Source organism: Cervus canadensis, chromosome 9 (assembly GCF_019320065.1).
Source record: "Cervus canadensis isolate Bull #8, Minnesota chromosome 9, ASM1932006v1, whole genome shotgun sequence".
Lineage (NCBI taxonomy): Eukaryota > Metazoa > Chordata > Mammalia > Artiodactyla > Cervidae > Cervus > Cervus canadensis.
The window spans coordinates 69,186,790-69,475,147 of NC_057394.1; the positions used below are offsets into that span (position 1 = coordinate 69,186,790).

General features: G+C 44.2%; 2 protein-coding genes across 6 annotated transcripts; one reads left to right on the forward strand and one right to left on the reverse strand.

Moving 5' to 3' along the window:
- The first annotated feature begins 19,158 nt into the window (after positions 1-19,158).
- Positions 19,159-199,361, forward strand: WDFY2 (WD repeat and FYVE domain containing 2). 2 transcript variants are annotated; one of them, XR_006271327.1, is made up of 13 exons: positions 19,159-19,513; positions 91,459-91,526; positions 106,203-106,276; positions 145,196-145,250; positions 149,457-149,607; positions 157,629-157,741; positions 169,525-169,651; positions 183,115-183,220; positions 187,618-187,719; positions 188,606-188,736; positions 190,783-190,891; positions 192,244-196,763; positions 196,815-199,361. XR_006271327.1 is itself a non-coding variant. In XM_043478343.1 (12 exons), exons 1-12 carry the CDS (start codon positions 19,377-19,379, stop codon positions 192,271-192,273), a joined length of 1,203 nt encoding a protein of 400 aa, XP_043334278.1. In that variant the 5' UTR covers positions 19,159-19,376; the 3' UTR covers positions 192,274-199,361. The 2 variants fall into 2 exon arrangements, 1 of the variants encoding a protein (XP_043334278.1); XM_043478343.1 differs by having other exon boundaries at positions 192,244-199,361.
- A 1,507-nt stretch (positions 199,362-200,868) lies between these two features.
- Positions 200,869-241,678, reverse strand: DHRS12 (dehydrogenase/reductase 12). 4 transcript variants are annotated; one of them, XM_043478348.1, is made up of 10 exons: positions 241,371-241,678; positions 230,832-230,965; positions 228,416-228,498; positions 223,450-223,542; positions 222,138-222,219; positions 208,006-208,067; positions 206,640-206,744; positions 204,960-205,050; positions 202,243-202,380; positions 200,869-201,506 (listed from the first exon to the last, which is right to left on the reverse strand). In XM_043478348.1, the coding sequence occupies exons 1-10, from the start codon at positions 241,424-241,426 to the stop codon at positions 201,397-201,399; spliced, it is 954 nt and encodes a 317-aa protein (XP_043334283.1). In that variant the 5' UTR covers positions 241,427-241,678; the 3' UTR covers positions 200,869-201,396. The 4 variants fall into 4 exon arrangements, with proteins under 4 accessions (XP_043334283.1, XP_043334279.1, XP_043334281.1 ...); XM_043478344.1 differs by lacking the exon at positions 202,243-202,380 and having other exon boundaries at positions 241,371-241,522; XM_043478346.1 differs by lacking the exon at positions 228,416-228,498 and having other exon boundaries at positions 241,371-241,516.
- Positions 241,679-288,358: the final 46,680 nt, after the last annotated feature.

Sequence of the window (288,358 nt, forward strand, 5' to 3'; positions counted from 1 at the left end):
TCACGATAAATGTTTGATCAGAAGCATTTGAATGAAAGAATCTCATTTTCATAAACTGGTGGAGAATTGACATTGATGTGTTTGTTACTACTGTTCAGTAAGACAAGGAAGAGAGGACAGGAGAATATTTGCATTCTGGTGACCGCAGGAGAGCAAGGAACAAAGAGCCCTGTTAGAAGACAAGCCAGGTGGAGTAAAGGTCTTATTTCAGTTTCAATCCTTAGGGGCTCTGTCTCTGACTGTCACACTATTGCTCTTTCTAGAGCCCTCAGAAGAGGAGCCAAGAGCCCACCCTGTCCCCAGGATTATCCATGAAGTTTTTATTTTGTTTCCCAGATTAAGCATGTTATTCTCGCTAAGCTTGGAAAAACCCATGGCTATATGAAATGTGTTAAACTATAAGATAAATTTGAAAAAGTCAATTGATTGAATTTGTTCAACTTAAGCTGGTAATAAATTCACTGGTCTTATGATAGCTTGCCTACGACAGAGTATTAGGTAGGTTCTGTTTTCAGTTCAAAAGCTACAGGCGCTCTGATTCTAGCTTTCTCCCTGCAAACAATTTGAAATAAAGGGTGTCATTGGCAGATGCAAAGACAAACATGACACAAAGCCTCATTATTTCTCAGCACCAATCAAGAGTCAGCCATTCTTCTAGGCATTGAGGACACAGCAATGAATGTGTGCGAAGAGTTTCCTGCATCCGTGGACCAGATTTCTTTTTTGAAAATAATTAATTAATTAATTTGGTTTCACCAGACTCTCAACTGTGGCATGTGGGATCTTTAGTTGCAGCAGGTGGACTCTTGTTCCCTGACCAGGGATTGAACCCAGGCCCCCTGCATTGGGAGCATGGAGTCTTAGCCACTGGACCATCCGGAAAGTCCCTAAACCAGATTTCTCCTGATTTCTAGTCCAGTGCTATTTCTGTTACGTTATACAGATGGAAGACTCATTCTGCTCTTTTGCAAATACTTGTAATTACAGAGTATGCCTACGTCTTCTTCACATTATTTATTCATTTATTCAACTGAAATTTATTGAGTAACTTCTATTACCAGACTCTCTGTGCTAAGTGCTGGACACCCTGATATGAATTAGCTCTCCAGGTGCTCACAGACCTGTGGTAACACAGACTTGTAAACAAAGTTCAAACCAGCATAATAAGTAGGATGGAGGGAGAGGAACAAGGTACAGACATACTATGTGGTAGCAACTGATTAACTCCCTCTTGTATGACATCGAAACTTGGATTTGAAAGGTTAATAGAGGATCCCCAAGCCAACCAAGTATGGGAGTAGGAATGGCATATACAAAGGTACAGAGACAAGACAGAACATGCAGATTCTCAGAACTATTTGCTGTTTGGTATTGATGGAGTTTGAAGCATGAAATGAATGAGAGGCAGGAAATTTTTTTTCTTCAGGTTTAAAATGTTTTATTTCAAGTCTCCCTGATTTAAAAAAAAAACTCAAAAGTAAACATTACAGAAATGGGGAGGCAGGAAATTGACAAAATCTCTGTGTAATGGCCTCTGTCTTCTCTGTGAGTTAAGAGAAACAGCTTTTTTTTTTTTTTTTGGAGACTAAGGAAGGCTGGTAGGAAGTTTGAAGAGAGGTTTAAAAGTGTTGCTGAATTGATTATAAGATATAAAGGATTAGGAAAAAACCTGAACCTCCATTAATGGCAGGCTGGCTTAATAGATCATAGGTCACTCAAGTGGTGGAATACTATACTGACAGGAAAAATGATAGCCACTGACATGAGAAGAGCTATAAAACATCTTATTTAGTAAAAAAAAAAAAGCAAGATGCAGAACTATGTGTATTACTTTAACTTTTATGTAAAAAGCAGTGGGAGATTAAAAATATTTTCTTACCTACACAAATATATCTAGAAGAATGCCTGAGAAAGAGATAGCTTTGGTTAATCATGGGAGGAGAAGGTGGATGACTGAGGTACATGGTGGGGGGGTACACTTTACACTGTATAGTCTTGAATTTTGGACCACAGCAATGTGTTATCTATTCAAAGATAATATAAAAATGAAATCTCTAAAGTCTTTTTAGTAAAATGAAAAAGAATACTTTCTGAGGGCAACGGAAGATAAAACTAAATTTCGGCATCATGGCTACATTCCTCTGCAACCCAATACTTATGACTAACTTGGGGAAATACAAAGGGAAATCTTTATTTTCACCAGGAGAGCCTATTTGGGAAAGGTGATTTTTTTTTGAAGCCTGGGGATCAGAGCTGGAGAGAGTCTATGGAAAAACCTAACCAATTCTTCTGGCTTGGCTGTCTTACAGCCCAAGGTCTCCAACCATGGCTTCTCCAGCTCATCTACAACATCACTTTGGTTACATCCAAGCAGCCCTCCAAAAGGGCTTCCAATTCCTTTACTGCACCTGTTGGTATAAAGTGAATTAAAACAGAGCTCTGCTCTTCAGGAGCTAATAAGTTAAAGGGCAATGATTATTACATGATACATGAACAAATAACAAACAAGCCTAACATTTTTGCATGTGAGTTATCAAATCAGGTTCATTCTCTCACAAGCAATCCCTTTTATTTCTAACCATGTTCTTTATATACTTCAGGTACTGTCTACTGGCCACATGGCATCAGGCAGTGGGGAAGCAGTGATCAAACCAGCATCCCAGGTGTCCGGGACCACACAGGGCAATGACAGAGAGAGACTTGAAGAGAACACTGAAAAGAACACCACCATAAAGTGTGGTCCACGCTATCAGGGAGGCAGAGATGGAATTCTGTGGGAGCCAGGAGGCCAGAGCAAGTAATTCTGCTTGGAGTTAGGAAGGGCTTCGCGGAGGAGGAAATCTGTAACCCAAGTCTTAAATGAGGCATTGAAGTTGAGGGAGGTTGAGAAAGACGTTCCAGGCAGCACAAACACAGTGGGCAAAGGCAGTGAAGCTCAGAATAACATGGTGCGTTCCTGGACACCAACCCACTTGTTCCGACTCCGTGGCAGGTGCTTTTCTGGGAGTGGCAAGCATCCGGTCTGGAAAGGCAGGTCCAGACAGGGTTACAGTGTCTGGTGTGCTGGGCAAACAAGTTTATACTTTGTCGTGTCAGTAAAACACCATGTTCTCAGCCGACAGGCTGGTTCAGTACTTTGCCTTTACTGTCTAACCCGTTTGAAGCAGGTTGTCTTCTCTTGGCTTCTATAGTCTTGTCAGAGGCGGAATACGGATGTGGAAGGCAGATTTGTAAACTTGGTGTTACCTTCCCCTTTCTTCCTTTTTACTCTTCTGACACATCTAATTAGTCATCAAAGTCTATAACTATTCTGTCACAAAAGCATTCTTCGTTTTTTCCTTGGATCAACCACTTAGTATGCATTTACCTGTGACAGGTAAGGATAAAGGATAAACGATAAAGGCTTTGTATAAACCCTCTTATTCAACCTTCAAATAGCCCTGTGAAGTCATATTTTAGTGTTCTTGGTAGCAGGCAACAGTTGTCTTAAGCAGAAAAAGGAATATACTGGAAACTTATCAGGCAACTCACAGAATTTATAGGAAGGAGGAGGTCTAGTTTCAGGGATGAGCCAAGGGAAGAAGCACAGAACAAAGCTGGGCTCCAACCTCAGCAACAATTCCCAGCTCATGCCCCGCCATGCCTCTGGATGCTAAGCTCACCACAGAGGCCTCAAAGATTCTCAAACTGACCACGCTGCCTTTGCATCACTACACCCCCCACCGCAGAGAGGAGGAAGAGCATCTACTGGCTCTGCTCAGAGTCTGAGGAACAGCTTCCCTTTTGTGGCTTCCCACTCCCACTAGGATTCATTCAAATCAGGAAGGATGTTTAGATAATTTGGGCTTCCCTGGTGGCTCAGTGGTAAAGAACATGCTTGCCAATGTAGGAGACGAGAGTTCAATCCCTGCGTCAGGAAGATCCCCTGGGGATGGAAATGGCAACCCACTTGAGAATTCTTGCCTGGAGAATCCCATGGACGGAGGAGCCTGGCCAGTTACTGTTCATGGGGTTACAGAGTTGGACATGACTTAGCAACTAAACAACAACAGCAAACACAGCAAAAATGATACACACTCTTAAGTGCAATTCATGGATGAGGGAATAGACTTAGAGCAGGTAGATTAGTCAAGTAATCCAGCTAGTTAGTGGGGGAGCCAGGCTTGGAACCCGGGTCAGCTTGTTTGCAAAGACCAGAGTGTGATGCAGTCCTCTGCACTGCCTTTTCTAAAGCATCCCTGCTCAATTTCACAGCCCACACGGCAGTCCACGCTCCCATCACCTCGTTTGCATTACCGCCTCCTGCCTGATCTCCCTGCTTTGTGCTCCCTCGTCTCGGTTCATTCTCCACACAGTTGCTAAGATAATATTTTTTGAGTACCATCCACATCACGTCAACCACTTGTTTAAAAGCCTGTGACTCACCCCTTCGAGAGCCTTTCCTGATTAATATCATTCCACACTGATCACTGGGTAATCAGTCAAATAATGTTGCTATAGTGCCAGCACAGAAGTATAATTTATCCTGCACTAGCCTATCCTTATTAATAGTCTCTAGCTATTCCATTGATGTGTGACTCTGCTAAGGTCAGAGAACCTGTCTTTTGCTGCTTTCGTGAGTCTAATGACAGATACTAGCATCGAACACCGGGACTGTCCTATTATTGAATCCCGGGGCTCTCCAGGAGAGTTGCGTTACTATCATCAATATTATCATTTGCAGAGCACTTCTCGTTGGCTAATTCATTATTAGCCTCCCTGACATTTCCCCATTGTCTTATGTTTCTCAGCTATGTATGCTGTGGCCAACCTTGAGTAAGTGTGCTACAAAATGGCTAATAATGCTAACAATTTTGTTTCAGCTTTTGGAAACGTTCTTTACTCCACCCTCAGATACTGTTAAAGTGAGGAAAGGTACAAGGCGGCATGTTTTTTTCTGGGAGCTGGGAGGGGAGAAGAAATAGTACTGATATTTAGAGCAGGTCCCTCCATTCCAATTTGGAATAATAAAGGTCGTATAAACACGGAGCACCACACGCAGTTAGGGAACCTGGTTGGCCTGGTGACCAGCCTGAAGTTTGTATAGGAAAACCTCTTGCCTGGTTCCTGAATAGCTTTCATAGCGAAACGGAGCAAGACCTTATGGTCCTTTCCTCCCATGCCCTCTGCCTAACTTTTGTGTGTGGAAAAACTTTAGCCAAAGAATAAGTTTAATTAAGGAAATGAGAAAATGCAAAAACAAAGGAAAACAGTCAAGGAGACCAAGTAATAATAGTTTAGTTATTAAGCATAAACAAGGACCTTCAGTTCCTTTTGCAGGGCTAGAGATAATACTCTGAGCCATATCCTGTGAGCTCTCTCATAGATACTGAAAAACCCACCAGGTGGAGGAAGTTAACTCCATGATGACCAGACTTATGTAGCCATGACATAAGCTGCCACAATTCTGAGAACTGAGCTCAAAAAAATGGAAACAAACCGATGCTGGAACTGAAGACTAACTGTACTTAAAACAGTCACTGTGATGCTGGTCAGAGCACCAATGACCAACCAATTTCAAGATGACTGTCAGAGCTGACTGTGCTGCTTTTGCATGTAGCTGCCTCCCTCTGTCTATAAAAGCTCTTGCCTCCTGACTGTAGGCAGGGAGAGTCAGCCTCTGGACAATGCTGACATCCAAAATAAAGCAAACTTTCTTTTCCACCAAATTGGCCTTTTGAGCAGTGAGCAACTGCAATGTCACTGCGTGTGAGGTTTGAGGGGGTAGAAGGTGGGGGATGAATGGGCTGGAGAGGAAGGCATGGACCAGATGATGACTGTTGTTTCAACTTGAGAGACATGGAAAGCTCTCAAAGGTTTCAGGCCTTGTTAGGGAGTAACAGGATCTGATGTGGGTTTTTGAAAGATTACTCTAGCAGTGATGAGAAGGGTGGCTTGGAGGGAGCAAGACTGGGGCCTTGAGAACAGGAAACCGTGACACATCACCACTTCCTTCATCATTCCATTCAAGAGTACAGGTTATAGCTCCTTTTTGCACGAACCTCAAAAGAGAATCAGATTTTTAAAAAAAATACTTAATCTGTGAACATACAATAATATATAAATTCTTCAGGATTTTATCCCCTGGAAGTAAGGATGCGAATTTTAGATACCCATAAAATTCTTCAGGGATTGAATGCAGGAGATCAAAGTTAGGATTATACTATTTTACTATTTTAACATATCTATCAATAATATGTTGGCCTCCTTCTGTTTCTCAATAGAACTTCTAGTTTGTTCCACATTCCCTCTGAACTCTTCTTATTTATTTGTTAATGTTCTCATTGCTTGAGTTTTTTGCTTCTGCTTTTTTCTCCCTAGAGACAGAATGGCAGTTGAAGAAAGAAAAACGTTGAGTCAATTGGCACAAAAGCCCTTTTCCCATGGTATCTCTTCTCTTGAGGGAAATTAAACTGATCGTAACCAGTTTTACTCAAGAGGAGGGATCTTTGGTAACAAATATTTTTGTCCCAATCTTTTTGGCCTCTAGTATTAACCGCCAAGTAAATTCTTTTGATAGGAGACATACAGGTATGTGATTCTGCTCCATTTCACTTTAAACTATTCTGAAAAGATATTAAGATTTAATCTTTCTGCTTGCTTGTCATTACTGAGCTTTTTCTTCATGCCCGGCACTGTGCTTGGTACAAGGGACAGTACAATAGGAGAGGAAAAGTGAGTCTCTACTTAAAAAGGACTTGTAGTAGGGACTTCCCTGGTGGTTCAGTAGTTAAGACTCCGTGCTTCCAATTCAAAGGGCACTGGTTTGATCCCTGGTCAGAGAACTAAAATCCCACATGCCAAGAAAATAATAAAAACTGGAGGGGGGAGTGCGGAGTGGGGTGGCGTGTAGTATAAATTCTGAGAATAAGTGCTTTTCCTAAAATCAAGTCACTGAGGCCTAAGCAATAACAGTCGTCCTCATCTAAGACGGCTGTGTTGTGTTGCTACTTAAGCTTATGAGCTTTAAAAAGAGTGATCAGATATATACAAAGACTTTCAGATGCCATTCTGCCCAGATTCTAGATTTTTGGTCATTGACAACAAATCTTCTGTCAAGGTCTTTGAGGACAAAATTGATCTAATTTTTTTTTTTTTTGGCTGCACAGTGTGGCATATGGGATCTTGATTCCCTGACAAGGGATTGAACCCGTGCCCCCTACAGTGGAAGTGTAGATTCTTAACCACTGGACCACCAGGAAAGTCCCTGTTGATCTCATTTTATGTTAACAGAATCATTTATCTTTCTCTCATATATAATTTTAGATGGAAAATGGAACCAAACTCAGGAATTTATAGAAAACTGTGTAATCCCCCATCAAAGTTGCCATAACATACAAAATGTCCATTCCATAAACTGTAGTTATGTGTGAGAGTTAGAGACTATTCCTTCCAGATGAATAAACCTTTTTGTCCAAATGGCAATAAATTTCACCCCCTCCCCCTTTTCACTATTTCCTGTGAGCAATGTTTATTCTCCAAAGCTCCCATTTAATTCCTGCATACATTCTTGTAAACATTATTTGATGCAGGAGATTTATAGCAAAACTGACTGCCTACCTCTGCACCAGAACCTGAGCATAGTCCTGACCTTTATTTTTAAGCCAAAATCTTATCACATCAACTCCTCTTCTCTGCTTGCTCACTGGACTCTAGAACCAGCAGCCCTCTAATGACAAAAGAAAGATATGAGCCAAATCGAGTTCTGCCCTTGACTTCACAAGGGAGGTAATCACACCCAGAACCTGGCTCGGAGCAGGCACTGAACAAATATTTGCTGGAAGAAAGAATAAAGGACGGTAATGTCTAAGGACTTGTGAGCTTGAGTTTTTCTTGAGCTAATTGGGGGAGTCTGATAGACTTAAGACCCTCGAATGACAAGCTGAGGACGTTATAGACTCATTTCTGCTTTCAGTCGCTAATTTGTTGAGACCCACCCTGTTCTAGGAATAGTAGCCTCACTTCTTCTTGACCAAATGCACTTGGGGGTTTCTCTGCTCTTGGTCTCTTAAGGAGCAAGTTCACTGGTCAGTCTCTGCCTCTCACTTCAGCCCAGGTCAGGGTTGGTGTAAGGGTGGTCTGTGGTGGCATCAAGGTTACTAGTAAAGAGAAAGCCAAGAGGGTGCAGAAACATACACTCTCTTCCTCCTCTTTTCTCTCACTATTTCACCCTAACCATCACCATTTCCCTATGGTTGTTTCCCACTTCCACCTCTTTCTATTCTGTCCTCTTAGTTCCTCTGCAGAAAACTCCAGAGGAGTTGGTTTTCCTCTGAGATACAGATGAACCTAATTCTTGTTTATTGCTGGCAGGAAATCAAAATGGTACAGCCACTTTGGAAGAGAGTTGGGCAGTTTTTTACAGCAATAACATACTCTTACCATACAATCGAGCAACCTGGCTTCTTAGCGTTTAGCCAAAGAAGTTGAAAACTTATGTCCACCCAAAAACCTGAACATGGATGGTTACAGCAGCTTTATTGATCATTGCTAAGCAATGATCAGTAGGTGCCAAACCAAGATTCAGTAGGTGAATGGTACATTCAGACAATGGAACATTATTGAGTGCTAAAAAGAAATGAGCCATCATGACATGAAAAGACATGAAGGAACTTTAAAAAAGCATATTACTAAGTGAAAGAAGCCAATCTGAAATGCGTGTACACTGTATGATTTCAACTATAAGGCATTCTGGAAAAAGTAAAACTATGGAGGCAATAAAAAGTTTAGTGGTTGCCAGAAGTTAGGGGCGTGGGGAGAGTGAATAGGCAGAGCACAGGTAATATTTAGGACAGCGAAACTATTCTGTATGATACTATAATGATGGGTACATGTCATTATACATTTGTCCAAACCCATAGAATGTACCACACTAAGAGGGAACCCTAAGTTAAATAATGGACTTTGAGTGAAAATGAGGTGTCAGTGTCAGTTCATCAGTTTTAACAAAAGTACCGCTGGGGTGGGGGATGTTAGTAGTGAAGATAGGCTGTACATATGTGGGGATGGAGGACCTATGGAAAATCTCTCTACTTCTTGCTCAATTTTGCTGTGAACTTAAAATTGCTCTAAAAACTAAAGTCTATTAAAAACATATAGTTAGATGACAAAAGTTAAGTAGTGAGTGTTAGTTGCTCAGTCGTGTCTGACTCTTTGTGTCCTGTAGCCCCCCAGGGTCCTCTGTCCATGGAATTCTCCAGGCAAGAATACTGGAGTGGGTTGCCATGCCCTTCTCCAGAGGATCTTCCCGACCCAGGGATTGAACCCAGGTCTCCTGCATTGGCAGGTGGATTCCTTACCATCTGAGCCACCAGGGAAGAGCAGTTAGATGATACAAGTATATATAAATAGGTTATATATAAATAGATAAAATTAGATATAATTAGATAAAATTTAATAAGATAAAAATTAGATAAAATGAGCCTTTACTTCAGCCCTTTGGGTACATGAAAAACTATTGTTAGCCCAAGCTTGCCTGGGTTAGAGAGGAGCAGGGAGGATTGAAGACGAAGATTAAGGAAGAAGCCTTGCAGAAGCCTTTGCTAGCTTCCAGCACAGGTGAGTAGGGAAAAAGTCACAGCCTGTGTTCTGTTACTCAATGGGCCACACCCACACACCCACACAAAGACATTGGACTGATCAGAAATGCTGGATGCTACCAGTTGAAGAGCGAGCAGGCTGGCTAGTTTCTCACTGAGAAATGTAAGGCCATGGGAGATCCCAGCGCTCTGTATCTCAGATCACTTTTCCTGCGCCCTTCCATCGGATTCCCAGGTCTGTGTTTTCCAGATTACTCTAGTCATTGAGGGCCATCTGCATTAGAATCACCTGAAACGCTTTATAAAAATTCAAATTCTCAGATCAAGCTCCCAGGAAACCAAATTGAGCCATTCAGGGATAGTTCAGGAACTTTCAAAAAATTCCCAAGGCATTCCAGTGCAACCAGGTTTAAGGAGTGAAAAAACAACAACAAAAAAAAAACCCTTGCCTTGGGGGTCCTAGTGCCTGCTGTTGGGAAGAGAATGGGGAAGGGAGGAAGAAAACCAGGGAGGAGGGATGTTTATCTGATGTTCTGGATGTCATTTAAAAGATACATTTCTGGAGAAGCATCATTTCTATGGAAGCCCTATGCCAGGGGACTGTGAGTTTTGCACCATAGGGATTTTGTGAGCCTGCCGAAAACCCACCAATGCATAACCGAGTCAGCAAGAAAGTTCAGAGTTCAAAGTAATGAATGCTAGATAATAACCTTCTAATAAAGTTGGACTCACTATTCTCAGATTTTTACCTTTTGAAAAGTTGGAACTTCTGCTGAAAGATGATGTGGTCCTGACTTGCGACCCAGTTCTTTTTTTTTTTTTTTTAATTGATTTATTTGAAAAATCAAAATTAAAACAACTTTATTTATTTAGCTTCACTAGACCTTAGTTGCACCATGTGGGATCTAATTCCCCAAAGAGGGATCGAACCTAGGCTCCCTGCATTGTGAATGGAGCCTTAGTCATTGGGCCAACAGGGAAGTCCTCATGATCGGCTTCTGTGAATTAGCTTTCTCCTTTCTCATCATCACCACCCCTTTTCTGCTATCCCTGTGTTCTCCCTGTGGTTCCTTTCCGAGTCCTTCTCAGCTTCCCCCACTTCCTTGAGAGCAGCCCGGTGCCAGACCCAGGCCTGTTCCCTCAAATGAATGATCTTCTTCATGTTTCGCAACAACACTGTGAGGTTGGGGCCGTAATTATTCACACGTTACAGAGGAAGAAAGGGGGGCTCCAGCAGATTCCGTGACTTGCTGAAGGACACACTGGTAAGTGGCTCTCCTCCTACCTTGCCCCCTAGTTCTGACACCTAGGACCCCGTCTAGGCCTCCTGCTCAGAACACCAGCCCTTCAGATCCAGGTCCTGCGTTGCTTTTCTAAGTTGTCGCTGCAGATGTGAATGCCCTGCTCTTGAACCCAAGCCTGGAGGTGGGTGTCCTAGCTACTTACTGACTGCCTCTCAGGCAGGGTCCCAGACCTCTGTCTGTCTCTCATCGGATGAGGCCAGATGTCCAGATCTCTGCTGCATTAGTGAAAGCCCAGCTCTTTTCTTGTGTTTCTTCTGTAATTCTCACACGACTTCCACATGCACACTTGTGACACCAGCTATGTGGGGTTAGTCTCCCATCAAGAAATTCTCTGACCCCCACTGGGTATCCTATATTTTAACTCCATTGTGATAGTATCTATAGCACCAGTTCCCATAGGTTAAGGGCTTAGTCCCATGAAACTGCTTCAGATGCCCATGCAAATAGTGAGTTTCCAGTGCCCGCCCCCCCACAACTTCTGTCCACTTTGGCTGTAAACCAGAGGTTCCTACCACCCCTCCTCTAATTCCAGTGGTTTGCTAGAGGGGCTCACAGAACTCAGGGAAACATGTTTACTATTTTATTAAAGGATCTGACAAAGCATACAGATGAAGAGATGCATAGGCTGAGGGCCGGGAGGGTGCTAAGTGCAGGAGCTTCTGTCCCTGTGGTGATAGAGATCCATCACCCTCCTGGTGTGATTGTGTTCACCAGCCTGGAAGCTCATTGAACCCCTCTACTCTTGGGATTTTATGGAGGCTTCCTCACATGTTGTTGTTCAGTTGCTCACCTGTGTCCAACTCTTTGAGACCCCATGGACTATAGCACACCAGGCTTCCCTATCCTTCACAATCTCCAAGAGTTTGCTCAAATTCATTTCCATTGAGTTGGTGATGCTATCTTTCTTATCCTCTGCATCTTCTTCTCCTTTTGCCTTCAATCTTTCCCAGCATCAGGGTCTTTTCCTCACATAGACATGAGCAATTATTAACTTCACTTCCAGCCCCTCTCCTCTCATTGGCATGGGGGGTTATGAGGTGAGGAAGGGGATGTGTCTGCAAGTTTCTAAATATAGCTTGCTTTTTCTGGTGACCAGCACTCATTAGAACAAGAAATGCTCCTAGTGCTTATCACTTCAGAAATTACAAGGTTCTTCAGAGTTCTGTGTCAGAAACCAGGGCAGAGACCAATATATATATTTCTTACTATTTACACCTGCCCAGCTTTCTGTCCCCAGACTACATTGCTGAGGATGAAACAGAAAAATCCATGCTGTTTACTATTAGGAAAACTTTGACTCCTCTCTGAGCCTTTTCCCTGGACGACCTTATTCCCTATAATTGGCCATCCAAGAATGAGGAGTCAATCCAAAACAACTTGCCTTGGTCCAACTATTAAGCTTAATTCCTTTCTTTTAATCCTCTCCTAAAAGTTCACCAGATGGTCAATACTGAAATCAGGTTGATTATATTCTTTGCAGCCAAAGATGGAGAAGCTCTATACAGTCAGCAAAAACAAGACCGGGAGCTGACTGTGGCTCAGATCATTGAACTCCTTATTGCCAAATTCAGAATTAAGTTGAAGAAAGTAGGGAAAACCACTAGACCATCCAGGTATGACCTAAATCAAATCCCTTATGATTATACAGTGGAAGGGACAAATAGATTCAAGGGATTAGATCTGATAGACAGAGTGCCTGAAGAACTATGGATGGAGGTTTGTGACACTGTACAGGAGGAAGGGATCAAGACCATCCCCAAGAAAAGAAAATGCAAAAAGGCAAAATGGTTGTCTGAGGAGGCCTTACAAATAGCTGAGAAAAGAAGAGAAGTGAAAGGCAAAAGAGAAAAGGAAAGATATACCCATTTGAATGCAGAATTCCAAAGAATAGCAAGGAGAGATAAGAAAGCCTTCCTCAGTGATCAGTGCAAAGAAATAAAGGAAAACAACAGAATGGGAAAGACTAGAGATCTCTTTAAGAGAATTAGAGATACCAAGGAAACATTTCATGCAAAGATGGGCCCAGTAAAGGACAGAAATGGTATGAACCTAACAGAAGCAGAAGATATTAAGAAGAAGTGGCAAGAATATACAGAAGAACTATACAAAAAAGATCTTCACAACCCAGATAACCACAATGGTGTGATCACTCACCTAGAGCCAGACACCCTGGAATGCAAAGTCAAATGGATGTTAGGAAGCATCACTACGAACAAAGCTAGTGGAGGTGATGGAATTCCAGTTGAGCTATTTCAAATCCTAAAAGATGATGCTGTAAAAGTGCTGCACTCAATATGCCAGGAAAATTGGAAAACTCAGCAGTGGCCACAGAACTGGAAAAAGTCAGTTTTCATTCTAATCCCAAGGAAGGGCAATGCCAGAGAATGTTCAAGCTACTGCACAATTGCACTCATCTCACATGCTAGCAAAGTAATGCTCAAAATTCTCCAAGCCAGGCTTCAACAGTACCTGAACCATGAACTTCCAGATGTTCAAGCTGGATTTAGAAAAGGCAGAGGAACCAGAGATCAAATTGCCAACATGCATTGGATCATAGAAAAAGCAAAAGAGTTCCAGTAAAACATCTGCTTTATTGATTACACCAAAATCTTTTACTGCATAGATCATAATAAACTGAAAAATTCTGAAAGAGATGGGAATACCTGACAACCTTACCTGCCTCCTGAAAAATCTGTATGCAGGTCAAGAATCAACAGTTAGAACCAGACATGGATCAACAGACTGCTTCCAAATTGGGAAAGGAGTACATCAAGGCTGTTTATTGTCACCCTGCTTATTGAACTTATATGTAGAGTACATCATGAGAAATGCTGGGCTGGATGAAGCACAAGCTGGAATCAAGATTGCCGGGAGAAATATCAATAAACTCAGATGTGCAGATGACACTACCCTTATGGTAGAAAGCAAAGAAGAACTAAAGAGCCTCTTGATGAAAGTGAAAGAGGAGAGTGAAAAGTTAGCTTAAAACTCAACATTCAAAAAACGAAGATCATGGCATCCAGTTCCATCAATTCACGGCAAATAGATGGGGAAACAGTGGAAACAGTGACAGATTTTATTTTCTTGGGCTCCAAAATCACTGCAGACAGTGACTGCAGCCATGAAATTAAAAGACATTTGCTCCTTGGAAGAAAAGCTATGACCAACTTAGACAGCATATTAAAAAGCAGAGACATTACTTTGCCAACAAAGGTCTGTCTAGTCAAAGCTATGGCTTTTCCAGTAATCATGTATGGATGTGAGAGTTGGGCTCTAAAGAAAGTTGAGCGCCAAAGAATTGATGCTTTCGAACTGTGGTGTTGGAGAAGACTCTTGAGAGTCCCTTGGACTGCAAGGAGATCCAACCAGTCCATTCTAAGGGAAATCAGTACTGAATATTCTTTGGAAGGACTGATGTTAAAGCTGAAACTCCAATACTCTGGCCACCTGATGCAAAGAACTGACTCATTGAAAAAGACCCTGATGCTGGGAAAGACTGAAGACAGGAGGAGAAGGGGACGACAGAGGATAAGATGGTTGGATGGCATCACCGACTCAATGGACATGGGTTTGAGCAAGTTCCGGGAGTTGGTGACGGACAGGGAAGCCTGGTGTGCTGCAGTCCATGGGGTTGCAGAGTCGGACAGGACTGAGCGACTGAACTGAACTGAAAAGCTCCATGCCCTGTTGGAGTGGCAGCCCCCTTTCCGTTTCCTAGATCAGTGATTTCCAAACTGTCACCTGTGGAACTCTGTGAAAACTTATCAAGTGGTACACGGACATTTTCAACAATTTTAGGTGCTTTTGTCTAAAACAAATTTTCCTGAGAATGTGCCTACATGTATATCAGACGTTCTCTCATTTCATAAACTTTGTTGTTGCTGTTGTTTAATCACTAAGTCATGTCCAACTCTTTGTGAGCCCATGGACTGTAGCCCACCCGGCTTCTCTGTCCTTGGGATTTCCCAGGCAAGAATAGTGGAGTGGATTGCTATTTCCTTCTCCATGGGATCTTCCTGACTCAGGGATTGAGCCTGTGTCTCCTGCATTGGTAGGTGGATTCTTTAACACTGAGCTACTTGCTTTGCATGGAGTCAAAAACGGCAACAGAAAGGTCCTACAAAATATTGATTTGGGGAAAAACTTTGGAGAAGTCTAGTTATCATCCACCACCACACATAGTTACAACTCAGTTTTTCCCCTGGGATGAGAACTTTTAAGATCGACTCTCTTGGCAACTTTCTTTTTTTTGGGCAACTTTCAAATATGGAATTCAGTATTATTAACTATAGCTATCATGCTGTACACTACATGTACACTAGGACTTGTTTATTTTATAACTGAAAGTTTGTACATTTTTGACTCCCTTCACCCATTTCATCCACCCTCTGATTTCCTGGAGAAAACTTTAATTGTCAATAAGGCACCTTAACCCACAGATCTTTCTGGTCTTCCTTATAAGTATTTCTGATAAGAGAGAAGAAACAAGGATATTTTGACTTATCTTAAGACGTTTTGGATTCTATAAAGTAGACCACAGCAATGCATATGTCTTTTTGAATTAATGTTTTCATTTTCTTCAGAAAAATACTGAGGTGAAATTCCTGGATCATGCAGTAGTTTTATTTTTGCTTTTGAAGAATCTTCATACTGTTTTTCACAGTGGCTGCACCAATTTACATTTCCACCATAAGTGCACAAGGATTATGCATCCTTGCCAACACTTGTTATCTGTTGTATTTTTTATAATAACCATTCTGACAGGTGTGAGGTGATATCTCATATGATATTGAACTCAACCACAGCTAATAATCTGTCTTACAAGATATATTTCACTTTATTTTTATAATTTTCCTCAAAATGCTTATTGATAATTATTTATTTGAATGGAAAAATGAAGTAAAAATTTTTTTCTGACAGAAAGTAAGCATAATTTCCCTGATTCATCTGACAATAGGATTTGGATAACTAGGCTACATAGTGATCTTCTTCTATAAAAATCTGCTGTTCTCAGAGTTGGAGAAAACTATATGTAAGCATGGGATGAGATAAAAGCACTTTATAAAAAAACTGTATTAGTAAATCCATACTCAATTAAAAACATTGAAAAGTTCCCAATTCTTTTTTAGTATATATGGTTAAACAAAATGCCTTTAAGTGACAAAATAACATAAAAATAGCAGTTATATAATATGTTTTGGTATATTTTAATAAATGTGAAAAAATTCTTTTCACAAGTCAGGTGGTTTCCAATATTTTGCTTTCAATAAAACCCATGAAAGCATCATAGAATCTGTCAGCAATTCATCAAAAGTAATATTGGATAATAGACAAGTATAATTCATATAGCATAACATTTACCATTTTAAAGTGTACAATTCAGTGACTTTTAGAATATCCACAAATTTGTGCAATCACTATGATAATTAATTTTAAAACATTTTTATTATCTGAAAAAGAAATCTTGAACATTCCTTAGCCATCAAAATTGGTCCCCCTTCCTTCTTTTCCCCCATGTCTCCCCACGCTACTAGCAATTACTAATCAACTTTCTGGGTCTGTAGACTTGCCTATTCTGGGCATTTCATATAATGAGAATCTTACGATATTTAATGACTACTTAACAACATGCCTCCTGATGTGCCAGGTACTATTCTAAAAGGAATACAATGGTGAGCAAGCAGACAGTTCTGTTCTTTCCTAGTGTTTCTCTTCTAGAAGAGGAAGACTAAAAAACCAATAAGAAACGCATGATTATTTTGGGCAGAAGTAAGTACTGTGAAGAAAATAAACCCAGGTGATATGCCCGTGAGTGCTATGAAGAGGTAGGGTTCATTTGGGAGTGTAAGACTGTTTAAGGAGCTAATATTGGAGCTGAAGCCTCAGTGGTGAGAAGAAGGTAGCGGAAAGGTGAACACCATTGGTGCAAAGGCCACCAGGAAGAAGGAGGTTGGTGTTTCTGGGGACTTCCAAACCAGGGCTTAGAAAATACTGAGCAGAAGAGGTGAGCTTGCAGTCATTTCATCGTAAGTGCAAGGGTAAGGCATTGATGAGTTTGAAGAAGAGGAGGAACTGACCTGGTTTATATTTTAAAACAAAATCCTTCTGGCTACTGTGATCAAAATGGATTGTATGGGTTCAAAAGAAGAGACAGAGAAAGAAGTTAGACTACATGTGGCAGTAGAGGCCAGAGATTATGGTGACCTAGGGTGGAGATGATATAAATGGGAAAATTCAAGATACATTTTGTATGTGGAGCTGATAGCAGTTGTTAATGGTCTGGATAGAACTGTGAGAAAAAGAAAAGGATTAAGGATGACTCTTAGGATCTTAGTTTCGAACAACTTGCATGAAAGATGCAGTAGATTTAAAGCTACTTATGGGAATGTTTGGAACACAAACAGTTAAGTGACAATGTAGAGTAGCATTAGATATGTGAGTTCAGAAATGTGGTCGGGGTAGAGATTATTACTGGAGTCAGGAGCATATGGATGGTATTTAAAACCATTGCGGCAGGCTGAATAATGTCCCTTAAATACGTCCATGTCCTAATTCCTGGAAACTTAAAGAACCTATTGTGTATGAACGCACTTAAAAATCTGTCATCTGTGGGACTTCTCTGGTGACAGTCCAGTGAGGAAGACTCTGCACTCCAATGCAGGGGGTCTGGGTCTGACCCCTGTTCGGGGAACTAGATCCCACAGGTCGCAACTAAAAACGTACCTCGTGCCACAACTAAAACCCTATGCAGCCAAATAAATAAAAATAAATATTAAAATAATCTGTCATTTGTAAGTCTAAAAACAACCATCCAAGGTAGGTTTTATTATCCTACATTTAGTAGATGGTCAACTAGAGGCTCAGAGAAGTGGAATGCCTTGTTCTAGGTTGCAAAGCCGGAAAATACCTCAGCCTCCCTTTCAAGTGCCTTACAGAATTTCTATGAAGATGGGAGGTGGTAAAGAGACATCTTGGCTGTGCCAAAACTTGCCCTATAAGACAGGCATTTCTACAAGGCCCATCCCATTCTTTGTCCAGCGTATTGTTTTTCTCCCCTCCAGAGTCCTTGCCAGCCCAGGCACACCACATAGACCAAGACCATTCCTCAGCCAGATTGGTAACTGTGGGAGGGCTAATGGGGTTATCACATAACCAACGACCCCACAAGCCAGGCCCTATGCCAAGCAACTGACATTCATTCAGTCATCATAATAACTCTATCCATGGTCTCCAGGGCAAGCTAGAAAGGAAGGATTACTGGGGAATGGGAAGAAGGACCTAGGAGCACGAGGGCCTGAGTTCAAGTCTGGGGGTGCTACAGCCCTAACTTGAAACTACAGTTTAACTGTGGGCTAGTACTTGGCCATCTAAGAAAACGAGGAGGTTAACAACACAGGTCATCTCTAAGCTCCCTCGAAGATGTTTGCATGAGATCTTTTCTTTCCCCACTCCGGGCGCTCCACTATTACGGGCAGTGGCAGGAATGCGGCGACAGTCCGCTCCGCCGAGGGCTGCCCTTTAGTTCTCTGTCTTAGAGAACGGTGCAGGCGGCGACTCAGAAGCCACCAGTTCCCCAGGCCAGGAACTATTAGTAGGCGATAGGTCATCTCAGGACAAGGGAAAAGAAGCTCTGAAGAACTACTACTCCCAGGAGTCCACGGGGTACCACTCGGAGGCCCGGGGCAGATGCGTGTCGGGAGCAGCTAAGCCTGCTCCGTGGTCAGGTACCCCCCCCGCCCCGGCGAGGGATCGATAACTCTTGCGCATGCCCAATCTCGCGCCAACTCGTTCAGCTTCTTTCCTTCCTGCGGGATTCTTTTCTTTCCGGCCTCGCCCAGGCTAGTTTTTCCCCGCCCCACCAACGCCCCCTTTTCAGGGATTTTGCGGTGGGCGGGACACCGCAAGCGCGTTCCCAGGAGTGTGTACGCGCGCGTTCACGGGAGATGAAAGAGGGAGGGCACTAAACACTGGGTGTGGAAGGTGACCAGGGGACCGCGGGTGACGGAAGACGCATGCGCTCCAGAGGCGGTGCGGCGAGGCTACGGGAATGGCCGAGGAGCGGGGCGGAAACGGACCTAGTGAACTGGCGGCGCACGCGCATTCGGCCGCCAGCGCCCCGCCCCCTTTGTCAGTTTGCCCTCCTCCTCCTCCTCCTCCTCCACCACCCTCCCGGAAGTGCAGCCGCCCTCGCGCCCACCAGCGGCCACCCCCTGCGGCAGGCCCCGCCCCCGTCGGCCCCGCCCCCCGGCTCTCCGCCCCCTCCCTCCGGTGGTGGCGCCGGGTTGCAGCGCCGGTCGTGGCGGTTTCGTTGCCCGAAGCCGGGAGCGCGGAGTCGTTCCCGGGGGAGGCGGCCAGGCTATGATCGCGGGTCCCCGGCGGCCCGCTCCGGCCAAACAGAGTCTCTGTCTCAGCTGGTGCCCGCGCTCGAACGGTCGTCTCAGCCCAACCCCGCGGCGCAGTTGGCGGCGGCGCCCCCGGCGCGCCCCCTCCTCCGATGGCGGCAGAGATCCAGCCCAAGCCGCTGACCCGCAAGCCGATCCTGCTGCAGCGGGTCGAGGGCTCTCAGGAGGTGGTGAACATGGCCGTGATCGTGCCCAAGGAGGAGGGTGTCATCAGCGTCTCGGAGGACAGGTGAGAACCGCTGCCCCCTCGGCCGCGAGCAGGGGCGGGACGGGCCGGCGGTCTCCGAAGCCCGCTTCTGGGGCTGTGCCTCCACGTCGGCGCGAGGGCGAGAGCTCTCGCCGAAGTTTTTATTTTAATGCGCATCCTGCTGGTGCCGGTGTCCAGCCGCGCAGTCGCCGCCGCTGCGTGGCTCCGGGACGCGGAGCCGGGGCAGCGGCGTTCTGTTGGGGCTTGCCCGGGTGGCGTCCGCCGGGGCCAAGGTGGCTCTTGGACTAACGGTGCGCCGGCCACTGGACCTTGGTCCAGCCCTGAGGACAGTGGAGGGAGAGGGAGGCGCTGCCCGGCCCTGCAGGTGTGTGCGTGGGGAGGATGCTCATAGCTCTTCTGTAAGATAACTAAAGGGTTTTGAGAACTCTGGTACAGTTCTGAAGGCTCCAGACTGAGGAAAGCAAATGCCACTCCCTTCGCTCAGGCGTTCTCACCGAATCCAGATCTCCCAGACGTCTTCCACTGAATTCAATAAATATTGCAAGTTGTGAAGAGTATCTGGGCTTCTGCCCAGAAGGGGAGCTGACTTCTCTCCTTTGCCCTCCTTAAGCTTAAGGGGAAGCTCCTAGAACTTTGGAGGGACCACTGCTGCAAATAGCTCTGGAGTTCCTTCCCTTTGCTTGCTTCCTTTCCCTTTTTGCCTAATTTTGCTTAATTTGCAGAAGTAGAGCCAGTTGTTCTGCCGATAGTATTCTCCCTTGTTTTTCAGACAGTGCGTTTTTTTGTTTGTTTTAACTTAATATCCTTTAATATGCAAAGATTATGCAGATGAAGCTTATTTCCAGAGAAATGAAGCTTGAATATAGTGCTAATCGTTTTGATCTGGAATTGTTGCTTTTATAGTATCAATTCGTATTCTACAAAATGTCATATTGTAGAGCTATATGACAAGGAGCTTTAGCCTTTAAATGGTAGATAGGTTTTCTTAATGTAAGTTAACATTGTGCTGAGGTAAAAAATATTTTTTCTTGGTGACTTGTAAAATTTCAGGCAAAGAAAGGTGAAGCAACAATGTGTTCATACCGTCTTTGTAGTCATTTCAGTGCTTTGCATGCAGTGTGGTCTCAAAAAATGTGCCTGACAGGTCTATTCATATCATAGGTTCTTAAGTATAATTAGGATGACTACATATTAATGTCATATTTTTGTCTATGTCTTACTCCATAAGATGGCCAAATGGTGCCTGATTCACTTCCTATACAGATCCAAGGGAAAATATTGTAAACATACACCAGTGGCAAGCAGTCTGCTAAGAACAGAAGAAATTCATGGGCTGTAATGGAATATATGGATGTAGAACCCACTTGAAATTCACAGAGAAGGCTTATGAATGTTTAATTTTTCCACAGAGGCAAAATTCTACTGAAGAGGTTGCTTCTGGACCTAGAAATTCTTTGTCACAGAACTGTGTTTTTTAAAAAAGAATATATTGACAGACGTCACTTTCCCTGTCTTTAACTACTAGAGATGAAACTGCTCATTCTAACTGCTGTAGGAAATTCATAAGTAAGTTTGTTGAATCAAGTAGGAGAGGGAGAAAGGTAGTTAAGACCTAAGTGGCTTTAGTATTAGTTTTGGAACTTTCTGCTTTGGAAGTAGAAGTTAGTTTTCCTAGTTTTCTTTTTTTTAAGTGTTCAAAGGGATCTTAGAGTTTATTTGCTATAACACTTTCATTTTACGGTTGAGAAAATTTAAGCCAGAGAATTTACCTGCCCAAATTCATATACCTGGTGGTGAAACCAAGCTTGGCTCCTGGTTTCTGATTTCCATCTCACTGTTTATACTAAAGGAAACTACTTTAGTTGGGGGTACATTTTAGAGTATTTAGAGACTCTGAAGTAGCATATATGAAAGAAAATGAAGATGCGTTTCATCTGATTGTGGGACAAAATGACTGCAGTGTTTAGCTATGTATTAACTTTTACTCTTTCAGTTTACAATGTAAGTAATAGAAAATATTTTATAATGCAGTTAGTGTTAAAATAAGTAAGTCTAGGATTTTTCTTGATGTATTTTCTTACTCCTCAGGTCAACAAGTCTGTGTTTCTGTAGGTCATATAGTCACACGTGATAAGAACTTTGTTAGAGCTCAGTTTCAATTATGGCTTCCATTAAAAGAGAACTGATCTGTATTCTTTCTTTTCAAAAGCTGGTGTCACTGTCACTTGATGTAATAATAAAGATATGAAGATAGAATATTGGATTTTCATCAAAACCTACCAAGCCATTTCCATTCACCACTTCAGCTAGACTCTAGGAGTTTTCATTCCTGAACTGTAAGGTTAAACCACAAAATAATGTCCTAGTCCTAAATGACAGTGTCTCATAAGTCCTTTTGAAACCTTGGTTTTCCTTTTTGACCTCTGATTCCTAATAGCCTTTATGATATCTTTGAAAGCAACATTTTCTATCTTTTTAAACAATGTTATTGGTGCTTGTTGTCCATTTATCTTCTCCATGAATTCCCTAAGGTGCTATGTATGTCTTACTCATTGTAATATCTTAGGGTCTACTATGGTGGCCGGCACATAGTAGGCCCTCAGTGAACATATATCGATGCCTGATCTTTTTGTTGTTCCTGAAAGCACATCTTAATTATTGTAGACATTTCATTGATATTTGTTTGAATGAATTTTATGAAAACCAGTGAAAGTTCTGTGTGGACAAATGTTCGGAAAAGGATTGGACTGGATGGCCTTGAAAGATACCTTAAGGCACTTCCCTGGTGATCCAGTGGTTAAGACTCTGAGCTTCCACTGTAGAGGGTACAGGTTTGATCTCTGACTGGGGAAGATCCTGCATGCTACACAGACCAGCCCAAAGTTTTTTAATAAATGAAGAAAAGGTGCCTTAAAATTTTCAAAGACCTTGCATTGTTTATTCATCACATCAACAAACATTTAAATGCCTTTACTGTGTTCCATGCACATGTGCACACTTCATTGGTGAAAATGACAAGGTCCTTTCAAGGTACTCATAGTTTAGTGGGGCGTGGGTATGTGTATGGAATTTTAGAAGAAAATAAAACCACAGCGTCCAAGATTTAGTTCTGAAAAGAGAATTTTTACATGAGGAATAGTAGCTGGGTACTACAGCCCTTCTTGTTCCTTAAATTTTACTTACTTTGGAGGATTCTTTTGTTTGGGCTGCAATACCATTTTCTTTTTTTTTTTCATTTATTTTTATTAGTTGGAGGCTAATTACTTCACAACATTTCAGTGGGTTTTGTCATACATTGACATGAATCAGCCATGGAGTTACATGTATTCCCCATCCCGATCCCCCCTCTGCAATACCATTTTCACCCTAAGGCTGCTGTCCATCATGGATTGATAATATTCTAATCTTCAGGACCAAGAGTGGCTGAAAACCCTTATTCTTAGTTCATCTGAGCACAGTTAAAACAGCCTGCAACTTTACTTCATACCAAGGGAGAAAACATAAGGAAATTGGAGAAATATAAAAATGGGATTTCCCTGGTGGTCTGGTGGTTGAGACTTGGTACTTTCACTGCCGTGGCCTGTGATCAGTCCCTGGTGGGGAACTCCCACAAGCCGCGGCCAAAAAAAAAAAAGGAAGAAGAGATAAAAAACAATCTGACTTACAAGTATAGATTTCTGCTATCATAAAATAGAGTTTGTTCTCAGAACTCACTGGCCTTATCTGAGCCTGTCTTTGCTTTGGTTGTAGTTAGATTCTATCTTCAAAGGATATGGCCAACTTGGGTCCGTTGGGCTCCTCATTTCCCAGCTTCTGTCTGGACTGTCTTTTCTGAGTGAATGGCATTTTAACATGCTTTGCTTAGGAGTTTCCTCCCAGACATTTTGCCTGTATTTTGGTCAAGACCACTCTCTAACTTGCAGCTTACCAGGGTATGTCCAGTGGAGCCTCTTCAGGTATTGAAAGCTAGAAGAGACTGCTCCAGGTGGTACCGAGCCCAGTCCAGACCTTTATCTTTGTAAGTTCTTTATATGCATATCTTCACACAAGTCAACAATCTTAGCATTCACACCGAGTTTCAGTAACTCTAGGTAGTTACTATTAAACCATTATAGGAAATTGTTCCTTCACTAGGAGTGTATACCCATGCAATGGGTAAAAGTGGGCCAGATTTTTATCTTACATAAGGAGATGTGTTGAAGAGTGGATACCACCCAGTGGGGTTGTTGAAGAATCTCCTCTGCTTGTAATGGTTAGAGAAAAGACCAAGGGACTCTCCTTCAGATGGGTATTGCAGCATGAATAGGAGTTCATGTGAGAAAGCAAGGGTGTTGTTAGGGGCATTCTAGCTTGAGGGGGAAGAAAAATCTCCCTATGCATTGAGAAGCACTAGAATGGACTGGTTAAGAATGTAGTCAGGACTCAGTTGCTCGGTTGTGTCTGACTCTTTGTGACCTGATGGACTTGAACCTGCTAGGCTCCAGCAGGCAGCTTGAATTCAGAACTCAGCTCTGAGTGTCACACTCTGAGGAATCTGGAAAATTAGTGCCTCCAGAGGAGTAATTATGATAGCAAACATTCTAGAAATAAGAAAAGAAGAGAAGCAAAAGGCAAGGGAGAAAAGGGAAAGATATACCCAACTGAATGCAGAGTTCCAGAGAAGAGCAAGAAGAGATTAGAAAGTCTTCTTTAGTGAACAATGCAAAGAAATAGAGGAAAACAATAGAAGGGGGAAGACTAGAGATGTCTTCAAGAAAATTGGAGATAGCAAGGGAACATTTCATGCAAGGATGGGCACAATAAAGGACAGAAATGATAAGGATTTAACAGAAGCAGAAGATATTAAGAAGAGGTGGCAAGAATACACAGAAGAACTATTGAAAAAGGTCTTAATGACCTGGACAACTACAATAGTGTGGTCACTCACCTAGAACCAGACATCTTGGAGTGTGAAGTCAAGTGGGCCTTAGAAAACATTACTATGACAAAGCTAATGGAGGTGATAGAATTCCAGCTGAGCTATTTCAAATCCTAAAAGATGATGCTGTGAAAGTACTTCACTCAATATGTCAGCAAGCTTGGAACACTCAGCAGTGGCCACAGGACTGGCAAGGGTCAATTTTCATTCCAGTCCCAAAGAAGGGCGATGCCAAAGAATGTTCAAACTGCTGCACAATTGTGCTCATTTCACAGGCTGTCAAAGTAGTGTTCAAAATCGTTTAAGCTTGGCTTCAGCAGTACGTGAACCGAGAACTTCTGATGTCCAAGCTGGATTTAGAAAAGGCAGAGGAACTGGAAACTAAATTGCTATGATCTATCCACTGGATCATAGAGAAGAAGCAAGGGAATTCCAGAAAAGCATCTACTTGTGCTTCATTGACTATGCTAAAGCCTTTGACTGTGTGGATCACAACAAATTGTGGAAAATTCTTAAAGAGATGGGAATACTAGACCACATGACCTGTCTCCTGAGAAGCCTGTATGCGGTCAAGAAGCAACAGAACCAGACATGAAGCAATGGACTGGTTCAAAATTGGGAAAGGAGTTCATCCAGGCTGTATATATTGACACCCTGCTTGTTTAACTTACATGGGGAGCGCAACATGCAAAATGCCGGGCCGAATGAATCAAGCTGGAATCAAGATTGCCAGGAGAAATGCCAACAACCTCAGATATGCAGATGACACCACTCTAATAGCAGAAGGTAAAGAGGAACTAAAGAGCTTCTTGACAAGGGTGAAAGAGGAGAGTGAAAATGCTTGTTTAAAACTCAGCATGCAAAAAACTAATATTATGGCATCCAGACCTTGGAAGGAAAGCTGTGACAAATCTAGACAGCATGTTAAAAAGCAGAGATAGCACTTTGCCAGCAAAGGTCTGTCTAGTTAAAGCTGTGGTTTTTCTGGTAGTCAAGTTCATATGTGAGAGTTGGACCATAAAGAAGGCTGAATGCCAAAGAATTGATGGTTTGAAACTGTGGTGCTGGAGAAGACTCTTGAGAGTCCCTTGGACAGCATAGAAATCAAACCAGTCAATCCTAAAGGAAATCAATCCTGAATATTCATTCGTAGGACTGCTGCTGAAGCTGAAACTCCAATACTTTGGTCACCTCATGGGAAGAACTGACTCTTTGGAAAAGACCCTGATGCTGGGAAAGAGTGAAGGCAGGAGGAGAAGGGGACAACAGAGGATGAGATGGTTGGATGGCATCACCAACTCGAAGGGCATGAGTTTGAAACAAACTCTGGGAGATAGTGAAGGACAGGGAAGCCTGGCGTGCTGCAGTCATTGGGGTTGCAGAGAGCCAGAGGGTGAATAACAACAACAGACATTCCTAAAACTTCTGAGTGCCAGAATTTGAAATTCTTCTCTGGATAAAAAGACCTGAGGGTGTGGTGGTAGGGTGTGATGGAGAGAAGGCCGTGGGGAACAGGCCTACAGGGAATGAGGGTAATTGGGAGGGACAGTGGAGAACTGCCACCTTGTATTCCACTTGATTGAGGACCAGTTTAGGAGCATCATTATCTGTGTTCTCTGTAAGCCCTATGGGGTTAGGACCATGTGGTGGGTAATAGCGAGTCATATTTTATCTCAGTAGACGATCTATCCTCCAGTGCCATCTTGTTCAGTCGCCCAGTCATATCCGACTTGCGACCCCATGGACTACAGTGTGCCAGGCTTCTGTGTCCTTCGCTGTCACAGAGGAGATAGCCAATTTGTATATGTTCATTGAATGAATTGATGCAATGGCTGATCTATCGATTGTTTGGAATGGAATGGGCCTGAGGAGGTGGTGTGTTTCCTAAAGATAATGTGAGTTGAACCTGAGAGAAGCTTGAAAGAAAGTGAAATTGTTAGTCACTCAGTCGTGTCCAACTCTGCAAACCTGTGGACTGTATCTCACCAGGCTCCTCTGTCCACGGAATTCTCCAGGTAAGAATACTGGAGTGGGTAGCCATTCCTTTTTCCAGGGGATCTTCTTGACCCAGGGACTGGACCCAGGTCTCCTGCATTGCAGGCGGATTCTTCACCACCTGAGCCACCGGAGAGGTGGTTAGCAGCTTACTTTGGGCCTGGCTAATGTTGCAACAAGGAATAGGAGTGGGAAAGGGCTGGAATGAGAGAGTGGTAGGATTTTAAAAAGTCTTTAAGGCCTTTTTTTCCCCACCTCTGAACTACTGTTAAGAGGCCATGAGTACTTGACTTTTTTACATTGGAGTATAGTTGATCTCCAGTGTTATGTTAGTTCTGCTGTACAGTGAAGTTATTCATATACATATATCCTCTCCTTTTTAGATTCTCTTCCTAATGGGTCATTATTGAGTATTGAGTAGAGTTCCTTGTGCCATTAAACAGAGGCTTGACACACTCAAAAATCAAAAAAAGTTTCAGTTCAGTTCAGTGGCTCAGTTGTGCCCGACTCTTTGCGACCCCATGGACTGCAGCACGCCAGGCTTCCCTGTCCATCACGAACTCCCAGAGCTTACTCAAACTCATGTCCTTTGAGTTGGTGATACCATCCAACCATTTCATCTTCTGTTGTCCCCTTCTCTTCCTTCCAGTAGCAGTAGGTTCTTATTAGTTATCTGTTTTATATGTAGTAACATGTATATATCAGTCCCAGTCTCCCAATTTGTCCTTCCTCCCCTCCCTGCCTTGGTAGATAAGATTGTTATCTGCATCTGTTTCTGATTTTGTTTCTAATTTTAAGTAGGTTCATTTGTGACTATTTCTTGAAAAGATAATGTTAAAATATCATTTGTAAATCCTCACACTATTGGCTCATACCGTTGATTCTTCTCATTGTGAAATTATACTGTCTTGGTCCTCTGGTTGAAACTGTTAGTTTCATTTAATACATTGGCTCAGTTAGTTGAGCTTATGGTATCTTATGTACCATGCATTTTATAACACTTGAATTAAAAGTTTTCAAATGCAAATCAACATTTTCCCCAATGTGCAAGCATAGTTCCGGAAGTTGAGGATTTCCTGGAATGATGGTGAGAGGTCTCTAAAGTTGACAAAATTGGAAGCCATCTGAACTGTTTTTTAGTTTGACTAAAAAGGTCCATCTCATCAAAGCTATGGTTTTTCCAGTAGTCATGTATGGATATGAGAGTTGGGCTGTAAAGAAAGCTGAGCGCAGAAGAATTGATCCTTTTGAACTGTGGTGTTGGAGAAGATGCTTGAGAGTCCCTTGGACTGCAAGGAGATCCAACCAGTCCATCCTAAAGGAAATCAATCCTGAATATTCATTGGAAGAATTGATGTTGAAGCTGAAACTCCAATACTCTGGCCACCTGATGTGAAGAACTGACTCATTTGAAAAGACCCTGTTGCTGGGAAAGATTGAGGGTGGGCGGAGAAGGGAACGACAGAGGATGAGATGGTTGGATGGCATCACTGACTCAATGGACATGAGTTTGAGTAAGCTCCGGGAATTGGTGAGGGACAGGATGGCCTGGTGTGCTGCAGTCCACGGGGTCGCAAAGAGTTGGGACACGACAGAGTGACTGAACTGAAACTTTTTTTTGAGTGTGTCAAGCCTGTATTTAATGCCAGAAAATTAGTAAACTTTCAGCTATGCACTAGAGACTCATCACTTGCTGCTAGTAATTGCTGGTTTCAAGGTCCCAAAATGGGAATCTGCCCCATATGATTTTGAAAATGAGACTTTTACCCTGAATTCAGAGCATGAGGCAGTCTTCATGCCAGCAGATCTGTCTGGAAACAGGCTGCCTCTGGGTCTCTAAAGGTCAAAATATAGATTGACTTTTTTTAATATTTAAAAAATTTTAATTGGAGGATGATTACTTCACAGTGTTGTTGGTTTCTGCCGTAGAACAACATGGATCACCCTTAAGTTCACGTATTTCCCTTCCCTTGTGAGCCTTCCTCTCACCTCCCATAGATTTGACTTTTTAAGAAAAGATCACTATCAGAAAGCTGCTCAAGGAAGTTCACTAAGGAGGTTCAGCTTCCAGTGATCCCTAAACTCCTGATGGTTCTGAATTTCCTACTTAATTTACACGATTAACCCAGATTCTATCCAGGGCCTAAAGATCTTTATCAGGATACATTCATCTGGATATTGCAAGATAAGGGGAGATGTTTTGAGAGACAGTTCTGATGCTCCTAAAATGAACGGGTCTGGGACTGAGATCTTGTATCTCAAGTGTTACTAAACTTACTTTGAAAAAAGAAAAATAGGCTCTAAAAAATCATAGGGCAGTAGCAGTCAGATGAGACTTTGGAGAATTGACCTTTTTTCAAGCAAACGAAATCAAAACTTTAAAAATGGAAATAGCGTTTTTTCCTTGCACAGCATCTTCCCCTGGTTTAGTTTTCACTGTGAATCTGGCTTTGCGAGGGAGAGATTTTCTGTTTGTTGTTGAGAGCCATCTTGGTGTTATTAAAAAGTAACAGCTTTGGAGAAATTAAAACAGTACCATTTAGAAGTCAGTAAATAAATTGTGATTTAAGACTATTTTAAGTATTGATCTATTGACACCTGGAACCCTAAACTGAAAAGTGAAAGTGTTAGTTGCTCAGTTGTGTCCAACTGTTTGTCACCCCATGGACCAGTCTCCTCTGTCCAAGGAATTCTCCAGACAAGAATGCTGGAGTGGGTAGCCATTCCCTTCTCCAGGGGATCTTCCTGACCCAGGGATTGAACCCCGGTTTCTTGCATTGCAGGCAGATTCTTTACGTCTGAGTCACCACTCTCAGTCACCACATAACTGAGTTATATACAGAATTACTTACCTGAAAAGAAAATGTCCATCAAGCCAAACTTCTTTTTTCTCAACTACAGTTACCGGAATTTGATTTCTAATTCCTCTGCCTTTTCTAAATCCAGCTTGAACATCTGGAAGTTCTCGGGTCACATACTGCTGAAGTCTAGCTTGGAGCATTTTGAGCATTACTTTGACCAGAGATCAAATTGCCACCATCCGTTGGATCATAGAAAAAGCAAGAGAATTCCAGAAATACATCCACTTCTGCCTCATTGACTGCACTAAAGCCTTTGACTGTGTGGATCACAATAAACTGTGGAAAATTCTTAAAAAGAGATGGGAATACCAGACCACCTGACCTGCCTCCTGAGAATCTGTATGCAGGTCAAGAAGCAACAGTTAGAACTGGACATGGAACAACACACTGGGAAAGGAATTTCCCAAATTGGGAAAGGAATACGTCAAGGCTGTATGTTGTCACCCTGCTTATTTAACTTATATGCAGAGTGCATCATGTGAAATGCCAGGCTGGATGAAGCATTAGAATCAAGATTGCTGGGAGAAATATCAATAACCTCAGATACGCAGATGACACCACCCTAATGGCAGAAAGCGAAGAGGAACTGAAGAGCCTCTTGATGAAAGTGAAAGAGGAGAGTGAAAAAGCTGGCTTAAAACTCAACATTCTAAAAACGAAGGTCATGGCATCTGGTCCCATCACTTCATGGCAAATAGATGGGGAAACAATGGAAACAGTGACAGACTTTTATTTTCTTGGGCTCCAAAATCACTGCAGATGGTGACTGTAGTCATGAAATTAAAAGATGCTTGCTCCTTGGAAGAAAAGCTATGACAAACCTAGACAGCATATTAAGAAGCAGAGACATTAGTTTGCCAACAAAGGTCCGTCTAGTCAAAGCTATGGTTGTTCCAGTAGTCTGTATGGATGTGATAATTGGACTATATAGTAGCTGAGCACCAAAGAATTGATGCTTTTGAACTGTGTTGTGCGGAAGACTCTTGAGAGTCCCTTGGACAGCAAGGAGATAAAACCAGTCAATCCTAAAGGAAATCAATCCTGAATATGCATTGGAAGGACTGATGCTGAAGCTGAAACTCCAATTCTTTGGCCACCTGATGCAAAGAACTGACTCATTGGAAAAGACCCTGATGCTGGGAGAGATTGAAGGCGGGAGGAGAAGGGGACGACAGAGGATGAGATGATTGGATGGCATCACTGACTTGACATGAGTTTGAGCAGGCTCCGGGAGTTGGTGATGGACAGGGAAGCCTGGTGTGCTGCAGTCCATGGGGTCGCAAAGAGTTGGACATGGCTGAGGACTGAACTGAACTGAAAAATTGTTTCAGAGGTATAGGTAACAAATAAGACCAAAAAGGAAAACAAAATCCTCTACTTATCTTTTGACAGGGAGTGCCCTTTGTGCTCTCATGTGTCTTTAATTTAAGGAGTCTTGGAAAAGAACTGAGACTGGGAGTCTGATCCCTGCTGAACCCTGCATTGACCTTGGGCACTGGGCATTTCAACACTGTAAACATTAGTTCTTCTTCTAGCAAAGGGGAATGCAGCCTGGCAGTGGGTATGGCTCTGTGATGACCCCACAAAGGGATGAGACAAGTGTAAAGTCTCCGCACCTCCATGATCTAAAACCTGGAGCCCGAGAAAGTGTGCAGAGGGACAGACTTGCCATGGGCTTTGTGAGTTGCTGTAAAATGATGCTTTCCGGAGTCTTTGGCTGGCAGCCGTCCTTTATTCCTGGATGAAATATTAAAGAGGCGTCTGTTTTGTGTTGGTGCCTAATACCTAGTTGAACTGGATTCTCTGCATTATTTCCAGATGAATCCTTCAGTTTGAAATATCAGTACCAAACAGTTTAATCCTTCAGTTTGAAATGTCAGTACTAAACAGTTTAGCTCTGAGTGGTTTTCTGGGCCCTAAGTCAGGTTCTGAATTGTTTGGAGTAATGCTTTTGAAACTTTTTGGACCATAAATCATAGCAAGAAGTACATTTGGCATTTGCTACTGGAGATTCACATACAGGGACATATAACACACATGTATAACTGGGACAAAAGTTTGGTTAAATGGTATCCTTTCATTGTGACATGCACGCTGATATTTTGTTTTGTCGTAGCTGTCATAAAATCCTAGTTATGACTCATGCAGATGATTTCATGACTCAGAATGGGTTGAAAACAACAGTTTTTTTTTTCTTTAAACTTTTTATTTTGTATTGGGGTGTAGCCGATTTTTGATAGTTTCAGGTGATCAGTGGAGGGATTCAGCTATAGATATACATGTATCCATTCTTCCCCAGGCTGCTGTCCCATCCGGGCAGCCACATAAATTGAGAAATTGTTGAAGTTTTTGTACACTACTTGTCTGTATGTAGTTTTGGCTTTCTAGGAGATGGAAATACGTTACAGTTCAACTCAGGGACATTTACCTACCAGCCTACCTCACCCCTGACCTGTCTTGCTTTTCTGAATTTCCATAGATTAGAGAATTGACCTTGTCTCATTGGAAGCCTCCGGGTCAAGAGATAAATAACTAACTCAGCCCTTTCAGCTGAGAGCCAAAGAGAGGTGAGAAGAAACCAGGGGTGCGGCAAATTGAACAGCTGTGGAAGTAGCTGTGTTTTGGCTTTCCTGTGATGTGTCCATTTATTACTGAGTTAGGACTCAGAAATGATACATCTCATCTAAGTGATGAAAGTCAGTTACTAACCTCTTTATATGACTGACTGCTTTTCTTTTTAGCTGGGTGGATATACCTGTAATATGCAGCTATTGGGGGATTTTATGTGTTTTCTATTAGTTACTAAATTTTTAATCTTTTCCTCAGTTTCTAAGGATCAACTTACATTTTAAGTAATTATTATAAGAATCCCTCTGAAGGGTGTTTATATTTTAAATAAAGATAATAGAACCATAATAAAGAATAATCACTCATATATCTCTCAGCACAGACTGTGTTGTATGTATTTCCCTCTAGCAGTTTGCCTAATGTAACTTTCAAAAATAGGACTGTAATCATACACTTTTCTGTTCTTGTCCCCTGCTTAAAATTGTGCCACCAGGTCCCTAGTCTTTAATCATTTTAAGTGGCTGTATATCTTTCCTTCAGTATTCACCTGTATTTATTTAATGCTTGTACTGTATGAATTTGCGCCTGGAACTCATCATGAACAAGACATCCTGCTTTCAAGGTACTGATTACTAGTGGGTACAGCATTGACGATTATCCATCACCTACTGTTGGCTGCTTATTTTCAGCTTTTTAAATGTTACGATGAACATTGTTGTGCGTGTAGCTGTTTTTCCTTCCAGATTTTAGATGATTTCTTTAGGAATAAATGTAAGAAGATTGCCATATTGCTTTCTGAAGGGCTTGTGCCACTTTATAATATTTACAGTGACATAGGAAGTATTAGTTTTCCAAATCTGACCAGCCACTGGTGGTATTTAAAATTTTGGGGGGAGGAGGTTAAATTGGGAGATTGGGATAGACATATGCACACTGCTATGGGTGTAACAGATAACTAATAAGAGCCTACTGTACAACCCTGGGGATCCTGTGCAATACTCAGTGATGACTTAGACGCGAAAAGAATCTCAGAGTGAACACGTGTGTGTAACTGATTCACCTTGCTGTACGCCTGAAACTAACACAACACTGTAAATCAGCTGTCCTCCAATAAAATTAAAAAATAGAAACTTTCTTCACACTTTTCTAATAAATTATGGCACTTCATTGATATCTAATTTGCATATTTGGACTGATCTGTGAATGTCTTTGTTTGCTTGTTTACTTGTTAGTTTTTCCTTTTGTGAATTGTCTGTTTTGTGAATTGACCTCTGGTTCTCCTGGTTCTCCTGAACAGTTTTTTGTATATATAGATATAGTTTATTAATATAGTAAGAATACTAACCATATCTCTGTTATATAGCCAGGTATGTCTTACACTGTACTGTTAGCCTTTTTATTTTTTATATAGAAAATGTTCACTCTTTAGTTTAACCATCTATCCTTTTCTTACATTGAAATTTCTTCCATCATTCCTAATTCTTTACCCAGAGATTCATTGAATATTCGTTTGTCTTTCATCCTCATCATAATTTGGTGAAAATATAACTTTTTGATGTGTTTCTTCTTTTGTATGTTTCATTCACATGGCTTATTTATTTTACCACTAGAGATTTGTATCTCTTAATCTCCTTTACCTATTCCACCCTCCCCACTCCCTTACACTTTTAATTATTGTAGCTAATGAGTTGTTCTTGCCTCTTTGCCATTATGTATCTATAATAATAGCTGGACTTTCTCTAGCCTGGTCTGCGAGTTAATGGGAAAAGCATCATTTGGCTCTTTTCCAAACTTCAGGATTTCAGAGTCTCTTTGTGCATCTGTAAATTGAGAATAATGATTCCTCTCAGGATTGTTGGGAGGTTTACATGAGATGATATTCCTGTAGCACCTGGCATTGTATTTGGAGCATAGATGGTACTCAGTACAAGTTAGTTTTATTTTTTGTTTATGGTACCATCATGCCTGTTGTCATGGTTTCATTAAGGCTTGACTATTTTAAGAATCGCCTTGGATACACAAAAGTGGGGCTGTGGAATTTTTGTTGGTTTGCTTTCTTATGGTTGAGTCCCTTTATCATTTCTCTAGATGTATCATAGAGAAGGCAATGGCAGCCCACTCCAGTGTTCTTGCCTAGAGAATCCCAGGGACAGGGGAGCCTGGTGGGTTGCCGTCTCTGGGGTCGCACAGAGTCTGACACGACTGAAGCGACTTAGCAGCAGCAGCTAGATGTATCAAGGTGGGGTTACTCTGTCATCTTTTTACTGCCACTTCCCAAACTTGTTCTCTGAAAGTCGGGTCAGGGGAGGTGTATGGCTGGTGGGTGGGGGTCCTGTGTTCTCTTTTGCAAGCTTTTCTGTCTCTCCATTTGCCATCTTGTTCTGAAATGGTGTGTTCACTGCCCTCATTGGCCTCCTGGGGGGCAAGGGCCGTGTATCCTGGGTCTTCCTTGGGGAGTATTGGGTTGGCCAAAAACTTTGTTTGGGCTTCTCCGTAGATGGTGTGGAAAAACCCAAATGAGCTTTTTGGCCAACCCAATATATTGAGGTGGTGGTTTAGTCTCTCTGTTGTGTCCAATTTTTTTGCAGCCCCATAGACTGACTGTGGCTGGCCAGGTTTCCTCTGTCCGTGGGATTTTCAAGGCAAGAATACTGGAGTGGGTTGCCATTTCCTCCTCCAGGGGATTTCCGCAACCCAGGGATCATACCTGCATCTCCTGCATTGGCAGGTGGATACTTTACCGACTGAGCCACCCAATATATTGGAAGCCCAATATATTGCAGTAGGGATGAAATTTTAACTACCCCAGTTTAGCTGTCCTCCACCGGAAGACTGGACATTATAAATTGGCAACTAGTAGGCTGAGGTCCACCCTCAAACAGATTTTGTCTGTATATGCTACGTTTTTAGAAGTTTGAATTGGTAGCCAAGTTTTAAAAATCTGGATTTCACATACAAGTCCAGCTTGTTGGCTTCTCTTGACAAATGAGAAGATGTATCCGGAAGTTCCCCTCCTGTAAATCCCTGCTCTGCCCACTTGGCCCTGAGAGGCCATGCCCACGCTACTCCTGCTGCCTGCTGGCAGGAAGACAGCACATGGTAACCAGAGAGCTTTCTTGGCTTCCTCTTGAGTCTGAAAGGTATACTTCCCCTTTTATGGAATCAGTGGTTAGAGGTTTTTTTGGTATTTAGAAGAAGGAGGAGAAATTGAAAGATAACCAAAATGCCTTTATTTCTAAAAAGTTAAGTGGGGGTGGAGGGAGGTAATTAAGACACCTTTATAAGAGAACCTGATGTTGCACACGGTAAATAAATGTATAAATAAAGACAAGTATTGGGAAATTAGGTGTGGCATCTACCCACCCCTTTCTGGATGCCTTGTAACAGTGTTTGGGGCCAGAGACCCAAGTTTCAGAAGCCTGGGTTTGACTCAGTAAGCTTAAGTAAGCTTTGTTTTTGGGCTTCCCTGCTGGCTCAGTGGTGAAGAATCTGGCTGCCAATGCAGGAGACACGAGTTCAATCCTTATTCCAGAAACATCTCACATGCCAGGCAACAGCGAAGCCCGTCAGCCACAGCTGTTGCGCCTGTGCTCTAGAGCCCAGGAGCTGCTGCTACTGAAGCCCATCTCTGTGGGCATTTCTGCTTTAGAGACTGAAAATTTTTCGCTGGTAGCTAATCTCTTGTAGATTACTCCCTGGGTCCTCCTTCTGCTCTCCTGAGAGCTGGGTTCCCTCAGCTCACTCTTCATGTAAACATCCTCACAGACATTGACATTTTTCTGATTACCTTACGTTCTGGGCTGCTCATCACTGTGTTTCTCAAGGCCTCCAGCTCAGGACTTAGAATACGGTAGGCAAAACTGGGGCAATAGAGGCTTGTGTTGTGTGTTACTTTACGATGAGGCCTCCCCCGGTTTATAGGTGGTGGTTTACTCGGTAAGTCATGTCCTACTCTTTCAACCCCATGGACTGGAGCCCACCAGGCTCCTCTGTCCATGGGATTTCCCAAGCAAGGATACTGGAATGGTTTGCCATTTCCTTCTCCAGAGGATCTTCCTAAGCCAGGGATCGAACCCATATTTCCTGTATCTCCTGCATTGCAGGCAGATTCTTCATCAGCTGAGTCATCAGGGAAATCCCTGGTTTATAGCGGTCACTCTGAAACTAGCTGTCAGGTAGCTCTAGTGGTAAAGAATCCATCTGCCAATGCAGGAGAAGTAAGAGATGTGGGTTCGATCCCTGCGTTGGGAAGATCCCCTGGAGGAAGAAATGGCAACCCACTCCAGTATTCTTGCCTGGAGAGGAGTCTATTCTTGCATGGACTGAGGAGTCTGGTGGGCTGCAGTCCCTAGGGTCACACAGAGTCGGACACGACTGAAGTGACTTAGCACACACGCACGCAGATGGTGGTGTGTCTTAGGTTTCTTTGGTACTGTAGACAGAAATCAGCCTGGCAGGAGGCTCAGGTATCTTGCAGAATCCAAGGACAGGGATGGATTCAGGTCTCAGGAAGGGACCTAAAGCCTGGAACCTCCCTGTAGCTCACGGGTTTGTTTCTGTCTGCTTCATTCGTTTCTCTTGCTCACCCTGGCTTCCTGTGTTTCTTTCTTAGTCCACCTGGCTGTCTGCAGCTGCTCCCGAGTCTTACATGCTATAGTCTAGATGAGCAGAGAGAGATGATGTCAGGCTCCCAGTCCCAGTTCCAGAATTCCTGGGGAAGGGACTTACTGGTTCCCAGCCAGGCCATCTGTCTATTCTAGGCCTGTGCTGAGAAGCGTAGCATGCTGCAGGAATGTAGTCATCACTGCTGCAGCCTGGGGATGGGGAGTAGAGGGCAGGTCTCGGCAAAGAGGGGCTTCCCAGGTGACTCGGTGGTAAAGAAACCACCCGCCAATGCCCTAGCTGCGGGTTCGATCCTGGCTCCTGAAGATCCCCTGGAGTAGGAGATGGCAACCCTCTCCAGTATTCATGCTTGGAAAATTCCAGAGGAAGTCTGGCAGGCTACAGTCCATAGGGTCGCAAAGACAAGATTAAGCATGCACATGCACACTCAGCAAGAGCTGTAAGGTCAACAATCCAGCACATGCCCACCGCTTGGGTGGGGCAGGATGGGGTGGGGTTGTTGTCCTGGTAGCCACAGAATGAACTCAGACTCTTGCTTTTCTCATGATTTTCACCGCCCTCTTTTCCTGAGGTCTGCTCTTGTATGTAGCCTGTGACACGTCCAGGTAGACACTCCTCACTGACTGATTTGATGAGTTGACTCCTGCTTTCCTCTAGTGAATATAAAGTGAGGGCTGGGTAGACATTTCACAAAGAGTGCTGAGCACAAAGCTATTGTTATTTGACAAATTTCAGCACTGGTGAGTGGACCCCATGTGGTGACTATATTTTTTTCTAAACTCCAAATCAAAACACATGGCAGTGTAAAAGATTTTTTTCCTGATGGATGAGTATAGATAGATGGATGAATATATATAGATGGATCGATGAATATTTATCAATAGATCAATGAATATATGTATATGTAGATAGATATACAATATATTTTATTATACATTTAGCAAACTGAAATTCAAAAACTAACTTGAAACTAGACTGCTGAGCACATATGGACACTGTCTGTATCCTATTTCAGGGAGGAGGCTGAAAAAACTCTGGGATATTAATAGTAATGAATAATAGTTAACATTTACTGAGTACCTGCCATGTGCCAGGCCCTGGGTTAAGCCCTCTATCTGCCATTTCTTATCTAACCCTCCAAATGATTTTAGGAAGCTAGTATTTTACTCTTATTTGAAAGACAGGGATCAGATGCAGCCAAGAAGAAGCAGAATGGGGATGTGCATGCCCCTAGTTCCTTGGACCCCACAGCCCTTTCATTCATCCTCGCGGTGCTACATGAGCTCTCAGAGGCCTAGAGGGACCGGTGAGGAGCCTCCACGGACATCACAACAGGCTGAACTTGGTTTTTCAGAGGAAAAGCTAGCAAATCAGCTAACCAGTCAACAAGTGACGATGCAAATTAAGTGAAAAGAGGGCAGACATCCTTTTTGCATCTGTGCGATGCCTTCTTCATCTGCTCTAAGTATGGGTATGACAAAACTGTAGATATAACTATGAATGATATCAGGAAGAGCTATGCATTTCTTGATGGACAATAGGGTCTGTGAATGAGGAGGGCCTTTTTGGCTCCGTGGGTGTGTTTATAGGCTGATCCTTCTCACATAACCAGGCCTCTGGAGATAGGTGGTCCTTGTCTCTCTTTGTCCCGCCATCTCCAGCATGTGGCTTTCATCCCTGTGGTTGCCCCATGATTGAAGATGATTCTTTGGCTTTCAGTGTCACATATGGTCATAAATCGATCACAAGGCCACCTAGCTACAGGGGAGGATGGTGCATTTGTTTATTCATTGATTGATTTTTAACACATTTTTTTTTTTTTCTTTTTGGTCATGCCACATGGCATGAAGAATTTTAGCTCCCTGACCAGGGATTGAACCTGCACCCGTTGCATAGGAAGTGCAGAGTAACCACTGGACCACCAGGGAAGTACCAACACGTTAACAAATTTGGATACTGGGAAGACAAATAACTAGTGTGATCTCAAATGAGACCATTGTCTAGGCGAACTATGCTGTACTCTTTGGACCAGTGTTGACTTTAAGCTTGGGGATAGCCTTGTCCCCATGTGGACTCCATTTGGATTTTGTAGCCTGTTCAACTGGTGACAGTTCCTCCTCCTCCTCCCAGCTCTGCCCCTTCTGCTTAAAGCACTGCAGGACTGCCTTTGCTGCTTGGAACGACTTCCCAGATTGGCAATGCTGGAATTTAAATCCTAGTATCAGGATTAGAAATCTGTGGTTTCTTAAATTCATGGGTATAGGCCAGGGACTTTTATGCTTTATTGTTGTTGTTTAGTTGCTAAAGGTATATAATTGGTCATGGGCCACCCTCATGTTCATCAATTATTCTGGCAAACAGAAAGACTTATCAGGAAGTTTCCCCAATTCTTGTAGGCCTTTTAGAACCACCTGAACTCATTCATTTGCGCTTCTCATTTAGAATCAGATATTGAACTGCTGGAAGAATTTGTAATTGTCCAACCAGTGGATGCTCTCACATAAACAGTTGTACTGTGTTTTCTACTAATTCAGTTCAGTTCAGTCGCTCAGTCGTGTCCAACTCTTTGCGACCCCATGAACCGCAGCACGCCAGGCCTCCCTGTCCATCACCAACTCCCAGAGTCCACCCAAACCCATGTCCATCAAGTCGATGATGCCATCCAACCATCTCATCCTCTGTCGTCCCCTTCTCCTCCTGCCCTCAGTCTCTTTCCCAGCATCAGGGTCTTTTCCATGAGTCGGCACTTCACATCAGGTGGCCAAAGTATTGGAGTTTCAGCTTCAGCATCAGTCCTTCCAATGAACACCCAGGACTGATCTCCTTTAGGATGGATTGGTTGGATCTCCTTGCAGTCCAAGGGACTCTCAAGAGTCTTCTCCAACACTACAGTTCAAAAGCATCAATTCTTCTGCGCTCAGCTTTCTTTATAGTCCAACTCTCACATCCATACATGACCACTGGAAAAACCATAGCCTTGACTAGACAGACGTTTGTTGGCAAAGTAATGTCTCTGCTTTTTAATATGCTCTCTAGGCTGATCATGACTTTCCTTCCAAGGAGTAAGCGTCTTTTAATTTCATTGCTGCAATCACCATCTGCAGTGATTTTGGAGCCCAGAAAAATAAAGTCAGCCATTGTTTCCACTGTTTCCCCATCTATCTGCCATGAAGTGATGGGACCGGATGCCATGATCTTAGTTTTCTGAATGTTGAGCTTTAAGCCAACTTTTTCACTCTCCTCTTTCACTTTCATCAAGAAGCTCTCTAGTTCTTCTTCACTTTCTGTCATAAGGGTGGTGTCATCTGCATGTCTGAGGTTACTGATATTTCTCCCGGCAATCTTGATTCCAGCTTGTGCTTCCTCCAGTCCAGCATTTCTCATGATGTACTCTATATATAAGTTAAATAAGCAGGGTGACAATATACAGCCTTGACGTACTCCTTTTCCTATTTGGAACCAGTATGTTTTTTAAAATTTATTTTATATTGGGTTATAGTAGATTTCCGATCTTGTGTTAGTTTCAGGTATATAGCAAAGTGACTTGTTATGCACATACATGCATCTATTCTTTTTCAGATTCTTTTCCCATATAGGTTATTACAGAGTATTGAGTAGAGTTCTCTGTGCTATATTTGTTGATTATTTATTTTATATATAGTGCTGTGTGTTTGCTAGTCCCAGCCCCCTAATTACCTCCTCTCCTCCCTCCAGCTTCCGAGATGACTTTTTTTCCCTCTTGTTACTCTGAGTTTGCTCTTGTCTTTAATTCTAGCATAAATTGAGGCAATTCTCTTCTCACTGTGAATCAAAAGCACGAGGCAGAGACAAGAAAAGGCAATGCTGGATGGTAAAGAAAGCCTGATAGATCGACCTGAACTGAATCTCAGCTCCTCCACTTGCTAGCTGTGTGACTCATCTCATCGAGGTTAAAATCGTTTTAAAATGTGTTGTGTGGGGCTTCCCTGATGGCTCGGTGGTGAGGAATGCACCTGCCAGTGTAGGAGATGCAGCTTTGATCCTTGATCCGAGAGTATTCCACGTGCCGTGGAGTAAGCAAGCCCGTGTGCCACAGCTATTGAGCCTGCGCCCTAGAACCCAGGAGCCACAGCTGCTGAAGCCAGTGCGCCCTAGAGCCCTTGCTCCGAAACAAGAAAAACCGCCGAGAAGCCTGCACACCGCAACTAGAAGGTAGCCCCTGCTTGCCATAACTGGAGAAAGCCTGGTGGCAGCAACGGACTCCCAGCACAGCCAAAAATATTAATGAATTAAACAAAAAATGTGTTAGGATGCTCGTAATTATTAAAGTTCAGAAAGAGTTGTATGTAAAACTTCTGGTGCATGATAGGATTTTTAGGTGTTAGAAAATGTGTTAATTCAGGGGTTTCCCTGGTGCTTCAGGGGTAAAGAATTCACCTGTGATGCAGGAGAGGCAGATTCAATCCCTGGGTTGGAAAGATTCCCCTGGAGAAGGAAATGGCAGTCCATTCCAGTTTTCTTGCCTGGGAAGTCCCATGGACAGAGGAGCCTAGTGGGCTATAGTCCATGGGGTTGCAAAGAGTCAGATGTGACTTAGCGATTAAGCAACAACAAAGGCTTCGACTCTGCACTCTCAATGCAGGGGCATGGGTTTGATCCCTGGTCAGGGAACTAAGATCCTGCATGCTGCAACTAAGAGTTTGCATGCCACGACAAAGATCGAAGACCCTGAGTGCCACAACTAAGACCCGGCACAGCCAAAATAAATAAGTAAAAATAAATATTGGAAAAAGAAAATACATTAATTCAATTGATATCTCCAGTTCAAAAATTTAGGAGATTTGGTGTTTGGCATAGTCTGAAACATAGTGTCCGGCACATTACAAGCACTCAATAACTAACTCTGCATCAAATTAATAATCCAAGTATTTATGTAACTCTTTGTCAAAGTGGAGAAGAAATTCCCTAGGGGTAAAGTTGTTACTTCTATTGCTTATTTATCTTCAGTTATACACCCAGGTCAGGTATTATTATAACGGATTGTTTGGGAAACAAGCACTTTGTAAATGGTAGTTATCACGAACCAGAAACTGGATTCTAAAGCAATAGAGCAGGAGATGTACCTGTCACTAGCAAACTGTCATTTGACCTTCTGTTAACAAAATATATCTTGTTTATGTCAGTGGAGTATGAACGAGATGGTCTCAACAGGCCTGTAAGTGTGGTATTGTAGTTAAGAGGACATGGAGCCCCTTTTGTATTTGGAATCATTTTGGTTAAAAAAAAAATTGCAAATAAATCTAACACAGTATGTCACTGTATTTTCAATTTTTGGATAAAATTATTATATACTTCAGCTAACAAAATTGAGCTGTTTGCCAGCATTGTCACTCTTAATTTATAATTCAAAGTACCTACCTGCATACAAAGTAGTAATTTTTCACCATTTAATTCTAGTGGTTGTTTGTTTCTTTCCCACTGAATGGACAAGATAATTTATCTTGCTCTGATATTCTGTGGCAGAAAGCAGAAGCCCTGCAGTGCCAGTGTTCATGTAATCTAGTGACTTCAACTATGCTAAGTGTAACTAAAAGCTAGAAAATAAGTGGAAGTGACCTATAGCAGACAAAATGTGATACAGGAACCCTGCTCCCTAAAATGTGTATATTTTCTTCCTAGACATACCCTTTAGACACCTACTAATACACTGATATTATACTGAACTGTGTTAAAATTTACTGAAATACTGTATTTCATTGACTTGAAGCTGCACATTTTTTTCCTTTAAACGTCAGGATTAGTGATTTCAAACAACAGTTATTGTTTGCATAAGGTTCAGTGAGTTGGCTGGGATGGTTGGTAGACCTGCCTGGACTTGTTTACATGATAGAAAGGCAGCAGCTAGAGAGAAGGGTAGCTCCAATGTGCAAGTACTTTTTCAGCTTCTGTTTGAGTCTCTTTTGTTAATGTCTCACTAGCCAAAGCAAGTTACACAGTCAAGCCGAGTTAGGTAGTGGAGTAGTAGACTGCCCGTTGATGAGAAGGGAAGTCACACCACAAACTGTGTCCACAGATACTGAGATAGGAGGGGTTTCTGAGTGTATTTTTGCCAACCATCTGCCATGATATTGCAGTGAAATCATAGTTAGTGTTTTATCTTTCTCAGTCATAAATAATCTGTCTATGATTGATGATAGAGTTGATTAAATAGGGTATATATATTCAGTTTTTGATAGAAACAATTCATACTGAATGTCAGAATTTAAAATAATATAGAGGGACTTCCCTGGTGGTCCACTGATAAGGAATCTGCCTTCCAATGCAGGGGACATGGGTTTGGTCCCTGGTTAGGGAACTAAGATTCCACATGCTGCAGAGCGACTAAGCCTGAGTGCCACAATTACTGCGCCCGCACACCTCAACAAGAGGGAAGTGTGTTTGCTGCCATGAAGAGTCTGCACCACAATGAAAGATCCTGCAAGTTGTAACTAAAACCCAACGCAGCCAAAAATAAAATTAATTAATTAAAGGGGCTTCCCAGGTAGTGATAATGATAAAGAATCCACCTGCTAATGCAGGAGACACAAGAGACGTGGGTTTGATCCCTGGGCCTAGAAGATCCCCTGGAATAGGAAATGTCACCCAGCTCCAGTATTCTTGCCTGGGAAATGCCATGGGCAGAGGAGCCTGGTGGACGACAGTATATGGGGTCGCAAACAGTCAGTCACGGCTGGCGGCTAAGCACACATATAAGAGTTAAAGTACTTCCTCATTCCCTTTCCCCCACATCTCAAATCCTAGAGGCATCCTCCAAGGACATTTGGTGTATGTTTGGTGTGCTGGGCTGAACAGGGGCCCCCCAAAGATGTATTTTTTATTTTATTTAAAAATATTTATTTTAAATTATTTGTTTGGCTGTGCTGGGTTTTAGCTGCCAGCACTCAGGAGCTCTGATTTGTGGCATATGGGATTTTTTAGTTGTGGCTTGCAGGGTCTAATTCCCTGACCAGGGATCGAACCCAGGCCCACTGCACTGGGAGTTCGGAGTCTTAATTGCTGGACCACCAGGGAAGTTCCCATCTGAATTGATTTAAACCACTAAATTTGTTGTAGTGATTTGTTACAGCAGCAAATGTACATGTCTATTTAATTTTTTACTTTTAAAGAAATACTTGGTTATTGGCTAGAAATTCAAATAAAATGAAAGGGTAGAAAGTAAAATCCCCTATTTTTCTTCATCAGCTATTCCTTCCTACTGTTAATAGTTTCTTATGCATTTATAAGACTTCAGGAGTACCATATTCATTCTTTCCTTTTGATACAAATAAGATCATATCAGACATGCCTATTTCTTACTCTGCATCTTGCTTATCTAACTGTAGTCTTGGACATATTTTTGTATCAGAATAAGGTGATCTGCCTCATTCAGTACCATAGTTTATCATTCCCCTATTACAGAAGACTTAGGTTTTTCTTTCTTCTGTTACAAACAATGCTGCAATGAAGGATCCTCTGTAAATCTCATTGGCTGTTATCTAAAAATATATTTGCAAGCAATTAAATTACTACCTGAATGAATGTCACTTTGTGTGTTTATGCAAGTGTGTGCTGGAATAAGGGTGGGAAAATGTGTGATGGTGGTGATGGTTTAGTTACTAAGTCATGTCTGACTCTTGCAACCCCATGGACTGTAGCCCACCAGGCTCTTCTGTCCGTGGGATTTCCCAGGCAGGAATACTGGAGTGGGTGGCCATGTTCTTCTCTAGGGGAAATGCATATCCTCCCATTAAACTTTTTGCATATGTGTTATTTTAACTTTTTTTTAAGTTGTGAAAAGCATCTAATACATAAATATATAGTTAAAATGCACTATTGGAAAGGAAACACACTTGTTAAGAAATCAAACATTTCTGATCAAAATTGAAAAAGACACATGTGTCCCATTGTTCATTGCAGCACTGTTTCCGATAGCTAGAACATGGAAGCAACATAGATGTCCATTAACAGATGAATGGATAAAGAAGTTGTGGTACATATACACAATGGAATATTACTCAACCATGAAAAGGAATGCATTTGAGTCAGGTCTAATGAGGTGGATGAACCTAGAATCTATTATACAGAGTGAAGTGAGTCAGAAAGATAAATATCGTATTCTAACGCATACATACAGAATCTAGAAAAATGGTACTGAAGAATTATTTACAGGGCAGCAGTGGAGAAACAGATATAGAGAATAGACTCGTGGATTTGGGGAGAGGGGAGGAGAGGGTGAGAAGTATGGAAAAAGTAACATGGAAGCTTATATTACCATATGTAAAATAGATAGCCAATGGGAATTTGCTGAATGGCTCAGGAAACTCAAACAGGGGCTCTGTATCAACCTAGAGGGGTGGGGTGGGGAGGGAGATGGGAGGGAGGTTCAAAAGGAGGGGATGTATGTATACCTATGGCTGATTCAGGTTGAGGTTTGACAGAAAACAACAAAATTCTGTAAAGCAGTTATCCTTCAATAAAAAAAAAAAAGATCTACAGAAAAAGAAATCGAACATTCCTGGCCTCTAGAAGGACCTTGTATGCCCTTTCCTGATTTGTATGCCCCAAGAGGGAAACAGTATTCTGACTTTTATTACTGCCATTTACCTTAAGTAGAACTCTTAACAAATTTGGCCATCTGGCTCTCAGAAAATTAGGATTGTGATCTAGAAAAGAATATATACATATATGTATAACTGAGTCACTTTGCTCTATACTTGAAACTAACATTGTAAATTAACTATACTTCAGCTTAAAAAAAGAACATTAGGATTGGTAAGGGTTGGTGGTGCTTCCCAGGTGGCGCTAGTGATAAAGAACCCGCAGGAGACGTAAGAGACCTGGGTTCTATCCCTGGGTCGGAAAGATCCTCTGGAGGAGGGCATGGAACCCACTCTTGTATTCTTGCCTGGAGAATCCCATGATCAGAGGAGTCTGGCGGGCTACAGTCCATGGGGTTGTAAAGAGTCTGGAGCGACTTAGCCCAGCAGCACTAGCGGCAAGGACTGGTGTAAATGTACAATTTAGCAGTTATCCCTCGGCGTTCGAGAAGGGTTGATTCGAGGATCCTTGAGGATACAAAAATCTGCGGATGCTCAATCCCTTGTATAAATGGCACAGAGGGACTGTCCAGTGACTAAGACTGCACGCTTCCAATGCAGGGAGCCCAGGTTTGATCCCTGGTCAGGTAACTACATCCCACAAGCTGCAACTAAAGACCCTACATGTTGCATCTAAGACCTGGCACAGCCAGATAAATATATATATTTTAAAATGGCATGGGATTTGCATGTAACCCACGCACATGCACCTGTTTATATCATCCTGATTACTTATAATACCTAATACAATGTAAATGCTATATGAATAGTTGTTGGTGATTGGCGAATTCAAATTTTGCTTTTTGGAACCTTCGGGGAATTTTTTTCCAGTCCAAGGTTGGTTGAAACCCATAGTGGTGGAACCCACAGATATGGAAGGCCAACTATCCTTGTAAGAGTCCCAGAAAAATATATAATGTCAAATCTGCTTTTAATGGACAGCAGTCATGGAAAATATCTTTTGTAGGTTTGTTCTTAGGATTCTTTAGTTGTCTGTGTTTTGTGTGTATTTGATTGTTTTTATTCTACGTATATCAATGCCATTTTAGCTCTACCCCTTGCAAGTATCATTTTTAGAAATGATGGCTGAAATGTGGTTCTGCTTTTTGGCCTTCATCCAGAATTCATGAGTGGAGAAGAGCAGCAAAGAGGAATCTGGTTTAATGCTGAGAGCCTGTCAATTTTTTCCCCCATACATTCATGATTTTAGTTTTGAGTGGTATGGAAAGTAAGAGAAGTCAACAAAAACTAAAGCCATTGTAATTGATCTACAACTACTCATGTTGTGATAATTTCATATGTTCATGATGAAGAATGCTTGTGTTAAGAAATAGTTATGTAGTTAAGTATGGACAAGGTAGGAATTTTGTTTTGTTTGCTGTGTTATCCCTAGTGCTTAGAGTGGTACCTGGTACACAGCAGGAGCTCAGAAAATACTAACTATAGGAGTGTGTGTATATATATATATATATATATATATATATATGCTGTAAAACCTACTGCTGATGCTTCGTATTGATATTCTGCAGGTATTTGGAATATGTATATATATTCATAGTAGTTCAAGACTTCATATTTTATTATTTGAATGGTGGTCATTATTTGTTGTTGTTTAGTTACTAAGTTGTGTTGGACTCTTTTGCCCCTCTATGAACTGTAGCTCGCCAGGTTCCTTTGTCCATGGTATTTCCCAGGCAAGAATACTAGAGGGGGTTGCCATTTCCTTCTCCAGGGGATTTTACTGACCCAGGGATGGAACCCTTGTTTCCTGCATTTGCAGGTGGATTCTTTACTACTGAGCCACCTGGGAAGCCCTGTGGTCATTATTGTTTGCTGTGTAGTGACTTTTTAAAAAAGAATACCCTTTATTTTGAGTGAATATATTTCATCTGAGATTTTGGGGAACTCTGCTTCCTCAATACACAGCATTCTCCTTGAATGAATAATTCTTTAAAAAGCATGTTATATTTTACAGTTTTTTCATGCTTTATCACTTGATCCTTACTACAGTACTTGTGAAATACGGGATTCCTGACATTTGATGATCTGCCTAGTTGTCTACTTCATTTTTTCTTGCTGATGGAACTCCAGTTTTGCACAGGTGCTCACCCCTACCCCACCGGACTCCAAACTAAATTCTGATCAGTTTAAGCCTGTTATGATAAGTTCCTTGCCTTTGCCAGGGATTGGTTTAGAAAGAGGCATGTGACCCATTTCTGGCCAGTGATGTGAGAGGGAAGGTCTGCTGGCAGAGGCACTTCCCCTCCCCCCCTCCCTTCCCCTCCCCTCCTCCCTTCCCTCCCCCACTCCCTTCCCCTCCCCTTTAGCACCTCCCCCCCCCACCCCCTCTCCCCGCCCCAGGGAAGAAATGAGCTCTGTTTTCCTGCTACTTGTCTGGACTGGATGTGACCACTTGGAGCTGTTCTAGGAGTTTCAAGAGGGCAAGCAGGGGTAGCCTGAAAATAAGCTGGATGCTGAATATGATGGAAGAGAAAGATGGAGAGAACCAGCTACCAAATGAACCAGCCCTGGAGCAGCCCTGCTGCTTGACTTCTTACTACCTGAGAATAAATTTCCCTAATTGAGAACATCCTGATATTGGTATCCTTATTGCCCTTTTACAGGCAAGGAAACTGAGACTCACAGACCTTTAAATAGAGTGATCATCACTAGATGGCTGACTTCTCTGTTGAAGCCAGGAGGATTGAGACACGTACTCTGGTTCCTCATCCAGTGCTTTTCCTGTTCCATGTGCGGCTTCTCTGTAAACACCCTGCCTCCGGTTGGGAGGGAACTGGATTACCAAATTTAGGTATTTTTGTTTGAAATGCATTTTAGGTAGTTCCTAGTTATTTTGTGGTTGATTACTTGTGACAAACACTGCTTTGAAATTCTCATGGATATTGTAATCTGCCTTCTTACCTTGGCTGACATAAATTGAAACTTTATTTATAAATTAACAACTTTTACAATTAAAGTAAAAAAAAATTTTTTTTTACTGTTTTGCATATATACATTTCAAAATTTTTTTTTACACTTTGCCTGAGTTTGTAGATAGGTATTTTAAAAATTGTGTTAAATTCTGAGAAGTGATACGGTTCATCTGTAAAGGAATTAAAATAATCATTGACCAGCCTATTGGACCAGATGGGAGTAGAGGCTGGCTGTCTGGCTTTGGAAGCAGTATTGACATTTGTTAACGTGGAAAGGTATGGCTGACCGTATTCATGATGTTCATTGCACTACTGTTTACAGAATGTCCTTTGACTTTCTTTTCTTTGACAATCCCGCTGTTCCCTCATCTTCCGTTCCCCTTACAGGTAGAGAGGGTAAAGAGATTGATCAGTGGCCTGAGGTATATTCCCTCTTACTGCAGAGCCAAACTGGACAGTGTCTAATCTGAGGAAAGGAGCTTATTCATAGTTGAAGAATTCAGTTAAAGCATATTTAATGTCATGTGAAAGACACTTTGATGGGGGAAGATTGGGTATTTTTGAAAAGAAAATGATTCTTCTTAGACTTAGAGAATGAACTTACGGTTATTAGTGGGGAAGGGTTGAGGGAAGGATAGACTGGGAGTTTGGCATGGACATGTACACACTGCTGTATTTTAAACAGATAACTGATAAGGGGATACTGTAAAAAATTATTTGAAAAAAGACAATAAAAAATAAAATTATCTTACAAAAAGAAAAGAGAAGTTTTCTTGGTGGAAGCAGTGCCTGAGTCCCCTACCTCCTGGAGATCACGGTATGTGTCTCCTTCCTCCCTTTCCTTCTCAGGCAGAAGCGACGGCCATGTTGCTGAGGACCTCTGTGTGGGGCAGAAGCTGCTCTTCTCTCGGCCCTTTTGCTCCTTCCTTGGGGCTGGAGGGCTGGCCAGCTGAAGTGAGTGGACTAAAAATAGGAGCAGTTCTTCAGCAAAGTGGCTGAGTTCCCCCAGCTTGTTCTTTGCCTTCCTAATACAGTAGGTTGAAGAATCTGATCTTGGAGAGTGGTGGGATGTTCACTGGGCACCTTCCAGAATATTGTCTTAATTCTTGATTTCACTTAAAACTACAAGTGAACCCAAATTCTTGAGAATTACTAATGACAAAAATTAAAATTCAGTTTTGTATAATTATTAACAATATCTTCAGTGTATGATTTTTTTTCCCCCATTGGAAAGCTTTTTGTCCTTAAGACTTTATTTCACAACTAAAATGAGCTGTGTGATGTCCTGATAAGGGTAACTGAACACCAGGATTAGCACAGGTGACACCATATGTTGGTGATTATCAACTTCTCCTTAAGGGTCCTCTTGAGCTTCTGTTTGAAGTGCTTAGTGATTTGATTTCTCCTTTTAAAATTAAATAAACATGTGAGTGGAGAACTATCCCTTCAAACCAGCATAGCTGTTCTTCAGGAGACCATCTGGAGCCATGAAAATGGAGAGTATTTTAAGATCTATATGAAGATATTTGGCTTCACCATGACATGTAGTTTGGGTATTAACAGAAAACCTGCTGCAAATAACAGAAAACCTGACTCACTAATCGTCTCAAACAAGTAAAGGGGTTATTTTCCTCTTGTTATTAATGTGAGAAGTGCAGAAGTGGGCATTTCAGGATTGGTCAAAGCCATCAAAGACCCAGACTGCCTCTGCCTTTCCATTTGGCCATCTTTAGTCATCTTGTCACTTGGAAGTCTCAAGATGGCTGCTCTCCAGCCAGCATTGCGTCTGCCTTCCAGGCAAGGAGGAGGAGGAGGGCAGATGGCAAAAAGGCATGTACCAGCTGTGCCTGTTCTCTTTCAAAGAGCTTCCTGGAAACTCAGTTCAGTGACTTCTGCTTGCGTCTCATTAACCAGAACTGTGTCATACTGCCGCCCCCAGCTGTACGCGAGCCTGGGAAGTGCAGTTGTGTTTTGGTGGGGCAGGTTGACATGCTGAACACAGTTGGAATTCTGAACACAATTGGAATCCTCTCAAAATAATCCAGATTATGTTGCCTCTAAATTAATGAGACTCAGGAAAAATAAAATAAATGAACATTAATTGAAAGCCTACTGCATACTGCAAACTGTCCTAGTTTCTTCTGGGTGGGTTTATGTTATTTAAGCATCAGCACTCAGAAAGGTCATATGCATATTTATTTAAAAGGATAAAGTAAGTTCAAGGTGGATTTATAGAGGATTCATTTATTAATTTATTCTTTGTGGCAATGTTCTTGTGTTTAACCTTTTAAGCTTGAAATTAATGTAAAGGACTATATCTTGAAACCCAGATACTATAATGGGGAATCTTGACAAGTTTAATTATATTAACTTAAATCAATGTGTTGAAGCATCCATAAATGGAGGCTTAGAGAAAATATTTGCAGTATAGATGAAAAAGTATTAATATTCATATAGATAAAAGCTTCTACAAGTAAATAATAAAAATTCACCTTATTAGAAAATGAAAAAATAAGGAAAAGCAGACATTTCTCTGAAGCAAATAGTCTGAAAAAGTTGGGAAAAAAAGCAATGCAAATGAAAAGAAATACTGAATCACTATGTCTTTGATCCCCAGCTTGGCAAATATTTAAAAAAACTGATAATAACCAGTTTCACCCAGATTCTAGGGAGAAAAAGCACTTTTATGTACTACTGGCAGTACTGTTAGATTGAGACCGTTGTTTCAGAGAGCAGTTTGGTATTATCTGTCAAAATGTGAAATGTACACACCCGCTGACTCAGCAGGACCCCTTCTTGAGATAATGGCATGATTTTACAAAGATGTTAATTGCGGCATTGCAATTAAATATAAATGTGGAACAAGCCAAAATGTTCATCAGTAGGGACATGGTTAAATAAATTATGTGATGGCCATACAATGCAGTTATTTAACCGAAAAGTTGTCTGTGGACTATTAAGTAGTAATAGTAATTACTATTGCTATATAAGTAATAAAGTATTTAACATGTATACTATTTTTGTGATATCTCTCCCTTTAAAAGAAATCTATATATGTACAAAAGAATTGGAGTAAGAGGTCTGATGATTTTTCACTTTTTATATGTAGACTTTCTGTGTGTAGATATTATTTGAATTTTTTTGCAAGAGTGAGTTACTTTTGTGTGTATATATTTTGCAAGGATGAATTACGTTTTTTGAAAACCTCATTGAAAAGACCCTGATGCTGGGAGGGATTGGCGGCAGGAGGAGAAGGGGACAACAGAGGATGAGATGGCTGGGTGGCATCAACTACTCGATGGACATGAGTTTGAGTAATCTCCGGGAGTTGGTGATGGACAGGGAGGCCTGGTGTGCTGCGATTCATGGGGTTGCAAAGAGTTGGACACGATGGAGCGACTGAACTGAACTGAACTGAGTGACTTTTTAAAGCAGAATTTTAAAAAAAGGGATGTAAGCATTTTGAATTCTATAAAAATGCTAAAATGCTAATAGTGATTTTTTTGGCTTGTCTTCTGGGAGTTATGGGGGGTGCAGAAGGGGACAAACGATGTGGTAGGGAGAAAAAGGGCTGGATTAGTGAACAACCTGAATGATACAATGTTGGAGAAGAAATATTATGTATCTTTCAATTACCTTGTATAGGACAGAATAGGCTAGATTATATTGCAGTGACAAACCACCTCCAAATCTCAGAGGCTTAGGCCACAGAGATTTATTTCTCACTCATGGTTCATGGCTATTCAGAGTTGTCTGTGGGCTCTGCTGGTAAAGAATCTGCCTGCAATGCGGGAGACCTGGGTTCGATCCCTGGGTTGGGAAGATCCCCTGGAGAAGGGAAAGGCTACCCACTTCAGTATTCTGGCCTGGAGAATCCCATGGACTGTGTGTAGTCCATGGGGTCGCAAAGCGTTGGACACGACTGAGTGACTTTCACTTTCACTTTTCACTGTGGGCTCTGCAAACAGAGTTGGGTTGGCCAACAAAGCCTCCATCCACTAACTTGGGCAGTGCCACTCCCCGCGTCAGGGCAGGGACTGGGCAGATCCTGCGCTGGCTTTTATAAACCTCTTCCCAGAAGAGATCCACCTCACTTCTGCTTAACATCTCATCAGTCAAAGCAAGTCTTGTGGTCATGCCTAAATTTAAAGAGGCTGGGAAGAGCATCCTACCACGTGCTTGGGAGGAGGAGCATCGGAGCTTTGGGAACACCCGAATGACTCTTGCAGCGCTTCATAGGGGAACTATTAGATGAGCTTCTAGAACAGTGTCTGGCATGTAGTTATGTTTTCGTTTTAATGGATGAAGTAACTTATGCTAATCTAGATGGATATCTTAAGAAATGTGTAAGAAATGACTTGCATATATATTGAATCAACAGGCATTTGTTGACTTCACATTCTACTAAATTTGCAAAAGATAAAAAGATTTGTTTGGGAATAGGTACTTTTTTTAAAAAATTGAGGTATAGTTGATTTTCAATATCTTTTTAGTTAATTCTGTATATAATATATTGTATGTAGTTGATTTTCAGTATTGTATTGAATAATATACTATTCAATATTGTATAAATCAGGTATACAACATAGCGTACATTGTGATTCAAAATTTTTATAGATTATATATCATTTACTGTTATAAAATGTTGACTATATTCACTCTGCTATACAATACATCCTTGTAGATTATTTCTTTTATACAAAGTAGTTTGTACCACTTTGGTCCCGTCATTCTCTGTCTTGCCCACAGGCACCTCCCCATAACCAGTAGTTTGTTCTCTATATCTGAGTCTGTTTCTGTTTTTTTTTTTTTTGAATTCTATTTTTCACATTTCACATATGAGTAATAACATACAGTATTTGTCTTTCTCTGTCTACTTAATTCACTAAGCATTCACCTCCAGGTATACCCTCCCCTTGCTGCAAATGGAAAAAGTTCATTCTTTTTAAGGATTGAGTAGTATTCCATTGTGTATGTATATCATCATTATCCATTCATCTGTTGATAGACACTTAGGTTGCTTCCATATGTTGGTAATTGTAAATAATACTGCAGTGAACATTGAGGATACATGCATCTTTTTGAATTAATAGTTTCCATTTTATTCAGCTGTACATCCAGGAGTGGACTTGCTGGATCATATGGTAGTTATTTCTAGTTTTTTGAGGAACCTCCATGCTGTTTTACACAGTGGTGTACCAGTTTATGTTCCCACCAACAGTGTGTGGACTGGCACCTTTAAAGTAAGATTTTGTGATGACTTTTATAAATATTTTGAAAATCTTCCTCCTTTTGCTCATTCTAACTCTATGAAGAAAGTGTTTGTTATAAAGGAAATTTCTGTGAGGCTTTTGGTGTATTTTTACAAAACTCTAACTTAGGTTTTAATTTATATAACAATAAATTCCTATTTATAGTATCAGGAATGCATTTTATAACAGGAACTCTTTAGCTATGCTGTTGGCTGAGTGGGAAGGTACGTTCTGTTAACAGAAAGGACATCTTTTTCGACAACCCCCTATACTCTTGAAGTCCAAGGGCAGAGTTCTTTTTATGTTTTCATTTCAAAAAATTTTTTGTTTACCATGGATTTTTTTTTGGCATCAATTTTTGTTTTTTGACCATGTACCGTGGCATTCAGGATCTTAGTTCCCCAACCAGGGATCGAACCCATGCCCCCTGCAGTGGAAGCATATAATCTTAACCACTTGACCACTAGGGAAGTCCCCTTTAGAGTTCTTTACTATTGTGATGTCCATCATTTAGCGAGGAAGTTGTTGTTTCTGGGCTTGATGGAGTTCCTCTTCTTTCTACTCTTCCTTCTTTTCCCCTTAGTCCATCCTGTTTTCTCATAAATAAGCAGACTTTTCAGGTCCTTAAATTCCTCAGGATGGAACAAGATAAGACAAGCGTTTCTCCTAGAATCTGAGAGGAGGCAGAAAAATCCCTCCTGCTGTTTTCATCGAATGGTGGGTTGAATCTCAAGAAATGTGTCCAGAGCCCGATATGTTTGAGATGTAGGCCAGCTTTCTAGGTCTTCCATTTTCCATGCTAACTTGCTTGATTGCTTGGTTTTATTTTTCTCGATTCTCTAGTTGTTAAATAGAAAACGTGCTTTGTTCTTTGTAATAAGGAAATTCAATTATAAAGGCTGAAGCTGCCCATGTGTTTCTGTTTAATGATAATGTCTCCTGCCGTTATTCAGCAGTCTTGCACTGACTGTAGAACTCAAACGCCTGTGAAGAGAGCGGTCATACCTCAGCTGATGTAAGAGTTTGGGGTGCCTCTTAAATTCAAGTGACAAGCACTTCATGAACTCAACAGAATTTTGTCTTGTCCTCAGGCCACTTGGGCTTAGTGCTACATTTTGGCAGCGCTTCCTTGAGAGTATCGGTAAAGAGAGGATATGAAAGATAATTAACATTCTTTTTGAGCACTTAGACTGTGTGCCAGCAGAGTCTTATTACTCTGACCTCATTAGCAGTTTGCTCTAGGCCAACAGATGGCCTGTTCCTAAGACTAGTTAGTACCAGTGGTCCTGATGATAAACTCAGGCTCGACAGCATGGTGCTCTGCCACCGGAGCAGGTGTCTCTGCTACGAGCCTCCGAGCTTCCCGAGGGCACGGACTGCGTCTTGGTGCATCACCGTGTAGTCCCACGATGTGTGTCAGTCAAGTTAGTTCAACGAGGGGTTTCCCTGATGGGTCAGCGGCTAGGAGTTCACGTTCCCAACACAGGGGGCCCCGCGTTCAATCCCTGGTCAGGGAACTAGATCCCACATGCCGCCTCTAAGACCCAGCACAGCCAAAGAAATCTTACTTTACAAAAAAAAGGTTACTTCGGTGCCTGTGTAAGTGGATGGGTGAATGAAGGAACCAGTGGACATAGTCAGTGGAATCCCCTGGCCCCTAATTTGGAGAGCTTCGTGATTTACAAGTAGTTAATGGATCTTGACATGGTCGATGGATGTGGAAATGGTTTCCTATGGTGGAGCATAATGCCGCCTGACTGCCTTGTGTGAAAGGAACCTGCCTGTCTGTCCCCGTCATTCATGACATACGCCCAACCCACACTGTGAGCATGTCGCATCAGCCTGTGACTAATTAACCCATATTCTCACAGAACGTTGCTGGAATTTCCCTGAACACAGAACATCCCAGTTCTAGAAGGTGGGAGGTTTGCCAGTGCAAAACAATGAAGGCTCCTCCCAGCCTGTGGCCACTTTGATCCTAGAAGAGGGCGTGATGGAGAGGAAGGAGCTGCGCCCGTTCCTGTCATCTAGACTGCTGGAATGTCTGCACCCTCCGTCAGACTAGAGAAGCAAACAAAAGTGATGCCTTTGGCCTCTCAAAACATGATCCGGGATGGCGAGCAGCAGAGCTCAAAGCACGCAACAGCAAATGTTACCGCACTGTTTCGGTGACATTCATTCTCTCTCTCAACCCTGTCAGTTCTCTCCTTCCTCACAAGACCCACTTCTTCCAAAAGCAGGCAAAGAAAGAACTTCAGCAGAGACTTTGGTTTAGTAGAGATTCTCCCTCTGGCCCTTCCACAATTAAATAAGGAGCTCAGTTCCCTCAAATAGGATTGGGGACTGTTTTCATCATTCTATGGTTTTCCAGAGAATGTGAAAGTGGGACCATAAAGAAAGCTGATGCTTTTGAACTGTGGTGTTGAAGACTCTTGAGAGTCCCTTGCACTGCAAGGATATCCAACCAGTCCATCCTAAAGGAAATCAGTCCTGAGTATTCATTGAAAGGACTGCTACTGAAGCTGAGGCTCCAATACTTTGGTCACCTGATGCAAAGAACTGACTCACTGGAAAAGACCCTGATGCTGGGAAAGATTGAAGGCAGGAGGAGAAGGGGAGGACAGAGGATGAGATGGTTGGATGGCATCACCAACTCAATGGACCTGAGTTTGAGCACGCTCCAGGAGATAGCAAAGGACAGGGAAGGCTGGCATGCTGCAGTCCATGGGGTTGCAGAGAGTCGGACACGAACAGCACCAGCATCCTATTGTGGGTAATCAAAGCAAGGGTGAAAAGAAACAGTGGTGACTTTCGGTACACAAAGGCAGAGAGGATGGTTCCTTGTTCCTAATAGTCTGTAATAATCGCCCTTACAAGTCCCCTCCCAGTCCGGAAAAGGGGGAGAAGTTTAACCATGGTTCAATCCACTACGGTTAGTGTGATGTAACAGCTTTAGCAGCCTTTAGGTAAAGGCTCCCTTTGAGACATGTGAAGTGTTCTGATTCTTTTATTTCCCCTCCCTCTGCATTTCTGTCTAAGATGGTGTCTGGTGAGGTGGAGGTGGGGGTGGAGGGGATGTGTAGACCCACCTGGTGACCTCTGGACCCTTTCTGCTGTGCCCTGGAGCAGCTGCCCTGGCCCATCGCCTGAGCTGGAGGTGGCCGAGGGAGGCGTCCCTCCCTGGAGTCAGCCGCTGAAAACTCTTGCTGGTGGAACTCCTGTTCTGCTTGTCAAGCTCCGTCACGCCTGGTGGGGCTCTTGGCGGGCTCCGCTGCGCCTTGGCTCTCGCAGGCATGTTTCCCCTCTGGGTCTCTGCCACGTCCTTCGTCCAGCTCACAGCCTAGCAGGCTGTCCCCTGCCGTCTCTGCAGTGACACCACCTTCCCAGGCGCTCCAGCGGCCTTCCGCCCGCCCCCTCCCGCATCTCACTTCATCCCACATCCGCCCAGGCAGGATTTTCTGGGTCTTCTGGAAACAGAAGTCAGGTGAAAGTTAAATGCTGGCCGTTGTTCTGTTTGCCTTTGCTGTAGCAGAGTTGACTTTGCTGGCTGACCCTGGTTTGGTGGGTTGGCCTGCGAGGCAGTCTTGCCCCAGAATCCTAAACGGGAGGCAGAGAGAAGCCCCCACCCTCACACCTGCCAAGGCGGGGAGGTTGGGGCACGCTTTCCCACCTCCTTCCCTGATTCCTGCTCCCCTTCTTTCCCACTTCCCTCTGTACCAGGCCTCCCTCCTATCCTCATCCTGTCAGATCCAAACTTCCTTTTTTTCCCCCCCTTGACTGTGTCATGTGGCTTGTTCCCCGACCAGGGATTGAACCTGGGCAGTGAAAGCGAGCAGCTCTAAAAGTGAAAGACGCACAGTCATGTCTGACTTTGCAACCCGCGGGATAGTGGATTTCTCCATTGAATTCTCCAGGCGAGAATACTGGAGTGGGTAGCTTTTCCCTTCTGCAGGGGATCTTCCCAACCCAGGGATTGAACCCAGGTCTCCTGCATTGGAGGCGGATTCTTTACCAGCTGAGCTACTGCACCGCCAGGGAACTTCCCCAGAACTTGCTTTCCATGTAAAACTTGATGAGCAAGTCCCATTGGCTTCAATATGTTTACCGAAGTTAAAGGGATTTACAAAAGGACCTCTTCTCTGAATAAAGCCTGGGATTCATACTGCAAAATCCTATGCCCCTTACCTTGCCCCTCCCTGCCCACCCCAATTCTGCCCTAACAGAAGCCTCACTGAGCCAGACAGGTGCCTTTGATGGGGTGCCTTGGAAGGGGGGGTCATGTTCAGTACAAGTAATTAATAGCATGAAAATACTCTCTTCATTAAGCCTGTAAGAATTAAAGGGACCTTATTATTATTGAGACTTCCCTGGTGGCTCAGATGGTTAGGAATCTGCCTACAAAGCAGGAGGCCTGGGTTCGATCCCTGGGTTGGGGAGATTCTCCGGAGAAGGAAATGGCAACCCACTCCATTATCCTTGCCTGGGAAATCCCATGGACAGAGGAGCCTGGCACGCTGCAGTTCATAGGGTCGCATGGAGTCGGATACGATTGAGCGACTCAGTTTTATTTAAGACCACTTTGAATTGAAGGGTCTGTGGACTTTATATCTTCAACAGAGTTGCAAATAATAAAGTGGGTGCTGCCTCAACTCTCTGCGTGAACGTTTTAAAGTACATGGTGTGACAGTGGCCAGGTCCGTCCTTTTGTGTTCCCTCGGGCACACAGGGCAGTTGCCATCAGAAAAAAATACAGAGAACAGTTCTGGAGTGACCACGTGGTACTAGTCACTCAAAATCTTGGGTGGAGGGGATAAAAGAAAAAAAAAAGAGCTTCATGATTTATTACTTTGTATTTGGTTGGGGTTTTTTTTGGCCATGCCACACAGCTTGTTGCATTTTAACTCCCCCGGCCAGGGATTGAACCTGGGCCCTTGGCAATGAGCACTTGGAGTCCTAACCATTAGACCACCAGGGACTTCAAGAGCTTCAATATTAATACGATGATGATGAAACTGCCCCAGTTAGTAATGCGGTAGAATTTTCTGGTTTTAAATCAACAACAGGGGGACATTCTTCATCCCCCTTCTGATGTCTATGTCAGAAGCTTTCTCTTGTCCCTTTTCTTACTTTAATAAAACTCTGCTACACAAAAGCTCTTGAGTGATCAAGCCTGGTCCCTGGTCCGGAAGCTAAATCTTCTTCTTCCGGAGATCACGAATCCAACATGGTTCACTGTAAGCTATCAGTATCAATCAGAAGTTTCCTTTCATTCTGCTCTGCATGGCGTGTGTTTCTAAAGCAAGTGGGAGGTCCGACAACACATCTCTCTTGTCACAGCAGGGCATGGGAGTAGGTGAGGATACTATACTATACTATACTAGATACCGATACTAAGAGCTGCCTTCAAAAAGAAATCCATGTCTGACTTAGAGCCACCTCAGTGTTTCCCCCTTCCTCTCTTCCTTCCTTTTGTGCTGCGGGATGGTTTCAGAATTTGACAGCATCGAGTAGGTGAGGCCATGGAAACCCAAGTCCATGAGAGCCAGCTATACTCACAAGGTGAATTCTTCTTCCCAAGTGAGGGCAGCAGCGTTTCTTGCGAGGGTGCTGGAGAACTTCTGAACAGGATCATTTAGCCGAACTATACATACTGGGTTAACATTGCCTGTAATCAGACAGAAGGCCACCGTATTAGCCTTTATTTCTCTCTTCTAGTTGGATCAAGACATTTTGCATATAAGAGAAAGGCTGAATTCGATGTCTGTGGTCTTGGCTCTCCTACTTCTGAGTGTCCATTTACAACCTCTCACAGCACGAACTCTGGGGTGAGAGATTCTATGCTCGCTGGATGTCCACAGCTCTAGACTGCCTCCAAGTCACACTCCTCCCCCTCAGCTCTGACTGCAGGCACTGCCCCCCAGGGGGGGTGCCCTCCCTGGGGTGATATTACAGCAGAGATGTGGGCCCCACTTTGGACAAGACTAACTGTTTGGAAAAGTCAGGGCATCTGGGGAATAAACCTAAAATAAAAAAAAAAAAAAAAAAAAATAAATCAACAACAAAAAAAGCAGACTTCCTTTGATCCTTTTTTCTTAATTTTATTTTATCTTTTTGCTCAATTTAATTAGATGTAGAAAACTAAGAGTGTGGCGGCGGTGGGGGGTGGGAGGGTGGAGGGAGAGAACGAGAATGATGGGTTATTTAACTTCATATAAAACACTTCATTTTAGGTTTATAAAATTGCACTGAAATTGGAGGCCATTATTATTTCCCTTTTCACAAGCCATAGGATTAACCGCAAACACATTTATGCTGTGCTTTCTCCCCACTCCAGGAGGCCACATGCTGGCTGTATGGGGCTTTTGTAGTATTTGCCTCCTTGAAGATGGTATTTGAATTGTAAAAGGATGTTTAAGTGGAGCACTTAACATTCCTCTCTGAGTTCCGACTCCCTTCCTCTTTAGGTAGTTTCTTTGTTTTAATTCAGTTCAGTCGCTCAGTCTTGTCCAACTCTTCGACCCCATGGACCGCAGCACTCCAGGCCTCCCTGTCCATCACCAATGCCTGGAGCCTGCTCAAACTCATGTCCATTGAGTCAGTGATGCCATCCAACCATCTCATCCTCTGTCGTCCCCTTCTCCTCCAACTGTGGTGTTGGAGAAGACTCTTCAGAGTCCCTTGGACTGCAAGGAGATCCAACCAGTCTGTCCTAAAGGAGATCAGTCCTGGGTGTTCATTGGAAGGACTGATGCTGAAGCTGAAACCAATACTTTGGCCACCTGATGCGAAGATCTTACTCATTTGAAAAGAAAGACCCTGATGCTGGGAAGGATTGAAGGCGTGAGGAGAAGGGGACGACAGAGGATGAGATGGCTGGATGGCATCACCGACTCAATGGACATGAGTTTGAGTAAACTCCGGGAGTTGGTGATGGACAGGGAGGCCTGGTGTGCTGCGGTCCACGGGGTCAAAAAGAGTTGGACACGACTGAGCAACTGAACTGAACTGAACTGAGATATGAGGAGATGCAAGGATTGAGATCACAAAATCTGTTCCTAAAAACATCCAACTATCTAAAGACCTGTCCCACCAGATTCCCTGGAGCAGAGTGCCTCACTCCACTCTGAACTCCCTCAGAGGTTGTTGAAGGTCAGTAGCTTTAGCAGCATGGGGTTCAGTCTCCATAGAGGCAGATGGCAGATGCCTTTGTAGTTCAGTCTTTGGCAGTGCTCTTGGTAAGTGCCAGTTTGTAGTTGACTGTCGGCAAAGGAATGTCTCTGCTTTTTAATATGCTGTCTAGGTTGGTCATAGCTTTTCTTCCAAGGAGCACGCATCTTTTAATTTCATGGCTGCAGTTACCATCTGCAGTGATTTTGGAGCCCCCAAAAATGAAGTCTGACACTGTTTCCACTGTTTCTCCATCTATTTGCCATGAAATGATAGGACCAGATGTCATGATCTTAGTTTTCTGAATGTTGAACTTTAAGCCAACTTTTTCACTTTCCTCTTTCACTTTCATCAAGAGGCTCTTTAGTTCCTCTTCACTTTCTGCCATAAGGGTGGTGTCATCTGCATATCTGAGGTTATTGATATTTCTCCCAGCATCTTGATTCCAGCTTGTGCTTCTTCCAGCCTGGCATTTTAATCATTGCTCCTTATTTCAGTCTTGTGAATCTGTCCAAATCTGTATAAGCCCACACCCACTGTCTTGCAGCCACTGCTCCCATGATAGCCCTCTGGTGGGTAAATGACTGTTTTTTCCTGGCCAACAAGCACACATTTACAGCATCCTGTAGCTCAGGAGTTCCCGGCCTCCAGGATCTAACGCCATCACCTGAGGGGGAGCTGATGTAATAAGAATAGAAATAAAGTGCACAAGAAATATAATGCTCTGGTTTCATCCTGAAACCATCAAACCACCCTGTTGTCTGTGGGAAAATTGTCTTCCACTAAACCATTCCCTGAACTGAACTGAACCGAAACCAGTCCCTAGTGCTAAAATGGTTGGGGACCAAAGCTCTAGACCACTGGTTGGTTTCAGAGAGAGCTGTGCAACAGCTAAGCAGCCCTGCGTATATGCTAAGTCACTTCAGTCGTATCTGACTGCAGCCCCTCAGGCTTCTCTGTCCATGGGATTCTCCAGGCAGGAATACTGGAGTGGGTTGCCATGCCCCTCTCTCTCCTCCAGGGGATCTTCCCAACCCAGGGGATTGAATCCATGGTTGTTATGTCTCCTGCGTTGGCATGTGGGTTCTTTACCACTAGTGCCACCTGGAAAGCTTACAAGTTTTAAATTCTAAACCTGGGGGAAGTCAGTAACATTAAAATTAACCAGTAGGGATTTTAGGGTAACGTTCATTCATTTGCTCATTTACTAAACATTGTGAACAGTATGCTGGGTACTGTGCCGGGCTGTGAGCATCAAAGCACAGGACATACCATTCTTCCAAAACTCACAGAGGCAGGGGGGTAACCAGTTACAGTAGAGAAGTTAAAGTAGAGAAAGGTGGTCCAAACTGCAACACTTCTGGCAACAGCGCCACTTGTGGGATCTTAATTCCCCAGCCAGGGATTGAACCTGCACCCTCATGAAAGCTCAGCATCCTAACCACTGAACTGCCAGGGAACTCTCTAAACTGCAACACTTTTAAAAGTAAGGGTACACTTACAAATAGTTAAGATGGTAAATTAAAAAAATGTTTTTTAATTGGAAGATAATTGCTTTACAGTGTTGTATTGGTTTCTGCAGGATCTGTCACAATTGTGTGTATAGATCCCCTCTGTCTGGAGCCTCCCTCCCCTCTCCCATCCCACTGCGTGTTGTGTGTTTTCCTTACAATTGAAAATAAGAAAAGGGTTATTACCTTTTTAGGCCAGGACCACAGGCATACACCAGGACAGTCCCGGGCAGGCCAGGTGAATGGATAGTGTAAGGCAGAGCTACACTAGAAGGATGGAAGGGTCAGGGGGTGGATGGGGTGGTGGGGGGGGAAGCAGGGAGAATGACTGGACGGTGAAAGCACACCTGCCTTACTTTCCTCATCTGTAAAATGGGTATGATTATAGCACCTAATCCATGGGTCTTTATGAGGATTCAGTGAGTTAATTCAAGCTCCTAGAATTCTGCCTAAGAGTTCAGCATATTTTAAAAAATCTTTTCACCCACTTTTCAGTAGCAACCTGTTATTTTCCTTGGTTGTAGTTTTTTTTTTTTTTTTACACAGTAGCCTCTCAATAGCTGTTCGTGGTTTAATCTTTTCTTTAAAAAGTTATTTTACTTTGTGTTTTATCTTTTGACTGTGCTGCATAGCATGTGGGATCTTAGTTCCGCGACCAGGGATCAAACCTGTGCCCCTTGCATTGGCAGCACAGTCTTAACCACCGCATTGCCAGGGAAGTCCCTGTGGTTTAATTTTTAGACCTCATCTAGTCTCATCAGAGAAGCCACTCCTCTCTCCCGAACACCACAGGTCAGAATGCATATCCTGCGGACATTTGGAAGCTACCTTATTTCTAGCTTTTTCTCATCACCTGTGGAAATTCAGGATATTCTCTGGTTTCTGTCCTCCCAATCTCATCGTCATTTCTGTCTTTCCACAACACGCAGTTTTATAGGCAACTTTTTATAGAGGAATGGACCCTTTCCTAATGTATAGAAGTAGTTTCTTCACCCCTCACCCCTGCTTTTAAAATAAAAGGCAGAATAAAAAGAAGACTTAGAAGACTGTGCTCTCACTGCCACCTCATATTCCTTTCAAGAGCAGTCTTTAAAGTGGCTGAACCCCATTTTGAGATAGCATAATAAGGGACGAAGGATTAGAGCAAGGATCAGGTTGGGAGACACCAACAGAAATGAAATTAATTCATTCAATCAGAGATTACTCCCGGCAGCTGCCTTTCTTGGGGTAGTTGTGGACAGATTACTGCTGGATTCTGATAGAATGAATTTGCTAAAAGCGAGAGTTCAGATTTTATCCCAGATACTCTAATCCTGTATTTCAGGCCTTGCCTGATTGTTTATCTCTGTTCCCAAGAACTGTGGTGTGAGCGATCACTCTTCCCCTTTTGAGACTCTTGATTTGCTTGTCCTGTTCCATTCATTGCTGGGAGTGGCAGGAATCTTATGTACTGGGATCTTGAACAACCGCCTTAGGCCACCTTCATTCTGCTTGTTTTAATTCCACCTGTGTTCAACAAATATTAGTTGAGTTCTTGATTGTATCGGGTACTGTTCTAGGGAGAGGATACTATCTTTTGGGGGAAATAAACAATGATCTTAATAGGTAAGTAAAGAGTGTGTTACAAAGTGATAAGCACTGTAGGAGAAAAAAAAAACAGCAGAATAAAAGGACTGGGAATGCAGATGTGGGGGCAGGGAGGGAGTTGGTGTTTCTACTTTTTTATAAAGGAATGGTGAGGATGGTCCTCACTGAGAAGGCAATATTTCGATCAAGACTGGAAAGGTGAGGAGGTTAGCCATGGAGCCATCTGGAAGCGAGTTTTCTTGGTGGAGGAAACAGTTGGTGCAAAGGCCCTGGGGCAGGAGCCTCTCTGATATTTAGCAGAGGTCAGTGTGGGCTTTGCCGGTGGCTCAGACAGTAAAAAATGGTAAAGAATCTGCCTGCAATGCAGGTGACCTGGGTTTGACCCCTGGATGGCGAAGACCCCCTGGAGAAGGGAATGGCTACCTACTTCAGTATTCTTGCCTGGAGAATCTCATGGACAGAGGAGCCTGGTAGGCTACAGGTCAGTTGCAAAGAGTCAGAGACGACTGGGCAACTAACACTTTCACTTTTCAATTTTAGTGTGGCAGGGAGGAGAGTGCTAAGAGGCATGGCTGGGGACTTTCACAGGGTGAAAGGTTGCATTGTGGACCATTGAGAAGATGTTGACTTTTAACTATGGTAAAATGGGAGCCATTGCAGAGCTTTGAGCAGAGAACGGGCGAGATTTGACTTGTTTTGATAGTATCAACGACTGTTGTGTAAGTGATGACTAGATGCTGGGTGGGGGTAACTGAGGACAGAAGCTGGGGGCCAGATCGCAGTAGGAGAAGTGATGATGACTGACCTGGGTAACGAGAGGTGATCTGGATTCGATCCCTGAGTCGGGAAGATCCCCTCGAGGAGGGCATGGCAACCCACTCCGGTACTCTTGTCTGAAGAATCCCATGGACAGAGGAAACTGTTGGGTACAGTCCACGGGGTCACAAAGAGTCAGACACAACTGAGTGACTTTCACTTATGTAATGAAATAAAAAAATGTATGTTTATCTTAAAAGTAGTTGTCCTTAAAAAAAAAAGGCAAAGATATTTATGATATACAAAGCAAAATTGTTTTACCCCACCCATGGCAGCCGCCACTCATGTTTGGTACCTATTCTTCAGTAAGATTCAATTAAAATATTCCTCAATTTGGAGGATTTCAGAATTTCAGTACAAAAATGGCAGTCACTTATCGGACAAGTATCTCTGGACTTGAGAGCTAAGCACAAATATTACCAAGGCCGACTAAAACCCTGTGGAATTCGGCCTGGATGAGGCAGCTCTCAGGGCATGGCCAGCCCTGGCTGAGGGCGGGATGCCGACAGCGCAGGGGTGAGGTGTAGCCAGAGCGTCGAGAAGGAAACTGGTATCAACAGGGAGTTTTCGCCTGATGGCAGCATTTAACACTTAGCCCTCCAGCGAGTTCCTTCCCGTGGATTAGCACTGTCATACCTTGCTAAGAATTAGTGAATTCTTCGGTCCTAGCTGGGTGGCCCAGAATCCCCTGGCCACCACGCCAGGCCTGCTCCCGCCAGCAGCCTCCTGGGGAGAGTCTGAGGGGAGACAGAGGCTGAAGGGGAAAGAATATTCTAGAATTTCACTTGAAAATCTCCAACTCCTAAATAAGTGAGGGAATGAGGCCCAAGTTTGTCTTTAGAACATAAAATTCTTCCACAGTACGACCCAGATCTTTTCTTGTTCTTGACAAGTGCTTGTGACAGCCTTGCTCTGTGGAAAGAAGACAGAGTTACATGAAGCGTCTTCTGACATGCAAGGCTCTTTAAATTGCTCCTTCCTCTTTCTATGCTCCAAAGGCTCCTCTCCAGTGGCACCAGCCATTAATATTGATGGACAGTGAAATCATTGTTGTTGTTTTTAAATTGTAGATGTTGATAGTTTAATTTTGTATATGAAGTATGTTGCATTTCATAATTTATGTGAAAAATGCGGCAGGACCTAAAACAAAATGAAACTGGCCTAACAACAGTTCTTATTTCAGTGAACTTTTGGTTCACATCTTGGTGTTTCCACATCCCTCGTGTCACATTACTGAAGACAACAATAACCAAAAAGGCAAAGATTAAATTCCATTCCTGTGGATGGAGAAGAGGAGACAAATGACCTTACTTGATGGACCAGATGAAGGGCACCTGGCGGCTTTACTCTGTCACGATTTAACTGAATGGAATTTTCTTCCTTGAGGCTTTGTAATGTCTAAAAAGGATCTAAGAAACTGATGGACCAGCATTTTAAAAATAGGCTCATCGCTAGAGATTGAGCAGCAGGGTAAATTCTTTGCAGGGTTTAGCCCTCTTCAAAAGACATCTTTGTGTGCCCAGTGGAACTTTTCTGTTTATAACTGTGATTTTTTTTTTTTTAAACATTTTGACTGTGATCTTAGTTCCTCTGCCAGGGATAGAACCTGTACCCCCTGCGTTGGAAGGCGAGTCTTAACCACTAGACTGACGAAAGTCCCCACTGTGACCCATTTTGATGGTTTTAAACTATGCCTTGACAGTTTCCTTGTGTATCAGATGAGGACTTTCGCTGGAGTATTTTTCATGTGTCCTTCGGTTTTGAAGTTGAAATTCTGAAATTAAAATTTGTAGTTTTAAGCTATGGAGAAGCGGTCTTGGAAAATGCCTGTGAAATTAGCTGATTAAGTGATACTCTAGGAAGTAACTGACGCACACCAAATGGATTATGTAGGCTTCTCTTAGCCTGCTTTGGTCTAGACGCTTAATTTTCTCTGCAGTAGCTTTAGGAGCACACGTGGTTACTGGTATTAATTTAATACCTAAAAGAATTGGAGCCCCTTGAAAACTGATGCAATCTAACCATGAATTTGTTTTGATGTTGTCTTTATGAAATATGAGATGAATTGGGGGTAAACTGTATTTAGATTTCCCAATTTAACGTGATTTCCGGAAAGGTTCTTTAATGATGGGATTCCTCATGGCAAATGCTCTCTCTAGCTGTTCTCACTATCCTGTGTTTATCTGTAAAGTTTGTGGTCAGTGTCATGAAATAAAGCCATGTGAAAGGGAACTGTTACATTCTGTACAGACGTTACACACTAACTGGAGGATGATCATTAACGACATAACAAGCTTTTTATATAAAACTATTGCGTGCATAGTGGAGAATTAGAAAATTCTTACACACAACACATCACTTTAAAAGAGTTCTATTTGGAAAGCAAGGAGAAAATACTTATGCCATTATGGCCAAGAAGTATTGAGCCCTTTTCTTCAGTAGTTCTTCTCTTTTTCTTTTTATATATATATATACATATATTTATATCTATATGTTCAGTTTATACACATATTGCATTCTTTAAAATATATGGGAAGTACAAAAGTCTGTAAAGCAGGATCCCGCCATCTTGGAACAACTAGTATTAAAAAGGTTTTTCTTAACTCTTATCTTCTTCTGATTTTAATATAGTTAAGATCTTTTAATATACAGTCTTATCGGCCTTGTATTCACCTGTTATGATTTCACCAGCACAGTGAAGGTGATAGGGTGGAAATATGAAGCCTTGGCCACTAAAGATTTATTTGAGCTATTGAATCAACCTGGAACTGCCTGCCCTCTAGTCTTTTTGTTTAAATCACTTTGATTGGGTATTCTGTTATTTGCAGCTTGTTCAATTCAGGCACTCAGTCGTGTCCGACTATTTGCAGCCCCATGAATTGCAGCACGCCAGGGTTCCCTGTCCATCACCAACTCCCAGAGCTTGCTGAAACTCGTCTCCATCGAGTCGGTGATGCCATCCAACCGTCTCATCCTCTGTCGTCCCCTTCTCCTCCTGTCTTCAGTCTTTCCCAGCATCAGGGTCTTTTCAAATGAGTCACCACCTTCATATCAGGTGGCCAAAGTATTGGAGCTTCAGCTTCAGCACCAGTCCTTCCAATGAATATTCAGGACTGATTTCCTTTAGGATTGACTGGTTTGATCTCCTTGCACTCCAAGGGACTCTCAAGAGTCTTCTCCAACACCACAGTTCAAAAGCATCAATTCTTTGGCGCTCAGCTTGCTTTATGGTCCAACTCTCATATCCATACATGACTGCTGGAAAATTTGCAGCTCACATCATCCTAAATTGAGGGAACTGTCTTGAATTTATTCATCCTTTCCATGTATAATTTCTTTTATAAATGTGAATGGAGAATAAATTTCTACAAATGGAATTTCTGAACTATATTCAATATCTTATAATAACCTATAATGGAAATGAATTTGGAAAATAATATATATGTATATAACAGAATCACTTTGCTATATACCTGAAATATTGTAAGTCAACTATTGGAAAGGGTGTGTGTTAATCGATCAGTTGTGTCTGACTCCTTGGGACCCCATGGACTGTAGCCCTCCAGGCCCCTCTGTGTATGGGATTCTCCAGGCAAGAATACTGGAGTGGGTTGCCATTCCCTTTTCCAGGGGATCTTCCTGACCCAGGGATTGAACCCTGTTCTCCTGCATTGCAAGCACATTCTTTACCATCTGAGCCATCAATCAACATATTTCAATTAAAAAAAAAAGAAAAACAATTCTCCTTGTAACTTGGGAGTTTTATGTCCAGTTTTTGCTCTAATTGTGTGTACTTTTAAAATTCGTAAGTATCATTGGAACAGTTTCTGTGGATTCCCTTAAACCATATGCTTCAGCACATTCTTTCCTTGCTTCCTTCCTCTCACCCATGAATTTTGTTGAAATAATTAGAAATGTTTGTCCACACTTTTTTTTTTAATAATTTGCTCCTTCAGCATCCTTGTTGATTATTTCTCTCATTATGTCAACAACTAGCATACATAATTTAGACCACTCTAGTTTCATTAGTTTTATTGCTCATTGCTACTTCTTTTATACCTCTGTATGCTTGCACTTAAGATTTCTATACTCCCTTAAGACTTTTTTTTACCTGAAAAGATATGTGGAAAGTCTATTTTTGAGTCCTTTTATGTCTATTAATAGCTGTCTTCTGCTTTATAATTAATTATAGGTACAATATTATAATTTAATAATAAAATAAAATAATTATTTTAATCATAGTTAAAAATTTCAAATTCTTAGACCACAGTCTTTTTCCTTCTAAGTTCTGGAAATCTTAGTCCTTTGTCTTTCACAGTCACAATGGCAGCTGAGAAGTTCGATGTCCATCTCATTCATATTCCTTCTTTAGTGTTTATTTTATTTGGTGTTTAGTGGTTTTCTGTTTGTTTGCTTGGCTGCACTTTGCAGCATGCAGGAGTCTTAGTTTCCCAACCAGAGATCAAACACATGCCCACCCATGGCAATGAAAGCACAGGGTCCAAGCACTCATCCGCCGGGGAAGTCCCCCTTTTGTATTTTTATCTTGTTTTTTTTAAATTAATTTCCCCCTCTTTTTTATTTTTTTAAATCTTGGTGGAGGTTCAGATTTTATTGAATTTTTTTCCTCCTGACATTCAGAAATCTGGGGAATGTGTGGATCTTTTATGATTAATCCTGTCAAGTTCTGAGTAGATCATTTTAGTCTGAAAAACTCATTTGTAGGTTGTTTCTTTCTCTGATTATTTATTTAATTATTACTTCTCCTTTACTTATTATTTTTCCCTTCTGTTTTATTTTCTCTTTCTGAAATGCCTATAATACACATATTGGATCCGTTGTAGAGGTACTGTCTTTTCACTGATAGTTTCCACTTGGTCACTGTTTTCCTGTGAGTTCTGGGGGGCTTTCATTGAGCAGATCTTCACAGGCTCCAGTGTGGTTTTCTGTGGTAGCCAGTCTGCATTTCAGTGCCTCTGTTCTTCCGGCCACCAGTTTCACTTTTACCTTCAAATACTAGTTCCTATTCTTTTTTCATTTGCCTTTCATTGTATTAGAGAGTCAGTGTTTTCAATCTCCCTGAGAACGTAAATTTCAAAATTTGTAAAGTTGTCTTCTTTCTTGCCTTTGCCCTAACTGTTCAGAATGTCCCACCTCTCTTAAACGTGTGAGTCTCTCTAATTTGTTAGCTTCTCTGCTCATCTGCCAAGTGAGGTCTAGTTTGTTCCGTGTTGGTAACTGAAATCTGCTTTGTCAGAAACTCTGTGGGTCATTGTTCAGTTCTTTTCATTACCAGCAAAAAATAGGGGGAAAAGTTAGATGCTTGTAACTTCTCATCAGCAGCTCGGAGTCCTGATAGCCTGTGTGGGGTTAGGCTGGAGCTGTGGGCAGAGGGGCACAGCTGCAGGGCAGAGTCCTGCTTTGTTGCAGAACAGTCTTCCTTTTGTGTTGCTCTGGCAGCTCTGAGCCTACTGGGGTAGTTTCCCTTCCCCCGAGTAGCTGCCGCGTCTGGCACCCAAGCAGAAGCTCAGGGTGGCTCTTTTCCAGCCTTGGTCTTGCCCACCTCTGCTCCAGGAGCTGTCCACTGGCTGTCAGAGGGGAGCTGGTGGGCTTGGCCCCTCTGTGTGTCCATGGAGTGATTAAGAGTTTAAGCCTGAGTTTTATGGCCATTGTATTCCAGTCTCTGGCTTGGCTACTTTGTTGTTGTTGTTCAGTTGCTAAGTCAGTGTCCAGCTCTTTTGCAACCCCATGGATTGCAGCATGCCAGGCTCCTCTGTCTACAGGTTTTCCCAGGCTAGAATACCAGAGTGGGTTGCCATTTCCTTCTCCAGGGGATCTTCCCAACCCAGGGATTGAACCCATGTACGCAATACAAAATAAAAAGTTGTGTGTTTTTTTTAACTGATCCACATTAAAAAAAAAAATCTAAAAATAAAAAAGTTAATGAAAATCCTCTCTGTGGGCTGGACCCCCTTTTTACCCTTTTTGTGTTTCTAGTACTGATCTTGTTTTGTGATAAGCACTCTACATGCTCTTCAAAATGAAGGAAATGTAATACTTTGGCCTTATAATGATCAAGGATATTTAAAATATCATGGATCCAGGTAAGGGTCAGTTAAACTTTTGTATATTTCCAATGCCTTTTAGCATCATCCGAGAGGAAAAGGCTGATGTTTCTCACGTGTTCAGTACCAAAATAACTTTAGAGCAAGGAGGACTTTTTTTCTAAAATGTTTATGTACTGATCAACACAATCAAATGTGTTGTGTGTGGATTAAGTGGGTTTCATCCATGCTAAAAAGGCAGAGTTGGAGGAGATGGTAGGACAGGAAGCCCTAATCCTTTTGAATGGCATAAGAAGAGTTGAGAGATAAATTGTGAAGTGATCATCATTTTCCATGCCAGCCTGTAGGAACAGCAGCTTTGTGTAACAGCGGATTTCACAGAGCAGCGTGTTTTTTGTCTGCTGTACCTCTGAGCGTATCAGATGTATCAGATCCAGACCTGAGTCATGCCCTCTGCAAGGTGCTGTGAATGCGTGTCAGCCGTTTTCTTGAGTTCCTATCTTCCATGGTTGTCTAAATCTTGAAAATGTTACCAGGTTTATTTCTCCTGCTGCCCTCATGGTCTGTTTTATTTCTTTCTGAGTGGTTAGACGACTTCAGGCATAGTATGGTGGGTAAGTGAAAGTGTTAATTGCTCAGTCGCGTCCGATGGGACCCCCATGGACTGAGCTTCCACTGCTAAGGGCTCAGATTTGATCCCTGGTCAGGAAACTAGGATCCTGCATGCCGTGAGGTGTGTCCAAAACAAAAATAAAAATGCAAACAGAGTGATAAAAAATAAGTCTCTAGCAATATCTGCCTCTTTTTGAAAAAAATAAAAGAAGTGAAGGATACAAGTCACAGTGTGTCTTCCATAACAGATGCCCAGAATGTTGGTATCTTAGTTCGGGAGAGAGAAAGATGGTGTCCCTGGTGTTTCTTAAAACGGTACTAACCCCACTCATGAGTGCACCACCTGCATGACCTAATTACCTCCCACCTCCTAACACCATCACAGTGAAGGTAAGGATTTCAATATATGAATTTGGAGGGAATCCATTTATTCGGAGGAACTTGTTGGGCTGCAGTCCATGGGGTCGCAGAGTTGGACATGACTGAGCACACACATGCATTTAATTCTGAACTGTTATTATTATCCCTTCTACTACTATTAGCTAACTGTCTGAGATGGTAAAGAATCTGCCTGCAGTGCAGGAGACCCTGGTTTGATTCCTGGGTTGGGAAGGTCCCTGAGTCGGGAAGATCCCCTGGAGCAACCCAGGGACAACCCACTCCAGTGTTCTTGCTGGAGATTCTCTGGAGAATCCCATGAACAGAGAAGTCTGGTGGTCTGCAGTCCATTGGGTGGCAATGAGTTGGACGTGACTGAGCAACTAATGCTCACTTTCACTTTCACACTTTAGACTTCTGGAGAGAGAGACAGAAGCTTTACCATAACCACACCACTGCTCTCCATTTCTCTCCTAGCGTCCCCGTATCTGGGCAGTGCCAGAGTGGAACTCTCTTCTCAGACTCTGAAAGTTCCCTTGTACATTTTAATCTGGCTTAACTCTTAATGGAAAGGATTCTCACCAGAAGTTTCTCCTTCTTTTCTTCAATGTGCTGGATGCCCACCTTTGTTTCTGTCAAGGAGCCTGACAATTGTCTGTTGGGTAGTTGTTGAGATTTCTTGAAAGAGTTTGGCTTTTGCTGAGTGTTTTGCTCCCGTTCGGGTCTATGGGTCGGTTAGCTTCAGCTGTCTTCACATTCACATTCATGCATGCATATTTACATTCACATACTCTGACTATAAGCATGCTTTAGACTGAAAAATTCCTTCTTTTATGATTATCCTTTGTTATCTGAGATAACATCTGGCCATCATTAACTGGTTATTATTAAAACAGACCTGTAGGGCATAAGCAGTAAAACTTGAGAAGTGACATTCCCAGAAGAGAGGGGCGAAGAGCTAGCTGACCTTGACCCATTTAGGCAGGATGGAATACAGCCAGTTCTTCGGCTTTGTGTTCTGTCTTCTTAATTACAGACAGCAAAATCATTGCAGCAGTTACCCAGGGTCAGTTAATTGAAAGGACTCACTAAGTATACTTACTTAAGGCTTTGATGGATAGAGTACAGCAGAAGAAAGAAAACACAGGTAAACATCAGGGAGATCTGGAACATTCCAGGGCCTTTCTTTGCATAGAATACTTTTGTTTTTGGATCATGAGCCTTTAAGATCATGTGAGGTAACTTGGTCTAGACAAATAGACCAATGGAACAAACAGGATAGAGTCCAGAAAGAGACCCACACACATACATGGCTAATTGAGCTAATTGATTTTTAACAAAGGAGGAAAGGCAGTTCGTGGAGAAAGGATTCTTTTTTCAGGAAAAGGTGCTGGAACAGTTGATACCCGCACACTAGAAAAAGGAACTTTCCATGCCTCATACACATACAAAAATGAACACAAAGTGGATTATAGACTTCAGCGTAAAACCTAAAGCTGTAACTCTTCTAGCACAAAATCTTTGTGACCAGAATCTGCATTTTACAAAACTGCCAGGTTATTTTTATGCACATTAAAGTTTGAAAAGGACTGCCTTATTATCAAGTGCAGTGTAAAGATGAGTACTAGTTGTACAGGTGGAGGGGGGTGGGGGAGAAACACATGCTTCAGCAGAGGGTCAGCACCCTCAGGGGCATAAAGATCTGATGAATGAGGTCAGTTTCATTGAATGAGTTCACGCGAGAGTTTTCACCAGGGTGCTGTGAAAGTTTTTTTAAAAGGACAATATAATGTGCTTTTTGTATCTAAAATTAAATTTGTTCAGATTTTAGATCTGATTTAGAACAAATTCTAAGATCACGCTCTTTTTGTAAAATGAAAGCGCTCACAAAATGTAGATTTTGCTTTTGTTTGAAATGTTTTTATTTCTTGGCAAAATAGAAACCTGGTAAGCCTGTATTTAATTCACCATCCTTTCAGGTTAGTGAGTTAGAGAACTAAGAGGAGTTTGGTAAGGTGTTGGACAGATGGGCCAGCGAAACGGATGGGGGTCATATCCTGGAAGACCTGTTAAACCATAGAACTGGACTTGATCCCCACGTCTTTGACGGTTGTGACACAACTGGATTTGCATTTTAGAAAGTTGAGGGTGAAATAGGAGACCAGGGAGGAGTTTCTCGAGGGTATCCATGCAAGTGCAACCAAGCCAATATTATAGATAGTATAGAGACAATGGGTGTTAGCTACATTAAGGAAGTAGGATTGACAGGGTTTAGCAGTGTGTTGGATAGAAGAGCAGTGTAGATAGCAGAGAGAAGACTTTAGTTCCACTAAGGAAAATTGGCAGAAATTAGCAGCCTACTGGATGGAAGAGGTAGCTTTACATAATTTAAATTATTCTCTGACTTTAAATTTTGGCTAATTTAGTATCACTAAGTAAGTGCAAGTCAGCGCAGTTCTCCAAACTCTTATATGGATTGATTTAAATGACTCTAGTGTAGAGTGATTGAGCATCTGTGCAGTGTAGTCCCTCAAAGACAAAGAGAAACTCATTAAAATGAGATCAGAGAGTTAATCCATCTTCACACTTAAGTACTCATTCATGAAAAGCTTACGCTGTGTGAGTCAGAAAATGCTGATTTCATTCATTTTATTATAGATATAAGTCCTTGGGAGAATGCTGGCTAGTAAAAATACTGGGTTCTGCTAACCTTTTCAGACTTTTATTTTTGCAGGGATTAATTTTACATAGCATGCTTGCCTTATAGAATGGCTTTTGGTGGAAGGTCTACATGCTATGTTAGCCTTAGTTCAAGATTCTTACGAATTTCAGTATCTTTTTGCAAATTAATGAATTCTTAAAAAAATTTTAGAAAACAATTTCATTTCAGCTATTATTTTACCTGACTTCTCTCCCACAAAAGCAAAACTGACGGTTGACTGGTAAACAGAAGGTTCTGGTTTTCTGGCTTGCTCTCTTTATTTCATTAGTTTCCATGTAAGCTTTTCTATCAGCATGGCTTAAATCCAGCATGTTTTCCAAGGGCAGCCAAGCTGTAGTGAATTACTTCCGGTAATAGATGTTTCTTCAACCAACATATAAAGAAATTTTGCTGTTTTAGGTTCATCTACACCTTTTTACACCATATACTTTGATACATCAAGGAAATTCTGCCGAAGCTTATGGGGAAGGTTTAATATGGAAGGAAAGTTAATGTGATTTTGATTTATGGGATTTATTAACATTCATGAGTATACATTATGTATCTCAAAAGCCCACAGGAAGAAAGGTTGATTATAGGAAGAGAGGATATCTGTATACTCTGGTTTTTCAAGAGAACATGAGATTTTTTAACCATCCATGCTAAATCATCACTTTTCATCAAGCAGAATTGTAGAGGGCAGTAGCTACTGTTGTATGTTTATTTGACCTGACAGAGTAAAGATGTAGTATCATTGTCTTTTTGATTTTCCTGTTTTATCCCTCCTTTGTACTACTACAAAGCATGTCAGATGCATTTAAAATTTGTGAGAAGTATGAGTAGCCTTACTTACTTTATAAAATAGCCTGGATCATAAGGGCTTTTATGGTTCCATCCAGAAACTGACTACTTGTTTCTGTGTCATAATGGATAGCTGATGGATGTTTGAAATAATGTAGATTATTTAATGTGGAATCTTAATTCATTTGTGCTATTTAGTGTTTTCCAGTAGTGAGCAGAATTTAATCACCTAATGAAATACACTTAAGCACTACAGAAAATAGACATTTTACCCACTCCACTAACTTCAAAGCAGCCCATATGCTATTACTGCCTCCTTTATCATTGGCATATGCTACTGTAAATTATATATTGAGAATATTTAACATGAGAACTCTAAAAAAATTTTCTAGAAGGATTATTCTGAGATTTTGTACCAATGTCTTTTGGGCGTATACATTTAAATAATTTGTCCCAACCGTTTACACCTATTCAGGCATAACTTTTCAAAGTTGTTCACTCATTTTAGAGATCCACAAATTGTTATCTGCTCTCTAGAAATAAAAAGTGTTTCATTTGCACGTGATTTCCTGATACCTACAAGTGATATTAAACCAACACAGATTGCCAAGTGGCTGACAAAAGTGTTTAGTACTGCTTGAATTAATATGCACCACTGTTTTTAGTCATAATCTCTCTGTATTCCCAAAGGAGGTTATGCCTTTTTGTTACATACAGTTATATACAGTTGTTATGAGTCATGGCCTCAGGATTGCTAATAATTTATTGTGGATAGTTTCAAACATATACAACACATGAAAATGACAATGTACCCATCACCCAGCTTCAACATTCAGTCTTTTTCTTTTGATAACTCAAGCATTTTATTTATTCTTAAAAGTGTTATTGGAGTCTAGTTGAATGATGAATCTTTTGCCAATCTTGTGTTGTGTATCTCCACACTCCATCCTTTGTTGGGTAGGGATGCTGGAATTCACTTTAAACGAATTCTGGATTAATGTCTCGTTTCACCTGTTAATGCCATAAATGATAAGTTGTTTTACATTCCACAACATGATTATCATACAGAGTTGAATTAATAATTTCTTAATATTATTTAACATGTTCAAATTTCCCTAATTTGAATATGTTTGTTTTTTATGGTTGATTTATTCAAAACAGTATCCAAACAAGGCTCACACACTGAATTTAAGACAACAGAGTATTTTTAAAATTTAATATATATATTTTTGATCACACCATGCCCCACGTGGGATCTTAGTTTCCCAACTAGGGATCGAACCCATTTCCCCTGTGTTGGAAGCACAAGATGGCCAGGGAAGCCCTAGGACAACAGAGTTTTGATGTGATTTTTCACACTGTCTTCCTCTCTAACTTTCATCAGTTCTTTAATTCCTGTAGATTTCTAGCACCTTCACACAGTCACTGGGAATGATTATGTTTTTGCTTCATTCATCTTAGGGTGTTTTGTAAAGGATAAAGAGAATTAGAGGAAGGCAGACAAAATGGATGGACTTTATGTTTTCTGCCCTACTCTATTTAATTCATTAGTGGAAATTACTTCCCAAAGCCATATTCTGCTCAACTTATGTCCATCTTATTCAAGGATAATTTCCAGTTACCGTTGAATTATAAGAAATTGTACTGAAAAATGTATAGGGATGGTCAGAAAGCTTGTTCTGGTTTTCCGTAAAACAGTATGGAATTTTAGTTAGTTTTTTTTTTTTTTCTTTTTCTTTTTGGTCTAAAGCTCTAAGGTATCAGGAAAATAGGAGAATAGCTGAGTTACAGTCACCATCATGATCTGATCAGTTCAGCTAGGAAAGGAAATAACTTAAGATCTCTAGGATTCAAAAGGAACTTTTAAGGTTAAAAACTTTAATTTAAAACTCCCTTATTAGAGTTTTGGGGCCTGGGTTCCTGGTCGGAGAACTAAGACCTCACAAGCCACTGTGGTGCAGCCAAAAATAAAATAAAAGAATAAAATACTGGCTAGTGGACTCTATGGGAGAAGGCGAGGGTGGGATGTTCAAAGAGAACAGCATTGAAACAAGTGTACTATCACGGGTGAAACAGATCACCAGCCCAGGTTGGATGCAGAAGACAAGTGCTCAGGGCTGGTGCGCTGGGAAGACCCAGAGGGATGGGGTGGGGAGGGAGGCGGGAGGGGGGATCGGGATGGGGAACACATGTAAATCCATGGCTGATTCATGTCAATGTATGGCAAAAAACACTACAATATTGTAAAGTAATTAGCCTCCAACTAATAAAAATAAATGGAAAAAAGAAAAAAAATACTGGCTAGTGGCATCTGTCGCAATCTGCCTTCATCAGCAGCATGGCTCTCCGGGCTGGAAATGTCGTCACCTTTGACTCTTTCTCCTTCCCTTGTTGATTCCTTCTTAGTCACATATCTAGGATTTGATTCTTCCTCTTTATTGCCCTTATTCCCCTGACACCACTGTATTCTAACGTGTAGATCCCCATAGCAGGCTCTCACTGGTCTTCCAGCCTTTAATTTTTCTCCTGTCTAATCCAGGCTGCTCACTGCCAAAGCAGTCTTTTGAAAAACACCCCCCTGTCATTATCTAACTTTACCTACTTACTCCTGGTTCAGAAACTCTCCTTTGTTACTTTTTTCAAAGGTTATCAAGACTAATTCTTCCAAACCCTGAGTTTAAGTTGAATCCTGGAAGGGTACCCTTCTGCCCTACCTGCTGCAGTGGGCAAGTGTATTCCTTTTACACTTTCGTGGCCACGACGCCCTCTGTAGACCTGTTTTAAGTGAAGCCAATCTGTCCACAGCTGATCTAATTGCTGTGACGCCGGCCACTCTATGAAGACTGCAGTTTCTGCGAGAGAGTCTTTCTGCTGTGTTTCTCTTTTTAGAGCTTAAAAAATTTGTTTTCTTTTTTTATTGTGGACAGTATTAATAGACAGCCATTTGTCTATTTAGCACATTAAGTATACAATTCAGGGGCTTTGGGTGTGTTCACATGTTGTGCAGCCATCATCACTATCCCTTTCTCGAATGGAAATTCCATACCTGTTGAGCAGTAACTCCACACCCTCACTGCCCCCAGCTCTGATGTGTTTTGTTTGTTTGTGAAATGTTAAAAATTATTTTTATTTATTGGGCTGCACGGGGAGTCTTCTGTCTTCACTGTGGTGCGCAGGATCTTCAGTTGCAGCTTGTGGGATCTAGTTCCCTGACCAGGGATCGAACCCAGGCCCCCTGCATTGGGACTTGGACCACCAGGGAAGTCCTTCTGCTGTGTCTTTCAGGTGTAAAATCCTTGGCCATTTTGCTCCCCGTGGCTGCCTTGAGAGGGAGTAGTTCACCTTTCTACAGATTCAGAAGGGAGGCAGCCCCGGGGATCCTGTGAGTCATTGCTGTCAGTCATTAAGTCCCTGTTGAGCGTTTGTCATGTGTCGGCTGTAGGAACAGTGGTGAGTGGGATGACAAAGACCATGCCTTCCCACTGCGTACACAGTCAAGAACCATATTTAATTCTATATTGTTCCTCTAGTAATTCCATCATATGCCTCCTGATGAGTGATATTGACGAACGCTGTCGTATTGTTGACGTATTCAAACTGACCGCTCACGGCTTGTCCTCATGAATCTCTGGCCTATGAGGGGCTGTGACTGAGGAGTGCATGGGGTCTCTGATGCTAATATCCAGAAACTGTCCAGCCTCTGAGCTCTGGGACATTCCTGGTGCTTCCCTGTGGGCTGTTCTTCACCATCGCACTAGGAATGTGTTCATTTTTTTCTCTTTTATTTCCTGTTTTTTTTTTCTTTAATGTATCTTTATGACCTTTTCCAAGCATCTCTCTTATGCTAAGTACTGTATGTATTCAAAATAAAAGTACTGTAGGTATTAAGAAAATCAAAGATAAAAATATTTAAAGATAAACATTTTGAAGTCTTTAAGAAATTCCTTGAACAGTGGGGCGATGGACTTGCTCACTGGCATTGATGGCTAATGTAACTGTGCTTAACATTGGCAAGATACGGTGTGATCCTGGAGCTTAATTTTGCCCAGGAGTCCCAAAGGCTTGTAGGGGAGTTATGCTTACATGGGAGAGCAGATAGCCAGGTAACAGTTGTCACGGGGAAGGAGTTTTGAGAATGCTAAAACCCACAACTGTCCCCAGGCAGGAAGGCTGTGCTTAAACATTAGCCACTGAGTTAAATTACAAGAAAACAAAATATGCAAAATAAGTCTCCACTTCAAGTAAACTATTTGCAGACACAGAATAGGGTTTATCAGGAATAAAAAGGCTCAGAATTAGGGGCTTCTTTCTTTCAAGGCTCTTAATACTGAATGATAAAGATAACAATTCCCTGTATTTCATGTGTGTTTGTAATCTCTCCTCTGACATCTGGGTTTGTTTAATCTCGTTTGGAGACTTCATTTTATAGATTTTTTTTTTTTTTTTTTCATTTTATAGATTTTTAAAAAGCAGACAGGAGATTAGGAGATATGGGTTTGATCCCTGGGTGGGGAAGATCCCCTGGAGAAGGAAATGGCAACCCACTCCAGCATTCTTGCCTGAAAAATCCCATGGACAGAGGAGCCTGGTGGGCTACCGTTCAGGGGGGTGGCACAGAATTGGACACGACTAGCACACACAGTCACACAAAAACCAATGAAGATATTGCCATTTGGTTGTGATTTTTAAAACTCTAAATGTAATGGCTTTGGCAACCTTTGGTTGAAGAGAAATTAACCAGCTGGTTAAAATGCCCTGGGGGGAATGGCTATGGTTAGCGAACCTTGATGAAACACGAGGCTGTAAATGATTGGAATGACTGTTTTTGTTTTTAAAGTAGGAGTACTGTTCAAAGCTCAAGGTGTTGAACTATAAAACACATCTCTTCTCCAGCTGCTGATTGCTAGGTTGCTGCAGCCGTGGGAAAAGAAGTCCAAGTGTCAGTGGTTCAGCAGTTGTTTAGGTCTGATGTAGTGAGCTGGTTAATACTTGGAACTGAGCTGCCTGGCACTGTGGTCTAGAATCTGGAGAGCTCCCAGCTTGAGCCCCTGTCTCTGAAACCCCCCGGCCGCCTTCATTCAGTCCACACAGCAGCCTCTGTCTATCCTGGGAAAAACCCTCCATACAGAAATACACAGTGTTTTGTAGAAGATTTGATTTAGTTTATTTACTCCATGTGATCTGAATGCATATAATGAGAATCTCATAGTTGGTTCTTACTACGAATAGTCATAGGAAAAAAAAAATCTTTCAGCTCTGTTTTCCAAGAATCTCCACAACATTCTCTCTGCATTAGAGACACTTTTTTTCCCTCCTTGAAGCAAGTCACTGTGAAAACTACAAAAAGACATTGACTCACATCCCACTGCTCAAAGTTCTCTTAGTTTGCAGATTGATAGTGATTGCCTTTGTTAGTCAGGAGGTTGTAATGTGTGATCTAGTAGAAAAGTAATCCCTGAAAATTCAGGGTCTTCAAGACACAGTAGGATTCACTCCCCCCGCACCTCCACCCCAAGTGGTGGCAAAAATAACAATTGTCCCCCGGGAAATGAAGCTCATCGCTATGGTAACTAATGAAGGTTGCATCATTCTAGGGCACATTCTTAAAAGCCTGGATTTCGACATGGGTAGACGCCCCGTCTTATTTTACCCAGTAGCTTAGCAACCTGTGGTCTCCTGTTTGTCACCACCCCCAATCTTCCCTCTTCCTTCAGAAAAGTGACCTATATAGATGGTTTTTTATTGTGGGCACTGTGAATTTGGTTCAGTCTTAGGTATGTGTATAGTGACCTTATTTTCTGGACCAAAAAATTAGGACATGTGCGGGTTCTGAGAAGTAAAGGGTTTTTCTCCTACCTTCCTGGCAGCCCTCACTGAGGGCTTCACGGATCTTTTTTGGTTCTGCATCACTTAACTTTTGGTGTTATTCAAGGCTTTGTCTTTGGCCCTCTTTTCTTTTTCTTCACTCATGACTTACCTACTGCTTGTGTGTGATGACTCCCAGATCTTAATTTTCAGCCCAGGTCTTGCACTGGACTGCAGGCAGGCAGGTAGGTAGTTCACTAATCAGTCTGCAGGCTCAGCAAGTTCAAGATGAAGTCAGCATTGCCCTCCACAGGAATCACTTGTAGAAGAATGGCACCACCATTCACATAGCACCCACCCGCAGACCGCCCCCAGGGCCAGGTGCTTCTGCAGCATTTCCTGGCCTGGTGTGTGTGCTCAGTCAAGTCTGACTCTGTGCAACCCCATGAACCAGAGCCCGCCAGGCTCCTCTGTCCATGGGATTTCCCAGGCAAGAACACTGGAGTGGGTTGCCATGCCCTTCTCCAGGGGATCTTCCCCACCCAGTGTTTCTGACCTCCTCTCTCGTCCAAGGCCTCCTCCTTTTTTGCTTGTTGTTCTGACCACATCCTCCAATGTGGTTACTTTAGGGTAACCAGGCTTCTCCAGGCTTCTCCTGAACAAACAAAAATATTCGGAGTTTGTGGCCGGCTGCTCACCCTCCATCAGCTTCCCAGCATCCTCAAAGTAAAATCCAGACTCCTCAGGGTGGCAGAGCCCTCGAAAGCTTTATCCACTGTCCCCTGACCCAGCTCTGTCGTCAGAGTAAGATGCTCCCAGATGCTTCCAGAACAGTGCGGGCTTTTCCCTACTGTGGATCTTACCGTACACATTTGTTTGTTTTTGTGCATTTCATGTACTAGTCCCTTTTGTTGTTGTTGTTCAGTAGCTAAGTCGTGTCTGACTCTTTGTGACCTCACGGACTGTAGCACGCCATACTCCTCTGTCCTCCACTATCCCCTGGAGTTTGCTCAAATTCATGTCCGTCTTACCCTCTGCCGTTACCTTCTCGTTTTGCCTTCAGTCTTTCCCAGCATCAGGGTCTTTTCCGATGAGTTGGCCCTTCACATCAGATGGCTAAAGTGTTGAAGCACTAGCTTCAGCAACAGTCCATCCAGTGAATTATTCAGGGTTGATTTCCTTTAGCATTGACTGGTTTGATCTCTTTGCTGTCGAAGGGCCTCTCAAGAGTCTTCTCCAGCACATAGTTTGAAAGTATCAATTCTTTAACACTTAGCCTTGTTTTTGGACTAACTCTCACATCCATACAGGTTTTTAATAAAATGATTATTGAATGAATTAATGATCAAAAAGTCAATGATTGGACTTCCCTGGTGGTCCAGTGGTTAAAATTCTTCCTGCCAATGCAGGGGACACAGGGTTCCATCCCTGGTCCAGGAAGATCCCTCATGCTGCGAAGTGACTAAGCCCAGGCGCCTAGAGCCTGTTCTCTGCAACAGGAGAAGCCACCGATTGCCACAATTAGAGAAAACCCACCAACGGCAATGAAGACCCAGTATTGCCAAAATTAAAAAATTTTTTAAAAAAGAGGTCATTAATTGAATGTGTAAGTGCCCTTGTGGGGCAGTGGGACAGAATTCCTAACTTCGAAGATTTTAATCGTTTTAGAAAACACAAGTTGTTCCCATCCTGGTAGTTCATTGCCCCCAGCAGGATAAGTGGACTTAAAGATGGCTAGAATGTAGAACAGAGGGTATATTCCTGGATAGGATGTGGAAGGGTGGACCTGGTGTGCTGCTTGGCTGTATATCTCTGTATAAACACACACACGCAGACATGTGGGCAGATACACAGTTCAGCAACCGTGTCCAACTTAACTCCACTGGCAGCATCTGAGTATCAGCACTGGTCAAAACAAGAAAGTCAAACAGAAACCTGCGAAAATCTCATAAAGGAAGCACCCCCCCCCCCACACACACACGTTTGACCCCTCTGTGTGATCGTAATGGCTGCTGAGCTGGGGGCTGGCTGGGAGGGGCTCACACCTGTCCTGGCTGAGGTTGTAGCTCAGACAAGCGCTGATTCGGTTCTTTGGAATAACTTGGGGTGGGATGGGAGGCAGCCTGGGAATACCATTCCCTTCCTTATTTCTTTGGAGTATCAGTGGATGCTGGCACTGAGAAGGGAAGGGTTTCTAGTTCCTTCCCATCATCTCAGCACAGTGTACAGATTTTCAGTGTCAGCGCAGCTCGGATGCTGCCATTCTGCGTGAGTTCTGTGCAGGTATAAAGAGAGACTTCCTGACTAGGACAGGTGACCAGAGGGAGGAATTTCTGACTGGTCCTTCTTGTATGTCACAAATGATGAGCACCAGTTGGGGACCTCACATGGGGTTTGGCCCTGGGGCAGATGCCAAGTAAGATAAAATGTAGTTTCTTCTGACTGTATTTAAATCTCAGTCATGGGGCCAACCAGCTCTGATCATAGGGGAGTTTTTGATAAATGCACAATTTATCTTACATTTATTTTAACCTTAAAAAAATTTTTTTTAGGTCTAAGGAATAATATTTCAGGACCATATTTTAAAGTAATTTTTATTTGTTGAAATGTGGTCAGCTATGTCCAAGGTATTTTCAAAATAGCCCAGCTGTTCAACTGACTGAGCCCCACTGGGGGGGTCTCATCTTGCTAGTTTCGAGATGAGCACTGCTTGTCCCCAGTGTGTTTCTGCCTACTGCTGAGAACTTGAGGGAGAAGAAGAGGCCGGGGAGAAGAAAACAGGACGTGGCAAAGTGGCCTGGGCCATGCTGGGTTGGTTTTCTTCTTCATCCCAGGACTTTGCTTGGGCAATGAATGCAGTTTCTCTGCATTTCAGCAGGTCATGAGTTTTTCTTCTCCAGGACACTGACCTCTACTGGTTTAACTGTGACTCTTAATCAACAGCTGTTATTTCTTAAAATTTTTTTTTCAAAGAAAAAAGTTTTTTGTGTTGCTTTTAAAATATAATTTGCGAAAAAATGAACACTTGACTTACAGGCCTTGTATAGTGGAATTTACATTTGTCTAAGAAATTTTGAGCCTTCCAAATTGTGCTTTTGACCTCTGGGATGCAGTATCTTTTTTTCCTTTTTAAACTGCTGTTACACCTCTGAATATAAAAGAACAGGTGTTTTTTTATAGCATTTTATTTTTAGATTGTAAAATTTATCAATTATCAGATACATGTTCATGTAAGGAAGCTAACATGTTAATATTTAGTGAAGACAACACAGAATTTAAAATAACTGCATCTACTCACTAGTTATGGATAAATCACTTAAGCTGTGTTGGGCTTATACTTTTGTCTCTAAAGGGTGGTTTCTGTTTCATAGGGCTTTGTAATGATGAAATGTATATGCAAAGTGTTTGAGGGGCTGTTATTTCTGTAGAAATGTTTGTTACTGTTATTCAAATTAAAGCTAAATTTATCCTGCCACCTTTTTGACTTGTACAGCTATTTTAAAAAATCTTTAACCACGTCTGTGCTAATTGTGTTGATTTGATGTGTACCTTTTTTAACCAGAATTTTTAGGAACACTGTTACTTTAAAAACAAAAGTGTGTGTGTGTTTATATATTTTAAAAATAACTTATACATCTGAAAGATCATTGGTTCAGCTAACATTAGAATAGTGTAACAACCTTTGTGCACATAGTGTAGATGCTGCTATGGACTGAAATATTCACAACCTAAAAGTTGAGAGTTATGTTTTATTTGGTGGGAATTTTTAGGACTTCAAGCCTGGGAGACAGCATCTCAAGTAACCCTGAGAGAACAGCTCCAAGGAGGCAGGAGAGCAACCAGGTTATATAGAAATTGTACAATAAAGGCAGATAGTCTGAACATCAGATGATGATTATTAATTAAAGAAAACCACACATCCCAGGTTAACAAATTTAGCACTTTTCTACTTATGGGAACATGCAAAGAGTCAGGGCTCACTGAAGTCATTCCTTTGATATGCATCTTGGCTATCCGGGGTCAGTATCCTGTGTCTTCACATCCTGAGCTTCCTCAGGGCTCATCGTGGGGAATGGCTACAGTCTGATGTCTGTTAGATGGCAGGTATTCTTTCCTTCCTGAGTTCCCTCAGGGCTCACCAGCTCACCATCAGTAGTGGCAGCAATTGCTAATGGCTGTGGCATCCTTGTTTACTGATTTAGCAGGAAGTTATTGACTATGCCAAAGCCTTTGACTGTGTGGATCACAACAAACTGGAAAATTCTTAAAGAGATGGGAATACCAGACCACCTGACCTTCCTCTTGAGAAGTCTGTATGCAGGTCGGGAAGCAACAGTTAGAACTGGACATGAAACACCAGACTGGTTCCAAATTGGGAAAGGAGTACGTCAAGGCTGTATATTGTCACCCTGGTTATTTAACTTACATGCAGAGTACATCATGCAAAACGCTGGCCTGGATGAAGCACAAGCTGGAATCAAGATTGCCGGGAAAAATATCAATAACCTCAGATATGCAGATGACACCACCCTTATGGCAGAAAGTGAAGAGGAACTAAAGAGCCTCTTGATGAAAGTGAAAGAGGAGAGTGAAAAAGTTGACTTAAAACTCAACATTCAGAAAACTAAGATCATGGCATCTGGTCCCATCACTTCATGGCAAATAGATGGGGAAACAGTGGAATCAGTAGCTGACTTTATTTTTGGGGGCTCCAAAATCACTGCAGATGGTGACTGCAGCCATGAAATTAAAAGACGCTTGCTCCTTGGAAGAAAAGTTATGACCAACCTAGACAGCATATTAAAAAGCAGAGACATTACTTTACCAACAACGGTCTGTCTAGTCAAAGCTATGGTTTTTCCAGTAGTCATGTATGGATGTGAGAGATGGACTATAAAGAAAGCTGAGCACCAAAGAATTAATGCTTTTGAACTGTGGTGTTGGAGAAGACTCTTGAGAGCCTCTTGGACTGCAAGGAGATTCAACCAGTCCATCCTGAAGGAAATCAGTCCTGAATATTCATTGGAAGGACTGATGCTAAAGCTGAAACTCCAATACTTTGGCCACCTGATGTGAAGAACTGACTCATCTGAAAAGACCCTGATGCTGGGAAAGATTGATGGTGAGAGAAGAAGGGGATGACAGAGGATGAGATGGTTGGATGGCATCACCAACTCAGTGGACATAAGGTTGAGTAAACTCTGGGAGTTGGTGATGGACAGGGAGGCCTGGCATGCTGCAGACCATGGGGTTGCAAAGAGTCAGATATGACTGAGCAACTGAACTCAACTGAAGTGATTCCATTTCTCAGGCTTCCCAGGTGGCACTATCGGTAAAGAACCTGCCTGACAATGCAGGAGGCGTAAGAGACATGGGTTTGATCCTTGAGTTGGGAAGATCCCCTCCAGGAGGAAATGGCCACCCACTCTAGTATTCTCGGCTGGAGAATCCCATGGGCAGAGGAACCTGGAGGACTACAGTCCGTAGGGTCTCATAGAGTCAGATGCAACTGAAGTGACTTAGCACCTAGCACCTCCACCATTCCCATTTCTCAGTGCCTTTATCTGTAACCCACATGTAAGAAGCTGCTCCATGTGTAATCGAAACTCAGATGATCTGTAGTAACCTTAAGCTCAGGATATTGAAGTGAAACTCGCCTTGTTTTCCTGCCATCCTCTCTCCCGCCGCCCGCCGTTGGTCAGGGAGCAGCTCTGCACGGTGTGGTGGGGTCTGAAGGTGGGCGCCTGGTCCACCCTGGGGCTCTGTGCGGCCCATGCCACTAGTGAGAACGCTTATCGCGGACTGAGACCTGAACCTGGCCAGAACCCACCGTCTTCCACCTGGGATCACTCACCTGGTTTAAGGAGATGATGCAGCTCCGGTCCTTGATGTCTCATTGTAGAAAGAATTCAGTGGGAGACGAAGTGGATTTCAGTAGAGAGAAACACACTGTACGGACAGAGTGTGGGCCATCTCAGAAGGCAAGCGCGGCCTCGAAATGTGGTGTGGTTAGTTTTTATGGGCTGAGTGATTTCATCGACTAATGAATGGGAGGGTTATTCCAGCTATTTTGGGGAAGGGGTGAAGATTTCCAGGAATTGGGCCACTGCTTACTTTTTGGTTTTTGATGACTGGCCTCAAAACTGTCATGATTAAAAAAAAAAAAAAAAAACAAAGAAAACTCATGATGCCTGTGGGTGTGTCATTCAGCGGGCTGATGTGTTACAATGAGCATGCTATACTGAGGACCTAGGTCTAGTGGAAGTCAACTCTTCCCCAAATCTAATCAGTTTCTGTCCTGTCTTCGGTGTATGTCATTCTGTTAAAGGTTATGACCTACCCCCTTACCTCCTGTTTCATTAATAATCATACCCATCTCTTGAGATTTCCTTGGACAGCAAGATCAAACCAGTCAATCCTAAAGGAAATTAGCCCTTATTATTCACTGGAAGAGCAGCTAAAGAGCCTCTTGATGAAAATGAAAGAGGAGAGTGAAAAAGTTGACTTAAAACTCAACATTCAGAAAACTAACATCGTGGCATCTGGTCCCATCACTCCATGGCAAATAGAAGGGGCAACAGTGGAAACAGTGAGAGATTTTATTTTGGGGACTCCAAAATCACTGCAGATGGTGACTGCAGCTATGAGATTAAGATGCTTACTCCTTGGAAGAAAAGCTATGACCAACGTAGACAGCATATTAAAAAGCAGAGACATTACTTTGCCAACAAAGGTCAAAGCTAGAGGTCGCAAAGAGTCGGACACGATTGAGCAACTGAACTAAACTGATTCACTGGACGGACTGATGCTGATGCTTTGGCAACCTGAAGCGAAGAACTGACTCATTGGAAAAGACCCTGATGCTGGGATCGGTTGAGAGCAGGAGAAGGGGACGACAGAGGATGGGATGATTGAATGTCATCACCAATTCAATGGACATGAGTTTGAGCAAACTCTGGGAGATAGTGAAGGACAGGGAAGCCTGGCGTGCTGCAGTCCATGGGATCGCAGAGTCAGCCACAACTGAGTGACTGAGCAACCAGCAAATGTCTCAGGGTAACCAGCTTGTTGGGGATCTGGATGCCAGATTCTTTTACAGAACCGAGAGAGAAGTGGTGAGGAACCAACGTCAAGAGGCAGAATAGAGAGGGAGAGTCATTGAGGAAGTAAAGTAAAAAGGGCCATTGGCTTTTCAAAACATCTCTGATAATGGCCAGTCTTTGTAAGGGGTGTGTTAATCTCTTCTTTTCACAGGTGGACAGGGTCTCCTGTGAACTGATCAAAGGCACTTTAGTTAAACACTTAGGCAGAGGGGCAGGGTCCTCTGAGGCAGGCTGTTGCCTATAATAACAACAGCAATGAAAAGCAAGTCAAAGAAACAGTTCCAACATGGAGTCAGAATTTGTTCTTCTCTGCAACATAACCACCAGACAGCCAGGGAATTCCCCTCATACTTTTTTTCTAATAAGGGAATCAATTTGTGATTGAGCAGGACCCTGTGGGGCCTTCCCAGGACAGAACCCTGCCCTGTATCCTCTGCTTTAGTTCCTCTCTGAAATACTTCGATAATAGTATCTGATACATACATCCTGAGTTTTTTTTTAATAGATGTGAAAACCCCCACCAAATGGAAGATGTTACCTGCTTGATGGCCACGAGCTCATAACCCACATAACCACATTCTATACATAATGGTTGGCATCTACTAACCCCAAACTCCCAGTCTGCCCTTCCCTCACTCCCCCTCCGCCTTGGCAAACACAAGTCTAGAAACTGAATATTTTAAATATTATAATGTGGTAACTGAAAGTCACAATCCCCCTCCATTCTAGAGATTGCTGTTATTACTTGTTGAATGGTGGAATTATCTGTTTAGTGACTTTTCCAAGCTCTTTCTGCAAAAACTGTAAATCTTGTTCTATGTGATCACTGAAGTTTCTGTTCTTCTATCTCTGAGGTCAACCAGTGATTTCATTAAGGAGAAAAAAGGTCTTCCTTCCCTTTAAATTCTTTTAGCAGACACTGCCCAGGAAGCCCTTTGGACCTAGAGGACTGAGAGAAAGGCCAGTTTCTTCTTTACTCCCTCAGTGAACCACTCGGCAAATCAAAACACATATCCCCCAAATTTGAAGGACCGGGTTCCAGCACCCTGGTACCTGCAAGCCACTCTGTGAACACGAGCCACAGTCCCCACAGTTACCTGCTACGTGAATGGGGCATGCATGATGGTACTGCAAGTAAGATGTGACATTTACTGCCACAAACCTGCTTCTTCATCAGGCATTCCCATGGATGCCGCAAGTGTCTAACTAGACTTCAGAATTCTGAAACGGTGATTCTGACAGTTCTTCCCAGCTCCATAATTGATTTGGTTCAGGGACTGATTCTTGGAACTTCCTGTTCTACCATTTTCCATGATGGCACTCTTTTTTATTTGTTCTTATTGGGATAATAGTCTCCATATTAAAATGTATTGGTGTAAATTATAAAAAGAATTTAAGCGAAGGCTACTTAGGTGTATAAATAATATAAGTATTGAATTATTTCTTAGGAATTATTTTTCATTACACCTGTCCATCTCACAAATTGGCTGGTTGACCGAAAAGATGGAATTTTACAAGTATCTGTAGTGGTGTCAAGATACATCGCTACATCGAATCTTGTGGCTGTACAGAGAAAATGGCACGTCCTTGTTGTGTCTGTAGTTAGTCTTTTCCTCCTATTGGGTGACCCACTGATTAACTGGGGAAGAAATCCAAACAGTTTAAAACTTAGTCTAAGGTAATGACTAATAGTCTATTTAGATATTGTCCAGTTCTCTCTGAGATAAAAATGCTCAGTGTCCACTTTTTACCCTGGGATGGTTTAAGGGTATGGGGTGAGGGTTGTGGTGTATAACATCTCCTGGCAGCCTTGGGGCACTGTTCATTTCCCTTGGTTTGATGTTGGCTACTTCCTCTGGTCTCTGGAGCAGTGTCCCTTTACCTTCTAGTTGTGTTGACCTTATGGGTGGGTGCTGGTGTAACTTGTAGGGCCTTTCTGGTTGATAAGAACCCAACAGTATCCCCTGACAGCATCATTTTCTCTTTGACTCCTCCTCTCCAAGCTCTCCTGGATGTCTTATTGTTCAGTCACTCAGTCGTGTCCAACTCTTTGTGACCCCATAGACTGCAGCATGCCAGGCTTCCCGGTCCTTCACAATCTCCTAGAGTTTGCTCAGACTCATGTCCATTGAGTTGATGATGCCATCCAACCATCTCGTCCTCTGTCCTGGACGTCTGCCACATGTCCATCTGGCGTGGACCCTCATCCCCCACCTTGTTGCAGGATTACCCTGTTCCCTGGTGGGTTCCACAGTCAGTCTTCTAGCTCAGTGATCTGAGTCTCAGAGTTTTATCATTGCTTGACCGTGTTTGGAAAAACCCTTTCTTGAAACAATGGCCTAGCTTGTAAGACTGAATTTACTAGTAATCCTTCTTTGTGTGTCAGATGTTGCCTATTGCTTCTTCTTATCACTTCCTATGTTCTTCCCTAGTAAATCCCAATTACTGCCTAGGGAGATGAATGCTTCCAGCAGACCAGGGCAAAGGCCATATACTCCAAGAGCAGAATAACTACAAGAATAATTTTCGAACACTGTCACATGTGGGTATATAAATACATATGAGGATAAAATTTAATTATCCTTAAATATTTAATTATAAAACAGTCATGTAATTCTAAATATATGCAGCCTTAAATTCAAGGAATATAGTATCTTTAGAAAAGCGTAAGTGGTGTGCATGTGCACACCATGCTTTTCTAAGAGGAGCCTGGTAGGCTGCAGTCCATGGGGTCACTAAGAGTCGGACACAACTGAGCGATTTCGCTTTCACTTTTCACTTCCATGCTTTGGAGAAGGAAATGGCAATCCACTCCAGTGTTTTTGCCTGGAGAATCCCAGGGACTGGGGAGCCTGGTGGGCTGCTGTCTCTGGGGTCACACACAGTTGGACATGACTGAAGCGACTTAGCAGCAGCAGTTAAGATCTATATTCATGTGTTGTATAGAGATATGTTATAAACAAACATATATGTTATACATATTTATATGTAATATATATTATTTAATTATAGCAATATGACTATGTCATGTACACACAGAGTTGACCCTTGAACAATTAGAGGCATTGATTCTCCGTGCAGTTTAGAATCTGCTTCCCTGGTGTCTCAGTGGTAAAGAATCCACCTGCCAATGCAGGAGTCTCAGGTTCGATCCCTGATTCCGGACGATCCCACATGCCCCGGAGCAGCTAAGCCCTGTGCACCCTAACTATTGAGCGTGTGCTCTAGAGCCTGGGAACCGAAACTTCTGAAGCCTGCGTGCCCTAGAGCCCCACCAAGAGAAGCCACCACAATGAGAAGCATGCGCACCGCAACAAAGAGTAGCCCCCGCTCGCTGCAACTAGAGAAAAGCCCGCGCAGCAATGAAGCTCCAGCACAGCCATAAATAAATAAATAGATAAAATTATATTAAAAAAATAAAATCTGCACATGACTTTATAGTTGGCTTTCTGTATCTGTGGTTCCACATCTGCAGAGTCAACCATTTGTGGATCGTGTATTACATATTTGATGAAAAACAATCCATTTATAAATAGGCCTGTATAGTTCAAACCTATGTTGTTGAGGGTCCACTGTATATATATTTAAGACCTTCTATCAACTTTCCTGTCACCAAAAATAGTGTGATTTAAGACACCCATTTCTTTCGTTGCAGGACTGTTCGTGTGTGGTTAAAGAGAGACAGTGGACAGTACTGGCCAAGCATATACCATGTGATGCCTTGTAAGTATCTGGATCTCCGTCTTTAAGAATCAGACGTGGACCCCAAGTCCCATTGCTTCCCAGATTGCCTGCTCTGTGTTCTCTTGAGTAGAGATACATGAGGGTTGGGATTATCATTATAATGGGAAGGGCCGTATTATATCATTTTAGCTCTCAGTATGTAAAATGAGAAAATTGTTTTGAAACTGACTGTATATTCACGGTTTCTGAGTAAGATTAATGGAAGGACTTCAACACCTAGGCTCCCTGATTACAGTTGTCTCCCTCTCATTTCCAACTTTTTGTTTAACTTTTTTGTAAAGTAGTTCTTTAGACAATTCAAAATTTTGTCCAGTGATTACATTTATGAAGTAAATTTGTTCTTACATTATTATTCTTTTATTTGTTCAAATTCAGGACATTGAGCATTGAACATTCAGCTCTCAAAAGGATTTGCTGTGGATTGAAATGTTCTAATTAGAAGTCTGTCTTATTTCCCCAAAAGCTTCTGTGAGAAATATGTCCTTGCACTGATAAATAGTGAATCTTTCAAATATACTTTTTAAAAAAGATGACTAATTCTTAGATTCTTGAACTGGCTAAGTTCCCCTGCAGGGAGAGAGCTGCTGCCCGCGCCCCCCAACCCCCTCCCCAGATAGGAAATCTCTTTATAGTCTATGGTTTGATCAAAATTAATGAAGTTTGGGTATCTTATTCCATATTTATTTTAGTGTAATTATTTGAATTCATTGTCAGTCATATTATTAAACATTTCTCTTACTCCCCTTCCTGCAAACCTTAATTGAAATTGACATACTAGAAAAATGCCCTAGGTTTGTCGTCTGGGTTTCTGTACCCTCTGGCTTCCTGCAGTGTGCACCTCTTCCCTTGATACCAGTATCCCAGTTTGAGTAGTATATGCCACAACATACAACCCAGAAAAATTCATGCTGTACTATAGATGTGCTAAAGCTTATGCCTCTGGCAAAAGAAGATTGTAATGACTTAAGCAACAATTTTGCATGTTTATGAACAAATACATTATTAAGGATGTAATGGATTTCTGTGATTTCAAATTTATCTTTGAGGTTTGCATTTCTTTAGAATTGTAGTGAATAGATGATAACCATGTAGTTGAACCAAGTATCCCACTCTACATTATCGAAAAAGAAACTTATAATTCAGTATAGTAAGTCCCCTACATGCAAATGAGTTCCATCCTGAGAGTGTGTTCTCATAAGTCCAGCAAAGTTAGCCTATGTACCCAACGAATACAATCGGCTACATAGTACTGTACTGTAATAGGTTTATAATACTTTTCACACAAATAATACATAAAAAGCAAACAAACACAAAAAATAAACATTTAATCTTATGGTACAGTACCTTGAAAAGTATAACAGTATAGTATGACAGCTGGCTTAGGGGGGCACGTTCGCATCTTTGAAAACTTGCAACTTGAAGGTTTCGTATGTAGGGAACTTACTATGTTTAGATTCTCACCTTACTGATTGTGCCTCCAGCAGAGGCCATTGCACAACAAAAGACCCAAGGTAAACTTTCTTCTTAAGTCTTGGCAGTGGTGAGGGCTTAGGTAAACGGAAGAGGAAAGGAATTCTATGATTGATTTTTTTTCCCCTTATTTTTAAGTGGTATAACCAGTCTTACCTACGGCCCTTTTCATCACACTTGACATAACATCCAGCAGGAAGAGCTGGGGAAATTCTGTAGTCCAGCAAGTTGAAGTCGACCGCAGAGTCCCGTCATTTCCATCTGACTATAAAGACAGGAGAGGCCAATGTGGGCAGAGTGACGAGGGCTTGGGGATGGCGCCTAAGGAATCTCGTTGAGATGGGTGTTGATAGGAACCTCATGAAGGTGCGGGATCCTAAACAGTTGCTTACCAACCACCCCCACTCCCCAATACACACATCCACACACATCTGATGTCACTCTCTAATGTTCTCTTTATTCAAATATCACTGAGGATACAGAGAGGCCTCGAGTTGAGTGTTTATCCTTTAGTAAGCTGTATTCGTGAATGACTAAAGAGAGCTGCTAGAGCTCTTGCACCCAACATAGGTGCTCAGTAAAGAAGTACTTATTGAAGACTTAATCTGTTAATAAAGATGAGTTTCCCTGAGAGTATTATCATACATTTTCCTAAGTGACTGAACGTGATCTTTGAGAATGACCCTCTAATTATTTTGCCTGTGACCGTCTACAAAAGGGAGTACCATGCTATCAACGTGTGGTCTGTGGACCGGCAGCATCAAGGTCACCTGAGAACTTACTAGAAATGCAAATACTGGGCTCCACCTGAGATCTACTGAATGAGAATCTGCATTTTAAAAGATCCCGAGATGATTTGAATGATGATTTGATTTGATTTGATTTGATGATTTATATTTTGAGGTTGCCTTTTGGCATTTTCTCCATCAAAAATGGAAATGGTTTTTCCAGTAGTCATGTGCAGGTGTGAGAGTTGGACCATAAAGAAGGCTAAATGCCAAAGAATAGATGCTTTCTAATCGTGGTGCTGGAGAAGACTCTTGAGAGTCCTTGGACAGCAAGGAGATCAAACCAATCAATCCTAAAGGAAATCAGTCCTGAATATTCATTGGAAGGACTGATGCTGAAGCTGAAGAATACTTTGGCCACCTGATGCGAAGAGCCAACTCACTGGAAAAGACCCTGATGCTGGGAAACACTGAAGGCGGAGAAGAAGGGGGTGACAGTGGTTGAGATGGTTAAATAGCATCACTGACTCAGTGGTCACTGACTGAGTTTGAACAGCCCCCGGGAGATAGTGAAGGACAGGAGAGCCTGCTGTGTTGCAGGGTCACAAAGAACTGGGTACAACTTAGTGACTGAACAACCAACAGGCTGGTCTATTTGCATATGTTTATATGGACACATGTGAAGGCTCATGCCTGTACAGTGTTGATTTGTAAAAAAAATAGATACAAGTACACATTCTAGTTGATCAAATATTTACTGTGCGCTGACTATATACAGGCCATCAAGCTGGATGCCAGAAGGTGCAGGTGAACAGCGGGTGAATGGTCAGGATTATTTCCATAATCTTTCATTGTTGGACGGTTCCATCTATCATGTAGGGTGAAAAGAACAGAAGGCTATGTTCTTCACAGTTGATTGGAAATTGACTTTTGTATTAGGGATCATGTGCATTCAGATAACATAGGAACTGATCTCTGAGCGAGATCTTTTGTTTACCTTAAGAGAGGCAGAATCTTATTGCATAAGGAAATAGGCTACATTTTCATGTCATTTAGAATGTATTCATTTATTGAATTTCCACTTTTTTTTTGAAATCCTTTCTATTGGAATGTGTTTTGTTAAAAGGTTACTCAATATTGTCCTTAAATAAGGGGTATGTGGTATTAGTTACAAAGGGGCTTCCCTGGTGGCTCAGATGGTAAAGCGTCTGTCTGCAATGCAGGAGACCTGGGTTTGATCCCTGTGTTGGGAAGATCCCCTAGAGAAGAAAATGGCAACCGTGCTCCTATACTATTGCCTGGAAAATCCCATGGACGGAGGAGCCTGGTAGGCTATAGTCCATGGGGTCACAAAGAGTCGGACACGGCTGAGTGACTTCACTTCACTCACTAAGTGGAAAACTACAGTTTACTAGAGGCTATAATATGGACACCACAAGGCAGATATGATCATATTATTGTGTGTTTATAGTCGTACAAAAAAAGTAGTATTCCAAGTCCAGAAGAAAACAGATAATATCTTGTATGTGCAATATATGATTTATTTGCTTACTTTGTCCATTAAAATACCTTTAAAAAAAAGTTGAACTCATAGAAACAGAGAGTAGAAAAGTGGTTGCTAGGGGCAAAGAGGTGGCAAATGTAAGTTCAGTTATAGGATGTGTGGAATCTGGGGATCTAGTGTATAACATGGTGACCTACAGTTGATAAACATGTATTGTAAGATTGAAATTTGCTGAGAGAGTACAACTTAAATATCCTTACCAAAAAAAAAAACCAAACAACAAGGATTAAATATGTGAGGTGAATTAAAAATGTGTTAATTTGATGGCAGGAATCCTTTCACAACATATATCAAGTCATCACTTTGTAAGCTTCAAATACCTTATAATTTTACTTGAAAATTATACCTTAATAAAGTCGGAAAAAAATAAAGTCACAGAACCTGAAATATCAAACACTGAAAAGGAAAAAAGCCCTTTTAATATGGTATTTGTCACATTCTGAGTAGGATAGTAACATTTTATAGCATTGAGAAGTATTTGGAGTTGATTGCAGGGAAGAGAGCAGAAGACATTAGATGAGCAAGAATGAATACTGAGGCCAAGTTTGAGGGCAAAAGGCAGAGTGTGATACAACCGCATGAACTTCAGAGAGTGGCAGGTGAGAGAAAGATGAGGAGCAGACACATGGTAATCAAAAACCCAACCACTGCTTTGGAGGTATCCTCAAACTCTGTCTTTTCTCAGACACTCCCGCTTCCCTGGGCTTCCTTGGAGGCTCAGTGGTAAAGTATCCTCCTGCCAGTGCAGGAGACTCGGGTTCAATCCCTGGTACGGGAAGATCCCCCGGAGAAGGGAGTGACAACTCACTCCAGTTTTCTTGCCTGGACAATCCCATGGACAGAGGAGCCTGGTAGGCTATAGTCAATAGGGTTGCAAAGATCATGACTTGCTTCCTCTCCAGGAGGGACGCATCTAGGAGAAATTAGATTTGCCTAGTTAAGACTGCTTGCCCCTGAACCAGTCCAATTTTCCCAGGAATTTAGAGTTTGGAGTAGGAAATGCTAGTCTCAACTTAGATTGGTCCCTTGAGCTGGGAACTCAGAAGTCCAACAGTTGTGTGGCATTTGTGTGCATGAAGGAAGTGTGAATCACTTGGCTCCAGTCGGAGAGAAGCCTGAGCAAGTGATGCCTTAAGGTTTTCTTCATGCTCTGAACCCCCAAGCTTGGCTCCAATTCTGCCCTTGAGTTCAAGAGGTACCCTCTCTCTTACTGCCATATGCCTATTTGCACTTAAGTCCATGCAGTGGGTTCCTGCTGCTTGTCACTGCAAGTATCTGACTCAGCCTCACCCTGAGTGTACACCTCCCAATTCCTGTCTTTTCACTTTCTCCTGCATGCCTATGATCTTTAAAGAGGAAAGACTGAGCCATGCAGTCCAGTAGGTCCCTATTGGTGCCTCTGAGGTATTGAGCTGAAAACAGCATGGGAAAAGTGAGGGCAAGTAAAGATGAAAAGCAGAGAGAAATATCTTGTTTAATTTCTTTGGACAATGCATTCAACAATTTTTAAATGTTTCTTCCATGCCAAACACTGTGCAATATGTGAAGAATAAGGTGTTTGTTTATTTATTTTTATTTTGTTTTGGCCATGCTCTATGGCATGTGGGATCTTAGTTCCCCGACCAGGGTTTGAACCCGTGTCTCCTGCATTGAGAGCATGGAGTCTTAACCACTGGACCACCAGGGAAGCCCCAGGATAGAGTGTTTAATATGGCAGATGATTCCTATCTTCATGATATGTACAGTTGGGTGGGGGAGCCAGACCTAAAATGAGTACTACGGTGCATGGTAAGTTTTAACAGAAGTAGGTGTAATGGGCACATGGTCACAAGAGGTCCCTGAAAGTTCCATTTTATATTTTTAGAATTTGTTTATTTTTATTTTTGGCTGTGTTGGGTCTTTGTTGCAATGCGCAGGCTCTTCGTTGAAGCTCACAGGCTTTCTCTAGTTGCAGTGCACAGGCTTCTCACTGCGATGGCTTCTCTTGTTACAGACTCCGGGCTCTAGGTGCGTGGACTTCAGTACTTGTGGCGTGAGGGCTCAGTAGCTGCAGTTCCCAGGCTCTTGACGGTGGCCTCAGTACTTGTGGTGCATGGGCTCAGTTGCTCCATGGCATGTGGGATCTTCCCGGACCAGGAAACAAATCCTATGTCCCCCTGCATTGGCAGGCAGATTCTTAACCACTGGACCATCAGGGAAGTCTGGAAGGTCTATTTTAAACCCTGCTATCTATAGAGAATTTGGGGTGACTGATGACTTGTTTTTTAGTTTCCTCTAAGCTGATGTTTATGGATGAGTGAGAAATTAGCGTATGTCCTTATCAAATATTCTTTCAAAAATACTATCTTCCTGACATTATCTCACTGGTAGCTGGAAAGTAGCCTACTATGACAAGATCAAGTTATAGCCTTCCCAGCTGGGACCTGTCTGACCCTGAATACCAGGGAGGAACCTTCCTGAGGGTACAGAGTTCAGGTTTTAGTTATAGCTGTAAATGGGATTATTTGTTCCAGGCTTCTAATAGATACCATTTCAACCACTGTATTTGCATCTTACTACAGAGGGAAAAAAAATAAACAAGCAAACATGAAAAGCACAGGCATTCCTGTTTTCATGGTTGAATTATTTTAGATTTACTTTACCAACTAGCTTTGCTATTCCTGGGGTCAGACAAAGGAGTAGAGGAGAGAGAGAGAGTGCAGGCAGAGCCAGGGTGGCAGGTGTTTGAGATTTTTCTTACTCTGCAGAGTTGGGTATCATGTCTGGGCCTTTCTTGCCAACACTTCCCCCATGGAGAAGAGTTAAAGCCACTTGGCTGCCAAAGGTATAGTGAATAGGAGTTTAAGAGGGCCAGAGTCTCAGGCCTGAGTTGAGGATTGGGCAATTGGAAAACCTCTGTGGGTTCTGTCACTGCCAGGACAGATGGACCCTTCTTTGGCTCCTAAGTGTTTATGCATTTGTCCCCAGAGCAGAACAGAAGATGTCTCTTCAAAGGTAACTACAAATAAAAGGCACACCTAATAAATAAAATGACCATTTTGTAGGATTTTCAGCTCTCTGCCTTGAAAATCCCATCTGGTGGGATGGCATTTGCCCAGGCTGAGGCCGTGGTTGGGCCCCTTCAGTTTTCCTTCCAGTGTGGCCACTTGACCATTTGCTCAGCTAACTTTTCAAGTATAGGAACTCCACTCAGTGAAGTAAGTCAGACAGAGAAAGATAAAGACCGTGTGATTTCCCTCTTGTGGAATATGAAGCACCAACAAATAAAATAAATGAACAAACCGAATAAAAATAAATACATAGATACAGTGAGAACAGATTAGTGGTTACCAGAGGGGAGGCAAAATGCATAAAGGAGATCAAATGCATGGTGACAGGTAGAAACTAAATTTTTGGTGGTGAACACACTGTAGCAAGTGTAGAAATACTGGGGTGGCCAAAAAGTTTGTTTAGGTTTTTCCATAACATCTTACATCACTCTATGTAATGTTATGAAATATATGTAATGTTATAAACCAATGTTACCTCAATAAAAATAAATCTAAATTTTTTAAAACTTTAAAATTTAAGTAGGCAAATAAATAATAGTTAAACAATAAAGTGTAGGAACTCTAGTCCTCACTAAAAAACTTCATTTTGAACTGCCTGCTTTTCCAGTTATTTTAAATTTTTATTTATTTTTTCATCAGCCTGGTTGAGAGAAAGGCTGTTTATTATTTGTGATGTGTAGTATAAAGGATATATATGCAGTCAATTATTCATCTATATTCTGAGAGTTTCTGCTTCATGTTATCCTCTTGCAGAAATGCCTACATTCATTGGGCTGTCAGCTCATACTGCTGTGTGTATACGTGAAATGTTTTATCTGCCTTTTTAAACAAAATTTTATTGGAGTCTAGTTGATTATTTTGTGTCAGTTTCAGGTATACGCCCAAGTGAGTCTGTTACACAAATGCATATATCCAGCCTTTTTTAGATTCTTTTCCCATATAGGCCATTACGGAGTACAGAAGCCCTTGGCTTTCACTAAGGCAGAACTTCTCATCCTGTGTGTTATAGCGACCTGGCATGATCCAGATGGATTCTGGGCCCCGCGAACTGATCTGTTTAGTTGGGCAGGAGCAGTCCAGTCGTCGGGGACCCAGCAGTCTGTTCCATTTGCTCCAGGCTGTTTTGCTCACATCTAAGTTTCTGTGTGATTCGTGAGGCGAAAAAGGTTAGGAGGAGCAACTCTATGGACCTGGTACATAGTCCTTATGCGTAAGGTGAAACATGGGCTCTGTTATATTCCCAAAAGATCTTTCTTTTGATTTCCTTTCTCAGATTTGATATATTTTCCTCAGTCAAGACTTTTTGCTTATTTCTACCATTTTTTTTTCTTATCTGCTTTTAAAGCCATTTTCAATTCTTTGTGAAATGAGGTAAGGAATTCATTGAGTAAGTTATCTTAGTTAAGACAAATGAGAGATGCAGTTTGAACATACTGTTTGCATTAAATTCTGATAAAGATGCATTGTTTAATATTGGAGTGTTCAACATTGCTCGTAGGATAGCACTTGTGCCTGGGTGGGAAACTGGAATTTGATTTTCATTTTTGCTACCAATTTGCTGACTCACTTGGGGCAAGTCCTGTCATTTTCTCTTCTGAACCCAACAGATAAACTGTCCATTTTCTGTCTCTCAAGTTTGCAGAAATATTTTGGCTATATGTCAAGTAAATATTTGTAAATTATTTTCAGGTTTCTGGTGTTTACCAATACACACTCTCTTTGCTCATCTTAACCCAGAGGGATTTAGGAAAGATTGGTTGATTTGTGAGGTTTTAGTTGGATTGGTGTCCCATCTGTTGGAATTGTAGTCTCAGAGCTGCTTGAAATTGAGGATTTAGAAAATTAAAATGATTAATGTGTTCCTATTGATATATTTGAGATGGAAATGAGTTAGTTTTTCCCATTGGTGAGGTCCAAGGTTTAGGACAGTGGAGGTAGTTTGTGTGCTGTCTCACCCTTTCTGCTGGATTTATTGGAGTTTTGGGGGAAATTCATGTTGGAAGGTGAATGACTGAAAGTTATTTAAAATAATGAATTTGGTATTTCTGTTATTATAGTGCTTGCTTGGGTGAGTTTTAAACAGTATGTTTAATTCAGTTGAGAAAGTTTGTTGGCTGTAGGGGATGGGTTTATAATTCAGAAATGCTCATCCTATTGTTTAATTCATATCTTAATTCACATAACTTCTTGGTTCCTAATTGTGACATGTTCCAAATTGTTGGTTTCTTTTTGGTATAGGTTGTATTATAGAACCATGTGTAGAAAATGACTTGTTTTTATTATTGACATTTTCCAAAATAATAATGTAATCTGCTCTTTTGATTTTCTGTTTACTAAGAAGAAAAAGTGCCCAAGGAAGTTTGATATTTCACAGAATTGAAGGAGAACAAATTTTCCAAACTAAAGATAACAGATATTAATTAATCTGAATGATTATAACATTTATTTAGCATACTCTGATTTCCATCTGACAGAGTAATTTAAAGCTTCCTATAGTCAGATCACTTTACTGTCACTTAAAACTTGTCTGGGAGAAAAAGAGACCACTGCCCATTCACCATCATTTTGCTGATGTTACTTAGACTAAATTAAAACAAAACCAAGGGTTAGTTTTAGTTGAGTTCATAAAATATTTGATTTAAATGAAAAATGCTTTTTCATGCTAGGCAATTGAAGTCCTAAATATAAGTGTTCTTAGTAAAGTAAAACACGGGCTGAATACTATAAACCTAATAAATATTATTTTGTGACACACAGCTGAATGGAGTAGTGTCTGGGAATTAATTAAATCTTTGCTTTATGGTGGTGGGGTTCTCTTTATATGCCTCTCTAGTCAAGGCCCTCTTATCATAGAATCCTGACATTTTGTTTGGTTTTTAATTTATTTTTTATTGAAGAATAATTGCTTTACAGTATTGTTTTGGTTTCTGCCAAAGGATCCTGACATTTAACTTCACCAGGATGCCTTTAAATACCTGAAGTTTTATTCACAGAGTACTGTTGCTTATTTAAAGTTCCCACCAGCACATCCCATGAAGATTAGTGTCTCCTGCCAAATAATGCCTTTAGCATAGTAAAGCTGTCAGAGTGATTGAAATCCACAGTTCAACCTTCATTGGAACTTGTGTTTACTTGAGTGAAGTTCAAGCGATCAGCAAAGGACAGGAAATAAATTAGTCATAAAATGAAAGAATTATAGGTTTAAATAATAGAAATGGGTAAACTTTCCCCCAAATAGAAGTATTTTGAGAATGCCTCCTCTCAACTTACATTTTTTTAGAAAGCAAGAGCAATATTTCTTCTTAGACCATCCATGGGATAAAGATGTTAGAAATCCAACTAGCCAGTTTCTCTATAATCCACTTAATTATTGCTCCCTTGAAGTTGACGTTGGTTTCTTGTGTTCCCTTTGCTTAGGGCTGATGCGTGGTCAGCTGTTCAGTCATGACCAATTCTTGGTGACCTCCATGGGACTGTAGCCCACCAGGCTTATCAGTCAGTATTTTTACCCGTGGAAAATCTCTGTTCATGGGATTTTCCAGGGAAGAATGCTGGAGTGGGTTGCCATTTCCTTCTCCAGGGGATCTTCCTGACCCAGGGATCGAACCCGCATCTTTTGCATCTCCCACATTGAGAGGCGGATTCTTTACCACTAGCACCATACAGGCTCATATTTTGAGCTTTTCCGCCTTCAAATTATATGGTCATTAATATAATCGCCCAGACTAGGGGTTCTCTTTTCATTCTCCCTAAACTTTAAGCTGAACCCCTGCCTTAAACGATCAGATTTCATTTTTAAAAAACACTCAGTATTACAAGTATTTAAAGATAAGATTTTGACAGGCCACCAAGGTCTAAAGTCCTGACACTAATATGAGATAGTATTATTTCCCATTATCCACAGACCTCTACAAATTTCTTTCCTATCATATTTGTACTTTTCATGGTCTTGCTTCCTAAAATTTTGCCAAGTATCCTTCTTTTGAGTGTCATCAGTCCGAGACTGAGCAGGGATATGGCCAGTCTTGATCAGACAACTTGGAAAATGAGACTTCTCTTGTTTCTTCATTAAAAAAAAAAAAGTTAATAATTTAATTAATTTATTTATTTTTGGCTGTGCTGGGTCTTCACTGCTGCTCAGGCTTTTCTCTGGTTTTGGTGAGTGGGGGCTACCCTCCGGTTGGGGTACTCGGACTTCTCATTGCAGTGGGTTCTCTTGCTGCAGGGCATGGGCTCTAGGTCGCCCCGGCTTCAGTAGTTGTGGCGTGTAGGTTCAGTAGTTGTAGCTCCCGGGCTCTGGGGCACGGGCGCCATAGTTGTGGCGCATGGGCTTGTTGACATTGGCATGTGGGACCTTCCTGGATCAGGGATCCAACCTGCGTCTCTTGCGTTAGCAGGTGGATTCTTTACCACTGAGCCACCACGGAAGCTCCTTCCCTTATTTCTAGATAGAGTGTATTTCAGCCAGCCACTTTGCTTGGCTACTGGAGAACGCATGTTTAAGGTGGGTGAATAGAACAATCTCTCAGTCAGGTTCATCTCTGACCTGAACTTTCAGAAAGACCCAATTATTTCTTCATTGGCTGGCGAATTATTAGTTGTTACAGCTGAATTCTTCTTTGTGAAATATCGTGTTTTTGCAACCTGGCTACAAATACTGTGTCTAAATCATAATTTGTTTGTTTCTTCCCTTATTCTTCCTTCTGCAGGATTCCCTCAACCGTGTGGTCGTAATTATGACTTTACTGTATCTTATTATGCTTCCCCAGACAGTTTTGCCCTTTGATTTTTTTTGCATGGATGAATAGGGGCTTACTGTATGGACTATAGCACTAGTCTTTCAGAGGTTGCTTTTTCAATTTATTTCTGGTGAGTTGAAGTTAGAAGGATCTCTGTGTCAATTTATCTACTCCCTCAACCTCTAAAGGGAAAGACACTTACTATAACAGCAAATGTGGGCATTGATATTTCTTTTTGTTTTTTAAGTACGGTGGTTTTTATTTTTATTTATTTTTAAAATTTTGGTTGCTCTGGGTTTTTGTTGCCTCTTCTGGGCTTCTCTTGTTATGGGAAATGGGCTTAGTTGCCCTGTGGCATGTAGGAGCCTAGTTTTTCAATCAGGAATGGACCCTGTGTTGGAAGTCAGATTCTGAATCCCTGGACCACCAGGGAAGTCCCAATATTTTTTTCAACCCATTTCTTTCCTCCTTGGCCCTGTGTCACCACCTATGGGTAAGCAACCCAGGGCCTCTTCCTATGGGAATGTTATAGTCAGGAAGTGGTTTGAAAAGCATCATAAGACTTACCTACTGAAAGTCTTCACACACACACACACACACACACACACGGTTTTTTGTAGGGTTTTTTGGTGTGTGTTTTACCATAATGCCTCTTTGAAAGAATGTTTACACTTTTGGGGGCACCTGGGAGGTAATATCTCAGTCTCTGTCAATCCCCTGTCTATAGCCACATGAGTTCTATCATATGGGTCCTGCAACAACAGAACTTCTGTTAAAGCTTCTCTTACTTATTTAGGAAAGGTTTTTTCCTTTTGCATTCTGAAGGCATTTCTTACTATCAGTATAAAGTGATGTGAACCAAGGAGGTGACGTTGGGGACAAGTTTTGTATTATAGCTCCTATATATAGTTGGTGTCATAATCTATCAATTCCTTGATGACAGCTATAATATCTTATATATCATTGCATCAAATGTCCTGAACATAGTAAGCATTCTAAATTTTTGTTGAAGAATGACAAAAAATTTAGTAAATGGGGGTAAAATAAGGAATAACGAAATAGCAGTGTTGATTTAACGGTAGCTTGCACAGTATTGTGAAAAAAAGTCTTTTAAATCGCATTCAGAGATTAGTGGGTTTTCTAATTATTACATAACCTGATAGGAACTTTCAAGTAAATCACATAGGAAATACTTTTATATGGTCAGGGATGCAGCTGAGTCATGAGATTTTTCTTTATTATGTGTAGCCACTTGGACTGCAGTACAATTTTGCTTCATATATGCATACTTATATCATAATAAATTGTTAGATATTTAAAATTTTTAACAAGAATAGCAAAATAATAAGTAAAGACCATGTTATAGAAATACTCATGTCACTCAACATAAGAACTGTTTTGAGTTTTTCTATGTATATTTTTATATATGTGTCCTTTATGTAGTACTATAATCAGTATAATTTTTTCTTTTGGTTTTTTCAGCTAACATGATAGTTTTCCATGGAATCATTAAATTTTAATCTTGCACACATGTTATGGGATTATGAGACCTGGCATCTTAGCATGTGTGTAGAGATTTTGCCAAAGATGTAGAGTTTATAGGCCAAAGATGAGTAAGACTGGCTTTCTTAGGGCAGTGCATTAAATATTGTTTGATTGCTTTTTTCCCAGCAGTGTTCTTTTGGGAATCTAGCTTAAATTTGTGGCTAAACAAAAAGAAGATATCCTGCTACATTGGTGAAAGATTGGCAGGGGGGTACATATTTCTATTTATTAAATATATCATGTCTCAAAATTAGAAAAAAGTAAGTAGTTTTAGCAGTTCAGAGGATTTTGTTGTTGTTGGTCATGGCCCTTGTATAGAGAATCAAAAAGATGTTACCAAGTATTTATGAAGTGGTTCTGTTAGAGCAGAACTTGAAGTGTGTGGTTTTTTTTATATATAGTTTAAAGGTGTTTGAAATCTGTCTTTGAGCCTCCTTCAGCTTTTTTTTTGCCCTGTGTGACCTTTGTTGAGACATCTAATTATAACTTAAAAATATGAATAAAAATATTTGATGCTGATTATGATTTTGATGATGGGTAGTTCATGACCTGTAGGGCTACTGTGAAAAATTATGTTGAAGGCTTCTATGGCAGTCCAGTGGTTAAGACTCTTAGCTTCTAGTGGAGGGGAAGTGGGTTTGGTCCCTGATTGGAGTACTAAGATCCCATATGCCATGTGGTATAGGCAAAATAAAGAAAGAAAAGAAAAGAAAAATTAGTATAAGTTATGTTGAGCTTTGTAGAACACCGTTTCGGTATGAAATAAAGTTGTCAAAAGGCCCCCATTCTTACCAATAAGCATAGAGAAAGAGCTGGGAACTGGAAACTGACCTGGCAATTTGGGGTTTCCAAACCTGCTCCCTTCACTCAGGCGTGGTGGTAGCGAGGGGGTCAGTCCCGCCCGGCAGGGAGGCCCTGTCCAGGTCTGGGTGAACTGACTCACCTGACTTCTTTTCTTTGGAGCCTAGCCCTGTGTTGAGCTGGTTTTCTTTTAGATTGAGACAAAGCCTCCAAGCCCTTTTCCCATTGGCAGCTTCCTACATCTGCTTTGAATACTGACAGTAAAAGACTTCTGTTAGTCCACATGCCACACATCAGTTCTGAATTTTAAAAAATAGATTTCTGTTCTTTTGTGTGCAAGGCAAGGAGGGGGGCGCAAATAAGATCTTTCTTTTGTGTCCCTAGTTCAGAAAAAATGGATTATTTCCATTAAAGATGGCGTTTTCATGGAAGATTGGTGACAGAAGGCTTACACAGCACAATGATGTTAATCTACTCGAGCAAATTTAGACTGGTATTGACAGAACAGCCCAGACCACGCCCCTGGGAACCTGTGCAGTTTGAGTATCTTACTTGTTATAGTCGTTAAAAGGATAACTGAAAAACTCAGGGTTGGTTGTAAAATTACTGATTTTATTTTTTGTGAGCGGGAGTTCCATGAACTGTCAGGAAATAGTGGGGGAAAAAAAAGTAGCCACACACTTTGAGCTAGTTAGTCACCCCTGAATCCACAAGCATCATCGTTTTGTTAATTTCATCAACATGTTCATTTCTTTCAGCTCCATGTTCATGCATGTCTTTTAACCCGGAAACAAGAAGACTGTCCATAGGTCTAGACAATGGTACAATCTCAGTAAGTACCCATAAATAAGATTTCCAGTTGAAACACTTCCCTTCCTGTGAAGTATGTATATGTGTATTGTGATGAAAATTATTTATGAGTGTTTTTTCTTTTTCAAATTAGCAAATTAATTTTCTTGCTAAGTTAAGTGGAAATTGCAATGCAGCAAATACTGGTAAGGTGCAGGGAGAGATGTCATCAGTATCAAATGCCAATGAGATCCAGCTTGATATACATGTTCACCTTCACGGCGGTTAGGATAGGGGCATTACAAGGTCATGGGGTTCTGGTTCTGGGGGTTGGCAAGAGCAAGCTGTGATACTGGCGGCTTTGATGAGATGGTTGAGCATGGCGCCATATGTGGCCCCTCATAAGTGACAGAACATGAGGAAAATGCTCTCCTAGACCTGCGAGTCTGATCTTGACTTTGGTACTTGATGTTGATCTCCTTTTTTCTTTTGGGGTCTTCTTACAGCCCTCTACCATGTGGATAGAATTCTGTCTGTTTGTATAAATTTGGTAAGAAAGCACAGAACCTAGGTTTAGTCTGTTGAGTTGATCCAGATAAACGTTAGACCCTTTGGTTATAGATCTTGAGGGAACTGAAGTGACCAGAGATTAGAATTTCAGGTTTTACGACTTAATCCTCTTTTTACATATTTATTTACAAACTAGTATATTAACTGGTTAAATGGCTGATCTGGTCAATTCTCCAGTATTGTTTTTACCCATGGGCAAGAGAGGCCCTGCTTTGGGACCTGGGAACTAGAGGACCCCTCTCTGGCCCGCCTCCCCACAGGATGAAGGATCTGAGGGGCCAGAGGTTGTGTCCAGCCTCAGCCTTCACTCCACCCACCCCCATGCTCTGGGTACTTGATTCTGGAAATTTCCTGCCTCCATAGAGGTTAGGGCTTGCTTCTAGGGCCTCCATGGGCCTTTTCCCTGGATCTATCCTGAGGAGGATAAAACTAATAAGTGTGCCCTTAGCCTGAAAGGTGGTTCAGGGGCAGTGGTTTGAGGTGGTAGGAGGTCCGCATGGGTGGGCAAGGCCCCTCAAGGTGTCGTTGAACTGGGAGTGGAAAGGGGCGTGGGCTGGCCCTTTCCTGTCGCATGCTGTGACGGGAACTTCAGAGGGTTTAAAAGTTCTGACTTTATACCTGTGCCTCCCGGTGGTTGAAGGTATGTTTGTCTAGATTGGAGGAAGAGACCATGTCTAATAGTTTAACTTGACTTACAACTTTTAACATATTTAGGTACATGGAATGTGGGTCTTCCTTTCTAGTCTTGACCCAGTCCTGCTTTGGAGTCTGAAGACGTGAGCCTGACATTTGCTATTTGATCTATAGTGAAAACACTTGTTGGGTGATCTTTATGGATATTTTAACAATATTTTAACAATATTGTTACACATAACAGTCAAATATTGACAAATATTTACAGAATCCTGTAAGATCTAATGCATTTGGGAGATCTGTAAACCCTGTTCCTTAGGATGGAATTGAAGGTCATGATACAGATTGTCGTCTTTTTTTAAGGAGAACCATTTTTAACAAGTGTGGTGTGTGCAGTATAAATTTACTTTTAAAAGGCAAGGAGAGATAATTGGATTGTTCAGTGAGCTGAAGTTTCATCACAAAAGAAAATCTGAAAAGATGAGCTGAGATCCATTTATTGCCAGTAGTTCATGCAATAGTATGTGTGACACTCACTATCTGTGAAAAACCTTCTCTGTGTGTATAGCATATAAGCGATTCTTTGCATTTTGTGAAATCAGTATTGGGGATTAATGGGTGCTGATAAATTTGGCTTTGAAGGCAAGACAGGTGAGCAAAGTAAGTTCTAGAGAGTTCTGGCTATTTATTGTATCATCATTCCTTTAGTAAATGAAATTGCCAGAAAACTGGATCATAGGAACTGGACTAAAATGGTTCTCTAGGTGTGTCAGCTTGGTGTCAAGATAACCAAATCTCATCTTACTTGATCATCTAAAATAGATGGCTTGAATGAAATAATTTCCTTAAAATTCTCTCTTGTATGTTGCTGAAGAAGATGAATTGTATACCCTACCTGTTTTCATCTGAAGAATTGTAAAGAGCTCTGCATTAGGGAACAATATAGTGAGAGAACAAGGTGTTTAACGTTCAGAATTTTCATTAATCACTACAATACAAGGTTCTTTACTAAAAATGCTTACAGAATCTCACCTATTGAATAATTTACTTGCTGGACATGAGAAATTCTTTTCAGAGACCGTAAATTTTCTGTTTCCTAAATATACCAGATATATTTTAGAAGAAATACTATTGGTTCACTTGCTTTAAAACACAGAAAGTAAATCCTTATTTCACTTTATTTTGCTGCATAAAAGAGATTGAAGAGGCAGTTAACCTTGTGTAACTGAGCAGTGTATTAAAAATGAAATAGAGGGCTTCCCTGGTGGCTCAGTGGTAAAGAATCTGCCTGCTGATATATGGGGGAGACACAGATTTGCCCCCTGAGCCAGGAAAATCCCACATGCTGCGGGGCAGCTACGCCTCTGAGCCACAACTATTGAGCCAGTGCTCCAGAGCCAGGGAGCCGCGACTACTGAAGCCCGAACGCCCCAGAGCCTGTCAGCAAGAGAAGCCACCTCAGTGAGAAGCCTGCGCACCGCATCGAGAGAGCAGCTCCCACTCAGCGCAGCTAGAGAAGAGCCTGGGCAGCGACAAGGACGGAGCACAGCCCAAAATAAACAAACACAATTTAAAAAAATGAAATAGCGGTAACACAGATAGAGACCATTCTTTCAAGTTTGGCCGCAAAAGGAGAGGGTAAGAGAGAGGGTGAGTGCTAGAACAAGATGTGATAGTAGATGAGCACCTAGAGGGTCCAGAACAATTTGGAGAATTTAGGTTTGGGGAAGAGTGGGGAGACTTTTAATTTTTAAGGTAGGGAAGGACAGAGGCCGTTTTGAGATATAAGAGAGAAATGATCTTTTATTCGTCCCATGAAGTAGCAAGTTAGATCACAGTTTTGTTTTGAGAGAAACAAAACTGAAGGTGGTTTATTTTCATGTCCATAGCTTTTGTTTTTTCTGATCATGTAGCCCAGAACCTCCTTCCGCCATCTTGGTCTACAGTCCCAGTTATCTCTCAAGGTCTTTTTCAAACGTTGTCTTTTCTCTCTTTCTTTTTTTCCTCTTTTCTTGGACAAGTGGTTCCTAAGTCCTCCCAATTAAAATTTATCACACACAATACTCGGTAGGTTAGTTATATCATACTGCTTTTTTAACCTGTTTTGTGAAAAGTTGTCAAGTCTGTCTCCTCCATTAAAGTGTTCACTAAGGAACCGGCCAGTCTTTTATCCATCTCTCCCATTGGATCTTAGCTAGTGTGGTTCTTTGTAGTACAAATTAGGGACTTGGTGAATCATTTGTTAAGTAAGTTGTTGACTAAGTATATATAGTATATATTAATATAGCTGGTTGTAATAAGTACCTGCTTAAATTCTGAGATTGTTTGTTTGTACAGTTCTCTTGCTATTCAAAATGATTTTCACAATGAAATTAACTTCTACAATGGAAGAAGTTATACCAGTAATTTAATTCATCCTGCATTTGAGTTTTCAGAAATGCCTTCTGTTTTAATGTTGAAAGAAGTCAGTCAGATTGTGCTAACTGCTAACACGATGAAGTAGGACTTTAAAATTTTTTTCTGTCATAATGCCTTATGTATTCTAGTCAGCCAACAAATATGTAAATATCAACTGTGTGCAAACCGTTCTGCTCAGCTCTAACATGTGGCTCCTGATATCAAAGAGCTTGTTCAGCTTGGGACAGAATGTAAAGTGAACTTATGAAATAAATATTAATAACACAAAGTTAAAAAAATAGAGCAGGATTAGCACTACACTGGTAAATATGATGTTGGCAAGCCAGTGGGGTCAGAAGAAAGTAGTGGAGAACGGTCTGGGGCAGCTCCGTGGAGACTGATAAAGATAGGAAGGAAAAAGTATTTTAGGCACAATGAACGGCAGGAGGGGAAAAAACTCATGCTCATCTGTATATTTTCCCTTCTTCATCCAAACTGTTAGGGAGGGAGTTCTGTGGTAGTCCAGTGGTTAGGAATCCTGCCAATGCAGGGGAAATGGGTTCGATCCCTGATCTGGGAAGATTCCACATGCCTCAGGGCAACTAAGCCTGAGCACCCTTGAGCCTGTGCTCTGAACCGAGAGAGGCCATCACGATGAGAAGACAGAGCACTGCAATTAGAGAGCAGCCCTGATTGCCGCAACTAGAAAAAGCCTGTGTGCAGCAAGGAAGACCCAGTGCAGCCAAATAAATAGATAAACCAATGACAGGAAGAACTTAAAAAAAAAAACCCAAAACTGTTAGGGAGCCAAAAGTTTTATTAAAATCTTGCCAAGATAAATAGTCACTGGAAAGTTTTTGAACAAGGTCCCATGTTTATAAAATCTCTGTTCTTTGAAGATTAATTTCATGTATGTATTACAGGAAGTTTGATTTTGATGAGAGGAAGGGATTGCTCTGTATAGTGGTGAGCATTCAGAATAGAGGTTATTGTATGAAAATAAGTGAAATTGACCATGTATGGATTTGATGCTACTGTTTTGGTAGTTCTTGTGGTTATTATAGTCCAAATTCGTATCATTTGTCCAAGGGAATGAAAAAGGAAAGAGGATAAACCTTTATTGAGCATTACTGCATACCAGGTACTCTGCGTGTTGCGTGTTCAGTTGTGTCTGACTCTTTGAGACCCTTTGGACTGTAACCCGCCAGGCTCCTCTGTCTGTAGGGTTTTTCAGGCAAGAATTCTGGAGTGGATTGCCATTTCCTCCTCAAGGGGATCTTTCCAACCCAGGAATCGAACCTCACTGCCTGGAGAGCAGGCGCACTGTTTACCTGCTGAGCCACTGGGGAAGCCCCATCAGGCACTCTGCTTTACATATATTCCCTCATTCCAGCTTCAAAGTAATTCTGTGATGTAGGTAATATTACTCACATTTTTCGGATAGGAAGACTAAGGCCTAGAGAGTTCACATGATTCCCTGGCTCACTTAGCCAGGAAACATCTCCTAGTGGAGCTAGGGACTCTCTGCACCTGGGAGCCTGGGCTTTGTCCTCACCCCACACTGCCGGTCAGGAGCCATCCCTGCCTCTGTTAAATGCTTTCCATCCTGCCTGTTGCTTCATTTGGTTATGGGTCTGTTTCCTTCACCTGACTGTCATCTGCCTGAAGGCAGAGACCACGTGCTTCCGTGTTGTTTCCTGGGCCACTGTGGAAACTTTGTAAAAGGTCTGTTGAAAGAAAGAGGGAAGGCATTGCAGTTCCTGCCATTCAGGATGCTACAGCCAAAGTTGGGCACTTAACCAGAAGGATAAAATTACTCTCAACAGTTGACGCGATGAGTGCATCTTGTGTTTAAATGACAGGTTTAGGTGTATAGAAGGATTTGTTGTCCATACTCTGCTTGCTGAAATTGGTAAGATAGATATATGAAGCAAGCAACTAAAAAAACCTAAATAGAAATATTATGTGTTCTGAAAGTCTGCGGGACTGCTGGATCCTTGGAGTTCCTTGCCTGGTAGATGTGTCACTCCAGTCCCTGCCTGCATCTTTTTAATTTTTTTAATTAAGGGTTATTTTTAAAAAGTTATTATTATTGTTTTTTTGTGTTTTGGTCGTGCAGTGCCGGATGTGGGGTCTCAGTTCCTTTACCAGGTGTCAAACCCACTGGAAGCTCAGGGTCCTAACCGCTGGACTGCCAGGGAAGTCTTCCTGCCGACATCTTCACGTCGCTTTACTCTCTGTGTCTTCACATGATGTCTTATAAGTCACTGGATGGAGGGCCCACCCTAATCCAGTATTATCTCATTTTAACTAATTACATCTGCAGAGACCTTAGTTCCAAATAAAGTCATATTCTGAGGTTCCAGGTGGATATGAATTTTGGGAGGACAGTATTCAACTCAGTATACCTGTCAATAATGTTATTTGGAGAAGACAATGGCACCCCACTCCAGTACTCTTGCCTGGAAAATCCCATGGACGGAGGAGCCTGGTAGGCTGCAATCCATGGGGTGGATACAAGTCGGACACGACTGAGCAACTTCACTTTCACTTTTCACTTTCATACATTGAAGAAGGAAATGGCAACCCACTCCAGTGTTCTTGCCTGGAGAATCCCACGGACAGAGGAGCCTGGTGGGCTGCCATCTATGGGGTCACACAGAGTCGGACACGACTGAAGTGACTTAGCAGCAGCAGCAGCAGCAGCAACATTGTAATGTCCTAATGTTATTTACTGTGTCCTAACGGTTGCTTAGGAAGCAATTTTGTGAATGTGCAAAATGATGCCTTTGGAGGTAGCTAAAGATATTAATGTTCAAGCTGGATTTAGAAAAGGCAGAGGAACCAGAGATCAAATTGCCAACATCTGTTGGATCATCGAAAAGCAAGAGAATTCCAGAAAAACATCTACTTCTGCTTTATTGACTACACCAAAGCTTTTGACTGTGTGGATCACAACAAACCAAGGAAAATTCTTAAAGACACTGATTACCAGACCACCTTACCTGCCTCCTGAGAAATCTGTATGCAGGTCAAGAAGAAACAGATAGAACCGAACATGGAACAATGGACTGATTCCAAATCGGGAAAGGAGTACATCAAGGCTGTATATTGTCACCCTGCTTATTGAACTTTTATGCAGAGTACATCATGAGAAATGCCGGCCTGGATGAAGCACAAGCTGGAATCAGGATTGCCAGGAAAAATATCGATAATCTCAGATATGCAGAGGACACCACCCTTATGGCAGAAAGTGAAAAAGAACTAAAGAGCCTCTTGATGAAAGTAAAAGAGGAGAGTGAAAAAGTTGGCTTAAAACTCAACATTCAGAAAACTAAGATCATGGCATCTAGTCCCATCACTTCATGGCAAATAGATGGGGAAACAGTGGAAACAGTGACTGACTTTATTTTTTGGGGCTCCAAAATCACTGCAGATGGTGACTGCAGCCATGAAATTAAAAGACACTTGCTCCTTGGAAGAAAAGCTATGACCAACCTAGACAGCATATTAAAAAGCAGACACATTACTTTGCCAACAAAGGTCCATCTAGTCAAAGCTATGATTTTTCCAGTAGTCATGTATGGATGTAAGAGTTGGACTCTAAAGAAAGCTGAGCACTGAAGAATTGATGCTTTTGAACTGTGGTGTTGGAGAAGACTCTTGAGACTCCCTTGGACTGCAAGATCAAACCTGTCAATCCTAAGGAAGTCAGTCCTGAATATTCATTGGAAGGACTGATGGTGAAGCTCCAATATTTTGGCCACCTGATGTGAAGAACTGACTCATTTGAAAAGACCCTGATGCTGGGAAAGATTGAAGGCAGGAGGAGACGGGGACGACAGAGGATGAGATGTTTGGATGGCATCACTGACTCGTTGGACATGAGTTTGAGTAAGCTCTAGGAGCTGGTGATGGACAGGGAGGCCTGGCGTGCTGCAGTCCTTGGGGTCACAAAGAGTCGGACACAACTGAGTGACTGAACTGAAAGATATTAAAAGAGGATGATTCAGAATCCCTGTGGGGGACAGAAAAGGTTAAATTGAAAGGAACCTTAATTCTTCTATCTAATGTCACCTTCCCCTGGATTATTGTAGTTGTTTAGTCGCTAAGTTCTGTCTGATCCTTTGTGACCCCCCTGAACTGTAGCCTCACCAGGCTCCTCTATCTGTGGGATTTTCCAGGCAAGAATACTGGAGCAGGTTGCCATTTCCTGCTCCAGGGGATCTTCCCGACCCAGGGATCGAACCAGGGTCTCTTAGTCTTCTACATTGGCAGGCAGATTCTTCACCACTGAGCCACCAGGGAAGCTTCTCCCCTAGATTAAGTGATATATATTGGGTAGATCACATGTCAAGATAGTGGTGACAGAGCTAGGACCTCCTTGACCCCCAGACATATTTTCTTCTAACCATACCAAACCAATTTCTTCATACAACTAGGACAACATGACTGCAGTGAATTGCCCTAAGATGATCACTAATGAATTGGAAGCTTGTGTTATTCCATGAATTTAGTCATTGCTAAAATAATTCTTTTTAAAGAATTTGAGTGTTTAATTAACAAGGTGTTGTGGATGAGTTGTTTATCACTACAGGTTACAATAAGCCTGCAGGGGTGAACCCAAAGGGTGAGGTCACGTTCTGCAGTGATGATGAGTAACCCATGTATAAAGCCTTTCAGCTGTGCCCAGGCTTAGTGTGGTCGGGCCACTCCTGCTGGTGGGAAAGTCATCAGAAAATCTTCACCTTGATCAGCTCAGACACACAGTGCTACAGCCAACTGGCTTCAGCTCATCAACCATCATGGTGCATGTCAGGGTTTGTACTTACAGAAGAATTGATATCACTTCTGGAATTTTGCTGCCTTCTCGGAACTTCCCAGGTGGTGCTGGAGGTAAAGAATTCATCTGCCAGTGCAGGAGACATAAGAGACTTGGGTTCAATCCCTGGGTTGGGAAGATCCCCTGGAAGAGGGCGTGGCAACCCACTCCAGCATTCTTGCCTGGAGAATCCCATGGACAGAGGAGCCTGGCAGGCTACAAAGGAGCAAAGGAGTTCGCAAAGGAGTCGCAAGACTTAGCCCCTAAACAACGAGGTAGCCGTTCTTTTCTGAATTTGTGCTAATAAGTTATAATAAACTTAAATTATGTATAAATATTTAAATATCATCATTAAATAGCCATATATATATATATATATATATAAACCTTCCTACTTAGCAGAACAAGAGTCCTCGAGTTCTGACATGCTAGTTGCTTACTATTTATTCATACAATATAATTCACTGAAGGTGGTTTTGTAAAAGAAAACTCTGACGGTGGGAGTATTTATTTGGGTCACAAACCTTGGAATCTCTTAAGAACAAGCCTGTCTCTTCCTATTATGTCATCGTATAGGTAGTTCAGTTCTCTTTTGTTCAGTATCTGAATGTTATCTTAAAGGCTTGGTCAAGCCGTACTCAATGCATATTCTCAGAGCACTCTTTGGCCCCAGATTTTATCATGGCACCTTCATTACAATTATGAACTTTTGAAGGTCCCTTTGATCCCACTTTTAGACCAGTTCTGTAGCCTGAATACCCGTAGGAGCACCCAGATTGCCCTGCATTTTAAATCAGGTGCTAAGAAGATCCAATAGAGTGTGTAGTAGGTTGAAATCATTTATATGCTCCTTACAGGAGGTATCTGCCACAAAAGGTGGCCTTATTAGGATCATTGTATTACTATTTTATTTATTTTAACAAACTTTATTTAGCTGTGCTGCTCAGCTTGTAGGATTTTCTCTGACTGAACCTGGGCCACAGCACCACTGGACCACCAGGGAACTCTCCACATCCATATTACTATTTTATTTTAGGTTTTTTAGAAATGACTTAACAATTATGACTTTTTTTTTTTAATATTTATTTGGCTGCACCGGGTCTTAGTTGTGGCATGTGGACTCTTAGTTGTGACATGTGGGGTCTAATTCCCTGACCAGGGATCCAGCCCGGGCCTCCTGCATTGGAAGCGTGCAGTCTTAGCCTCTGGACCACCAGGGAAGTCCCTTACTATTTCAGAAGGTGGTCATCTTCTTATCTTGGCCACATCAAACAGTGTATCTGTGGTTCAGAAAGGAAGTGGCGAGGAATTGATGAGTATATTATGTTGCTGTTACTTTCCCTTTGTCTTATTCCATAATAATCTCTCCCTACGCCTGGATCCTTTCCATTATTCCATAATAATCTCTCCCCACACCTGGATCCTTGCCACCAGCTTTTTTAATTTTTTAAATTTATTTATGGCTGTGCTGGGCCTCGTTGCTGCACGCGGGCTTCCCCTGTCGCCGTGACGGGGGCTTCTCTCTAACTGCCGCGCTCGGGCTTTCCACTGCAGTGGCTTCTCTTGTTGTGGAGCACGAGCTGTTGGCACTTGGGCTTCAGTGGCTGCGGTGTCTGGGCTTCACTGTCCCCAGGGATGTGGGATCTTCCCAGACCAGGGATCGAACTCGCGTCTTCTGCATTGGCAGGAGGATTCTTTACCACTGAGTCACCAGGGACGAACCCCACCCCCCACCCTACCCATTAGCTTTTAAACTCAACTTTCTTGTTATTAAAAATGAAGTTTGTTTTTTAAGAACAACTCACTTCCCTGTTCACAAATGGTCTCTCTCTCTTCTCTCCTTATTATCAGACATCTGCAAAGACTAGTCTATAGTCTCCTTCTACATTTCCTCCCTACCCCTCTTGACTGAAATCATGACTGTCTGGCCTCCAGTCTCATCAGTCAATCCAAACAGCTCTGGCTGTGGTTACAAAAGATCTCCATGTGCGTCCACCTGACAGTCGAGTTTACGTCCTCATTGTGTTTGACCTCCCAGCAGCATTTTGCTCTACTGTTTCTTCCTGAAATACTCTTTGTGTCTATCCACGATACGGAACCCTGCTGATTCTCCTCCTGTTGGCTGTTTTCTCCTCTGTTTCTGAGCTTAGGACAGCTTTGGTTCAGTGTTGGGGTTTCTCGGCATTTGCCCTCCGAGACCCCTGCTTCTCTGGGCAGCCTTGCCCCTGTCATGGCTGCATTTGCTGCCCATGTGGTCATAAAGTCCAACTTTTAACCTCTATCCAGACATTTTTTTCTGAAATTCCAACTTCCTTCTTAATATTTTCTGTCGAGTATCTCACAGGAACCTCAGACTCACCAGGTCTAAAATCAGACTCCTGGGACTTCCTTGGCAGTCCAGTGTTAAGATTCTGTGCTTCCACTGCAGGGGGCGTGAGTTCAATCCCTGGTTGGAGAACTAAGATCCCACAGATTGTGTGGCATGACCCTCCCCAAAATTTTCTTCTTTAAAAATTAAAGTTTCAGTAGACTTATTAAAAAAAAACAAAAACAAAATCAGACTCCTTTTACTCCACACACACCTGGTGTTTCCAGTGTCCCCTATTTAAGTGACTATGTGTGTGTTGCTCAGTCGTGTCCAACTCTCTGTGACCCCATGGACCCCATGAAGCCTGTGAGGCTTCTCTGTCCGTGAAGTTCTCCAGTTAGAAATCTTAGAGCGGGGAGCCATTCCCTTCTCCAGGGGATCTACCCAACCCAGGGACCAAACCCAGGTCTCCCGCACTGCAGGCAGATTCTTTACCATCTGAGCCACCAGGGAAGCCCCAGGCGACTATAAACTCTGTGCATGAGCCAGGGCTCTCTGGAGTTCCTTTTCTCCCCTTCTCTGACTCTGTCCAGCCCATTATTTGTGAATTTTTGCCTCCTGAATACCTCTCAGCTCCTCGCTCTCACCACCATCATCACCACCCCATCATTGTGGAGCCCTGCATTGGCTGTCCCAGATGTGCTCTGCCTCCTCCAGCCTGTTTTCCATATGGGAGCCAGAAGGGTCTTTCCAGAATACACATTTTATCTCCACATACCCTCTGTCAAACCTCTCTCAGGCTTCCCCTTGCTCTTAGCACCCCGGCCAGAATTCTTCCCATGCCCTGCCTGCTGGCCCTGGCCCTGCCCACCGCAGCCACACTTTGCGCGGTGCCCTTTCTCCCCGTTTCCGCCCCTCCCGGGTCCTTGTGCGCACCCTGTCCCCTCCTTTCCCAGAGCCTCTGCCTGGGCTGTGCTGCTTCCGTCCTTCACCTTCTCATCCTCCAGATTTCAGCTCACTTTTCCCTTCTTTGGGGGCGTCATCCCCGATCTTGCAACAGTCCGTGTCCCCAGATGATGAGTGTTCGTAGCGCTGAGCACCCCTCCTTTGTAGCCGTCAGAGTTTCTGTTTTATGCTCATTCATGTGGTTATCTGACTATTGCACATGTCCAGCATCAGCTCTGCAAGGTGGCAGCTGTGTCCACTTGACTCTCTGTTACATTCCTGACACTCAGTACAGTGCCTGGGAATTGGAAGTGCTTTGCATGTAATTTTTAAAAATATATTTTTAAATATTTATTGTAATTATTTGGCTGTGTTGGGTCTTAGTTGCAGCACTCGGGATCTTTCATTGCAGCACACAGTCTCTGTAGTTGCAGCACACAGGCTTAGTTGCTCTGAGTCCTGTGGGATGTTAGTTCCCCAACCAGGGGTCAAACCCGTGTCCCCTGTGTTGCAAGATGGATTCGTAACCACTGGACCACCAGGGAAGTGCCTGCATATTTATAGACTGAATTAATGAGTGAGTGAATGAATTAGCATAGTCCATCAGGTTGACAGTACAGAGGTTAAGGGCACAGGCTCTGCAATCAGACTGCCGGAGACAAGTCTCAGCCCTGCACCCGTAAGTTGGCTCACCATAGGCAAGTTGTTTTATTCTGTGTGCCTCAGTTTCCTTCTCTGTGAAGTAGGGATAGTAATTATATCCATTTTTCAGGGTTCTGATGAGGACTGTCTGACAAAACACATAGAGCTCTTGGGACAGCACCGCTACGCATCAAGTCCCCGTCAATATTCGAATGCTCCTTATCGACATCATTGTCACTCGCAGCAACGTCTTCAGTTGATGGGAACCAGTAAGCTTTGGTTAGAATCTCTATCCTGTGGATTTAGCAGGCCAGTGCCCAGGGGAGGAAGGGTCTTATGGCAGCACACTCCTTAGGATGCTTCCACTCCTTCCTGGTCCCATCTTCCATCTTAGTTGCATCATGACAGTAATTTACCAGTTATTTCTAAAACACGGGCTGTCAAATACTGTAAAAAAAAAAGTTTATTATCCAAATTACTATCATTCGTCACCCTCAGGAGAAGGTGGAGCTCTGAGAGGTGACTGAAGATTGGAGAGGTGGTAGCAACTCTCTCGTCCCAAGAGTCACCCTTCCTCCAGTGGATGGAGAGAACGGGAGGGGAGGTGACCAGCCATCCAGTCACTTTCTGTTCATTTGGAAATCTGGATTTTATAGGCCAAGATTTTCAGAGAGTTATCTGTGGCCCTGCATAGTTTATTTCAACACTAGGAATCAGTCTCATATCACAAATCTTTTAACCACTTCCGTCTAGAGTATGAGAATCATCTTCTCTGCGTGCATGCGTGTTTTGCCATTTGTTTAGTTTTGGCTGCGCTGGGGTCTTCATTGCTGCCTGTGGTCTTTTCTGTAGTTTTAGTGCATGGACTTCTCATTGAGTGGCTTCTCTTGTTGCAGAGCACAGGCTCTAGAGACGGGTTCAGTAGTTGCAGCACGCATGTGGTATCTCCTCAGACCAGGGATCGAACCTGTCTCCCAAATTGGCAGGCAGATTCTTAATCGCTGGATCACCAGGGTAGCCCAGTATATTGCCACTTTTTATTTTGAGTTCTCTCTTACACAGACTATAGATGCCAACCGCAGTTCTCATATCAGTGTCTCTGAGTTGGCAAAGTTCAAAGCCCAGAGGGGCTCAGGTGGCATTTCCTGTCCATCACCTTTGAAGGTATTCCTCCCAGGCACCTTGACAGCACGAGAGTCATGAAAAACACCCCTTTAAGCGCCAAATGACATTTATTCCTTCGCTATAAAGCTTGAGAACTCCCTAGAGCCAGTGTGTGCGAAGGAAGCCATTATTCTTTTCCAGTCCCTGCGGTGGCTGACTGCTGTCACCTGTTACAACACCTACTGTTTGATCGGGGACAGTGTTGGAAGCGGGCTGCCCCTTGACCAGCTGGAAGCTTATGTTAGCAGAAAGGGGAGTAGCGTTAGGTCTTTCCCGGCCCCTGGGATGCAGTGCTGGTGTTCACTGCTGGGCTTGTGTTTCTTTGTTTCACTGTGAATGGATGCTACTGGCCTAGGGTGGTGGTAACTCAGAGGGGTTTTTGTTTCCAGAGTGGGGGCCCTCCCTGTTTATTTAGCTCCTTCAGCACCGCACCCTGAACATAGGCGCCACAATCCACACATCTCCATGTTCACCTCCTTCAGGTGGAGGAGTGGTAACTCTGCTTACTCTCAATTACCAGTGAAGGTTACATGTTTATAAATACTCATTTGGTGTAGGAAGAAAATGATCAGTATTAGACCATCAGCTCATTGAAGCAGCAGACACAGTTGCAGAAAGACTGCTCCCCATATTCGCACAGCTTCTCCAGCGGTTGCAATCACTCAGGTCCAGCTAGTTTCCAGGACTGGTTGTTGTTGAGTCGCTAAGTTGTGTCTGACTCTGCGAACCCCATGGACTGCAGCACGCCAGGCTTCCCTGTCCTTTACCACCTCCTGGAGTTTGCTGAAACTCATGTCCATTGAGTCGGTGGTACCATCCAGCCATCTCATCCTGTGTCCTGGGCTGGAGAGTGGTGAAAACCATTCCACAGGTTCTTCCTGCCAGAGCTTGTCTGTCATGGATGGGAGAGAAAGGAGCGAGAATAGTACTTGCAATTTGGTGGTGTGGCTGGGTAATTTGTGGGCTGTTTAAAATGTAGTAAACCCTGAGTTCTCTCCAGATTTCCTCACTGGCTCTTCGTTCCCTAGCAGAGACTTAGATACGGATGCTCCCCAGGGTTCTGCCTTGTGCTACCTACTTTTTCTTGATGGCTTAATTATCCCACACCTGCAGCTTTCAAGGCTACAGTCCATTCTCTCCTCCTGAAGTTGAGCTCAGACTCTAGCTGCCAATTTGGCATTCCTACCTAGGGGTCTCCAGGCCACCTCTGATTTAGCATATTCTAAATAGAAATACTTCCTTTTTTCCAATATATACTCTTTTCCTGTATCCCTTCAGTAAATGGCATCATCAAGTAGCCATTTGTAGTGGCAGGCTGTAGTCCACAGGATCGCAAAGAGGCGGGCACAGCTGAGCAACTAACAGACACACACTAGTGGCCCCAGCCAAAAGTGCATTATAATGCATCTGTGTGCATGTGTTCTGAGTCACTTCAGTTGCGGCCGCCTCTTTGAGACCCCGTATATTGTGGGGTCTCAATTTATTTTTGAGCCTGCCAGGCTCCTCTGCTCATGGGATTCTCCAGGCAAGAATACTGGAGTGGGTTGCCATGCCCTCCTCCAGAGGATCTTCCCGACCCTGGAATCGAACCTGTGTCTCATGTCTCCTGCATTGGCAGATGAGTTCTTTACCACTAGTGCCACCTAGGGAGCCCTGTAATGTGTTTGCATTTCCTCTCAAACCTGAGGGCAACCAGTTCCCTGGCCTGACTCACTACCTCAGAGCGGCCTCCATACTTCCCCTCTGTCTCTTCCCAGGAGGATTTTGCAGGCTTCTGTCTCCCGCAACATTTGCTTGGACTTTTGAAGTAAAGTCCAGACCAGTCCTCCTGTCTCTTGTCGCAGCCTCTGGCTACTCTGTCATCAGATATCCAAAGTTCTAGTCTAATTAGGCCACTCCTCTGGGTGTAAACTCTCCATAACTTCCGGAAGAATAAAATCCAAATTCCTTGATTCCTGCCCACTTCTCCAGCCCCATCTATCACAACTCTTCTACCCAAGTTTCAGCCTTATTGCTTGCCCGTGTACGTGAGGTCACTTTGCTGACCTCTTGCCCTGAGAAACTCCTCTCTCATCTTTAAGAGTTAGCCTAAAGCCCCAAACATATTCTCCTGAGCAGGTTGCACTACCTCCAGGGTAGGTTAAAAGGCTCTTTTTAAAAAAAAAAAAAAGACTTGTAGCACACGTGAAAGTGAAAGTCAGTCGTGTCCGACTCTCTGTGACCCCATGGGCTATACAGTCTGCGTAATTCTCCAGGCCAGAGTACTAGAGTGGGTAGCCTTTCCCTTCTCTAGGGGATCTTCCCAACTCAGGGATCAAACCCAGGTCTCCCAGCCACAAGGGAAGCCCACACATACACATCCTCATTTGTTCGGTTTTGTTGCTGTTGTTTATTTGTTTTGTTTTTGGCCGTACCACAGCATGCTGAATCTTAGCACCCTGACCAGGGGTTAATAAACCCGCGGCCCCTGCAGCGGAAACTCAGAGTCCTCACTGCTGGTCCACCAGGGAAGTCCCAAAAGGCTCTTCTTAAGAGTTTCCTAGCATTTAGTTCAAATTTCCACTTCAGCATGTATGTGATAATTATTAGTTCACATGCAGGTTTCAGAATATGGTTATGTATTAAAAGAGACAACACCTGTATAGCTCCTAAAAGTGCCTGCCTGGTATGTGGGACATACTTAGTAAGTGCTGATTCCCTTGCTTTCTTGACCTCCCTTAGCCCAGCTGTGTGAAGGCAGGAGCCGTGTTCTGTCCGTGGCCGTTTCTGGGACCCAGTCCAGAGCTGGATGAACTGGAACCTCAGCAGTAGTTTTCACATGAATCGAAACCAGACTGGTTGATTTCCTCCGTGTTTTCACCCAGAAGGCCTTGCTCTTTTCACTTTCATTCTTATAACCTAGTCATCGCACAGAAGCCCTCGTTTCCCCCGTTTCCCAGCTCTCTGATATGGAGGAAGCTGGCGTTTTATTCTCTTCTCCTGCCTTTGTCAGGTGGAGCTCAGTCTGGATTTGTGGGGAAAATCATTGTTAACTCGCTGCCTTCATATAGCCAGGGCCAGACCTCCTGGTGGCTGAAGCACGAGCTTGGGTCCCAGAGAAAACCACCTCTGACTTGCAGCCCTGTCATCTTTTAGCTGAATAATGGTGGATGAGTTGGTTCCCTTCACATAAGCCTCAATTTACTCACTGTGGACTGGGAAGAATAATGCATCCCTATGGGGTTGTTGTGAGGATTGTCTGAGGTAATTTATATAAGGGCCTCAAAAGCTGGTCTTTGTTATTTTTACAGCAGAAATTCTATTCATTTCAAGAAAAGATGAACTTGAGTTTGCATTTTGATAATTTTTATCTGAAATTAAAGAGTATTAGTTTTCATGCAGTTGTTTGCAAAGATAATATTTTAAAACTTATAGTTTTTAAACATTTTTGTTTAGTAAAACTGACTGTATATGGATTGGGTTGGCCAAAAAGTCGTTCAGGTTTGCTCATAAGATGTAATGGAAAAACCTGAATGAACTTTTTGGCCAACCCAATAATTTTTTTTTCCAGTTTTACTGAGAAATTGACATATGTCACTCCATAAGTTTAAGGTGTAGAGTGTGATGGTGTGATTTACATATACTGTGGAACAGTGACCACAATAGGTTTAGCAGACCTCCATCTTCTCATATTATAGATACAACAAAAAGAAAAGAAAGAAGGAAAAAATTGTTTTCTCCTTGTAATGTGACTCTTAGCGTTAACTCTCAGCTCTCCTATGTATCAGATAGCATTGTTAACAGCAACTAATGTTTGCTTTCTACTTTTGCTCATTGCTTGCTATCTGCATATTTATTGGTTTGAATAATGTTCAGGGCTAAAAATTTGTGAATTTCAATCCTGAAAAAGCTACTTAAACTTTTTAGCATTTAACATTTAGCATAGACCCAAGTTTCAAGCCTGGGTCGTGCAATCAATTATGTCTGTGACCTTGGATAAGTCCCTTAGTACCTTTGGACTTCTGTTTCTCTATCTAAAGAATAAGTCATTGTTCTAGACCCTTACAAATTCTAAAATTTCAAGAAATCCAAAACTTACCAACCAAAGATCCAAACCTCTTTCACCAGCTGCTTTCATAAGGAGGAACCATAGTTGACAGCCTTGGCTATCAGGCTAAACTTCATGACATCAACCATAAGCAATTTCCAATTTCAGCGGCAACTTTTTTGTCCAGGACAACTTGGGCAAAATTTTTGAGCTTTTCTTTTTTTGTTTAAAAAATCAACATTAACAACTAGACTTTATGTAAACTGGTCTCATGTAATTCGCTGTTAATATTACAGCAGGATTTTTATGGGGTGTGGATGTTGTCTATGGTGTTCAGTTGTTTTCGCTATGTGTGAACAGTAATTGGGGCCCTGAATACTTCAGAGACTTTCTTTGTGTGATACATCAATGTTCTGGCTTCAGATTTTGGCCTTGAGCAGGATATTCCCCATTCATTGAATAACTTCCAGGAGCATTTGTCTTTAAGATTCTGAAATTTGCCAGAGGCAGCCTTGGAAGTGGTTGCATTCAAACTTATGTATCTTTTTTCTTTTACTTGCTCTCTCCTTTCCATCCTCTTGGGAGAGATACTATTGAAAAACCAACTGGATCTGGTTACCTGCACCCTGTGTTTGGGGACTACCGGTGGGAAAGCACAAAAACATTTTATTATTGAAGTAAAGAAAGGTGATAACAGGCGAACAAGCACCCAGGCAAACCTAGAGAAAGAGTAGCGTTTATGTGCGGGAAGACCTTGAAATTCTGTTTTGTGTCTAAGCTTGTATTGGAAGGAGAATTTATCGAAAGAATTTGTAAACCCAAATGTGTTTCTTTGTAGGTGATATTTTGAATCTAGAGAGGCTAACAGCTGCTGTTGCCGTACAAACCCCAATTATCTTTTCTCTTGCTTCAAATGCTTCCTAGTAATGTGACATGTTAGTCTTCTTAGAAATATGACTAAGGGTTTCTTACAGTTGAGAGCTGGGGGTTTGCAGCTAAAGCATTCCTTCTCCCCGTTTCTCAAAGTACATATGATGAAAAAAGATTAGGGCCATTAGGCAGTTCATGGAAGGGGAAAAAAGGCTCTTACCCTCCCAGTTCCTAGGTGAAGGGAACGTTCCAACATTTGGTAGCCAGCGAAGCCTCTTTTCATAATTTAAAAACAAAAAGGAATAACTCAACTCTCTGGACAAATTGACAGAATCTAAAGTGAAGGTTAATCAAAACCAAAAGTCAAGTCAGTCACTGAACCCATTGTCCTCACTGTGGTCTGTGAGGTCAAATCTATTCAGTATTTTCATAATAATACTAAGATGATCCATTCGCCTTTTTATTTTCATTTTCTAACAAGCATGCAGATTGAATGCAAAAGTAGAGACCAACAGCCAGCTATCTTCTGTTAATGAGATTTGCAAAAATGGCAAACAACACCATGCTTTCCACTTAAATTTTTTGTTTTGCACAATATAGATATTTTTGTAAAGAATGTTATTTATATTGCAGTGTAACAAATTTAATGTTGTTATTTTAATGAATTAATAGTTTACAGTTTTCTCCACTTTCATTTCTATTATGGGGGACTTCCCTGGTGGTCCAGTGGTTAAGACTTCACCTTCCAGTGCAGGGGGTGCAGGTTCGATCCTTGGTTGAGGAGCTAAGATCCCACATGCCTCAGGGCCAAAAAAACCAAAGCATAAATAACAGAAGCAGTATTGTAACAATTTCAATAAGGCCTTAAAAAACATTCCACATAAAAAAAAATCTTAAAAAATTATGATACTCTCAATAGATTCAACCCATGGGGTCCTCAATAATTTTTAAGAGTAAAGGAAACTAGAGACCTGAAAGTTGGAGAACTGCTAATTAAACAAAAACACAATTAAGATACGAATTCCAGGCCAGTGACGGCTAAAGTGTGGAGATAGCCATAAGTGAGAACCTGGGAATCTTTGAATTTTGGAGTTCTTGTACAGAAAGGAAAAATAAAGCACATATTGAAAGCAAATCCAAAGAGAGAGCAAGATGTATTGGTAGAGAGAGGCTGAATGAGAACCCCATGGGTGAGACACAGACTTGTTCACTCCTCAATCCATGGACTAGTGACCTCCAGAGTGGATACTTGGCCCAAAGGCTGGGTAGGGCCCTTATATGGGCTGGCTAGGGTCCTAGAGAGAAAAGGTAGTTAGACTGCTCAGCTTCCTGCCTTGACTTTGAAACTGAAGGTCAGTGGGTTAAGTTGAAGCTGAAAGGTCACATAGGAGAGGGGGCCAGAGGGGCTGTGATGGCCACATGCAAGCTCTAATCATGAAGGAACAGAAGCTGAGTTGTTGGATGGGCCTGGTTGGTTGAGAAAGGATAGTAGATTGCACTTGGAGGAAAAAAGCAGATAATAGAGAGGCTTTGAGCCTGCAAGAGAGAGACAGGAGGTTAAGTGTGGCTTCAGTGGTTAATGCTTCCCCATTACAGGCTTTGTCTCTTTACAGTAAATCCTCTTCTTTACTGGCAAGCCAAAAGAGCCTGAGTGAAAAGTAGAGAAATACAAGTGTACAGATTACAAGGACTAGCACAGTTTATATGATTAAGACATGAATTTAATTCTGAACTACCTAGTAGTCAAGGGAACAAGGAGACACTGTTAATCACGAAACCAGATAACAAAGAAGAAGGCAGCTATATGGGTCGTGAGGAGTTTCTAACACTGAATTTATAATCAATCACCTTCTTATGTGTGGAGGTTCCTTAAAAGATTAAAAATAGAATTACCATAGTCCCACTTCTGGGATCCAGAAGTCCCACTTATGAGCATATATACCTAAAATAATTCAAAACAGGATCTGGAAGAGAAATTCACACCCCCGTGTTCATGGCAGCATTATTCACAATAGCCAAGAGGTGAAAGCAACCCAGATGTCTCTTGACAGATTACATTTTTAGAAATTGGTATGTACATATAGTGGGACTTCCAGATGGTAAAGAATCTGCCTGCAATGTGGGAAACCTGGGTTTGATCCCTGGGTGGGGAAGATCCCCTGGAGGACAGCATGGCAACCCACTCCAGTATTCTTGCCTGGAGAATCCCAGGGATAGAGGTACCTGATGGTCTATGGTCCATGGGGTCGCAAAGAGTTGGACACTACTGAAGCAACTTAGCACACACAGCACATGTACATATAATAGAATATTATTCAGGCTTTTTAAAAAAGGAAATTCTGACCCATGCTACAACATTGATGAAACTCAAGTACGTTTTGCTTTGTGAAATAAACTAGTCACAAAGGGACACTTACTGTGTGCTTCTCCTCATGTCAAGTATCAAAAGTAGTCAAAATCATAAAAACAAGAACTAGAAAGATGCTTACCAAGGACTGGGGGAAAGCTGGTAATTAGTGTTTAATGGGTATGGAGTTTCAGTTTTGTAAGATGAAAAAATTTCTAGAGCTATGTTGTGCAGCAGTGTGAATATACTTTACACCACTGAACTATACATTTAAATCTTTAAAATACTTAAAAATCTTAAAAATATTGTGAAAATGACTATGTTACCAAATGCAACCTACAGATTTAATGCGATCCCTATCAGATTACCAATGGCTTTTTTCACAGAACTAGAACAAAAAATTTCACAATTCATATGGAAACACAAAAGACCCCGAAAAGCCAAAGCAGTCTTGAGAAAGAAGAATGGAGCTGGGGGAATCAACCCTCCTGACTTCAGATTATACTACAAAGCTACAGTCATCAAGACAGTGTGGTACTGGCACAAAAACAGAAATATAGACCAATGGAGCAAGATAGAAAGCCCAGAAATAAACCCATGCACCCATGGGTACCTTACTTTTGACAAAAGAGGCAAAAATATACACTGGGGCAAAGACAGCCTCTTCAATAAATGGTGCTGGGAAAACTGGACAGCCACATGTAAAAGAATGAAATTAGAACACTTCCTAACACCATACACAAAGATAAACTCAAAATGGATTAAGGACCTAAATGTAAGACTAGAAACTATAAAACTCTTAGAGGAAAACATAGAATATTCAATGACATAAATCAAAGCAAGATCCTCTATGACCCACCTCCTAGAGTAACGGAAATGAAAACAAAAGTAAACAAGTGGAACCTGATTAAACTTAGAAGCTTTTGCACAGCAAAGGAAACTATAAGCAAGGTGAAAAGACAGCCCTCAGAATAGGAGAAAATAATAGCAAATGAAACAAGTGACAAAGGATTAATTTCCAAAATATATAAGCAGCTCATGCAACTCAATACCAAAAAAACAAACAACCCAATCAAAAAGTGGGAAAAAGACCTAAACAGACATTTCTCCAAAGAAGACATACAGGTGGCTAACAAACACATGAAAAGATGCTCAACATTGCTCATTATTAGAGAAATGCAAATCAAAACCACAATGAGATATTACCTCACACCGGTCAGAATGGCCATCATCAAAGTCTTCAAACAATAAATGCTGGAGAGGGTGTGGAGAAAAGGGAACGCTCTTGCACTGTTGGAAATGTAAATTGTTACAGCCACTAAGGAAGACGGTAGGTATGGAGATTCCTTAAAAAAACTAGGAATAAAACCACCATATGACTCAGCAATCCCACTCTTAGACATACACCCTGAGGAAACCAAAACCGAAGAGAACACATGTATCTCATTGTTCATTGCAGCACTATTTACAATAGCTAGAATATGGAAGCAACCTAGATGTCCATCGACAGATGAATGGATAAAGAAGTTGTAGTATATACACACAATGGAATATTACTCAGCCATAAAAGGGAACACAGCTGAGTCAGTTCTAATGAGGTGGATGAACCTAGAACCTATTATACAGAGAAGTAAGTCAGAAAGAGAAAGATAAATATCGTATTCTAATGCATATATACAGAATCTAGAAAAATGGTACTGAAGAATTTATTTACCAGGCAGCAGTGGAGAAACAGACATAGAAAATAGACTTATGGAGATGGGGAGAGGGGAGGAGAGGGTGAGATGTATGGAAAGAGTAACCTGGAAACTCACATTACCACATGTAAAATAGACAGCCAATGGGAATTTGCTGTATAGCTCAGGAAGCTCAGGGCTCTGGACCAACCTTGAGCAGTGGGTGGGGCGGGAGATGGGAGGGAGGCCCAAAAGGGAGGGGATGTGTGTACACCTGTGGCTGATTCAGGTTGGGGTTTGACAGAACACAGCAAAATTCTGTAAAGCAGTTATCCTTCAATTAAAAATAAATTAATTAAAATTTTAAAAAACTAAAAAAAATTGTTAAGATGGTTAATTCAATATTGTGTGTTTTTACCACAAGAAAAAGTCAGTCACCCACATGTAAATGAATGATTGAAGCCGTAAGTTATATATTTGACAATATGCAAAATGAGAAATTTACCAGCATTGAACTTCCCAACAAGATTTTGGTTTTGGATCAATTTCTGTTACGGAGGCAGATGCAAGAAAAAGACATTTCTGTTCCCACCCAGAACTGTAGTACCTCTGTGTTCAAGAAACGTCATCCGTGTCATGTATTCCCTCTCCTCAGTAATGGCTTTGCACAGGCCCACACATAAGGGTATCTCAGAGCTGTATGCTTTATAACACTTTTGCTGGGTAGTTAAGCTCATGATATTCCTCCCTTCATTCTCCATCGTGTTGGCTGAGTTGAGATCCTGTTTCTTTCTTTCTTTAATTTTATTTTCTTGACCACACTGCATGGCCTGTGGGACCCTAGTTCCTCGCCCAGGGATTGAACCCAGGCCCCCTGCACTGGAAGCTTGGAGTCTTAATCACTGGACTGCCATGGAGGTCCCAAGAGTTCCTGTTTGCTTTTTGAATGATCTTGCTGGATAGTTGGACTTTTTTTTTTTCTTTTTCTGAGGGAGTGGAAAACCTATACAGAGACTCTGATTCAGTTTTCTTTGTAAAAATTAGATTTATCAAGTATTAAATCAGTTTATATGTTCTGGTATGCAACAAAGACAACAAAGACAGAGTAGCAAATTATCTAATTTTAGACATTTCTATTCCCTCGAGCCGTGCTATATTTTAAGAAATAAGAGATCATTGGCAAACTTTCAACTAAAGCAAGAAACTTCACAATTTATATTTATATATGTGTGTGTTTGTGTGTGTTTTATGTGGAAGATACCATGGTTCTATTATTAGAATTCTTCAGAATCTTTTTCATTGAACCTTAATAAGTGAGCAGTTGGACTGTGCTTAGAAGAGTGTAACATTCACTGACTCTATAACTCAGAGAGCAGTGTCAGGATGACCATGGAAACAGTAAAAGAGCCAAGCTCTTGGCTTTCTGATTTAATTATTATTGATTGTTCAAAAGGTCTTAAATTTTGCAGTGGTTTAGCATCACTTTGAAAAAAGCGGGGCGGGGGCCAGGGGGAGGAGGAAGAGAAAAAAAGAAGGAAAGAAAGAAATGTCTTGGGTTGGCTAAAACATTCCTTTGTGGTTTTCTCTAAGATGGTTTGGAAAACCGTGAAGAAACTTTTTGTTGCTCAGTTGTGTCTGACTCTTTGCAACTCCATGGACTTCAGCATGCCAGGCTTCCCTGTCCTTCACTGTCTCCTAGAGTTTGCTCAAACTCATGTCCGTTGAGTTGGTGATGCCATCCAACCATCTCATCCTCTGTTGCCCCCTTCTCCTGCCCCCAATCTTTCCGAACATCAGGTCTCTTCCGATGAGTCTGGCCAACCCAGTACTTGGCACAGAGTTGGCGGCTGCTGCCTGACCTCCATACAAAGTTTGGGTGTTTTTGCAGGGGTGGAGACACTTTGATTTCTTCTAGCTCCTGGGCCTGCCTGTGCTCCTGTCATGCCTGCCTGATCCCTGGATGGAATCAGAAGCTGTAGCGTGGCACCGTCCCATCATTTCCTGCGTTTCCCAGAAGATTCCAGGACATCCCTGGAACGTGTGTTGTGTAGGAGTCTAAGAATGACTAAAAGAAGAAAACCAAACATACCTTTCATTTGAGTGAAAACAGAAAGTACTGCCTGTTGACCTCTTCCTTAGACTGACGAAAAGCTGAGGAACAACTTGACTTAGGTGAAGTGACCTCTGTAACCGCACAAGAGCCCTGGCATCTGCGGATGAATTTTTATAAACCCGCAGGAAACAGTTGTCGTTCTTGTGAAATATGCCTCCAGAGGGTTGAGAACGGTGTGTGTGTACGCAAGCGCGGGCCTCATTGACATGCTTTAATGACAGGGCATGTCTGCAACTTTTCTTTTCTGTATGATGTGGCCCAAAGAAAGAAATGTTACCATCTGACTGACTCATTCTGCAGGACCTGGTTTTCATAGGAATTTAAAGAGACAAAGAGAAGTAGGGGGGGAAATTTGATAAATGTGCAGAGAAGCTGATTAGAATTGCCCCATTTTTATTTTTTGCTGCATGCCCAGCCCAAAGTGCTGACTGTCAATAACAGCCCTTCACGTTGGAATGTTGGAACGTAACCAGTCTTGCCAGGTTTTTTTCCTCTTTTCTTCTCTTTCCTTAATTTGATCTGAAACATGCCTTCTTCCTTTCCTTCTAAATCTTACCAGTGGAATGGTGCTTCAGTCCGCCTTGGCAGTTACGACTGTGTTAAACGTCCCATGTAACCTCGTACCCTCTCTTGTATTGATCGTCTTGCTGTAGCTGCCACAAGTCAGGATTTTTACTGGGTCCATAATGTGATGGACCCCGGGACTGTGATATCACTGTTTTTAAGTTTTAGTCCAAAAGCAGCAACCATAAATCTATCTTTTTTTTTTAAACTTGGTTTACTAAGGATTAAAAAACAATCACAGAAATTAATGAAAATCTAAATATGATCTCAAAAAGCAGCATGTGAAACTTTGTTGAAGAAAATTATCCAATTTTGTGAATATAAAAGACTTTTAAATGTCAGTTCTTCCTGAAGTTAGAGATTTAGTAAAATTCCAATCAAAATTCCTAATATGATTTTTCTTTTTTGTCACAAAAAATGTTATTATAATGATCATCCAGCTACATTTTTTAAGAAGAGAAACTAGGAGACACATAGCTTCTGGGTTAAGACATACTTTATATCTGCAGTAATTAAGTCATTTTCATTTCGACACAAGAATAGAATAGCAGGTCAATAGAGCAGAGTTAGACAGCTCCCAAATAGACCCAATTATGTGTAAAAACATAAAACAGGCTAAAGAAGACATTGTAAGTCAGTTGTGGATGGGAAAAGTTTCTAAATAAATACTGCTAAAGCAGTTGGTTTGCTGTTAAGAAAAAGATCGATTTTAATCTTCACTTCATGTCCTACACCAAAATAAATTTCAAGAGCCTTAAGCAGCTTTAAACATACAAAATAAAGCTTTAAAAAAGCAAAATGAAAAACTAGAAGTAAACAGAGTGGGCAGTATACAGTTTTTAAGAGGGAGAACATGTAAGCTTAAAAGAGTGGAAATCACAAAGGAAAATATTATATTTGATTACATAACATTTCAAAATTTCTCAATCTGAAAAAGCTGCTTAAATACAATTTTATGAAAACAACAAATAGTTATTTAAAATATGATAGAGGATGTATATTATCTTCAAACTGTGATAAGCATATAGAAATAAATAACAAGAACTCTAAAATGCTATAGATAGCAGAAAATTCACAGAAGAGGAAATAACTAAAGTCTAATAAGTATTTTAGAGTGTTAAAATTTTTAAATTATATTTTTATCTAAGTAATAGCAATTTTAGGATATTATTTAAAATTCATATTGACTAGAATTTAATAAAATAGATTCTCTTTAACACTGATAGAAAGGACATATTAACGTAAACTGTTTAGAAAAAGTACTGATCATATGCAGTGAGAGCTTTAGAAGTATTTGTACCTTTACATCAATAATTTCATTTCTGGAAAACCATTCAAAGAAAATCATCATAAAAACAAACAAAGATCATTTATAAAAGATAATCTTGTTTTTAAAATAATAAACTATTTTAATAAAATAATAAAAAATACATTTTACAGTAAAAACTGGTGTTTTAGAAGTTTAATGGTCAGAGACTAATTAGTTGAAATCTCAATATAGTCTTCCAATGGAATATTATGTAGCCATTAAACTATGTTTTCAAAGAATATTTAGTAACATGAGAAGTGCTTCAGTGGTACTACTGCTATTCCAATTTAATGTGTCCTTATGTATACCAGCGAAAAGGTTGAAAAAAAAAATAATTAAAATATTAACAGTATTTATCACTGGTAGAATTATAGCCAATTTAAATTTCCTTCTTGTTACTGTTCCACAGTTTTCATTTTTACTTCTATAATAAGAAAAATAATACTAAAAATAAAGCAGAATTCTTTAGTCTGCTTAGTTCTGAATTTGAAATTCAACTAGATAAAAAATAAGTAAAAATATAGACTATTTGAAAATTTTCATCATTTCATTGGAAGGATATACAAGTAAATCTAGAACTTTGGATAAAATACATTTTTTTCTCATCTACAAAACACAAAATCATTACTATCTTCACCATGAAGAAAATCTTAACTAATTCTAGAATGTAAAAATGTTACATGTTTTCTGAATATAAGCTAATAAAACTAAAAATTAACAACAAAAAAATCCATAAATATAAGTGCTCATAAATTAAGAATTTTTTTCTAAGTTACCTCTCATTTAAAGAGGAAATCAACATATAAATGATATATTTATTAATTCATAAAACAACACTGAAATTGTTTAAAAGCAACTGCTTTGTATCAAAACCTATGGAATACAGTCAGATCTATACCTTGAGAATTTTGCCATAAAATATTTTTACTTTAGCATAAAGATGTATACATGTGAACCTAAGCATTCAGCTTCATTTATGAAAAAGTGATAAAGTAAGCCAAAAGAAGGTTGGAAGAGAAAATTATAAAAGTAAATCTTGAAATTAGAGATAGGGAAAACAAAAGGATAGCACATAAAACCAAAAGCTGAGTTTTAGGAAGTGCTGATAAAATAGACAAATTCCTGGCACATGTCATTAAGGAAAACTGTAAAAATAAAAAGCAGATGATATTAAGTGTAAGAAAACAGATACAAGCGTATTATATTTATAACCACCTAATTTTGCTGTAATGCAACATACATGTTTTTAAAAATTATTGGATGATGCATGATCACATGATAAAAATCATAGGACATATGGGAAAAATTGGGGCACATTACTCAAAAAATTTTTCCAGAAAACAAACAACTTTGTTGGTGATATGTAAGAAATGAAGATAGGACACTGGTTAAAATGCCAGCATAGTTTTATGCATGTGTTACATAGTTGAGAAATCCATAAACATTGCAATATATACATAATTTTACCTGGAAAAGACGTGAAGCTTGCATGTGGAAGTGGGCCTCAGAAAGGTCACAGCTTGTGAGTTATTTTGAATTAATGGAGGAGGTTAACGGAAATCAGAAGGCCAAGTTTTAACACCAAGTGAGGATAGGTGTGGTTCTCAGGCAGTGATACCCTGAGGTAGATGGTAGATGTGTAAGGGGTGTGTGTGTGTGTGTGTGTGTGTGTACTGTGTAAGGGGTGTGTGTGTGTGTGTACTGTGTAAGGGGTGTGTGTGTGCACTGTGTAAGGTGTGTGTGTGTGTGTGTGTGTGTGTACTGTGTAAGGGGTGTGGGTATGTGTGTACTGTGTAAGGGGTGTGTGTGTGTGTGTGTACTGTGTAAGGGGTGTGTGTGTGTGTGTGTGTGTGTACTGTGTAAGGGGTGTGTGTGTGTGTGTGTGTGTGTGTGTGTACTGTGTAAGGGGTGTGTGTGTGCACTGTGTAAGGGGTGTGTGTGTGTGTGTACTGTATAAGGTGTGTGTGTGTGTACTGTGTAAGGTGTGTGTGTGTGTGTGTGTGTGTACTGTAAGGGGTGTGTGTGTATGTGTGTGTACTGTGTAAGGTGTGTGTGTGTGTGTATACTGTGTAAGGGGTGTGTGTGTGCACTGTTTAAGGTGTGTGTGTGTGTGTACTGTGTAAGGGGTGTGTGTGTGTGTGTTCCTGTGCAGCTCAGTTCAGCTGTGTTCAGTTTTCTATGTTCACCTGGTATTTCTGGAGGACAAAATCATGCATAACCACCTGTGAAATTGTAGCTATGCTCAGATCATTCCCTAATATGCCAATCCTGTTGAAACTAATTCATGTTTTTAGCATAAGTGGCATAGCAGATCTGCCTGTATAAGAGAATGAAAGAATCAGAAGACAATATTATATTAATTCTGTAGTAATATATTTGAAAATTTGAAAATGAATGATTTTATAACAATATAAATTAATAAATTTGACTCAAGGAGAAGTAGAATGCTTACATAGATCAATAGCTGTAATTGGAAATTAGAAAATTTTACATGGACATTTCTGTGAAGAAGACAGACAGATGGCCAAAAAGCACATGAAAAGATGCTCAACATCAGCAGTTGTTAGAGACATGCAGGTCAAAGCTACAATCAGGTATCACCTCACACTGGTCAGAATGGCCGTCATCAGAAAATCTACAAGCAATAAATGCTGGAGGGAGTGTAGGATATAAATTGGTACAGCCACTATGGAGAACAGTGTGGAGATTCCCTAAAAAAATAAAAATAGAGCTTCCATATGATCCAGTAATCCCACTCCTGGGCATATATCCAGATAAAACCATAATTCAAAAAGATACATGCATCCCAGTGCAGCACTATTTATAATAGCAAGGACATGAGGCAATCTAAATGTTCATTGATCAAAAATTGGATAAAGAAGATGTGATACACACACACACACACACACACACACACACACACACACAGAGGAATATTACTGAGCCATAAAAAGAATGATATAGGACAATGGAATATTACTCAGCCATTAAAAAGAATGATATAGGATTTTCCTGGTGGGCTAGTGGATGGAGATCTGCCTACCAGTGCAGGGGACACAGGTTTGATTTCTGGTCCAGGGAGATCCCACTTGCCACAGAGAAGCTCAGCCCATGGGCCACAACTACTGAGTCGTGCTACAACCATTGAAGCCCAAGCACCTAGAGCCTGTGCTCGGCGATAAGAGAAGCACAACAATGAGAAGCCTGCATCCTCCAATGAGGAGTAGATCCTACTCACCACAGCTAAAGAGAACCCGTGCAAAGCAACGAAGACCCATCATAGCCAAAAAGAAAAAAGAAAGAAAGAAAAATTTTAATGTAAAAAAAAAAAAAAGAAAGAAATAATGTCATTTGCAGCAACATGGATGGACCTAAAGATGTTCATACTGAGTGAAGTCAACTTCTTATTGCAAAATTCAGACTGAAATTGCATAAAGTAGGGAAAACCACTAGACCATTCAGGTATGACCTAAATCAAATCCCTTATGATTATACAGTGGAAGTGACAAACAGATTCAAGGGATTAGATCTGATAGACAGAATGCCTGAAGAACTATGGACGGAGGTTTGTGACATTGTACAGGAGGCAGTGATCAAGACCGTCCCCAAGAAAAAGAATTGCAAAAAAGCAAAATGGTTGTCTGAGGAGTCCTTACAAATAGCTGAGAAAAGAAGAGAAGCTAAAGGCAAAGGAGAAAAGGGAAGATATACCCATTTGAATGCAGAGTTCCAAAGAATAGCACAGAGAGATAAGAAAGCCTTCCTCAGTGATCAGTGCAAAAAAATAGAGGAAAACAATAGAATGGGAAAGGCTAGAGGTCTCTTCAAGAAAATTAGAGATACCAAGGAAACATTTCATGCAAAGATGGGCCCAATAAAGGACAGAAATGGTATGGACCTAACAGAAGCAGAAGATATTCAGAAGAGGTGGCAAGAATACACAGAAGAACTATACAAAAAAGATCTTCACGACCCAGATAACCATGATGGTGTGATCACTCACCTAGAGCCAGACATCCTAGAACGCGAAGTCAAATGGGCCTTAGGAAGCATCATACTAACAAAGCTAGTGGAGGTGATGGAATTCCAGTTGAGCTATTTCAAATCCTAAAAGATGATGCTGTGAAAGTGCTGCACTCAATCTGCCAGAAAATTTGGAAAACCCAGCTGTAGCCACAGGACTGGAATTCTCCAGGCAAGAATACTGGAGTGGGTTGCCATTTCCTTCTCCAACAGAAACATCTACTTCTCCTTTATTGACTAGTCCAAAATCTTTGACTGTGTGGATCACAACAAACTGGAAAATTCTTAAAAAGATGGGAACACCGCCTGTCCTGCCTCCTGAGAAATCTGTATACAGGTCAAGAAGCAACAGTTAGAACTGAACATGGAACAACGGACTGATTCCAAAGGAGCATGTCAAGGATGTATATTTTCACCCTGCTTATTTAACTTATATACGGAATACATCATGCAAAATGCTGGGCTGGATGAAGCACAAGCTGGAATCAAGATTGCTGGGAGAAATATCGATAATCTCAGATATGCAGATGACACCATCCTTATGGCAGAAAGAGAAGAACTAAAGAGCCTTTTGATGAAAGTGAAAGAAGAGAGTGAAAAAGTTGGTTTAAAACTCAACATTCAGAAAACTAAGATCATGGTATCTGGTCCCATCACTTCATGGCAAATAGATGGAGAAACAATGGAAATAGTGAGAGAGTTTATTTTTTTGGTCTCCAAAATCACTGCAGATGGTGACTGCAGCCATGAAATTAAAAGACGCTTGCTCCTTGGAAGAAAAGCTATGACCAACCTAGACTGCATGTTAAAAAGCAAAGACGTTACTTTGCCAACAAAGGTCTGTCTAGTCAAAGCTGTGGTTTTTCCAGTAGTCATGTATGGATGTGAGAGTTGGACTATAAAGAAAGCTGAGCACCAAAGAATTGATGCTTTTGAACTGTGGTGTTGGAGAGGACTTTTGAGAGTCCCTTGGACTGCAAGGAGATCCAACCAGTCCATCCTAAAGGAGATCAGTCTTGAATATTCATTGGAAGGACTGATGCTGAAGCTGAAACTCCAAATACCAAATACCAAACTACCAAATATCACCTGATGTGAAGAACTGGCTCATTGGAAAAGACCCTGATGCTGGGAAAGATTGAAAGTGGGAGAAGGGGACGACAGAAGATGAGATGGTTGGAATGGCATCACCGACTCGATGGACATGAGTTTGAGTAAGCTCTGGGAGTTGTTTATGGACAGGGAAGCCTGGCGTGCTACAGTCCATGGGGTTGCAAGGAGTCGGACATGACTGAGCGATTGAACTGAAGTAAGTCAGACTGAGAAAGACAAATACCATATGATATCACTTATATGTGGAATCTACAAAGAAATGATACAAATGAACTTACTTACAAAACAGAAATAGAAACGCAGATGTAGAAGGCAAACTTATGGTTACCAAGGGAGAAAGGAGATGGGGAGGGATAGATTGGGAGACTGAGACTGACATGTAGACAGTGCTGTATATAAAATAGAGAGCTGAGAAAGGCCTATTGTGTAGCACAGGGGACTCCACTCAATACTCTGCAGTGGCCTATGTGGGAAAAGGATCTACAAAAGAGTGCATATGTGTATATGTGTAACTGATTCACTTTGCTCTATACCTGAAACTAACACAACATTGTAAATCAACTGTACTCCAATTAAAATTAATTTTAAGAAAAGAAATTGGACTATCTGTCAAAAAGCTGTTATTTTTTAAAGGACTGGGAGTTGCTGATTTTATAATTGAATTCTAATTCTTCAGTCAGAGTTGTTTATTATTTTCCAGAAGATTTTGTTAAAAAGCTGTGTATGCTCAGTCGTGTCCTACTCTTTGTGACCCCATGGACTGTAGCCCACCAGACTCCTCTGTCCATGGAATTTTTCAGGCAAGAATACTGGAGCAGGTTGCCATTTCCTGCTCCAGGGGGTCTTTCTGACCCAGGGATTGAGCCTGCGTCTCTTTCCTCTCCTGCAATGCCAGGCAAATTCTTTACCACTGTACCACCTGAGAAGCCCCCATACCACAGTTGATCTTAGCCAAAAGGCCGAAAAGCAGCCTTTTTAAAAGGTAAGTTGCTTAATTCATTTTCTGAAGGTAAAGTGTGCCAGACATTGCTTTAAGTATTTCATAAATATTAACTAATCCTCACTGCAGTCTTATGAGGCTATTACAGAGAAGAAAACGGAAGCACAGAAATCTTGAGTAACTTCCCCAAGATCATGTAACTAGTACACGTTTTAGCTGGAATTTTAACCAGATAGTTTGGTTCCAGTGCCCGAGGTCTGAACTCTTACCTACCCCGTTCTTTACTATCTTTAAACTAAAACTGAAGGAAGCTAGCTAGCTCTTTGGTTCCGCAGTGACTTTCTGAGTTGTATGAAGTACACCCCTTGAAAGGCCTAAAATCTGACTTACCCCAGTGACTGCTAACAAGGAATAGGCAATGCAGCCTTCTAGAAGAAGGGAGAAGGTAAGTGTGCTGGAGTTATAATCAAATTTTAAAGCAAGGGAGCAGAGAGTTGGTAGATAAATTCCGTCTTTACCCCGCTGCCCAGTGGATTCTTCCAAAGTCTGGTGTGTGTTCTGTCTGTCCAGAGACCTGCTGTGCCCTGGAGAACCAGTTGGGCTTCTTCACGAAGCACAGCCCAAGTTAGTGACACCATTCATCTTTTTCTGCTTCCTTTGCTTCTCCCTCACTCAGACCACAGATACCACATCTCCAAACTAAGAGATAGCACTTAAGTTTCACCTCAAACTCAACTTTTTAGGAAACCAGGCTGCAGCAGAATTTGAAGACGAAATTCCTAAAACAAGAAGTGAATATGGCAAATAAACATATAAAAAGTGCTCTGACTCATAAGCCGTTAAGATAATGCATATTAAACCATAGTGAGTTATAACTTTTGTATGTTAATTTGGCAAAAAATTGAAAAGATGAGTAATACCTAATGCCGATGAGATATGGGGAAGTAGGCTTTCGTATGAGGGCCAGATGGTGGGGAAATGAAATTCTGCATACTTCTACAAAGTGATCTGTCAGAGTGTATTCAGATATTAAGTGTACACAATCTTTCAGCCAGCATCTTTGCAACATATGCATTAGTTCATATGTTTATACATTTGAAGACATTTTTGCTGTATTGTAATAGTAGAAAATAGGAGACAAGTGAAATGTCCATTTAATGAAAGATACTTGAAAAAAATATGGTATATCCGTATTTTGGGGTGTGTTTTGCCCTGGAAAGATAGTTCTGATATATTACAAATGAAAAGAACAAATTATATGTAGTATGTAGTATGATCCTATTTTTACACTACACAACAAACCAGAAAAAAAAAAAAAAACCTATATGTTTAATAAGGGTTTTCTTTAGGGTGAAAAAAACACGTGGAAGGATACAATAGACTGTTAGCACTGTTTCAAAGGATTGAGATAGAGAGTGGAGATGATTACTAACCTCTTCCTCATATATACTGTGTGATTTGTATGCGCATCTGTTACAGTGAACATTATGACAGGTGTGATGAGAACCCAGCAGCTCTCCCTAAAATCAAATTTCAGGCAAGGGCAATAATTCCTTTTCAACCTTGATTCCTTCTTATGATTTCTTTTCAACATTGTTCTAAGAGTTCTCTAGCTAACGGAATAAGATTAAAAAAAAAAAAGTAAATGTATGTTGACTGGGAAGGAAGAATTAAGACTATCTTTGTTGCAGATAACATGATGATTTATGTAGAAAATCTCAAAGAATTGTAAAACAAAAACAAAAACAAAAAACCCCAAAATACTCAAAACCTCCTGGAACTAATAAGCAGTCTTACTGAGGTTTCTCCCTGGAAAAGACCCTTATGCTGGGAAAGATTGAGGACAGGAGGAGATGGGGGCAAAAGAGGATGAGATGGTTGGGTGGCATCACTGACTCAGTGGACATGAGTTTGAGCAAACTCGGGGAAATAGTGAAGGAAGGAAATGTGACAGGCTACAGTTCATGGGGTTGCAAAGAGTCGGACATGACTTAGCACCTGAACAACAGCATTAAAATTTTAGGATTCAAGGTTAATATACAAGTCAGTCATTTCCTGTATACCAGCAATGAACAAGTAGAAATTGAAATTAAAAAAAAAAATACCATTAGCATCCAGAAAGATGAAATACTTGAGTGCAAATCTAACAAGATATGTAGATCTATATGAAAAAAACCACAAACCTCTGGTGAATTAAAGAACTAAATAAATAAAGAGGTGTTCCACATTCATAGATAGGAAAACTCAATATTGTCAAGATGTCAGTTCTTCCCTATTTGATCTATGGATTCAGTGCAATCCCACCAACCACCCACCAATCCTTGGAATTTACCCAAAGGAGTTGAAAAAGTATGCCCACACAAAAACCTGCCTGCAGTTGTTTGGTGGTGGTTTAGTCCCTCAGCTGTGTCTGATTCTTTGCGACCCCATGGACTGTAGCCCATCAGGCTCCTCTGTCCATGAGATTCTCCAGGCAAGAATACTGAAGTGGGTTGCCATTTCCTTCTCCAGAGGATCTTCCAGACCCATATCTCTTGCGTCTCTTGCATTGGCAGGCAGATTCTTTTCTGACTGAGCTAGGAGAGAAGCCGCAGCTGTATTTGTAATTGCCAAAACCTGGAATCATCCAAGATGTCCTTTAGTAGATGAATGGATAAGTAAACTGTGGTACATCTTGTCAGTGGAATACTATTCAGATCTAAAAGAAACGAGCAATCAAGCCAAGCAAAGACATGGAGGAAACTTAAATGAGTATTAATGAATAAAAGAAGCCAGCCTGAAAAGGCTGCTTAACGTGATTCCAACTGTATGGCCACCTGGAGAAGGCAAAATTTTGGAGATAGTGAATAGATCTGTGGTGCCAGGGATTAAGCAGGAGAGAAAGATGAATAGGCAAAACACAGAGGACTTTTAGGGCAGTGAAAATACTCTGTATGATACTCCAGTGGCAGACATAATGTCATTTTACATTTGTCAAAATCTACAGAATTTAGACCAAGAGTGAAGCCTAGTGCAAACTGTGGACTTGGGACGATAATGATGTGCGATATAGGTCATCACTTCTAACAAATGTATCACTCTGGTGGGATGTTGATAAAGAGGGAGGCTATGCATGTGTGGGGACAAGGGCTTTATGAGAAAATCTGTACTTTCCTTTCAATCTTGCTGTGAATCTAAAAATGTTCTTAAAAATAAACAAGGGAGGATAGAAAGATGGATAAAATAATTTTAAATGTGTATGTCTTTTATTAAAATTAATGTGCTTACTTTGGATTGTGCTGGGTCTTCATTGCAGTGCACGGCCTCCTCGGTGCAGTGGCTTCTCTGGTTGCAGAGCACAGGCTCTCGGGCACACGGGCTTCAGGATTTGCAGCACTCGGGCTCAGTAGTTGTGGTTGATTACAGGCTCAGGAGTTACAGCTCATGGGTTCAGTGGTCATGGTCCACAGGCTTAGGTGCTATCCACAGGCATATTCCTATCCGCTGAGCCACCAGGGAAGTCCTCTGTTGTTTTAGATTTGTCTTCACTGGGTCTTAGTTGTGGCGTGCAGAACCTATGACCTTTGTTGCAACATGCAGGATCTTTGGGTGCAGCTTGCCAACTCTGGTGATAGCAGGTGGGATCTAGTTCCCTGATCAGAGGTTGTACCCGGGCCCCCTGCCTTGTGAGCGTGGAGTCTTAGCCACTAGACCACCAGGAAGGTCTCTGTTGTTTTAGTAAGGAAAACTGGAAACAATATGGACATTTGTCAACAGAAGAACATTCCAGTACATCCTATGCAGTTGTTAAAAAGACTGAAGTTGACAAGTACGTATTCATATGGACTGATATGCATGATTTGTTACCAGAAAATAGTATTGTTGGATGATATTAATATTTTGTTTTATTACATTTCCAGTAATATTTTTCATAATAATTATCTCTGAGAAATAGTATCATCAGGAGCTTTTAAATATTTATCAGTCTTACGTTTCCTAGAATAGCAAATTGTCTGTCTGATCAAGAAAGTAACAATGAAAAAAAATGCTGACAGTTTCTGAAATTTTCTCCATGATTATGTATCTATTTTCATAGGAAAAACAAATGAACAAGAAATTAAATTCACCTATGCAGGGAACTGAGAATTTTATTATATATGTATATCTTAACCCTAAACACAAGTCTGCATCAGGTTGTTTTATTTTATATCCTGCCTGTTTCTGATAGGAATTAATGTACCTTTGGCCCAAGCTAAAGAACCCTTTCAGTGTATTAAAAATAACATATGCATGATATAAACTCAGTGAACACTTGCCCAAATAGCAATTGTCTTTAAGAAATACATTTTGTGTGTATGATAGGAAATTTGGGATGCTCTAAAGTATGGGGATGCTTTGAACTGTGGTGTTGGAGAAGACTCTTGAGAGTCCCTTGGACTGCAAGGAGATCAAACCAGTCCATCCTAAAGGAGATCAGTCCTAGGTGTTCATTGGAGGGAATGATGTTGAAGCTGAAACTCCAATACTTTGGCCACCTGATGCAGAGAACTGACTCATTTGAAAAGACCCTGATGCTGGGAAAGATTGAGGATTGAGGGCAGGAGGAGAAGGAGACGACAGAGGATGAGATGGCTGGATGGCATCACCGACTCGATGGATATGAGTTTGAGTCAACTCCGGGAGTTGGTGATGGACAGGGAGGCCTGGCGTGCTGCGGTTCATGGGGTCGCAAAGAGTCGGACGTGGCTGAGCGACTGGACTGAACTGAGCTGAAAGTGTGGGGCACAGGAATAGCTCGCTCGTGGGAAGCCTCCGTACAGCACAGGGGCTCAGTTCAGTGCTCTGTGACGACTGGAGGGCTGAGGTGGACGGGGTGGGAGGGGCCTCGAGAGGGAAGCAGTGTGTGTACATGGGGCTCATTCACTTTGTTGTACAACAGAAACTAACACATTGTAAAGCAATTATCCTCCAGTAATAAATATAAATAGAGAGTGGGGCCCAGAGCTGAGCTATTCTTGCCAGGGATTAAGGGTGGTCGTGAACCATTGCTCAGATACGTACGTGCCTTTTTACCCACACTTACAAGCTCCTTATGGGAAAACTACTTGACTTCTCTAAAAATTAGTCTGTTCTCTTCAATTGTGAGCCTAGCTCTTCAGAAACCAGAAATGAACATTATGCCACTCCTTGAAGGAATGATGAAATGAATTTTAAAAATGACAAGTTGCATAATGTTTTTACTGAGAAAAACATGGTGAAGAAAATCCATTTGCAGATAAGCTTCTTAAGGGGGGGGGGGAGGTCAATACCCAGAGGGACTTTGTTAAAGTGTTTATCCTCTCACATCACCTTGTACTTTAACTTTGTGGCACCTATTGCAAAAGCAGTGTAATTATGTACCTCTGAAAAACCACAGAAACTATATGAACTCAGTAAATACCCAGATTGGAAGTCACGCGTCTGTGCGTCTGTCTTCCTACCACTTTTCTTGAAGTCATCAAGGAGCAATTCTGAAAGCCTCCAAATATTTTGAAAAGATTCATTGTTCTGTTTTTCAGTTCCCATAAAGACATCAATTTATTACTCTTGGCAGTTTTCCTTATATTTGACAACCTATTGTTTAAGAATATATGGAAATATACTGTTTAAGAATATATGGAAATTTCAAAATTTGAAATGCTGCTTTCAGATTTTGCATTTGAAAGAAGTTAAAGGACTCAAAAACCTGGCTGGAACTTATATATCTTTGACTGGCTTCTACATGTGGGTTTTTGTATATGCTTAGGTGAAGTATGCTAACATAAACACAAAATTTCACCTGTGTCTTCACAAAGAGTATGTACAATGTGTTATATAGAAACTGATCATTTTGAGTAAATTTGACACTGAAACTAACCTCATCAGATTGGGAGACACCTTTTACATATTCGTTTTTTCACTGTTTTTGACTATCTTTTACATATCCATGTTTTCACTATTTCTTGACTCTCTACTGTGCCAAAGCACTGTGCCAGATACTCTGGGGACACAGGGATGAGTAAGATGCAGCCTTGAGAAGCTTGTTGTACTGGGAAGTAAGACTGCTATTGGAAACAGAATCTTTAAAATAGCTAACTTATTTTCCTAGTAGAGCATTACCATCCTGTTTGATCTCTGGCCAGAGACTTGCAAAATTTCAGCTGTGGTACCACCGAGAAAAAAAGTAATTTGAATCGGATTTACCTTCAAAATTGACCTGGATCAAAACTCTGAACTTGATCCAGTTTTCTTCTCATGTATACTCAAAAAAAAAAAAAATCAATTTCAGAGTTGTAAGGTTAAAAATTACGATAATTACATTGGATCATAATTATGATTGTTACTTTTAAAGAGGTACAGAAAATGCTGAGTTGATTGGCAAAATATTAATGTTAGAGGTAATTTAGTGATGATGTTTGCTTTATACAATCTAGTTTTTACCAAACATGTTTATTCACTTAAAGAATTTCTTTTTGCTTAATATTTTCCTTCTCTTTTGTAGGAGTTTATTTTATCAGAAGATTATAACAAGATGACTCCTGTGAAAAACTATCAAGGTAGGAATGAGAATCGTGTTTTCATTGCCTTAGACTTTGAAATGTTCCTTGATGGCTTCCATGGCCACAAGAGGGGACTTAACTTTACAACAGTCACTGGGAACAAAACACTGCAGTGCTTTGTGGTGAATATTATCCCGGTTTTTGAATCAAGAAGCAGAGGCACAAAGAGATTGGCTGACTGGCCTGTAGTCCTGTAGCCGGTAACTTGCAGGGCCAGTCCAGTTCCCGTGTGACTCCAGTAGCCACAGCCTCTGTCCTTGGTCTCCCTGCTCCACCCCACTGCCTGGAGTCCCTGCAGCAGACTTGGAGAGTGGGGCTGGGGTTGGGAGTGAACTGCTTTCACGGAGCTCATTTCATTTTTGGTTAACGGTTGTAAAAGGTTCATATTGTCTCAGGGAAGGCGTTCGGGTTTTATTGTGTCTTCAACATTGGCATTGTACCATAGACCATTTACATAGTACAGATCAGGAGCAAATTTTCACTAAGGAGTGTTTCCTCGAGGTCAACTGTGGCAGGGGCCAGAACATTAGAAGTAGACCTTGGAACACTTAGAGGTCATTTCATCCACATCTCGTGACCTCATTTATGATCGTCCGGCCGCTCCTCTTGAGGTATCCTTAGACATAGCAACTCCTCCTGATTTTAGAAAATTCTCAGCATTAAGTTCTTCATTTTTAGATGTTGAGCAAAAATTGATTTCTCTATGGGTTTATTCTTTTTTTTTCCTTTAATAACTAGTTTTTTTTTTTTTTTTTCTTTTGAGCCTTTTATTTTGCATTGGGGTATAGCCCATTAACAATGTTGTGATAGCTTCAGATGAACATCGAAGGGACTCAGCCATACATATATGTGTATCCCTTCTTTCCCAAACTCCCCTCCCATCCAGGCTGCCACATAACATCGAGCAGAGTTCCGTGTGCTATACAGTAGATCCTTTTTGGTTATCTATTTTAAATATAGCAGTGTGTACATCACCATCCCTATGGGTTTATTCTGTAGTGTTTTTTTTTATGTATCACTGATCATTTATTGAGTACCTACTGTGTTCCAATAACTGAAAATTATAATAGTGAACAAGGCATGCATAGTATCCATGCATCCCCCATGAAAATAGAATCAAGTAAATCTAAACACAATTAAAGCAGATCAAATCCAGCAATATATAAAAAGGGAAGTACATCACAAGCAAGTGAGGTTTATTCCCAAAAAGAAATAAAAGCAGGGACAAGTGTTTGTATATCCATATCATAGCAGCCTTATTCACAATAGCTAAGAAGTGAAAACAATCTAAATATTCACAGATGGATGAATGGATAAACAAAATATGGTTTATCAATACAGTGAATTCTTATTTGGCCACAAAAAGAGAATGAAGTGCTGATACTGGTTATCATGTGAATGAACCTTGAAAATATGCTGAGTGAAAGAAAAGACCATACATTGTATGATTACATTTATATGAAATGTTAAGAATAGGAGCATTCATAGCCAGAGAAAGTAAATTAGGGGTTCCTCAGGGATGGCGCTAAGGGGATTGGAGGTATGGGTTGGAGGTGATAGAAATGTTCTGGAAATAGAACATTTCCCATAATGATTGCACAGCACTGTGAATAAACTAAAAATCACTGAATTATACACTGAAAAATGGTTTAAATGGTGAATTTTATATTATGTAGATTTTTATCTCCATTACCATTTTTTAAAACAATCACTTTTAAAACAAGTGATACCAAAAACAAAGACATTACAGGAAACGAAAACTACAGCCCTAATTCTCTCATAAACTTAGACGTTAAAGTCCTAAAAGAAATACTAGCAAATCCAGCAACATGTAAAAAGAATTATACACGATGACCAAGTGGGGTTTATTCCAGATACGCAAAGCTGGTTCAATGAAAATCAGTGTAATCCGTCACGTCAAAAGCCTAAAGAAGAAAAATCATAGGATCATATTAATTGACACAGAAAAAGCATTCAATAACACCTGACTCCCATTCATGATCTAAACTCTCAGCAAACTACAAATAGACAGGAACGTCTTCAACTTGAGAGAGAAACATCTATTAAAAAAACAAACTATAGCTAACATCATGCAGTTGACTCTTGTCCAACTGCAGATCAGGAAGTGCTGTGGTATTTACTGTTGAAACATATCTACATATAAGTGGACCCATGCAGTTCAAACGTGCCTTGTTTAGGGGTCATGTGTACTTAATTGTGAGAAACTAGATGTTTCCTCCCTAAGATGAAGATCATGGCCCCTATTTAACAAGTACAGCCAGGCTTCAAGCCTAGGTTCCTGAAGCTTAACATTATGTATGTATCTTCAAATGGTTTCTTTTTTAATAAGAGAATTCTGTCATCTTAGAAAGAGTATGTGCTTTGAGTTTTAGGGTTTGTTTTTTGTTGGTTTTTGTTTGCATTTTCAGTAGTCATAGGCAGCATGACAGAGAAAGAGAATGAACTTTGGCAGAGAGACTAGGGTTTTAATTCTATCCTTGTCACTCATTGGTTGTGTAGCTTTGAGCAAGTCACATAAGATTTTTGAGTCTGTCTCCTCCTCTGACCCAGAATGGTAGCTTGGAGCGCTGCAAACCCCCTTATCTTCTGGGCTACTGTCATCCCCTTGGACTTAGAAAATAACAGGAAGAAGATCAACGGCGCCTTCTTGAAAAAAGAGAGGAAGGCGCTAGGGGCCACTTTCTGCCTAAAATAGACTTGAAGGTGAACCATTATAGAGTCCGCTTTTAAGTTCCGCCAATGGTGGAACTTAAAATTGGGCATTTGATGACATAGACATGACAGGAGTTTCTCTAGGAAGTCCCATCTTTGAGTTTAAGGCAACGTTTTGATCTTGATGGTGGCCGATTCTCTGAAAGGCAGGTACTATGTAGAGAAGTTACAGTATCATTGCTTCTATGCCCCTTCTAAATCCCTGTAGACACTCCAGCTTCAGATGTCAGATTTTTAAACATCAGGCATTTGGTGAAATGTCTGTCCCAGAGGGATTCACTGTGGTTCTGGCCATACTGTTTGGTCACCAGTCTAGAAGGGCCATCTTGCCAAGGCCAGGTTGTGTGTGTAAAAGCAAGAGGCCCCCCAGCTTTGCAGAGTCATTACAGTGACTAAATGAGAGAATATCTTTCAGGCCTTGGCACTTGTTAGACATTCAGAAATTGGCAGTATTATTGTTACTGCTGATAGAGCTGCATTGATCCATCCATGTCTCGTCCTGTTTTCATGATGAAAATGGGAAGCTGATGTCTTCTCTGCCACCCCGTCCCGCTCAGGGTGTCTCCTCTCACCCACCAGGCTGCCACCTCCTGGGCACAGGTAGCCTGGTGAGGTCCAAGTTTCAGGACTTCAATCTTTCTTTATTCCAGTCAGCTCTGTTCAGTGGCCATGGACACCCCCATACCTCTCCTCCTGGAATTGTATAAGAAGAAGAAAGCAAATATTTTACTGATTTTATTTGGTACTTGAGAAGCCATGAGACCTTGACCAAACTCCTCGACTTGATCCTGCCTCAGTTTGCACACATGTAAAGCAGGGAGAAGGGGTCGAGGACGTGAATAGTGTCTTCTAACTCTGAAAGTGTGTGATGCAATACTTCTGTGATGGTGGCACCCTTATTTCTGAGCGACCCTGGGAAATTTGCTCCCATTGTCTCATTATGTATACTTTGATGTAGGGGATATTTCATTCTTTTTTTTTAATGTGGCCCTTGAGAATAATTCTGTCCTTTCCAAGCTCCAAGCATTTGATTTGTCATGGAAAATTCATGTAGAACTTTGTTGTGGGTTTAAAAGCCAGCCTTCATCAAAAGGAGGACAGTAATGCTCTTTGCTTTTTTTTCTTAAGCTTAAATAAACTGACCCAGTAACTTACTGGGAGAGCATCGTTCCTAACGTGTTTTGCAGTCGCAGTGATCTGGCTTTCTCTACACCAGCAGTTCTAACAAGTGTAAAAGAGGTGGCCCCCGGCCCTTGGGCTATGGGAACATTTTCTTATAGGATCTCCGATGTGGTCTTCTCCAGGGGCAGGGCTGTACCCCTGATGAGAACCACCTCTCTAGCTTGCGTTTGCCATGATATCTACTGTTTAGCTTACGCTGGGGCAGGGGAGGAGACAACCTTGCCCCTCTGTGGACCACACCTCGTTTAGGATGCTTGATGGGTTGTTTTCTTGTCTCTTGGTTTCCAGCGCATCAGAGCCGAGTGACGATGATCCAGTTTGTCCTGGAGCTGGAGTGGGTGCTGAGCACGGGACAGGACAAGCAGTTTGCCTGGCACTGCTCCGAGAGTGGGCAGCGTCTGGGAGGTTATCGCACCAGTGCTGTGGCCTCAGGCCTGCAGTATCCTTTGCTGGACAGAATCCCTTGGTGGGAACTTAGCTGTTGACTTCTTTCTTTCATGAGCATTCTGGGTATGTGCACCTTGAAGGTTTTGTGTTTTATTTGCTGAGTTGCCCTGCTGATTAAGATGCTTATAAACCGTCCTAACACGTAAATTGTCAGGGGTCCTCACATAGGCGGGGTAAATCAATTTCACCTGAAATAACAGTCTGTGCTGAGCAGGTTGTGGGTCTGCCGTGAGCAGAGTCTGACATCTGCACAGCACACAACCCAGATTTGTGAGCCTCAGCCGTCAGAAAGATTATGGAACACGGAGATAACGCTGTCACTGAATTACAGTCTTTTATTTTTGTACAGAAATAATTTACACATAGGTATTAAGGTTGGGAACATTCGCATTTTGGTGCCTGGCAGAAGAACCACAGGATCCCTATTCATTTTAAGAATATTTATTGAGAAGCTACCATGCTGGGACCAGTGTAGGCTGACTGAACACGGTAATGCTATGTACAAGTCTTTGTTCCAGGTACCAGATTTTTCCAGAATGTGTAGAATGATACTAACTCTTATCTCCAAAGCTTCCAGGGTCCATGTGCTCACTGTGCATACCTGCCAATGATGGGTGATCCTCACATCCAGCGCTCTGGGCACCAGTGAACATGGGCCTGACAAGTGTGAGACCTGGATGGGTGATGTTACCATTGTAAGAAGGAAGGGGCCCTGAGTTTCTTCTTTAAAAAGCATAGAATCTCTCCACCTTCTGACAAATGAGGAAATAGTTATAAACAGATTACTTGCCTGCAAAAGCTGGATGAAAGAATAAGACTTTCTTTCAGATTTTCATCTCATATATATAAAATGCCTATTCAGTAATTTGCATCTGACAGAATACCTTGCTGTTTCCTTGCAGACATGTGGCAGTTGTGTTGTGTGTGTGTGTGTGTGTTTAGGCTAATGTCACTCTTATTTTCCTACTGAAAGGGCAAGAGGAAGAAACCGAGAATGGCCATATGGAAAGTTTTAAAAGTGGCAAGTTACCAAGAAGACCAGAAGCAAGGGTGAGGAGGAATGGAAATCAAGATCGACTTATCTTTGAGAGGGTGGTTAATAAAAGAAACTCCATGCTTTACTTACTAAAAAGCCAGTTCAGACAAGCATAATGCTTGAATTGAAGTACATGATCTCTCCTGCCAGTAGATTAATGATTTCTTGTAGTGCTCAGGTTAGATCTCCCTGAGAGATCATCCGTCCAATTTCTCGTTTACAGATGAGCCAGCTACAGCCCAGAGTGGGCCACGTGCCTCTCTCTGCGGCCCCCCAGCTGGTATCAGGGAAAATCACCACCACAACCCAGGTCTTCTGCTGTGGACTGCTGGGTTTTCCCAGCAGTTAAACTGCTTTACCCTTTTGAGAAAAGAACCAATGGCATCAATATAATTTGTTCTTAACATTCTGGCTTCTCTCTCACTAGCCAGGCCTAGTGATGTATCTTCTGTATCACCTAACCAAGCTGGGGAGCATAGAAAGAAATACAGATCTTGCCCTTATGAAGTTTATTTTTTAAACTATCTGAAAATGGTAGGGGAGGGAACCCATAATACACAGAATTAAACTTGTCCTGACTTATTATAGCCTTTGACTCGTCTGTTCAGGCATCTCCAAAGGTCATCTTCATTTTTCAGCTGTTTCCTTTGGTCACACCATGTGGTTTAACCAGGCAGAAAAAAATCATGTGATGGGCTAGCAGAAGCTTTGATGTGTGGTGAAAGCCCCAGGCTTCCTTCCCCCATGTAAATGACCATCCAGTCCAACCTTGGAAGGGAGCTGCAATACTGCAGAGATGCCTTTCCAGAAAACTCCCCTCACCTCCCTAGCTCCAGTTCCGGAGTCACAGTGCCAGCCCTAGCTCCTGGGAGTGTATGTCTACCTGGTATTTTCCCAGTGCTGTGCACTGATGCATAACGATGCTGAATTTGCCAGAGAGTCTCAGCCGGGAACCATGTGACTTCCCCAGGCTGCAGGGCTTTTCCTGGGCGCCGCCTGGTGCGTAGATTGTTAATAAGCAACGCATACAGCACTGGGGTTCACTTGAAATCCAGCTTTTAAACCCGTTTGTTTCATGGTTCCCCCTCCTCCACCACCTCGCCCCCCCTTCTTTCTGCTGTCTTCTATACTTACAGGTTTTTTTGGGGGGGTGGTTAGTGGTAATGAAAAGAAGATCTGTTGAAATAACTTAAGATGTTCAGAATAATATTATGACCCCCATTTCTCTTCATAGTGGACGCTGCTGGTGTAGATAAAAATCTACATATAAATTCATTCTCTCCCATCTGCATCTTAAACAGTCATTCAAACAAGCCAACAAGTGATAGAATAAGTCAGAGGGAATATAGTCTTTTTCCTCTTCTTTCAGGCCTCTTTGCGAAGTAAATATGCAATGAAAGTAACCAAAATTCAGGTAGAGGAAGCAAAGGATGACAAAACGACTGACCAGTTCACAAATTGAACTATCAGTTTTGAAATCACCTCAAAATCTTTGTTGCTTTGGCTGAAGATCTGACACTTCAAATATTAAGTGAACTATCATATTATGTGTGTGTGTTCAGTCGTATCCGGCCATTTGCAGCCCCATGGACAAGAGCCCACCAGGCTTTTCTGTCCATGGATTCTCCAAGCAAGAATACTGGAGTGGGTTGCCATTGCCCCTTCCAGGGGATCTTCCTGACCCAGGGATTGAATCTCCTGGGTCTCCTGCATTGGCAGGTGGATTCGTTACCACTGGCACTACCTGGGAAGCCAGGCTATCATATTACCAACAACAACAATGATAATAGTAATAAGGAAGCGAAGGAGAGGAAAAAGAAGAAAATATCTGATATTTGCAGTTCCTGAGTGTTTACCTAGTGCTTCTACATAATGTTACTTTGTTCCCTAGCAAAACATAAAGACCTAATTCTCAATTTTCAGAGTAGAATGCATCACAGAGGCTCAACAGGTTAAGAGACTTTCTTGAGGTCACATGACGGTTACCTGGCAGAACCAGGATTAGAACTTGGGTTTTTAAATCTTTGAGCTAGCCCTGTGCACAGCGAGATACAGCAGAATGGAGCTATTTCCCCAAGGTCCCATGGCAGGCTGACGTAGGAAATAGAACTGTTTTCCTCCCCCACTTCAGTTACTGGTCTTTACATTTATCTAGCCTCATCCTTCATTCTGTTATTGGACCAAGTTTTGGTCACATTTGGTCATGCTTCCACAAAAATAATTTAGGTACTCTGCATCTTAAGAATTTCCCCATGTTGGAGATATTTCCAAGGTACCACCCTCTTCTGTTTATCCCTAGTTGGGGAAAGAGTACTGAAAAGCTATTAAGATTATCTTGATTTTCATATTTCCTCATGTCATACTAAATGCCAGTCACTCTGGCTTTGAGGTTTTACAATTTTATTTTTGCCGTCTTCCAAATAGCTTGTGTTGCATCCATATATGTGAGTGAGTGAGTGTGTGTGTGTTTGTGTGTATTATTTTCCCAAAGTTGCGAAGACTTGCATCTGTTTTTTCATCTGTGTCCTTATAATTAATCAAGATAATTAAAATTTAAGGCAATTTTATTCTTTGTAAATCCTAATATTTTTTCATGTATATCTGATAACTTTTCTCCCTATTCTTGAGACCAGAAGAATTTGTTATAGCTTGTTCTCCTTCGCTTAAAAAAATGTCTTAATATGAAAATTTTAAAACACGTATCAAATTGAAGAAGATAGTGTGGTGGACACTCATGTACTTACTGCTCCAATGCACTGTGGGTCCTCTCTCCCTTTCTGTCTCTTTTCCCTGGAGTAGTTTAAAGCAAATTCCAGACCTTATGTCTTCTTATCCTTACACACTTCATTATGCATCTCTCAGAAATATGAACCTTTTCCCACAGTGGTGTCATTACTCCTAAAGTTTATAATCACTCCTTGATAATACTGAATAATTAATACATTTTCAAATTTAACTTATTGTTTCAGAAGTGGCTTTTTGCAGTGGATCTGTTTGAAATCAAGTCCAGAAAAGGTCCACACATTGGATGTGGTTGCTGCGTCTCCTAAATTTCCCAGTCTTCCTTCAGACATTTTTTTTTAATGCCACTGTACCTTGTTGAGGGGACCAAGTCAGTTCCCCTTTAGAGTCTCATGTTCTAGAGTGACCTCTGCTTCCTCGTGATGTCAGATAAGTTGTTCTTCTTCCTACCTTTCCCCCCAGTTTTTGTGTAAACTGAAAGTGGCCTCTGCTATCTGGATTCAGTTCAGATTCAGCTTCTGGTCAGAACACTTAGCTGTGCTGCGTGGTTCATCCTGCTTCTCAGCAGGAAGCACGGCATGTCGGGTCACCACCCTTCCAGTGATAGCAAGATTGATCAGTGGTTCTGTGGTGGCAGCGGGGTGCCTGCAGGCCAGTCTTCCCCGTCAGCCTGTCCTTGGGTGGTTTCATCCACTGCTTTTCCTTTCCCAAATCCAGTCCTTTCATTAGGATTGCAAAAGGGTGATTGTAATCCTTTTTTTTTTTTTTTCTGCATTTATTAGTTGGATTTCTTCTATAAAGTAGAACTTTCCCTCATTGACTACAGCTGTTTGGTTATCCTGAAATACAATTAGTACAGGAAAAGCAATGTAAGTTCTTAATTATTTCTCTTTAATTGCTCATTTTTAGAGCAGACATTTAATGCCCTGGTTACCTTCAGTAGAGATTTGTGTTTTGAGCATTATTATAACTCTTAGTTTGGTTTTTAATAATATATTCATTATATTTCAGTAAACTGCTCCCCTTTTCCCACTTTCTTTCTTTTTAAAAATTTTTAAAAATTTTCTTTTCTTTTCTTGTTTGTGCTGACCAGCTTGTGAGATCTTACTTACCTGACTAGGGATCAAACCTGGGTCCTTGGCAGTCAAAGTGTGGAGTCCTAACCACTGGATCGCCAGGGAATTTGCTTCCCCTTTTTATTTTTTTTTTCCTGATGCTCATGTTGTCCCATCTTTGGCCAGTAAGAGCCACATCATATTGGCTCCTGTGTCTTTTTGATAGACCCCCCACTCGCCTTTGGTAGCATTTTTGGTTTTTGACACAACATGTTTTAAGCTCGTCTGGTATTTTCCTGTTCCAGTCCTGGACTCAGCCATTTCTCTTAGTGAGGAACAGTACTCAGAGATAGCTAGGAAGTACGTGTATGTGTATTTTTAAAAAAGAAAATAAATCATCAGTATATAATATTTTTAATTCAGATTTCACCTTATAGAGTTTTTATTTCATTTTTGTACTTGATTCTTTTGTCTTGGGCTGAAAACCTTAGTTCCTAAGCATCAGTGTAATTCCTTATTCTGCTTTATCCCATGGTGTATTTAGGGCTTCCCTGGTGGCTCAGTGGCAGAGAATCCACCTGCCAGTGCAGGAGACTTGAGTTCGATCCCTGGGTTGGGAAGACCCCTGGAGAAGGAAAGGGCAGTCCACTCCAGTATTCTTGCCGGGAGAATCCCATGGACAGAGGAGCCTGGAGGGCTACTGTCATGGGGTTGAAAAAGTTGGACATGATTTAGTGACTGAGCACCAGCATGGTATATTTAAGTTGTTTCAAAATAATGATACAGTATTATAATAACAGGACCACTGAATGAGATTTTAAGTTTTTTTGTTGTTTTCTTTGTCCTGAGGATATATTCCACCAAGAATATACAGTTAAAATGCTGTGTTTTAAAGTGACTTGAAATAATTATGTTAGCTCTGTGGTTATATCAGGAAGTTGATAGTAGCTTTATTGATTTTTCTTTGTTGTCAGTTTGGGGGATTTTTTTTTTAAATTATGAATATTTTTCACATGTAAAATAATTACAAGATTCCATCATGGAAACGACCTGATGAGAGAAAATTCTTACTACCACCCTTGTCTGCTCAGCTTTTTTCTCCTCTCTCCATAGGCAGCTATTTAAATTTTTTTTTTTTAATTTTTAAACTTAAAAAAATTTTTTTAGTTAATTTTTTTAATTAAAAAATTTCTTTTTTTCTTTAGTTTGGGTGTGCCAGGTCTTAGTTGTGGCACTCAGAATCATTAGTTGTGGCATGCAGGACCTAGTTCCCTGACCACGGATCCCTGACCCCTGATGACTAGATCCCTGACCTGGGCCCCCTGCTTTGGGAGCCTAGAGTCTTAACCCCTGAACCACCAGGAACGTCCCAACAGCCATTTTTGATCAATCTTAATTTATCTTTCCAGTGTTTCCTTTTGTAAATATAAGCACGTGCACAAGTGTGTGCATGCGCGCACACACATAAACACACTCTTATATTTCCCTCTTGTTCTTACACAAAGGTAGGGTAGCATATAAACTCTCATATACCTCAGCTTTATTTCCCCACTTCATAAAATATCCTGGAAATTATTCCTTGTCAAGTTTCTTAGCGGGGTAGGGTTCTTTTGGCTGGATGTATCATAGTTAATGGGTTTCCCAGGTGAGTGGTAAAGAACCTGTTTGCCAGTGCAAGAGACATAAGAGACTCAGGTTCGATCCCTGGGTCAGGAGGATCCGCTGGAGGAGGGCATGGAAACCCACTCCAGTACTCTTGCCTAGAGAATCCCACAGACAGGAGCCTGGAAGGCTCTGTAGTCCACAGGGTCGCAAAGAGTGGCACATGACTGAAGCAACCAGGCACGCATCATATTCACTAAGTCCTCTTTTGATGGACTTTTGGATCGTTTCCAAACTTTAGCTCTTACTGCGTTATGGGATATCATTTCTTATTTTGGCCATTGCATCTCTGAGGCAGATCTGTTCAAGTAGCATTGCTGGGCGTTCCCAACCAGAAATGGCTTTGGGTTGTTACTGGAGACCAGTCACATAGGCAGCCTCTTCCTGCATGGACCAGAATTCCAGGCTCCCAGAAGGAAAGCAGGTGTTTGGCACAAATTGTATTGTTTACCCAGTTAAGGCACAGTCAGCCACTATTGTCTGTTAAAGTGGTGGGAACGCTCCCAAATTCCAAGTTCCCAGACGCCATGCCAATCTTGAAATAGCAGCATTTCAAAGGGTACCAGTCAAGCCTGCTAGGTTATTTTTTTTCTTTTTTTCGCAAAGCACCATTTTCATTTCTTCAGCTATCCATCATGTATCTTGCCCATTTTTTTTTTTTAAACTAGGTTTGTAGTCTTCTTCCTAATTGCTCTTTTTATATTAGCGATTTGGACCTTCTGTGACATCAGTTGCAGATATTTTTTCCAGTTTGTCTGTGCCTTGCTCATGGTGTTTGCTTGTTGTTTGTGTTTTTGAATGGTAGCTTTCCCCACTCCGAGGTGAGAAGGGAACTCTCCCATCTAGAACTTATATTTTTCATTTTTTTTCATTTAGATCCCTCATTCGTTTGAAGTTCATCCTGGCATATAAAGAATACAGATCCTGTTTTATTTTTCCAAATGACTGCTCAGCATGTGCCAACTTTATTTTTCACTCATCTTCTCCTTGTTCATCTGAAAAGCCAGCTTTTTATCAGATATGTACTAAATTTCTACATGCTTTGGGGCTTATTTCTAGACTTTCTCTTCTGTTCCCATGGTCTGTCTATTTAAGTAGCACACTCAGAAACTTTACAACATGTTTTAGGGCTAACCTCCCCCAGTCACAATGCCACATTACTCTTATTTTCAGAGTATTCTTGGCTCTTCTTGCTTGCTTATTTTTCTATGCGAACTTTAGAATGAATATATCCAATTCTAAGGGGAAAAATTAATTTTTGCAGGGATTATATTATATTTATAATTTCATGTTGTCAGAATTCTCATCTTTATCATGTTGAGTCCCACTGTTCAGTAATATAGCATGTCTTCCACTTAGTTACTTCCACTTTTTGTGTCTTCCAGCATTATATCCAGGTTCTCCTCATGTGAGATTTGCACCTTTCTTTTACATTTATGCTTTTTTTGGTGGGAAGGTGGGGGGCGGTCAGTCCATCCACTCACTTTTGAGAAACAATCCTTAATGCTTACATGATAGATTTGATGTTGAAACCCGGCATGTGTTCATTGGTGACCAGTCAGGCCAAGTAACCATCCTCAAACTGGACCAAGAAAACTGCACCCTGGTCACAACATTCAGAGGACACACAGGTGGGATTGAAAGCGGACCCTCCAAGTGCTGCTCTCACCCTGACCTATCTATCCCCTGCCGCATGTTCTGATATTCACATGATGTGCTGCTGAGGTACACTCTGGACCTGTGTGATGGTAACACGTGATAGATGTAACTGGTTGCAGCATGATTCAGTAAGATGGAGGGTCAGAAATGTTCTCCATCAGCTCAAACAAAAGAGCAAACAGTCTGTTTCAGAAGTGGTGGTGATCTGGTTCCTTGTCATGTTATGCTGGAGAAAGCCGTGGTGGGCAAACATTAAATGAGATGTTGTTTGAGGCTGTGTGGCAACTGCATGAACCCCGGAAGGACAGCTGCCTCGGTCTGTCCTTGCCCTCCTTGGAGCAAGACGATGGTGTGTGGGACAGACTTCTACTTCCAAGACAAGTGAAATGAAAAATAGATTTCGCACTGGTAGCTAGCCTACATAAAAAAGGAACAATTTCCTCTAATTTTCCTTACTCTGGAGCTCTTTTCAAGTCCCCCTTTATGTTACTGGCCTGCTCAAGGTCATTTAAACAGGGTGATAAACTATATCCACACTTGGCCTTTGAAAGACTTGGGTAAACAATGACGATTAATTTTTTACTCGTGTTTTTAACATGTGATATTGACCCTGGAAAATGAATCATTGCCTGTCCGTAGTTGTTAATGAGCTTTTGTGTCTTCTGCAGTTTACCAGCCCACCTATTCAGTATAGAACAGAGTTAATATGAGTCTAGATGTCTTATAAGAACAAAAGTAGGTGAATGAGGATGTAAAATGGGATAGTACCTAGATCACAAGGGATTTCCTGAAGGGAAAAAGAGGAATGCTGTAAAGAGAAAATTGAATCTAGCGGAAAGATTCATCAAAGATCATGTTAATTATCTGTGCCTTAGGGAGGGAGAACACACAGAAACTCCCCTGTGGGTAGAACCCAGGTCTCTTCTGATTGGATTTCTCTTTTTAGCCACCTTTTTAGCCTGACAGGGACCTGAAGCTGCCCCAGGTCGGGACTGTTGCCCTGCTGGCCTCAGTCTCCTAATCCGTGCCTCCGCTAAGGCCTTTCTCCACCTGCGCCTGCTCTTGTCCTGGTTGAGGAGTCCCGCTTTCGACCCCTCGTTCCCCAGCGTCCTTGGGCCCATCTTTCCTTCCTTCCCCATCGCGTCAGCTGTGCGTTGCCCAGCATTCTCAGCTCGGGACTCCTTGTCCCTCCTCCTTGGTAAATTTCACCTGGGGTTCAGACTCTGCGCCCGTCTCCTCGTGCACTCAGCTACGGGGTCTGCCGGGGGTCACGGTCTGAGCCTCTGCCCACTGTCTCCAGAACCGTCCCCTCCAGCCCAGACCCAGGAGCCGCCTCACAGAACCCGGCTCCGTATGCAGGACAGCCCTCCTCTCATCCCCTCGGCAGCTTTTTCAGACCTTCCCCACTCTCTCCAGACCTCCCTCAAAGAAAAACGAAGGTTATCAGATGGAAGCGTTCTTAAAATGTTTGGTTCTTGACCACCCCATCTTCCCTCCACAGTAAACCAACTTCTCCTCCTCCACCTCCTCCTCTCTTGCCCTCCTGCCTCCTACTGTCCTTGGCCCCAGGCTCATCCTTCTCGGGGTCTCCACACCGCAGGTTAATCCTTCCGTCTCCCTTTTGACCAGTTCACTCTTTGCAAGTTACTGACATGGGAAGTTTTTTTTGCCTCTGGGGGAAAAAAAAAAAACTAACAAAACACCTCTGATCTCATCTTAACAGCAATGCTGCTTTTTTATTTTTTTAAGTTGCAGTGAAATGTGCACAACCTAAAATTGACTGTTTTGACCATTAACATTTTTTTTACCTTTTTTGGGGGTGTGGGGAGGGGTTGTGCCATGCAGGATGCAGTTCTCCGACCAGGGGAATCACTGGGAAGTCCCCACTTTGACCGTTTTTAAGTGTGCAGTTCAGTGACACTAAGTACCTTCACATTGTTGTGCAACCACCACCACCCAGAACATTCTTTTTGTAAAACAGAAACTGTGCCCATGAGACGCCAACTAACTCCCTGCCCCAGCCCCTCCCCCCAGGCCTGGCAACCACCATTCTGCTGTCCGTCTCTCTGGATTCAGTGACTCTAGGCACCACATATGAGAGGAAGCCCACAGTATTGGTTGCTTTGTGACTGGTCTGTTTCACTTAGCGTGATACCTTCATGTTGTCATAGATTCTTAAAAGACTCATTTTCCCAGCTGCTTCACATTCTTCTCCCCCATTGGCCTTCCTGCCACCTGCAGTTTGGCTTGTCACTGTCACTCCGGTCACACTGCTGTCCCCGAGGTGGCCAGTGGCCTGCTGGTTACTGAATCCAGTGGACACGCTTTAAACTATGTCCTACTTAACCTCTCAGTAGCGTTTGACATTGTGGCCATTCCTTCCTGCTGTGACTGCCCTGTTTGGCTTCTGAAACACATTCCCTCTCGGTTTGAAGCCTCTGACTGCACTCTCTCCTGTCCTTTGGGGTTGTTCTGGGGGATTCTGCCGGGACCTCCTGGGCTCTCCCTGGTTGACCCTGGCCACTACTCCCAGTCACAGAACAAAAAGGCATAGTCATTGTGCTCAAATTCCTCTCTACCCAGTGAGTGAGACTGAAGCTAAACAGTGATTATAGTGCCTGATGGCTGAGTTGGGGGAGCCACACCACGCATGTCCACGAATATGGAGCGGGCACCTCGCTGGCACGGGAGTGAGAGTTGGTCAGGGAAGGTCTCCCCAGGGGAGATGTGGCTTGGACCTAAGAACTTAGGGGAGGAGTGAGTGTTGAGTTCATGAAAGAGAAGGAAGGAGAACAGTGCAGGCAGAGCAAACCGGCAGAGCCCGAGGCCTGGGGATCTGCAAAAGCCTGGTTCTCTTGGGAACGCCTACTAACTCTTTTGGCTGGGACACAGAGTATGGGTCGGTGGGGGAGGGAGCAGGGAGAAGGAAGCCAGAAAGGAAATGACAGTCAGTTCAGATCACTGAGAGGATTATCCTGACGTCAGGGAGAAGTGGTTTTAAGTGAAGAAGTTAACCTAGTTGGATTTTTTTTTTTGTATACTAATTTAAATAACATTATTCATAGCGTCCATAAAGTGAAACAACTCATGTGTTCATCAACTGATAAATGGAGAAACAGAACATAATATATCCATACAAGGGACTATTACTCAACAATACGAAGTATTTGTTGATATGTGCAATAAAATGAGTAAACCTTGAAAGTATTATGATAAGCCCAGAAGCTTCACCCCAAAGCAGTAGCTTCATTTTGCCTCTCCCCACTCCCCAGGCAAAGAAAACCGTTCATTTGTTTTTTGCCTACTCTGGAATTTTCATATAACCTGATTGGATGTTAAAAGATTGCTCTGGCTGTAGAGAGTGATATGATGGAAAAGCTGGTAGGAAACTGTCCTTCACAGTGAGGCCGCAGTGATGGGAGAGCAGGGAGTCGATGGACCCAGGGTAAAGTTTTAGGCAATTAGCTCAGCAGGCATGGTGATGGGCTGAAGAGTTCCCAGGCTTGGTTTCAGCTGAGGTGGCTTTCAGCCCAAACTTCTGACTCTTTAGTAGTTAGATGTTGCCCAGAGCACTGATCTGAGGGCTCCGAGTTCAGTATTGCTGCCTCCAGGTCAAAAAAGAGGCAAGCAGCTGCTTCTCATTGTGAGATGAGCCAGGGGGTGGCCCAAGGGTTTGTTTCATGTCTTCCAGGTTGACTTCCCTGGTGGCTCAGACGGTAAAAGTATCTGCCTACAATGCGGGAGACCTGGGTTCAATCCCTGGGTCCGGAAGATTCCCTGGAGAAGGAAATGGCAACCCACTTCAGTACTCTCGCCTGGAGTAATCCCATGGACGGAGGAGCCTGGTAGGCTACAGTCCATGGGGTCGCAAAGAGTCAGACAAAACTGAGCAACTTCACTTTCACTTTTCTTTTCTTTCTTCCAAGTTAGTTCCATGGGCTTCCCAGGTAGCACTAGTGATAAAGAACCTGCCTGCCAGTGCAAGAGACGTAAAAGATGTGGGCTGGATCCTTGGCTTAGGAAGATCCCCTGGAATAGGAAATGACAACCTGCTCCAGCATTCTTGCCTGAAGCATCTCATGGGCACAGGAGCCTCGAGGACTATAGTGGGGTCACAAAGAGTCGGACACAACTGAGAACCTTGATATTGTATCTTATCTTTCTGAAAGAGTGCAAAATATTCTCACAGGATTTCACCATGAAGTATCTTAGAGGGAGACAGGACACGGCCCAGGAAGGTCGTTATCTAACCCAAAGGCAAATAAATCTAGCAGGTCACATTTCTTATTGTTTACTCACTAAGTCGTGTCCGGCTCTTTTCAACCCACTGGACTGTAGCCTGCCAGGCTCCTCTGTCCATAGGATTTCCCAGGCGAAAATACTGGAAGCATTGCCATTTCCTTCTCCTTGGGATCTTCCCGACCCAGGGATCAAACCGATGTCTCCTGTTTTGGCAGTCAGGTTCTTTACCTCTGAGCTACCAGGGAAACCCAGATCACATATCTAACTTACTGTTATTCCTGGACAGTAGGACCTACCCACTCTCTATCTCCTGTCTGGCTACAGCACTGCTGATTCATTTATAGGTAGTACAAGGGTGTCTGAGAGATTCCACGATGATTCGAGCATTGTGAAGCTCTTCCTATGTAGTAAGTCCATCTGGGCCTTGGGAGGTCCCAAACTCAGCCAGACACAATTGTGGACAAAGGATCTAAGAATGGAGAATTAGCTTAATCACCTCATTCCCTTACCCCCCAAACAAAGACTTTAAGATGAGCCCAGATTCATTAAAGACTGATCTTGGGGATCTGATCAGTCCAGATTCAAACTCAGAAGCAGACAAGTCTTCAGTATGTGTACAGAGTCATAGCCATTCATCCATTACTCTCTGTTACAGTGCAGAAAGTCATAAAAAATGTGAGTTAGTGATGGAATCTGCCTAATAGCTGTACCCGAAGGCCAAAACATGGCATTTACTAACCCATGGGGATTTAAGAAACTGATTTTTATGTTCTTATGCTCCCTCTGCTGGTTTTATTTCTGGAGCTAAATGCCAACTATCGTAGTTATTTGATATTTCTGCAGAAATTAGAATATATTTCTACCAGGAAGTCATATACTGATTTGAACAAAGGGGGGAAAAAATCACGTTTTGACCATTGAAAATTAATAGTATCCATAAAATCTTTTTTTTTCTTCTAAGAAATTTTTTGGTTAGTATGAACATATTGGAAACAGAAGGGTTGAATGTGAACCTGCCAAAGTATACTACTTAATGGAAAATGAAATACAGACTTGTTCACTGACTGTTAGGAGAAGTCTTGAAAGTAATAGTTTAGCTAAACAAAAATAACTATAACAAGAGCAGGCAAAGTTCAGTGCAAACGTGCATGTTCATATCGTTAATTTGAAAGTTTCATTTTCATTTGCAATGGAGGCTTTCACACCCAGTAGACATGGATTTTCATCAAGAGTCAGTCAAGTCCCAGGATCTCCATGTGACAAGTGCTGCCACACGTTGGTGAATAATCTCAGCCTAGTGCTTGCTCTGTTCAACTCCTGCTAATGGAGTATGAGCATTAAACCAATAATTGGAAATATTATGTGTGTAGCAAATGTTCTGAAGCCCCAGTGCTGCACACAGGCTGCTTTGGGAGTGGATAACAAGAGAGTTTCTTCTCATCCAGAGAGTTAAAGGAAGCTTTCTAAGAAAGTGGTGTTTAAACAACAGTGCAGGGAGACTGAGAGCTCAGTTGGTAAAGAATCCTCCTGCAGTGCAGGAGACCCCGGCTCGATCCCTGGGTTGGGAAGATTCCCCTGGAGAAGGCAACGGCTACCCACTCCAGTATTCTGGCCTGGAGAATTCCATGGACTGTATAGTCCATGGGGTCACAAGAGTCGGACAAGACTGAGTGACTTTCACTTAACTAAGGAGACTGAGGAGTTACCTGGGTGGCGGGAACATTCTAGACCGTGGATGTATGAAGCCAGTTTGAAGCCCACAGTGGGTAAGTCTGAATGGAGCTCATTGGCCCCTGTGGAGAGCTGGACATGAGGGATACAGGCCAACCTTCCAGGCAATGTGAAGAACTTTAGACATCTTTCTCAGGCAATGGGAAAACAGCGGTGGAGCTGAGGCAGGGTGGTAACATGGTTTCCATGGTAACAGATCCTGTGGTAGCAGCAGGTGGGGGATTGAGTGGGGCCAAGAATGGATGAGAGGAGTGTTCAGAGGGAAGGCTACTGTTGGAGTGCGTGGAAAGGGGGACTCCTGTCTGGACTGGAAGGACAGCGTTGGGCGTGGAGTGAAGAGCACGCATTCGAGGTCTGTTTAGGAGAGAGGGGTCAACAGCGCTTGATGATTGATTGGGGGAGGAGTGGTCTCCATGTTTCTGTCTGAAACATTCGGGTGGACAGTGGTGCCATTTCCTGAAAACGGGAACTTTGGCGGTGACAGCAGGTTCAGGAGGGAATATCATGGTGCTTTAACCCGAACGTGACCGAGGGGCACGCTGAGGAGGCGGCAAGGGGTCAGCTGGCAGTCCCCTTGTGGATCTCAGGATGAGGTACAGCCCAGAGACAGAGCACATCTACCTTTCCAGAAACACCCACCACTTCAACCTGGACAGAAGAGCAGTAACCAAAGGGTCCCGTACTTTATTCAAGGACTCCCTTGGATGGCTCTCCTGTAGCCTCGTTTCACCCACGCATCCTCACTGAGCAGGTGTGATTGGGACTGTTCGTGGTGAGGTACCTGGTCACACTGGTAGACATGCACCCGGCACTTCCAGACCCTAACTTGTGACCGTCCACCTTGTCTTTAGCTTTTGAAAGATACGTTGTCAGCCTCCAAAAATTAGTTCCCCAAGCATTTGGTACCATGTACTTAATTTCTAAGTGTTTATACTCTGATCTGGTTCCACGGTTGGGAATCTCTTCTCACTAAATCAGAACAGTGAATAAAGTTTTATGTATAAAAGTGTTCATCTTAACAAAATTTATAATAGTGAAAAGTTGAAAAATCTAACAGTGAGTGAAATAAGGTACATACACATGCTGGAATATTATGCAGACTTATGGGAATGCCCTGGTAGTCCAGGGGCTAAGACTCTGAGCTCCCAATGCAGGGAACCTGGGTTCGATCCCTGGTCAGGGAACTAGATCTCACATGCCACAACTAAGACCTGGCATGGCCAAATAAATAAAAAGACGCTTGTTTCGCCATTAAAAAAAAATTCCATTTATGAGAGTATATACTAGTATAGACAAAACCTTGACTTTTAAGAGTGAATTCGTGTATGTTCAATTATCCATCAGTCACATTGTGGAGAGCCAAGGTGGGGAGAAGCATATAATGAAACACTGAGGGGAAACAGAAATCTGGAGTGAATCAAATGGAACAAATGATTTTTTTCAATTAAAATATCAGAAAAATATCAGAAACTCCAGAAACCCACAGCCACTGCAGCTCCAGGTCTCATTCTCCATTTGAGTTATGGGTCATGAAGGGCAAGGAGACTGGTCTGGGTGTGGATGGAGTGGGAGGTGTGCGTGTCTGCACTGCTGTGGAAGGTGGGCTCACTGAGGGTGGGTCACTGTCCCTGCCGCCAGAGGTGTCGGGTGGGAAGCCCTGCTGCTCAGCCGGAGGTCTGTCTGCCGAGAGAGGCAGCGGTCTCCTCAGAAGGAACCTCCCACCCCTGAGGCTTCTGTCCTGAGAGTTCATTGCTCTCATGTACTGTCCTCCCAGCCTCGTCTGCCATTCCGTTAATGGGCCAAGTGAGTAAACATTCGTTGACCCTGTGCGCTACACTTGGTCGCTCAGTTGTGCCCGACTCTTTGTGACCCTTTGGTCTGCAGCCTGCCAGGCTCCTCTGTCCATGGGATTTCCCAGGCAAGAATACAGGAGCGGATTGCCATTTCCTCCTCCAGGGGATCTTCCCAACCCTGGGATCAAACCCAGGTCTCCTCTGTCTCCTGAGTTGCAGGTGGATTCTTTAGCCACTGAGCCACGCGCTGTGCTCAAAGACAAAGATAAACGAAGTCTGCAGTGGGGATAGATTTGTAATCCAGCAAAGTTTGATCCAGTGGGTGATGACAGCAACAGAGCATGTGATGTGTCTCACTAGATAGGGGTGTCGAGGGGAAGGCTTCCTGCAGGAGAGGGCATCTGAGCTGCTCCTTGAAGAGGGTGGTAAAAAGTAGGAGGACCTCTTCACTCCAGGCAGAGGGAGTAACCGCATCTTGTGAGAGGATGGCTCCACCAAACACCCTGTATATGCATGTTTCATCCTCAGAACTAACATTGTACATTTATGCTGGTGTAGAGTCTCTTGGGCTTCACAGGTGGCTCAGACAGTAAAGAATCCGCCTGCAATGCAGGAAACCTGGGTTTGCTCCCTGGGTTGGGAAGATCCCCTGGAGGAAGGAATGGCAGCCCACTCCAGCATTCTTGCCTGGAGAATCCCATGGACAGAGGAGTCTGGAGGGCTCCATTCCAAGGAGTCGCAGAGTCGGACACGACTGAGTGACTCAGCACAGCACAGAGTCTCTTATTTGATTTAATTATGTCCGTGGAGCTTAACACAGTGCTTGCTTTATAGAAGATGCTCAGCACATGCCTGTTGAGCTGATCTGAAGTGAATGCTGTGATTTTTTGATACAACTTATAAGCCAGCCTCCAAAAGAGATCCCGTTATAAGGCTGTTTACATAGAGATGGGATGGGAGCACAGAGTGATTTTTATTTTATCTCCCCAGTTACATCCTGTTTCCTGTCTTGCAGTTTTTCCTTCCTTCTTTCCCACTCATGTTAAAGCCTGTGGTATAACACTGAGCCCTGGGTGGGTCTGATGAATATGCCGTAACTTGCTTTAACCTGGTTATCTGTTCTTTCTTCCTGCCTCCATTATCAAGAACTCCCCTCCCCCGCTCTAACTCCTTACAGCCTGATGTAATGTGGAAAAACTAGAGACTGATCTTATTTCTGAAATTTAGTTGATCTTGTGATGGCTGCTGAGATATCATGGGGACATGGTGATCCCCGCTGTGGGCTGACTCAGTGAAGGACACTGTCAGAGAGATGGCCCAGATGAGGTCTCCTGCACTGTCATCACAGCCCATGTTGGTTGAGTGTTTCCCGTGTCCGGGGTACTGTTTATTCTAGGTGCTTCTATATGTTTACTCGGCTTTCGCAGGAGCAGATGAGCGCACGTCCTTTTACTCCACCATCTTGAACCAATAACTCATTGAATCTTAACAAAAGTATTATCATCCCTCTTTTATGGATGAAGCTTCTCAGAGTATTAAAACAACGTCCCCAAGATGCTGTTATTTGAATCTAGAATCTGGTTCCAGAGCCTTGGCACTTCTGATACTGGAAATAAGCTTCAGTTTCTTCACCATCAACCATCCTTGTCCCACAGTCACCAGCAAAGAAGTCCCGAGGGCCTGCTTTTCATAGCGTGGTGCTGGTCAATGTTGGGGTGTACTGGTTAGGGGGAGCTAATGCTGCCTATCACTTGGCACATAGCCCTATTTAAATATTTCCACGTTTATTGGGACAGAGCACACACAGCCCGGCCAATGACGTCTTTAATTAAAGTTAAATAAGCCAGGTAGATTTCTTGCTTATGTGACAGTGCAGCTCAAGCATTCCCATTCTTTTCTATGTGGTGATTCAGGATCCCAAGCTCTTTACAGAATTTCTGTGTGCCCTGGGGTCTCGGAGTGCTCCGGGAGAAGTTTAAAGAGAAGGAGGAAAAGGGACATCTAAACTGCCCAGGCCCGGAATGGATGTGTATGACTTCCACGTACTCTCTGGGTTCCCTTGCTGAGAACTGGTCACTGGTCCCCTAGATGCAAGAGGGGCTGGTACCTGGGTCCCTGCAGGACCACAGATTTCCAGGGAAAGCTGTATATACAGAAGGGGGGATGTGGCTTTCAGCAGACTGTTAGCTGACTCTGCCATGGATATTTAACACAGTGAGTCACTTGAGTATATTTGTGTGGCAATAAATATCTTGCACCATGGAATCCACATCCTGAAGTATTACATTCTCAGATACTGAAGAAAGGTTAAAGAGGAGGGGTATATGGCATTTGATAATGGAGGGAGAAGGCGAGTTATGCAGGAGAAAATATTCAGCTTTCAAAGGCTTAAGTAAGCACAGCTGAGGAGTTCCAAATAACAAGATTTGTGGATAAAAAAAAAAAGATATCTTTTTCTTTTCTCACCCACGCTGTACGGCATGTGGGATCTTAGTTCCCCCGAGCAGGGATCAAACCTGTGCTCCCTGCAGTGGAAGCGCAGAGGCTTAACCACTGGACACCAGGGAAGTCCCGAAAAGAGACTTTTGTGTCTTCATTCATCTGCTCCTTCGTTCTTTCGACAGATTCCACCAGAACCTGCCTGCTGCTGGCTCTCTGCTTACTGTGGAGGTGGGGGGCGGGGGTAAGAGCCGGGAGGGAAGAGGTGGTGGGAGATGCAGAGGGTGGTCAGCACAGGCGTGTTGCTGAGAGTGGTGTGTGTTCTTACAGGGACAGGAATACGTACAAGCAGCATGTTGTGCAGGTACTGGAAGAAGCTATTAAGATAATCCAGATAGTGGGGTTTTTTTTTTCTTTCTTTCTTGAAAAAGTATCTCCTGAGACATTACATGAGAGAAACTTTCGTAAAAGCTTTTAGAGTGCAGTACTTCATTAGAACAGATTGATGATCTAAAGAAGAAAATGTCAGATTCCAATAAATAAGAAGCAGTTGTATGTTCTTTTGAGAATATAATGTTTTTCAATAAAAATGAGTAAAAATAATGAGTCTCATATTCTGATATTCATAAGGTTTGTGCTCATCTTATCCAGAAGAAGTTGCTGTTGTTCTTAGTACACAAGGAGCTTGATTTATGATGGGAACTGCCGGGGAAGAAGATCTGTCATAATATTTCATAGCCACACCCCTGGAGCGATGCTAACAGCCATCTGTGCTACACACGACGGTGTGCAGAGCAGCCCTGTGTGACTGGCCCAGTCACCCTCTGTACCCGTGTGCGGCAGATAGTGGTTAAGTGGGTATTAGCATCAATGTTAGTGGTGGTCATCGTGTTACCATCGTCCCCAGTTTACAGAGGAGATTGTCACTTGAAGATGTAAGTAATCTTCCCAGAACCTAGAAGTTTAAATTCCCCAGGAGAGAAAATACATTTTAAATTCTGTCAAGCAACATCTATATTCAAGAATTTTTAAACAAAAATATCATGGTAAGAAACTATATTCCAATAAAAATTAATTTAAAAAGGAAAAGAAAGCAATTATTGCACTTTTAAATTAAAGAATGAAAAATCTAATTGAATTTTTACAAACCCTATTTACTTCTCATCTCCTGTTGGCCGGGTGAGGGGTGGACAACAGCAGCTTGAAAAAATTTGGTTAATATTTCCAGACAGTGCAATATTTTCCAGGCTTAGAACCATGTCTTTTTTTTTTGAAGGTCAATTAATTGCCTTTTTCATTTCCCTTTAGTCTTTACAGTGTTTGATTTTATGGTATATTAAGTCTGGGGGGAAAGATGCGCAAAGCGTGGGACTTTTATTCTTGGGGCCAATTATTTTTTTTTTTCCTCCTTGGGGACTTAACTTGTTCTTTTCAACAAAAGTGCATTGTGTGCCAGGAGCTGCAGTAGATCTGAACTCCCTTGCTCTCACAACTTATTGATGAATAGCGTTGTCGCTTCGTGCCTAATGTCCAGCCCTGTCTGTTCTTAGGTGGGGTGACTGCTCTCTGTTGGGACCCTGTCCAGCGGGTGTTGTTCTCAGGGAGCTCCGATCACTCCGTCATCATGTGGGACATCGGTGGGAGAAAAGGAACAGCCATCGAGCTCCAAGGACACAAGTAAGGCTGCTGGTGCTTTTTTTTTTTACCTTATTTTATGCTTTTATTTTTGGCTGTGCTTCTCGGCTCGCAGGATCTTAGTTCCCCAACCAGGAATGGAACCTGCGCCCTCAGCAGTGAAAGCTCGTAGTCCTAACCACTGAACCACTGCCAGGGGATTCCCTGCTGGTGTTTTTACAAAGAACTCTGGGAGAAGACTCCGGGCTGAAAGCTGGAACAAAGGCATGCAGGCCAGTCTCCGTGCCCAGAGCTGAGCGTGGGAGTACCATGGCAGGGACGCAAATGGCCACTTTGATTTATATCTGTGCGGAAGTATGTTTATTTATTTATACCCTATTTTAGTTCACAGAGGATTTGAGAGTGCTTACAAAAAAGCCATAAAATAAAATAATGCCAGAGAAGAAGTAAAAGGTAAAAAGGAGAACCAAGGAGAAGACCATAAGAGTAAATGTTTGAGAGTAAGGGGGAAAAAAGAACTTCAAAATGCAAGCCACGAAGTCCTACAGAATTTCTGTAATTGAGTTCAAATGTGGCTGAAGATTACTGGCAGCTGAAGGAGAAAGGGAGCGATAATATCCTCACCTAGTACATTCTGTCCTTCCCCGGACAGTTACTGAGAACTTAATTCATATCAGACTGTTCTTCCTTACGGGGTGGATTTCAGGAGGCCAAGGGGAACGGCAGAGAAAAGCTTAGTGCTTTTCCTGGGAGCAGTTCTCACACTTTGCCTGCACAAGAAATCACCAAGGGAACTGCGAAGTAGATGCCTGGGCCCTGTCCTCTGTGATCCTCACTGGTCTGGAGCCAAGGGTGTCTGTGTTGTCACAAGCTTCCTGGGCAACTCTCCTGGGACCCTCAAACCTCACTGAGTCATCCTACCTGTGCCGCCCACAGTGCCTGGAGGCCGAGCCTGGTCCTGTGGCTGGAAAGAATCTTCTGTCTGCTTTAGAACTCTAAAGTTAATCTGAATTGTTTTTAACTTTTAAAGTTTCCAAACATATTAAAGATGACTCTAATATCAACTTCCCTGAACTGGCTGGTTTTAAGTGGCATTAGCTCTGCCTACAGATCTGTCTGGAAACACTAGTTTTAAAAACTTCTCCTGGGACTTCCCTGGAAGTCCAGTGGTTAAGGCTTTGCCTTCCAACACCAGGGCTACGGGTTCTGTCCTGGCTGAGGGGATGAGATACTACTTGCCTCATGGCCAAAAAGCCAAAGCATAAAAACAGAAGCAGTATTGTAACAAATTCAGTAAGGACTTTAAAAATGGTCCCCATCAAAAAAAAAAAAAAAACTCTTAAAAGCAAATGAACTTCTCCTAAGTAGTTAAATTTATGATTTGGAGTTATTAAGTATGAGCTAATTCAGTTTGGGGCTTTCCACGTCGTTCAGTGGTAAAGAATCCACCTGCCAGTGCCAGGAGCCGCAGGTTTGATCCCTGAGCGCAGAAGATCCCCTGGGGTAGGAATTGGCAACCCACTCCAGTATTCCTGCCTGGAGAATCCCATGGACCGAGGAGCCTGGCAGGCTACAGTCCATAGGATTGCAAAGAGCCAGACACAAATGAGCATACACACACACAATTCAATTTTAGAGGGCCTATGCACAGACCATTATTTTTTGTGTTAGAGTTCAGTTTTAGAGATATAGCTATTAAGCCCTTCTGTCCCACATGAGAGAACAGATCAGTTGTCTGGGGCTACCCCTGGCTTGTGGAGCCACTTGGACCTCAGTACCAGGTCATTAAAGGAATTGTTCCCTTCTGTTTCTCTCCATGACAAAGGGACGCATACAGAGGTCACATAGAAGGAATTGACGTCATCCATGTAAGTGAAGAAAAAGAAAAGTCAAATACAGCCCTCCCTCGCAATGGGTTCAGTCATGGTGGACTCTTTGAGACCCCACGGAAGAATACTGGAGTAGGTTGCCATTCCCTTCTCAAGGGCATCTTCCCCATCCAGGGATCGAACCCGAGTCTCCTGTGTCTCCTGCATTGTCAGGCGGGTCCTTTACCTCTGTGCCACCTGGGAAGCCTTGTTTCACAACACACGGTTATTATTTAATCTGCCAAGTAATTCCCACAATTTGGGCTCCTTCAGAGAAATAAAATACAGGCTTAGAATGAAGATCAGTAATACTTGTTGGACTCATCCAGATTAGCTCATAACTAGCTTTATTTTTACGCAATGGTTCACAAAGACTGCTGGAAGGGCAAGGGTCAGTTCTCACCACCAGCATCTCTGGGTGCGGCGTGTCCTCAGGCAAAACGTGCTGGAAACCTTCCAGCTGGGTAAGAAAGGAAAAGGCTATCAAGTGGAGATAGAGTCTCTCAGTCCCGGAAGAGTGAAATCTAAACGAATAGGTCTTCCAGTCTAAGACATACTGGCTTGGACTTTTAGAAAATAAAGCAGACTATCCTTGGAGTCCACCCTGATGTCCATCCTGGAGTCCACCCTCATAGGATATCACACCTTGGTGGGGCGGGCAGGCTGGTGAGATCCAGAGCTGCCAGGCAGAAGTGCCTTGGACAGGAATAGGAAGGCCTTGGCTTGGTGCTTATTTAATTTAAATTTAGTAATAAGGTAAAGTGTGTGAGGGGCTCCTTGTCACCAGTCACCTCAGAGGGGTTACCCTGTTGTCACCGAAGTAGGCGAGATGAGCTTCCTCAGTGTCACTGACTTCACTCTGTGAGAGCAGGTCTGACACTTGAGCCGGGCGGAGGGGAGCACCGGAACGACTGACAGGAGGGGGATGGGGTTCATAGAGAAGGTGCCGGAAAGAAGGGGCCAGGACGAGCGGCAGGAAGGATAAGGCCCACGTTCACAGCATCCATTCCTTTGCCCTGGAACTTGAACACTGGATTCATGTTCAGTGATTCTCATGTTTTAGTAGCACCTAATATTTATTTTGTCAAGGAGCTTTCAGAACACACAGACACCTCAGTTTAATCTTATAATAACCCTGTGAAAGAGGGAGGTCAGATACCATTTTTTTTTTTAATGAAAATACTAAGCTTTTGGGCTTCCCAGGTTGTGCTAGTGGTAAAGAACCCACGTACCAATGCAGGAGACATGAGACATAGATTTGATCCCTGGGTTGAGAAGATCCCCTGGAGGAAGGCATGGCAATACACTCCAGTATTCTTCCCTGGAGAATCCCATGGACAGAGGAGCCTGGCGGGTTACAGTTCATAGGGTCGCAAAGAGTTGGACATGACTGAAGCGACTTAGCACACACGCACGCATAGAACTTCCATCCTCAAAGACCCCAAAGCTGGTAGCTTAGGACTCCCAGATCAGTCCAGTGGAGGAAGCTTCTAGAACCTTCCTTGTAGTCTGTGCTAGGCCCTGGGGGAAAAAACATTGTGAACATTGAATAACATATGGTCCCCACCATGCCCCATGGTGTTTTCTGTCACCATTCTACTTCAGAAAGCAAAGACTTCCTGCTTAGGTCTGAGGCTGCCCCTTGCTCTCCTACAGTTCCTCATTTCCCTACCTTCCCTCAGGGTGACTGTTGGCCGCCCGAGTTCCAATTCGTGGACCAAATCCTTGAGTTCAGGCACCAGGGAGAGCAGACGGAACCTGAGGCCCCCCCGCCCCTTGTGGTGGGGAGACTCCCTTCCCCTCTTCTAGAAATGTCCAGCCGTGGTGTGGAGGGACAGCTCCCCGTGGCTTCCATCCCGGGTTCTGAGCTTTCACACCGTCCTTCCATGGGGAAGCATGACATTTATGTAGCCAGTTTGATTTGATGTGTTAAAAAATCCCATCAAAGCAGAGAGAGCTTTAGCACAAGTAAGTGATTGATGACAGTGAAGATGTCTCCAAGTCCAAGGGAAAAAAGCTAAGAAAGTATACTTCTCTAGCACAGTATTATCTGCATTTGAAGCATTTTGGTACTCGCACTTCCTGGAGCAAGTGAGACATGAATTATGTGCAAGCCCTGTGGAAGGAAGGCAGAGACAAGGTTTTCCACTTTCAGGGACATTTTTTTGAGAATCAGTTACCAGTTAGATGGATATGATCGAAGCATAAACCTGGACATTTATTGTCCCAGGCCCACTTTGTCAAATCTGATCAGGAGACTTGGACTTTTTATATTCTTCTATAGTATCTATCATTTCATAACCAGCTTTATGATCACATTTTTTCTTTCTAATAGTGTTTTCTTAGGTCTCTGAGACTTGCTAGCAATTTAATTTAGTGGTAACTTGATTTGAAGCACATGTAAGGAACTTGCCTGGCGGTTCAGTAATTAAGACTCCATGCTTCCAATGCAAGGGGCCTGGGTTCAGTCTGTGGTCGGGGAACTAAGATCCCACATGCTTTGAGGCCAAGAAATAAATTTAATAAAGTTCCTTCATAACAGTGAGCCAACACTGGGGGCTAGACCATGTGTTAAGCAGCTTTTAAAACATGTATATGTGTACTCAGTCGTGTCCGACTCTTTGTGACCCCATGGACTGTAGCCTGCTAGGCTCCTCTGTCCTTGGGATTCTCCAGGCAAGAATACTGGAGTGGGTTGCCATTTCCTTCTCCAGGGGATCTTCCCAACCCAGGGATTGAACCTGCGTCTCTTATGTCTCCTGCATTGGCAGGCGGGTTCTTTTACCAGCTGAGTCACCAGGGATAATAAAATAAAAATGAAGCAGAGGCAAAGGTCTGCGTGGTCCCTTGTGGTGGATTTCCCCACCAAGACTGGGATACCCAGGCTGCCTGAGGCTCTGTCACAGCCACGACCCGTGGCATACATGGCCTATGTCTTTGTGTCCTCTTTCCACAATCCCAGTGGGGTTTCTCTTTTGATACTCTTACCACAGGAAGACTTTTGTTATCAGCCTTCTCAAAATCTTTTGGTAAAGCAATAGGCAATTCATCAATAAATGCGCACTGGGAAGATTTGTGCTTTTCTCTTGTATCAAAGTCACAAAAGGAAGTAACATTCTCGCCTTCAGCTTCTTCTGGGTTTGGGGGAGGAGCTCAAGGATGAATACGTATGAAAGCTTTCTCTCCGTGCCCATCTGAGATTTAGAAGCGCTTCTCACTGTCACTGTGGAGAGTTATTAGGGGCGATGGAAAGAGATGTCTTTTCTATTTTTAACTATTTAGCTAAACACATAATAGATCAAAGTATTAGCAACTAGTGTTCTCACAGAGGGTAGAGTTCTCTCTTCTGTATAGTGTGGTGACTGAGAACCTCACAGTCAGGCCAGGCTGTGTATGAGGCAGCTCTTCAGCTGCAGGCTCTGTAGGTTTGGACAAGGCACCTCATCTCTCTGACCCTCAGTTTCCTCATCTCTAACATAAGTGTAATATGAACGAAAAGCCCTCAAAGATTGTCAAAAACCGTCAATAATATAATGCATGTAAAATCAGCACAAGATTAAGGGGAAATTAGTGACACTTGTTAACATCATTCTTGTTAAGAAAAATGATAATAATCCATAAATCAAGCTTTCAGACTGTTTCTCTCTGATTGCGGTGGTGGTGGTTTAATCGCTAAGTCTTGTCCGACTCTTGCGACCCCATGACTGTAGCCTGCCAGGCTCCTCTGTCCATGGGATTCTCCAGGCAGGAATACTGGAATGGATTGCCATTCCGTTCTCCAGGGGATCTTCCCAACCCAGGGATCCTGAACCTGAGTCTCCTTGATTGGCAAGCAGGTTCTTTACTGACTGAGCCCCCAGGGAAGCCACCGCTCTAGTCCTTGGAGGTTTGGAAAACTCATGAAGGTGGGAGTTTCAAATCTAAGAGCCTGAGATTTCTGGAAGTAGATGCATAGCTGATCAGATTTCACCAAGTAGGCTGAGACTTCCCATACTTTGGACAGTTTCATTTCTTTGCTATACATTTAAGCACCACCCCCTACTCTTCAGGGATGGAAGAGGACCTAAGCTGACATTTAGGTAGATGTTAGCCTGTGTCTGAAAATCTGCTCCTATAGAGAAGATGAAGACTTTGCTCCCCTTTTCCCTTTAGAAGCATTAGACACAGGACCAGCTTCACGGGCACGTGACGTATGCAGTCACACAAGCCCTCATGCTTAAAAGGGCCCCACCCTTGGTTTAATGCTCTGCTGTCACCATCTTGTAATTCTTTTTTTTTTTTTTTTTTTTAACAAAATGGGGTCTTTATACACTCATAAGAGCATTTGCAGTGCAGTCCACAGAATGCTCATTGTTGAAATAATAACCAGTTTTAAGATGCTTTCTAGTATAAATGCTACCATGATGCCAGATGAAACATGACTGCAAGAGGAAGGTATCTTTCACTCTTTTATCACCCTGGATCTGTAAACCTGGGAATGTTCCCTCATCTTGTTTTTAACTGCAAGGTGGTTGTATTTTGAATCCTTAAATCAAGAAGCCCCGGAGCAGCTTTATTACAAGGCTTGGGATCCAGCATTCATCATTGTGTTCTTCTGTGTTGGAATATTAACAGGACTGGAGTCCCATAAATTATGTATCTCTTGCTGAATGTTGCTGCCAGCTATGAGTGGCAAAGCAGTTCTTTCTGTAGCTTATTTGGTTTTGCAAGATCATTGATATGTATCAAGATGCCTTAACAAATGAATTGTAGTTCGGATCACTGGGTGGTTATGAGTCTGTTCAACTAGATGGATTTTCCTTCTTGCCCCTAAATGTCACAATGGCATCAGTCCATACCCTGAAATGTATGAAGCATTAATCACAACCAGGAGAGATAGAAAATTGACGTTTTTTTGTGAAAGATTTTATATTAGTCATTAATTCATAAAGGAACTAGTAAGATGTTACAACCAGCTCAAAGGGGAATTCAAAGAGTAGAAACATTCAGAGGCAATGGAGAGTGCTGAAATGCATTTGTATTTTCACAACTGACTTCTTCCATGGGAGGAGCCAGGCATGGGGATTCATTACATCTTCACTGGATAAGATTCATTTGCAATACTATCAGTTTCCTACAGTTTACAGAGTTATAAAATAGTACAATTGAAGATAATAACTGACTCCCACAGAGGCAGAAAACACAGAAGGGTGTGTCAGATTACACCTGATATTCCATTGAAAAAGATACCCAGTAATCTCTTTTTAACCATTTCCAAGTTTTTGATCTGAGAGAGCCTCCCCTCTTCTCTCCTATAATCATAATAGTAAGATTATTCCTGGTCACAGAAAAACAGCTGGCCTCACAAAGTTTGACCTCATCATTTACATTGGTGTAGTAAGAGTATTAATTAACCTATAGGCCATCTTAGTTGGCTTTGCAAATATGGAGCTGTATGGTATTAAGCAACTATTAAGCCCATGAAATTTACAAAAGTTTTTATAAGGAATCTTGGGTTGGACTTTTCAGAGCCTCTGTCATCTGCTTTTCCACGGCTAGGAAAACAAGCCCAAGAAAATCACCAGTTTTCACCTGTAATACTTATAACTTTGATTGAATTCTTTGAGATTTTCTACATTTGATAGTTTCCTGTCCTGGAAGCTTTCTTAACACCTGTAATGCCAGGACCCTGCAAGCCAGGTACAGGACCGGTTTCCCTTTCGGGAAGGGGGACCACTTCCCAAGGAATTGGCCCCCTTAGTTTCTGAAGAGGCTGCTCATAACTGATTCAGTGCACACCATTCTCTCCTATGACATGGTAGGTAAGGGCTTGGTTGCCCAATGATATCCTGTGGATAGATTCTGATTAAACCTGTGAAATAACTATATTGCCATGAAAATCAAGGTGACTCAGTAACAGTTTCTGAATTCTAGGCAGTTTCTGAGAATTGGATATTATTCTTAAGTGTTTAGATTTAGCTTGCCAAAGCAGACTTTACTAAATTGTAGGTTAGAGACAGCCTAAAAAGTAAGAGAAAAGGCATCCTCATAGACCCAAAAAGTAGAATGTTAAAACAACAGCAACAGTATTCTAGACAAGTAATGAAGTAAAATTTCCCTCTTCAGTTCATTCGGTCCTGTGTTGTTAATTCTTGTTCTGCTGGGTGTTGGTTTAGCAGTCTGCATTTGTAAATCCACCTACATCCAGACTAAAAAGAGTCCTGAAATCCAAGGAAATCCTGACTCAGTCCACTAACCCAGTTTACAGACTAAGTTATGTCAGTCTAGTACTCTTTGCCTAAGGGTCTTTAAAATGCCAGTATTTAAAAGTACCTGGTGTACAGAATCCTTTTCCACGAAACTCTGAGCTTGTCCCTTCTGGCCTGTAGCTTGTGACAAAGCCTTCAGGCAAACATCAGAATAATACAAATTTACCTGTAGATTACAGAAACTTAATGGGTAATTTTATACTGTGATAAATAATATCAGAATTGAGAAGAGTGAGATTCTCTATTGATATTCCTTACATAACTATTTCCTGAGCAATTGATCAGTGTTTCCCCTGAAGGTAAAAGCATATTGTGGACAGTGAAAGCACTGATAAAACTCTAGGGTCTTGGTATGTAATATACAATCTCAGGAATATATTAATAATCTTTTAGCTATACTGACTTAACCTAGGGAAGACTAAGCATCTTCTCTGATCTGACAACTTTTGCAACTCTTAAAATAGTAACACAGTAAACAAATGTGATTTTTTTTTTTAATACTATCTCTATTTTTATGGGGCAAAGGAAACAGATCTCTGTGATTTTCCAGAACCCCTCTAGGAAATCTCAAATATAGTTTTAGGTGTAAAAAATATCCTAAACAATTTTCCCCCCAAATATAGGGCTCAAGCTGGGAAGGCAAAACCAAAATTATTGTCAGAGGATACTTATCTTTAGATACTTAAGATAGGAGCACAGGTGCCTAAAAAAACAATAGTTGGCTATCTATATAATCAGGGTAAGAAGACTTGGGAAATAAATACAGAAAACAACACCGTCTTAAAGAATTTTAGCTCTTTTTACAAATGAGGGCCCTTGTTCTTCTTTTCAGTCCTTAAATAATCAAGAACTTTTCAAATCAGCATAAAGCTCTGAAAAGGATTTTGGTGAGACAAAATCTCTGCTAGCTAGGCAGATTCCATAGAAGGTAAGGAATATCCTTTTGCATTGTAGTCCAAGGCATTAATCAGCAAACTAAGGAAGCAAGCGATCAAAACCAAGGGAACTATACCAAGATTTTAATGTATTTTGCAGCTTTTTTTTTAAGACTCTCGAGTATTATAAACCATAGTAAGCAAAATTCACTTTCCATGTTTTGTCCTTTATTTTCCTCTTTGATACTCTGGAACAAATTTATATTTTACTTTAAAATTGCCTTTTTCATTCAAGCTCTCTCAAAAGTATAAAATGGAGTTTTCCGGAGGCTACATGAGTGACATCATAATGCCCACAGAAAGAGGTGAGTGTCTGGCTCTCTCCTGCTAAGCCAGACATTAGAAAGACTTGCACAGATATTAAACAGTGCCATTTTGCCTTCAGAATATTTTGTTTTGGAAAATACATTTTCCCCCAAATATATATTATTTGGTTAAAAGGGAATGGATTCATCATTGCTGTTTTCAGATGGATCAATAGTTTTAAAATTTCTCAGATTGATTTCATGTATATTGATAGTTGTCGTTCAGTTGCCAAGTCGTGTCCAACTCTTTGAGACTCCACAGACCGCAGCATGCCATGCTTCCCTGTCCCTCACCATCTCCCAGAGTTTGCCCAAGGTCATATCCACTGAATCAGTGATGCCATCCACCCATCTTATTCTCTGTCGCCCTCTTCTCCTTCTGCCTTCAATCTTTCCCAGCCTAAGGGTCTTTTCCAATGAGTTGGCTCTTTGCATTTAGGTGGTCAGTTATATTGATAGTTACCATCAGGCCAGTTATATTGATAATTACCACTCACTTAAACTAAAGCTCTTTGGTGTCCTCAAATAAGACTTGAGAATGTAAAGGGGTCCTGAGACTAAAAAGTTTGAGAACCACTGCTTTAAAACTACTCTCATTTTTTTTCCCTCCCCAAAACAAAAACACAGACACAGTTGTATTTCCTTCTCATCATTGCACCTGGCACTGTCTCAGCCACCCATTTTAATTCTAGTAATTAACCAAAGTAACTAACTTATTTTGTAGAGAAAACTGGGAGGACAGAGGATATGGATAATTGAGAACTTTCCATCATAGGGAGCATCTTAGCACAGCTCATGAAACATGTGACGTCAGCTTCTACTGCAATCACTTTTACATCCCTCATAGCTCAGTTGGTAAAGTATCTGCCTGCAATGCAGGAGACCCGGGTTCATTTCCTGGGTCGGGAAGATCCCCTGGAGAAGAGAATGGCAACCCACTCCAGTATTCTTGCCTGGAGAATCCCATGGGTAGAGGAGCCTGGCAGGCTACAATCCACGGGGTCGCAAGAGTTGGACGTGACTTAGCGACTAAACCACCAAAGTGGTAAAAGAAAGGAATATGTTCATTTGACATGACTCATCTAAGTTATGTTGGGCTTCCCAGGTGGTGCAGTGGTAAAGAATCCCCCTGCCAATGCAAAAGATGCAGGAGATGGGGGTTTGATCCCTGGGTTAGGAAGTAGGAAATGGCAACCTGCTTCACTATTCTTGCCTGGAAAATTCCATGGACAGAGGATCCTGGCAGGGCTTCAGTCCATGGGGTCAAAAAGAGTTGGGCGTGGCTGAGCACACACATGCCTAAGTTAGTTTCTTTATAGCACATAAAAATAAGCAAACATATATAATCTTAAATATTATGCTTTACAGTCGAAATTTCAGTAACTTATTTAGAAATGATCAAGACTTCCCTGGTGGTTCAGTGGTTAAGAGTCCACCTTCTAAAGCAGTGGACGCAAGTTCAATCCCTAGTGGGGGAACTAAGATCCCACATGCCAAAGGTCTAATGAGCCCTCAAGCCATAACCGGAGAAGCCTGAATGCTCCAAGGAAAGACTCTGAATGCCCTATGACCTGATGCAGCCAAAAATAAATAGATTAATTTTTTTAAAAAAGAAAGAAATTATCTAGTGTAGGTGTCTCAGTTTAGTTCAGTCGCTCAGTCGTGTCCGACTCTTTGCGACCCCATGAATCGCAGCACACCAGGCCTCCCTATCCATCACCAACTCCCGGAGTTTACTCAAACTCATGTCCATCGAGTCGGTGATGCCATCCAGCCATCTCATCCTCTGTGTCCCCTTCTCCTCCTGCCCCCAATCCCTCCCAGCATCAGGGTTTTTTCCAATGAGTCAACTCTTCGCATGAGGTGGCCAAAGTATTGGAATTTCATCTTTCACAGTGTAGGTGTCTAGTGACTATTAATTAGTTCAACTTACTATGATTCCATTGTAAGTTACCCAGAGATCTTGGGAATTATCTTTAAGTTGGTATGCTACAAAACATAATTATTATCTAAAGTTTATCAGAAACATTATTTAATTGAACCCACTTATTTTTCATAATCTTAAATATTATATAGGCATAATATTAGCTTATTTGACCTTTTATCTTATGTAACTTTAGAAGAAATCAACCTGAGTAAAACAAAATGTACATTTGCATTATATTTAACATTAATAAATCCAGAAATAGACATGGCTGTGTTTTGAAACTCATTGCATAACTCTTATTTGCCAAAGAGTTAACCTTAGTTTTGTGAACTTGGGAGTCTTAAAATACCACTGAGTTAGATAGTATTTTCTGTAAAATAATTTTTATTTTTAAGCCTAGTAAATTAAAGCATTAGGGGTTAATTTCCTTATTTTCTGTGAAGTTCAGGAATATTCAGTTTATATAAACATTTGCTTATCTTTATAAGCAAGTGCTTATAATTTAACACATACCATAATCTAATGTATTGACACCTTTAAAAATAGGAAAGCGTTCCATACACAAGAGGTAAAGACCCCCTGAATTTCAGACACAGACACGCAGAGCGTAACAGCTTCAGTCCTACAACTGGAGCCACAAGTCAGAAGTAAACACAAAGACACACACACACAATCACCAATCCAGATCTCACAGAATCACTCTCCTTCCCAGTGAGCACAGAACTCTCCATTAATCTGAGCTCAAAACAAGAATATTCAAACAAAACCCGCCAAGAAACCAGACTCCCCGTTCTTTCTCTCACAAGCTGGAGCAGATCTCTGCCATCTTTTGTCGGTCACCACATTGTCAGACCCTTAAACTGGATTCCCCACCAGGAGGGAATAACTCGTCAGCCGTGTCCCAACCAGAAAGAAAAAGAAGACACAGACTGAGGAAAGAGGGCGTGAGAACTAGAGAGAGGCGCTCAGTGAGCTCAGGCCTGTTGCTGCTGTGGGTTCGCCCTGGGAGCCGAGCTGGCGCCTCGCGCCTCGGGCAGCACAGGTTACCTGGCTCCAGGTGCCCCATGACCTTACAACTGTAACATGGACAGGTGGCACAGGCTTTACTTAAGTGATCAGTTAAGGAACCAGTAAGATTTTAAGCAGTTCAACCGCTTTTTTCCTGAAGTGTTGGTAACTGACAGAGACCGCCTCTTCTTGGGGCCTTAGCATCTCACATGAGCATTTTAAAAATTTGACCTATGGTTGATTTCCCATGTTGAGTTAGTTTTAGATATACAGCAAAGTGATCCAGTTATACATATACATATGTTTGTTGTTGTTATTGTTTAGTTGATAAGTTGTGTTCTACCCTTTTGCAACCACATGGACGTTAGCCCACAAGGCTCCTCTGTCCACAAGATTTCCCTGGCAAGAATACTGGAGCAGGTTGCCATTTCCTTCTCCAAGGGATCTTCCCAACCCAGGGATCAAAGCGGCATCTCCTTCGTTGGCCAGCAGGTTCTTTACCACTGAACCACTAGGGAAGAACATATATATATATATATATATATATATATATATATATATATATTCCATGTGCTATACAGTAAATCCTTGTTGTTTATTTTATATGTAGTGGTGTGTATCTGCTAATCCCATAATCACAATTTATCCCTTCTCCACGTGCCCCTTTGGACATAAATCATAGCAGTATTTTCTCAGTTAGTGTCCCAAGGCAAAAGAAATGAAAGCAAAAATAAGCAGATGGACCTAATCAAATTTACAAGCTTTTGCACAGTAAAGGAAGCCATCAGCAAAACGGAAGGACAGCCTATGGAACGGGAGAAAATATTTGCAAAAGATGCAATCAACAGAGGCTTCATTTCCCAAATACACAAACGCCTCAGACAACGCAACATCAGAAAACAAACAACCCTATCCAAAAAAATGGCAGAAGACCTAAGTAGGCATTTCTCCAGAGAAGACCTGCAGATGGCCAACAGGCACATGAAAAGATGTTCAACATCGCTAATTATTAAACGAGCATCTTGACTTATTTTAAATGTTGAAGGTCTCTAGTACTCTCCCGACGTTAGCGTGTGGACCCTCCACTCCAGTCTCCAAGGTCTGCTCTTGGGGGCACTCGGGGGCGAGCCTGCACGTGAGTGACCGCCAGGCTTCCTGCCCTCGGGGCTCTCCCTGCCCTCGGGACCCGTCGCTGACTCTTGCTTCTTCGGCAGTGACAAGGTCCAGGCCCTGTCCTACGCACAGCACACGCGGCAGCTCATCTCCTGTGGCGGTGATGGCGGGATCGTGGTCTGGAACATGGACGTGGAGCGGCAGGAGGTAGGTTCACAGATGGCTCGAGCCACCCCTCCGTGGCCACTGGGCTGGGCTCTGCACCTCGGACTCTGCTGAGAAACGCCTCAGCCTCCCCTCCTGCTCACTTTCTTTTTTTTTCGGTTGTGCTGGGTCTTCGTTGCTGTGTAAGCTTTTCTGTAGTTGCGGCTAGCTGGGGCTACTCTCTAGTTGTGGTGTGCGGGCTTCTCATTGCAGTGGCTTCTCTCGTTGCGGAGCGCGTGCTTTAGGGCACTCAGGCTTCCGAGGCTGCGGCACTTGGGCTCGAGAGCACAGGCTCAGTGGTTGTGCACACAGGGGCTTAGTGGCTCGGCCGCATGTGGAATGTTCCTGGACCAGGGATCGAACCCCTGTCTCCTGCATGGGCAGGCAGATTCTTTACCACTAAACCACCAGGGAGGCCCACTTTTTTCTTTGAGAAAACCAGGAAAATAAGACATGTTGTGTCAGAAAATCAGAAAAACAATAATAGTAGAATAAAATACAATTCTAGTATGAAAGGAGCTTCCTTTTATAAGCCGCTCACAAAGTGGCACGTAATATTCATGCAGTGGAGACGTGTCAGGAGACTGAGACTAAGCTGTTTAGACTTCAGATCTGCTGCACCATTTACAGCACAAGTTCAGAGGAGAAGAAACATTTATTCTCAGGTATTTACAGCCCTTTGGTATAAAGTGAGCTATGAAAGCGGACCACTTGGTCCTTTAATGTTATTGGGGGAAATGGCGGCTGGTGTGTGAGAAGTGGTATTTGATGAAGAATCCTAGTTTGGTATTAATAGAAATATTAGAAATAATTTTTTTGTGTTTATGAGTCACATTCTAAACAATTCTCCAGATATATACAGTGTCATTTTAAGCATTTATTTAAGTTTTGTCATGACATTCTTTTTTCTTTTTTTTCATTTACTATTTACACAATTTCTTATTGAGATAAAATCTACAGAACATAAATTTTGCCAATTTCACCATAACATTCTTTTTTCAATGTATTTGCTTTTTCATCGTTCAGCATCATAACATCTGGTTTGTTTACTGAACATCCCCTTTGACAAGTACTTTGAAGTTAACCATTTTCTCATTTCCCTAGAATAATGCTGGGTAAATTTTCCCTTTGACCATTTGTATTCTAATGTGTCCTCACATTAGAATACAAATCACAGGATACAAGAATTGGAAGAGCAACACTTTAAAAATTAGACAAAAAATAAAAATTAGACCAAAGCCATTTCCCAACTTCTTTCCACAGCCTCACCCCAATCTCATTTCAAGAGAGTCGTTGCCGTTACCCACATTGCCGTGCCTTTCAAATGCCAGTAATTAAATGCTTAAGAAGATTAAAGCTTGATTTGCTCAAACCGTAAATCCACAGGAGTTCTATTAGTAACTAATTAAAATGATCCTTTCAGTCAGGAAGTGGGGAATTGTAGAATATTGCTTTTGAAAATACAGTTTGGCCCCATTGGCATACAGACAGTGTGTGCCAGCCAGGTGCATGGCAGCCTGCTTTGGGTGGGGAACAGTCACGCCCGGTGTATCCAGGCTTCTTCCCAGGCCTGACTGACCGCCCAGACCCGGGCAGGGGAGCCGCTGGGCTCGTCTCCCTGTGTGCACACAGCCTCCGCCCTCGACAGACAGCAGTCCACGGAGGCTACCAGTGCACTCTCCAGAGAAGGAAGCCAGGCGGCCGGTCGGTGGGCAGTCCTTGGAGCCAGCTTGCTACAGTGATGCCTTTTGACATGCAGATATACGGGCACTTGGTACTTGTTGACTATTGTAAATCTTCTCAAGTGATTGAAAGCTCTAACTGAGCGGTGGCGACGGTTGCACCTATTTTTCGCAGTGTCATATATGATAAACGTGCAGCCTCCCAGGTGTATCCAGGGCTGCTTTCCGATTGTGATAGGTGCCATGCGGCGCTCAGCTCAGGAACGTAATGAAACTGTCACTGCCCTGAAGGGGTGGGAGCCTTTCTGGAAGAAAAGACATGGAGGGGAAAGCTTCAGAATACGATTGAATGGTAGAAATAAATCAACCACAGTTGATAGGAGTTAGAGCATCAGAACTGGGGCTTGTCACCATCAGCTCGCCTTCCAGTGAAGGGTTTGTGGCAGGAGAGAGTGAGCGCACTCTGACAGAGACAAGAAACACCAGGAGCAAAGACCAAGCGAGCGGGAGTGGTGGCGTGCAGAGCAATGCGTGCGGAGCGGATGGGGTGGCAGCCAGAGGGCGGGCAGGTGGGGGAAGGCCCTGAGTGGCTGAACACAGATCTGTTTGACATCTTGATGTAGGTTAAATGTGTGTTTATACATTTAACGAAATCGGATTTTTCACAATTTTATTATTTTTTTAAGTATACATAATACACGTTCTTTGTAGGAAAATTACAGTGCTCGTTAACAAAGAGAATGTCAGTTACTCAGGGTTGTTGCTGAGTCGCTAAGTCATATCCCAGCTATTGCAACCCCATGGACTATAACCCACCCAGGCTTCTCTGTCCATGGGATTTCCCGGGCAAGAATACTGGAGTGGGTTGCCATTTCCTTCCCCAGGGGACCTTCCCAACCCAGGGACTGAAGAATCTAGCGGATTCTTTACAGCTCGGCCACCAGGGAAGCTCATCCATGATATCACCACCCAGAAGTATCACCCTTCACATACTGGCAAACATCCCTTCTTACATTTTTCTCTGCAGATACACATGTTAGATTTTTCTTTTTTTGACAAAAAAGAGAATCGTACTACACATGCTGATTTCCCCCCCTTTTCAGAGCCCTACTCTCAGTTCCCTCCTCTTAGACACCCACTAACGTGTTTTATACACATCCTAAACCTGCATGCTTCCTTGTAAAACATGGGTGTGTGTGTGTTGTAAATCTTCCTTATTTTCCTACATCATAACTGTTCCAAAAAATCACAACATAGATAAGTCTTTTAGGGGTAAACTGTTGTCTTCAGCTAAGAAACTTTGTATTATTTTATTGATCTGTCTTTACATGAATTAGAGCATGAAAATTACCAGGCCAATTGAGACTTACTTCTTTCCCTCAGTTTTTGGGTTTTTTTTTAATGCATTATCATTCTTTCTGTACCCTTGTCATTGCACTCTGCATTTTTTATTTTTTCGGTCGTGCCGTACAGCGTGTGGGATCCTACTTCCCTGATCAGGGATATGACTCAAGCCCCCTGTATTGGAAGCTCAGTGTCTTAACTACTGGACCACCAGGGAAGTCTCTTTTCCTCAGTTTTAATAAAATAAATAAACTTCCTTAAAGTGTCATCTTTTTACTTTCTTTTTTTTCTCTCCTGAGAAAATATACAGCTTTAGGTTTGTTTCCGCTTAAAACTAGGGGAGAACTTCCCCAGGTTCAATTCCTGGTCCTGGAAGATTCCACATGCCATGGGGCAGCTAAGCCTGTGCGCCTCAACTATTGAGTCTGCGCTCTAGGGCTGGTGAGTCACAACTACTGAAGCCCTAGAGTCCATGCCCAGCAACAAGAGAGTGGCCCCTGCTCGCTGCAACTAGAGAATGCCTGTGCAAAGCAATGAAGACCCAGTGCACCCAAAAATAAATAAAGTAAATTTTTACAAAAGAATATAAGGATTCTTTTTAAAATAAAAAATAAAGGTAGGGAAATAGACTAACCCTGCTGACTCTGACATGACAGCGGACTAGTGCTTCTCTGAATACCTGCTGTGGTCAGGTCCTGTCCCCCAGCACATGTAGCTGCATGCCAGTGTAATAAGCAGATGTATATAATTGTACACAGTCAGAGAGAATATAATTGTATATGATCAGAGAGTATGAGATAATTGCATATGATCAGAGACTATGAGATAAAGTCCTAAACCAACATAGCTGTCTGTGGTGTGGCCCCTACATCCAACCCCTCCAGCCTCAGCCCTTTACACCCTCTCCCACCTCCAGCCCTGCTCTCCCCACCCCCACCCTGCGCTCCAGCCATCCTGCCCCGCTCTCAGCCCCGTATGCCTGGTCTCCTGTCATCCATCCCCAGATCTCAACTTGTCATCATTTGTCAGAGATAAATCCTGAGCCCCACCCTGGATCATCCTGTTCTCATAGCTCTCTGTGCTTCTCTTTCTCTGGCTTTGACCTACTGTTTCAAATAATAACTGCTGCTAATATGATTGTCATGTTTCATCTTCCCTCATATTATAAGCTCCATGGTGTTAAATTCTTTTTCTTCCCCACTGCATCCCCAGGACCTGACGCATCACGAGGCATTCAGTAAATAGTTTTTAAATGATTGAGAAATCACATGTTTCTTAGAGACACATCTTGACCGTGTAAGTTTCAGCGGTGTGGCTGCTTCCATGATCCTCACTGCTTCTCACTGTAGCCTGTTGTGTGCTTTATTTGGCAAGACCCCTGAATGGTTGGACAGTGATTCCTGCCAAAAGTGCGATCAGCCTTTTTTCTGGAACTTCAAGCAAATGTGGGACAGTAAGAAAATTGGCCTGAGACAGGTGGGTAATATGCTTGCTTCATCAAAATGTTATCACATAGAAATAACTTTACCTTGTGATCTTGGAGAAATAGCATCCCTGGGTGGGAGCTGTGATGGGGGTAAGTTATTCTCTTGGAGTTGCTTTGTGCAAAATTTATTCCCTTTCTCTACTGAAGCTCATTCCTACTGGATTTAGCTTCTGTAGTGACTTGTTCCCAGTAGTTAAGAGATATGATTTTAGAATTCTAGTGGCATCTAGTGAAACATACCTTAAAATTAGAGAGGCCGAGCTTAGCTCAAATGGTACCAAACCATGAAATTATGTAAGTGATACTTATTTCTCTTTAATTTCACTTTTGTTCCTTCCATCTTAGTTTTAGTTATTTAGATCTACTTATAAGACAGCATTTTCAGCCTGATTCTCTGGTTGAGTTTGGTCTGCCCCCCACCCCCCACCCCCATCCCCTGCCGGGGAAATCAAATGCCAGTCACCCAGCTTGAGCACCGCTAACATGTAGACAGTGAATTGAGCCTGATTTCATCCCAGTTCTTCACCGAACAGGTGATCTCTGGAGGTGGCACTTCCTCCGTAAACCCTCCGTCCACCCGACACCCTTAAGATAACCCGACTGCAGGATGGGTCCTCTGGTTCACATTGATGATAACTGGAAAGGACCAAGACTGGGGAAAGGGGCGCTCGGGGCCGTGGCACAATCAGATTTACTTCCTAAACAGTCCTCATTCTGAGTAAACAGAATCCAAAAAGAAGACACCTGGCACGTGCTTCCAGTGCGCTGGGGGCCTCCCGTTGGCCGTCCGCACCTGGAGGCTGTGGGTCACGCGTGGGCGTACCAGGCGCGGCGGAGGCACGCAGGCGCAGTGAGCATGTTTCCTCCTCCCTCCAGCACCACTGCCGCAAGTGCGGGAAGGCGGTCTGCGGCAAGTGCAGCTCCAAGCGCTCCCCGATCCCGCTGATGGGCTTCGAGTTTGAAGTGAGGGTGTGCGACAGCTGCCATGAGGCCATCACAGATGAGGAGTAAGTCCTAGCAGTCTGCAGAATTTTCAAGGTTAAGGGGCGAGTGCGATCCGAGCGCTGCGCCTAGCCCCGCAGCCACGAATAATGGCACCCTGGTTCCTGGTGGTTTCCAAAACGGACCGTGGCAGGTGGGCAAAGCCCTCCTTTCCACCAGGAGGTGGTGTCCCCTGGTGAGGCAAGAGGAGAGAGTGCAGCGCTGAGAAATCATCTCTGTGCTGTTGTCAGTCCCAGGGGTTTGTGCATTGAAAATAGATGTTCTTGGAGCAAATCCTCTGCCTGCTCATTTACTGGAGAATTGCCCAGGAGTACAGGAGCCCGAGCTTCGAGCTTCACTTTTAGCCCGAGCTGGTATCTTTGCAGGAGCGAATAAGCCCATGGGCTCCAGAGGTTTTATTTTCCAGAAAGAGCCAAGTCTCTTCTTCAAAGAGTTTTGTACCACCAATGCCCAGCTGCAGAATCTTGCTGGTTGGTCTTGCCCAATAACCCAGGACCTGAGATTACAGTGCTTTTTTTTGGCGGGGCGGGGGGTGGCGGCGGCGGTAGGGAGTGAAGATCCATGTTGTCTTTCTCTTTTCTTTCTTTAAAAATTTTTAAATTCTCTTGGCCATGCTGCACAGCATGTGGGTTATTAGTTTCCCAACCAGGTATCGACCCCTCGCCCCTTCCATTGGATGCTCAGAGTTTTAACCACTGGATTGCCAGGAAAGACCCCATGTTATCTTTTTAATGTTAGCTGTTGCAAACTGCCCTCCATGTAAACAGTGTTCTTCACCAAGTGTCCCTTTTAGTGAATTAGAATCTCATAGGGGACTTGTCTACCCAATTCTCACTGCACCCCCCCCATATAATATTGTAAAATCATTTTAAGTACTAGATGGATGTCCTAAAAGCTGCATATAAATAGAAACGTATTTCAGATGCACTTGAGGAGGTCAGCATTTAGAGGAAATTCTTGGCAAGTTAATAAAGCATTCTCTTGCAGATAACCCTCATGTTAATGTATGTGTTTTTTTAATTCTTATTTAGTCACAGCAAGTATAAATTAAGATGCCCTTGCATAAGTAAGCATTTATGTTCATTGATTATTTTCTGCTCATCATATGTGATGAAATTAATAAAAGAGTGCTTCTCATTAAATTAGGGAGCTGCAAGAGACTTTAGGCATATTCCCATTGAATTCTTCATTAAAGACACAGATCCAGAGGGTCTAAGTGACTACAGATTAAACCTAATTCCTTAATTCTAAATATTTTAAAGCAATCATCATTTTTAGGATACTGAAGATCTGTTCTCCAGATTGAGCAATTAACAGCTGTCTTCAGAGAACCCACTGCTGAGGAGTGGGAACTTGAAACATGATTAGAAAACTGCAGCCTAATCCCCTATGTCTCTGTCCCACATCACTGGTTCTTCTGCCTCTTCCCCGTGGCTGCATTTTGTATTGCCTCTAGAGCATCTCGGCAGTTACCAGCCTTCTTACTAAAAAAAATGCACAGCTTGAAAAAATAAAAAGCAAGTAACAGTGTTTGTTTATATATTGTTTTACTTGTTAAAGCATTAGAATGCCACAGAATAACCCAAGTCTACATTTATACCAGGGTAAAGAAGAGAAAGAGTAAATAGCCCTTAGATGAAAGTAATAGTGTCTTAGGCATTTTGACAAGTGTGCCTTTTTTAAAATTAAATAGACCAAAGTAGACTTTTATCAGCAAGTCCTTCTGAGATCAAACTTAGCAAAAGCATGATGGGTTATTTTATTTTAAAGATTTGTTAACAGCACAGGTAGAGAATCTCACAGACTCAATCAGAGTAACAAACTTCTCCAAAAACTTTCTAAAGAAGCTTCATCATCTCTTGACCATTTTGGACAGTCTAAGAATCCTTTCACTCTTTTCATCCCCAGGAAATAAAAGTAGCTCTGAGGAGCATCTCTTAACAGCAAGGTCATTTGAGCCATTTGGCTAAAAATTAGAGCTTAAAGTCACTCTAGATCTTCATTTATATACTCTGCCTTTCACTCCTGGAAACTTCCTTTGCTCCCTCCAGACGCGCGCCCACCGCGACCTTCCACGACAGTAAACATAACATCGTGCACGTGCACTTTGATGCGACCAGAGGATGGTTACTGACTTCGGGAACTGACAAGGTTATTAAGGTAGGACGCCATCATATTTTCGAAGCTTTCCGTCTTTGTTGTTTAGTCGCTCAGTTGCGTCCAACTCTTTGGGACCCAGTGGGCTGCAGCACACCAGGCTTCCCTGTCCTTCACCATCTCCCAGGACTTGCTCAAACTCACGACCATTGAGTCGGTCCATTTCCATCTTTGGCCCTATGTAAATGTACAGAAGCATCAAGACTGTGTGAGGTGTGCTCAGAAACTTTCTCTTAAAGCTTCCCCTGAGCAATGAGCATCTTTGAGAACCTAGTACACACCGCGTACAGTCACTGGCTATACAGGCCAGAATGAGACCTGGCCCTCCCCTGAAAGGAACCGCTAGTCTCCTGGGGACATACTCTTAAGAAGACAGTTAATTATTATTAACTGTCACATGTTCAGCAGCCAAAAGAGTAAAACGGACAAGAGTTACTGGGAGAGTTCAGGGGCGGAAGATGGTGCTACTGGCCTTGGCTTCGTGAGGATAGTAGGTTTTGAGCCGAGCATTGGATAAGCCAACAAGTAATAAACAAGATCTTTTCCCAGTGAGATCAGTTAATCCAGAAACAGTCCTCCAGGGCCTCTCCAAGAACTGTGCTAGGCCACTTGGATTCCCTGCCGGGGCCAAAGCCCAGGACTAAAGAGGCCATGCCCACGTCATTCTCTGAGGCTCCCAGTGGCAGAGGCTCGCCTGGTTCACTGAGCCCAGCTTGCTGGGCCCCTTCTGGTTCCTTTGTGGAGGCAGCCGCAGGATGAGGTGGTTAGAATAACCCTCTTTGGAAGCCCCCAGTCCTATGTGGCTTTTTAAAGTAAATTCTGGGCACCTGGGTTCCTTTATTTTTGAGATCGGGACATCTCGTAGAACTGTTTGGAGGATGAGATGAGATACAGAAAGGACTCGGCACATCTGGCTACCCATTTGTTGCCTTATAGTGTTACTTCCCTTCTTCCTTGAATGAATCTCATCTGCCTTTATTCTCCATCAGCTGGATTAAAACTTCCAGCTGCCTTTGTCCTTTTTTTGAGGGTTATGTTGAACTTTTTGATGGACAAGTTTACTACTGTGTAGATTTATCCATGATGCTTATATAGTACTCAGTTCCTTATTAAGTTGAAAAATACACTTGAATTCAATTACAGTGACTCCTTATACACGTGATATGGCTCCTCAACCCAGCTGAATGGTAGTTCATCAGTGCTCAGTTGCTCAGGCGTGTCCCACTCTTTGCAACTACCCCATGGACCGTAGCCCACCAGGCTCCTCTGTGCGTGGGCTTTTCCAGGCAAGAACACTGAAGTGGGTTGCCATTTCCTCCTCCAGGTGTTCATCAGAGATCTTTTTCTTTTCACAGTTGTGGGATATGACCCCAGTCGTGTCTTGATGCCCCTTCCAGGCGCCAGAAAGACAGAATTTACTCAAGAAACGGTTGTTCTAACCCAAATCATGACTGCAGCGGTAAAGCAGATGTGCGAGTGGCGGGGGAGGAGCCGAAAAGCTGAGCTGAGCTTGCGTGTCACCTGCACACGTGGCGGTGAGCGGTCTGAGCTCTTGTGAGGGAACTCTTTCAACTTGTTCATACAATATAAAAAGAGGATATTTTTTTAACAAATGGTTTATACAGTCTGGCTCTGCTCCCTTGTTTTGAGTATACCGAAAACTCAGCGTGGGGTGTTTTAAGTTTTATATTTGTCAACACTTGGTTTTAGCTGTTTCTTTGTGTGTTGGAGAAAGGAGTATATAACTGTTCAGGGTATTTGGGGTCGCTGTGAAGTAGTTTCCGTGTTCCTCTTCTTTGGGCACGTATCCTGTGGTCTGCATCTTCTCCCTACTCAGCTTCTTCCACTGTTCCCCGGAGTGAACATATTCACAATTTATTTGCAGTGTGTCTGCTTTCGTAGGAGTCCCCCTCCGTTGAGAGATCTGGAAAACCATCCTTGTGGTTTTCCCAGCTGATTTCTTAAATTGCCCAAAGGATGATCCATTTGTAATGTCTAGATCTTACAAGAGTGGAAATGACCTTATGTTTCTGCCTCAGTTTTTCTCTTTCCTACATTAAAAAAAGAAAAAAAAAATTGCTGTGAGAAAGCCACTCCCAGCCACGGAAGTAGATTATCAAACTCAGACCTTCAACTCTCAGTGCCTGGATCCTTTCTAATTCAGTGGGAGCTTTCTGAGCCTTTTGGGTTTTAGTTTTATTGACACAGCTCTCCTTCGCTCTTGATATTAAAAACAAGCAAAAGGAAACAACAAAACCCTGTGTCCTTCAAGAATAGTGTCTTTAAGATCTGTGGTTCTGTGTGATGTCACCTCTGAACTTGAACATGCTCATTGCTGTGAGGTTGTATGCTGCTTTATTCCTCACTGTCTGTATTTGCTTCCCCTTTCAAAACCAGATATTTAAAGATTTTTATCTTCGTGTATTTTATCAGAACACTTTGCACGCTTTAATACTCCAACCGTGTGATCTGAGACATAAAAGGTACTCAGTCCTACAGCTCATGCTGTGTGTTCCAGTTGGGAATGTACAGAAAAGAGGGGGAGGGGAGGCTTTAGGAAATGAACCTGAGGAACCCTGATTTTAAGGGAATCAATCATCTTGATAAGTTGAGATATTCTTGTGTGTAGAGACCCCATTTGAGATTCTTACTTTCAACCTGTAAAAGGAGGATTTAAATGAGCAGCGGGCATGTGTTCTGTGCCCGCCTCCTTCTCAGCACTTTACCGGGACCACCTCATTCATCCCTCACCCGTCAGGAGTATCAGGGGACCCCTGAGTCCTTGGGGTTCACACGGTTACACAAAGCCTTGCAGGTCACAGGCCAATGACTTGCCCTTCCCTATGTGAGCCCTACCTCTGCAGGGTCTTGTTCTCTGCTGACTTGACAATTGAGGGTGGTCGTCGTTTCTCCCCTCATGATCATTGATTACTTTTCTAACTGGGAGAATGACTCCCAGCCAGACTTGGATAACCCACCCCCTGCCCCCCGCCACCCCAGCACTGACCAGCTGTGCTTCCTGGTGACAGACCTCCTCGAGACGGTTCTGCTGCTGCAGCTTTGGGGCACAGGACAGTAGGCATGCCCCGTGCAGCCGTGGTACATGACAGCCATGACCTGGGACATCAGGGCAGATCGGCCCACGTGACCGTACTCTGAGGCTGTGGACACAGACACACCAACGTGCAGAAGCAGTTACCACTTGCCACTCAACTGCCCCTTCCACCCTACCCTTGCTGACCATCAGTGAAGCCATTATAACTAACCTGGGTCTCTTCTGCATGGTTGTGAGAGAGCTTTAAAAAGGGAATTCAATTTAAAATATTCAAATATCTGTTTTGTAGTTTACTACTAGAACCTGGAGCCACTTACAGAGTTGTCCGTAATAAAGAACGACGTGGTAGACATGAGTAGTAGAAATGAATGGCTCTCTTCTCCCTTCCTTTGGAGCATGGCCTGAATACAGAGAGGCAAACACAGTGTCGGGGAGGCGGTGGGTCAGGTGCCCAGCAGACCTGATGTGGTTCTGAGTTGGGTCTAGATGAGCTCAGATCACACTGGGGAAGCTGATTGTCCCCGCTGGGTCACATGTGAGCCCATGATCGCTCTGGTCTGTGACCCCGCACTTCAGGCCCCCTGCCTCCTCCCACCATGGCCGCACCCCTAGCTCACAGAGCCATTCAGAGGTGGAACCCCCCGGACATACCTCCTGGTGGTGACAGTCGCGACCAGTGACCACAGACATGTCAAGGTACCCATTGCGCTGCTCTTTTATTTCTCCTCATCTGTGTAGGTGCTTTAGTTTGGTGAGAAGCACTTAGCATGCCAACTGTGTGTGTTTATAATACTGTGAATCCCTGAGTATTACATCCCCACCACCATTTGTGTAACTCATCGATATGTGTTGGTGTTGGGGTGCCTTCCAAGCATTTTATGGAATAGAGGCTTCATTCATTAGGAGCAAAAGCTGGCGCCAGCACTTGGCTTGTCTCCTGTCTGGGTTAACTCTCATCGCTCTTGTTTTACCCCACTGGAATTGCACTTTATATATATATAATTTTTCTTTTTGCTCTATTGCTTCAACATACAGAAGCTCTGGCAAGTCAAGCCTAACACGATCAATGCTGGGAAGTGGCACACTCGCACATACCATGCCTGTGCCTTTTATTTGGTAGGACAGAACCAATCCCACGCTCCGTTTCTCCAGAGAAATGATGTTCCTGGACCCTTTAGCTGCCTGGGTTGCCTCCACAGCAGCACAGGTGGTTTTAGATGAAGTACTTGGAGTCATGTGTCTTTTTTTTTTTTATGAGATCAGTCAACCATAGTGTGTTTCTTACTGGATTGTTTGAATGTTATGCAAAGAATCGTAAAATCACAGAACTGGAAGGGACTCCTCAGACCTCTAGAATGTTCCAAGCACAGTCACACCAAGCAGTGAGATATAGTTGAGATATCGGCAAGGGGAATCTGTAAGAATTTTGGAAGAACAGTTGTTTTTGAACGTGAACCCATAATGGCGTGCGTGGGAGGAATGACTTTGAGGCTCAAGGCAGGGAGCTGTCAGAACTGGGTCTGGTCCTCTCATCACAGGCAAATCTCATACCTCCCCTGGCTCCGAGTGGGTGGGTTCGTGCAACGAGGTGATCACTGCAGGCCTCCATCAGCCTAACCAGCTTCCTGCGCCCGCCCCACCGACCTCTCCAGCCACGCAGTGTAAGTGGAAATAGAGGGGCACTGAGTCTGCACCTAACCCTCTGTGTGCAGGTGGGCCCCGGGCGAGTCTCCTCATTGCCCTTCCTGTGAAATATCGCCTTTTCCTATTTCTGATACTCATTTTTTCAAAAGCCTAATTTATTTTTGCTTGAAATTACTCAGATTTTAAAACCTGAATTTTACCTTTCAAGCAAGGGATTTAGTCTGAACTGTGCATCAAAGGTACCAGACATAAATATCCATTAAATGAGATCCCTTTGGTTTTGCTTTTTCATAGTAGTATAATTGTAAGTGACCTTGTCCACTAAGATTTCTGTTTTAAAATGAAAGAAAACATTTTGCCAGTGCTTTTTGGCATTTTCTCTCTCCTCTAGAACAAAGTTAAGTTGCATTTTTCTGGATGTGAGGGTGGCTATCTATCAACGTAATGGGGAAACAGAGATTAAGTCCATCCTGAGCATCAAGGGATCTAGATGACTGTTGAGGCTCTTAACTCTCATAGTCCAGCCCTTTGCTGAGTGTCCACCACATACCAGGCTTTGAACCAGGCCTGGGGTCAAGAGGTCCATTCTGTGGTTTGGGCAGAGGCCACACAGACGAGTTGGTATTCAGTCGCTCAGTCACGTCCAACTCTTTGCGACCCCATGGACTGCAGCATGCCAGGCTTCCCTGTCCATCACCAACTCCTGGAGTTTGCTCAAACTCATGTCCTTCGAGTCGGTGATGCCATCCAACCATCTCATCCTCTGTCGCCCCCTTCTCCTCCCTCAATCTTTCCCAGCATCAGGCTCTTTTCCAATGAGTTGGCTCTTTGCGTCAGGTGGCCAAAGTATTAGAGCTTCAGCTTCAACATCAGTCCTTCCAATGAATATTCAGGACTGACTTCCTTTAGGATGGACTGGTTTCATGTCCTTGCTGTGGCTCGTTTCTGTGGTATATGGTGACTCTGGTGACAGAGGTGTGGGGTCCCATCCCAGGAGCTACACAGGTACTCTTGCACCCACAGGGGAGGGGGGAACCCAGCAGAAAGGACTCCAGAGCTGAGAGTTGAATGAAGAGCTGGAATGAGCTGCGGAAGGGCCTGAGTTTCCAGGCCGTGGAAGCAGTGCCAGCAAAGGCCCAAGACCTGCACCAGCCTGGCGCTGGGGTCCCACCCGAGGTTTGGAGCCGGGGTCCCACCCGAGGTTTGGCGCCGGGGTCCCACTCCAAGGTTTGGCGCCGGGGTCCCACCCGAGGTTTGGAGCCGGGGTCCCACCCAAGGTTTGGAGCTCCGGAGCAGCGCGTGCGCAGCTGCAGTCCTCTCATCTCTATCAGACAAGATGCTCATGGCCGCAGGGGGAGAGGCAGCCCACAGCTCACCAAGCACCTTTACCCAGAGGCTTGCCAGACAAGTCCAGTCTTCCTGCAGCTGAGGCCAGTATCAAAGTTTCTTTTTCTTTGGAAACACCTGGAATTATCTTAAAAAGGACCCCTGGCTAACTAATTTTTGAACTTTGTTGTGGGGCATAGCCACCTACTGGAGGCCATGAGGTGGGGCTGGAGACCACTGCTTGCCCGGTTTTGCTCTGGACGAGCTTGTTGTGAGCTCAGTCGCTAAGTCATGTCCCACTCTTTGTGACCCCATGGACTGTAGCCCGCCAGCCTCCTCTGTCCGTGGGATTCTCCAGGCAAGAATACCAGAGTGAGTTGCTACTCCCTTCTGCAGGGCTTCTTCCTCACCCAGGGATCAACCCCAAGTCTCTTATATCTCCTCCATTGTCCGGCAGATTCTTTATTACTGTGCCACCTGGGAAGTCCCTAGATGAGCTTACAACATACTAATCCCATTATTTCCTGGGGCGGGGGCGGTGGGGGGGCAGGTTCGGCTGCTCCCCTTTGAAAAAGGACAGCCCTTGACCTGTGGAGGAGGCCATTCTGGACAGCAAAGGCCGTGCACGCGTGTGATCTCTCCATGAGCAAGCAGACCACTGCTGTCCTCATTTCCCTCTGGCCTTACATCGCTCCTGCAGCAGTGGGTCATCTCAGTACAGTGTGGTAAATGTGATAAATGCTCATGGCAGGGGCACTCGCCAAGGGAAGGGAACATTTTCCTCAATTCAGTGACTGTAAAAGGGCTCAGTAGACCCAGCTGTACAGAGCCCGGGGCCCTCCCACCCCATGGTGGGCCTCGGTCCTTCCTGCTACCTGTACTGCACCCACTGGCCTTTTTCCTCCAGTGCCCGAGTATCGTATGTCCGTAACTTAATTCAGGAACATCCATGTTCATTTTTAAACTTGAACTCAACTTCACCATCAAGAACTAGATACACACGAACCCTTAGGTTTTTAGTTTGTAATTTTGCCTTTCAAATTTATCCCTTCCACGGAGAAGCCTGTCTGGGCCTAACACAAGAAAGCAGGGTGTAAAATTAGATCTGTCCAGCACTGGAAGGGGATTCCTCCATTGTATGTCTTATGCCAGGGAATTTTTGAACAGCAAGTCCATAGACCCTTGTCTGTTTATAGTGGAAAAGATGTGGAAGGGAGATTAAAAGCCTTGAGTAAAAGTTGAATTCGATGATCATGCTTAAGATCCCTTCCAATCTGTGATGCTATGATTCTATGACTGTTGTTACTCATTGGACTAACCCGACCTTTACCAGTGACCTGCCTGCTCATGGCTGACTTAACTCAGGTAAATGGGAGTGTGTCCCACTGCCTTTGTCTGGTGTCACATCAAGTAAACGGCTGCCTGTATTTTCCCAACTAGAGCCCAGGAGGTTTGAAAAAAGTTGGAGAAGGCAGAGGTCAATCATGGTACCATCTCATTAAAAACAAATACCTCAGAATGTTCACTTCTGTGGATCCAAGTGTATCTGACTTTCTTGTGAGAGAAAGGGAATAATTGCAGGTTGGCTTAAAGGTTAGATTTGGAATGCGACCTTGATATTTAGGATCCTTTCTCCTCCCCTACCCCCACCCCCGTCTTGGTTCTCTGGGAAGCATGAGAGAGTAAACTGTAACACAAAAATGGGAAACGGTTTGAAAGAAGTCGTTCTCTTAAAAACACTCTTCCCTTCATTTAAATGGATGGCTGCCTTATGTTAGTAGCATATGAAGTATGGACCAAAATACTTGTGTCGCTGGTAACCGATGTACACTTACATATTTGTGTTTTACGCCATCTGCCTTTTTTTTTTTCAATGTACTGTCATTTTGCAGAAGAAAATATATGAAAAGTACAAAAACTGTTACTAACTGGACAACCGGGAAGGTGCTAGCCCCACATTCGTGCCTGCCTCCCACTGACTCCATAACCAGGGACAAGGACACTTCCATCCTGCATGCCCATCAGCCTGCAGCCCAGTCGGAACCTGGCTGCCACGGCATGTTGCTTTACAAAATGTCTTTTTTTTCTTTCTTTATGAAATGAGATTCTCCAAGGGGTCAGGCTGAGAATGTCATAAGCCCAAAGCTGGAAGAAGTTTCTCAAATGTGGTTCTAGCTGAACCCCGTTGGCATCACCACGCCCTCTACCACCAGATTCCACCAACCAGACCAAGCAGTCTTGACATTGACTTCCTGAATGTGACTAGGTGGGAATGAGCCAGGATTTCCCACAATGTTAAACGTCTGCTGAATGTTGTGAATGTTCCTGAACTCTGCTCACTTTCCCTCTGTGCTTCCCTCTAACCGAAATGTGTGTGTAGCCATGACCTGTGTCAAGACCCAATGCAAGCCACCGCCACAGTTTAAAATAAATCTCTGTGGAAACCTTCCTGTGGTCGTGTTATTGCTGTCGAGCTGTGCCCTGTAACCACGTGCACCCCAGCAGCCCTGCGTCACTGTTCACCAGGGCTGGCTGAGTGGCCCTTTTTGTTTTATCTTTCGCATAGTGAAAAAAAAGTGAAGTCACTCAGTCGTGTCCAATTCTTTGCGACTCCTTGGACTGTAGCCCACCAGGCTCCTCTGTCGATGGGATTCTCCAGGCAAGAATACTGGAGTGGGTTGCCATTTCCTTCTCCAGGGGATCTTCCCAACCCAGGGATTGAACCCGGGTCTCCTGCATTGCCGGCAGATTCTTTACCATCTAAATAATGAGGGAAGCCCACATATGGCTGCTTCAAGTGTGGTTGATAAGCTTTGCAAATGAAGTGAGAGAGGACTCAGGAAAAATACAGCCAGGAAAAGCCTCTATAAAAACTCATGAGACCCAGGACTGCCCTGGTGGTCCAATGGTTAAGACACTGAGCTTCCAATGCAGGGGGTGCAGGTTCGATCCCTGGTCTGGGAACAGATCCCACAGGCCATGTGGCACAGCCTGCCCCCACTGACCAAAAAAAAAAAAGCATGAGGCCTATTTATGGATTAAAAGTGGGAAGCAATCAATGGCTTGTGCTGTGCTAGGTCACTTCAGTGGTGTCCGACTCTCTGCGACCCCATGGACTGTAGCCCACCAGGCTCCTCTGTCCATGGGATTCTCCAGGCAAGAATACTGGAGAGGATTGCCATGCCCTCCTCCAGGGGATCTTCCCTACCCAGGGACGGAACCCTCCTCTCTTACATCTCCTGCCTTGGCAGATGGGTTCTTTACCACTAGCGCCTCCTGGGAAGGGCCAGTGGGTGGGGCAGCTGAATTGCCCCCTCCTCCAGCCTGCCTGTCAAAGCACAGCCCCACCCACACCCAGCACTCCAGCGCCCCCTGCTGTCCTTCAGGAAGGGAGCGATGCAGGCTGGTGAAGCCGGTGCTCACCGCCCTTCCAGGCCGACCCACCAAAAAGCCCCTTTCTTGGAGCTCCCTGGCTAAGGGCCCGATCTGAGCACCTCAGGCATCTCCGAGGCCCGGCAACGTGGGACTGGCTGAGCTGTGCCCGCCCCTCCCCGGGTCCTCCTCCCTCGTTGGTGCCGAGTTACGTTCATTTCCCCTTGAACTTCCAGAGTGTATGCAGAGCTTTCCTAAATCTGTCCACCAATTGTGTTAGAGCTCTCCCTGGTTTCACTAAGACATAAAATGCAAATAATTTAAGTTTTACCAAAAAAATTAATAAATAAAATTAAAGTTTTACCAAACGGCAACACCAGGTTGCCAAGTGCATAGTTGAAGCCGCTTCTAATCTTAGCACCTGTAAGCCAGGCCTCCAGGGCCAGGCCAGGGCAGTGTAGCACCCCCTCCTTTCCCCTCTCGGCCCTGCTCCCCTCATACTGACAGTGACACAGAATCTTTAAAAAAAAACCACATTCACAAATCAAGGAGAGATTTACACAGAAGCAGCTACTGCGGAAGATGAAGGTTCACTTGCTCTCAGCCACAATCGTATGTATTTTAAAATAAAAGTTTCCATTCCTGGGCTCCTCATTGCTACAGGGGGTTATCTTTAGGGGGTTTTTTTCTTCCATGAATTTTAGCACACTTGTCAGTTAAATGCTGATGTTAGTATCTAACGTGTATCAAGTCTTAATGACGCACCGGGCTTTCTGCTAAGAGCCTTACAAGTGGTAACTCACTGAATCGTTACAACCACCCCGTGAGGTAGGGAGCACTCAAATCTCCGCTGACAGGGAAAATGAGGCCCCCAGAGGGTAAGTTAACCCAGCTGCAGTCCCATGAGGCGATGGTGAGTCAAGCTTTCAGTCCTAGGCTTTGTATATGAAGAAAGGACTAATTTCTGTGACTCCTGATGGAGAGGAAACAGCCGTGGAAGATGGGCTGGTCTAGGCGGGGAAGGAGCAGTGGTGTCTCCTCGCTGGCCACTGGTCCGCACCTTGCCGCATTTTCCGAGGTGATTCCGGCCCCGTGTTGGGTCTAGCCTGGGCTATTTAAATCTCCGAGCCAGCTCTTCCAAGATCTCAACGAGTTTCTCCTCTTCGGCCGGTGAGGATGACGTCCTCGCAAGAGGCAAGTGTGTGGGCGCCGGTTTCCGGTCTATAGACGTGAGGGAGAAAAACGAAGTCGTGAGCGGCAGGGCCGGGCCTCGGGCCAGTTGTTTCACGGCCACCTGCCCGGGGGGCCCACACGGGAAGGGGGTCGGCCTGCCCTGTGCTCAGGGTCCGCACGGACAATGAGGTGCTGCAGAAGGGAGGCCAGGCGGCAGGCTGGGCGCCGACAGTGTCGGCAGGACTCCAGGGGCTGGCTGGTGGGGGTCGGGGAGGAGTGTGGAGTATTTGGGTCCCCAGAGCTCCATCCCGGCTCACGCAAGCGTGGCCACCTCCGAGGTGGGCGAGAACCTCCACCCTCTTTGCTCAGCCTGCCCCCTCTCTTGGGCCTGCCTGTTGGGATCCCGCCCAGGTAGGGAGCAAACGCTGAACAGATAGCCGCCCCCCCAGCAACAGAAAAGCATAGATTCACTCCCAGGCCCTGGCCTCCTGCAAAGGAGCTTCCAATCTCCCAGCCATGCCCAAGACATTGAGGTCGGGGGTCACAACCCCAGGACTGACTGCACCCTCACGGGACCCACCGCGTTCAGGAAGGTGGATGCAAAAAGCCGGGAGTGCGGAGCCAGAGGTGAGGCCCTTCCCCAGATAACAGGCAAAGGAGCCGTTCCCCCACGGCAGACCAGCACATCACCGGGAAGGGGGACAGCCTCTCCCCACCTGACTTCACGGAGAGAGGAGGGTCCACCTCCAGAGACCCTTGGGCAGTGGTTTAGAGAGAAAGTCACCTTGGAAGAAGCAGCCGCTGGGCTGGGAGGTGGCAGCGGGGGCGAGAGCCAGCCACAGCACCGTGTCCGCGCCCTGGGCCTCGGAGCGCAGCCTGGCCCCCAGCCTGGCGTGGAAGCCGGGCATCGACAGCCGCACGCCTGTGGAGGGGGGGGGCGGGCACACAGACAGGGCCGTGAGGACAGCGCCCTCAGCCTCAACTGAGCTGGCCGTTTTAATACCAAAATAACCACGCGGAGATGGAATGAGATCACCAACTGCCCTCTTTCCACTTCAAAACAGCGTTCCTGCAGGCTGTTGGCCCAGACAGGCCTGTCCCCCGGGAGCAAAATCCCCTGGACCTCCCTGATTCCCATCCTAAGAAATGAGGGTCACACCTGAGGCCAAAAGGGCATCAGACTCCCCCCCACCCTTCCTGGGGGACCCATCTCTCTCTCTCTCAAGGCTTCTGACCTCTCCCAGGATCCAGGCTGAGTGTCCTTCGGGCTGCGAGAGTGTTCTCTGCTTTTTCAGCGAGGCGTGTCGGAACAAGGGAAGGGACTCTTTCCTCCCTCTCCCTCGTCCTCCCCAGCACTGGCTGCAGGCTATACCTGCCCCCCACCCCAATACACACACCCATTTGCCCACAGACCTCGGGAAACACACAGTCTTTACAGTCAGCACTCTGGGAAACACAACTGTTCTCTCATGAAGCCAAAGAAAGCAGAGAAAACAACATTTGAGAGATGTAATGAGATCAGAGGATTTCAGAGAAAGGATCATCTAAAAACTAAAAAATAAACGTTTTTTTCTTTTTCCCTTTACAGAAACAATACTTGCTTATTGTGGGAAAATTAGGGAATACTTCTGATGAGTAAACAGAAGAATTTGAGTCCTCCGTTGGGCTTCCCAGCTGGCACTAGTGGTAAAGAACCCACCTGCCAATGCAGGAGACGTAAGAGACGTGGGTTCAATCCCTGGGTCGGGAAGACCCCCTGGAGGAAGGAATGACTACCCACTCCAGCATTCTTGCCTGGAGAATCGCATGGACAGAGGAGCCTGGCGGGCTACAGTCCATGGGGTCAAAAGGAGTTGGAGAAGAGTGAATCAACTTAGCGCGCACACACACATCATACCACTCGGGGAGGACAAGTGTCTGTGGGCTCGGGCCCTTCCCCAGCCCTCCCTCTGGACCCGGAGGCCCAGTCAGCTGCTCTGAGAAGCCCAGTCTTCGCCCTGTGACCTGTGGACCACAGACAGCTGACCGCACCCTGACCCAGATGCTGGACTCAGGTGGTGAGCTCAGAGCGCAGACTTGGCCAGCGCACAGGTTGACGTGAGGACTGTCAGGGTGATGTCCTGCGGGGAGGAGAGGCTGGTGGTTCTCCACTGGCTGATGGAGCTACCTGGTCAGGCAGGGCTGGGCATGTCTCCCACCAGGAAGTGACACGAAATAAGAAGCCGCCCTCTCTCGACAGCCCTGGCCCGAGTGCCTCCTGGGGTGCTCAGCGGAGGACACCCCCCCTTTGCATTTACAATAGGAGGCTGCCAGATGTCCTCAGATCCACCCCCACCATCTCCCCCCCCACACCTGGCAGGCTGGCCTGCTACACCTCTTCCTGCCTGGTCTCCGTGGGATGCAACGGAGCACGACACACTTGCACGACACACCCCCTTCATGGGGATGTGGGCGTAGCGAAAATAAGACCAGAAGGCTGTAAGGTCTGAGGGCCCGATACCTGAGTTTAATGAGATAGCGCCGTTTGCTTCCCATAGACATTTATCCGCAGCGGTGTTCAGGGCTGAACAGATTTCCCGTGCAGGTGTTCCCTAATTTATCAACTCACTCTCCAAGCACCAGTGCTGGGACGAGCAACCTCATTTTCCGCATCTCTTAGGATGAATTCCAAGGATGTAGATGCAGATATTAAGGCCTCTGCTAAACCAGCTTTTGGAAGGTGACAGCAAGCATATGAGAGCCTGCCTCTCACTAGACTGTGGCCAGGCCCAGCCAGGACGTCCCGGCCCCTCTGTGTGCCTCAGTTTCTCCAGATGTAAATGGACGTGACGGCGGTGCCCACCCCAGGAAGGCAGTGAGGGCACAGCCGATGGTATAGAGACAGTGCTGGGAGCAGCGCTGGGCCCTCAAGTGTCCCGTCCCAGGCGTGCTGCCAAGGCTGCCGGTTTCAGTTCCCTTGTGGGGGGGGGGTGCCGGCGGGGGGAGGAAAGAGCTACAGAGCCCAAGTGATGTGCCCGAGGTCTCAGAGGTGAGAGGGGCAGACCCCGAAGAGAGTTCTGTTCTCCTTCCCTCTTTTTCCACGCTTCCAGAGAATTCCACCTGTCCCCTTAGTGACTGTTACTTCCCCTTGTGCAGTCACTATTTCTAGAAACCCAAGCAGTGCGGAGGTGGCCTGGCCTATCCCCACGTCCCCAGCATCTCCCGTAACACTGGGTGTGGACCAAGCGCCCTCTGTCCCTAGGGAGGGGTCCCCAGCCGTACCCCTACCCGGGCGCCACCCACTCCCTGGGCCGCACGCACCTGGGGCACTGACCACACCACCTCTGCCTCTGAGGACCAGGCTTCTCCCTCTCCAGTCCCAGCCTGCCGGGCTCCCGTGGAATCAAAGCCATTCCTCATCCTCCTGATACCGGTTCTAGGTCATTCCTGGGGAGATTCCGTCCTGCGGCCGCCCAGATATTTTTAGATGAAACATGGGCAGCAGGGAACTTAAAGACCTACCTGGGGTGTCGACCCAGCCGGGATGCATGCACGAGAAGTGGATGGCCGGGTGCGCTCGGGCCCACTGCTCCGTCAGAACCACCTGCTGCCTCTGGAACGGGATGAAGGTGAACAGATGGGAGGGGGAAGCAGGGGGGCCGCGGGTGTGCAGAGCCCCTGTCCCCCACCCTCCACAAGGTCAGATCACACCTTCCTCTAGAATCATCGGCTCTTCACCCAGCGAGCTCTGGCTGTGACCCAGGGCTCTGTCCTGGCCCCGCCATCTGAGACGCAGACAGGCCAGCAGCAGGAATGAGGCTGCCCGTGGCCTGAGGGATGCCCCCTCCCTCCCCCAAAAAGTACACCCACAGCGCCCTCTCTCCTAGTTGCTAGTTGTTACCATATTTGCTGCTGGACATGAGCTCGGTGGGAGCACAGAGCGCCCCCAGCAGCACAGGCAGGCACTGAGTGGGTGTCCATGGACACGTGAAGGAACCTTGGAGTGTGGGAACCATCCCGGGATGCTTAGAGAATGCATCTGTTGCAAATTTCTTTAAAAACTGTCAAGTACCCCCATGCAAGCCTCAGCTGTGTGGAGGCCACTGCCCCGCTCCCAGGGCAGTTCGATTACATTTTACAAAGAGCTCCACCTGGGCCCCATTTATGGAGTGAGTGGTTTGTTCCCAGGTTCCCTGGAAAATCCGTAAGGAAGTCTGGTGCCTCTGACTGGTGGGATGCTGAGTCATGACAAGTCGCCCACCAGGAGCTGGTCTGGGGGTTGGTGAGCGAAAGTGCAGGAGTAAGGGAGGGGGGTGGGACAGGACTCCCCTCCAACAAGAGGGAAAGCTGTGGGCGAGGGCAGCCTCACAAACCACCAGGGAGCCCCCCAGCAGGTGAACTGAAGGGCAGGAGCCGTGAATGTGGCCGGCATACAGCCGGCTCCTAGAACAGCTGTGAGAAGCTGAGACACAGAACTTTCTGTTCCAAGTGGCCATGAGACCAGACCTCTGCGCTTTCATGTCTTCAGAACTGGATGTGCATCCCCCTCACTGGGGCTTCCCAGGTGGTGCTAGTGGTAGAGAACCCGCCTGCCAGTGCAGGAGACATGAGAGACACAGGTTCGATTCCTGGGCCGGGAAGAACCCCTGGAAGAGGGCATGACAACCCACCCCAGTATTCTTGCCTGGAGAATCCCATGGACAGAGGAGCCTGGTGGGCTACAGCCCATGGGGTCGCAAAGAGTCAGACACGATGGAAGCGACTCAGTGCACACCCCACAAAGGGAGCCAGAAACCCAGCGCGGTTCTGGTGGCATCCGCCCAGCCAGTGAGCAGGGGCTGCCCAGGGAGAGAGAGGGGACCCCCTGGGTCCATTTCCCCTCTGAGCCATGCAGGACAAGGAACCTCTGCTGAGTCCTGCTGTGGGGAATCACCTGCTATCACCACCCTCTTTATGGGTCTGAGAAATTTGGGAAGAGAGGTGGCAGCTTTTGTGGCTCCTCCTCAGGGTGAGCTGAAGCCCCGCACCCCCAGCCCAGTCCAGGCAGAGCTGAGCTGGGCTTCTGATGGAGAAGATGATTTTCTCTCCCGTGAGGGACATTCAGGTGCTCTGGGAAACAGATCCAAGCTAATCTGTATCCCAGAGTAAGCCTTCCATGGCAAACAGCCCAGGTGACTGTGTTGAGAACAGCCCCTCACTTACTTTGTTCTGCGCATAGACCATGGTGCCGTCGAACGCTGTCCTTTCTGACTGCAGGTCATCGATGTTCAGTTTCTGAACCAGCATTCCTCCAGAGGACACTGTTATCTGCAGTAAACGGAGATTTGTGAAGAAAAGTGCGTAATACCTGCCCATCCCTCTTCTCCGTGTATCTGTTTCTTATTGCTCTTGCGACAAATGACCACAAGCTAAGAGGCTTACAAAAGTGCAGGTGAGTTCCCCCAGCTCTGGAAGCCAGAGGTCTGAAATGTGTCTTGTGGGGCTAAAATCCAAGTGTCAGCAGAGACCTTCTGGCAGTTTGAGGGGGGAATTCATTCCTTGGCTTCTCCGGCTTCTGGAGGACACTCGCAGGCCTCGGTTTGTGGCCGTACCACCCTGACCGCCTCTGCTTCCCTCCTCACGTCTCCTCTGACTCGGGCCCTCTTCTGAGGACCCCTGGGGCTGCACTGGCCCACCTGGATAATCCACAAAACCCACCCCCATCTCACGATCCTTCACTTAATCACATCTGCAGAGTCCCTTCTGCCAGGTCAAGGTGACACAGTCCGAGGAACTGGGACCTGGGCCTCGGGGGTCTGGGGAGGTCATTATTCGCCTCCCACCCCCCCAAAGCAGAGAGAAGGCAGCCTGCATGGACTGCCCTCTTCCTGACTTCTCTCATTTCTGTCACGTTAACCCATGAGCCGTTAACTCCATAGCTGTCCCCTCCCTGTCCCCGCTGGAGTGGCGGGATCTCCAGGATGTACACCCACCCACCCCTGCCTGCCTCCCCCATCTCCCCCCCTTTCCCAGTGCTTTGCTGACTCTCGGATGACTTTGGGAAAGACTTCGGTGAGGGCTGGGGTCTTGAACGTGGCCCTTTGCATGGCTCTGCCTCCCTTTTCATGGTCTCTGTGTGCAACCACCCAACCAGGATGACAGGCAGGAGCAGGGGACGTGGAGGAGCCCCTGAGAGCAAGAGGAGGCGGGGTTGACAGCCGGCTCCCAGGAAGCCTCTACTGCCAGAAGGAGCATCCTGGAAGCCCAGGCCATGCCTCCGGAGCTCCTCAAGTACGTGTGTCCACGGGACAAAGCCCCAGGCCGACCCTCACCTAGGCCTGGACCCCTGTCCACTCCATCAGCAACTCCCCAGACCCACCTGGACGCTGCCTGGGCCGGCTCACCACTGCCGGATCTCAGGTTATCAAACCTCAAGGCCTCTGGACCCCAGGGACCGAATTTGACCCTCACTGTGGATGCGGACAGCATGCCCCCACCTTGGGACAGTTGGGGCCACACATGTAGGACCACTGATTTCCCATCCGGCACAGAGCTGCTGACTTACAAGACATCCCCAGAGTCAACTCACCACTCTGGGGTCGTGTTCTTTCTCCAAGATGGGGATCAGAGCGGTCGTGAGAACATACACACCTGTGGGGGCATGGAGCGTTCGTGAGGTCACGGGGCCGTCGGGGGCCTCGGGACCCCTCCTGTTAGACGCCCTGGGTGGAGGTGAGGTGGCCCCCTTACCTGTTTCCTCCAGGTGAACGGCAAGTGGCTGCCTGAGCTGCAGTCTCCTCCCCTCGGAGGGTTTTTATTTCAACACTGGGACCAGCCCTGTATTGCTATTACTCACTAGCCTGCTCCTTCTCCAGCCTCACAAGGGTTTCCTTTCCCCAGGATTGGAACAAAGATGCCTTAGAACCTCAGAGACTGAGACGAAAAGATGTCCACACCAGAGGAAGAAAAAAAGCAAACTGCACAACAGTCTGTGAACCCACTTTGAGGAGGAGAAAAAATGTATATAGACACACATGTTCGTTATGTCTAGCCTTTACATGGAAAAAATATGAAGAGGAAACATGAAACGGAGCAACACAGCTTAGGCCCCGAGGGTGGGATTAAGTAAAACATTTCCTTCCTCTACTGGACAGTTCTGTATGGTTTGAAATTTAAATATTTTTACAATGAGCATAGAATCTTACAATTATTTCTGTAATCATAAAAGCCACATATATAACATTTTTAATGAGAAAAATATTGTTGAAGTGTTATTTGACATGGAAAGATACTCACAGTATACGGAATGAAGCATTATACAATGTCAGGAAGAACAGAATTCCATTTTTGTAAGGAAAGATGGGTCAGAATGAGGAAAAAGTATCTGCAAGGATGACATTTTGGTACGCTAAAATGTTTAACATGCTTCTCTCTGAGTGGACAATTACGTCTGTGTTAGTCTCTCAGTTGTGTCCGACTCTTTTCGATCCTGTGGGCTGTAGCCCACCAGGCTCCTCTGTCCATGGGACTCTCCAGACAGGAATACTGGAGTGGGTTGCCCTTCCCTTCTCCAGGGGACCTTCCCGACTCAGGGATCGAACCCCAGTCTTCTGCATTGCAGGGGGATTCTTTATGGTCTGAGCCACCAGCTGATGTCTATGTTCTTATGCTCATGTGTATTTTTTCCCCAATGAACACATATTGCCTCGTGTTAAGCGGTGGCGGCAGCGGGGCTGGGTTTCAGTGAAAGCCCCGGGCTCTCTCCTGAGTCACTCAGTTCCTGCCTGACCAGCTCTGCCCACTACCTGGAGCCCAGCACGTGTCCCACCCTGCACCCAAGCTCACGGGAGCAGCCTGGCACCGTGGGGAGGGCACTGGGGGAGCCAGGAGTCTGCATTTGAGTCCTGGCTGGCACCTGCCAGTGGCGTGACCAGGGGCAGGTCGACAGAGCAGTGTGGCCTGGGTTTCTTTACTTGAGAAAAGGATATGACAGCTGGCCAGCCCACCTCCTGGAATCAGAGGCTTTGTGCCTGCAAATTGGAATGCTCTCTGTGCACACTGGTTGTTACCATTTTATTTCTTTATCATTATTACTATTATTATTAGCGATTCTCAGTCGTGCCTGTCACCTCACACAGCATTCTCAGTTCTCCATACCCCAAACTGTGGCTGGAGGGGCCAGCCTTGTTAATATTTGTGTTTATTTGTTTGTTTTTGATGTTCGTGATTTTAAATGTCTGGTGAATGCTGGGTCTCCGACAGCTGTTCGCCTCCATGCGGTGGCCTTAAACCCTTCCTTTGCATGCACTGCTGGTGACTCTCTCTGTGATTTAATTTTCGAGAAGTAGAAAGGACTTCTGCCAAAAGCTATCAGCCCTGCCACGACAGATAGTCATAAATGACTCCTTGGCGGAAAGGAAAGGAAAGCTGAAAGCAGGTTTCACAAGGAAGGCTTCACCCTCTCCCTGAGAGGCCCCACTGCTCCCCTTCAGGATCAGACTTGCTCACCCCGCTGACCCAGCACACCTCCAGGATGAAGGAGAGCTGGGGGGGCCCCTTTGCGCCTCTCCCCGCAACCCAGGAGACAGTGATGTGTTTTGTTTTCTGCTTCAGGCTCTGCGAGAATATGCTGTATCCATTTAGATGCTAGCAGAGTTACCCTGTCGGGTTTCCCTGGTGGCTCCCTGGTAAAGAATCCGCCTGCAATGCAGGAGATGTGGGCTCAATCCCTGGGTTGGGAAGATCCCCTGGAGAAAGGAAATGGCAACCCATTCAAGTATTCTTGCTTGGAGCACTTCATGGACAGAGCAGCCTGGCAGGCTACAGTCCACAAGAGAGTTGGACATGACGGAAGGACTGACACTTTCACTTGCAGAGTTACCCTGTAGGAAGATTAGCCGGGCCGCTCATCCTCACCTGTGAGGCACAGCCAGGTAGTAGGTGCTTTTCTAAAAACTCCTGGGGAAACTGCAGTTTTTAACAACAGGCCTTCTGGGGTCTCTTCTATCTTAAAAAAAAAAAAAAAAAAAAAATGATTTCCCTGCAAGTCACTGCAGAGTACTCATCTCAGTGCTCAGAGATGACCTAGAAGGGGAGGTCACCTAGAGGGGAGGGGAGGAGATTCAAGAGGGTGGGGATATATGTGTATATATGGCTGATTCATGTTGTTGTACAGCAGAAACTAACAACATTATAAAGCAACCATACTCAAAAAAAAAAAATTCTCCCTCATCCCAAGTCCCCCACCCTACTTCCTGGGGCCCAGCTATAGCCCCAAGCAGATCTGAGCCATCATGCATGTTTTTTGCCTCCTGGGTCTCCAGCTTTATCATTTCAAAACACGTGTCACTCTACACATGCAGCAAGCATTTCTCCTCCCTCAGAAGGAGATGAAGCCTCTCTTTCCGGTCATAAGCGATTTAGAATCCTCCAGCCTCCTAGCCTCCCTTCTGAGGCCCCTCCTATGTACCTTCCGTGTCTTTTCAGGCCAGCAAAGAGAAACACAAGAAAAATCTGCTAAATGCCCCGTATAACTTCCTTGTTCCTGTTCCCTTCTGCCTATAAAATTTCTAGCCTTGTACAACTCTTTCATGCCCCATCTACTGCTAAATGGATGCTCCCTAATTTTATGAATCTCTGATTAAAGCCAATGAGAACTTTTAAAAAAAATCTGCTAAGTTAATAACATAAAAATGTATAAGCAATATGTATGTATATATTTGGGGTCCCCTGGTGACTCAGATGGTAAAGAATCTGCCTGCAATGCAGGAGATCCAGGTTCAATCCCTGGGTGGGGAAGATCCCCTGGAGAAGGGAACGGCTACCCATTCCAGCATTCTTGCCTGGAGAATCCCAAGAACAGAAGAGCCTAGCGGCTACAGTCCATGGAGTCACAAAGAGTTGAACACAACTGAGCGACTAACACTTTCACTTCATGTATATATTTATATATTTTTTAATGAAAAGAACTGGAATTAAGACAATCCCAAAGAGGTTTTGTGACTTTTCCAAGTTCCCAGCAAGTCCATGCAGAGTGGAAAAGAAATGGCAAATCTTTTGTTCTTTTTAATCTCTCTTTCCTTGAGTCATTAAACCACAGAGTCCCAGCCTACTGCAGTGCCAAGGGAGTAGGAACGAATCCCTTGTCTGCAAGTCACCGTTCCCTGGGGATGAACTTGGCTCCAGGAGCTCCTCTCCCAGCTCACAGGTCCTACCACGGGCCTGCCGTGAACACAGGCACCAATGCCATTCTCCTGCCCCAAAGCCCTTCAACACTCCAGGCTTCCAACCAGATTCAGCAGAAACTCGTCAGCCTGGCATGGTAGACTCCTTCTGGAAATGTGCCCCCCCCACCCTTAGGGGTGACTCCGTTTCCTGTTTATCACAACACACACCGAGTCCTGACCTTGGGCCTGGCGCTGTCGTTTGGACCATGTGGCCTCGACCACATGGGCAGAGCAGACTGAGTTAGAGGTGACCCCGACCTTAGCAGGAGACCCGGGTTTAATCCTTGGGCCAGGAAGATCCCCTGGAGAAGGAAATGGCAACCCACTCCAGTATTCTTGCCTGGAGAATCCCACGGACAGAGGAGCCTGGTGGGCTACAGCCTGTGAGGTCGCAAAAGTCGGACACAACTGAGTGACCAGCACTTTCTCTTCTTCCTGATCCGAGCTGTGCCAGTCAAACTCTCCCTCCAAGTGTGTGGACACAGGACCCTTGACTCAGCGGCCGCCCTATTTGGCCCATGGATGTGGACAAGCAGACCCGGGGAGGGCTGGGATGGAGTCTGCGGACAACAGCCCCAGAGAAACAGGGAAAATTCGCCCGGGGCCTCATGCTCTCCTATCCTGTCCCTGATGCCCCCCCAAAGCCCAGCTGTGCCTCCACCACTGAGTTCCATGAAGGCCGTCCTTGCAGCCCCCTCCAGGAGATCAATTCTGTTTAGTCAGTTTGAGTGGGTTCCTGCTCCTGGTAACCAGACAAACCCTGAGACACTGGGCTTGTCTTAGCTAGAAAACCCACCCATTCACCTGTGCCATCAGCTCATGAGACTATCCCCGGAAAGCTACAGGCAGGCCTCTGCTAGAAACGGCTATGAGTGTCTTTGGTCATTTCAGTCCTAATGTGAACCAGTTCTGTAACTTCTGTTCCTCCGAGACTGACTAGCTAAGACCAGAGACATGTGGGGGATTCTGAGCGTTGATGTGGAAAGAAAAAAACATAAAAAGGAGAAGCTATTTTAGAGTCTGGGCTCCTGGGGGAGGCAGGCCCGGGTGTAGGGAAGACACCTTCAGGCATGGGATAATGTGCCCGAGCTGAGTCCTGCTCCCAGTAATAAGGAAAATAATTCATTATCATTATGACTCATTAGTATTTTAAATTTACACAATGCCTTCCTTCCAAGGAACTCATTATGTCGATGGAGGTTCATTACGAGAAGGAGATTTGGGAGTGGATTTATGTTGGACACAGTCTTCTAAATACGGCAACAAGGACCTTTATGACATGGGTACATGACTTGAAGCAAATCTCTCTCTATAAGCTAATTAGGAAGGGATGCTAAACTGTGCCAAGCCGGGCGAAGCTGAAGGAGAGATGCATAGTCCTCTTAAAGCGTTCCGGAAACCACAGTTCCATCCAAATATTAAATTTATGGTACCCCTGAAACCGTACCATAGCATTTGTATTATATATTTCAATAGCATTAAAATAATTGTTTGGTGAGAAAAATATACTGCAGTGTTCACATTTAGCACGAAGAACTGATTAGAGTTTCTATTAAAAGAAACCTTTAAAACCAGCTTGAGTTAAAGTCATTTTGGTTACTAGGTGGGTATATTTGGGTCCATGCTTTACCAAATGTACTATCTGCTGGGGAAAATAATTGTCCTTCTACCCCTGGGAAGTTATTGGTGTGGATTTTAAAGGAGCAGACAGCTGCATGGTGAATGCCATTCGGTCCTTGTCCCACGGGTACAGTAACACAAACATCCCATAGTGAGCCCCGGGGCCTCACACACTCACTTTACAAATTATATAAAGACCATTTCAAAGATCATATTACCAGGGAAAGCTGGCAGCAGAGAGTCCCAGAGAAAATGAGGAAGCAGGACTCAAGCTGAGTCCTGCTCTCAGTAATAAGGAAGATAATTCGAGTCATCAACTTCCCGTGGGGTATTTACTCTTGGCTTGGGGTCAGACAGCAGTGAGGGGTGTCAGATCTTTTCCCCGTGCCCCCAACCTCAACTTCCCCCTCTCCCTGCCACTTCCAGTTCCACATTTTAAATACCAGTGGCTACATGCGTGCTAAGTCGCTTCAGTCGTGTCCAACTCTTTGCGACCCCACGGACTGGAGCCCACCAGGCTCCTCTGTCCATGGGATTCTTCAGGCAAGAATACAGGAGTGGGTGGCCATGCCCTCCTCCAGGGGATCTTCCTGACCCAGGGATTGAACCCGTGTCTCCTGTGTCTTCGGTACTGCAGGCAAATTCTTTACCCCTGAGCCACAGGGGAAGCCCCTTTAAAACACCAGACCCAGTACTAAGTACTGTGAGGGATCCTTGCCGCGGGGTGTTCACCAGGCATTAACACGTTATCATGTAATGAACCTACACCCGCAGTGAGGTCAGTGCTGTGCGGAAGTGCATGGACTGTCACAGCAGGGGTGGGGTGGGGGGTGCGTCAGAGCCACAGGAGCGAGAGATGACGTCTGAGCTAAGACTGAGAGGAGAGGCAGAAGGAAGCCGGCAGGGTGCTGGGAGAGCGCAGGCGTGGGAAGGAGGGTGTCCAGGCGTGGGGTACAGTCTGTGCAAAGAGCCCAGGGGTATTGAGGGCTCACTCAAGGCTGGTTGAAGCCGACAGCAGCCAGAGAGCCTTGTTTAAACATGGGGATGGACCTCTGTGAGCTGTAACGGGAAGAAGCCATCTGGGGGTGGCGCTGGCACCTGTCTTGGGCTCCAGGTCACCCACAGAAGTGAAAATGTCGTCACTTCCTTGTCCTCCCCAGGCTACTTGAGGTCTGAGCCTCAGGACTCTTGTTTAATCGCTCAGTCATGTCCAACTCTTTGGGACTCCGTGGACTGTAGCCCGACAGGCTCCTCTGTCCATGGGGATTCTCCAGGCAAGAATACTGGAGTGGGTTGCCATGCCCTCCTCCAGGGGATCTTCCCAACCCAGGGATCAAACCCAGGTCTCCTACATTGCAGGCAGATTCTTAACCCCTGAAGCCACCAGGATACTAGAGGCTAAAGCAGTGTTTCTGGTGCAGGATGACTGAATCTGCTCCCTGCCGTCACAGCCGAGAGGGAGGCTGTTGCTACTACACCTGGGACACAGTGAAAGCTCCTGGTTTACAGCGGGGAGAGCGCGGGCTCATTAAAAGCATGAAGGTGCTTAATTGGGATTTTGTTTTTAAGATTCCTCAAATGAGCACCTGCTCGAATGGCTGTGGGTAGCACTTCTTGAAAAACACCCATGGAACCCCAACCAGATCATCAGACAAGTTTCTGAGCCCCCAGGACAGGACGGGGCCGGGCACCTCGCCTGCTCCCTGGACTGGGGCCAGTGCTCCTTGGCTGGGAGAGTAGGAGAGTGGTCCCCACGGGGCCCCGAGAGAGATCACCCCAGCCTGGGCGCTGCAGCGGCTCAGATACCACCCTGGAGTGGCAGGCAGGGCAGGTGGGGGTGGTCCAGGCACACCATGGCCCAGGGACTCAACTCTAGAAGGTTTTTCTGCCTCATCCCAAACAGCCTCAATAGCAGCAGAAAACCAAAGCCGACGGGTGAATGACCTCTGACTTTTGGGACTCTGACCCCGACCTCTGCGCAGCACTGCACCACATGGAAGGTGCCACTGCACGTCCTCCTCGCCAGCTGATAGTGTGGGGCACCCGCTGTCCCCAGGCCTGAGCGGGGTGACCTGTGCTCTAAGCTGGGGAGAAGACAGTGCCCTTTCTAGGAGCACATGGATTACCAAGGAGGGCACCTCAAATCCACCGTAATAAAGAATCTGCTTCTTACCAAGAAACAGACTCACTGTGCCCAGAGCTAAGATGCTGTCCTTTCTTTTTGCTTTATTTTATATATCTTTACATACAGTAAAACTCTGTGTGTATATGTGTGTGTGTGTGTGTGTGTGTGTGTGAGTGTGTGTGTGTGAGTGTGTATGGCTCTATGCGCTTTTACCAATGCAGAAGATTGGGTAACTAACTATGCATTATATTGTAGAGTGATTTAGAACCATCCATCACCCCAAATATTCCCTCTCAGTCACCTGGATCCTTTGTGGTCACACCCTCCTTGCATCCCTGATCCCCAGCAACCACGGATCTGTTCCCAGTCCCCAGAACGAGTCTGGCTTGATTTTCGCCAGTGCGTTGAAGATTTATCCACATTGCTGCAAATGTCCATATTTTGTTCCTTTTTCTTGAGGCACAGCATCCCGTGCTGTGGAAGTACCACAGTTTATTCGCCAGTTGAAGGACAGCTGGGTTGTCTTCAGTTTAGGGTGATAAGGAATAAAAATAAAGTAGCTATAAACATTCGTGCTCATGTTTTTGTGTGAACATCTGATTTCTCCTGGGAACATAGCTTCCAACTCCTTCTTTAACCCTCGCCTCTAGCCTGTAAAGGTATCATGATCCCATTTTACAGAATGGGGACGTGAGGCTTGGGGAGGTTAAGGCAGTTCGCACACGTCGCCAGAGGAGCTGGATCACAGGCTGAGCTCCTCGTAAGGGCCAGGCAGTGCCTGCCTTCAGCGACTCATGCCCTTTACTAGAAACCACCTATCAATGGGTGACTTCTATGGTGCTAAGACAGAGTCACAGAGGGTGCTCTGGGAGCCAAGAGCAGGAACGCTGGCCAAGCTCCAGGCTAGGGGCGCTCTCAACCGAGTCACAGAGAAGCGAAAGTGAGTAGGAAGGGTACATTCCAGGCAGAGGAGCCTCAGAGATAAAAGCAGGGAGGTATCTAGTAATGGGCTGACTGGGGACTTCCCTGGGCGTGCAGTGGCTAAGACTTGGAGTGTGCAAAGCATGGGGCCGAGTTCAATCCCTGGTCAGGGAACTAGATCCCACATGGCAGCAACTAAGACCCAGCACAGTCAAATAAGTAAATATTTTTAAAACTAATAATGTACTGGCAGAGGATCCATGTTGTGAAATAATGGAAGTATGTCTGGGCAGATAGGGGAGGTACAATAACAAAGGACTGCATTCCAGGTTAAGGAATTTGGGTGTTACAAAAACAGTACCTGACATTGCTATAGTGCTTATTATTCCCAGGTTCTGTGTCTCTCTGGGAATCTTGAAGGTTTGGGAGCTGGAAGGTTTCAGGAACCAAGGATTATTGACAAGTGAGAATGCCTGGTGCCAAACACATTCAGTGCCTGAGGGCACATCCCTCAGAAGTACCATTCTCTGCTTTCCCAGGGTCTGGACCGCAGCTCCCTTCATGGATGAAAAGAGAACTTATTGTATAGTTACTGAAATTGTTTATGTGTCTGATTCACCCACTGGACCAGGAGTCCCTATAATTTCCGAATCCTTATCGCTGACCACAGCTTACAGTGTGTGCTCTATAAATCTTTACTGAGCAGACAAAATATTTTGTTCATTAAACATTTCAGGCTAATAGTTAACCACATCCTTAACTCAGAGGACCCATTTCCAAAGAATTAGAATGTAATAAAACAGACCCTTGCTGCAGATTACTGTTTGACCATATTCACCCCCTCTTCCCCACCTTCCTGGGAGGAGTATGTTTCCCTGACTCTTGATTCAGGGCTCCGTGAAATGACTTGCATTAGTGGTTAGATGTTAGCAGATCTGAAGCAAGCGGGGACTTGCAAGGTTCTTGCACACCTGGGCTTCTGCTATTGCTGCTGGAACATACTCTGGCCAGCCTAATGGTCCAAGGAGGATGCAAGGATTTGGAACATAATGTAGACCCTATTTGCTGAGATACCCTGCTGAGCCCAGCTGAGGTTAGTCCACCCAACAGACCTGCATAAGAGTTAGCAAGAAATACACGCTTATTATTGTGTGCCTCAGAGATCTGGGGGATGTTTGTTATGTAGCAAGAGCTGACAGATACAACCCTATAGCAAAAATGTACCAACTATAATTTTATTTAGAAAGGGGAGCCACAGACTCTGGTTTCAAACTACTTCTGACCCTGTTTCCTTGTCTGTGAAATCTGTAGAGTTGTTAGGAGGACTGAATGAGATAATTAAAAAAAAAACAGTGCAGACCTGGCACATGGAAAGTGTCCAGTGTGTGTGTTATTAGCATTAGTATCATCACTATTATATTAAGGTGTGGGTTTCCCTGGGGGCTCAGAGGTAAAGAGTCTGTCTGTCAAAGCAGGAGATGCAGGTTCAATTCCTGGAAGATCAGGAAGGGTCAGGAAGATCCCCTGGAGAAGGAAATGGCAACCCACTCCAGTATTCTTGCCTGGGAAATCCCATGGACAGAGGAGCCTGGCAGGCTACAGTCCATGGGGTTGCAAAGAGTCAGAAGTGACTTAGTGACTAAACAGCAAAAACATATTAAGGTGTTTCTGAACCCTGGGTCCCTGCCTTCAGTAGCAGTTCCCATTGGGTGTGGATCTATGCCAGCAGTAGAAAGCTCCAGATAACAGAATGTGAAGTGAACAGAATATGAACATTTACTGTACACTGATGTATATACGGGTTTCCCTGGTGGCTCAGTGGTAAAGAATCTGCCTGTAATGCAGGAGCCACAGGAGATTCAGGCTCCATCCCTGAATCACGAAGATCCCCTGGAGGAGGGCACAGCAACCCACTCCAGTATTCTTGCCTGGAGAATCCCATGGACAGAGGAGCCTAGCAGGCTACTGTTCATAGGGTCACAGAGTCGGACATGACTGGAAGCAACTTAGCACACACACGCATGAACGCACGATGTATGTATGGCCTTCCAAAATAACCTCAACTGAACTTCCCCACCTTCTACCAAAGGGCTGAGGCACCCCGCCTGTTTATTACAGCCAACTAATTGATGACACAGCAGTTCTGGAGGACGTGGACGGCGTCCTCATCTTGAGCCCCGTGGGTGAGAGGGGCTGAGACGTGGGTGAGAGTTTTAACCAGCTCGGGCTGTGGCCGGCTGCCAGCACATCACTCAGCCAAGCGCCTCCGCCCCCTCCCCACATCTGTCTTCCCTCCTCATGGACTCTTAATGCCGCTGAATGCTAACAGGCAAAATGTATATGCTTGGAGAAGACCCAAAGCCCAGGAGCAAGAACAGCACCCCAACAGAATCTGTCTCATGAGATCACTTCACCTCCACGCTTCATCTCCCCACAAAGGTACCCCAGGCAGTTCCTTTTTGTTTCCCGGGAGAGTGAACGATGAAAACCTCTCCAGGCCCCACCCACGTCCACAAAAGGAGAAGGAGAGTGATTTCCAAACTGTATCTAATTCATGTACTATGATATTGTCACGCGGAGCCACACACAGCCACAGGCTCTGACAGCATCTCAGTGATCCTCCACCAAACCTAAGGGTTTCCAAATCCCTAGAACCTGCTGATAAATTCTGCAGATGCTAGTATCGTCTTGTCCTCAGCATTATCAGGAATCTACTGACGTTTGCCTGAGGACTGGAGGCATTTCTAGTGGCCCAACTGAATCTTAGAAAACAGAAAACAACCTAACCCGTGTTGCATAATCGGGCTGAGAAAACATGTTTCATATTAGAAAGGCAGCCAGCAATTTCCTAGGACTCAAATAGAGGTCTGAGCTGTCCATTGGGCTCGGGACCTGCTCAAGAATAATAATATTTGAACCTCCTTGTATCTCCTTATCTGTGAAGCAGAGAGACGTCTACCTGCCCTCCCGTCACTGAATTGCCTCTGTGTATATTGGACTCCGTCTTCCCCTCTGGAGAGGATGAATAAATATTAAGCATGAGAATTATCAGGCTTCTCAGAGAAGTTGGGAAGATCAATGTTTCTAGCACAAGTAGGAAATGAAAATGAAGAGATATCAAGGTCCTTGGAAGCAGACCTGATCCGTACAAAAGTACAACATAACCTGCCGTGTAATGAAAAAGGCAAAAAATAAAAGGAAGCTCCCTGGCAGTCCAGTGGTTAAGACTCAGTGCTTTCACTACTGTGACCTGGGTTCAATCCCTGGTTGGGGACCTGAGATCCCACAACCCGTGCAGCGCAGGAAAAGAAAAAAAAAAAGGCAGTCTTGGAGTCCATCAGATCTACCCACATTCTCAGTCAACGCAGATTCCCAGGGGGCCTTCTAAGCAGTGCCCCAGCCCCACACCATGCTTTCCCAGCATGGCAGGTCTCCCCACTGCCAGGCTCCCTTAGCCCTTATTTCACATTAAAGCAGTTTCAGATCTAAGGGAGGAGATGCTGGGGGAGAGGCTGGCAGAACTTGTCCTGGTTATTTACGAACATGGGCTCTGGAGGCAGGCGGACCTGGCTTCAAATTCTGGCTCCTCCACTTGACCTTGGGCAAGTTACTCAAGCTCTCTCAGTGCTAGTTTTTTCATCTGTAACTGTATAGGCAGGAATACCTCCGCTACAGCGTGGTGCTGTGGGTTCAATGACATGTATACATCCCCTCCCCCAGGGCGGAGCACGCAGCACATACCCAGTGGAGTGGAGTTGGGTGGTGGATGGGTGGGTGGGAAGCAGCAGAGCTGGCTTCATCTTGTGCAACCCCTTGTACTTTTTGAACAGAGGAGCCCCCACTTTTGTTTGCCACTGGGCCCTACAAATCACAAAGCTGATCCTGGGGTGCAGCCAACCTAGGAGGCCAGCTGCTAGGATCCCAGGAGTCCCTACCATCCAGGAGAGTCAGAAGGCAAACCCTGTCATGACCCCACATTCGTGTACTTCTGGTACTTTGGGCAAGGACACCGCATTTGGAACAAAGCAGAAGATGGGAATATTTTGTCCTAAACCTGCAGCATCTCATAGCAAGCTCCCAGGGATTTGTTTAAAAAGAAAGAAATGCAACCTCAGAGCTGGGGAGAAGGGTCCTTCTCTGCTCTCCTCCTGAAGGGAGAATGACGAGCAATCTCCTTTGGCCCCTTCCTTCCTCCATCCCAAGCAGGTGAGCACTTCAGTAATAAATATAGTAAATTTGGGAGCAAGAAACTGGGCTTCCTGGGAGGGGTTGGTGGTGTCTGTCTGGGATCATCCAGCCACAACAAAGCCAGCAAGGCTGCCTAATTCTGGGGGTTCAGCATTAAGGAAGTCATCTGGCTCTCACCTGAGCCACACCCTTCACTCAGCCTTGTCAGCAACAACAGTGACTTAGGGCTTTCATTCATTATTATTCTACTGCCTTACTCCTCACTCTGTTCAGTTCTTGGGTGGGAAGAGGTTGCTATTTAATGGATACCCTCAATGACCCCAGCAGCCGCAGGAACCCCCACCATTCATCCTGTGACTTAGGATTAATTAAAACGCCATATTAAAAGCCTCACTTCCTCAGAGGAAGTGGTATGGTCACCGGGGAGAATCTGAGAGTCATTGCCTCTCCCAGGTGAAAGGCACTGAAATCGTCTACAGACGGTCCCCAATTTACAACAGTTTGAATTACGATTTTTCGATGGTGTGAAAGCAATATGCATTCCTTAGAAACTGTATTTTGAATTTTGGGTTTTGAGCTTTTCCTGAGCTGGTAATAAACGGTAAGACGCTCTCTCAGGATGCACGGCAAGTTCCCAGTCAGCCAGGCAATCACAAGAGTGAACAACCTGCACATTTACAGCCACCCTGGACCAGACAACCATTCTGTTTTTCAGTTGCAGCACAATATTTAATAAACATGAGAAACTCAATACTTTATTATACACTAGGCTTTGTGTTAAATAATTTTGTCCAACTGTAGGCTAACGTTAAGTGTTCTAAGCCTATTTAAGGTTGGCTGGGCTAAGCAAGAATGTTCCATAGGTTAGGTGGATTAATTTTCAGTTTACAGTGTGATCAACCTACATATGATGGGTTAACTGGGACCTAACCCCATCCCAAGTTGAGGAAGATCTGTACTCCAGAACCCTTGGTTCAAGAAGGAGAAAAATCCAAAGAGGTTAAAATTCTGGCCCATTGGTTCTCAAACTTAAGTGTGCATCAGAATCGTCTGGAGGGCTTGTTCAAACACAGATTTCTTGGTTCTGTCCCAGTTTTGGATTCAGTGGATCTCGGGGTGAGGCCCAAGAACATGCATTTCCACCAAGTCCCCTGGTGATGGTCCAGGAACCCCACTTTGAGAATCACTGACCTGGTACAAAACACATTGGCCTGTTATTACAGAACCCAGGGGTCCTGTGTTTCAGGTAAACAAATGCCTTTCTAGGCCCATGTTCTTGGCTCATGGCTGCTCCTTCCTCAGCCCTGGCTGGAAGTTCTCTTGGCTGCAGTTTTCATACTTGCCCTTTCCACCTAAGGTGACCCTGCCCTCCTCCCCAAAGTCATGTCTATAATGAGCCTTGAGCTTCCTAGGAAAAAAACCACTTTAAGAATAGTATTTCTGGCACTAACGCATATTATAAAAAATAAGACAAGAGTGTTTTATGAAGAACAAATAATGCATTTAAAGATAAAGTGAATACAATCATGCTATGCACCAAGAACTCCAAAAGTTTATCACTACTTTTCTGATCCTTCTACAGTTTCTGATCCTTCTCCATTTATTTTGCTAAAAATAAATAAGAGAACCGCTTACACTTACCCAGAGTGTTGGTAGCAAAGTTTTTTTCAAGTCCGTCTTCCGTGAGCTCTCTCTTATTGACCATGCAACCTGCATTATTGATCTAGAAATCACAGTTCCCATTTCAAAATAAAGGAAAATAGGGCCAAGGGACCTGTTTCCACATCCCATAGCTCCATGCCACCACTGGTCCCACGGGTATGTGATGACAATTCATGTGCTGCTCTACTGTCTCTTCACACCAAACCCCTTCCTGGAAAATGCCACTTGTGCAGCAGGCTCAGCCATGGGACTGTGCAGACTTCCAACGACCAAGGCTCGGCCAGGCGACCTAATTCACAATAAAGTGCCCTGGAAATTTGTCTAGGCCAATGCTATCCAGTAAAAGTATGTAATTTCAAGTTTTCTAGAAAGTAGTCACATTAAAAAGGTAAAAAGAAAAACAGCTTCTAAGAGTTTTCTGAGGTGCTGTCTCCCAGGCTGCAGTCCTCATTTTGCCCCAAATAAAATGTAACTCACCAAAAAAAATAAATAAAAACGTAAAAAGAAACAGGTAAAATTGATTTTAATAATGTATAGTATTTAACTCACCATATCTAAAATAGTAGCTTTTCAAGACGTAATCAACATAAAAATGTAATCAATATAAAAATGTTAGTTTACTTTTGTTTTTTTTTTACACTAAGTCTTCGACTTTGGTGGATTTTTACACTGATGGAACATCTCAGTTTGAACCAGCTACATTTCAAATGCTCTGTAACCATACTGGACAGTGCAAGACTAGACTTGGGTCTGAACGAACATTTTGGAACACATGAGAAACTCTTTGGGCAGAAAAGCAGCTCAGCTCAAAGCAGAATCTGTGTGAGGAGCAGAGGGACACCAGCCCACCTGAGTCTTTCAACTTCCTCATTGGAGCAGCTGACTGATACCAAAAGATTTGGTTGTCTGCAACAGGGGTTCTTTTGCACTAAGCTTTTTAATTTTCCCCTGAGTCTCTAATTTTAATACATCAATCCCCAAATCTACAGAGTTCAAGAATGGCAGTACACAAATCACCATTTTATGAAAAAATGGAACCTTTCCATCACCCCCCAAAGACCCAGTATAGGGTCCCTTCCTTTACTCACACATCCAAGCAACATGGTTAGAATGACTCAAATGAGTGAACCTGGTGACATAAACAGGCCTGCCCGTAAAAGATTCTCACTGAGGTGTCACCATCCAGACACACACACACACACACACACACATACACACAGAGTCTTCATCCACACAGAGGAGAAACACACAGGCATGAGATTTAACCCCTACTTATGTTTACAAAGCTCACCAAGACATTGAGGGTATGTTCCTGCTTGAAATTTTCAACAAATTTCCAGATTGACTTGGGAACAGACAGGTCCACAATATGCAGAAAGATGTTCTAAACCAGAAAACAAAAGAAGTCATACAGTTAAAAAAAAATGTACTTTTTTCATTAAAAATGGTTTTAAAAAACAAATCATTTGGAATGATATAAAATGCAAAGTCTCACTGCTCAGAAGTACATCATTGTTCACAATTTCTTATGAATCACCCAGAAATACTTTAAGTACATACAACATTTGTACATACATGTTTTAGGCATTATATATACATATATATATACACACTAAGCATTATATATATGTTACACATGTGTATGTGTAGCCCCTTTCCATATAAATAGATTCAGACTATACATTGTTCCATATGCTTCTTTTTCACTTAACATGTTTTAGAGATTTTTTTCCTTAAATATAAATCTACCTTATTTCTTCTAATGGCCACAAAACATCGCATGGATGTGTCATAGTTTCCTACCAATCATTTGGGGGTTTTTTGTCAATATTCTGTTCCAAAGAGAATATCTAGGGCACATCAGAACTATGAGATGACAACTTCCTCTGTGACTCAGCCCTTGCTTACGATGTCAATCTCAGCCTTGTGCTATGGTTACCTCTGGACACAGCCCCACTCCCCTACCCCACCCCACTTAGACTCAGAATTCCCTGACGGAGGAGCCACATCGAGGGCACCCCATGGCAGTGGTGCACACACAGCCATGCATGTCAATGAGCAAAGCACTCTGGCCGTTGGGCCCCTTTTTCCAGCACATACATGAAACTTGCATTCTCAGCACCCACTGAACGGCCCTGAGTTCAACGTCACTGAACGTCGCTGAGGCTCAGCGTCCCTGAACTCCAGCAGGCGTCAGAGACTTATCACCAACCCAAGGCAGAGATTTCTGCTGCTGGGAACTGACCTCCAGACAAGCCATAAAACCCATAATACAGCAGAGTTCAGTGCCCTGCCTCAGTTTCCCCAGCAACGGAGCCACTGAACCCAAGGAAGAATTTCTACTGATCTTAAAACATGTTGTCTCATCCTGAGACAAAGGCTCAGAGAATGAGAAAAGAGAAACCACCCCACCTTATGACTCAGAAGGCCTGTAATCAGCTTGAATGCCATTTTCGGCTTAAGTCTGGCATAACTGAGTCTTCCTCTGCCTTCAAGGGAGAGGAAAAGCACTGTGCGTACAGAACTACACTCTTCTCAAAAGTCCCTGAAGGCCCTGGCCCAGCCAGAGTGAACACGAGGCTGTTGACTCACACCAGAGTCAGCCATGAGCCTCTGCCGATGAGGGCAGGCCAAGTCCGGACACCTAATCCTTTCATTCCAAGGTCTTCCCCGAAATCACTGTAGGACCCCCTCCCACCCTGCAGGGCTGCGAAACACTCACACAGAATCCAGGTCTGAAAAGCAACAAAATTCAAATGAACAACAAAATTCAAGTGAGCTAAAATCAATTTTACTCTGATCATCGCACAGTCTCCTTGAGTTTCCTAGAAGCACCCAAGGCATCTCAGAATTATATAGCAGCAGCAGCAGGGAACAGGGAAATCAGCCATGGAGCCTGGTGAAATGAAACATCCTGAAAAGGTGAAAGGAACCGTCTGGCTCCCTCTGCGAGACACTAGGAAGACAGAAGGCACCCAGAAGAGGCCAGCTGTCCTCTGTGACCAGGAGAAGGAACCAGCCAGGTGCTCGAGTGTGAAAAACCCAGGGGCCCAGGTTGGAACCCTGGCCTGGAAACTAGATCCCACATGCTGCAATAAAGAATTCACATGCTGCAACTAAAGATGGTGCATGCTGAATGGAAACTGAATAAAACAATATCACCTCTAATTTTCAGATGAGGAAACCGAGGTTCAGGAGAGCTAAGCGCACTGTCTAGCCCACAAGGCTTTGGTGAGGGCAGAGCCCAGCTCCTCCCCTCGTGCCCCTGACAAAGCTTCACAGACAGAGAGGAGTCGCTGCTCCTGGGGTCTCCTCCTCTGTCCTGTGAGCCTGCTCCTCCAGCAGCCCCCCCACACTCGCTGCCGCTCCATCCACTGCCCACAACTGAGGGGCCCACAACTCCAAGTTTTAAGCTTTAAAAAAAAATTTTTTTTAATTGAAGGATAATTGCTTTATCAGCAATTTGCCAACAAAGGTCTGTCTAGTCAAAGCTATGGGTTTTCCAGTAGTCATGTGTGGATATGAGAGTTGGACTATAAAGAAAGCTGAGCATCAAAGAATTGATGCTTTTGAACTGTGGTGTTGGAGAAGACTCTTGAGAGTTCCTTGGACTGCAAGGAGATCCAACCAGTCCATCCTAAGGGAAATCAGTCCTGAATGTTCAGTCAAAGGACTGATGCTGAAGCTGAAACTGCAATACTTTGGCAACCTGATGCAAAGAGTTGAGTCACTGGAAAAGACCCTGATGCTGGGAAAGATTGAAGGCGGGAGGAGAAGGGGACGACAGAGGATGAGATGGTTGGACGGCATCACCAACTCGATGGACATGAGTTTGAGCAAGCTGCGGGAGTTGGTGATGGACAGGGAGGCCTGGCGTGCTACAGTTCGTGGGGTCGCAAAGAGACAGACATGACTGAGCAACTGAACTGAATTCTTTATAATGTGTTGGTTTCTGCCATACAACACCGTGAATCAGCCGTAAGTATACATATGTCCCCTCCCTCGTGAGCTTCCCTCCCACCCCCCGTCCCACCCCTCTAGGTCGTAACAGAGGAGCAGAGCCTGGAGGAGGCACTGAGTCAGTGAAACCACACCTCCCGGGATGGGCAGAAGGTATCGCCAGCCCTGGACCGCCGAGCTCTCAGTGAGTGCTGGAGACCACTTACACAGATGAAAGAGGAGAGGATTTGTCAGGGGTTTGTGTGCGGGGATGGGGGCAGGCTACAAGTTGGGGGCCCCCTCTCCCCACCCCAGGAAACATGCTGGTTCCTGCTTTTGGTTCTTCCTCCCAAAGATGGTGCTATTGGGTATAAGGAGGGGCTCAACAGCATCAGCAGAACGATACTGGCATCTTTTTCTATATAAATCCACTTGGTAAAGAATACAGCCGAGCCCAAGGAGGGCTGGAATCCAGGCAAGCCCCCCCCGCCCGAGGCCCGAGATCAGTGTTCCCATTACGTCCTGCAGCAGCACCCCCAAAGGTACCAGCAGGCAGACAGCCAGCCTTCCACCTCAAGAACTGCAGCCCCCAGATCGCGGCCCCACTTGCCAACGCAGAGGGAGGTTCAGAGACCTTTGTGCTCATGGCTGGCAGGAAGCCTCCGGGGGCATCTGAATGGCGAGAGGCTGCCAAGTCAAAGGGAGAAGGACAGCCTCTTGCCTTGAAAACATTACTTCCAGATAAAGGATAACCCTCATGGGCAGAGGCAAAATACTCCATTCTAGACTGGGGCGGATTTTTTTTCCATTTGGCCACGGCCCACGCCTGCGGGAGTGGGGCACTGTCCGCCCCTCAGCTGTGGGCAGTAGATGGAGAGGCAGCAGGCGTGGGGGCTGCCGGAGGAGCGGGCGTAAGGACAGAGGAGAGAACTCCCGGTGGGACTGGAGGCAAGACGTCCCTGGTGGACGTGCAAGGGGCCCGTCACTGCCGGCCAACCTGCTCCCCTCCACAGGACCCTGGGTTCTCCACCGGGGCCAGCTCCTCGGGGAAGCAACTGCACGGTACACAGACCCCACATCCAGGCCCTGCTTATGTCAACGCTCTGCCTTCACTGTCCTCCAAGTCTTATGTTTTAATTTTTAATCGGAAGATAATTACTTTACAATGTTGTGTTGGTTTCTGCCATACAACACGACCCAGCCCTAAGTATACAATGTCCTCTCCCTCTTGGGTCTCCCTCCCACACCCATCCCACCCCTCTGGGTCATCACAGAGCACCGAGTTGAGCTCCCTGTGTTACACGGCAGCTTCCCAGGCTGTCTATTTTACACATGGTAACGTATATGTTTGGGTTTCCCTGGTGGCTCAGACAGAAAAGAATCTGCCTGCAATGCAGATTCAGCCATGAATCTGGGTTCAATCCCAGATTTCAATCCAGGGTTCAATCCCTGGGTTGGGAAGATCCCCTGGAGAGGCGAATGACTACCCACGCCGGTCTCTTTGCCTCGAGAATCCCACGGACAGAGGAGCCTGACCGGCTACAGTCCATGGGGTCGCAAAGAGTCAGACACCACCGAGCAACTAACACTTCTCCTTTCAATGTGTATGTTCCAATGCCACGCTCTCTATTCGTCCCACGCTTGCCTTTCTCCACTGTGTCCACAACCGTGTTCTCTGTGTCCTCATCTCTATTCCTGCCCTGCAAATAGGTTCAGTGAAGTCAGAAAGAGAAAAACAGGTGTAAGATAACAAGTACAATAACACAGGTACATGGAAGTCGTATGCTGTTTACACCAGGGTCCCCACACTCTGATTTTGCCCTGGGGCCCTGCAGATTATGGAGCAGGTCCTTGGTCCCAAGTGAGTCAGAGCAGGAAGCCCACAGAACTGTGCGCCAGCCTTGAACACTCTCGATAGGAAGCCGCTCTCATCAAGGCCGAAACGTCATTTGCGGTCCCTCTTTATCTGAAGGCCACCGGGTCGGTTCACAGCTGGGCTCACCCTGAGTCACCCTGGACATGCCTCAGTGACACGGCCTCCTTCTTGGGGGAGGGACCCCGGCAGGGCCCCCTCTGTGTCCTGTCGCCCAGGCAGGCCTTCGCCGGGGGAGTGGGGGTCACCGCCCCCATCACCTGGGTCCAGCCCAGCCCTTGAGAAGCGCGGCTCCAGCTCTTCTGTGGGCTGAGGCCGCCTCCCAAGCAGAAACCTGAACAGAGCTCTGCCAGCGCGGGGAGCAGGAGCGCGGCCAGGAGTCCCGCCCCCGCACTGCCGCCCCGCGGGCAGGAAGCCCCCGCAGGAGGGGCCCGGAGCCGCTCACCTGGTTCCCGCTGTCCCGGATGATCTCAGCTCTGGCACCTTCTGCTCGGCTGTGATCGCGACAAACCAGGTGAACTGTGCCACCTGGTGGAATCCAACAAAAGCGGCAGTGAGGGGCAGCCCCAGCGACAGCCCTGGAGACCAGCTCTTCCAAAGGCGGAATGAACACACGGGCTCACAGAAAGAGGACCCGACACGGAGACCGTTCTGGAAAGTCTGGACAGATGGTCCCCACAGTCAGAGCAGCAGGTGGAAAGGAGAGGGTGGTCCTGGAGTCCGTGCTCCTGCCTACCTGGGCTGACAGTGCAACTGGGGCTACATCCTGATTTTCTTTAAGGGTTTGAATACACCAAGGATGGGCTTCCCTGGTGGCTCAGGTGGTGAAGAACCCGCCTGCCAATACAGGAGACCCAGGTTCAGTCTCCAGGCGGGGAAGATCCCCTGGAGAAAGGAATGGCAACCCACTCCAGTACTCTTGCCTGGAGGATCCCACGGACAGAGGAGCCTAGCGGGCTACATTCCATGGGGTCGCAAAGATTAGACGTGACTAAGCGTGCACACACACATACGTCAAGGATAAGAAGGGTCAGTCTTGGTCACACCCTCATCCCTAGCATCTCATACGGAACCTGACACGCTGGTCTCAACCCAGCTGCACTTTAGACCCACCTGGAAAGTTTTAAGAGCTCCGGCTTAAGGATGTTTTAAAAGCTCCCCCAAGAGAGTCTAATGTTCAGCCCAAGTTGAGAAGCCCCTAATAGGCAGCTGGAATTTAACAAATATTTACTAAATGGTTGAATCCATAAACGGCACTCAAAACTATTCCAGCAAAAGTCACACCATCATCAATCAAGGCTTATTTAAAGGGTAGTGCCTTGGCTGCGGCAGTTAAGACATAAGCATTATGGACCCTGCTTTCTTCACCTAAAACACCCAGTTTTATTAAATAGGGTCTGTTGCACAGGAGGCTGCAGGCAAACCACATGACAGGCCCTCGGCTTGATCCTCCTCCCAGCTCCTCGGAGTACCTCCCAGTTGCTAAGATGCAGTTAATCTTCCCCTGCCTTGGCAGATAATTAAATACAGCTCCAAATGGCACAATACTCCCCTGGAAAATGCCTAACTTTGGAGGGGAAAAAAAATCTCAAGCATCTTGAAAAGTGATAAATTCCAAAGTTATTTCCCCAACTTCTGCCGGAACATCCATTTTTCCAGGAGAAGGGGCTCTGGAGAGGCATGGCTGACTTTTCTAGCCACCGCAGTACCGTTGAGTGAGCCGGGACAGTTGAGCTGATGCAGACAAGTTGGCATGTACCTGGAGGAAGACTTCAGCTGACTGAATAATTTACGGGCACCCAGAGAGCCTCCTTCTAGAACCAAGCTTAGGGAGGACAGAGAGGAGGCAGTTTCCAGTTGCTCCAACTCCAGAGACTGAAGACCAGGACCAGTAGCAAGGAAGAAGGCAGCTCACTGCACCGCCTTCCGTCATTCTGGGGGCTCTGTTCTCAACTAGGGCCCACGGCCAAACTGTGATAGACTCCCAGTCTCTCTCCCACCCCCATTCTCATTGATGAGACAGGAACTAGGGACCAGGTGTCCAAGTTTTGTGTTTTAAGTTTCCACTGGTGATTCAGATGCCTAGGGTTAACTGGAGCTCCTTACTGTTCTTAATCAGAAAACACTGCCACGTGGACGGGACCTCAGCTCTCCTGTGAATGAATGAAGTGTTGAGGACAGCTTCCTCCAGTCACCCACTCTGTCCACCTCTAGTCTGAAGCTTAATGCACAGCAAAGGTCCGTCTGGTCAGAGCTACGTTTTTCCAGTAGTCATGTACAGATGTGAGAGTTGGACCATAAAGAAGGCTGAGCGCCAAAGAAGTGATGCCTTCAAACGGTGGTGTTGGAAGAGACTCTTAAGAGTTCCTTGGACAGCAAGGAGATCAAACCAGTCCATCCTAAAGAAAATCAGTCCTGAATACTCATTGGAAGGACTGATGCTGAAGCTGAAGTTCCAATACTTTGGCTACCTGATGCGAAGAGCAGACTTATTGGAAAAGACCCTGATGCTGGGAAAGATTGAAGGCAGGAGGAGAAGGGGGCAACAGAGGATGAGATGGTTGGATGGCATCATCGACTCCATTGACATGAGTTTGAACAAGCTCCAGGAGATAGTGACAAACAGGGAAGCCTGGCGTGCTGCAGTCCATGGGGCCACAAAGGGTCAGACATGACTGAGCGACTGAACAAGAGAAAGCCAGCAGCTGTGCCAATCAGCACGGGGTCCCTGTCCAGGGCTCCCAGCTGTGCCGGCTGGGGCCTTCCCGACCCCCATGTGACACAGGGCCCTCTCCCTGGTGAGGACTGGCCGCAGGCTGCCCTCGGGGCCCAGCACACACACGACTTAGCAGGCTCCTCACCTCGCTTGGCAATCTCCATGGCGGTCGCTTTTCCGATGCCGCTGTTCCCCCCGGTGACCATGAAGGCTCTTCCAGGAACTTGGACCTCCAAGTCATCAGGGACAAAGTCCTTGGACGCAGACTCATAGCCACTCCTGGAAGCAGCAGACCCACAGAAGGAATGGACATTAAGGAGCAGGGAACACAACCTCCTGCAGTGAGAAAGCCCAATCCTGGGCTGGGCGCAGTGCTCTCCCCACCCGGCAGACAGCCCCTTCCGCCCTGGGACCCCGCTCTCCTCCCTGGTCTTGTGAACACCATCTTCTCAGCGCCTATACCATTAGTTTCCTGAACTTCTGAAAATACCTGGAGATTCCAACAGTTTGGCAGCCAAACTATTTTTCTCTGACTGCCTCTAATACCAGGAGGTGCCCCTGCCCCTTAAAACATTCTTTGAAAGGTTTTCTTATTTTTATTTTTTTGGCCTTTTCCCCCACATTGGGGCGAATGGAGAGGAGCTCAGGAGACCAAGAGCATCACGCCCACTGCACCCCAGGACAGGTGTCCCTCCCCAGGTACAGAAGGACCACAGCAAAGTGGGGAGACGTGCAATTTGGGAATGAGGCGGGGCAGGTGCAGTTATGCGAGGGCTGCACCCCTGAGAGGAAGCAAGGCTCCTTCAGGGCCTCAGGGTGTGTGCTGAACACTCGAGGGGGCACCGTTTAGGTCATAATGATGGCCCATTTGTATCTGCATCAGGACAACTTTCTGCCAGATTGAGAAGGAGGTGCTTTTTCCAATTGACCCAAAGGCATCATATTGGTCAGAAACAACTCTGGGGGACTTCCCTGATGGTCCAGTGGTTGAGCCCACACTCCCAATGCTGAGGGCACTTGTTTGATTCCTGGCCAGGGAACTAAGATCCTGCATGTTGCGTGGTGCGGCCAAAATAAATAAGTAAGATGAAGAGATAAAGAAAGAAAGAACTCTGAATTCTTCAACTGCTTCTCTCTGCTCTTTGAGACTCCTCGTCTACCTTGACTGTCCTAGTAGTCAATATTCCTGGTTACGGCATTGGCTGGGGGAGTGGAGAGGGATTGGCAGGAGGAGACCCTGAGGTCAGAGCTCGCCCCACACTCCGGCAGGCTGGGGGTCTCAGCCTGTTTCTCTCGCCCAAAGAGCTGATTCTCTGCAACATAGGATGCAACTCTTCTCCCCGAGGGTTCTGGGAGGCGCCCGGTGCCCTCCGCATGCCCTATTTATGCGCAGACTGCCAGCAGCTGGTCTCCTGCCCCACACCCTAGTACAGCACAGCTGCCAACTACAGGCCTGGACGCCAGTGAAGAGGGCCAAAGAATGTTTATGAGCCCAGGTTTGGTCTGAAGTCATTGCCACAGGGGCGGTCATTGCCCCTGGTCTCACAGTCAAGAGACCAAGAAGAATGTTATTGCTGCTGTTCTCACCATCTGGAACTCTTCCAGACATCCAGGGCAGCTTTTCATCGCCTCGGCTGTGAGCCGCCCACTTAGTGGGGCAAGCAAGGCTTCTGACTGTTCCAAGGCTTCCTGAAAGGCCAACTTGAAGCTCAGTGTAATCTCAATCATAAAGGCTTTGGAGCCAACAACCTGGATTTAAATCTCAGCCCTGCCTCCTAACAGCTGTGCCGTCTCATATGTTGTTTTAACCCTTCTGAGCTCCAGTCTTTTCATCTGCACAAAGGGATGTTAGAAGCATAAAGCTTCTAACAGAAGCTACTTCTTGGGCAGCCTAGGTGAGATAATTATGTAAAGCATCTATCATATGCTTTGAATAAGTTAAGAACTCAATCCCAGGTGACTCAGTGGTAAAGAACCCGCCTGACAATGTAGGAGACAGGAGTTCAATCCCTGGATCGGGAAGATCCCCTGGAGAAGGAAATGGCTACCCACTTCAGTATTCTTGCCTGGAGAATCCCATGGACAGAGGAGCCTGGTGGGCTACAGTCCATGGGGCTGCAAAAGAGTCAGACATGACTTAGTGACTAAACAACACCATAGTTTCTATTATTACTACTAGTATTAATAATAATATTAGTATCTTTCATGTTCAAAACAAAGTTCATTTGCTTGCTCCCCTCCCCTGTTTGCCCACCAGTCCTTCAAATCGTTAGGGACTCTGAGAGTAACTTAAACTATAACCAAAGATGAAGCTGGAAGATTTGGTTTGCCTCGGGTGGACGTCCCAGAATCACTGTGAAAAGATTTTCTTGCAAAGGAAAAGAGGTTTCTTGGAAAGAACCCAGGATTAGGGGATCAGTGATGAGGGGCCCAGGCAGGAGAAGGCTCTGGTGGAGAGGGAGCGGGAGCTTTCAAGAAGAGCAGGCCACAGAGAACACACCCTGGCTAAATGCCCCACAGGGACCAGGCCCCAAGACCCCTCCTCCCTGGGCAGGAAGCTGACACACAGCTAGAGGAGACTCTAGCCTCTGGGTTACCACGTTGATCCTATTAGGGAGTAAGGTTTGCTGAGGGTGGCTCCTGTGGATTAAAGTCTTCCTCAAATCCCAGGCTGTGAGCCAGCTGCCAAGTGGGTGGAGCCAGGCTGGCCTACAGGACATGTCATAACTCCCTTTGTCCTTTGTCTTCAACACCAAGATTCCATCCTGATCCACCCTGATCCAATCCGATGTTAATAAGATTTAGCTTTTTTCTTATCCTCCTGCCCTCTCTTTTTATTTTTATAAAATCCTCATATCAGTCCTTATTTTTCAGATGCAGAGAGAGGTAAATGACTTACCCAAGACCATGGGATGGTAGGTGATAAAGCCCACAGGGGTTTCCATACTCTCTACACTGAGCCTAGGAGTGATGCTCAGCCTCACCAGTGGTGCTCAGAAAAGTGGTCCCCAGACAGGCAACATCAACATCACCTGGGAATCTTTCTACAGAGTCAGAAATTCCAGGGTGAGGCCCAGCAATCAATGGTTTCACATGCCCTACAGGAGACTGATTCAAGTTGAGCAATCACTGTACTTAGTGTTTCCTGAACCCCTGAATATAAGAATCACCAGGAGGCAAGGTCCCCCAGTTTACCCAATATGGAATTTGCTAAGGTTCCACCCACACCTGCTAGGTGCTTACAAGTCAGTTGTTTTTTAATTGCCCCTGGTAATTCTTAGGTTCAGGCAAAGTTAAGGAAACTGTGACTAGATCCTGCTGCCTGCTGCTGCTGCTGAGTCACTTCAGTCGTATCCAACTCCATGCGACCCCATAGACGGCAGCCCACCAGGTTACACCGTCCCTGGGATCCTCCAGGCAAGAACACTGGAGTGGGCTGCCATTTCCTTCTCCAATGCATGAGAGTGAAAAGTGAAAGTGAAGTCGCTCAGTCGTGTCTGACTCTTTGCGACCCCATGGACTGCAGCCCACCAGGCTCCTCTGCCCATGGGATTTTCCAGGCAAGAGTACTGGAGTGGGTTGCCATTGTCTTCTCCAATCCTGCTGCCTAGGGGCCCAATATAAGGAAGCTTTATAAAAATCCTGCTGTGCCAAGAAAAAGCATTGTAAACCCAAACTACAGACTCTTCATTGGAATCAAAGTAAAGTATTGTCTTTCCCTCCAATTCACAAAATGCACAACAGCAGGGAAAACCACCTAAGCTTACACCCCTCCTACCCCACAAAAGAGTTTGGGGAGAGACTTTCAGAAGCCTGCTTTCCCGGGGGGCAGAAAGCTGACTCAAGCTCTTCATGATGCATTCTGTATAACACGGAAAGATCCAGCAAATGGTGGTCACTATGAGTACACCCCTTCCAAAGAAAGAGGCGGCCACTGTATTCACCTAAATTCAGCGGGTCAGGGTTGACAGCTACACTGTTGGAAAGAAAAGCCAATTCTGAGTCCTTGATTGATCTGTTTTTTTGACTTTAACCTTCATTTCCCATTGCTTTTGTTATTATAATCATACATTATTACCTGCCCTTATAGTTGTAGTTTAAATTATACAGGGAGCCCTGCCCCTCTGCCTGAAGAGATTAACACATACCTCCTTCCAGGAGATATTTGCAAGATAATGGTTTTTACTTCCTCAACTCCTCCCCCTCTCTGTCCTATAAGAGAACCTCACATCCAGACCCCAGACAAGACGGTTATTTTGAGACATTAGTCTGCCATCTTCTCCATCAGCTAGGCTTTCCAACTGTATTCCTAGCCTCGACACCTGGTTAATGGGCCTGTCATGTGGCAAGCAGACTGAACTTGGACTCAAATTTGGCTTAGCTAGCCCAGAAGCCTTGCTGCTTGTGGCTACCCGGCCCTGGGTATATATCAGGGAATATTGGGGCAAGGCCTTAGCAGCTGCTGGGACCATTTGTCCTGAGGATCTTCCCTTCAAGATTCCCTGACGTGGCAGCAGATTCTCCAGTGCTTGGCAGTAGAGGCAAGGAACCAACAAATTAGGCATTGATGGGACTCAATTTTGTAGGGTAAGTCTCTCCAGTGTGCACACTGGAAACATATCTCCACCTCAATTTGGGCTTTTCCTTTAGAGGACAAGCCAGTTTGGGTGGGTTACCCTGTTGGGGAGGGGAATTGTTGTTGGACTGTACCTGAGCTGGAACTGGTTCACTGGGGAACTAGTTCTCATAGGGTTAAGCCTATCCTAGTTGGAATTAGTTCACTTGTTTTGTAGGATAAGTTTATTTACCTGAGTTGGGAACCTGCTCAGTTGGAATCAGTTTATTGGGGAACTAGTTTTTGTGGGGTAAGTCTACCCTAGTTGAAATTCTTTGATTTGTAGGGTAAGTTTGGGGGTTGGGGGCCAATTTGTTGGTGTTATCAATGCTGCAATTTTTGTGTGGAATTTTTTATATTGGAATTGCTATTCATCTTTTGTGTTTTGGTGTGGTCATACTTTTAAAAATGGGAAGTATTCCATCAATAAATGGGAATTACTCCATCTATCTTGAAGGAGAGCCCTTTTGGGCATATATTGGATAAATGGGCAAAATAAAATTGTAAGCCTATGACTATGCTACTATAATGGGGTGTGGACCCAATATATGTTAGGATCAGAAGAGCAACGGACCCTGAATGGCTCACTCAACTATTAGGCAATCTCACAATTGTTTTGCAAAAGAGCAGGGAAAAGAGATGAGATTCCATACATAGAAGCATTTATGCTATTGCATCAGGAGAAAAAGGAGTCAGAGAACTACTACCTTATCGTGCAGAGGTCTGAGAGAAAACCCAACGGGGTACCTAGACAAAAGAGCTTAAACAAGAACAGATAAAACAAAAACCAACTGATGATCCATCATAGTTTCTAGAAAGGGTTTATCAAGTTTATAGGTGCTACACAGATACAGACCCTGAGGCCCCTGAGAATGTAAGGATGATAAATATGGCCTTCATCAGGCAAAGTGCTCCAGAGATTTAAAAGTTATAGAAATTAGATAGTGTATTTGAAATGAATCCTTCTCAGTTAGTAGATGTTGTTCTTAAAAGTATTCAACAGCAGGGAACAGAGACAGAAGGAGATGCAAAATGGAATACAGGTTTTCGGGTAGCAGCACTAAAAGTAAGTGACCTAAAGGAGGGCTCCCAGCGGCTCAGTGGTAAAGAACCTGCCACCAAGGTAGGAGATGCGGGTTCAGTCCCTACTTTCAGGTCAGAAAGATCCGCTAGAGAAGGAAATGGCAACTCACTCCATTTTTCTTGCCTGGAAAATTCCATGGACAGAGGAGTCTGGCAGGCTACCGTTCATGGGGTCGCAAAGAGTCAGACATGACTGAGTGATGAAGCACACGTGAAACCTAAAGGTAGGCCACCACTGGGGAAGGAAGAACATGCTTACTGCTGGGAGGAAGGACACGGGAGAAGAGATTGCCCCAAACTAAAAAATAATCAAAGGAGGACAGGAGCCCCAGGTCACGCTGACAGTGGGGAACAAACTGACTGACTCTAATTGATATCACTCTCCTTTGTAAATTAAAGGCTCAAGTAACCTTTCCCCAGAACAGCTTGACATTAGGGTCCCACCAGGGCTTTTTTGATCTTGTGCCTTTGGAGACTACACCTCCAACTTGGGGAGCTTCAGCTCCATTTGGGGGGGCTTTAGCTCCAATTTGGGGTGTTCTCCCTGTGAAGGGAAATAAGGTGCTTTGGACAAGGGTCACAAGTCTAGTGGGACTAGGAGGTCACATTTGAGGCAGTTTTGCCATTTGACTCTGAAGGTGACTTTCTGGCTGGTAAGGTTTTTGTTTGATTTGGTTACTTTGAGCACAAAGGCTTCTAGTACTAACTGCTTGAGCTAAAATGGGAAGCACTTCCTCTAAGGTTCCACTCCCACCTGGGAGCCCCTTGGGAAGTTTTAATGACTGGCTGAAATCTAGGGAAGATCCTCAAAAGTGTTTGTAAATAGATTACCGAAATGGGAAGCCATGGGTCTGACTAAACTAGCCATAGCTGATATTTACAGCCTAGCAGGAAATTTGGAAGAGACCTTCTCCTCTAAGCTAACTTTCCAACATAGGTAAATGGGTATGTCAATCCTTCAGTATCATTGAGGTAGCCACCCAATTCTTTGAAGAAAAAAGAAAAAAACCTGTCCTTATTGGGACCAGAAGTATGGTTCCAAAAAAATAATCCAAAACCTACTAATCCTTTTACCACTCCCAAGACCTTCCCTGTTTATCTTAAGAGGAAGTTTGTAAGTATTAATACAACTTAGCAACTAAACAAGAACAACAAAGTATTATAAAGGGGAAAAGAAGTTATCCTAAGAAAAAATTGCCTGTATCTTTGCAAATGTTCTACTGGGTCTTCTCAGGAGCCCTTATCTCCACCATCTTTTTAAAATGCAAATTTTGAAAAAGAGAGTAATTTGGACTTGCTTTCCATAAATATTAGTAAAAAGAGTTTAGCCATCTAGATAAGTGAACTTGATTTATTCCATCTGCCAGAAACCCAGTTTTAACCTGACCTCTTTTGCAGACTGATGGATTTTACATTGCTGTACCCAACTCAGGGCTAAAATCTTGATAAGAGAACAGAATTTGGCTTTTCTCTGTTAGAAAGACAAGTTTTGTTAAGATGTCAAACTACCTTTGATAACAGATTTTAAGTTCTTTACCTTTTAAGTTATCTATTTTGCATTTGCCTTTGAAATCTTTTATTGTTACTTTAGCTAAGTGAATAACTATTGTTTCACAGTGACTTATAATCCTGTTGTGTTTTAAAACCCTTTTGATGTTGTTTTGACAAAACTTCCCAAATCAAATTATAATAAAGTTTCTTTGACCTCTAGCTAAACTTTGGGATGCTTCAAAGGGCCTTTGAAACATCCCAAGGAAACATTAAACGCATTAGGTTCACTTGGTATGTTAAATTACAATGGGAAGTGTTATCAAATGAGTAATAAATCTTCTTAGGTTATATTTTATGGTAAATGATATTCTAGATATTATATGAAATTTTGATGTGTCCTGGAATAAAGTATTATGGTCATAATTCTAGTTATTATCTGAAAGTGTGGCATGTCACAGCAGTAACCTAGGTGCTTTAAATGTGGCTTCTTAAGTCTTTTTGTTATTATAGATAGTTATGATTTCACTTTGATGCCATTGCAAAAACGCCTCCCCTTCAAGAAGATTTATAAAAAGGACTTTTGGATAAATGTAAGTAATTCTAATGGCTTCACAAAGCTGTTAACAAAAAGGATTAGTTACAGGGGAACTGAGTGAACTGGTAGACATGGTTACGGTTTTTGTGGTTTCTATATAAAGAAAATTACTGGTTTAAATCTGTTTCCCAGGGGTAAGGAAAATCTGCCCCTTAAACTAATTAATCATTGTTCTAATTTGGTCTTTGTTTCCCAATTGTTTGTGCCCTGTGCCTCCTTGATGCACTGTCATTGTCAATGTCACTAACTGCATTACTTATATCCTGTCTAATTTATAAGATTGTTGTCTCTTACAATACCCAGGGTGTAACCAGGCCTTGAACAAAACTTACATGGCTAAAAATAACATAAAAATCATTATAATAGTGTAATTCTAAATATGAGAAGAAGCAATGGGAGGGAAAATGTCTCCTGGATCATAATCAGGCACAAGATCCAGAGAATCTTTCCTTATTGATGGGGGTCAATGCAAAATTTAGCAACTAGAGTGGCATATCAAAGAATTTTTTTCCTGATCTGGGATGAGCCTTCCAGTGCCATGGGACCAGATTTGATCATGAACTGTCTCCCAAATACTGGTCAAATTCCTGACCAAGAGGGGAGGAGCTGAGAAATGGAGTATTTCCTGCCATATCAGTCATCTGCAGTTGGAATCTTCCAACATGAGCCAGTGAGCCCTGAGGAAACTCAGGAAGGAGATACCTGCCATCTAGCAGTCATCAGCCTTGCAGCCATCCTTACGGTGAGCCTTGAGGAAACTCAGCCTGTGAAAACACAGGATTAACTGCCCCAGATACCTGAGGGTACATATCAAGGAAATAATTTTAAAGAGCCCTGACTCTTGCATCTTCCCATACATAGAAAAGCCCTAAATTCCTAAACTTAAGATGCTGCCTCTGGGTTTGAAGTTCAGTATTCTACAGATATAAAGTGGACATTTTCCAAAGAGGAACGAAGAAAGACAAATCTTAACATCTGGGACACTGGCAACTGGCACGGATGGCCGCAAACACTTCTCAAAAGACCCATCTGATGAAGCAGTTAGAAAGTCGTCACCCTCTTTTTTTCCAAGATTGTTGAAGGGACATTGATAGTGGGAATTATTGCAGGGAAGAGCCAATTCTGACTCCATGATGGATCTGTTTCTTTGACTTTAACCTTTGTTTTACAATGCTTTAGTTATTATAATCCTACATAATGACCTGCCTCAGGGAATCCTGCCCCTCTGCCAGAAGAGATGGGAACACATCTCTTCCCTGAGGTTGGCCATTCCAGGAGATACTTACAAGATAATGGTCACTACTTCCTCAACTCCAACCCCTCTCTATCCTGTACAAGAATCTCACCCAGATGCGCAGCAAGGTGGTTATTTTGAGATTTGAGTCTGCCATCTTCTAGATCTGTTGACTTTCACAATAAAAGTCATATTCCTTGCCTCAACATTTTCCCTGGTTAACTGGCCTGTGTATAGCGAGGAGACTGCGCTTGGACTCAGTAACATTTCCCACATTTTCTGCAGCACTGCCCCTGAGGAGGGTCTGCACTTTTTCAAAAATGCTTCTGCAAGCCGTGAAGGGAGGAACAGCAGCTGTCTCCCCTTGGAATGATGCCTGGAGTCCTGGGACCATGGAAATTTGCCCAGGTAGCCTTGGTGCTGCTGCTGCTGCTAAGTCACTTCAGTCGTGTCCAACTCTGTGCGACCCCATAGACGGCAGCCCACCAGGCTCCGCCGACCCTGGGATTCTCCAGGCAAGAACACTGGAGTGGGTTGCCATTTCCTTCTCCAGTGCATGAAAGTGAAAAGTGAAAGTGAACTCACTCAGTCAAGTGTTCGACTCTTCGCAACCCCATGGACAGCGGAGCCTACCAGGCTCCTCCGTCCATGGGATTTTCCAGGCAAGAGTACTGGAGAGGGCTGCCATTGCCTTCTCCCAGGTAACCTTAGGAACTGATAAAAATACTGATAAAACTCTTAAGGAAGGGAAGAGAGGAAGTCTCTTGGAGAAGAGGGTTGCATAAGAGAAGAGCCTGCAGGATTTTTTTTTTTTTTAATAAAATATCAATCTAGGCCCCAGTGCACATCAATTGAATCAAAATGTCCAGTGGGAGGGCCTGAAAGCTGGTATCCTCAACAATTTTCTGCCGGTGATTTCTGGTTTCAAACAGGCATGAGAACCACTCGGAGAGACTAATTCTAACATTAAAAACCACCTCTCCACCTCCCAGAAGTGGCCACCCCTCAAAGGCCACAGTGAGGGGGCGGGTAGACTGGGGCACAGCCAGGGTGATCACGGGGCAATGGGAGGGGGGTGGGGGCAGGGACCATCAAGCAATGTTCAACAAGCTCACACTGGACGCGTGGTCTACACCCGCCCTGAAACTCGTGCCCGGAATGTTCCAGCTGGAGGGAGCGGTCCCAGTCCACAAGCCGCATTTTATTAGTAAGGACAAAAACACACCCAGCAAAGTACTAAGCGGAGTCTCAACTAGCAATTTAGAGCTAACCCCTTCTTACGCCGAAAACAGCCCCAATGAGACAAGAGCCAGAGCACGCCCAAGCGGGGAGTCCAGGAAACGCCCGGGAGGCTCGCAGACCCCTGGGCAGCCTGACGTCAGTGGGTGGGTCCCCCCGCGTACAAGCCCCGCCCCCGGGCGCCAGCCCCGCCCCTCGGGCGCGCGCCGAGCCCAAAGAGCGCCCCCGCGTTGGGTCGCGGCTGCGGCTGGTGGGCTGCCAGCAGGCGAGCACCTCCGTCGCTTGGTGGGTCCGAGTGATCGCAGGGGAGTCGCGGGCGCGTCCCCGCTCATCCGGCCCGCCTGCGCCGAAGCGGGCCGCGTGACAGCCGGCCGGCCTGCCCGCCCCCGGGCCGCGGGCCCCGGCGCGGTACCCCGCGCACCCTTACTTGGTGTATTCGCGCAGCCCCTTGGCGAACCACGCGGCGCTGCGGTAGAGGAGCATGGTGGGCCGGGCGCCGCACGCAGAGTCCCGCGGCCCCGCGCTCCCGGGCCCCCGCCCCGCCCTTCCGGGCCCGCCAGCGGTTACATCATCGCAGTTATGTAAACGCCACGGCCTCCGGGGCTGGTCCCCACTGGGAATGCGGCGAGTCTCGGTACGATGCGGAACGCCGCCCCCAACGCCCCGGTCCTGCCTGCCCTGCCGCGGCTCTGGAGAGCGCCCCACTCCCGCCCCGGCCTCAGAGGGCAGGGGGAAGGGAGGGCTGACCCTGCAGGGGGGTCCTCATGGGGGTGGAAGCCGGCGTCAGTACCTGTTGGGGGTTACCTGCCAGCTGGGTATCACTGGGACGCAGAGCTGGCACCGCAACGCACCTCCTCGAATCTGATGACCCAGAAAATCGTGTGGACTCAAAACGAGGAGGCTTACTGATACTAAAAAGATGCCTCCATCTGATGGGTTTTAGCATAGGGGTTACTGAAAAACTAGTATTTTCTAAGTTTCCACCTCTCTTATTTCACGAAATAGCCGCAGTAACTCAGCGGAGGGACAGCGCTTCCTCAGCAGGTGCAGTAAGTCTAAGGTGCACACAGTAACCCGCCTGGGGCGAGGCAGAATGGGTCTCCCGCCTGAGAGTAAGTCTGTCTCCGAAGTATAGGCTTTTGCCACAGTTCTGCAATGTCATGTAGTGTCAGGAAGGGGCCCTTTATCGCCTTCAAATCGTCATCCGCCTCCCCAATCCCCCAAGGCCAAATAACACACAGTGCATGTGGGGGAAAAAAAAAAAAAAGCATAGTGGCTATGCCAACCCACATGCTAGACTAGTCATCCAGCCCACTCTGGGCCCCCGTTATGTAGGAGTCAGGCATCCCTGTCCCCATCTGACCTCCATCTCTAACTCCCAGTTAGGAAAGCCTCACTCGGTTAAATTCTGTACTGGTTTATCAGACTCACCCAGAGACCGAGCCATTCTTACATAAGATGTGCGGAGACCAACTGGTTTAATGGCCTCATTACCTACCGAAGAGGATACAGGTTCGCTGCCCCCTCCCAAGTGGGCGTGTTTTTAACTCAGGATACCTTTTGAAATACATTTCCCCAGAACAGCTTGCTCCTCTGAACAGGACTGTGAGGTTCCCCTGCATTGCTCGTCTTCTTGCCAGAGCGATGAAAAGGAGTTTAAACAACTGGCATTCTGCAAAGCCACCCAGCCTGGTGTGACTTTTCAATGCCAGTCGGGTTGGACCAGGAGAGCATTTTGGACCCCCAGAGTTACACAACTGCGCTTTGTACCCTCGGCTTTGTGTCAGTGATGGAAGAGCTACCAGTCTGTTCAGAAACTCACCACCTCAGGAAATGTGCTTTTGGCGCACAGAGTGGGTGAGAAGTTCCTGTGAACCACACGGTGTATTGAGGGCATCAGCGACACCTTGCTGTAAAAGGGTGGGTGGAAACGTAGCTCTTTCAACCTGCCGCGTAAACCCCGGTGTGCTGTGGACCTACTCAGACTTAGTTTTCTTCTTGGTAGAGTGGGGGTGAATATGCTCACTTCATGGGGCTGTTGTGATGATTAAATGCATTTGTAAAGAATTCAGCAAAATGCACGGTTGTGGTAAAAAAAACGTTCATTCCCCACCCTAAGTTTCCTTCTCATTCTTTCCCCCCTGCAATGCAGCCACCCCATGTACATGCCATGCATGTTCTGTTAGTGCATGAAGCATGTATTGTTTACCCTCAAATCAACAAGTATCCACTAGGGACTGCGCTGTACACAATTCATAGTGGGTTTTAGGAAAAGACAACCGATATCTCAGAAGGGACCTCCATTCTTCCCTGGATGACAAGGAACAAGAAAGAAAGGACAGGATGGGATTCGTGGGCATAGGGTCCAGTTTAAGGACTTAGCTGAGCTGGATTTTGGTTCTGTTTTGTCACTGATTCTCAGCGTGGCCCTGGGTAATAGTAATAAAATTTATGGCCACCTGATGGGAACAGCTGATTCACTGGAAAAGACCCTGATGCTGGGAAAGATTGAAGGCAGAAGGAGAAGAGGGAGACAGAGGATGAGATGGCTAGATGCCATCACCAATTCAATGGACATGAACCTGGGCAAACTCCAGGGGATGGTGAGGGACAGGAAAGCCTGGCGTGCTGCAGTCTGTGGGGTTGCAGAGTCAGACACGACTTGGCAACTGAACAAGTCCAAATGTTATGAATTATGTCACTTAATCCCTATAATGACCTAGTAGGGTTGCTCTGGCTATCATCTCCATTTTACAGATGAACAAAACTGAGGTTTAGAGGGGAAGCCACTTGGCTGAGGTCACAATAAATGCACCCTGGAGCCAGGATTTGAGCCAGGCAGTGTGATTTCAGAGCCAATGGCCTCTCAGTGGACCATACTCTATGGGGGCAAGTCACTTAACCTCTGGGCCTGTTTACTCATCTAAATGAAAAGGACATTAGAGAGATGACATCTGGGGCCCCTTCAAGCTCCTTCTATGACCAATAAGAGAATTACACAAAGATGTTAAATAAGTTGGGCCCAAGGTGCTTTTAAAAGAGCAATATCCAGTGGGTGTCTTTGCTTCATTTCAGACGGGGAGAAAGCCCTGGAAGATATCTCTTCTCTGTCTCTAGTTTCAATTTGCTAGTCAAAGGCCACACAAAGAAATCACCCTCCAAAGCCTCCTTCTAATCGATTTAGAGCCCTGAAGCTAATTTTGACCAAACTGGAAGGAGAAGCAGAAGGTGAGGATTGAGAAGTCCATGGCTTTCTACACCAGAGATCTACATGATGGGAGGTCTGCGTGTACACACACACACACACACACACACACACACACACACCAGTGTTTGCATCTCTTCCACTGAAACTCAGTACCAGTTTCTCCAACCCAGTTGTCATGGCAACACCAGCTGCCAATGAGATCATGGAAGACAAGGTTATAATGGCAGTGCTGCCTTAATATTTTACCTGGCAAAACCACTTAGATAATAAGATGAATAACCATAAATCATAAATCCATGGGAAGCCCAGGCCATGCTCACTGTATGTGTTTAGTGTGCACTTGGGGGTGGGGAAGAGAAGTGAAAGCGAAGGGAAGGAAACAAAAAGGAAGGAGGGTGAGGCAGGGGGTGAGGAGGAGGGTCTCTGATGCTGCTCCCTGTTATTCCTCAGTGTCTGGACCCTGTCTGTACATGGGTTAAGGAACTGGTCTCTTCTGTAATTACAAAAAGGGATGGGGGCTTCCAGCCTGACTGACAAAAGGCTTATAAGAAACCCGAGACTGTTTTTTTGGGGTTCACACTAAAACAGGAGAGAAGCAGCTCAGGGGTGACATGGCAGACAATGACCCACCCACTCCAGCACCCAGCAGGAGGCAGGACCCCTCTTAGAACCACCTTTATGGTTATCTTCCCAAGTCCCTTGATGCCACCTGCTTTTACAGATGTGCTACCCCTAGGGCAACTGTCTATTGCTCATCTGAACCAGCTCCCTGAAGAGCAAATCCACTGATTTAAGGGTTTTCTTCCTTTCACGGGAACTAATCATGGGGCAGCAGGGGGCAGGGGGACGTCCTCTGGTAAGAGCTTTGTCAGTGGGGAACGAGACGCTGCTTACACCAAACACCCTTTTGTGCCTTTGACTTTTGTACTGTGTTCATGAATTCCTTATTCAGATCAAAAAACAGGCACTCCCTGGTGGTCTAGTGGCTAAGACTCCATGCTCCCAATGCAGGGGGCCTGGGTTTGATCCCTGGTCGGGGAACTACATCCCACATGCTGCAACTAAAGACCCCACAAGCCAAAACTAAGACCTGGTGCAGCCAAATAAGTTGATCAAATAACTATTAAAAGGTTTATAACTATAATGAGGTCTTCCCTCATAGCTCAGTCAGTGAAGAATATACCTGCAATGCAGGAGACCCAGGTTCGATTCCTGGATTGGAAAGATCCTCTGGAGAAGGAAATGGCTACCCACTCCAGTATATTTGCCTGGAGAATCCCATGGACAGAGGAGCCTGGTGGGCTCCAATCTACAGGATCACAAGAGTCGGACACGACTTAGCGACTAAACCACCACCAACTATTAAAAAAAAAGTACGATGGTCCACCTTCATTCTCCAGCCCTGTCCACCCTTCAAGAACCAAACACATGGATGAGATGAGCCAGGGGCAGGGCAGTCGTGATGCCTGGGTCCATCAGTCACCCTGTAAGTGAGTGAATGAAGGAAATGATTTCCGGCAGATGTGGCTTATGTTTGGTCTGAAACTCTCACAAAGTCTGTTTCTAGGGATGCTTCCGGGCAGGCAGGCTCTGAGTGCAAAAGCTTTCTCCAGTGAGGCTCAGGGGCCAGAGGTAGGTGCTCTGATGCTCTGAGGGGTTGTTGTGCCTTGCCCTGACCAATGACTCCCAGTACCGCCCAGTTCCCACCGCTGGCTCCAGACAAGGGCCACCGGGGGCAGGGAGAGGGTGGCAGACACACAGTGGCAAGAGCTGGGGTCAAAAATCAGAATATCTACATTCAACCCAATTCCTCTTCAAAGGAGACACCCCACCTCCCTAAGCCCAAGTTTCCCCCAAACCACATTCCACCCGCCCAGTCCTTGGGGCGTAGGAATAAGGATGGAATAGAGGACCTTTTCTCTTATTTAATAAGAGCTTATACTCCACTTGCCAGGTACCAAGCACTGTTCTAAGCTCATTTAAAATGAGCAGACTGCATCACAGAGAATTTCAAGGCATGTCCATAATGAAACAAGTATCTAGAAAGGACCAGAGCCAGGAGTCCAACCTGACAGTTAAGATCTAATCCCTTTTCTGTAAGGATGGGACACATCTCCTGGTGGCTTCTCTGCAGTCTCTTCTTTAAGTCATGTCTGTGGAGCTGGAAGGGCTTCCCCGATGGCTCAGGAGGTAAAGAATCTGCCTGAAATGCAGGAGACCTGGGTTTGATCCCTGGGTCAGGAAGATCCCCTGGAGAAGGGATATACTACACACTCCAGTATTCTTGGGTTTCCCTGGTGGCTCAGATGGTAAAGAATCTGCCTGAAATGCAGGAGACCTGGGTTTGATCCCTGGGTCAGGAAGATCCCCTGGAGCAGGGATACACTGCACACTCCCGTATCCTTTCCTGGAGAATCCCATGGACAGAGGAGCCTGGTGGGCTACAGTGCATATGGTGGCACAGAGTCAGACACGACTGAGCCGGAAACCTCCTCTACCATCTCCTTCCTCTTTGGGGTTGGTTGATTGGTTCCTCTGTTGACTGGGTGGCTTCGAGTTCCCACAGTTGTCTCTGCCAGCTACCCTCCCCACCTCCACACCCTCCCCCTAAGTTAAAGGCACTTGGAGACCAAAGATGGGTCTCAGTCAACTAAGACCGAGACTGGGCCTGAGCCTGTGAACACATGTGCCCTTACATAGGCATGGAATGACTAAATGGCCCTGCCCTTGCCAGCTGTTTAATCCTGGGGAGGTTTGAGGAATGCACGATCTTATATATGTATTTTTAAATTGTGGTTAAAATATATGTGACATAAAGTGTACCATTTTAATTTTTATAAGTGTACAGTTCAGTGGCCTGAAGTACGTTCACATTATTATACAACCATCACCACCATCCATCTCCGGAGCTTTTCATCTTGCAAAACTGAAACTCTGTGCCCATTAAATATCAGCTCCGTCTTCTCGCTTCCTCTCAGCCCATTCTGCTTTTTGTCTCTATGAACCTGACTGCTCCAGGGACCTCCCATTGAGTGGAATAGTATAGTATTTGTCCTTTCATGACTGATTTATTTCGCTCAGCATAATGTCATCAATGTTCATTAATGTGGCAAATGTAGAATGTTCTTCCTTTTTTAAGACAACATCAGTGGTAAAGAATCTGCCTGCTAATGCAGGAGACACAGGTTCGATCCCTGGGTCAGGAAGATCCCTTGGAGGAGAAAATGGCAACCCACCTCAGTGTTCTTGCCTGGAAAATCCCACGGACAGAGGAGCCTGGCGGGCTACAATCCACGAGGGTCGCAAAGAGTCGGACACGACTTAACGACTGAACACACACACACGAGTCCATGGTATGTATATGCCACATGTTGTTTATCCATCCATTCATCCCACAATGGACACAGGTTATTTCCACCTTTTGCCTAGTGTGAATAATGCTGCTGTGAACACTGGTGTACAAATGTCAAGACCCTGCTTTCAATTCCCTTGGGTATATAACCAGAAATGGAATAGCAGGATCATATGGCAATTCTATTTTTAATTTTGTAAGGAAGCTCCATACTGCTTTCCGTAACAGCTGCACCATTTTTCATTCCCACCAACAGTGCACAAGGGTTCCAATTTCTCTATATCCTTTCCTCCAACACTTGTTATTTTCTGGGTTTTGCTGTTTTATAGTAGCCATCAGAATGGGTGGGAGATGCTATCTCTCTGTGGTTAATTGTGGTTTTTGTTACATCTTAAAACACATTTTATAATTTCTGAGATATTCAGTGCTACCTCCATTGTGTATTCATTGCCTAGCACATCTAGTTATCTACTTAATCACATGCACAATCTCACTCACTATTGGAAGGACAGTTCGCTCCGTTCGAATGTGGTTTTGTGGCTGTGAATAACACAGAAACAAATCAACTGTTTTTCCTCTCATTTTTAATCCACTGCTGGGGACCACTGAGCTGCCCTCAGGTGGGTCACATGTCTTCGTCTAACTGGCTCCTCAGTCATTTCACAGAGGCTTCGGGTTCAGTCAGGCTCACGGGTTTAGCACATGAGGGGGGAAATGACAACTGTTTTCTCAAACGGAGCTCTCAGTTCATTTGGCAAAATAAAATGTCAGATTACTAGTGTTTCCATTTCAGTGCACAGAAATGATGAACCCTGCCAGTTACAGAGAACATAACTTTTTAAATGAGTCTTATGTGTATTGATCATTTTTGAGGCAGATCTCTTTGCATTGATGATGGAAAGAAGGTCATGGTGTATATGGAAAAAAGCAGGTTGCAGAGAGGTATGGATAATGTAATAGAAATTATATAAAAATCACATATTCATACTTAAATACACATAAACATGTTCTGAAAGGAGACTAAAAAATGAATGCCAGTGACCTTTTTGGGGACTAGAACTAAGAGTTATGGTAGGGTTTGAAATCTTTTACACTTTTATACCTTTTGACACTACTTGAATTTTTAGCCGTAAGTGTGTATCACTTCTATAAAGAAAATAAAGTTTTAAAACAGTCATTTTAAGAAAATAAAAGGGCTTATAAAAGGGACTCTGCTGCTGATTTATCTCCTGCCTTCAGCTGTGGAGACACAGCCCTGTCCTGGGTCTGGTTTCCTGGAGGCAAAGCCTGCAGAGGAGCTTCACTTAATGTGATTTATCGAGGGGGGTGGTCTCAGGAGAAACCCAAATGCAGGACAGGGGGGAAGCACAGGGAAAAGGAAGAAGCCAGGAAAGGGTGTGGCTTCTGTGAGGTCTGGCTTGACCCCTTGGGGAGCTCTGGAACATAAATGACACCAGAGTTTGACCGGCCCTTAAGCTGGGATGTCCTCTTGTCCCAATCAGTCCTTAGCGATGGACAGTCACTGTGTATGTGTGTGCGTGTGTGTCCATGTGTGCATGTGCATGGGAGTGTAACTCATGCACAAGTTGGCTCTACCCAACTGATCGTGGGCTCCAGGAAAGGCTGCAAGTGTGAGCCATTAGCTTCCACACCTGCTGCAGCTGGGGTGGCCCCACTGGGCTGGGATCCCAGAAGCTGAGCCACAGCACCCTGCCCAGTGGACTGGGAAACTGGCTGCTTTATAAAACAGACTTATAAACCATAGATTGATTTGCAAAATGCCTTTTTTGTGTGTGTGGATATGGAAAAGTACAGGCTACAGGACATTTTAAGGCTGAAATATTCCTATGAAGAGATAAAGGGTAAAAAAAAAATTGGCTTGGAAGAATTCAATCAGACTGCAAGAGTTTTGTGATTGTGGAGGAAAATCATTAGAAGGAGGTCAGCGCTGTCAACCACGGACAGAGCTGTTTAGGAAGGAGACAGTGAGCAGTCTCTCCTGGGCAGCAATGCTTGGAGGGTGAATTTCATGGACATAATCAACGTTATCATTGATTATATCTCCCCTGCTGCTTTGGTGGTTAAGTTCAAATCCAGACTTGAATCCAGGACTAAGTAACCCAGGGAATAAGCCAATGAATAAAGGCTGGGATGGAGGGGGTGTACTGCAAGGTCCAAAACTTCCTGGGCTGCCTTGACATCTCTGAGCTTCACAGAGGCCCAGGGTCCTAGCTGTGAGTTCTCTGATTTCACCAGATCTACCCGCTGCCCAGTGGGGATGGCTCCCCATCCGGCGAGTGCCCCCCATCAGTCAGACTGGCCACACCCCACCCTCCCCTCAAATTAACAGGCTTCACTTCCCTGCCAGCCTGTGAAATTATTCACACAAACCAATCACACCTTCCCGCGGAACTACAGGTCACCCCACCCTCTTACAGGACGCCTTCCATCCCTACCGTTCACTTTGTTCCTGTGTGCAACCTCCACGTGGCTCCGCATGTCACGCCATGGCCTCCTCCCCAGGCCGTGAGTGTAAGTGACTCAGAAAAGGCTGTCAGTCTCATCTGTTCAATGACAGCTGCTGTATGCTTGGCCACCTTAGTCAGGGTAAGGGACCCCTTTCTCACCAATGGAATGAAGAGGAAACGATCAGAAGAGAGGGTTTTAAGAGACTTTTCAGGAGCCTGATAAAATCTGTGAACCTTCCTGCCACACTTGGTATGTACAAATCGGCAGAAAGTACCAGCTACCTTTTCTTTTCCTATGACGTGGAAGTACACTTCCATACAATGCAGTAAGAAAGTTTTAAACTTTAAAAGTTAACTGAACTAATAAAGTATTCCAGAGACAACAACAGAAGATTGTATTTGAAAACACTCACCTCCTGAATGTAAGCTGGGGCAGCCATTATGGAAAACATGGAGGTTCCTCAAAAAACTAAAAACAGAGTTGTCATGTAATCCAGCAATCCCATTCCTGGGCATGTATCTGGACAAAAATATAAGTCAAAAAGATACATGCACCTCTATGTTCATGGAAGCACTATTAACAATAACCAAGACATGGAACCAACCTAAATGTCCATCAACAGATATGATATACATACACAATGGAATACTACTCAGCCGTATAAAAGAACGAATTAATGCCATTTGCAGCAACATGAATGGAACTAGAGATTATCATACTGACTAAAGTAAACCACACAGAGAAAGACAAATATCATAGGGTATCACTTAGATGTGGAATCTAAAATATGACACAAATTAACTTTTATGAGACAGAAACAGACTCACAGACGTAGAAAATAGACTTGTGGTTGCCAAGGGGGAGGGGCTGGGAGAGGATTGGGGATTTGGGGTTAGCAGATGCAAGCTCTTATATATAGAATGCATAAACAACAAGGAACTACCATGTAGCACAGGGAACTATATTCAATATCCTGTGATAAACTATAGTGGAAAAGTATAAAAAAGAATATATGTATGTATAACAGAATCACTTTGCTGCAGAGCAGAAATTAACATTGTAAATCAACTATATTCCAGTTTAAAATATTGGAATTATATGTTAAATATACTCCTCCTATTTTCACCTCCTATTTCCCTTTTGTTACATAGCAAAATGCTGTCTCCCAAAATACTCAAGATAACTTGGCTACTATGATACCAGCTGACCTGAAAACAGAATACTGAAATTCAATCTCTAAGAAAGATTTGTTTTCTTCTTATTTTCGTAGCCATGAAAAGAAAAATGACCACTAGAATCAATAAGAAGAATTTTCTGTCAATTCATTTTTCTAGAATCTCCACTACAAACCCCTCCATCTGCTTGAGGATTATGAGTTCTGTGGAGCAAAATCTGCCTAGAACAGGCCACTGATGGTCATTGTCTTTCGAGTGCAAAGTCTGTACCTGTAGTGATCCCACTGGTTTAAGAACAAATGGAGTCCCACAGCCTGGAGGATTCTCGCCTCGGGGGCACTCAGTAGGCGCGGAGGAACAAACTGTCCCAAGTTTATTTCTTCACCATGAAGATGCCCACAAGGAAACTGAAGCACAAGATAGTTACAAAAAAATGGAAGTTACTGGCTACTTTGCTTCATCTCACGCTAAACCAGATGGAAACGATGTGAAATACTGAAAGTAACGTCTTCTTGCCCTCAAGGTCACTGCCAGCCTGGGGCTGTCCTGGGTCAGTGTGTGCCTCTTATGTGGCCTGGGGGCACACGTGTGGTTCTCCAACCCACGGAATCAGAGTCAGTGGGGTCCCACACATCACAAGAGCTGCGGGCTGTGATTCTGCCTCTCAAACCCACGGGTAGCTCTGATGTTCACTCGGGTCAGAGACCCACCAGTGTGGCCGACCCCAGTGGGATAATCCCACTTTACTGTGTGTAGTGCCATCTCGATAGATTCAGGCAAGGAGTAGGATCAAGATTTTTTTCTTTTTAATGTAGCAAAAAGAATTAAGTGATTTCAGGGTATACTTTGTTTTTGCTGCAGACTTTTCTCAGAAGAGAAAGTCTGATTATCCCTCTTTGCCATGTGGATCTCTTCTTTGAGTTTTCATAACATCCAGAAAGTTCAGCTGTTACTGTGTTCATTTCCCCAAATGCCATTGCCTTAGGATGCTGGGCAGGGACGGGTGGCCTTGTTCTTGGTCAGCCTTGGCGCTTCAGTACATGTGAATACCTACACTTCATATATATGTGTGTGCGTGCTAAGTCGCTCAGTCGTGTCTGACTCCTTGCAACCCAATGGACTGTAGCCCACCAGGCTCCTCTGTCCATGGGATTCTCCAGGCAAGAATACTGGAGTGGGTTGCCATGCCCTCCTCTTGCGATCCTGACCCAGGGGTCGAACCCGTATCTCCTGCGGGTCCTTCATCGCAGGAGGATTCTTTACTGCTGAGCCACCAGGAAGCCCATAGGTATATATACTTCAGTACATAGGTAGAGATACTTAAGGTACAAGCAGTGTATTAAAAGAATGTCTGCCCTCTAGGCCCTACTAGCCATCACTACTGCGAGCTTGTGATGCGCTTCTCCTATCAAGAGCCCAGATAAGGGAAATGGTACTAAGGGAATCAGTTCAAGGGCCTGCAGCCATCACTTCCTACACAGTGTGGACAACGTCTCTGGATTAAGCCTTAGTTTCAGAGAACCACAGTCGTGGGCCATTTGACTTGGCCATGAACTTCTTTCTGAAATGTGTCACAACCATCATCACCATCCCTTGAGTGAAGTGAAAGGATTAGTCACTCATTCATGTCCAACTCTTTGCAGCCCCATGGACTGTAGCCCGCCAGGCTCCTCTGTCCATGGCACTCTCCAGACAAGAACACTGGAGTGGGTAGCCATGCCCTTCTCCAGGGGATCTTCTTGTCTCAGGGTCTGAGCCACCAGGATAGTGTTCACCATCCCTTGAGGGAGGCCCGAATATGTTACCAATCAAAGCCTGCTAGTGTGTGGGTGAACGCGTCACCTGAGTTGCCCAGTGTCCCTTCCACGAATTCATGCACAGGCGTTCTCTGGGATTCATTTGTTCAGAGCAACTGTCTGGGTCCCTCACCCATGGAACACCTTGCCTGCTCACAGGCCCTCTCGGGCACCCAGCACAGAGACAGCGACGTGGAGACGCAACAGGAATGGCACGGGCACCACAGACGAGAGCAGGAATTCCAAGTTGCAAACCCTCTGATCTTCCTCCGTGACTCGAAAAGAAAATTAGAAAATACCCAGGACTGGGGTGGAGTAAAGGTTCTCCCTTCTTTGCCCAGCAGAGGGCGCAGCTAGCACCCTCTTCTTAACCTGGGAGGAAACCAGGACCAAACGTGAGTCCCGGAGACAGATGCCCCCAAACTCAACGAGGATGCTCCATGGGACTCATGGGTTCTTTTCTCTTAAAGCCATGGAGAGGAAGGAGCCTCTCTTTATTTGAGCCGACGTTTATGAAAAAGGGAGGTGCCCCACACTGATGGCCACTCAGGAATTGGTTTGATTATAAAGTGTGCATACACAAAGCAGCCCAGCTCCATGTTAAAGTAGACAAAGGCTTGTGACACATGAAGATTCTTCATCTAGAATTCTAAAGCACAGGGGCTCCCCCAACCCCAGGGGTGACACCCCGACATGGTCCCACAGCTCCCAGGAGCCTCATCTCCAAACAGCGTCAAGAGGGTATGATAGTGGTGGCTGTTCAGTGTCATCGTGGACTTCCAAATAAATGAATTTACAGAAGACTCCCAGGCCCTAGCCTGGCATTAAGTAGATTTGCTACCATGTAGTATTAAAACTCAGAGACCAAAAACATCTACATTAGTGAAATCGCATGCAACCCAGCCAAAAAACACAAAACACCACTGGTTTATGCCATCAGCAAATCAGAGAAGTACACAGATAACCAGGAGCTTTCCAGGTAGCACTAGTAGTAAAGAACCCGCCTGCCAATGCAGGTTAGATGTAAGATACATGGATTCGATCCCTGGGTCGATCCCTGGAGGGCACGGCAACCCACTCCAGTGTTCTTGCCTGGAGAATCCCATGGACAGAGGCGCCTGGTGGGCTACAGTCCACGGGGTTGCACAGAGTCAGACAACACGACTGAAGTGACTTAGCACACACACACACAGATAACAGGGAAAGAAGCAGACTCAAGGCCAGCGAAGGATCTGCAGGAGCAGAAAACACTGAGAAAGGGACGCTCTGTCTGCGATGCCTGGCTAGCGGTCCAGACCAGTGCCGAGTGGGAATCTACCTCCTTGACCTTGACAGCTTTTACAGCTGTCTTTGGGATGCTGTGCACCCCCACCCCCACCCAACAGAGCAAACCCAGCTGATGTGGGGTTGAGAGAGATGCTTCTTAACATTCCCCAAAGGCAGCCAGACTCATTAAATAAGAGCACTCTTCTTCTCATAACAAAAGCCACCATAGCAAGGAAAGATCAAATGTGTCTTGTTTGAAAGTCTGTGCTCTTTCTATAACTTCAAGGTGCCCATGGCTGAATAACAGCCCAGCAGGAGTGGCAGTAACAACAACAAACCTCGCTCTCTTCACAGTCACTGGAACTGCAACTGTGATTTGAAAAGGTCTCCCATTCTTTGCCTTATCCCCTCCAAAAAAAAAAACCTTTGAAAACTCTTATGAGTACAAAATCCTCACTCTGAAAAGAGCAAAAGTGCCTTTCCCAGACGCAGGCGGGCAAGCATTTCTTGAGTCTGCTAGGATACTCAGCATTTTGCTGGTAAGACCTTTGCAGGCGTTGAAGAAACCAGCAAACTCTCCCAGCAGCTTGCCCTCATGGACTCTCAGGTGTGCCCAGGTCCTGTGCGCTCACTCTGCATGACCCCCGAGTAACACCCCACCTACAGGCCAATGGAATGACCCCCGAGTAACACCCTACCTACAGGCCAATGGAATGACCCCCGAGTAACACCCTACCTACAGGCCAATGGAATGACCCTCGAGTAACACCACTCACCCACAGACGGATGGCACACAAGTATGCAACTCCCTTCCCAAACTTCAGGCTCATGAGAAGCTCCACCGGGCCTCCTCAGCTCAGTCAGTTGCTGGGTTAGAAGTCTCTCCTCTGGGTTTCCATGATTCTTAAGTGTGTATTTCTACCATGTCTCTCACATTCTACAGTAATTGTTTATTTATGAGCCTTTCTAGGAATAAGACTTGCAGCCTGGCTGGGAGGCAGAACATTTCCTTAAGAAAAGGGAAGTGAAGGCTTAGAGGGGTCTAGAGCTACTTGGATAGAGCTGATGTATTCAGGGAGGGCTTCCTGGAAGAGCAGGTATATTCCAAACCCCAGTGAGCAGAGAAAGGTAGGAATGGGAAATGGCATGGCAAAGGTGAAGGGTGGTAGGTTTGGGCAACAGGGGAAAACCAGTTGGAAGGAGTGGCATGGCCGAAGAGGACTAAGGTGGGGCAGGCGTGGGGGCACAGGAGCTCAGCCATCTGCCATAGAAACCCAAGAAAAGCAATCTCTTGGCTTCAGTTTCCTCATCTGTAAACCTGGAGCTTCAGCTACTCAGCATCCTTTCCCTTCCGAGCAGGGCCCTAGCCTCTGGGGAGCTTCCTCCACAATCACATGTATAGAGGCTGTATCTGGGGCACTGTCCTCCCTGGAGGCGCCTTCCCCACCCTGGGGCCGCCTTGCACCCAGGGTCCAGGGACCTGGCCGCCCTCCCAGGACGGGTTGGTAGGCACTGACACCTGGAGAGGAAAACCCTCTGGGGCTCATTCACTTCACTGCTGGCTCAGAGCACTTGCCCGGTCCCTTGGCCCAGGCTTTCTGGAGCCGCCTGGTTCCTTCCTCTTACACCAGCTTCCTAACAGGCCTTCTAACAAATTACCTCTCAGATTAGCTGGAATTTTTGCTCATGTTCCAAAAATCCTTTCTGATACAAGAATCTGCATCAAAAGGGGCGAGGTGGGAACTGAATGAGTTCAGAACGAGGGCCAAGCCCTTAGCACGGCATCCGGCACATAGTAAGCACCCCTGGGTGGTAGCAATTGTTACTGGGAAGTGGGAGCCTGGAAGACGAGGGGGAGGGTTGTCAGGTAGAGAAATGGCCACTAAATCAGCATTTCAGATTCTTGCAACATGGCACTCAATGACAAATACACTTCACGTCACAGCCTGGCAATCAGGTGACCACACGTCCTCACTGGCTCAGGGCGTCCTGGTGTATGCTGCTCTCCTGGCATGATTATCATCAGAGACCCCCTGTACTCTCATGGGGCTTCCCTGGGAGCTCAGACGGTTAAGTGTGTGCCTATAATGCGGGATACCCGGGTTCGATCCTTGGGTCAGGAAGATCCCCTGGAGAAGGAAACAGCAACCCACTCCAGTATTCATGCCTGGAAAATCCCATGGACTGAGGAGCCTGGTGGGCTACAGTCCATGGGGTCGCAAAGAGTCGGACACAACTGAGCGACTTCACTTCACTTCCTGTACTCTCAACAGGTCAACAGTGGCCCACTTTGGAAGGTAAATTACTTGGTCAATGTACCACACACACACATGTGCTTGTATATCACACAATACTTACTTGGCATGCTAATATTTTCTATTCTGTTTGTGTTTTTTTTAAGTGATCATGCATGCATGCTCAGTTATGTCCGACTCTTTGTCACCCCATGGACTGTAGCCCGCCAGGCTCCTCTGTCCACGAGATTCTCCAGGCAAGAATACTGGAGTGGATTGCCATTTCCTCCTCCAGGGGATCTTTCTGACTCAGGGATCAAACCTCCATCTCTTGCATTGGCAGGCAGATTCTTTACCACTGAACCATCTGGGAAGCTCTTTTAAGTGGTCACAACCTACTAAATTCATTTCATGATCTTCTAATGGGTCATGACTGTCAGTTCTCTTAGGCAGCCCTGGGAAATGCCCACGCTCTTCACTGCAGCTTTCTCTTCAATACCATGGAATACGGTGGTGCCAAGATGCTGCAGCTTTCTCTTCAATACCATGGAATACGGTGGTATACGGTGATTCATTTCAGAGAGGATGCAGTGTTCTGAAGGGGTTAAACAGAAAACACTGGCCTCACTGGTAAACCTCTCTGTCAGGGGATACTATAGACCTGTTTGCTATTGTTCTCATGGTTATGGACTTGCTGTCTATTGCCTCGCTATGATGAGCACAAAAATTTAATTTGGCTTCAAACAGTTTTCGATTGCCAGGGAAAAAAAAATCAATGCTGCTTATTAGGGCTCTCGTTTGTTCATTAAAATAAATTACCTTTGGGTTCTGAGCTGACTTTCATAAGACAAAAGTTTACTGTTATTAAGAGGAACAGACTCCATGGATGGTAACATCTCTAAAGGAAAGTTCTAGTTTGCAGCCTGATTATGAGGTAGTCTGGTGAGAGAGGGTGGGGCAGAGGTAATTACTGCTGAAAACTGTGCCCTTGTTTTGAGCATCTCTATGGCACTCAGTCCATCAGAGCTTTCCCCTAACACTGCAGGGCCACAGGGGATATGCAGCCCTGTTGATCCAAGAGCCTTTGGGTCTTCTTGGAGCCAAACAGAGCCCCAGGTAGATTTCATCGGGATGTTAAGAGAAAGGATCGTGTATTTATGCATTCCAGAACACTGCCCCATGGGTTTCCCAGGTGGTTTAGTGGTAAAGAATCTGCCTGCCAATGCAGGAGACACAAGAGACACAGGTTTAAGCCCTGGGTCGGGAAGATCCCTTGGAGAAGGAAATGACAACCCACTCCAGTATTCTTGCCTGGGAAATCCCATGGACAGAGGAGCCTGGTGGGCTACAGTCCATGGGATCGCAAAGAGTTGGACACGACTGAGCATGCACACACTAAGACTGCCCAGCAGACCGCTGCCAAAAGAGGAGGGCATTTAATAGTGAGGTGGACTCAAACAAAAAAGGCTCCAAAGGCTTGCTCCAAATCATATACATTTCCCAAGACAGAGCAGAGCTTGTAGCTACTGATTGCATATGAGGACAGCCATCTTGAAGACATTCCTTTGATGTCTCAGATTAATATCATGACCAGTGCCACTGGGCAGCCTCTTTTAAAGGCCCCAAGCACCAGAAGGAAGTTGGAAAAATGAATGCTTGTATTTTGCAGCTTTTGATATGGAAAGCTTGGATGGTTGGGAAAGGTCATCGATAAATGGAGGTTGACCTCAGGTATTTTAGACTTAAGGTGCTTTTGGCAGCTGTGACATTTCTGTGGGCTAGGAATTTTGAAAACTTAACTGCAGGCTATGCAGGACCTTTGATATTTCTTTTTCCATCACTATTCCTGTTTCACCATATGTCAATACTACCCAAGAGCAAATCAGCTCTCTAGGCTGACATAAGCTTGCGAGTCACAGACATCGTCCCTAAACATCAGAGTTTAAAGTCTGACTGATGACTGCAGCTAACGAATTCCATGCTAGTCAGTTGAGAACTAGGAGCTATGGTTAAAAACGGACATTAGGAACTGCTAAAATCAAACACATTTTAACCAGATGCAATCTGTACTGCCTGACACAAGAAACTTTTTAAAAAAGAAGCAGAGAGAAAGGTCATGATTATGACTGAATTCAATGGTATAAGTAATTGGCAGTCAGTAATTTCTCTGCATCAATGATTGTCAGAGGAAAGCCTCAGCTTAGCACACAGAACTCAGAGCAGAGGAGGGAAGCTTTGGGTGAATACTCCTCACCTGGAAAAACCTGATCCTACTGTGTCAACAACGCTGCACTTAGGAGGAAGCTGTTCTGTGAGTGGTGTTGGTGGTTTAGTTGCTAACTCTTGTGACCCCCATGGAGAGCAGCTTGCCAGGCTCCTCGGTCCATGGGATTCTCCAGGCAAGAATACTGGAGTGGGTTAAAGGCTGCATTCCATGGTGCCTGTAAGCTAAATTTCCATAGAAACTACAAACAACTGACCAGTAGACTTTACTGTTAAGGCCCTGGTGACCCCACCCTCTAGCAAGTACAGAGGAATGAGGGACTGTATGGGATGGTCCTCCATAAACTTCATTCCTGCAGAGGGGAGAGAACGGCAGGTTAAGAGAAATGCTTTCAAGAACACAATGCCCATCAGGAAAATGAACCAAACATCTGCAAAAGCCAACATGTTAATCACACAAACCAAAGGTTGATCCCCTGCTTGGAGAATCTGCCCAGTCTCCCAAGCCACCCAGTCTTCAGGGTCCTTAGTGGATGGATGGAATGGTAGTCCATAGGACATCAGAACTGGGACCAGACATCACTGTACCAGTTGTCTGGGTACTAACTGGCTACAGGTGTTCTCTGCTTTTATGAAAAGCCAGCAAATGACAACCCATTTTTCTAATGATGCGTTTTACCAAAGGATCTGAAGGATCCCTTTAAATATCCAGGTGTCTTGATGGGCTTAAATAAGATCCAGGGTTTCCCTGGTGGTCCAGTGGTTAGGAATCTTCTCCCAACGCAGGGGACACAGGTTGGATCTCTAGTCAGGGAGGATCCCACAGGCTGCGGAGCAACTGAGCCCTTGTACCGTAACTGCTGAGCCTGTGCTCGAGGGCCCAGAAGGCACTAGACTCCACAGGCACCTACAGTCCGTGTTCCGCAACGAGAAGCCTGAGCACCGCAACTAGAGAGTAGTCCGCACACAAAAACCCAGCGGAGCCAAAATTTCAAAAAATAATTTAAAAATAAGATCCAACTTATGGGTCACATTCCCACAGTGTATCCACTGTGTGATATAAGGGTCCCATTTACTCTGCTTCCAAGGCCCACAGGGCAGCGTGGAGCAGGCAGAGAACTCTTCCTCCGTGTGCAGACCTGGTGCTGTATTAGGGGCAGGCATCACATGATCACCAGTGACTAGTTCAGTCACCCGACCCGCCCCCTCCCCCGCCCCCAGCCTGGGACACGTGTTTACTGACATATCCTTCCCACCATATTGGAAAACTATCAAATCAACCCAGACTCATACCCTTTCTTATGGTGATTCTTCTCCCCATGGCAATGTTTTCTCTCAACTATTCTCAGGCCTTTGTCTCTAGGCCTATTTAACCAATGGTAACATGATGCATTATTTAAACTATAAGAGGGACTTCCCTGGTGGTCCAGTGTCTAAGACTCTGTACTCCCAATGCAGGGGCCCAGGGTTCGATCCCTGGTCAGGGAACTAGAGCCCACCTGCTGCACCTGAAGGTCCCACATGCCACAACTAAGGCCCAGCACAGCCAAATAAATATGAAATGAAAATAAATATTTTGAAATAAAAGAAAGAAATGCCCATTCCCCTCAGTCTGGGTCCGAGCACACATCGTGGCTGTGCAGAAGCACGACTGCTCAGCACGTGGCCCTCACACTTCCTGGCCCCCTGTGGGCACCCAGGGCTGTGAGACGCGTCTGTGGGCACCCAGGGCTGTGAGACGCGTCTGTGGCCCTCACACTTCCCGGCCCCCTGTGGGCACCTAGGGCTGTGAGACGCGTCTGTGGCCCTCACACTTCCCGGACCCCCTGTGGGCACCCAGGGCTGTGAGACGCGTCTGTGGCCCTCACGTTTCCCGGCCCCCTGTGGGCACCCAGGGCTGTGAGACGCGTCTGTGGCCCTCACACTTCCCGGCCCCCTGTGGGCACCCAGGGCTGTGAGACGCGTCTGTGGCCCTCACACTTCCCGGCCCCCTGTGGGCACCCAGGGCTGTGAGACGCGTCTGTGGGCACCCAGGGCTGTGAGACGCGTCTGTGGCCCTCACATTTCCTGGCCCCCTTGTGGGCACCCAGGGCTGTGAGACGCGTCTGTGGGCACCCAGGGCTGTGAGACGCGTCTGTGGGCACCTAGGGCTGTGAGACGCGTCTGTGGCCCTCACACTTCCCGGACCCCCTGTGGGCACCCAGGGCTGTGAGACGCGTCTGTGGCCCTCACACTTCCCGGCCCCCTGCGGGCACCCAGGGCTGTGAGACGCGTTTGTGGCCCTCACATTTCCCCGCCCTCTGTGGGTACCCAGGGCTGTGAGACGCGTTTGTGGCCCTCACATTTCCCGGCCCCTGTGGGCACCCAGGGCTGTGAGACGCGTTTGTGGCCCTCACATTTCCCAGCCCCCTGTGGGCACCCAGGGCTGTGAGACGCGTTTCAGCCAAAGGACTGTGGGACATTTGGGGCCAAAGCATTTAAAAACTGACCCATGAGCCTTCGCTTTGATCCTTCCCCGGGTTTGACCCACTGGAAACCGTGCGTTGAGATGGTCAGTGCTCAAGACTGCAGCAGCTTAGAGCATGACATCATCACATCACTTGGGGGAAGCCCTGGAAAGGCTCCTGACCCACACCAGAATTTGCATGAGCTGGAAATAAACCCTCGTAATCAACAAGGACCTACGGTACAGCACAGGGATCTCTACTCCATATCCTGTAATAAGCTATATGAGAAAATAACCTGAAAAGAATGCATATATGTATAACTGAATCACTTTTCGTGCACCTGAAACTAATACAATTATATTCAGTATAAAATAAAAATTAAAATAAAAAATTTTAAAAAGAAACAAACTTTTGTAGTATTAAGTCACTGAGATTCCAGGATTGATTTGTCCCTGCAGCATAAAGTCACTCTGACCAATGCATTTGTCACCAGAACCCATGAAAGTGGATTCTCACTGTGGAACTAAAGTCTTCTATTTAATAACATTTAAAGTTTTAGCTTTGATTTGACATTTTTATTTCCCATGAAGGCTTTGGTACTTAAACAGAGGGAGTAAACCAGTTTTTTATGACTATACCATATTTCATTGAAATGAATAAAGATTTCTAGGTATTCAGAGACCTGCAAATTCAGGGTCCCAGAGCAAAATCAGATACAAATTGTGTGTATCTCCGTCAACAGCCTACAGAGGCCTGCCTTTCTCGACATCTCTAATTTAACTGAAGACGTTATTAGATGGAAATATCTTCCAAGTCTCAAGACAACCTTTTCACACAAAGACCTTTAAATACTGAATGCCAACGTTGTTGGGTAGGAACTGCCTTTCCATTCAAAACCCAGCTGTGAAATGAACATGAGTAATGACTGATATACCTGCTCACTGCTAATGAATAAAAACAGCTGCTGCTCACAGGAGAGTCAATCAGCACACAGATGGCTTAAAAGGATCCTAATAAATTTAATAAAAGCATCTTTCCTCCCCCGTGTGCCTCATGTACTGCCTGGGACCTCGGGATTTTGTCTGACCTCCAGTATCACAATTACCCTCTTTGGGCTTTAGAAGTCTCCCCAATACATTTGGCAAAACTACTAGACATAGTGATTGGGCAGGCATATTATGGAAATTTAAAAAGTATTTTTAATATTTTTATTGTGATAAAATATATATCATACAATTTTTTTTTGGCTATTTTAAGTGGAGCACTAACTACATTCACAAACTTGTGCAAACATCACCACTACCAATTTCCAAAACTTGTTCATCACCCCAAACATAAAGTCTATAACTATTAAGCAATAATTCCCCAATGCCCACTTTTGATGGTGGATGTAGTGATTTTAACATAACCTCTGTGGCAGCTGGCTTTGTGGGGTCTTGTCTCATTTCTGCAGTCATGTTAGCAGGTGAATTGTTTCAGTTTTCTGTTTAGATAACTGAATCGCAGGCTTTTGACTTGATAAAAAACCTCTGTCTTTCACTGACAGATTCTGCATGGGACATTTTCTTACAGGGGACTTTTAAGCAGGGTATACCTTATATCTTATAAACTCCTCTTGCTAAAGCTGAGTCATATAATACATGTTCATTTTTGAACTGCCTTATAACAATGACAACTTCAGGGCCTGTTGAAGTGACTGAAGTGTTTGCCCTGACACTAGATGGCCCCAGACTACTTGGCTATATGAGTTCTGTGCGAATTTGAAAATTTTATTTTGTTCTTTTATTTCCTGTCAAGCTGTCAGCTTTCACTTGATACAAATCTAAGAGTACTGTTTTTGTATTCATTTTTGTTTTGTATTGTTGCTTTCGTAAAAAAAAAAAAAAAACTGAAATGAAATTCACGTAACAGAAAATGAACCATTTTAAAGGGAACACTTCAGTGACATTTGACATATCCACAATGATATGCAACCATCACCTCTGCGTGCGTGTGCGCTCAGCTGCTCAGTCAAGTCTGACAATTCATGATTTCATAGACTGTAGCCCGCCAGGCTTTTTTGTCCATGGGATTTCCCAGGCAGGAATACTGGAGTAGGCTGCCATTTCCTTCTCCAGGGGAGCCTCCCGACTCAAGGATGGAACTCTCCCACTTCCTCAACCTTTCCTCACACTTCAAACTTCTGAGTAACTGAGATAATTTAATACACGTGATTAATGGAAATGTTGATTTGTTCATTCAGTAAAAGAATGCATAGAGTGCTGACGAAGACCATAGCCTGAGATTCATCTTTTCATAGGGCTCCGTGTAGGAGTGCAGGGACTGGGAAGGGGCCTGGAGAAACCTCTGGCCCAGTGACTCCAGACCTGGGCAAGAGACACAGGAACCATCTAAACAGATTTAAAAAGCAGGTATCTGTCCTCAGTGTTCCCCGGGGCAGGGTCTGGCACTCTGTGCTTTCAAAATGTTCAGCAAGTAATTCTGCGTGACAAATATGCCTTTGAGAGTCCCTTGGACTGCAAGGAGATCCAACCAATCCATCCTAAGGGAGATCAGTCCTGGGCGTTCATTGGAAGGACTGATGTCGAAGCTGAAACTCCAATACTTTGCACCTGATGTGAAGGGCTGACTCATTTGAAAAGACCCTGATGCTGGGAAAGATTGAGGGCAGGAGGAGAAGGGGACGACAGAGGATGAGATGGCTGGATGGCATCGCCGACTCAATGGACATGAGTTTGGGTAAACTCTGGGAGTTGGTGATGGATGGGGAGGCCTGATGTGCTGCGGTTCATGGGGTCACAAAGAGTCGGACATGACTGAGTGACTGAACTGAACTGAATATGTGTCTGAAAATCATCAGCTCTTCCTAGTGCACATTTTGGTTTTTTTGTTTCATTTTGCTTTCTGACTGTGCCATGTGGCTTGTGGGATCTTAGTTCCCTGACTGGGGACTGAACCCCAGGCCACAGCAGTGAAAGCGCCAAGTCCTAACCACTGGACTGCCAGGGCCTTCCCATCAAACATTTTCTGTTTAAAGATGAAGCACTATCATCCCCTGGCTGACCGAGAGCATCAGCAGCTCAGCTGTGAAGGCCATGGACAGCAGCAGTGCCAAGAACGAGAAGAGCAGAAACACGAAGCAGGCTATAAGGAGAAGGAGCGCGTGCGGGTGAGAACACAGACTCTCATTTCCTCCCCACTGCAGTTTACTTACATGTTGTGTGGAATCTGCCCTTTCTATCAAGACAGCAGATGACGGCGCGGGGTCGGGGGAGGTCTCCACTTGGCTGGGGCTTCCACACCAGAGGCAGGAGTTCAAGCCAGGACTTGCATCTCTGAGACAGCTGAACGTCTTTTCTGATCTGGCTGCCAATTCCAAGGCCCAGCTTTCCTGCACGAACTCTCCAAAGTCTGACAGCTTCTAGAAAAGGAGTTCATGAGCTGATGCTCTGCCAGGGCCAGGATGCCAGGAGCCACTGGCATTCACAGAGCCAAGCAGGATCTACCCTGTGCTTCCTGGGCGCCTGTCCTCACTGCAGATGGCTCCTCCCTGCCCTGCAAAAGGTTCTCTGACAACTCGCTTTATCACTTAAGGAATCTGCATCACGGAGCCTTCTTCTTCCCTTCCATTTATTTATGGGTTATACACCCCATAGTGTTAAGCGTCAGTTGCTCAGTCGTGTCTGTAGCCTGCCAGGCTTCTCTGTCTATGGAATTCTCCAAGCAGAAATACTGGGTGGGTTGCCATTCCCTTCTCCAAGGGATTTTCCCGACCCAGGGATCAAACTTAGGCTCCTGCATTGCAGGTGGATTCTTTACCATCTGAGCCACCAGGGAAACCCATATATCCCATAGTATCTGATACGATATTATTTACACTGTTCTGGTAAAAACGAAATACATACACATGTAAGAGCTATGAAACACAAATAGTGTCGTTTTGGTGATTCTACATCTGTACTAAATGCTTCTATAGTTGGATTTAAAACTGTCATTATAGGGAATTCTCTGGCAGTCCAGCGGTTAGAACTCAGTGCTCTCACTGCTGGGGTTCTGGGTTTAATTTCTGGTCAAAGAACTAAGTGGAGAAGGCAATGGCACCCCACTCCAGTAATCTTGCCTGGAAAATCCCATGGATGGAGGAGCCTGGTGGGCTGCAGTCCATGGGGTTGCTAAGAGTCAGACACAACTGAGTGACTTCACTTTCACTTTTCACTTTCATGCATTGGAGAAGGAAATAGCAACCCACTTCAGTGTTCTTGCCTAGAGAATCCCAGGGATGGCAGAGCCTGATGGGCTGCTGTCTATGGGGTCGCACAGAGTCGGATGCGACTGGAGTGACTTAGCAGCAGCAGCAGCAAGGAACTAAGATCCCACAAGCCAAAAAAAAAAAAAACCACACAACAACAACACAAAAATCTGTCATTATATAATACTAAGATGAATGATAAAATGTATACTACTAATCTTATTTTTAAATATTTATTTATTTGTTGCAGCATGTGGGATCTAGTTCCCTGACCAGAGATTGAACCTGGAGCATGGAGTCTAAGCCACTGGACCGCCAGTAAAGTCCCTATGCTACTAACTTAAAATTGTTAGTAAAAATTTTCTTTTTTCTTTACCTAAAATGACATTAAATGGCAAATGAAAAATACTATGACAGATCAAAAGAGATTGCAGAAGAAAGGGAAAAACTTTCTCTTTCAATCCCTTGAACAGTTTTTTCCCAGCTTTTTGAACAAGATGCTCTGCGTTTTCATTCTGCAGCTGAGCCTGGCAAGTCCTGGGGTGATCTGTGGATCACAAGGGACACAGCACTGCTGGCCATGTGGCAGATTAAAGGGAGAATGCCATTAATCTAGCCGCATCTGTTTTAGTTCTCAGTTTACAGTGGGGGTCGAGGAAGAAATTTGTTGCTGATACATGGTAGAAAAGCAGGAAGTGGATAAATCCCATCTCTATTCCCAGCCTTGGGCTTGTTACCAGGATGATAAAGTGATCAGCATCCTAAAAAGATCCTTCCCTGCTTTGGGAGCTTGTGACAGATGGTGCCACCTGGCCACACGTGTAAGCCAGGTGTTCAGTGACACAGGGGCCCCTGTCACGCAAGCCTCCTACCTTGGAGCAAGGCTAAGAGACGGGGCTGGGGCAAGAACATCCCTCAGGACCACCCAGAGGAGAGCATGAGGACCTGCCACCTGGATGTGGCCTGGGCTCACAGCCCACTCCACGCCCTTCAGCACTGACAGCTTCAATTCTTCACCCCTGAGGCTTCCATGTCCTCACTTAAGACATGAGCATAATTACAGGACTTTCCTAGGAGACTTGTTAAAATGATTAAATGTCATAAGCCATGTAAAGCACCTAACACAGGGTCTGCTACACGATAAACGCTCTGTAAGTGTTGGCCCTTATCATCATCACCATTATTATTCACCACTGTGATGGAAGGGGTGTTGTTAGTCGCTAAGTCGTGTGGCCTCCCTTTTATCTCAGACACCCCAACCCCACCCGCAGCCCCAGCCCTGGGGTTCAAATAGAGACCTGAAGAAACGACGAGGGAGGGAGACCTGGTGGGTCCCGTGGCCTGGGAATCAGCAGCCACGGGAGACAAGTAAAGCCGCCCTCACACCTGAGTGCATCCACAGCCGGCTTCATCTGCGCCAGCCTCTGCATCACCACCGCCAACCACTCAGGCTCACTTCTGCTCTCACCCTGGGACACGCGATTCTCAGATTCCCTTTGGCAGCTCTGGACCCAAGAAGTCAGAATCTGCCAACGTGACCTGGGCATCTGCATTTCCAAGCAACTCCTCCAGGGACTGTGAAGCAGGTGGTCCACACACCGTTCTTTTCATAAGCAGGGGCTGGAGAGTCTTCAGCCCGGTCTTCCTCAGAGCCTGTTTGCACAGGGAAGTATGAGGTGCTGGAGCCACGCTGGGCTGTGGGATTTCACTGGGAGGGAAGTGACCAGCATGACCCACATGGGGGCCTCTTTATCCCTCAGTGATAATAAGGACCACCCAAGCCACAGCCAGGGATTGGGATGTCTGCCCCTATTCCCATGTCCCAGCAGAGCAGTCGGGGTGATGAACACCTCTGAGACAGTGACCGAGTTTCCCACTGACTTTGCTTGGGCCAGGATAGGTCACTGACCGCCTCTAATGCAATGACCGCCATGCCTTCAAGTTTACTGAGCACCAGTTCCAGTGTGGTACGCATCCTGGTTTCTGATGAAACGAGTTTCCATCAAGTCTGTATAAAAGAACTAAGTAAAACTGCTAAGTCAACCGAGAGTCCCAAAGGAGAGGATAATTCAGGATGAACGGTGATAGGAAGATATTAGAATCGAGATATACAGGGAATCTAGGACAATGGTACTGATGAACCTATCTGCAGGGCAGGAAACGAGATGCAGATGTAGAGAACGGACTTGTGGACATCGTGGGGGAAGGAGAGCGTGGGACGAATTGAGGGAGTAGCGCTGGCGTGTGTACACTACCATGTGTGAAATGGTTCGTGGGAAGTCCCTGTGGAACACAGGGAGCTCAGCCTGGTGGTCCGCGATGACCTAGAGGGATGGGGTGGGGGTGGGAGGAAGGAAGGCTCGAGGGAGGGGATATACGTATCCTTATCCTCACTTGTTGTCCAGCAGAAACCCATACAACATTGTTATCCTCCAATTAAAAATTAAAAAAATAAGACACGTTAGCAACCAGCTATCCCTCCAAATACATGACCAAAAGTATCAAAGCATGTTTCAAAAGGGGAATTTTGGTAAGACAAGGGGGTGGCTTCTGGCTCAGTCTGCTGTCCAGGATTTCCGGACTCTGGTGCCTTTGAATAACAAGTGTAGACCCTGCTCTCAGGCTTTTATTGTTTAATGGGCAAACTGCAACCAGGACCCAGAAGTTTTCTCTGAAACACCACCTTTTGGGGGCTCCACTCAGCTACCAAACACCCTGGAAGCAACTGGCAGAGAGTTCAGAAGGATAAACTCAAAGTCCTCTTTCCAAACTGCCCTCTCGCTTCCCTGCATCTTTAAAGGCACCAAATCCTCAGTCACCTGTGCCACTTCCGTCCTCTCCTGGTACATCCAGGGACTCTTTCTTGGCCTCACTTTTTTTGCATCCTTCCCTCTTCTCCATCCCCGTGTCAGCATCTGCGTCACCCTCTCACGTGGCCTGATCCACAGCCCCCCACTAGCTCACCAGCACAGACCTCAGGCCCCATCAGAGAGATGATAGGCATCCAGGAGCCAATAGAAAATCAGTGTGTGAGAGGGGCCACCAGGGGAGCACACAGAGGTACCTGAGCCCAGAGGAGGGAGGAGTCCTGAAGAAATCAAGGAATGCTTCTAGGAGGAGGTGTTAGCGGCGCTGGATAATGAATGAACGGGCAGGGTTTTGACAGGCAGAGTGGCTTTTCAATCAAAAAGAAAGTCCTACAGGGAAAGATTCAGGGGAGAAAAGCTCAGGGTGGTTTTGGGGAGAGGCAAAGCCACCCATTTGACTGAGTGTAGGTCTTCCAACAGATACAACTGGAACAAGGACCTGAGAACAGAGAACTTTTCCAATCTACCTCAGGGCATTCACATTTGACTAGGAAGGTAAGGGGGTGGAGGATGCGGAGCTGGGAAGTAACATGAAGTCAAATCATTGGAAACACCGGGACCTGGGGTGGTGATGGGGCTGAGAGACCAGTGAGGAGGCTGATCTGTGGTTCAGCCTGGAGGGTGATCTCAAAATGCAGACAGGGCAGGGACTTGAACACCAGCGAGATGTGCTGATAAAAGGAAAGAAAGGGGCAGAAAAACGCTCAAGTGCTAGGTCTGCGTGCTTGCTAAGTCGCTTCAGTCACGTCTGACTCTCTGGGAACCCTGTGGATTTTGCGCGTAGTAGGCGTGCTCCAGAGGTGAAGGGGGGCTGTGGGCCCCAGAGCTGTTCTGGGAATAAACTCTCAGGAGGTGCCTGAGGAGAGTGAGATGGGGGCGTGGTGCAGGCATATCAGCGAGAGAGAAGCTTATATTAGGTGCTGGTAAGTCATTCCTTCACCCATCCGGTCATTCGGGGGACACTCGCTGCGCTCCTGCTGTGTGCTGGGCACTACTGGGGGTGCTGGGGGGTGCAGCAGTGAACGAGATGTCCTCGGAGAGGGAGGTGAGGAGCTGGTGACCAGACGTGGCTCTCAGCACGTCAGGGTTGCCAGGCACCCATCCGCCATCCCCTTGTTCTCCTGACCCAGTTTAGTCCACTCGACCTCTGCCTGCTGTTTCTGAGTAGTATCGCTCTAAGATAAGTCACTTAAGATTTCCCTCGAGGTTCCCTTTATTCACACACCAGTTGTATAAACAAGACCGGATATCTCACCAGGAGGTCAGTGCTTTCATTCCAAGGAGCCCTGAGGTCTCTAAGGATATTCCAAATGTCATGATAAAAAGCCAGGGCCTTCTGCAACGTGGCTCAACCCCTTTGCACACAAAGGGCCCCACCTGGAGACGGTGAGGGAAGATCCAGTTTGGCAAGGAGACAGGGTGGGTGGGGTGCACGAAGCTACCCCGATCCACACCCCCTCACATCTCCCTGCGTGTCCCCTAGCTCCGCTGCCATTACCCGTTGGTTGTACTGGGGACTCCATCCACTCAGACATTTTCAAACACACATTGTGTTGAAAACACATCCTTTGCACAACAAAAAGCTGAAGTTTCCTCAGTTAGGAGCAGAAGTAGGGGCACCAAGAGACAGCAAGACACTGCGCCCCCAGCCACCCGCCCGAGGCCACCCTGAGCCAAGCACAGACCACCCACAAGGTTCACTTTGGGCTCAAACAAGTCACGTGATCTCAGACCCACCCACCCCACCCCCAATCCTTCAAGGCTAGGGCATTTCTCAGAGCTGCAACTCACCACTTCTGGCAATTTTAGAAATGCACTGATGCCATGCCTCCTCCACACCTCCCGGCATGGTTCTTGCTTGCCAACAAAGTTCCGGGAACCAAATCTAATTTATTCAGAATTTATTAGAAAAATCTGTGGCAGGATTGCCTCGGCACCCATTAACTACCATTAACTGTGTGTGTCACCTGTGGCTGCAGGTGACCTCGGTCAGGCTGGATTCCAGATGCCGGCTTTGTCATCTGTCAGCCTGCAGGTGTGGCCCTGTCAGCCAGGATCAGACAGAAACGTCTTTCATTTCACAGATGAGGGAACCAGGCTCAGAGAGGTTGAGAGGCATGCCCACAAATGCACAGCTGGGTAGACACAGGGCCTGGAGGGAAGGTATCATTTACTGAGCTACTGCCGAGGGTCAAGTGTTGGGTTTGGAGGAGGAAATGACAATCTACTCCAATACTCTTGCCTGGAAACCTTCCATGGACTCTCTTCCACCAGGCTCCTCTGTCCATGGGATTCTCCAGGCAAGAATACTGGAGTGGGTCGCCATTCGCTTCTCCAGGGGATCTTCCTGACCCTGGGCCGGACCCTGGGCCTCCTGCACTGCAGGCAGATTCTTTACCAGCTGAGCCACCAGGGAAGCCCTATTATACTCAAAGCATACTATAACTCACATTTCATTCTCTGTGGAATTAAAAGGATCAAACATTCAAATAAATAAATAAATAAAATACAGAATCAAACATCCAACCAACCAGGTGTAACAGCGAATTCCCCCACCCAGGGAATGAGGTGGCCCTGTCAAGGCATTCGATGGGGGCTGTGGGGCTCTGTCCGTTTGCCCCCAGTGCCGGGCTATGATGCGACAGGCCCGCAATCTTCTACCATTTTGTTGCTTGAGAGAGTTCAGCTCCAGAGGTGGGCAGGGGGGTGGGGTGGTGCTGGCTGATCCAGACAGGACCTGGGGCAAACACCCCCACTTTATACACAAAGTCCCTCCAGGAACCTGTCCTCAATGAGCACGGCTCCATTTGCAAACACGCTTTTTAAAGACCTCAGTGCTGGTACGGAGGCATCTGGGGATGCTCCTGGCTGGCTCTCTGGAGTGGGAGGACCTGAGTGCAGAGGGCGCTGGCGGTGACGGGAGGGTGGGGTGTGTGTGTGTGTGTATGTGTATGTGTGTGTGTGTGTGTGTGTGTGTGTGTGTAGAGAAGGAGGTGGAAGTGTGTGTAGAGAAGGAGGTGGAAGTGAAGACGGAGGAGGAGCGCACACCACCCGCTCAGCGGGGACCTGCTGGCACGAGGCCACCTTGGCAGCGTCTCCCTCCCGCTGATCCTCTGCTAACTCACCGGCAGGGTGATTCCTCCAGCGCTTCCTACTCCAAGGGTTACAATGAGATACGGGGCTTCTCTTCCCTATCACTTTGCTTCTCGGACGCGTCACACTCAAACCTGCTTTGGTACCCGCAGGAGCCCCTCTGCAGCAAGTTGGAGTCCATAGGATGGGAGACGGGTCACCGGGAACCAGAGGCAAGTCGCCAGCGCCCTGCCAGGGTCTTCCTCACGTCACCGCATGCCATCCCCCTGGCTCCCCAGAAGGTGCAGAGAGAATTGAGAGTCAGATGGTTCACAGGCTCAAAGTCACTTAGCTACCGAGTGGTAGAACTGGGATTTGCAGTGAGGCTTCTGTGACTCTATTTGAAAACTGGTCTCTTTGACTTCCAAACCCAGTCTCTCCCCCTTACCCCAGGGCAGGAGGAAAGGGGAAGAAACACAGAAAGGAACGGCTTTCCGGTAAGAGTCAGGGGCGCCAGGAGGTGGGTGCACCTTCCCCACCAGCCCTGTGGGTGCGTGGTCATGTTTCACCAGGTAAGGAGTATCGTGCCCATTCCACAGATGAGAAAATGGAGGATCAGAAGAGTTAAGAACTTGCCCAAGGTCACACAGCTAGATAAGAACTCAGGGGTCATCAGATCCATCAAGCTTGAGAGGTTTGCTCTTACTCGATCAGAGCTGGCTTCCTCAGTTTGGAGAAGACAGGACATGAAGTATCAGAGCAGAGCATGAGGGTGTCACACACCCTGTCTCCTGCGAAATGCAGTGCTGGGGTATTCCCAGTGAGTGTAGGCCTATCTGCCTCCTCCTGCCTTTCCAGAAGCAACAGTGGAAGACACATGTGCAACACCTAGTAGGTCTTCAATATACATCTAATGAATGATCCTGCGGACTGGTATTCAAACATCGCTTCACGAGGATTCACCCTTTCCACAATGTCCTTGCAAAAACTGTCACCTTGGTGCCCCAACACACAGAATCAGGGGAACTGCAGCCCAGAGTGGACAGCAGCCTCCTCTCCATCACTGACCTGGCTTTTCACCGACAGACATGAAGCTAGACCAGTCTGCCGGCCTCATGTGGCTTGCCAGGTGCATACCTCTGTCAAACAGAAAGGGGGCCCCCAAGTCATGGACAACTGGTAACTGAATGAATTAGATTTTTGGTTGGTGTCCACACTTTTTGGGGCTTCCCTTGTGGCTCAGCTGGTAAAGAATCCGCCTGCAATGCGGGAGACCTCGGTTCTATCCCTGGGTTGGGGAGATCCTCTGGAGGAAGGCATGGCAACCCACTACAGTATTCTGGCCTGGAGAATTCCATGGACTGTATAGTCCATGGGGTCACAAAGAGTTGGACATGATTGAGCAACTTTCACTTTCACACTTGTTGAGGTCAATTACCACAAGGGTGCCATGTAAACTAAACCACTAAAACTCCATCTAGAAAAACAACTGTCCTGTATCCAAGGACGAACTCAACTATCCCAAAGGCAGGAGGAGATTTTGGTCCAGCATGGCTGCCGAGAATCTGCCTGCAATGCAGGAGACCCAGGTTTGATCCCTGGGTCAGGAAGATCCCTCGGAGAAGGAAATGGCAACCCACTCCAGTATTCTTGTCTGGAGAATTCCATGGACAGAGGATCCTGGAGGGTTATAGTCCATGAGATCACAATGAGTTGGACATGACTGAGTGATTAACACAGTTCGGGGCTTCTAAGGGCCTTTCCTAACCTCACTCTTCAAGGTGAAGAACAGGTGTGTCCCCCTTTATGCCACAAAGAGCTTGCTCTGAATCTCATCATCTGCTGGGGTGTCTGGGGGAGAGAACTCCACCCCCCGTGTCCCCGGCAGCATTACAGAACACGTCCCCAACCCCTGCACGCCTCTCTTTCTGTCTCAGCTCCAGATGGGCGGCACCCCTGCCCTCAGACAGCCCTCCGGAGGTTTAGGACTTGTGAACTTCGTAGCACAGGCCCCGGGTACCGGGGAGCAGCACGTGAATAACACTGAGAAGCTGGTGGAATTTCCTTCAGGGGTTGGTGTGGACTTTGTATCTAGCCAACACCCTCCTCCTACCTCACAGAAGGGAAATAACAAGGAGAAATAAGGGTAAACTGTTCATATTTGTGTGGCAGAGTTGCCACAGATGTATGTATGTGTGTGTGTTCAGTCGCTCAGTTGTGTCCAACTCTGCGACCCCATGGACTGTAGCCCTCCAGACTCCTCTGTCCATAGGATTCGCCAGGCAAGAATACTGGAGTGGGTTGCCATTTCCTCCTCCAGGGGATCTTTCTGACCCAGGGATCAAACTCATGTCTCTTGAGTCTCCTGCACTGGCAGGCAGATTCTTTACCACTGTGCCACGTGGGAAGCCTGCCACAAATGTATAAATTTTCATTAAAACAACATGTGAACTGTTCCTAGTATACCTACAACCCAAGATATTCCAGTGGAAACCATCTGTGTTTGTCTGTGTTACATCATAACAACACACATATCTGCAACTTGGGCCACTAACTGGGCTAAGAGGCACATGCTTTAGTTTCCTGTGAACCTTGAAGAAAAAACAAAAAACAATGGAGGGATGCAGAGAGATTTTTTAAAATTTAAATATCCCAAATTAACTGCTTTCTTTTGCTTGGGGGGGTATTAGGTATGTTTATATTCTTTTTTTAATTGATGTATAGTTGATTTACAATGTTAGATTAGCTTCAGTTACACAACATAATTCAATATTTTTATAAATTATACTCCATTTAAAGTTATTATAGAATATGGGTTCTATTTCCTATGCTGTACATTACATCCTCGTATCTTATTTATTTTATACTTAGTTGACTGCTTTCTTTAGTCACTAACTGAAAATAATGGTAGAAACATCTGTTTAAAAAACCAATGATACCTTTACTGGTTATAACATCAGACCCAATGAGATAAGCCAACACCAGGTGTGAGATCCATCTTATAAATGAGGCCATTCTCATTCCAGTAAGCCCTTTACTTTATAAACTGGCAAGATGGATGAGAAGTAAAAAAGACTGATGTGTTGCTAATTCTGTCACACCTTAAAAAATGTTCCCTGGGAGACAGAAGGCTCTACACGGGAACTGAGCTTTGACCCCAAGCTAGAAAGAGGAGATGGAATTCCCATGCAAGACTGCAAATGCTGGACAACAGACTTCATAAGTGATGTTCAGGATCATACAATGATAAGGAATGAAATGTTAATTAAAACAACCATGAGGTATCAGCTTTCACGTATTGAATCGGCAAAGATGAGGAAACAGTTTAGGATTCTAGTGAGGGGAGAGGGAGACAGCTCAGTGGGAATATGAAAGGTGTCACTTCTTTGGAGGGCGATTTGGCATAACTGGTCACAAGCAGAGCGGGCAAGGGCAATCTCATTCATGGAAAAACTGTCCACATGTGTACATACAAGTGTAGGGAAAGACATACCATACAGAGCAAAGCGTGGTTAATAACAATTTCCTGTGGGATGAAGTAGCCACAAGTAGGACCACAGTGGTGGGGCAGAGGAAGAAGTTGGAGGTGGGTGTGTGAAGTATGTTTGCTTCTACTTGATAACCTAATACTGCTTTGCTTTTTCACCCATGAGCAGGTTTGCTTATATAATTTAAAACATTCAAGGGACTTCCCTGGCGGTCCAGTGGTTAAGACTCCACACTTCCACTGCAGGATCCCTGGTTGGGGGAACTCAGATCCTGCATGCTGCAAAAAAGTGAAAGTGAAAGTCACTCAGGTGTGTCCAACTCTTTGCAACCCCAAGGACTAAACAGTCCAAGGAATTCTCCAGGCCAGAATATTGGAGTGGGTAGCCATTCCCTTCTCCAGGGGTTCTTCCCAACCCAGGGATCGAACCCAGGTCTCCCACATTGCAGGCGGATTCTTTACCAGCTGAGTCACAAGAGAAGTGCATGGTGCACAGTGCGGCTCAAAAAAACAAAAAAATATATATAAAGAATTCATACAGCTTAATACCAAAAAGGCAACCTGATTAAAAAGTGGACAGATTTGAATAGGCATGTTTCAAAGAAGACACGCAGATGGCCAACAGATACATGAAAAGATGTGCAACATCATTAACCATCAGGGAAATGAAAATGAAAACCACACCGAGATATCACCTCACACCTGTGTGAATGGTAAGTATCAAAAAGACAAGAAATAACAAGTGTTAGCCAGGATGTGGAGAAAAGGAACTTCTCACACACTACTGGTTGGAACATAAGTTGGTGGAACCAGTGTGGAAAACAGTATGGAGTGCCCTCAAAAAATTAAAAATAGAACTACCTGTAGGATCCAGCAATTCCACTTCTGGGTATTTATCCGAAGAAAACAAAAACACTAACTCAAAAAGATATATGTGCACCCCCATTTTCACTGTAGCATTATTTATAATAGCCAAGATATGGAAACAATAAAGGTCTATCAATGTGTGAGTGGATAAAGAAATTGTGGTATATGTACATTAGAATATTATTCAGCCATAAAAAGAAGGAAATCTTTCCATTTGTGACAACATGGATGGACTTCAAGGGCATTATGTTAAATGAAATTAGTCAGAGAGAGACAAGCATGATCTCTCTTATATGTGGAATATCAAACAAACAAACAAAAAACCCAGAAGCTCACAGACACAGAGAACAGATTGGTGACTGCTGGAGAGAGAGGTAGGGGTACAGAAACGAGAAATGGGTGAAGGGGGTCAAAAGGTAAAAAGCATACAAACAAAAATATGCTATGAAAGATCTATTCACCATTACAGTGGAACCTGCAAAACTCACAAAACTCTCACACGCTCCCCTGGCCTTTCAAATGGAAGCTCTTCTAAGAGGGTGGACCCCTCATACACAGGAGATGCTCAAGAGATAGATCCATGCTAATAAGGGTGGTAAGGACTAAGCTCTAAGCTTTCTAAGCACTAAGAAAATGAATATGTTTCTTGTTTGGTAGAAAGTTTCCCTATTTGGTAGAAATTTGACGTAGGAAGCAACTTTGGGAGTGGGTTGGGCAAGCCCCTTCTCTCCAGTGGGAATCAACAGTGATTTGTGTTCGAGTGATAGGATTGTTTGTCTCTCATTTGCTTCTGCATCAGTAAGAGTAGTGATAACAGCCCCCTGCTGCGTCCTCCCCTAGAAGTTCAGTGATAATAAAAGGTATTAATTGATAATAGAAAATTAATTGGTAATAGTCAACAAACAACATTCTTAACACACTTTCATTTTCAGTCCAAATGTTGTATCTCAGTGGTAACCAACCAAGGGTAATTCTGCCTCCCAGGGGATGTCTGGCAATGTCTGGAGGCATTTTTGATTGTCCTCACTGGGGTGAGGATGGTGGCTAGTGACTCGTGGATGGAGATCAGGGATGTCGCTAAATATCCTGCAAAGAATGGGGCCGCCTCCTAACAACAAAGAATCTAGTCTAAAACGCCAATAATTACAAGTTTTTATAACTAACATTCACAGTTTTGGTATTCAGATTTATAAAATACTACTTTATTTTAAACCTCTGGTTTTTGTCGATTACAAATTGGCACTTGCCATTGGCACTTGCCATCTGCCTCTACAGGGATGAGATCATGTGCTGCTGACCTTCAACACCCCCTGAGAGGAGTCCAGGGTGGAGAGCAGAAATGAGGCAAAACTATACTTGGGGAAGTACTGGCAAGACAAGTCTTCAGATAGTTAAATATTTTCAGGGGGCGATCCTAATTCTTGTATCTCCTCATATCTAGAAAAGCACTAAAATCCTTTATGGTGATGACTGTTCCTTGTGGCTAACAAAAGTTTCACGAGACTAGCAGAAACTTTTGGAAAACTATGTGCTTGACTGCATGTACTCCCCCTTCACCAAAATTACATGTATACTGACCTTCCGCCACTATCTCTGGAGCAGTCTCAGAGCTATTGCTTCCTGGGAAGCTCAAACGGTAAAGAATCTGACTGCAACACAGGAGACCTGGGTTCGATCCCTGGGTCGGGAAGATCCCCTGGAGAAGGGCATGGCAACCCACTCCAGAATTCTTGCCTGGAGAAGTCCATGGACAGAGGAGCCTGGTGGGCTGTGGTCCATGGACTCGCAGAGTTGGACAGGACAGAGCAACTAACACTTCACTTTCTTTCACCCAGACCTATCTGAGGTGCTGTCTCCTGGGTTGCAGTCCTCATTTTGCCCCAAATAAAACTTAACTCACAACTCTCAAATTGTGCTTTTTTTTTTTTTAAGTTGACATTTGTGTCTTAATTTAACAGTAAGCCTGTATCTAGAGGTGCCTAAGTTTTTTTTAACACCTAGCACTTCAACAGTAGTCAGCATTACTGACGTTCACTTCAGAGCCCCAACCCGGGCACATCTTTGACCCAGTGATTGTGGTTTTCAGTGACTGACTTGGTAAATTAGGCTGTTTATTCCTAAATTAGAGGTGAGTGGAAACTCAGCTCACTTTGGCCTGGTTTTGAATAACATTAAGTGTTAAACCCTAACCACATCCATACTGTTCCTCCAAAGACAGATGTTAACCTGAATTGTTGAATATTTCCAACAGATGCTTTGGGTGCTCAGAAAATAAACAAATCCTTTATTATCTGTAGCTCTTTATGTATCTTCTCTGTTTCCCCTCCTAACCATTCCATCCTGCATGAGTTCCATGGATGTAATTGCAAACCTGCTGTGAGCCAGAGTAACCCACCACTTCCCTAGGAGTCCTTAAGTGTTTGGTCCCTATGAAATGGAAAATGTCCGTCCTCTGAGCTCTACATACACTTTTATCATGACCATGTCCAAGTCACCTGCTCAGAGACCCCACGGGGGTCCACCTTCACTGCCCTGTAGTTACCAAACTGTTTCTAAGAACCCAGCACAACGTGCTCTCACCCTGAAGTTGACTGTTCCTTTATGACTATTCTTTTCCACAAGAAAACCCATTTTCCTTAGACTCCATGAAGATTAAGGTTTCCTTTCTCTCCACACAATTAAGAATAGCACTTTCACAATGTAGTCATTTTCTTTCCAGGAAGCACAAATCGGCACATTGTCATCTTCCCCTGAATGATTCTGAGAAACCATCTGCTAGGATTCTCTCTCCAACTTGAAAGGCTGCACGGTGCTGTCCCCACTCACCTTTTGAGCTGATATCAAAGAGCCGGATCCAGGACCAGGCTGACCTTGGCCACTTTGGGGTCGGGGTGGTTGGTCCAAGTCTACACCTGATGGGCTTCTCTTCAGTTGCGGGTCTCCTCTCCTTGCCACCTGCTTCCCTTCTCTGTCTTTCATTTCGGATTTCTCTCCCGCAGCAGGACAGCAACTCCTGGCTTTTCCCCGGGAGGGACGGGTTTATCTCCGTTCCCACTCTCCACATGCGGAAATCGCATCAACACCAGCTTCAACATGCTGCAGTACTCCCTATGGCCGGAAGGGGACAGCAGCGCAACCCCGGGAAGCCTTTTAAAGATGGGCTGTGGCACTTTAGCGCCGAAGCTATATCCACTGGTTATAAATTAGTCCTGGAAACATTCCATTTCAGGGACTTAACTTTAGTAGGTTGTGCAGGCATGTCTGGCAGCCTCTTCTCTCTTCTTACTCCCTGCATGCTGGTAGCTTATGAGGAAGAATCGACTGAACACGGACTATTTAATTTAAAGAGGTTTAAGGTCCTCCAAGTGGGTTGAAGACCAGAGAGAACACCTTAAGTGATTGAGGAAGACTGTGATATGGAGAAGAGATGAAACCTATTCCGTGCCAGGTCAGACCAGACTATGGCTCTGAGACAGTGGAGTTACAGGGAGGCCGAACTGTGTCAACTTTCTAACCGTCCTTGTCTTGGATCTGAAGAAGGCTACTTTGAGAGGCTGTGTTATGTGGGACAGGTTAAGCATCAAGTAGAAGTTTTCCACTGAACTTAAACTTTCATTCTGATAAACTCAGCTTCTTTTTAGTTTATCACAAGTGTGTGAGGCTCTTTATTAAAAAGCATTTTCCTGCCCCACTTCCCAAAGATTCTGAATCTGTCAGTCTGGGCTTGGGCCCAGGAATCTGCATTTTAGACCCTGTTATGTCTCCATGGGCCCTATTTGGAGAAGCAGGGGAATTCTAGGACATTAAAGGCCTAAATGACTACAGACATTATCATGTGAATAAAGGCCATCTGTTAGCAGAACTGAGTTACAAACTGAATTGAGTACAAATTTTATTATGCGTGTTGTTCTGTGGAAGCCTCGAGGTGGCCAACTTAACGGGGCCCTGCTGGTGAAAGTGAGTTCAATCATTCATTGCATAAGCAGTGCTCACTCAAGGCTAGACACTATGAGTAAAAGGCTTATTTTATAAAATCCACTGTATCCCATAAGGAATTTTAATTCAAAAGTGTAATGAGCTAATGAGTATATGCCTGAGTTTAATTACAAAGGAGTCTGTGAGTTAATGAGAGTATGCCTGACTTCTTGACAGAAGCCATGAAAATGAAGGGAGATATTAAAGTTGGCCAAAGACCAATTTGTGCACCACATAATGAGCGACTGGGGAACCAGTCGACACCAACCCCTCTGTTCCCAAGTGTTCATTCCCACTGGCTTCCCCTAGATCCTTGCAGAAGGCTGTCTTTTTTTTTTTTCTCTTTTTGCTGCACTGCGTCTTCATTGCTACACATGGACTTTCTCCAGTTGTGGTGAGCAGGGGCTACTCTCTAGTTGTAGTGCTCAGGCTTCTCACTGTGGTGCCTTCTCTTGTTCCAGAGAACAGGCTCTAGAGCCCAGGCTCCGTAACTGTGACTCATGGGCTTAGCTACTCTGAGGCATGTGGGATCTTTCTGAACCATGGATTGAACCCGTGACCCCTGCATTGGTAGGCAGATTCTTAACCACTGGACCACCAGGGGAGTCTCAGAAGGCTGTCTTTTATAGTGTGTTATTCTCAAACAAATTAGTTCTGTATAATCATTCTCATTCCTTTCAGGCTTTCCTTGGTGAACTTTGCATTCTGATGTCACTCTTCTATTTGAGTTGTTTTTCTTTTCCTATATTCACCATCTACTAATCCTGATGGCTTCCTAATTTGAGAGAAACCATCAGGGTCCCTCCCTTCAATGTCCACCTGAATCAGAAAGCATCTTCAATAGATATTCTCATTTTCTTTTTGAGTTTTCTCAGCACAATTTTTCTGAAGACAATTTCAGAAAAAAAGAGAAGCAGAACCTATGTCCTGAATGAAGAAGAAGGATGGAAAGATGGTCAACTCAAGCCATAGTCTGGATGAACCTTGAGCATATTAATTAACTGGAATAAACCAGTCACAACAGTACAAATTCTGTATGATTCCATCTATTTGAGGTATTTAGAGTAGTCTAATTCACAAAGACAGAAAGCAAAATGGTGGTTGCCAGGAACTGAGGGGAGGATGGGTTGGGGTGGGGGGTGTTTAATGGGTATAATTTCAGTTTTGCAAAATAGAGAAGAGTTGTGGAGATGGATGGTGGTGATGGTTGGACAACAATCCAAATGTACTTAACATTACTAAGCTGTGCACTTAAAAGAAAAGGTGGTCAATTTTATGTTACATATATTTTCTACAATTTTTATAAAAAAACCCTGGGTCTAGGAGAAAAAAATAAAGACAGCCAAACCTTCAGATTCTAAGGGCCCTGTGGAACTGGGCACCTGCCTAAGGTGCTCCACAGAAATACTGGGGTGACCTTGAGCCCCTGTTTCAGTGGTCCCGGAGCCTCTGGGGAGGATGTGAGGGCCCACCCCTGAGAGACAGGTGCCTGCTTCCTGAAAGGTCTCCAGCCTCAACCCTTCTACTCAGTTCTAGCTGGTGCCCCAGAGCAGGCTGGGGAAAAGGAACAGCACACTGTTCAGGCTGCCGAGTCCAGGAGCATATCAACATCCCCAGAGCCTGGGCCAGGGTTGGGGAACACACATATCATATGATATCACTTACATATGGAATCTAAAATATGACACATGGACTTCCCTGGTGATCCAGTGGCTAAAATTCCATTCTCCCAATGTGGAGGCCTGGGTTTGATCCCTGGTCATAGAACTAGATCCCACATGCTGCAAATGAAGCGTTTGCATGCCACAGCTAAGACCTGGTGCAGTCAAATAAGTAAAACAACCAATTGTAAAATATATGACAGAAATGAACTCATCTATGAAACAGAAACAGACTCACATAGAGAATAGACTTGTGGTTGCCAAAGGGGAGGGGGGATGGCAGAGGGAAGGATTGGGAGTTTAGGATTAGCAGATGCAAGCTGTACACAAAATGGGTTAAACAACAAGGTCCTACTGTATAGAACATGGAACTATATTCAATATCCTGTGATAAACCATAATGGAAAAGAATATAAATATATATATATATATATATGTACATATGTATAACTGAGGCACCTCGATGCACAGCAGAAATTAACACAACATTGTAAATCAACTATACTTAAATAAAATTTTTTAAAAAGAGTTGGCCCCTTTCCCTTGTGCCCACCCCACCCCTGCCCCGACCCTGAACACACTTCTAGCGCCTTTTGCACTAGTCTTGGCTAGTTTCCATTCTGTCTCCATTTGCATACTGGGGACTCCTCCACCCTTAGCACCGAGTGAGCACAGAGTTTGATGCTTAATTAGCTAGCCCTCAGTAAATATTTGTTGAACAAATGAATGAATGATTGAATCTTACTCTGATTCTTATACATGAATTCTTACTTATGAATCTTATACATGAAGATTTATCATGTGTAACAGATTTTTTTTTTCAGTGTGGAACTGATGCATTTTCATTCCTCTTAACTTATAACGCCTTAGTGAAGAACAGAGCAAGTTATCAGTGTTTGGATTATCTATGATTGCACGACTGCTCCAAGTGGCAACAAAACAGCAACGATCATTTATTATTATTATATCTCTCAGTCCTGGGGGTTGACTGGGCTCAGTAGACAGATGGTGGCTGGCACTGCGGTCATCAGTAAGCTTCCTCATTCACATGGATCATGGTGACTGATGCTCGCTGGGGCTGGGACTCAGCTGGGGATGTCAGTCAGAACACCACATGTGGCCTCTGCATGGGCCCTGGGCTCTTTCCCAGCATGCAGGCAAGGATTCAAGAGCATGTGTACTAAGAGACGGAGAACACCAGGAATCTGCACACTTGTTATGATTCAGCCTCAGAAATGGTGGTTTGCTGGTAAATGTTTGACGACCAGCTCTGTGTATTTCTGTGTAATTATGACTGTAGCATTTGCTGGATTCTGTGGGTGGGGCTAAAGAACACCCACCTGCCAAGGAAGAGACACAGGTTCGATCCCTGGGTCAGGAAGATCCCCTGGAGGAGGGCATGGCAACCCAATCCAGTATTCTTGCCTGGAGAATCCCATGGACAGAGAGAGGAGCCACGCAGGCTACAGTCCATGGGGTCACAAAGAGTCAGACGTGACTGAGGTGACTTAGCATGCAGCACATGACGTAAATAATCCCACCCTGGCTACTTTCAGGCTACTGACATGACTCCACTAGGCGTGGAGCTGGGGAAAGATGTGCATGATCGCTGGCTCACAGGCACAAGGGCTCCAGCACAGGACAGCCCAGCAGTAACATGGCACCACTTTCTCCGTGCCCTGCTGATTGATCCAAAGACCTATCCAGGTTCAAGGGGGAGGAGACAGATTCTGCCTTTTGATGGAGCATTGGCAAAGTCACAATATAAGAAGAGAGGATGGCATGAGGAATCCTGGCAAGGCCATCTTTGGAAAATCCAATCTACTGCAACCACCAAAACCAAAAATTCCCAAGGAATGCGCAGAAGAAAATGTGATGTGCACACAGCCTCCAGAGGACAGGCCGGTGAGCAAAAGTCTGTCTCCTGCTGGAAGAGGGTGGGACAGACAGGCAAGAGCGAAACCTCTCCTGGGGTAAAACATATGATGGTGAGGGGCAAAGGCATAGAAGCCACAGATATACAGAGAGAAAATCTGCAAGGGGAGATCCTTTCTCCTGCTTTGACTTGAAACTCTAGAACTTCATTCATTCAGTAACTGTTTATTCCATGCCAGACACTGCGCTAAGTGCTGGAATGAAGTAGTAAATAAAACGGAAGTCCCTGCTGTATTAGTTTTCTGGAGTTGCCATCACAAAGTACCACACGGGTCGTTTAAACAACAGAGATTAATTTTTCTCACAGGTCTGGAGGCTTGGAGTCCAAGACCCAGGTGTTGTCAGGTTTTCTTTCTTCCGAGGTCTCTCTCCTTGGCTTGTAGACGCTCATCTTTTACTCCATGTGCTTTTTTCTTTTTCGGCTGGACTGGGTCTTCGCTGTTGCACGTGGGCTTTCTCTTGTTGTGGTGAGTGGGGGCTACCCTTCATTGTGGTGCACAGGCTTCTTACTGTGGTGGCATCTCTTGTTGCAGCTCTCGCGCTCTAGAACTCAGGTACCCAGGATCTGATGCTTTGCAGCAAGTGGGATCTTTCCAGACCAGGGATCAAACCCATGTCTCCTGCACTGCAGGTGGATTCCACCAGGGAAGCCCCCTCCCTGGGTCTTCAGGGAGTCTTCACACAGTCTTTCCTTTTGTGTCCTAATTTCCTCTTCTTATAAGGACACCCGTTGTATTGGATTAAGGCCCACTCTAATGACCTCCTTTTCACTTCATTAACCAACCCACTTCAGTATTCTTGCCTGGAGAATCCCATGGACAGAGAAGCCTGGCAGGCTACAGTCCATGGACATGATTGAAGTGACTTAGCATGCATGCACGCTTGCGATCTACCTGTTTACAAAGAATGATCTCCAAATACAGTCACATTCTGGGGGATTAGGACTTCACCATATGAAATCCAGGGGCACACAACTCATCCTGTAACATCCTCATGAAGGTTATACCCTAGGACTCCACATCATGTCCTTTTAGCGACATCATGTGGCTGAGGCCACAGAAATGGTGGCAAGGGATGCCCAGAGGGAAGCCTGTGGGCATTGACATGGACTTCAAGGTGGGAATCAACTCAGTGGAACAGGTCAAGCTCCCTAGCTACCCTGTAGATCAGGCTGTTGCTATTCTCCAAGTTAGACATATTCCGACAGTTTTTTACCTCCCTTTCCTGTTTGCCTCATCCTCCTCCCAAGAACCCTTCCCCAGTAGACCTCAGGCTCTGCTTCTTACATATATGAGATAGTCACACTGCATTACGTCAAAAGGTGCATGATAAATGGCTGACCCACACTTTAGGGTATTAAATTAACCTCTGGATAAGAATGATAGCCTGATCCGTCCATCATACAATGGTATATTTCTATATTCCACTTAGACATAGAACCTGTTTCGTTATCTGGGACAGTACAAATGTCTAGTTTCTCCATCAATCATTTATCTAGAGGTTTTAAAAACTTTGTACGAAAATGTCCAAAATATCATTATGTATGTGAGATAGTAGTTTCTTTCTGATTCTATCACTCTTTCTGTATACATCAGCCAAGGTGCTTCTGCAAATTTACCCATATCAACTGGGACTGTTTTTGGCAGCATGGTCTACAGTTTCTAAATGAAAGGCAGCATGTTGTTCATTCTTTCAACTGCCCTTTAATTTTCAAATATTCCTTTAATTTTCTAATTTTCAGAGTAGTTGAGTTAATAGCCTTAATTGTACTTTCAGTGGTGACAAATGAATTTTTCTTCTATTTAAATCATTAGTATCATTGCAGATTCATGGATTTTAGAAACCGAATAGATTTCAATTAACCACAAAAATTATCCTTTTTGAGGGTCAAATTCTCACAATTTTGGTCAGTGGGAACCTACTCAAGTTGATTCCTTTAGACATGACAAGTAAACTTCCCTGATTTCTGGGAAAACTTGTCTCAGGTTCTCTTTGTACCTTCCTTTTCCTATATCTAGAGAGAGTCATTTAACACTGGCGCCCTGGTTCCTCTTGGTAGGGGGATAGTATTAGAGGCTAAGGGAGATATTCATGGTTTCTGGAATACTGTTGTTACTAGTCCATTACAATAAGCAGAGGTACACAATGCATATGTTTAAAACCATGAGTTCATTAAAAATTTTAAATTTAACACTACATAGCATTTTATTTTACTTACGTGAAATTATAATCGTGCACCTTTTCTCTTACATTGAAAACTTGATTCCTATTGTTATTAACACAATTACTTAGATGCTGTGTCATATAATAGAAAGTTTCAAAAATAACAATACCAACACTGCTAAAGAAATAAAATGACCAAGGCAAGATTTGAAATGTCTTTGTAGCTCTTTCCGAGAATTTTTTTTTTATGTGGACCATTTTTAAAGTCTTTATTGAATTTGGTACAATATTGTCTGCTTTATGTTTTTGGCTTTCTGGCAAGGAGGCATGTGGGATCTTAGTTCCCTGATCAGGAATTGAACCCATACCCCCTGTATTGGAAGGAAAAGTCTTTCACCACTGGATTGCCGGGGAAGACCCTCTTTGTAGCTCTTTTTATCCTTCAATATATTTCACTAAGGACTTACAGTCAAAATATTGTGCCCTAAAGTCAGTTGAAATAGATCCTTCCTCCTCTGTGTGATTATGGTGCTATTAGATATACGGTTGTGCTCATGTGTTTGTTTCCAATATTAATAATTTTTTTCAGAATTATTTAAAGATCAAAACCTTCTAGAAGGATATTCACAAAGAAGTCTTGCTTCTACCCCTGCCTCCTCCATTGTTTCCCTCAAAAATAACCCTTTTTATTAATTTGGTGTTTTTCTTTGAGTATTTCTTTGTGCAAATGTAAAGAAACACATAGGTATACATTCTTATTTTCTTTCTTATACAATATGTAGCAGTATTCTGCACCTTGTTGTTTTTCTCACTTTATATATCTTGGTGATCTCGTCATGTTGAAGCCTTTGCTCAATTTTTTATAGATGCATAGTACTCTGTGTGACCATGCCATAATTTAATCAAGTTGTTCCCGACTGCTGGAAAACTGGATTCTGTACAATCTTTTTGCAGTCACATACAATGCCCACAAGGAATTAAATTAGCTTTCACAAATATCATTTTGTACTTGTATAAGTGTACCTAGGGCTTCCCCAGCAGCTCAGAGGTAAAGAATCCACCTGTGATGCAGAAGACACAGGAGCCATGGGTTCAGTCCCTGGGTCAGGATGATCCCCTGGAGGAGGACGTGGCAACCCACTCCAGTATTCTGGCCTGGGGAATCCCACGGATGGAGGAGCCTGGCAGGACTCTACAGTCCATAGGGTCACAGAGCGTCGGACATGGCTGAGGCGACAGCATGCATGCACACTTGCACACACATGTGTACCTGGGAGATATACTTCTAGAAATGGAATTGCTGAGTCAATAGATAAATGGATCTATCATTTTGTTGGACACTGACAAATGTACCTCTATAGGGACTGGAGCTGCTGGATTCCTACCAGCACTGTAAAGGAGGAGCCATTTTCTTACAGTTTCACTAACAGTATATTGTCAAATTTTGGGATTTTTGCCTATCTGATAGGAGAGAAATGCAATGTTTATTTTCCATTTCATTTCCCTATAACTGAGGTTGGAAATTTTTTCATATGTTAAAGAGCTATTTGCACTTGTCTGCAATCAATTTATTCACATCCTTTGGTCATTTATATATTGGGTTATTAGTCATTTTCTGCTCGATTTCAGAAAGCTCTTCATCAAATGAGCACTGTGGATAAAGCAGGAACAAAACAAAGTCTGCCTTCACAAGGCCAACTTCCCAAGAATGATTCCTTTCTATGACTGTGCTGCCAGGAAGAATTGTCTTCTTTCAACCCAGAGACTGAGACCATAGGCAATGATGATTAATGAAGTTGCCATTGCCATCATTTGTGAGCAGTTTTCCAATTTGACCTAATCTTCCAGGAAAATAATCTATGTTCCTAAAGGAATAAATCAATTTCCAAAAGTATAGGAATGTGCACTCTTGCAACTATAGAAAATCATGTTCTCAGAAATATTTATAGAAATGGGGAGATTTTTATGATATATTATTACATGAAAGGCCAAGCCATAGAACAGTATGTACAGCATAAAACCAACTGTTTAGACTCAACTTAGCTGTAAGTAAAGGAAAAACTTTGGAAGACACTACCCCAAAGTGTTTACAGTGGTTTCCTCTGAGTATTGGGATTATGGATGATTTTTAATTTTCTTCTTCATCTTTGTTCTATTTTCTAATATTTTCTTTTTACCATGAACCTGTATTGCTTTGAAGACTAACAAGATTGACAACACTGTTTTTTAAATAAGAGTATTGAAAAAAATTTAAGTTAAACTTTATGTCTTGAGTGAAAAGGAGCAGTTGATTTGGAGCAAAATATAAGAGAGGGAAGCTTATCTTTTTCAATAATGTGAGCTCACTGATGCTGAGGATCAATTTATTTTTTAGTGCCCATTCAAATTTAACAATAGTAATCTCATTTACTATTTGCTCCAGAGACTTTAAGATTTAATTAGAGTAATAAAGATTTTATGAATTTGAATCACGGAGGATCCCAATATTTTATGCAAGAATAACACTATCTCATCTAAATCAACTCCATTTCAACTTCAAATTTCTAATCAGTGCCTGGTCACTTTTTGGGCACTGAGATCAGGTACCTTAGCCCTGTCCTTACTTTCTCCATCTTCATCCCATGCAACCATCTGATAACCTGTTGAGTCTCTCTTCGAAACATTCCTCGTAGCATCTACATCTATTTCTCTCTGACTCCCCACCTAAAATACTACTCATAGTTCAGACTACCTCCATTATTACAGTAACTTTATGCATTAGAAAAGAATGGTTAAAAAGCAATGAATTAAGAAAGAATTCAACCTTGAAGCCTGGGAAAAGGAGACCTCAAACGCAATAAGTTAGAAAATATATATTAAAGAAAAGGCTGAGGAATATTACACAAATGAAGGAACAAACTAGGAACACAGAAGTCCAAAAAATGAAGAGGAAACAGGCGAACTACCTGAGAAAGAATTCAGAGTAATGA

Coding starts and splice junctions, on each gene's coding strand:
- WDFY2 (XM_043478343.1), top strand. CDS start 19,377: ATGGCGGCAGAGATCCAGCCCAAGCCGCTGACCCGCAAGCCGATCCTG. Junction 91,527..106,202: donor CATATACCATGTGATGCCTT/GTAAGTATCTGG, acceptor CATTTCTTTCAG/CTCCATGTTCATGCATGTCT. Junction 190,892..192,243: donor GAACTGACAAGGTTATTAAG/GTAGGACGCCAT, acceptor TTCTTTTCACAG/TTGTGGGATATGACCCCAGT.
- DHRS12 (XM_043478348.1), bottom strand. CDS start 241,426: ATGCTCCTCTACCGCAGCGCCGCGTGGTTCGCCAAGGGGCTGCGCGAA. Junction 223,543..228,415: donor TCCGGGACAGCGGGAACCAG/GTGAGCGGCTCC, acceptor TTTCTGGTTTAG/AACATCTTTCTGCATATTGT. Junction 208,068..222,137: donor CTTTGCTACCAACACTCTGG/GTAAGTGTAAGC, acceptor ATGCCCCCACAG/GTGTGTATGTTCTCACGACC.